Source organism: Gallinula chloropus, assembly GCF_964237585.1.
Source record: "Gallinula chloropus genome assembly, chromosome: 22".
Lineage (NCBI taxonomy): Eukaryota > Metazoa > Chordata > Aves > Gruiformes > Rallidae > Gallinula > Gallinula chloropus.
Window position 1 is genome coordinate 2917595 of NC_140107.1, and position 269934 is coordinate 3187528.

The following is a 269934-nucleotide window of genomic DNA, read 5'->3' on the forward strand; positions in this document are numbered from 1 at the left end:
CAGAGATGCCAGAGAGTGATGCTGCCTGCAGGGGTGGAGCACGGAAGCTCTACAGCAACCCCAGAAAAGAGGGGGCTGGAACAGCACGGTGGAAGAGTTACTGTCAAAACAGAGGTGATGGATGCACAAGAATCATAGAATTGTAGGGGTTGGAAGGGACCTTGAAAGATCATCAGGTACAACCCCCCTGCCAATGCAGCTCCCTAGGACATATCACTCAGACAGGCGTCCAGACGGGTCTTGAATATCTCCAGTGAAGGAGACCAAACAGACCCTCTGCCTATGTTGACTTTTGGGGGCAAAGAGCCCCCCTGCTACCACCACCTTCACCCCACACTTCTCTTCTCCTCCTGCTCCCTCCCCAGCCCAAATCCCTCCACTCAGCTCTCAGGCGACTGGGGAACCTCACCTGTCCTGGAAGGACACACACACCATCCCCTGCGTGGGCTGACTGGGACATGCTGAGGGCGACACCTCATTGTTCAGCATCTCTAAGGAAAGAGACACAGAAAACAAACCCAGACTGTGCAGGCAGTTGGCACCAGGCACCTGGACCCCAACCCCAACTCCCCCTCCCCTTCTCCTGAGGGATGTGACATTCCACTCACCTGCTGGTCCCAGGGACAGACGTGCTGGCTGGGGTTTCCTGCTGCGCTGGGAGATGCAGGATGACTTACCCCCAGACCTCACCCGGCTGGAGCTGCCTCCCCTGGAATTATCCCTCTTTCCTCCTGGCTTCGAAGCTGCAGAGGAGACAGACAGATGTGAGTCTTGAAATAGGCAGATCCACCAACCCCCTTGCCCCACCAACCCTGCTGGCCAGCCCAGCTCCTTGTGGTGTTCCTCTCGAGTCCTCTCTCACTGGATGGGTTTGTGTCATCTCCAGCCCCTGTCTGAAAACCAAACATCTTATTTACCAAGTCACCCTGCTGCCAATCAATAGCCCCACCATCCCTGAACTCTCCCTTCTCTTTAGGAACGCTGTCTGGAGCCTGACTACAGACCACCCTTAACACAACCACACAGCAAGAGAGGAGCCACCAACAGCTTCAGGACACGAGAACCAACCGTGCCACGAGCTTGCTGGGTGGTCAAAGAGCCCAGCTGGCACTGTGGTGATGAGTGAGCACAGGTGTTGGAACCCAGTCTCTAGGGACTCAGGGGGTACACTGTGCCCTGCAAGCAAACAGGGGAAGCTTAAGCCTGGAGGAGTAAGAGACAAGAAAACGTGGCATAAGACAAGTATCAACACAGAGGCAGCCTGGAACTGCCCAGCACGCCCTAGAATCACACAGACTGGTAACAGGCTCCTCCTATTGTCACTTTAGTCACCCTCTCCCCATCTTGCCCTTTTCTCCTACCCCCTCAACTTAGCATGGAGAAGTCCTGGTATCCCAAATCCATTCTTGAGAGGAACAGAGATGCACACTGGAGGTCTACTAACTGCGAGGCAACCCTCAGGTATGGCACACAACACCTTCCAGCAGTGAGACCTTCACTGACAGGATCTGCTGAATGGAGCCATCCTTCAGGTATGGCACACAACACCTTCTGCCAAAGTCTAACATCTGTAACAGGCTGTAAGAGAAATAAAGTCCCAGTGCTTACAGTCAACAAAGGACCTGCTGCAACCTGTACTGGTTCTAGAAGGATCACAGTTCTCTGAGATCACTGGGGAAGTCCTGTAACCTGGAAGATAGTTGCCTTTGATACCCATTTATTAGGAAATGCTAAAAGTCTATATGCAGGCAAAAGGCTCACTCAAACCCCAGCTAAATAAGCTTATCATCAGACCTAGTAACAGAAGTGGTGTTAACAGCTTACAGTTTAAAGAGCAAAATGGTGAAATAAAACCCCAACAGCCCATCCTGTGCAAAGCCAGGAGTGCTGGTGGAATGCTGTGCACCCAGAAGGAAAACACCAACAGCTGAGTAGAGAGGATTGAGCTGCCTTAAAAAGACCCTGAGAAGGGAAAGCAAAACACACAAACCAAACGTGAGCAAAGCTACATCAGCCAGTACTTCTGACTAGGTAGGCACTGGTCACACTTAGCTAGTGGTAAAACTCTTACCTTAAACACATGAACCAAGACAACAGCAGCAACTCAAATGCTTCAACTGCAGCACAGAAACCAGACCCCTCTGACAGGAGACCCAAAGCAGAATGAACTGCCCCAGGCAAGGCAGGTACCTCACCCACTGCCCTTCCCACAGGGGCCTGGGAAAGGGGAGGATGCTGCCTGCAGAATGATTCACAGCAGCTGGAGGAGCAGGGGCGGCTCTGCTGAGCTGAGTGGTTTATCAGAGGTGGGATGCTGAATGGATCCTTGCTGGAAACATGCTCTGCTGAACCTTTATACCAATGACTGAGCTGGTTCTGTGAATAACTGTGGCTTTACTACAATATGGATAGGAAACACTAAAGAGAGTGTTAAGGTCCTGATGCAGCTTGTGAGGCTGTGCTGCTGAGACGGTTTCTTTAAGCAGCAGGTAGAGTTTTCTGCCACCCTAAACTATAAACAACAAGCAATTCAGAGCCAAAGAGAGACATTGGAGCACCTCTGAGAATCACAGAGGAGAAAACAGCCCAGCAGCAGCTGCATTTTGCCACTGGAGAGGGAGGGAGAAGGTGTAACGAGCTGTGCAGACAACAAGGCCGGGACAGGGCCGGGGAGGAGGCGGCCCAGGTGCTGGAGAGAAAGATGCCCCTGCAGCCCCTGGGGAAACCCATGGAAAAGGCCCAGACCCCCCCTGCAACCCGTGGAGGGGCTCCAGGCTGGAGACACAGAGGAGACGCTGTGACCCTACGTTGGAACAAACCCCTGCCCAGCACTTGCAGCCATGAGGAGAATCAGAGACACAGAGACCAGTGAGAGAGAGATTTGCACTGAACAGGTTTGCTGGGGGAGGCTGGTTTGCTGCAGGGGGAAGAAGGGAGTGAAATCATGACTAGAGTGAAGTCTGCTAAGAAGGGAGCAGGGGAGAGGTTAGAGGTGTTTTAAGATATGAAAGAGGAAAACAGCTCATGAAGAAGTAACCGAGAACCCCACCTTCCCCAGTCCCTGCCCCCCTGTGCTGCAAACGGGGGGCAAGAAGGGAGCAAAATCCTGACTAAAGTCTGCTGAGAAGGGAGTGGTGGGGGGAAAGTGTCTTAAGATCTGATTACATTTGTTTTAAGATCTGGTCATGCTCCCAACTCCAGTTTCTTCACTGTTCTTTGTAGTGTAATAAAGTAGAGGAGTTTCTCTCTTCACTTTGTGTTGAGTCTGTTTTGCCCATGTCACTGCTGACAGACTGATGTCTCTCTGTCCTTACTTTGTCTCCTGAGCCTCTTATGATGTATTTTCTCCCCTGTCCAACTCAGAAGGGGAGTAATAGACTGACTTTGGTGTACGTCTGGCCTCCAGCCAGGGAGAAACCCCCACACACTCCAACTTGCTCCCTAGGTGCTTTTCTCAGCCACAGCAGAACTCACTTCAAAACATGTCGAACGTCCAGCAACAGCTCCCAAACCAAAGGAGCCAGGACTGAAAGACATAGCTGGCCTGAAAGCTCCCCAGGGGGCTTGGGATTAGGGTTAGGGTCAGGGTTAGGGTCATTAGGGTAGGGGTTTGGGTTTGGGTTTGCGTGTGGTGTGGTGGTTCTGCTGCCAGACTCAGCTCTGCTTCTCCCCATCCCTGCTCGAGGCCTTTGTCCAGGTGAGGGGTCTGCAGGTGTGTTTGACTGATGCTTTGTTTAATTTAAAACATGCACTTCAAAGGAGAAAGCCAAAAGTTGTAGCTCTGTGGTGTGCAAAGCTGAAACTGGTCAATGCTGCCTGGTTTGGGAGGGTTTCACTGTCTGCTGTTGGCCCAACAGAACCCCGAGGTGATGCAGAAACATAAATACATTCCTGTGACAGCCTCCTGTGGGCCAGCAGTGTGACTGAGAAGTCTCAGTGCTCAAGGAAAATGCATCTTATTCCTGGAGATGGGTTTGTTCCTCTGTCCTTGTTTTTGAAATCCAGAGCAATTGCATCTTTCTCTTTTTCTCCTCAGTGAAGAGTCCTGTTAAATCTTCCCCTGCCATCAACACTGATCATCCCTGTAGCCCAGCAGCAGCACATTTCTGCTCTGGGTCATGAATCCCATGAGTTGGACAGAAACATTCCACAACACCCAGAGCAAAACTCTACACCCAAAGGGAAAGAAACATTCAGCCCAGGGGACAAGAAGCTGGTTCGGGTGTAGATTTCCTGCCTGCTACTTTCATGCTCTGCTGTAGGATTTACACCACAGAGAGCGTTAAAGTTTGTGACATCCCCTCTGTCATGCAACGAGCCAGCTTGTTTCTGACATTCCTGTTACTTGAACTGCAAACACGTGCAGGGGAAGGGAGTGTGTCCCTGTTGTCTTGGTTCAGCCTCTGAAATGCTTGTCTCTCTTAAACCAAGCAAATACTTGAGCTGTTCTGACCCTGGCTGTGATGCTGCACTCCACTGATGCTTTCTTCTGGAAATGTGAATAAAATTTAATGTAAGTTCAGACCTGACTCCTTTCTGTGTTCAGGGGGGAGGCTGGGCTGGCTCCCTGCCCTGAAGGGCCAGCACCATCCTGGCTCTGACCCCTCATTTTCCTCCTCCCAAACCTGGCAGTTGAAATGCAGGCAGCTCTTTCATCTTTCATCTCTTCAGCTCTCCCTGGTCTGTGCACTGGACAGCATCAGCCTCCACCAGCACCGTGTGCTGAGCCTGTGCCTGATGCTCTGGTTCCTTGCTGGCCACCACTGCTGGAAGAACACCTCAGTCCCTCCTGGTTCCCTATTGCAGACTGTCCCCTGGCTCTCCCAATTTCCTAGAACAGCTTCCAAATGTGTTTAACTGACCCAGGTAAGAACATTTCTCAGTATGAATCAGTCTCTGAGTCTGTTTTACCTTAACGCCCTATTGGGCTTCCTCAGTGTCTAATGAAACAATTGTAATTAACCCTCCTGGGTGGCTTTTCTGCTTTCATTGCAATTGATAAATTGCAGAAGGATGTGCTGGCAGTTGGTTTTTCCCCCAAAACAGGGCAGCAGCAGCAGCTTTGGTGCTGGTGACGGTGCCTGACAGAGCGCGGGGGCTGAGGCGGCACCTGCAGCGTGAGGCCCAGCTGAGGGCACAGCTTCACTGCTGCCATGAGCCCCCTTCTGAAACTAGAAACACTGGCCAGCTGGCAGCTGTTACCCACCATCAGGGGAACATTGGCTCTCTTTGGCTTTTCCCTCCCAAGGCTTTTTGTTTCCATATAAACCCCAGCCCATTTGCTCTCGTTACCGTGGCCGGATCCGCGGTCTGGTTACTCTGGGTGCTTCTTGCGCCCTGGGCAACATCACATTTCGCCTTCCCTGGCTGTGTTTGCTCCCTCAGGGCTCTGCCAGGCTCTTGCTGTTGTCTGTGTGTGTCTGTGTGTGTCTGTGTGCACAGGGCACTGCTGCACTCCTCTGCAGCCAGGCAGAATCTGGAGCAGAGTCTGACTGGAGACCTGTGACCAGCCGTGTTCCCCAGGGCTGGGTGTTGGGTCCAGTCCTGTTTCATATCTTCATTGATGACCTTGATGAGGGAACAGCATCCACCCTCAGCAAGTACCAGATGATCCAGAGCTGGGAGGAGTGGCTGACACACAGGACACTGCGCTGCCATCCAGAGAGACCTGGACAGGCTGCAGAGCTGGGCAGGGAGAAACCAGATGGGGTTCAACAACAGCAAGTGGAGAGTCTAGCACCTGGGAAGGAATAACTGCTGGAATCAGGACAGGCTGGGGGTGACCTGCTGGAGAGGAGCTCTGTGGAGAAGGACCTGGGGGTGCTGGTGGGTGACAGGGTGGCCATGAGCCAGCAGTGTGCCCTGGGGCTGAGAGAGACAATGGGATCCTGGGGGGCATCAGGAGGAGTGTGGGCAGCAGGTCACAGGAGGGGATCCTCCCCCTCTGCTCTGCCCTGGTCAGGCCCCACCTGGAGTGTTGTGTCCAGTTCTGGGCTCCCTGGGATAAAACAGACAGGGATCTCCTGGAGAGAGTCCAGAGGAGGGACAGAGATGCTGAAGGGCCTGGAGCATCTCCCCTGTGAGGAAAGGCTGAGTGAGCTGGGGCTGTTCAGCCTGGAGAGAAGAAGACTAAGGGGGGACCTTATTAATGTTTATCAATATCTTAAGGATGGGATGCAGGGGGAAATGGGCAGCCCCTTTTCAGTGTCTGTGGGGACAGGACAAGGGGCAATGGCTGCAAGTTGGAGCACAGGGAGTTCCACACCAACATGGGGAAGAACTTTTCCCCAGTGAGGGTGAGGGAGCCCTGGGACAGGCTGCCCAGGGGGTGTGGAGTCTCCTTCTCTGGAGAGATTCCAGCCCCATCTGGACACCGACCTGTGTGCCCTGTCCTAGGGACCCTGCTTTGGCAGGGGGGTTGGACCCGATGGGCTCTGGAGGTCCCTTCCCACCCCTGTGACTGTGATTCCCCCGCTACCCCAGCCCGGGACGGGGCGGCCTCTCCGCCGCCGGCTGCGTTAACACCCCCGCGGCTGACTCTGTGTCCAGACAGCTCTGCTCGGGCAGACACGGGACCTCTTCCCCCCGCTCCCGTCTCTCCTGAGACAGGAGGAACCCGCCCTGTATCCTCCCCCTGCCCGAGCAGCAGCGAGCAGCGCCCAGCCCGCGCCTGTGCCACTCGGCGGTAAGATGGCCGCCGGAGGACTCCCAACCATAGAGACGAGAGCTCTGTTGTATTACGGCGGCAATATGGCCGCGGGAGAGCTTCCGGCCATAGAGACATCGTTTAGGTCCTAGAGTGTTGCGTGCCTGGAGGGCTGGTGATCACCGAGCCCGCGCGGGGCGGCTGGGTCCTGGCAGGGGTGGAGTGATCCCGGCTGGGTCCTGGCAGGGGTGGAGTGACCCCGGCTGGGTCCTGGCAGGGGTGTAGGGATCCCGGCTGGGTCCTGGCAGGGGTGGAGTGATCCCGGCTGGGCGGTCCCGAGCGTTCGCCTTCCCTGCCATGCCGGGACATTCCCGCAGGGAGCGCGCTGGCCGCGGGTCTTCCCCGGCCCCGCCGCTGCATTCGGCGGCACCGGGAGCGTCCTCCGGGTGTCCCTGGGCGGTGGCAGCGGTTCCCGTCCCTCGGCCCTTCCCGGGGGGAGCGGCCGGGCCCGCGGGTCCGTCTCACGCCCGGCGAGTCGGGGCTCCCGGGCCGGGGCCGGGCTGGTGCCGCTCACGGCGCCGCTGCCAGGGGCCCGAGGCCCCGTCCCCGTCCCGCCTCGCTCCCCGCCCCCAGGCCCCCAGGGAGGGCGGAGCCGGGGCTGGTGGGAACCCCCCCCCAGAGCAGCTCCCGAGCCCCGAGGGACCGGCGGCCGCGGCGGGGACCCGGGGGGGGTCGGGGAGGGGGGATTCCTACCAGGTTTTCCCGTTCCTGAAGAACGGGAAGAGAAACCGGGGGCTGGGAACGGGAGGTGGGGGAGGGGGGGGGTTCGCAGCGGGGCAGAGCCGCCCTCACCCACCCGGGGCTCCCCCCAGCTCCTTCCAGAGGCCGCCACGTCCCCGCGCTGGGGGAGGGACACACGGCAAAGCCCCCTCAGCTCAGGGGACGCAGCCCTGGGGATGGTCAAGGCCTGTCTGACCCTGCCTGCCACAGCCGGTCACGCCGGCTTGGTCTGAGCCCGCTGGAGGGACAGAGGCCGGGAGGATGCGCAGGACAGGAGGACACGAAGGGCAGGAGGACACACAGGACAGGAGGACAGGAAGGGCAGGAGGACACACAGGACAGGAGGACACGAAGGACAGGAGGACACACAGGACAGGAGGACACACAGGACAGAAGGACACGAAGGACAGGAGGACACACAGGACAGGAGGACACACAGGGCAGGAGGACAGGAAGGGCAGGAGGACACACAGGACAGGAGGACACGAAGGACAGGAGGACACACAGGACAGGAGGACACACAGGACAGAAGGACACGAAGGACAGGAGGACACACAGGACAGGAGGACACACAGGACAGGAGGACACACAGGACAGAAGGACACGAAGGACAGGAGGACACACAGGACAGGAGGACACACAGGACAGAAGGACACGAAGGACAGGAGGACACACAGGACAGGAGGACACACAGGGCAGGAGGACACACAGGGCAGGAGGACACACAGGACAGAAGGACACGAAGGACAGGAGGACACACAGGACAGGAGGACACACAGGGCAGGAGGACACACAGGACAGAAGGACACGAAGGACAGGAGGACACGAAGGGCAGGAGGACACACAGGGCAGGAGGACACGAAGGGCAGGAGGACACGAAGGGCAGGAGGACACACAGGAGGACACAAAGGACAGGAGGACACACAGGACAGGAGGACACAGGACAGGAGGGTATGAAGGACAGGAGGACACACAGGACAGGAGGACACACAGGACAGAAGGACACACAGGACAGGAGGGTATGAAGGACAGGAGGACACACAGGACAGGAGGACACACAGGACAGGAGGACACGAAGGGCAGGAGGACACGAAGGGCAGGAGGACACGAAGGACAGGAGGACACACAGGGCAGGAGGACACGAAGGGCAGGAGGACACACAGGACAGGAGGACACACAGGGCAGGAGGACACACAGGGCAGGAGGACACGAAGGACAGGAGGGTATGAAGGGCAGGAGGACACACAGGACAGGAGGACACGAAGGGCAGGAGGACACGAAGGGCAGGAGGACACACAGGACAGGAGGGTATGAAGGGCAGGAGGACACACAGGACAGGAGGACACGAAGGGCAGGAGGACACGAAGGGCAGGAGGACACACAGGACAGGAGGACACGAAGGACAGGAGGGTATGAAGGGCAGGAGGACACACAGGACAGGAGGACACACAGGACAGGACACACAGGACAGGAGGACACACAGGACAGGAGGACACGAAGGACAGGAGGACACACAGGACAGGAGGACACACAGGACAGGAGGACACGAAGGACAGGAGGGTATGAAGGACAGGAGGACAGAGGTGGGTCCTTCACAAGGGCACCGTACAACTGTGCAGTGAAGGTGCAAGAGCAGCTGCACTGCTGGAAGAGAAGCCAGAGCCGCCCCGCTGAGCACACCCACCGGCTCCAGGCAGGCATCAAGCAGTGCTGAGAGGCAAAGCTGTGGTAAGGAGGAGCTGCAGTGAGGTTCCCAAGCGAGCAGAGGTCTCCCTAAAGAGCAAGAGAGTCTTGAGAGGTGAAGGAGAAATGCCCCGAGCTCTGTGCTGCTCCACAACCCCTCCCAGCACAAGAGGGGTCTTAGGGCTGCAGGGCCCCTCCAGCTGCAGCAGCACTTGGGAGATGTTGTTCTGGGAAAGCAGAGGAGAGGAGGGAGTGCAGCAGCCCTGGCACGGCCAGACCAGAGGGCCTGCAGGAATCCCACACTGCACAAGGGCCCAGTCAGCAGCACAGTCCTGGTCCCAGGGATTTGGCTTGAGCTGGAAGCAGTGGAGCAGGCGCAGGGTTGATCCTCCCAGAGCCCCAGCTCTGTGGCTGCCTCCAAGGCCACCTGCTTGGCCTGGCTGGGTCAAGATGATGCAGAGACACCGGGGCAGAGGAGCTCAGGTGGAACCTCCCCATCCCTTCACACAAACTGCTCCCGGGTGCTTGTGCAAAACAGGTGGGAATGAGACCTTTGGGTTTAACTGTTTAATACACTTGTGCACGTGTGCGTATAGCAAAGAGGCAACTGTGAATCATAAGGCTACTGAGACATCAGCAGGGGCTGGGAAGAGCAAAGGCGCCGTCAGAGGCCTGGGTGAACCAGGCACCCCGTTTCTCCACTTCTTTCTGTGTCCATTGGGATACATGAAACCCACAGGGAGGAGAGGAGGAGGAGGAGGAGGAGGAGGGGAAACGGCCTCTTTCGCCCTCGTTTGCTCAGCTCACGCAGGAGAGCTGCCAGCCAGGGCACGAGGAAACAAGAGCGAGTCCAGGAGCTCCCTCCTGCCTGACACAGAGGGAGGGAAGGAGGGAGGGAGAATCCAGCACTGGGACAAACTCCAGTTCTCCCCTGCTCAGCTCCGTTTGCTTTTCGCTCAGTGCCAGTCGCTGTGGGGGTGGAGGCAGCGACGCATCCGGCTGTCCCAGGGCTGCGTGCCGCGGCGGAGCCAGGCGCCGGCTCTCCTGAGCTGTGCTAGATGTCAGGGGAGCTGCAGCCTGCCAAGGACAAGGTCTTTTAGTGAAAGGGATGAGCAGTCGAGTCTCCAGACATTAGTCAGGCACACGCAGGGAGCTGGGGCGCTCTGGCTGTCCTGTATATCCAGATATAAAGCGTACGTTGCCCTGCACATATTTTATATATTATATATATATATACACACACACACATATATATATATATATAATTTTTAAAGCCCTCCAAAGAGCCAAGCTAAGAGGTCTCAAAGCCCCAGGAGGGCCATCCTCTCGCGCCCATCCAAGGACCAGGAGAGGGGCAACAGGTCGAGCCTATGGAAACACTCCCATCACACCCTACCTCTGCCTACAGCACCGCGGGCTCAGTCGGTGCCCCGAGGACCTTCCTCAGTCCCACTCTGCCCCAAAGCTCCTATGCTCAGTTCTCCGGGGCTCTCCGCAGGCTCCGTGCTGTGGGTCAGCTTTCCTGAGTGGAGACAATCCTCAGCCAGGCGCTGGTCAGCTGGAGCCCCTCCAACCGACGCCTCGGAGCTGTCCCGGGCTGGATCCTTCAAAGGCTCCACCAGGTCGGTGTCTGCCCTGGGGGTGTGGGCACACAGGTCCTGCACCTTCTTGTTGAGGTCGTTGCGCTCCGTTTGCAGGGCTCGGCAGAGTTTCTCCAAGCGTTGGATTTTCACCTGCAGCCCCTCTAACTCTTTGTCCCGAAGGGTTTTCTGCAAGCAGAGAGGCAGTTCAGACTCTTTATGAGACAGGCAGAAAGGGAAAGAGAGGGGAAACCACAGGGAGAAATTCAAGGAAACAACACCTGTGAGCAAACATCTGGCAATCAAAGAACATGATGCTATTGGCGCTGCTGCTTCCTCCCTTTCCCACCCCCCCAAGAAGCCAAGCGCCGCTGAGACCGGCTTCTTCCAGCACCTCTGCACTAACCAACCACTTCTGCCACCCCAACCAGCAGATCCAGGGAAGGAAACAAAGCTAAAGGGAAGAACACAACCCCCAAACCCAGCGAAGACAGAAGCTGTCTTGCTATCCCTCAGCTCCAGCCCAACACCACGCTGCCCCAGCTGCAGCCACAGCGGGCGGCCGGAGCCTCCTCACCTCTTCAGCCATTTCCAGGAGCGCCTTGTTGCTGCTCTCCCAGCGGGAGCGGTACATGGTGGTCTCTTTCTCCAGCTTCTTGATCTTCTTAGTCATCTACAGGATTGCAGAGTGATAAAAAGGGAACAGATAAGCCACAGGCAGAGCGGTGCAGTGACACCTCACGTGTCCTCGAACAGGCACTCGCTTTCCCAGGGGAGACAGTGAGATTCTGCTCTCCTGGGAAGCTTCAGCTTCACTGAAGGGAAACAGTGACCAAGGAACAACAACCCAGGGCAGCGCTGCTCCTTGTGACACAGGGGGGACACTAAGGACAGCACTGTGAGCAGCCAGCTCGTGGCTGATTTGAATATGGAGCTGTGCCTTTTCCAGCTGGTGGAAGGAGGGAGATGGGCAGTGCTGGCAGCCCACACGCTCTGCCGGGCAGCAGAGGCGTTACCCACCTTCTCCATCTCCTGTTTAAATGTTGTGAACACCTCACTGCTCTTGGAAAGGGTGTTCTGGAATTCTTCAAACTTCTCTGTGTACAGAGCCAGCTGTGGAGAGAGAGAGAGAGGGTTACAGATCCTCACTGTGGCACCTCCAAGAGCCTTCCCTGAGTGATGTTGGCCAAGAACTGAGCTCGTTGTCTTGTGACTGGACTTTAGGACAAACAGAGCAGCGGTGTGGAGCTGCTCTGACGACATCAGGCACCACAGAACGCGGAGCTCTTTGTTTGGGAAACAACCCCAGAGGCAGATGTGTTCTGCAAACAGCTCCAGCCTGGGCAGGAGGCACTTGCTGGGTCTGACTGGGTGAGGTATGATCACACGACTGCTCCCAGCGCTGGAAAAGTGCTGGGAAAAAGCAAAGGCCCCTTTTCTCCCAGAAGGCAGGATTGCTGAAGGAAGTGGCAGCTCACACTGTGCTGGCACAGGCTCACCAACACCACACTCGGGAGCAGCTCTGCCCCAGTGTTTTCCAGGTTAAGCAATTCCAGGTTGTTCCTTGCTTATGGAGGAAGGAAAACAAAAAACCCCAAATAGCCACCCTGGGTAACTCACCTGCTGCTTGAGATGGGTCTCCTGCTGCTTCATCAGCTCACACATCCTCTGTGATTCCACAGCTTCCTTCAGCAGCTAAGGAAGAGCAAAGGCAGTTACCTGGTGCCACCAGGGAAGGTTCTTGGTGTGCCCCTGCACAGCTGGGGCTTGGCCTGGAGATGGGGAGAAAGATGGAGCAGAGCAGAGCTCCAGCCTTGCTCCTGAAGCTGTAGGGGGAACAGTCAGGCTCAGACATGCCGGAGGTGTGGAGCAGCCTGATCCGATTTGGGCTCAACTCAGGGACCTGACAGTAACAAGCTGCCACAGAGGGACAAGGCAAAAAGCAAAGCACTCAGAACCACCAGAGAGCTGCTGAAAGACTTACAAAGTCCTTCTCCCGCTGGTGTCTCTCCTCTGCCTCCTTCAGCATCTCCTGTGCCTGCTGGAGCTTGGCATCCACCAGCTGCTGCTGCAGGTCCTTGTGTTTGAACACCTTGTCGATGTGCTGCCGAGGGAAACGCCAACGTCACCCACACGCTCACCAGGCCCTTGCTGCCCAGGCAAATCCCAGAGGTCCCTTCTCCCCTCCACCAGCAGACATACCCTTGCCTGGGCAGAAGGAATGACCCTACACACTGGGTCTCCTGCCCTGACCCACCTCCTCCCGCAGCTCATACTGTTCGATGAGCTTCTTGAGCCGCTCCGCCAGCTCCATGTTCTCCTGGCGCAGCTTGGAGTTCCTCTCGTTGTGCTGCTCCATCTGGAGCTGGATGTCGTTGAGCGTCACCTGGAAGTGGGATGTCACCTCCTTCCGCTTCTCCTCTTCCTCCCGCGCACGCTGGACACCTTCCTCCTGCGTGAGGAGGGCAGGGACAGCAGGGACGTGTCAGCCGCTGCGCTGGGGCAGGGGGGTGAGCAAACTGCCCCCACCACGATGCTCAGAACCCAGCCAGCATCCCACTGTTTCTTCACAGAATCACAGAATCCCAGACTGGGCTGGGTTGGAAGGGACCCCAAGGGTCACAGAGCTCCAACCCCCTGCCACAGGCAGGGACACCAACCTCCAGGCCTGGAGCTACACAAGGTCGCCCAGGGCCCCAGCCAACCTGGCCCTGAACACCCCCAGGGATGGGGCACCCACCCCCTCTCTGGGCAGCCTGTTCCAGCCCCTCACCACTCTCTCTGGAAAGAAATTCCTCCATTATCTAATCTAAACCTTCCTTCCTTCAACTTCCCCCCAGTCTCTCCTCTCCCCCTTCCCTCCTCCAGCTTCACTCCATCCCCCTTGTCCTGCCATTATCCACCCTTTAACAAGCTGATTCCCCTCCTGTTCCTCTGCTCCCTTCAGGGACTGGAAGGCTGCAATGAGGTCCCCCCACAGCCTTCTCTTCTCCAGGCTGACCCAGCCCAGCTCCCTCAGCCTCTCTTCATAGTGGAGCTGCACCAGCCCTCTAATCATCTCCACGGCTCCTCTGAACCCTCTCCAACAGTTCCATCAGGAAGACTCCAGGCCTTTCCCCTCCCTTTCACCAGCAAATCCACCCCAAAATAACCCTCAGGCACAGCAGGTAACAATGGCTTAACAGCCAAATTCAAGCCCTGGGCAGCAGAAGGTGAGCAATCATCAGTGAAGGCAGGTTTGCCACAACAGCTTCCAGCCCCACAGCTCAGGGTGAAACAGCTCCTGAACAGCTCCCAGGAGTCACTTGCCTTGAGGGTGCGGTTGTGTCTCTGGAGCTCGCGGCACAGGCTCTCCAGCTTGCTGCGGGCCAGGATGGCCTTGCTGTGCTCACTCTGCAGATGGTCCTTCTCCTGCACCAGCTGAGTCTGCTTCTTCTGCAAGATCTTCATCTGCTTCTGGGAGTTCCGGTGCTCTTCCAGCTGGGATGAGGGAGCAAAGGGCACAGGCAGCAAGGCAGACTGGGGCAACGGGACAGAATCGTGGAATCCCAGACTGGTTTGGGCTGGAAGGGACCTCAAAGATCATCCAGTCCCACCCACTGCCATGGGCAGGGACACCTCTCACCAGACCAGGCTGCTCAAGGCCCCGTCCAACCCAGCCTGGAACACCTCCAGGGAGGGGGCAGCCACCACCCACCCCCCTGGGCACCCTGTGCCAGGGCCTCACCACCCTCAGAGTGAAGAATTTCTTCCCAACATCCAGTGTAGATCTCCCCTCTTCCAATTTATTCTCATCCTCCTCATCCTGTCACTCCAGGCCCTTCTAACAAGTCCCTCCCCAGCTTTCCTGTAGCCCCTTCAGTGACTGGAAGGTGCTGTAAGACCTCCCCAGAGCCTTCTCTTCTCCAGGATGTGCCCAGTGATGCTCTCTGTGCTCTGCAAAGAGGGTAAGTGCTTTGCAACACCAAAAAAGCCACTTGTGAGCAGAGCGGGGATGACACAGAGCCCCAGGAGCCCCGAACAGGACCCTTCTCCTTCCTGAATTTCTGTCCTGCTGCAATCTGAAAGACACTTTCATCCAGCACCTCCCCACACGTGTTGCTCAAAGGGAGCAGAGCTCTGGCTCCAGGGAAAACCCCAGTGCATCCACCTGAGATGCACAGAGACAGCCCCACACCTCTCATCAGCACCAGATCCACACACAGAACTAGACCCGTGCCTAGAACCAGGTCCAGTTAAACGTGGCATCAGGCTGAGCCTGTGCATGTAGCAGCAGGGGGGCTCTGCCAAACACACCTCTCTTGCTCAGAAACCCTCAACAAACGTTATGGACTGAGCAGCAGGGTCAGAGGTGGATCTACTGCGGCCGCCGGGCCCGCAGCTCGCAGCACAGCCCCCTCTGCAGGCAGATCGGGACACGCAGGCTCAACACAACGGGCCTGGCCTCTCCCGGGACTGGATGAGGCTTCCAGGTTTAGAGGAGCAAAAGGATCTGAAGCCCCTTGCACAGAGAGTTGGTAAAACTAACCCCTGTCCAGGCTCAGGCTTCTGCAAACCACAGCGCCTGTCTGGACCAAGCAACATCCGTCCTCTGATGTGTGGGTCTCCAGCACTGTGGAGATTCCAGAACATCCCTGTGAAGCCACATGTGTGTTCCTGGGCTGTCCCTCTTAATATATCGTGTTCTGCCTCCTTGGGCAGCTCCCACACTGGCTGCTGGGGTGTCCTGCCCCCAGCCCCAGCAGTGGAGAAGGACACACTCACCAGCTCAGCGTATTTCTTGCACAAAGCCGCCAGTTTCTCCTCTGGTGTGCTCAGGGTGTTCAGAGTCTGCATCAGCAAAGTGATTTCTTTGCCTGGAAAGAGACAGAGAATTAAAAATAAATAAATGCACTGAAATCACTGGGAGTTCTGGCTTATAAGGGCAAAGACCAGAGCTCATGGCCATGCCTGGGTTAGAGACATCATCTCCACCCCAGGGGCTATTGGATGCTCCCTCAGTAAGTGTGCAGATGACACTAAACTAGGAGGAAGTGTTGATCTGCCTGAGGGTAGGGAGGCTTTTCAGAGGGATCTGGACAGACTGGACCCATGGGCTGAGACCAACGGGATGAAGTTTAACAAGGCCAAGTGCAGAGTGCTGCACATGGGACAGAACAACCCCCTGCAGCGCTACAGGCTGGGGGAGACTGGCTGGAGAGCTGTGAGAAGGACCTGGGGGTGTTGGGTGGCTGCAGGCTGAACATGAGCCAGCAGTGTGCCCAGGAAAGCCAATGGCATCCTGGCTTGTGTCAGAAATAGTGTGGCCAGTAGGTCTGGGGAGTGGATTGTGCCCCTGGACTGGGCACTGGTGAGGCTGCACCTCGAGTGCTGGGTCCAGTTCTGTGCTTCTCACCATCAGAAGGACATTGAGGTCCTGAAGCGAGTGCAGAGAAGGGCAACCAGGCTGGGGAAGGGGCTGGAGGGCAAATCCTATGATGAGTGGCTGAGGGAGCTGGGGGTGTTGAGCCTGGAGAAGAGGAGGCTGAGGGGAGACCTTCTCACCACCTACAACTACCTGAAGGGAGGGTGCAGAGAGGTGGGCGATGGTCTCTTCAGCCAGGGGACAGGAGATGGGACAAGGGGCAGTGGGCTCAAGCTGTGCCAGGGCAGATTGGATATCAGAAAAAAGTTTTTTACTGAAAGAGTTGTCAGGGCTGGAACAGGCTGCCCAAGGAGGGGCTGAGTCACCTTCCCTGGGTGTGTTCAAAAAAAAGGGTAGATGAGGTGCTCAGGGATCTGTTTTAGCTTAGGATGGGAATGGTTGGACTCGATGATCTTCAAAGGTCTCTTCCAACCTTGTGACTCTGGGATTCCCAACCTCTGGTGCTCCTCACACCCTCAAGGTGCTCGTTTCACAATCAGCACGACGTGCAATCAGAGCGGGTACCCGAGGTCTGAGGCTGGCCAGGCAGCCAGAGCAGGGGATCCTCTCACCTAGGCCCTTGGCTTTCTTCTTCTCCTGAGCTTTCTTCTGATCCCGCTCCCCACACTCCTCGCTGGGCCGGAACTCTTCGGTCCCCTTGGTGCTGTCCTTCTCCCCGTTCACCTCGGGGCCGCCCGTCTCCTGGTCCCCGTTCCTGGGGGATTCGCTGCGACACTTCTCAGCTTCCTCCTGCTCGGGGGGCTCGCTCTGCCCCCCGTCCTCCCCCGGCCCCTCCTGGCTGGCATCCACGCAGTACGTGCTCAGGATGTCCTCCAGCTGCCTGCTGAGCTCCTCCGAGACGTCCCGCTCCGCAGGCCGGGGGGACTTGGTATCCTCCTGTGCCAGAGGAGCTGTGGGAGATGGGAAGACAGAAGTGTTAGGGAGGGGATTGTCCCTCTCTGCTCTGCCCTCCTGAGGCCCCAGCTGGAGTCCTGTGGCCAGAGCTGGGGCCCCAGGACAAGGAAGATGTGGGACTGGTGGAGAGGGGTCAGAGGAGCCACGGAGATGATCAGAGGGCTGGAACAGCTCCCCTACGGAGAGAGGCTGAGGGAGCTGGGCTGGGTCAGCCTGGAGAAGAGAAGGCTGTGGGGGGACCTCATTGCAGCCTTCCAGTGCCTGAAGGGAGCAGAGGAACAGGAGGGGAATCAGCTTGTTAAAGGGTGGATAATGGCAGGACAAGGGGGATGGAGTGAAGCTGAAGGAGGGAAGGGTTAAATTGGATATTAGGGGGAAGTTCTTTGCAGAGAGAGTGTTGAGGGGCTGGAACAGGCTGCCCAGAGAGGGGGTGGGTGCCCCATCCCTGGGGGTGTTCAAGGCCAGGTTGGCTGGGGCCCTGGGCAACCTTGTGTAGCTCCAGGCCTGGAGGTTGGTGGCCCTGCCTGTGGCAGGGGGGTTGGAGCTCTGTGATCCTTGGGGTCCCTTCCAACCCAGACCTGTCTGTGATTCTGTGATGATTCTATGACTTCCCTCACACCCTTCATTCTCTGGTCTCTGTAAACACCTGGCAAAGGGAAGGTTTCCTGAGCACCCCACTGCACCAGGGCTGGTTAAACATCCAGCAACATAAGCTGCTTTGTTCCAGCTGCATCTCCAGCCAGCTGCCCCAGCAATGGAGGTGCACTCCTGGCAGCATCTTTTGATCCCCAGAGCACTGCCAAGCCCCTGACATCTGTCAAGAGCAAAAATCCATCCCCGCTCCCCCCCATCCTTTAGCACAAGCAGATCCTTCCTGAGCATTCCCCAAACACCATCCCCAGAGCCAGGCTCTTTTACATGACAATAGACTTCTAAACCTGGATCAGCCTCTCCAACAAGTGCAGCAATATCCTACCATCTCTGATCAAACCCATCTCATCCCTAGGAGTGGACACCTGGGGAAAGAGCCAGCAGCACACCCTTTGCTTCCAAAGTTTCTCCAAATCCAAGACTTCCAGCAGTTGGTTACTAAATTAACTCTACTTGGGGTGTGTGCATCCCATGTTTACCAGGCATTGGGATACAGGGCAGGGTTAATTTTAACCTACTTGATTAGACACGGTGTCCATCCTAATTGTTTTATGATGTGCCAGTAGTGGGACAGGTTGCTCAACGCTGCCCCAAGCAAAGAGGTGTCTGATGTTTGCTGAACAGGACTCTAAATGTCTAAACACTGATAAACAGCCCATGATTTTCAGGTGAGAATCAGCTCCCTGCTTTGGTCACTACTTCAGAAGAGTAAGCACAAAGACATAGGAAGGAACCAGGATTCCCTGCCCCAGGAATCACAAGTGAAAAGAGCTGGATAGAGCAGCCCACTCCTACAAGGACACCACCAGCCTGGCTTTTCCCAGCTTCCAAACCCACCTTTCCAGGCCCCAAAAACCCACCCTCACATGTTTCCTGTGCCTGGCTGCTCAGGCAGACAGCACTGCCACCAGCCCCAGGCCCTGGGGGCTCCCCACCTTCCAGGGGTGCTGCAGCCTCCGACGAGTCACCTTCCTCCAGCGCCAGACCGCTGCTCATTTTGGCAGAGGCAGCAGGCCGTGGGGCTGCTTTGGTTTCCCCTCCTTGGTTCTTCATCATGAGCTTTGTCCACACTCAGTCCCAACCAAGCCCTACAGAAAGAGAAAGAGCAACTACACTTCATTTTGAGAAGTAACAGTCTGGAGGGGGTTAGAAGTTGATGACCTCGACTAGGAAGGAATTTGTTCTCGGCCCAGGCTCTGTGCTGAGGAAAGCAGCATTTTGTCCTTGATTTGCCCCTTATCACAAAGTTCTCAGATTCACAGAACTGGAGAGGTTAGAAAGGACCTTCAGAGCCCATGGGGTCCAACCCCCTGCCAAAGCAGGGTCCCTAGGACAGGGCACACAGGTCGGTGTCCAGAGGGGGCTGGAATCTCTCCAGAGGAGACTCCACACCCCCTGGGCAGCCTGTCCCAGGGCTCCCTCACCCTCACCTTACCAGATCAACTCCACTTCCAGCTGAGGTGTTCTGGAGCAGTGCAGGGTCTCTCAACTCACAGTCAGTGTGCAGTTCTCCTAATCCACTGGGCACAGCCTTCTCAGCCCCAATTATCCTTCTCCCTCTCCTCCACTGTGTTTTAACCTTAGATTTGCATCCGGAGGAGTGTGGCCAGCAGGTCACAGGAGGGGATCCTCCCCCTCTACTCTACCCTGGTCAGGCCACACCTGGAGTATTGTGTCCAGTTCTGGGCTCCTTGGTTTAAAAAGGACAGGGATCTCCTGGAGAGAGTCCAAAGAAGGGCCACAAAGATGATTAGGGGCCTGGAACATCTCCCCTGTGAGGATAGGCTGAGTAAGTTGGGACTCTTCAGCCTTGAGAAGACTAAGGGGGGACCTAATTAAAGTTTATAATTATCTTAAGCAGGGGATGCAGGGGGAATCAGCCAGCCCCTTTTCAGTGGTCTGTGGGGACAGAACAAGGGGCAATGGCTGCAAGTTGGAGCACAGGGAGTTCCACACCAACATGTGGAAGAACTTTTTCACAGTGAGGGAGCCCTGGGACAGGCTGCCCAGGGAGGTGGTGAAGTCTCCGTCTCTGGAGATATTCAAGACCCGTCTAGACGCCTGTCTGAGTGATATGTCCTAGGGAGCTCCTTTGGCAGGGGGGTTGGACACCCGATGATCTCTTGAGGTCCCTTCCAACCCCTACAACTCTATGATTTCAAACCTCAGAGCAGTCTGCGTGTGCTGACAGAGAAACCTCCCAATCTCTGCAGCTGGGCACCCAGAGACCAGAACCTCAACCACAGAAAGGTCTAAACCTGCCTAAAAGCCACGTACCTGGCTGAGGAAAGCCTGCAGCTCCCCAGTGCTCAGCACTGAAGGCATAACTGGCACTGCCATGCACCAACACTAAGAGACAGAGCCCAAACCCCAGCTCCTCTCTCCTCACCCTCTCTCCCTCCGCAGGGTATGTTTGTCCTCACCCTCTGCTCCAGCTAATCCCAGCGAGGAGGCAGCGGATGCCTCTAGGCTAGAGGGGAGGGAACGTTCCAGGAGAAGCTGGGAACAGCAGCTCCGTGGTGTTTCAAGGCTGTTACAGCGAGACCTTGACTTTTCCCTGAGAGAACAGCCCGGGATGGAGCGTATGCGAAGGAAAACGGCAGGGGAAAACCCGCAGCAGCCCAGCCCGGTGCGGGCCGCAGGGCCTCCCACGCAGGCCGGGCAGCGCGGCCTCGCACACCCGCAGCCCCGGGCGCTCTTTTTCCCCTCCGCGGCTGTAAGGGAGCAGCTCCCGTGCGCGCCCCGAGGCTCGGGGAGGCAATAAGGGGCCCCGCGGCACCCCCAGGGCCGCCTGAGCCCCACCACGCTGCCCTCCTGCCTTCCGGACCGGGCCCATCGCGGCCCGGGCAGCCCCTGCAACCCCCCCGGCTCCCGTTAATACCCGTGTCCGGTCCCCAGGCCGTGCCCCGGGCCAGCCCTGAGCCGTTAGTGCCCAGGGGCGGTCCCGCCCCCGGCAGAGCCCCGGCCCGTCGCCCCTCACCCCCCCTCCCGCCCCGGTCCAGCACCGCAGTGACGTCATGCACGCACCCCCGTGGCGTCAGCTCCAGCGGTGTGACGTGGGTCTCCCCCCCTCTCTCCTTCAGCCAATCAGCGCGCGGGACCCGGCGGCACCCCGGTACCTGGGAGGGAAGGGAAGGGAGAGGGCAGGGAGGTGGGAGCGGCCCCCGCCCCGTGCGGCGCGGCCTCGCCCGGGCCTGGTGGTCGCAGCGCCCCGCCCGGCTCTTCCCCCCCCCCCGCGGCCGCCGCCGGCCTCCGCGCTGAGGGAAGCGGCTCCGGCCCGGGCCTCACAGCGGGCGGGCACGCACCGCGCATGCGCCGGGCCGCGCCGCTGGCCAATCAGCGACGGGGCGTCGCGGGGCGTGCCGGGAAAGACCGGGAGAAGCGGCACCCGCGGCGGGATTGGCTGGTGGACTACAACTCCCAGCATGCCCGGCCTGGGCAAGGGTGGGGAGGCAGCAGGCACTGCCTTGCGGACTACAACTCCCGGCATGCCCCGCGAACCGCACCGCCGCCGGCTCCCGGCATGGCCCGCACAGGTATCAGCCCGGCCCCGCTCCGCGCTCCGGCCCGGGGCAACCGCACTCGGGGCACCAAGAGCTGCCCCGCAGCCCGGGGAGAGGGGAGGCAGCGGGAAGCAAGCCCGAGGGGCTCCCCCCTGCACCCGGCCGGGCAGTAAGGGAGCGGGCCTCGCTCCTCAGCCCTGGGCAGGGGGCTGCCCGGCCCAGCCCCCCCCAACCCCCCCCAGCCCGGCCGGCTGCTCCCCGCAGGCCCAGGGGCTCTGAGACGTGAGGAGAGAGAGGAAAAGAAGCAGGACGAGCACTGGCTGAGGCAGGGCTGTGGTTTCCAGGTGTGCCTGCCTCACAGGGCTTTATTTACATAAGTACAGGAATTCCATATATATTTTTTTCCTCTGCAGGCCAATCAGTCTAACAGCTCCCTACATATAATATAAAAAATACAGATATTTGACTTTTGGAAGTAAAATGTACATGATGCAGCTGTGAGCAGGAGGTAAACCTGAAAACTCTGGCCTGTTGCTACTGAAAACACCACCCCCAACACGGCTGGCAGGTGGAGCTGCATCCTCATCCTCCAACCTGTACAGCAATCCACCCCCAGCCAAGGCAGGAAAATAAGAAACCCAAAACCCCAGAGCTCAAACCATGGGAAAATAATGAAAAACTGGAAAAAAAAAAAAAACACAACAAAAGTGTTTCAAGTAAAGGTAAAGATGGGCTTTCACCATTGCAAGAGTTCTGTGCCTTCAGTCAGTAGCAACACAAATGCAGCCTGTGCAACAGCAGCTGTGCTTCCCATCTCAAAAACCACCCTCTGCATAGTTCCCAGCTTCAGGGTCTCATTGCCTTTTTTCCCTCCTTGTAAATACCACTAGCAGTTCTTTAAAAAAAACCCCCACAAACAAACCACAACCCCCCCCAAAAAAAAAAATATCTAGACAAAGGGAAGAAGCTTTACCCCCCCTCCCAGAAAAAATAAGTATCATGTTCCCAGGAGTGGGAAAATTTCCCATTTCTCTGTCCATCTGCAGTGTATTTCAGGGGAACTTGGCCCAGGTTTGAGAGGACTGTCCACTGAAGGAGGGTCGCAGAAAGGCCAGGCCTAAAACGTTGCTCTTGGCAAATTAGAGTCTTTAATAAAGAGTAACATGTGCAAAAAAATTAAATAGCTCAACCCAGGTTTCCAGAATTACTGTTGTCAGAATTGCTTACTTTCTATTTGTGTTCTTAACCCAACCCAACTCTGAAATCTCAATTTTTAAAGAGTACCCGAGGTAAGAAGTGACATTTGGGAGAGATCACCACAAAGGAAAAATAAACCAAACCAAAAAACAAACCCCAAGAGGTGCAGTGTGTGTTACCTCAGTGTCCTTCCTCCACCCAGATGCCTGCTTTAAAAAGACACGTACGCAGCAGCAAAAAGAAAAAGTGTAAGGATATCCCCCTCCTCTCCACCAGGACAAAGCACTGTTTGTAGTTGTTTCAAGACTTGTTTCCTTACAAGTGGAGAGGGTGTTGGGCCTTCTGTTTGTGAAGAGGGGATGAGACAGTCAGCTGCTCCCAGTTGGCTTTCTGGCAAGTTTGTGGTGGTCTTTTTTTCTTGCCCCCCACCCACCCTCTGACACATTATAGCTGGAAACCTTCCATCGGGGCTTCAGGTTGCTGGAAGATGAATTGCTGCTGGTTTTCATCTACCTGGGGAGCTAGGCTAGAGTCATCTTCTACTCCAAAGTAGTGCTCAATCAGGTCAAAGGCCTTCTGGTAGATCTCCTGGTTCTCGTGACTCTGGAGGAACTCTATCTTATCCAAACCTTGGAGGGGGAGAAAGAAAACAAAGCAGCATGTGATGAAATGAGATCCTGATGTTTAGGCTGCCCCACATCCATCCTCAGCCCCTATTCACTGCCAGACCTCTGTCTGTGCTGTTTTTGTGAGCAGCACTGACATCTGAGAGGAACCATTCCAGAGCTGCTCAGGCAGCATTTGTGTCTTCCTCAATAGCAGGTTTAGCTGACACCACTGAAGCAGACTGGCTCCCAGGTTTGGGTTGGGGACTAAACCAGATTTCACCAAAATTAAAACATCTGGTTGCAAACACTTCATCAGCTGCAGGTAGTAGGGAGGGGAAGTAAGCAGGGTCTGCCCAGCAGAAGGGCAGCAACAGGTTTAGCTGTCCTAATGAAACCCAGCACTGAACAGAAAGTATCCAAGCACGGTGTCTTCTCAAGAATTTCAAGAGTTGTTCTTACTGGGAGAATTAGGACATGTGAGAGGGAAACTCAGATGCTGGCAGCACACAGGGAGCTCCAGACCAAATTAGGAACTGCTCCTCAAAACATCAAGAGGAGAAAAACACCTGCCAAATGAAGTCATCCCAGGGAAAAGCTGAGTCTCTCTGGAGTTCCACTGGACACCTTCAGCATATGAAGTGGGTACAGGTAAAGCAGTCAGGACCAGAAGTGTTGATTTTTACTTGCTCTGCTTATTTCCAATCAATACTTCCAACTGATACAAGCCACAGTTATCAGCTTGGCCTCCAGGTTTAGGAAGCTCAGATCAGAAGTCTGATAGGTTTTTTTACTTCTGAGTATTTTGACCTATGCCAAATCATAAGAGTCCAAAACCTAAGTGCTGGAACAAACATCAGCTCCTTTGGAGTCTACTAGATCCTTTAACCAACCAAATCAGCAGAACCCTTTTGACACCCTGTGGTGTTGAAGGCTACAGCACCAAGGCCACCAGCCCCAACCTACCATAGGCCTCCTCAATCAGGCTGCAGTATGGGTTGATGCCTGTCCCGCTCTGGTTGGCCTCCTGCTCTCCAAGCCTCAGGATGTTCTCCAAGCCATTCAACGCCACCTGAACAATCTTGGAGTCCATGACTGTCAGCAGGTCACAAAGGGGCTTGATGCAACCCAAGTTTACTAAGTATCTGAGGAGAGAAGACCAACCAACACTTATTCAGGATCTAGCAAGCATTACTTTTGACTCATTTCCCTTGCTCTAAGCAAACTAAACCACAAAGTTACCTTAAAATACATTTTTCACTGTTCTGCAAGCTTAATTTTTATCCCCTGATTTGCATGTGTCTACACATACACCCTCCCCCCTTTAAGAACCCTGCTGACTCCCTCTGAAATCCAGGTGCAACTCAAATTAAGCCCCCACTGGAATTTAATCTGTCAAGTTTATTTGCCTACTCTAAGATATCTAGGAGCAAGGGGTGAAGAAGCAGTTGGATCAACTTATCCTTATTCCAAAAGAGGCTCAGTTTCCAACCCAGCTGTAGCTTTGCCTAGGTCTCAGCTACTCTCTCAGAGGTTCTCCAGATTACTCAGAATCACAAGGTTGGAAAATACCTTTAAGATCAAGTCCAACCATTCCCATCCTCAGCTGAACCAGATCCCTGAGCACCTCATCTACCCTTTTTTAAACACATCCAGGGAAGGTGACTCAGCCCCTCCCTGGGCAGCCTGTTCCAGGCCCCAACAACTCTTGCAGTAAAGAATTGTTTTCTAATATCTGCTCTGCCCCTGCCCTGAGGCAGCTTGAGGCCATTGCCCCTTGTCCCATCTCCTGTCCCCTGGCTGAAGAGACCATCGCCCACCTCTCTGCACCCTCCTGGCAGGGCAGTGGAGGTGGGGAGAAGGTCTCCCCTCAGCCTCCTCTTCTCCAGGCTCAACACCCCCAGCTCCCTCAGCTGCTCCTCAGAGGATTTGCCCTCCAGCCCCTTCCCCAGCCTGGTTGCCCTTCTCTGCACTCGCTCCAGGACCTCAATGTCCTTTTGATGGTGAGGAGCCCAGAACTGGACCCAGCACTCGAGGTGCAGCCTCACCAGTGCCCAGTCCAGGGGCACAATCCCCTCCCCAGACCCACTGTCCACACTATTTCAGACACAAGCCAGGATGCCATTGGCTTTCCTGGCCACCTGGGCACACTGCTGGCTCATATTCAGCCTGCAGCCACCCAACACCCCCAGGTCCTTCTCCGCCTGACTCCCTCACCACTTGCCTTGCAGTTCCCATAAAGCCAAAGCTACCAGGTGTGCAGACAAGATTTCCCCTAAGAGGAGCTGCAGGAGTACCTGATCTGCTCGGGGGTTCCTCCTGAGGTTGCGTTTGTGATGGCCCAGGCTGCCTCCTTCCTCGTGCGGAACTCGGCTTTCTGCAGGATTTCTATCAGCACCGGGAAGATATTTGCATCTATGACTGCCTGGGGAGTGAGAGAGAGAGCAGCAAGAGGAGTTTGACCTGGCAACAGAGTATCCCAAAGGCTGGTGTGTACCTGAAAGAAAACCTCTAGCTCCATTTTTCCAGTATAAAAGAACTTTCCAAGCTATATCCCTGCAGCAATCCCTCCCTTTTATGCCTTGGTGAAACCCTGTTCACACAAGATTCAATTCCACAAGCAGCAGAGCAGACAATCACCATCACTGCAGCCTTACTGTAGGAATGCTTTCATCCCTTAACTGCCTCTGTATGTAGGTCATTAAAAGGATAATTAAAACTCAACAAGCTCCAAGCTTTTCAAAGGTGTATCTCTAATTGAGCAGGGAGAAACAGGAGCTGTGTCTCTTCAGTACAGCCAGTGAGGCTCATTTCAGCCCAGCCTTTGTTAGCACAATTAACAAGCTTTTTTTAAACTCTCATCTGGCTGGGAGCAGCTAATTACTGCAGAGCAAGAGGCTGGGTTTGTTCACATCTCTAAGTGTCAGAGAAGAAAAAAGTTGCAAATTCTTAATGCTGAGCTTGTGTTGTGGGTTTGTGTGGTGGGGTTCTGGCTGAGGAGGGAGGCTGGGGCAGGGGGGGCTTTGGCAAGAAGCAGTGAGAAGCCTCCCCCAGGTCTGACACAGCTTAAGGCCAGATCTGCTGCTGACCAAGGTCGAGCCCACCAGTGACAGTCACAGTGCCTCTGTGATAACACTTAGGAGGAAAGAGGGAGTGAGAAGATGGGAGAAACTGCAGACACCAAGGTCAGTGAAGTAGTCAGGGAGGAGGCACCCCAGGTGCTAGAGAGAAAGATGCCCCTGCAGCCTGTGGAGAAACCCATGGAGTGGTGTCCTCCTGCAGCCCATCGAAGGGGACAGGGAGCAGAGACCCCACCTGCAGCCTGTGGAGAGGCCCCACGCTGCAGCAGGGGGAGACAGACAGGAGCTGCTGTGACCAGTGTTGGTGGCACCACAGCTTGGCACCTCTCCAGGTGGGCTGGAGAAAAACAACCTACCTGTATTTGTGCTCTGTTTCCTGCTGTGATGTTTGATATAGTCCAGCAGGCTTCTTTCCTGATTGACTCCTTGGGACTACTTAACAAATGAAGGAGACAAGGCAAGGCTGAACAGTTCAGAATCACCTGTTGGGAAAGAAAGCAGACAGACATAAGCTCACCAGCATCTCACCAGTGCTGAGCTAAGCATTTTCACACAGGGAACATGCTATATGCTCACTGCAAGACAGTCACCTTTCCCTCACCTGGGTCTGGATGTCATCCCCTGTCACGATATTGCCAACTGCTCGTAAAGCTGGGGAGGCCACTTTGTAGTCATTGTGCCTGCAGGAAAAACGATGCAAGGACAAAACCAGATCTATCAGATCACATTTGGACATTCAGGAGAGTTTTCTCCTAGTATTTCATGAGCATTCCTTAGCAGTCTATGTGCCAGGGACTGGAAACATGCAGCAGGTTGACCCTATTGCCACTGGATAAGCTGAGACTGGAGACAAACTTGCAACACAGACACGTTTTCATTCTTAATATCCTAATGCCATTGTCTTCAGTTTAATTACAGACCTCACACTTTGTATCACCTTCCTGAACAAAGATATGTTAAACCAATGAGAACAGCCACAGTTTGTCAGGATAATTTTGGAAGGGTTTTGCAGTTCTACCATTTCTGCAGATGTCAGAGGCCTGTTCAAACTGCAGCCAGCAAACGTTTTTGTGCAGAGAACCAAAGCCAAGCTGGCTGCCTCTAGATGCTACACTTGCCATCTTGGATTTGCATCCTAACTAGGCTTCTGTAAACACGTTTGAGAGCACAAAACACGCTGCAGTCCCCTCCCAGGCCAGATGTCTCAGTCCAATCTCTTTAATAGTTCTTCCTAGCATACAATATTGATTTGCATTCCCACACTAGAAATATTCAGCTTCTCTGAGCAAGAGCCAGTAAAGTACAGCTCTCAACTCGCTTCAGACCCTCCTACATAGCTGCTAAGTCAGCTAAGGTGCCCATTAACCAGATCCTGTGCTCACAAGAGGTAGAAAGAGCATTCTGTCAGGTTTTGACACAAACTCACACTCAGCCACACACTCCTCAGCCTCACTGGGCTGCAGCAGGGAGACAAGCCACTTACATTAAGAGCTCCACCAGCCGCCGACACACTCCTGAGTCAATGACTGCCTGGATTTTCTCATTGGGGCCATCTGATAGGTAGGAAAGAGCCCAGCAGGCATCTGCCAGCAGGTCGGAGTCACTGTTGAATAATAACCGGGACAACACTGGCAGGCAGGGAGATACCTACAACAACAGCCCCCACCCCAGAAGATTAGTCATGTTCTGTCCAGGACCACCACATCTGCATGCAAACACCACGTGGCTATGCTGACTGGCAAGATAACATGTCTTGAATGTCCACAGTTTCCTTCCCCAAGTCAGCAGGTTCCTTGCTGGTTCACGTTACCCATGATCAGTGTCTGAAGTTATCTCAACAGCTTTCTTGCTAAACTAAAATTACATCACTTCCTCTTGGAGCAAGCATAGACTCCTGAGACAAGTGCTGTTGTGCTACCACTTGGAAGCATCCTTACATTTCTTGCTCTTCATAACCTTAAATAACTCAGTATTCAGGGCAGCAGCCAACCCAATGCAGATTTCATCCCTCCCCACAGGCTCCCCAGCTTTGAGAAGCAAGCTGTTATTTAAAAAAAGGGAACCACATTGGTAGAACAAAAATGGTTTAAGATCAAAGAAGGATGAGACACCTGAAAGGCCAGCAGAACCTTTTGTTAGTGCCAGCAGCACAGCAGGAAAAGGAAAGAAGAAAGCTACCACAGCTCCCATGTAGATACAGGAGTCCTGTTTTGTAGCATTCAGATGTCTCGGAATTGAGGTTTTAGTCACAATTTGAGTAAAATCTCAAACTTCCAGAGCTCATAACAGTGTTCAAAGTCAGCCTGGGCTTGCCCCACAAGGGGGTCCAGCTGATGGGCTGCCAAAAGAGCCAGGCAGAAAGATTGGCAGAGAATTATACAAGCACTCAAACATCTGCTGAAGAGCAAGATCAACCTCAGCAGGAAGAACCTCACCCTGTTCCCTCCCAGAATGACTTACAGAAGTCCAACAGCCAAAACCAATTTAGACAAACATCTTAACTGGGTGTCTCCCCATCATCTGTCTGCCAACAAGGCATTTATTCTCACCTTATCAAATTCAGGTGGTGGACTCTTTCCTCTGCACAAGTTTGACAAGGCCCAGACAGCATTTCGTGTCATTGTCAACCTGGTGGACTTCGTAAGGAGCCTGAGGAGATAATTACCATCAATTATAATCCTTGATGTGGAAGCCAGAAAAGGAATCAAAAGAAGGAAAACTAGAATGACTTTAAGGAAGCCAAACCACTATTCCACTTGCAGTAGCTCGAGCCATGCTGCTTGTCACTTGAGCCTCTCACTAAGCAAGAAGTGACATGCAAGTCCTTCTCAGGATAAACAGCTATTATTCCTAACAAAGTCCAGTTAGGTGGGTCAGGAAGGCGAGTTCCACATTAGACAAGATGCAGAAAGAAGGGTAAGTTAGTCAACTGCAGTTCCAAGTTTGAGTTCAGCCCAGGCACACACTGGCTGTCCTCTCTGAAGTCAGGCAGGCCTCACTAGAGACCAACTGATAGAACACGCTGTGTCAACTCCACTGTCAGCCCCCAGTCCCATGGGCTGAGCACTTCAGTCAGCCATTGCCAGGGACAGGCAGCGAGTGTGACAATCCCAGTCACCTGTGACACAGCATCAGTTTGCCACAGACAGGACAGAGTAACAATGAATTCCTTGCAGAGCAGCAGAGAGCACACTACTCCTGACAGGGCAGATCTTGTGACTATGGTGGGTCCACACCACAGTTCAGAGCTGCAAAGGCAAGGTGGTATGCAGAGACCTGCTCCCTCTCCTTAGTCCTAGAGGAGCCCAGTCAGACAAGCACCTCAAATCCACAGCATAAGCACAAAGAGGAGGTGTCTGGAGGGACAGAGAGTGAAACAGCAAGCCCTGTGCCTTCAGAAGGACAGCACATGCAGCAGCACCCGCTTCAGATTCCAAGTGGTGTAAAGGTCTGTGAGAAGGCATGTTATCTACCAAGTCCCGCTGCTGATCAGATACTTGTCTGAACTGACAGTTTATTGGCACCAAATGGTTTGATTCCCAGCAAACATCACCACAGGCTGCTGGGGAATCTCTTCACCCAGGTCATGTGCTGCTCTGCTCTAGCACAATGGGACTCAAGAAGTGTATTGGCAAGTATTCATGGCTACTCACATTAATAAGGGAGGAAGAATAGCGCAGTTAAGGACATAATCTCTACACACAGAGCTGTCTCCAGCAATGTTCCCCAATGCCCAGACAGCCTGAAAGGAAACAGCAACAGTTTTAGCATTCACACAGTTTTTCTGAACAGAGGAAGAAAAAGGTAGTGTGCTAAGAAAGGCTTTTCCTCTAGTTCCAGGCAAACAGTATTTCAATTCGTGGTCTGAAGCCAGTTGTTACACACTGGTCACTCATTTTACACACTGCATTTTATTTGTGTGGTTGTCTCCCTAACACCAAAGACAGACATGAACCTTACCTGTTCTTGAACATCCTCAAAGTCAGAATTTAATAGCTCTATAAATATAGGAACTGCCCCAGCCTCAATTACTATTTTTGTTTGTTGGGAAGTTCCTGATGCAATATTCGTCAGTGCCCACGCTGCTTCAAACTGAAACAAGCAAATAAATGAGAAGTGTATGAATAAAGTAATCCAAATGGTGTATTTGTCATTAAACTTCAGATACAGTTCTTTCACCTTCTAGTAAAGAGGTTGAGAGAGAAAAGAAAGAGCAACAGAGCACCTCAGGACTCAAAGGAAAAGGTTTTATTTTATCTGCTAAATGCCTTCTCAGAGGCTACAGCTTCTCAAAGGATTAGCAAGGGAAGGCATCAGTTAGTCATGCCACATCACCCACACAACTGCTTTCCAGTAAGAAAAGTGAAGACACATACTGGAATACATGTGGAGTAAGAAGTTTTCTGTATCTAGTGCAGACCAGCCAGTTCTGGCCCACCCTCTTGTCTGGCTAGTACCACAAAGATGCCCTGAGTTCAAGCAAAGCTGAACAGCAAATTGCCTGCTTTGGCCACTCTTTCTTTGGTTTAAAACCAGATTCCCATTCAGTTCTTCTGGAAAGTAAGGCCACTGTGATACATGGCTTTGGTCCAGAGGGCAGGAAGAAAGATGAAGGCAATCATCAACTCTGATCCAATTCCATGTATGGAAGTATCTTTAACCCCTACAGCGTAACTCTAGGTATTACCAAGCTAGAAGGAATCTCAAGAAGCCACCTAGTCCATCCCTCTGCCCCACAGCAGGATCAACACCACTTAAGCCATTTCTAACAGGCAGCCTGTACTTAAAAGCTCCAATAATGGAGGTTTTTCTACACATTTATTCTGTGGTTCCCCTACTCCCAGCAGAAGATCAGACACAGGAAGGGCAGATTCTCCTCTGCTGCAGCTGGACTACGTTATTTGCCAGCATTCTTCTTCCAACAATTTAAAGCAATCTATAATCCCCCCTCTTCAGTGTTACAGGCTGCCTTTTTCTCCTCCTATACATCACAGAATCTGCATTTTTCAGGTTCAAGGCATCACTTCTCCCCTACAGCACCCCTGGGTTCAGGTTCCTACACCGTAAAGGTTCAAGAGCTACATGAAGAATTGGTAACAGTCTCCTTTACCTGTAGCGTACAATTTTCACTTCTTTTCAGGAATTCAACGAATCTATCCACCACTCCCTGAGTGTTTATCACTTCATCTATTGGAGGATTTGGTTCTGAAATAGCAAAGCAGTGTCAAAACAGTGTGTAAGTCAACACAGGGGAATAACAAGCATGAACTACTTCTGAACTTGACAGGCCAACTCTCTGGAATCACTCTACAACTATAAATCATTGCAGGATACTCTATTATCAAGTTTCTAGATTACAACTTTCTTCCCCACAGCTCAAAGCTGCTGTACAGTAATACATGTGCATGAATGCTTGCAAAAGAAAGGCTGTATCAGATCCTACAGCATGGATATGAGGAGTTATTTTTACCTTTGGAAAGTAACTTCCTGAATTTCTGAGTGGTTGCTAGCTGTAGGTCAGGGTCATCTGAGAAAAGCATTTCTACCATCTCTCTTGTGATCACCCCATCCTGAAAAGATGCAAAGGAGACAGAGCAATGGCTTCATTTCTCACCGAGATTATTTAACGCATCACAGTCATGACAGCCTACCACAATTTTGTGCTTAGCCAGAGATCCAAAGATTCACAATTTCAGATTCCAGCATGCTATTACCTCCTGGCAGACTTTCCCAGGTCACTGGGTAGTAACATTTGCAACATTCTCAGAAGTGAGAAAACCAAACCACTGAGGTTTGTCTCCTCTACACAGTCCACAGCATTAAATCTACCCGAAGGCACAACTGCAAGAAGAAAAAAGACACCTTACCCCACATGTTGTGGAACTAACATAGGAATCCACAAGGAGACTATCAAACATGGAGGCATCTTCATTGATTAACTCCACATTTCTTCTTTTGAAGAGCTGGTAGAGAACAAAAACGCAGGAGTCATTATTAGAAAGCAATGATGAACAGTCTTCATAACTAGATGTTCTTGTTCTTCAAACAAGATACCATCAGCTAGACTAAACACAACCTGAATAGAAGAGCAGTCATTAATAACAGCTCCACACTCTGAAGACTAGTTCGGCATACAAACCCCAATAATAAGACATGCTAAGTCTTGCCCTCAGATATGCAAATGCCCAAGTCACTGAGGCACTGGTACAGGCAAGTGCAGCGTTTTCCCAAACTTGTTAGGGAAACTGGGGAGAAGGCAGCTTGTAGGTGGTGTGCTAATAGAGCAAACATTTCATGTGAGCCACACACATCACCCAGGAATCACCTCTTACTGTCACAGACCTCTAAGCAAAAAAAAAAAGACAGCTCAGAGTTAAGAAATACGTGCAGCCCAAACTTTCACTTGCTCTTCTGCTGCTTGAGGAAATAACCCAATTCACTGAGTAATAATAAAAAAAAGAACCCTAACACCTTAAAACCAAGGATCTGTGAACAAAAACCTCCAGTACCCTAAGGACAAAGGGTTTGGAGAGCTCTTGATGTGAGCTACACTCTGTACCAGGTACAAAGAGAAAAGAGAAAAGCAAGATCTCAGTTAGAACAGGGGAAAAAAAATAAAGAGGACTGCCAACGAACCTTAATCCACAGATCCTTGAAGATTCCACTTTGGCAGCAGCACAATCCTGGTTGTGTTAAGGCTGTACACAAGCTAGTCAAGATGACAGTTACCTGTTGCTCTCGTTTCTGTTTGCGCAGTTGAATTCCTTCCTCTTCTCTCCTCCGACGCATTTCCTCAGGATTTAGGGCTTTGTTCTTATAACTCTTCATTCGATAGTTATCCTTCCCAGGACTCGCCATTGTTTCTGTGAAGAGGAAAAAGTAATACCTGCCTCAGATTTCTTGTCATTCTGCTTCATTCCAAATACATCCCTTCCAACAAGGAAGCCCGTTCACACCAAGGATCCAGATTAAACAGATTTGCAAGAGCTCGTCTCAAACGCTGAAGTAGAAGCTTCAAGTTAGAACAGGATCCCCTTAGCTCATGTGATATGCTCTTAAGGCAGGAGGGTTACCAAGTTTCTAGGAGTATAAGAGCAGATTTACTGTTCTGAAAGGAACCTGGACCCAGCTGTACAATATCAAGCACATGACCCATGTGAAAGGCTTCAAACAGTTTCACTGTCTTCAGGAGGTGCATAACCAAATTCTTCTTTGGTTTTCAGCAGAAATTATTCCCCTTTATCATCAGGGCACAAATCACACCTTGGTTGTTTCCCACCCCCTCAGATTGGCAGTTTCACTGTGCATGTAGAGCAAAAATCCAAGAGGACCCACAGCAAAGCAGGGCCTGGACTGCAGAAGAGCACTGAGCAGCCCTGCAAAGGCAGAGCTGCACGTAACGTACGGGCCGTGTCTGTCCTGCCAGGGTGCTGCAGACATTCAGTACCTGACCTACTTATTTTGCTGCTTCATATCTGACTAATGCAGCACTTCCAACTTGATTACTTCTGTATTTGCCTTCTAGTGAGGGAAGTGTCACTCCACTGTTTGGCAGAGGTAAAGGCAGGCAGGGCTAAGCAGTAACCTGAGTGCAGGAGGGTATCAATCCCTCAGCTCCAATCCACTGCTCTGCCTATCTCCACTCCTTTTTGCATTTTCCCAAACCTTCCTTTTCTCCTATTTATGATACAGACTATTTCCTTAACAGCTGTGCTTTCTCAGGACAGGGAGGAAGCAATCACAATACACAGCACCAGAATGCCAGTTAACCCTGAGACCAACTTACTCTTCTCCAGGAGTCTGATGCACACAGATTATCTTTGGTGTCTTCCAACTAAGGGCAGGTGGAAGAAATGCCCTGTGAAAGTTTGCAGCCTTATCTCCTTTGCACTCCTCTTTCCAAACTTTAAGCATTCCACAGCCATGCTGCTTACAGAAAGTTTGAGTCTGACTTATCAACTGTCTCCAGCCACCCTGGAGCCCTTCCAAGATCAGCTGGAGAAGTTTCAGACCTCACTGCTCTCTGAGCAGGAGAGCCCTCAGCCAAGCCCAGGAGAGATACATGCAACATACAAACACCCAACATTTCATTCCTATGGAAGAATTCACATGTTGACAGGAGAGGAACCAGAAGACTTTCAGTTCTAGAATCACTAAAAAGACACCAAGCAGAGTGAAAAAGTCAGACCTCATTTCACAGCACCTGCTCTCCAGAAAAGGGCACTCTTTTCCCTAGCTAAAACTTCAAGGGGACACTGTACTGAAAAGATAAAGAAAAAACCCTAATTCCTCTGGCCATTTACACTGTAAGAGAGATGTAACATCCCATTAATACTTCCCTGAGCTCATATCTCACAAGAACTAGCTGGCCTGTTTCTGACAGCACTTTCCTCCTAAAAGGCTGTTTACACAGCAAAGAACAGCAGAGACTGAAGATCACAGGACCTATGCAACTGCTCACTTGTCCATCCCTCCTCCCAGCAACGCTGTATCCCAAGAACAGAGGGAAGAATTTTATTGTTTTTAATTAAAAAGCCAACCAATTCAGAATATGTAAGACAAAAAAATCTGCAGGCTTTAGGGGTTTCTATCTGATCTTACAGTAGCAAAGTGTATTATTTACATACAGCATTCAATTCAGGAAAGGTATTTAACTACCACTGTCTTGTCAGTGTATCCACATTACTATCCCAACACCACACAAGAGTGAGAGTCACTAGCTAAATTCTGAAGATGACAGAGTCCCTAACAAATTTGTAACAGCCCTCTGGAAGGTGAAGTCACCAACTAAAAGGTAGTTTTAAAGAACAGGAGGAGGGAAAATTAAGTGACTTAACACTATATGCAGGATTATCAGCCAGTCACATAAATAAATTGCTAAGTGACAGTTCAGCTGCCTCCAAACCTGCACAAATCCAGAGACAGGCACAGCCTGGACCCTGCTCCAAGGGTCTGGAAACCAGCCAGAGACATCAGGCCATACTGCAAGGTCTCAGAGCACACCCAGCACCTTGTACTTGAAGGCTTTGTGTTTCCAGAGCATCAAGGACACTGTTATGGCACAGGGAAACCCCAAAGATGCAACTGCCCCTGCAGAGTGACTTTCACATCAGCTTCAACAACATGTCACTGTGCAAGTCTCTCTGGCACTTGATTTTCTCACATTTCTCTCTTCAGATGACTGATTGCCTTTTTCTGGTCTATCATCATATTTTAACAATATCAGAATGCTAATTTGTTAGCTCACCCTCCCATTGCCATGGCAATGGATTAATGTCCCATGCAAGGTTCTGACTTCACTGTGAGCTCAGCAGATGCTGTAGGCACCACAGACTGCAGCAAGCCCAAACACATGGGACAAAACAGAGAGGGGAATGCCAGGCACATCCAAGTTCTTCACCAGCTCCTTCTGAGTATCTGCAAGTCACACTTTGTCATTAACTATTAACTCAAATTCTGTCAGTCAGTGTGAGTAACTGCACAACACTCCCACTAAATCAGACTAGTGGAGTATCCCAGACTGCCAGACTAGGGAAAGCAACCACCTGCTCACAGGCCAGCCATGCACAGAGGATACTCAAGCCACAAACCTTGACTTTGCACGTTAACATCACTGCTCTGAGGAGTTCTGCTTCTACAGAAAGGCTCTCAACCATAAAGCAGCAATGGGCACTTAACTAGAGCAGTGTTTTTAAACTGCTCTGAAGTTTTTAGCTGCTGTGCTTAGACAGGCACCACAACCTTCTCACAGCACCTCTCCTAGGAAAGGTTTTTCTTCTCTCAGAACCAGCTAAGCCCTGCCTTACACAAAGATAGTATCAGCTCACACCCTAGAACTACAGAACTGTTCCAGCCACAACTCCAGGGAAGCCAGGCAATGAGGGATTTTGCTTCTACACTGCAACAGCTCAGCAGAGCACTTTGGGCAGCCTGCAGCTGCTCCAGGTACCCCTTTTTTCTGAGGCCACGCCAAACAGACTGTACACCAGATAAACTGTTCTGGCAGTGCCTGCAGCCTCCTGGTCACTTATCTCTCCCCAAAAGCCACCCCTCAACCGTCCTCCTGACATGACAGGTACAGGTACCCATTCACCCAATGGGGAAAGGCCAGTGGCACCCAAACACAGGTGCCTGGGGCACAGTGCTGCGAGCCCATCTAACAACTCACTGCATCACAGCACTGCCTGGGTTGGAAGGGACCCCTTAGAGCCTCAAGTCCAACTGTCACCCTGACCTGCCAGCCACCACTGCCCCACATCTACCTGGCTTTTCAGTGCCTCCAGGGAGACTCCACTGCTTCCATGGGCAGTCCTGTCTGGGAAGAATTTATTCCTAACATCCAGTCTAAACTGCCCCTGGCACAACCTGACACCCTTTCCTCTTGTCCTGTCACTTGTCACTAGGGAAGAGAGGTCAGCCCCTGCCTCCCCACACCCTCCTTTCAGGTAGCTGCAGAGAGCTATGAGCTCTCCCCTCAACCTCCTCCAGACCAAAGCCCCCAGGTCCATCAGCCACTCCTCATGCCACTCATTCCCCAGCCCCCTCACAGCCTCATTGCCTTTCCCTGGACACACTCCAGCACCTCTGTGTCCCTTCTGTAGTGAGGGGCCCAAACCTGAATGCAGGACTCAAGGTGGGGCCTCACCACCACTGAGTACAGGGGGACAATTCCTTCCCCATCCTACACACCCCACTACTCCTGATTACAGACCAGGATCTGTCAGCCTCTTGCCCCCCCCTGCACACTGTCGTCTCAGGTTCAGCTGTCAGCCAACACCCCCAGCTCCTTCTCTGCCAGGCAGCTCTCCAGCCCCTCTGCCCCAAGCCTGTAGTGCTGCTTGGGGTCATCACAGAATATACTGAGTTGGAAAAAGTCCATAAGGGTCATCAAGTCCAATTCCTTGGTTGTGGCAGCCCAAATGCAAGCCCCAACACTTGGCTTTGCAGAACCTCACATCATTTGCCTTGGCCCATCAATCCAGCCCATCCAGACCCTTCTGTCAGGCCTTCCTACCCTTGAGCAGGTCAACACTCCCACCCAACTTCCTATCATCTGCACACTTACCAAGTCTGCACTTGATCTCCTCATATAGGTCATTAATAAAGAGAACCAGCCCCAGCACTGAGCCCTGGGGAACACCCCTGGTGACTGGCCACCAGCAGGATTTAACTCCTTAAGAAAGCAAACAGGCTTATTGCCCATCTTCCAAATATCTTGTACACACCAATGCAAGGGGGATATGCAGGCATAAAACTGTGCTTTTCCCCCCCCTGAGCTGCAGAGGCAAGGAGCTAAGCTCAACCCTGTCTGCAGAAGGATGCGTGTGTGGGAGCAGAGCTGTTAGGCAAAGGCCAGAGCTTGCCTTGTTCTACCAGAACAGCAGTGCAGCATGAATGTGTTGTCAGAAAAGAAAGTAAAAAGAGAAAAATTAGGACAGAATTGGAATGAGGCACCTCATAGCTTTTTCAAAACCAGCAAAAGCCAGTTCAGCTGCTTCTGTTTCAGGGCCTTGCTTACACCTCATTCCTCCTGCAGCCTCCTGCTGCAAGACACAGCCTAGGGGTTTTTTTAAGGAACCTGGTTGCCACCAAGTCCAGAATCCTTTGGATTACCCCAAAACAGTAGTCTCTGCCTTTTCCTTTTCCACTGACCAGTTACAACTGACTGCTGGGAGTCCCTCTGAAGTGCCTGTGCTTCCTCAGCAGCGTGTACAGGCAGGAATGGCAACACAGGGGCTCAGCGCACATCAGCCAACCTCTTCAGTCTGATTCACCTTCCAAAGGCAGAATTCAAAACTGCAGAGCTAAAAGCTTGTACTGAGTGTTAAAAAAAGAATCTGCAGAGTTTTCAGTCCATCTTTTCCCAAGGCCTCTGCAGACCAAGAAGTTCACAAACCTACAAGAGTTTTAACACCGTTTCCACACACGAGCAGCAGTTGAGGGTCTGTTACCTGCACCAAAACCTCCAAGTTCACTCAAGGAAACAGCAAACTTGGCCTTGCAAGGTTGTCTCCATTTCAAACAGACTGTCACTTCTGCTTTAGGAACCCCCAACCTCACAGAGTTCCCCAAGTCAGTGCCTTTGGTAGCCAAGTACCTCATGAACTCGATTCACAGCAGCTCCACTGACAGGATTTACATTTGAATAGTTCTATTGAGCATCAAGCTCTGCACCTCCAGTCAGATCTGCCAGCTATCAGCCCCAAGAGCTGAATCAGACATTGAATTCCTTGCTAATGCAACATATTAAATAGATCTTGGGATTATCAGCCTGAATATATAAAGATTTATGTCTCTAACAGCAGGTAACCCTGGCTGTGCAGGACAAGACTGGAACCCGTTTGCAGGTGTTTGATGGCTTGCTGTAATAGAGCAGAGCTACACAAAGCTTTGCTCACACACCTCAGGGACCAGCCAGAGGTAAAGCTCACTAAGAAGAAGAACACTTAGTCCTGGCTCAGAGGGACTCCTCTGTCCTGAGGAAAACAGCAGAACTTGGCAGAAAGACCAAAAGGGAACACATATTACATGTCAGGAGCATTACCTTTTATTTCCTGGCTACACAAGGTGACATGCTGAAGGGAAGTCTTTAACTCCTCTTTAGTGTGAGCAGATGAAGCCACTACCTGACCAGGCACAAGCAAGGACTGAGACACAAAAAACAAGGTGAATTTAGATGCATTGCCACCATCCTGAGCCAGAGAGAGGTAAGGCTGACACCAGATTGGCATGAAGCCATCACCTGCTTTCCCAGGTAAGCCCACTGCAGACACCTGCCAGGACTGCAAAGCATCAGTGAGTTAAAACACAGTTTTATAACTTCCTTTCTGGAGACAGTTTGCCCACATCCCCAAAACTCACACTACTAAAAGTCCACATGAAACCAATCAACTCCTTGTCCCTCCAGAAAGGCAAACAGCCTAAGTGGGATTTTAAACCCACTATGAGATCATGCCTCCTAGCATATAGATCTTTGGCATAAACACTAAAATGTCCCCATGCCAACAATTTCTGGAGGCTAACACCTTTGGAACCACATTGTTAATAAAAATTGGTCCATTAAACCCAAAGCAAGGCTTTATTTGAGCTAATAATTCACACTGGGAATTACTTCAGGTGTTCTGTGAGCTGAGAATCCTCTAACAAGAGCAAACTTAGGGATGAAGCTTAACTGAATGATACCTTTTCAATTCCTTGTGCAAAGGAAACCCCCTCTGTGGATGAAGGAATCTGCCTCTTGCAAAGCCTGTTGGCACAGGTATTTTCCTGAGGAAAAACCCTCCAGTTTTCATGTACACCAAAGAATTACTAGAACAGGTTGCCAAATTCATCCTCATAAATTGAACAAGATGGTAAAAACAGTGTGGAAGTTTGACTCTGCAGGCTCAGCAGAGCACTCAAATCCTGTTGGCATCTGCCAACAGCAGTTTTAAGCACAAAGCTGCAGTTCCAGGGTCGTTCCTGCCACCAAGATTAAAACAGCTTAACGTTACTGGATCAGAAACCCAGCCTTGCTGGCTTTCCATTTCTCTGCATCACAGAAAGCATTTGCTTCAAACATGATTTCTGTTTTTCAGCTGCTGATTAAAGCCTCCAAAGCTGAGTCACCACACGGGCTCACATGCCTAAATCAGGACTTGTGCTGCTGAGTCAGACTGGAGAAACAGTTACACTGACAAACCTGACAAGGCCTTTTTAAAGCCAAAACACCCTTTCACCAAGGTAGCCTTTGTGGGATATCTATTAGAGTTCTGTGACTGGGCATTAGACACTTTCCTAAGGCAAAGCCTGACCAGCCAGGTAGCCTGACAGCTGCATGTATGGAGTAGGAGAATTACACAAGTTGAAATGAATACACCTGACACTCCATCAGCACTGATCTGCCAATTAATGCCCATTGGGTCTGTTTCAAAGCTGCCCAAATGACCTCCAAAACCTCTTCCAATTTAAAGTTTTCCCTGCAATAGTATCAACTCCATCACTTACAATTCACAGAATCACAAGGTTGGAAAAGACCTTTAAGATCATCAAGTCCAACTATTCCCATCCTAAGCTAAACCAGATCCCTGAGCACCTCAGCTACCCTTTTTTTGAACACACCCAGGGAAGGTGACTCAGCCCCTCCCTGGGCAGCCTGTTCCAGGCCCCAAAAACTCTTTCAGTAAAAAATTTTTCTAATATCTAATATAAACCTGCCCTGGCACAGCTTGAGGCCGTTTCCCCATCTCCTGTCACCTGGCTGAAGAGACCATCACCCACGTCTCTACAACCTCCCTTCAGGTAGTCATAGGTGGTGATAAGGTCTCCCCTCAGCCTCCTCTTCTCCAGAGGAACCCCTAAATCTGACAAGCAATAGCAAAACAAAGTCAATGAACCACTAAGTTTCATGTGATAAACCTGGCTGTATTCTCTGGGTTTCTCCTACCTGGCAGGATGTTTCTCTGTTTCACTGGTTACCCAGAAGCCCAGAGGAACCTCCCAGCTTCTCCAGCCTCCAAGGTCACACAGGTTCTGAGCTAAACATATATTCCTACAGCATCACATTCCTGCTCCAAGAAAAATCAACCAGCAGCACAGGAATGGTTACTGCTCTTTGCTGCACTCAGTCTTCTCATATTTTCTCAGACTGATCAAGCTGCTGGGAGATAGAAATAAACCACAAATTCATATAAATCACTACCCCACTCTGGAGGGGTGATTTAGGAGGCTCAGACACTGACCAGGGATCAGGGTGTCTACAGCAGTCACCAGGACAGTAGGCTGGTAGAGGTCTCTTGCTGCAGGATCTGTGCTCCCTCCAGAAACAGAAGAGTTCAAGCAAAATGATTTGGTAGTAGCAGACAGAGGAGTTCAGATCACACAAAGAAAATGTAATTTTAGATCTGGCAGTGCTAAATCAGAGGTTTAAGACTCTGGTTGCCTTCCCTGATGGTGTTAAAAGCCACAAGCAATATTCAAGCTGTCTAATTACAGTTACTGAGGCATTTATTAAAAGAAATAATCAACCCATTTGTGATAGTCTTGGCTCTGGGAAGGAGGGACCTGTAAGGATATGCCAGTCATCTTCTGAGGCTGCACACAGGAGTCACAGTGGGCAGTGAACATTAGGCTGACTACACACTACTGCTCCAGCACCCCACATTTCTCCAGGAAGCTCAGCAGTGAACATTGGGAACTCAAAAACTTGCTATTTCTGCAGTCAGCCACTCAACACAGCTCAGGAGAACACACAGACAGTGAAACCCTGGAAACCTGGTTCAGTGTTTAGGTACAGCATGTCAGTTCTCAACATCATTTATTGCCATCTCCTACTTACAGGCAAAAAGAAAACCTCTGGCCTCTTCCACATTCATTTTCTCATTGACTCTTACTTTGTCAAATCATTACCAAAGCTGCTGCTTCACATTCAACATAAGAGACACCAACACAGTGTTAGGCACTTCTCAAATGTTTGAGAATCTAAAGCCTGTCTCCATCTAGTTACATATAATGTCACTCACCACTGGTTTCCTCATATGTGTAGTGTCCCTTCACAGTTAGCAGTCTCTGCATGAGGTTTGTTCCTTCTATCTCCTATCTGTAAAGGAATTACTTTACTTTTAGAACAGAAACAGACATTCTTCTGAAGCTCAGGCAGGTAATGAATGCATTTTACAGCACTCTACCTCTTAAAAGTTTAAGCATTCGCTTTACAACACAGAGTAAAGGCTCTTCCTAAGAGGATCCTCCTCTAGAAAAAGCATGTCCAGAAGAACTTCTTGATTTCAGATAAGACCATAGGAAGAGAAGTCTAAGTAATCTCTATTAAAATACTAATTAAGTTGGTTATGAGTATCTAAAAGTCACTGAATTACCTGTACACACTGTCCAGAGACAGCTCTGAACTGCCACCAGAGATCAGCTAAAACCAGATTATTATATTGAACCTGGCACTTGAACAAGGAAACTAAACAGTTGTGTTCACAGGGGAAGAACAACTACTCAAGAAGTCCTGCCAAACAAGCAGCAATTCAAGGCTTTTCCTCCACCACCCTGGAATTACCCCAGCTGCTGTTAAACCCTGGAGAAGTGGCCAGGTTCTGTCACACTGTCAGTCCTGCAGGTTTGTTGTGGCTGGGAGCTTCACACACAGTGCTAGTAAAATGCTTATCCATGCAGCTATCTGGCTGTCTGGTGCAGCAGCCACTGTTGGCTTACTCCCTTCTGGTTTAGCTACCAGGAGCCAGTGATGTGATATCACTGCTGGAATGTTCAACAGCTTCACTGATGGTGCTGGCTGCAGAGGGGGAAGGGAAAAGCAGAAATTCCCTTTGGGGAAAAATTAAGAGTCCTACAGTGACTTGTCCTTGACTAGAGTCTGTCTGAGATTAGGATTCCTTTTTGACTACCTGCACCCTGATGTAGAACATACCTATTCCTCAATCCAGTTCTCAATACATGAGTTTCAACTTGACCTCCTCCCTGATCTTTTCACCCCAAAAAGCCAGAGGTTTGGGGGGCTTTAAATCCTCTTCAACCCAATTTACATGTACTCAATCCCTCAGCTTTTAAAGAAACCTGAGTGTCTCAGAACAGTCTGCTACCTGGGCTCAGAGTTCTTTCAACAGGAATTAACTCTTCAATTACACCAACTCAAACTTGACCCCCAAGAGTTACAGAAGGTCAAAACCAAACAGAAAGAGTCAGAGACAATTAGAGGGCTATAAAATTCCAGCAAGCTCATCCTTCCCAACAAGTGTTTTGCTCCAGAAACAAACAGGACTGCCTAATTTGCTAAGCAAATCAGAGTTTACCTGGACCTCACTAGCACAACAGCTTAAGGCTGAAGGAATTAGTACTTTTGCTATTGCAGTGTTTTAACGACCAGGCTCCCCTTTACAAAGTTCATGTTTGCTCTCCTAAACACAAGACAACAAAGCAAAGTAGCCAAAGAACTACTTAAATTCATCAGCCACACAAGTTCTACAAAGAATCGAGCATGACATACTGCTCCACAGGCTAAAGAGCACTACAGAGGCATTAAGAGGTGTCATTTGCGTAGCAAAGGAGAACTGATGAGCATTTCTAATAAACACAGGTAAGAGCAACATCACAACCCCTTACAAACACCATGGCACCCTCAACCTGCACCACAGCAGACAGGGCAACAAGCTTATGCTGCCACCGTTCAGTCCCATTAACCTAAACCAACAGAAGTCTCAACTTTATTAATAAAGTTAAGGAAAAGTGACATGAAGATAATTCAAACGAGGGGAATCTGAAACTCCTGCTGTCAGGAAAATGCCTACTTCAAACCCCTGAGCAGTGGGGAAGGCTGGGAAGCTCCTTCTCAGGACCCTCCTCAAGCTCCAGGTAACGCAGGAGTCTCCAGCCATTCACCAACAGGCCTGAGGACATTGTTTTCTACTCAAAGTTGCCAGTCAAGGTTTTACATCTCAAGCTATAAATTAAGTTTTCAAAGCTGTTCTGGACTGGGAAGTGCTGCAGCCATGGCATACACAGACTCAATGGCCACTAACTTTTTCTGGGACATTGCAGCAAGGGTTTGAAGATGGCAAAAGAGTTTCTGCTCAAACAGCATCCCACCCCATGGGGCATTTTTTCTGACAGCAAGTCTGGTTAAAAGACAATATTGCAGGTGAAAATTGGTAAGACCTTAATCTTTAATTCCCAGAGGATCTCAACTCTGCTTTATAGAGAACAGACCTGCTACAGGCTTGGCTTTCCCCCTGCCCTCATCCATTCAAACCCTACCTTACTACCTGAAGCCTCAAGCAAAAGAGACCTCTCCTCCTCGAGTAGGGAACCTTCAATTTCAGGCTGCATCATGACAAAACAGTCTGCTGTCATTAAAGAACTTTTTGAAGGGCAATACTCAGTTATGACTGATTTGCAGGTAACAGAAACATACCTGCTACCACTCTGAAGTACATTTAAGTACCACTGGCAGCAGTGGTTATGACTGTGCACACAGACTCCTCCACTGCACGCTGTCAGTAGTTGCTCTGACTGTCCACAGCGACACACTGCCCAGGGACAGCCCTGGCAGGCTCAGGCTGCTGAAGTTCTATTTTATAAGAGCTACGACACTCAAGGCCCCGCTGGGTTACCGGATAGCTCAGCACGGTCTCACCTGAGCTCGGTTCTAAAACTCTCACAAGTTTCGGGATTGAAGTGACCCAGAGTCCAGCGATCTGACAGCACCAGGCACCGAGGCGGCTCTGAGGGCGGGCAGGTCCCTTCCGCCGCCTCTCAAGCCTCTCGCCTCGGGGGCTGCAGCAGAAGCAACCCCCGACCCCCAGAATTACAGCGTTACCCCCCGCCCCGCTCCCCCGCCTCCCCCCGGAGCTGCCCGGAGAACGAGCTGCGGGTCCCCGAGCCCGCGTTAGCGCTGCTCAGAGGCGGCAACGACACCGCCAGCAACATCCCCGTCCCGGCAGAGCGGCTGCTCGGCGAGGGCTGAGCCCGGCCCCTGTCCCGGGAACCCCCCCGCTGCAAGAGGCACCCACCCGCCACCGCCAAGGGCCGCCCCGAGCCGCCCCCCCCCCCCTCCGCTGCCGGGCCGCACAGGGCGAGCTGCGAGGGCTCCTGCCCGAGGAAGGCCCCGCCGTGCCGGCGGCGGGATGACTCAGCAGCGGCAGCCGGGCCCGCAGCCCCCCGCCCCGCCAGGCCGGCCCGTCGCAGCTGAGGGGAGGCGCCCGGAGCCCCGGCGAGAGGCGCGGGCAGCGCCAGGCCGGGCTCTGCACCCTCGCCCGGGCCCGCGGGGAGGCTCGGCCCGGCTTCCCTTCCCCTCCTCTGCCCCCTGCCCTCCCCGCGCTGCCCCCGCCGGGGCGCCCCGGTCGGCGGGACCGGGCCCGCTCCCGCCCTCACCCATCGCGGCTCCTCAGGCGGCGGCTCCCGAGCTGCGGCGGCCACAATATGGCGGCCCGGGTAGAGGGAGGGCGCCGGGAGCGGACGGCAGCCAGGCCGGGACAAACCTCCTCCCGGCCGGGGCCGCCCCGCCCAGTAAAGCGACTGGGGCGGGGCCACGCGCTCCCGCGGGGCTCGCGGCGCTCAGGCGACCCCAGCGGGCGGGGCGGGCCAGGCCCAGGCCTGGAGTCACTCGGGCCTCGCACCCCTCCTGTGCCCAACCGTGTCCCGCCGCTGGTGTCCCATCCCCCCGTGTCCCATCCCCCCGTGTCCCGCCACTCGTGTCCCGTCCCTCATGTGCCATCACTGCGTCACATCACTCATGTCCCACCACTCGTATCCTGTCACTCACAACCCGTCCCCTCATGTCCCATCACTTGTGTCCTGTCATTCCTCCTCTGTCACTCCTGTCCCACCCCCTCGTGTCACATCACTTGTGTCACATCCCCTCCTGTCCCATCCCTTTGTGTCCCATCACTTGTGTCCCATCATTCAAGTCCCATTACTGTGTCCCATCCCCTCCTGTCCCATCCCTTTCTGTCCCATCACTTGTGTCCCATCCCCTCGTGTCCTACCATTCATGTCCCACCACTTGTGTCCCATCATTCATGTCCCATTACTGTGTCCCATCCCCTCCTGTCCCATTCCTTTCTGTCCCATCACTTGTGTCACATCCCCTCATGTCCCACCATTCGTGTCCCGCCACTTGTGTCCCATCATTCATGTCCCATTACTGTGTCCCATCCCGTCATGTCCCATCCCCTTGTGTCCCATTACTGTGTCCCATCCCTTTCTGTCCCATCACTTGTGTCCCATCCCCTCATGTCCCATTACTGTGTCCCATCCCCTCATGTCCCATCTCTTTGTGTCCCGTCACTTGTGTCCCATCCCCGTGTCCCATTACTGTGTCCCATCCCCTCCTGTCCCATCCCTTTGTGTCCCATCACTTGTGTCCCATCCCCTCATGTCCCATTACTGTGTCCCATCCCCTCCTGTCCCATCCCCCTGTGTCCTGTCACTTGTGTCCCATCCCCTCATGTCCCATTACTGTGTCCCATCCCCTCCTGTGCCATCCCTTTGTGACCCGTCACTTGTGTCCCATCCCCTCATGTCCCATCCCTTTGTGTCCTGTCACTTGTGTCCCATCATTCATGTCCCATTACTGTGTCCCATCCCCTCATGTCCCATCCCTTTGTGGCCCGTCACTTGTGTCCCATCCCCTCATGTCCCATTACTGCGTCCCATCCCCTCGTGTCCCACCACTTGTGTCCCACCCCCTCATGCCCCAGCCCCATGTGTTCCATCACCCATGTCCTGTCACTCCTCTCCTGTCACTCATATCCCATCCCCTCGCAGCCTGTTCCCCTCCCCACTGTCCTTTTTGTGCCCCTGCCCCTGTCCCCTCCCTTCACACCCTGTCCCCTGGTGTCCCCCTCTCACTTCAGGACCCCCATGGCTGACACGCCACGCACAGGTTTCGAGCGCGGAAAGGGTCTGAGACGACTGTTTATTATAAAGTCTGCAGCCGCCAGACGCAGGGCGCTGGAGCGGGGGCCATCAGGTGGGGCGAGGCCTCACCCCGCCTCCCATGGCAATGAACACGTCGATGGGGATGTTGGGCAGCGTCAGGCGGTGGCTGCCCGGGCATCGCCGCAGCTGCCTGTGGGAAGAGAGCCGGGTGAGACCAGCGTTAGGGCACAGCATGGCACACGATGCTGCCCGCCCTGATAAAGCCCGCCAGTAGCCACGGGCAGGGAGCCAGCCTCTGCTGTCCCCAGGCAAGGAGGTGTTGAGCCATCAGACGAGGCTTTCAGGAGTACAAGAAGCTGCATTTGCCGGAGCAGGATGCTGCTTGGTGCAACCAGGACATGGCATGGCTGTGCTGGGGCCAGACCCTGTACCCCACAGGTGTCCTGGCCCCCTCCTTACCTTCCCACAGATCTCTCAGCACCTTCTGGCTCCTGTGTTTCAGAAGGTATGGCCGAGCTGGGACAGTCGCCTGCCTCGATGGGGAACCTCCGAGCCTGTGATGTCTGTCTGGAGCTCATGTCTGAGCCCTGGATATGTCTGACCGGAGAGGAGAGGGTGTGTGAGCCAGGCAGGTGAGCACAGGTCCCCCAGCAATGGTGAAATCACAGGGGGAACATATGGGGGGACCACTGCCCACCCCAAGCCCCCAGTCACAAAGATGTTGCAGTCTGTTCCCCGCCTCACCACCCAACTGACGCAGCGGTGGCTACATCACAATGGCACCCTTGGGTTTTAAAAGGTTTCTCCCTGGCATCCCCAGGGTGACGCTGGCGCTCCAGCGCGCTGGGATGTTGTTTTGGAGTCACTGTAGGAGGAACTGAGAGAGGAAAAGGACCTGGCCAGTCCCAGGATATGGAAGGGCTTTTGCTTGTCAATGGCTACAAGCTGGGCAGGACCATTGGGGAGGGGACGTACTCCAAAGTGAAGGAGGCTTTTTCTCAAAAGCACCAGAAGAAAGTGGCAATTAAAATAATTGATAAGAAGGAAAGCCCAGCAGGTAAGAGTTGACCCTGAAAGGGCTCCAGGCTGAGGCACTCCTTCCCCCCCTGGGACAGGCTGCCCAGGGGGTGTGGAGTCTCCTTCTCTGGAGATATTCCAGCCCCATCTGGACACCGACCTGTGTGACCTGTCCTAGGGACCCTGCTCTGGCAGGGGGCTGGACTCTTATGATCTCTGGAGGTCCTTTCCAACCCCTATGGTTCTGTGAATCCCGGGAGGCTTTTAATCCCCAGCAGAAAACTAGTTTCCCAAGCTCATTGCCTGAGAGCAGGCAAGGGGGTGTGGAGGTGCTGGGGGGCAGCCAGAACAGCCCAGGTACCGCAGCCTGAGGACTAGGACACATTCAGGTGGCTGCTCCTCTGCCCACAAGGACAGCAAAGTGCTGGCAAGAGCCCAGCATCCACCCTTGATAAGCATCCCCCAGGGAACAGTGCCCAGGGGTAAGGAACCAGGCACCCTTGGAATGACCTTCACCCTCTTTGCTGAATCCAATGGCATCCTGGGCTCCATCAGGAGAGGAGTGGCCAGCAGGGACAGGGAGGTGATTGTCCCTCTCTACTCTGCCCTCGTGAGGCCCCATCTGGAGTCCTGTGTCCAGATCTGGGGCCCCCAATACAAGAAGGATGTGGAACTGTTGGAGAGGGTTCAGAGGAGCCACAAGGATGATTAGAGGGCTGGAGTACCTGCCCTACAAAGAGAGGCTGAGGGAACTGGGCTTGTTCAGCCTGGAGAAGAGAAGGCTGCGGGGGGACCTCATTGCAGCCTTCCAGTCCCTGAAGGGAGCTTATAGGCAGCAGGGGATTCGACTTTTTAAAAGAGCAGATAATGGCAGGACAAGGGGGAATGGACTAAAGCTAAAGGAGGGAAGGTTTAGATTAGATATTAGGGGGAAGTTTTTTACAGAAAGAGTGGTGAGGGGCTGGAACAGGCTGCCCAGAGAGGTAGTGGATTCCCCGTCCCTGGGGGTGTTCAAGGCCAGGTTGGATGGGGCCCTGGGCAGCCTTGTGTAGCTCCAGGCCTGGAGGTTGGTGTCCCTGCCTGTGGCAGGGGGTTGGAGCTCTGTGACCCTTGGGGTCCCTTCCAACCCAGACCACTCTATGATTCTATGATTCTAATCCCAGAGGGGTCCCAGAAGGGTCCTACAGCTCAGGGACATCCCAGTGACAAAACCCACCTCCTCTCTTGACAGAGTTTATTCAGAAATTCCTGCCCGGGGAGCTCCAGATTGTCACGCGCTTGGACCACCAGAACATCATCCGGGTGCACGAGACGCTGGAGTCTGCAGAGGGGAAGATCTGCCTCGTGATGGAGCTGGCAGAAGACGGGGACATCTTTGACTACGTGCTCCGAGAGGGTCCTCTGCCTGAGCCCCGTGCCAAGGAGCTCTTCTGCCAGCTGGTCGAGGCCATGCGGTACTGCCACGGCTGCGGGGTGGCCCACCGCGACCTCAAGTGTGAGAACATCCTGCTGCAGGGCCACACCTTGAAGCTGACAGATTTTGGCTTCGCCAAGCTGCTCCCCAGGGACAGCAGGGAGCTGAGCTGGACCTTCTGTGGCAGCACAGCCTACGCAGCACCAGAGGTGCTTCAGGGCATGCCTCACGACAGCCGCAAGGGCGACGTCTGGAGCATCGGCGTCATCCTCTACATCCTGCTCTGTGCCCGCATGCCCTTCGACGACACCGACATCCCCAAGATGCTGCACCACCAACAGAAAGGCATCTCCATCCCCAGGCACCTGGGGATCTCCAGGGAGTGCCAGAACCTCCTCAAAATGCTGTTGGAACCAGATATGATCGTGAGACCCACTATCGAGGTGGTCAGCAGACACCCATGGCTGACTAACCCCTGAGAGGGACCCGTCCCCCTCTCCCCCAACTCAACAATTATTTCTAAAACGATGATCCATTTGGAGGTTGGTGTTTCCAGTGTGTTGCAGCCTTGTAGGTGGTGTGCCAGGCCTCTGGCTGGCAGGCACAAGGTCTGGGGCACTTTTATCAGCTCACTCGAAGCACCCGGGGCAAGGGGTTGGGAACAGGGCAGGCTGGAGCTCTGAGCAGCCTGGGGCAGCATGGATCCAGCTTCCCTAGTTAAGGAAACCTGCCCTGAGGGAGGAGGGAGAAAGGGGAATTCAAAGCAGCTGAGGCACAGCCCCTCTCTCGGAAGCCATCCCCATCCCAAAGCCATCCCCATCCCACAGGTGAAGGAAGTGAGGACACCCAAGACAGGCAGTGAGTCTGTAGAATTCCTTTAATTGCTGTTAACTGCAAGTCTGTAAAAGGTTTGGAGAAAGTCATCATTACAAAACTACCAGCTGTTAGAATTGCTCCCAGTTTTCACCCCAGCTAGAAAAGGCTCAGGGAGATGCAGAGTAGTTCAGAACAGAGAATATTGCACAGACAACCCAACGGTTAATTTATGACTAAAGTAGAGAGAGGGAAAAGAAAAAAGGAAAACAAAGTGACACAGATGAGAGCACTGCACCCCCAGAGCTGTGCTGCAGCCCAGGGAGCCAGCCACCACTCACACCACCAAAGCCCTGACACCCCACTGGTGTCACCTACCCACAAAGAGAACTTCTCCCCCTGCTACAGCTAAATTAGAGCCCAGGACAGGGTGAGGCTGCAGCATACTGCTGAGCTCAGTGTGCAGTTGGAGCTCAGCCCCCAGCCCTCACAGCTGTTGCTCTCCTGTAAGTGCCCAACATCACTGCTGCCACCAATCCACCCACGTGGGCAGCTGTAGTTGGGAATCACCCCAAAGGAAGCAGAGGGGGGTTGGAAATACCCCCCCCCAACCCCAACTATTCCAAGTGTACCTGGGTTAACACTATCCAAATCAGAAGGGAACCCACAGCTCCACTGAAGCAGCCCCAGAAGGGGCAGGAGGGCAAAGGCAGCCAGTACAAAACCACCACCTGCAAGGCCAGGGACGGCAGCGAGGGCTCTGTCCCAGCAGGGTAGCTGGGTATTAATTAGCAACATCAACTGAGGAGCATCTTGTGACATCAGAAAGGGCCCCAAAAAGAGAGGCTGTGGGTCCAAAGGAAGCACTGCACACAGTGCTGGGGGGCCTCAGTGAAGGAACCCAAGTGAGCACAGCGAGATTCGCAACGCTGCTGGCTGGGGGGCCTGGCACGGGTGGGACAGGAGGTGGGACAGGGGGTGGGACAGACAGGGGGACAGACACAGCCTCAGCCATCAGGTACTGCCCACACTTGGGTGCTTCTGCCTCCCCCAGGGCTGGGAGAGGGGAGGGCCAAGCCTGGGTGCCAAGGCAGAGGTTAAAGCGGGCAGCAGGCCAGACCGGGGCTTTGCAAGGGCTGAGCAGGGCACCACACAGAGGGGTGCTGCTCCCTGGGCACCCCAAATCATCACCTGCCCAGAGGGCTCGAGTGAGAGCAAGCTGCAAGCACTCTGCTTGTGAAATTGAACTAGAAGTACACAAAATTCAGTAGAGGAAGGCGGTGCAGCTGCAAAGGGGGAAGCAGCAGGCCTTGGCTCTTCCAGGAGCTGTTGCTCTTGCAGCAGGAAATGGGAGTTTCCATTAAAGAAAAGCTTCCAAGGCAAAAAGGCAGGCAGAAGCTCAGGGTTTGGCAAGGAGTTTGGCTCCTTCCAGCAAAGCCATGAGCCAATTGCCCATCTTTGCAGCAGTGGCACAGCAGAAGGGGTCTCTACTGCAGCATCTCCAGCTCCTGGCCGCTCCCTGTGCAGGGGTTCTTCAGGGATGGCCTGGCCAGCAGCACACAGCAGCAAGGGAGCAGGCACAGCTCACATCCAAGAGCCTTGGAACTGCTGTACTGTAGATTACATGTGCACACAACAAGCAAACAATGAGCCAGCTGGCAGTCTGGTGGCACCAAAATGATTCTGCCAGGTGTCCAAGTGCCCAGCTCGCCCCAGGGACCCCTCACTGCATCACATCTGCCTCTACCCAACACTTTTGGGGAGGTCTGTTTTGGCTTGGCCAGTCTCTTAGGACCTTCTGAGAAGATGGGCTCCCTAGCAGTTAAGTGTATGAGTGAACTCCTGCTTCCTCCTCCTCCACGTCTGAAGGGGTCCCTTGAGCTGCCCACAGGATTTAGCAGGAACAGAAACTCCTCCAGCCCGGCACTGCCATCCCCAGCACAGTCACACACAAAGGAACAGCCGGTCCGTGGTTTAATTCACATTCGATGGTGGAAATGAGCCTGTGACACACACTGGAAGCAGTTGCTCTATTCCCAGTCTTCCCACTCTTCATCTTCCAGCTGCAAACAAGAGTAACACCCCCTGGGTTGGTTCTGTAACCGATCTCCCTGCCCAGGGCAACAGTCAGCCCAAATCCTGAGCCATCCCCACACCCACACCCTCACAACGGGGATTTGCTTAGTCTGTTCCTTTGGGGAACTCCCACACTTTAAACACACCCAAAGAGCCACCCTCTGCTCCCTCTAAAACCCCCCGACTCCCATGGTGAGACCCTGAGCTAAGCCTGCACCCTCCAAGAACAAATCACACCTCTGAGAAGCCCCTGAGAGCTGCTTGAGGCAGGCAGCAGCAACCACATCTTGCCAAAACACTGGGCACAGCCCTGGCTCCAGCACATGGGTTGGAAGAGGAGCTCAAGCATTTGTGCTCTTGCTCCACGGCACCACAGCCCCTCTCCTCTCCTCCACCCAGGGGAAGCACCCACCCAGCAACAACAGAGCTCACACAGCATCACCCTAAGGTGTCCCTGATGGTTTCTGGGAGCAACCATCCCTTGCCTGTTCCAGGGAATGCCTCCCCCTGACTCACCTCCCCAGACACTTCCACCTTCGAGAGTGCCAGCTGCACCTCCTCTTCAGTCATGTCCAAATCAAAGTCCTTCTCCCAGTCCTCACTGATATCAGTGCTGGAGCCTGGAACCACAAACATCATGATTGAGCCATCAGGGCTGCACATGCTCTCCAGACACTCTGGCCAAAGCACACAGCTGCCCAAGCAGCCCCACAAAGCCCTGGCATCATGAGATGTACTGCAGCCTGCCTGAGGAGAGACAAACCTCCCCTCTGTTCCCAAGAGCAGGCTGTGAGCTCAGGACAGACTGATCTGCACTTCCCTCACAGCTAGAGCTGGCTGAGAACAAGTGGGAGAGGTGACAGAGACCTTTCCCCTCTGGCCTGGGAGAGCGAGGATGTGTCATGCTTCACTCAGAGGAAATGCAGTGGATTAGGAATAACAGGACTGGGTTAGATCTGGAGATGTTCCCCAACAGAAAGAACCACCTCCTGGGGCAGAGGAGGAGCCAGGACACTCCTAGGGGTGACACAGCCTTGCCCTGACACCCAGCAGGCCAGGGAGTAAAGCTCCATCCCATTCAGTTGACAGATTTTTAATTTCACATCTAATTTGATTATGGATACAAGCCCAGTTATGATACTTGAGTCACCTGGCTGGAGCTTTGGTTGCTTCCAACAGCTTTATAGTCCTACAATCAACATAATCATCACTCTGGGAGACCTGCAGTAGGCTCTGCCTAAGCCTGAATCTGCTGCAAGGGAAGGTTTGTAATCAGCATCACCCAGAGCTGCAACACATCCCTCCTCAGTCCCACAGGAGTCTCACCCTCCAATCTCCTGATGGCACAGCAGAAGCCCCTCAGGAGAAGGCTCAAGCCAGAGCCAGCCACAGCAGATTGTCACCATCTGATGTGACCAACCTGACCCCACCCTACAGCATAAGAATTTACTTCCACTTCAGTTTTAGCTGCTGGACAGCCTTTGGATCTAACCTTCCTGGGTGATTTTGGCAAAACTCTTTTTTTGTCCTCCCCCATCAGCACAAAATCAGAGCCCTTTCCCCAAAAGCTGCCAACCTCAGCAGGTTTCCAGGCCCTGTGCCCTCCCCACCCACACCCACACCCACCTTTCTTCCCGTTGTTGGAGGGAGTGGATTTCCCACTGTCTGAATTCAGCTCAAAAACTCGTAGGTCCGTCGGTCCTTCCTCTTTCAGAGTCTCTGTCCTGCCCTGGGCTTTGCTCTCCACCTCTCCAAGCTCTGTAGCAGCTGATTGCTCTGAGGATGCTGTTGACTCCTGAGGAGGTGCAGAAGGGCGAGCAGGTTCTGGGGGTTTTGGCAGGGAGCTCTGCTCTTCTGAAGTGGCCTCCAGTAGCCTCTGGGAGAGATCTCCAGCCCCAGCTGGTTGTGCTCCAGTCTGTAGCTGTGCAGCAGGCACAGAGGCAGGGTTTGCAATCTGAGTCACAAGGGAGACGCTCTCACTGCTCTCAGAGGGGCTCCTCTCTGCTGGGGCCGGCTCCGGGGGGAGGACAGCCCAGCTTTCCTCTGAGGGTCCCTTGGGAGCAGTGGGGTGGCTTCCCTCTGGGGCTGCAGGGACAGATTCTTTCTCTGCTGCTTCTGGAAATTTCACGTTTGCACAAGGCAGGGGTGACATCCCCAAGAACTCCTCTGTAGGAAGGCAGAAGAGAAGCAAGAGATGTTTCAGCAGGCACCGCAGCAGCTGACAGTGCAGCGGGGTTGGCTGCAGCTGGGCTGGGAGCTGAAATTTGTGGGAGCCAGGAGGAGCCACCAATGTCTCTGAGACAAGCCAAGGTCTGCAAGAGCCCTCCCACAGATCCCAACCCATCTGACCTACCTTCATCCTCTTCCCAGCCTGGCTCCTCCTGGTGAATGCTCTGCTCTGCTCGCTGCTTGAGAGCCTCCCTCCGGGCTTCATCCTGCAAGGAATTCAGCATCAGCAGCTGCTCACCTCCCCAGTCCCTTCTTCCCCCAGGCACTTCAGCCTCAGTGACCAGAGGGACACAGACAGGACAGCCCAGAGCCCAGGAAAAGTTGAGTTCTGCATTAGAGAGCTGCCTGGCTGGAGTGCCCACCCTGGGGAGACACCCAGCTCCTGACCTACCTGCTCCAGGCGATGCAGCTTATAGAAGTAGCGCTGCCAGAATTCCGAATGGGAAACAGCCGCCGGGACCTGGCAGTGACACAGGGAACACCACGAGTCACTTCAGTGGGAAGAGGGCTGTAGTTGCTGCCCTGCTCCTTTCTCCTCCCCAGCCTCACAGCTACCCTCACAACCTGCACAAGGTGCCTGTGGTTTTGGGTGTGCACACTCAGGACCAAGCCCCAGCTACGCACAGGCAGACGCTCAGACACACATCAGGCAGTTGCAGAGGAACTTGTTGTTCCAGGTCCATGACAAACAAGCAGGGGAGAAGAATATAAAACGCCACCTGCTTTCCCTGCACAACCACAATCCTTTGCAACATCAGCTCCAGGGCCCAAACAGCTCAGGGCTTCCTTGCATCATACCCCAAGTCAGAACTTGCCCGCTACAGCAGCCAGGAAGGGCCTCACCATCTTAGTGTAGAGAGCCCGGATGGAAGGGCTGGTTGCCAGCAGCTCTGCGATCTCCCCTTTCTTCTCCTCCAAGTTAAACTGAGAGAGCCAGGCCTCAAGGAGCTCAGCAGGACCTGGAGAGGACAAGCAGAGAGGTTAACAGTCCTCAGCACAAACAAGGCAGGAACAGTTTGGGGAAGTCTCACTGGAAGAATGCTACAGACCAGACCAGCTGGGGTGAACAAGGGGCACTGGAGGAGGGAGGTGTGGGTCTCTGAGCCCACCCCATGTCATGGGCCCTCTGCCAGCACAAGGCCACATAGCAACAGCTGTAGCAGCACTTAAACTGTCCCAGCAAACTCTCAGCTAGTCCCCATTGCACCAGACAGATCTGCTCTCCACCAGTGGTGAGCCACTGACAACCAAGCCAGCAGGACTGCTGGCAAAAGGCTCTGGGCAATTCAGGATGCCCACAGAGCCCACACAAGGCCCAGCTTTGCTTGGCAGCACCATGAAACCCCAGCCCATACCATCAGGTTCGTTGCAGTAGGTGGCTGGGTCTGACTGGAGGCTGTAGAGACGAGCCTGAAGGAGAAGGCACAAGGGGCAGAGCTGTCAGTGCAGGGGAAGGGCCCTGAGAGCAAAGGGCTTGGGACTCTGCATCCCAAAGAGGTGGTCCAGAACAGGGCACTCACCTTGGCACTGTCATAGGGCTCTGTGGTACCTGTGGGTGTTGCCATCAGTGTTATGACATCGCAGTCAATGGTCTTATCCGGCGAGGGAGCAAACGTGTCCGAGATGACACCCAGGAAGTCAGAGAGCCCTTTCCTCACCTTTTCTGTCGCACCTGAGGAGCCTTCTGTCCTCTGAAAGACAAGGAGCACAGTGTAATGCACCTGCAGCAGCAGCACAAGTCCCAGTCTTCTCTGATCAGTTCCTTTAAGGATGGAAAAAGCACTAAGGAGGCGACTGTGTGGCCAGGGCTGGGCCAGGAGGGTGTGGGACAGGCACTAGCCTCAGGTGGTCATGGGGGAAGGACACAGCCAGCTTCAGGGTCTGGCTGGTCTGGGGGCTGGACTGTCAGAGCCCCCGTGCAGGGCTGACAGGCTGTGAGGAGGTCCAATGTCATACTACAGCGACACCACTAGTATTCCACCTACACAGTGCAGAGGGAGAGGGAAAGCATAGAGAAACTTCCTCCATTCCTCTCTAGAGGTTCCACTACAGCAAGGAAAGCCCACACGGTGCCCGGCACCAGACCTGCGCCAGGGGAGAGTCTGAAACCTGAAGCTCATGGTTATACACTGGGGCTTTGCTCAGAGGATCATGTCCCCAGGGGCAGAGACACCTTATTCACCCCCTGCTTGGCTCCCCAGAGACGGTGTTGAAGTCCCATCCCTGGAGGTGTTCAAGGCCACGCTGGATGGGACTTTGGGAACCCTGGGCTAGTGAGGGTGTCCCTGCCCATGGCAGGGGGTGGGACTGGATGATCTTTGAGGTGCCTTCCAGCCCAAACCAGTCTGTGATTCTATACTCACTGACAGCTTGTCCTTGACCACACTGGCCGTAGCAGCGATAGTGCAGGCTGTGTCATGCTGCACTACTTGAGTGAATTCAGCCAGGTCCCGTTTCATGAATTCCAAAGCTTCTGTGGACTGTAAGAAGATGACAGGCAGATTGCAAAGCCTTTTTGCTCTCTAACAAAGCCACAATCACTCTGGGAAACACCCAGCACATCCCCAAGACCAAAGCACAAGAGCTTTCAACCCAGCTCAGCCCTTACCCCGAATCACACCACAGATAAGACTGCAATAACCAGAAAACCAAACAGAAACAGCAATGCCCGTGCCACAGAGGGAGTTTAAGCTAAGGTTGGAAAAATACACGTTAGGAGCAGCTTTGTTCTGAGTGTTATAATTAACAAGGCAGGAAATTACGCATCAGAAAGCGATGCTGTGAGCAGGAGCCCTCCCCACTCAGGCAGCTCCGCACAGCAGCGCTGCTCCCCTGGGCTGTAAGGTCCCAGGCAGCGATGTCCTCAGCCCCCTGAGCCGCAACAAACACACGCCAACTCCCCCTGAATCCCCAGGGCCCGGGCTGGGAGCCGCAGCCGCTCAGACAGGCTGAGAACGCCCCGGAGCCGCTGCTGCCAAAGCCGCTGGCGCGGTCACAGCCCAACCAGCGCCGCAACCCGCCCGACTCCCTCAGCCCCCCCGGCCCCCGGGCAGCGGTAACCGGGGCCGCCCCGGCTCGGTTGGGGTTGGTTCCTCCTACCTTCTCCTTGACGGCCTGGTAGCTCTGCTGCAGCCAGCTCCGCCACCAGCCCGCGTCCTCCCTGCCACGGAACAGGCGCGTCAGCCGGGCCTGACCCCGGCGTTCAGCCCCGAGACCCGGCCCGGCCGTGCGCGCCTCCGGCCCGGCCCCACACCCGGCCCAGCTCGCTCCCGGTCCCGGCCTCAGCTCCCCCCCGTCCCCAGCTCTTGCGCCCGAGCCGGGCCCCCTCCCACCGCCCCTCCGCAGCACCCAACTCACCCATCCGCCATCTTGGCGGCCTGACGTCACCAATATTTACCGACCCCTCACCCCGCGGGCCCCGCCTCCGGCAGCCGCGACTCGCCGCCGCCGCCGTCACTTCCTTCTCCTCCTCCCGGGAGGGCGGCCCGCGGCACGGCGGGAGCGAGCGGCGGAGGAGGAGGAGGCGGAGGCAGCGGTGGCGGTGAGGGGCGATCGGCTCTTGGGGCGGGGGACACGCGGCCCTGGGAGGGAAGAACCGCGGCGGTGCCGCCCGGGGCTGGGGAGGGCGGCGGCGGCGGGTGGGATGGAGGAGGAGGGGGGGGATGGGGGCGTCTGGTCTGCGCGGCGGGGAGGTGGCCTGTCCCCTCCAGACCCCTGACCCCCGGGATCCCGGCCCCTTCGCGGCTCCGGGGAGAGGCTGTCGGGAGGCGGCGGGTCCCCGGGAACGCTCCCGCTTACCGGCGCCTTCTCGTTGACTCTGTGGCAGAGGGGGAGCGATGGAGATGCAGTCGTACTACACCAAGCTCTTGGGAGAGCTCAACGAGCAGCGCAAGAGGGACTTCTTCTGCGACTGCAGCATTATCGTGGAGGGGAGGATCTTCAAAGCGCACAAGAACATCTTGTTCGCCAACAGCGGCTATTTCCGAGCCCTGCTGATCCACTACATCCAAGACAGCGGGCGCCACAGCACCGCCTCCCTGGACATCGTCACCTCGGAGGCTTTCTCTGTCATCTTGGATTTCCTTTACTCCGGGAAGCTGGATCTCTGTGGGGAGAACGTTATCGAGGTGATGTCTGCCGCTAGCTATTTGCAGATGACCGATGTGGTCAACTTCTGCAAGACGTATATCAGGTCATCGCTAGATATCTGCAGGAAAATAGAGAGAGAAGCTGCTTTCTACCAGGCCGAGAGCGGGAGCACCGGCTCCGCGCGAGAGGGCACCTCGTACAGCTCAAAGAGCCAGTGCTCAGCCTCTGTCTCTTCCCTGCAGGAAAAGGAAAGGATTTCGGACTGCCAGAGAGACCCTCCCTGTGGCGAGTGCAGCAGCTGCCATCCCCTGGAGCTTGTGGGCAGAGACCCTGTCAGCGGCGACTCTCCAGACGACGTTAATTCTTCGCTGCCCAAGGGGGTGGAACCCAAAGTAGAGTTTGACTCCGATGAAGTGGAGGTAGAAGTGGGCGAACGGCTTCCACAGTATCCAACCGCCTTGTCCCTCGAGCAGATGGAAGAGGGTTTGCACAGCGGGCAGGCCATGGACCTGGCCTGCAATAACTATCACATGAAACAATTCCTCGAGGCCCTGTTGCGCAACAGCTCGGCTCAGAGAAAGGATGATGTGGTTCATCACTTTGTCCGGGGCTTTGAGGGTAGGCCAGAGGATGGAGGGGTAGCCATGAGTTCCATGATGGACATTCACAGCGACTGGTATGGTGAGGACGCAGGTGAGAGGACTCCGGGGGGATGTAGTCTGTATAATTGAGGAGGAAACCACTTAGTTGTGCGACTTCTCTTGTTACTCTCGTTCTTGTTCAGGAGTATATTGCTGAATATTATGCCATAGCAAAATAAACTATTGTTCTGGACTTGAAAAGAAAGCTGTACTCATTTATTCAGTGCAGCACTGGGCAGGTAAGTATTTCTAACAGCGTTTACGCTCTCTGTGAAGCAGATCTCAGAGCTTGGTGTTGGTGATGCTGCTTTAATAAACAATCTCATGTGGGACCTTCTTGAACGGCAGGCGAGTTTTTCAAATGAGTCTTCCTCTCCTAACGTTAGTGTGCTAAAGAGGAATGGGAGCGATAAGTCGAGCCGCCACAAGAGGGATCTGCTGCAGAACCCGACAGCAGCTTCTTCAGCTGGAGCTCCTGCCAGGGTGATTGTCTATCTGCTGTCTGAACTTCAAAAGGGCAGGAATCCGTTTTATTCAGTAACGAGCGATCCCTCGAAAATTTTTAAGCACCAAAAGCTTTAAATTCTGTGGTATTGCAGAAAAAAACAAGACTTAACTTTTACCTCTAGAGGCAGACTTGCTTTCCAGCTGCTGGTCACCTGGGGTTCGGCTGCTTTCCCAAGCCCAGCGCCCGGTGGGATGTCTCACCCTGGCAGGAATGTCTCCTAGCAGCAGTGTCAGGGACCTGGAGAAGAAGCTTTTTCTATATATGCTTTTCCTGCAGTGGACATCAAGGATTTGGGTGTTTTATCTGCTCACAATAATGCTGGCACACAACTTTTCATCATCCAGACTGCCTCATGAAGACAGGAGGTGGCTGACAAACCAAGAGCCATCGTGGGCACAGAGAGGAAATCTTTCACTGAATATTGTGCTCTAGGTATCAAGCTTACATTCACAGCCCCGTGGCTCAAGCATGTGTGATCTTAAAGCAAATAAATCCAGTGGTATCTCTCCCTGCTTTAAAATAAGGAGCCTGATAAAATCACAAATCCAGTCTTACAGTCAGTGAGGGACAAAAGCTACTGGAACAGAGTGCTGGCACCAGGTCATGCCTCTGGGTTTTGACATGTAGTGAGGGGAGAGCATCTAACACACAAACTCAACTTGTTTTCCTTCCACTTAAAATCCTCGGGCTGTTGCTGAGCCATTTGCTTCTAGGATTTGATAGAGATTCCAACTGTGTGTTAGAAGTGTTAGCAGTAGGTGTGCTTTATAAAGGGGAGCAGGGAAAATACCCCAAACCCTGCATTCAGTTACGTTCCTCTGCTAAAACTCATCGGTGAGAGCACTTAGTAGGAGGAGAGTATCTCTTCTCAGCTTGTAGTGCTCCTGCTGCCTTAGGAATTTTCACCAAACACCAGGAATGAGAAATGCAAAGTCCTGAGAAAACAATGGTGCTCTGGCTGTTTCAGGCAGACAGTAGAGAGAAATACCACCTGATTTCAAGTGTCCCCTTCTGTTCCAGTCATCCTTGTCCCGTTCCCAGGTGATGGAGTGGTAAATGGGCACTTGTAGAGAGACTGGAAGCAAGGCAGGGCTAAGAACTGCTTTTCTTTTTTCAAATGGAGCTCTAAAGGTCCAGGGGGGGGTTGCCCATCCTTGGGAAGGTCCAAAATTAGGTAAGATTAATTTCCTTTGGTAGCCACACATACGAGGGTGTTTTGAGACCGGGATGGACAGCCCTTACTACAAGGACTGTTCTACTTACTTTGGTGTAACCATTAATACAAACACTTCCCAGAATGAGTACCCAAAAGAGTGAAAAACCAGTCTGTTAGTGTAAAGAACATCTCTGTGCTGGAAAGAAAGATTCTACCTGGGCTGACACTGAAATAACTCAACGTCACCTTGTTTATGTGAAACGTGATCTTTACATTTTAAACTCTTTGTGCACCTGACTTCATAAATTCCATGTCATGTGTATGTAGGAAAAGTAAAATAGAATCAGCAAACGTATCTGAGCCCTTCACCTTGTTAATCCCAACACAAAGACTGAAGGGAATGGCAGCAGAAGGAAGCACCTGTAGGGGTTTTTTATGAGTTCCTCAAGTCTAAAAAGCAGATGGGGAAACTGCACTACTGCTGCCTGATTTGTGGTAGGGATTTTAGTTTCTAATGTTGTTTTATGTTAATGGTATCCTTAAAGGAAAAAAAAAAAGGAGACTTTTCACTGGGTGCAGAGACACCCCTAAAGGAAAAGCAAATCTTGGGCTCTCATTTAAAGCTGCTTAAAATTAAATGAGTTGGGTTTGGGTTGTTTTGTTGTTGTGAGCCAGCTCCCTTAGAGTACCAGCTCTGTAAGGACAGGGGAGCTGATTCTGCAGCTGTATAAATGCCTGCTGAAAGGGCACAGGAATCCCAGGTGAGCCAGGCACAAGGAGGGGAGAGTCAGGTATCATCTCACCTTGGGTTTTGCAGCAAGGAGGAGGAGAAGCCAAGGCAGCTCCGGCTGCTGAGCTGCCTGACCTAACTGCGCTGTGTTTTCTTTCGCAAGGTGACGTGTTAGTGGTGCCCATCAAGCTGCACAAGTGCCCCTTCTGTCCCTACACGGCCAAGCAGAAAGGAATCCTGAAGCGGCACATCCGCTCCCACACCGGGGAGAGGCCCTATCCCTGTGAGACCTGTGGGAAGCGTTTCACGCGGCAGGAGCACCTCCGGAGCCACGCTCTAAGTGTGAGTTGGGAAAGGTTATTGGTGACTTTTCAATGTGGTGCTTCCAGGTCGAGTTTTTTTCCCCAAAGGACATCGGACAAAATGATTTTTTCCAAGAATGAATTTAGGGCATGGATATTATGGGTCATGGTGTGGCTCCCAGAGGGTTGTTGCTGGATGTGTGATGGGATCCATCACAGGGACAGGGAGGGGATTGTCCCTCTCTGCTCTGCCCTCCTGAGGCCCCAGCTGGAGTCTTGTGCCCCAGTACAAGAAAGATGTGGGACTGTTGGAGAGGGGTCAGAGGAGCCACGGAGGTGATCAGAGGGCTGGAGCAGCTCCCCTATGAAGAGAGGCTGAGGGAGCTGGGCTGGGTCAGCCTGGAGAAGAGAAGGCTGTGGGGGGACCTCATTGCAGCCTTCCAGTCCCTGAAGGGAGCAGAGGAACAGGAGGGGAATCAGCTTGTTAAAGGGTAGATAATGGCAGGACAAGGGGGATGGAGTGAAGCTGAAGGAGGGAAGGTTTAGATTAGATATTAGGGGGAAGTTCTTTCCAGAGAGAGTGGTGAGGGGCTGGAACAGGCTGCCCAGAGAGGGGGTGGGTGCCCCATCCCTGGATGTGTTCAAGGCCAGGTTGGATGGGGCCCTGGGCAACCTTGTATAGCTCCAGGCCTGGAGGTTGGTGTCCCTGCCTGTGGCAGGGGGCTGGAGCTCTGTGATCCTTGGGGTCCCTTCCAACCCAGACCAGTCTGGGATTCTATGATCTGCCCTTCAGCTGAAGCGTAGATGGCTTTTCTACACAAAGCAGCACCCCAGAAGGAGCTAAAGCAAGAAGGCAGCTTGCCTTTTTTTGACCATAATTTCTTCTTTTTAACTTCAGGTGCATCGATCAAACAAGCCCATCATCTGTAAAGGCTGCAGGAGAACGTTCACCAGTAGCCTGTCCCAAGGATTACGCCGCTTCGGCTTGTGCGACAGCTGCACTTGTGTGACCACCACCCACGAGGACTCGATGCCCATTAACCTCAGCCTGATAGAGGCTTCCTCAGAAGGCCAAGAGAAGGGCGATGCGGATAACGACTGGCCCATATACGTGGAGTCTGGGGAGGAGAACGACCCCGCTGATGAGGATGCTGATGGTGATGACAAGCAGGAAATCCACAGGAGCTTGTCAGACAGAGAAACACTTATGTAGCAGTGGGAGGATTTCAAGCGTCTCCCTGACTGTGGTCTTTCTGCAATGGAAAACTGTCTATGTGCCCAATTGGTCAGACTCTGCTGGTTTTTATTCCCTTTTTTATTAGATGAGTAGGGAGAATGAGAAATTTTTAATACTTTCAAGTTTTCAGTGCTGTGCACCAGGAATCTGTGAAAAATCTTCTCTCCAGGGTTCACAGAGGTTACACTTGAGCAATTTCCAGTGGTGTCTCTGCCTCCTAGGTTTGATTTTGCAGGTGGATACACCTCTTGTTTTGTTTTGGTAGCAGGTTTCTTCCAGTAATGCTGTGATGGTCCTTAATGGTCCTTAATCCCTGATCTGAAAGAGGCACCATCTTCTCTCTGAAGATAATATTAAAAGAAGTTTTCATTTGTTACCTTTCTAAACTTAGTTGTGATCCTTCTGTATTAGGATTATCTACATCATAAACCTGAAATGTTTGCTTAGACCAGGCTTGACCTGGAAACCAGGGCAGACAAACCAGGATAGCAAAAATACACTGCTGCTGAAAGCATGGACAGTAGGAATAAATGGATTTTGTGTGTCCTTAATTGCAGGTACCTGGAGAACGAGCTTCTCCTCCTGAATTGTTTTTACTGCATCTTCCTCTCTCAAGAGCTCAGACTGTGTCTTTAATGTCGTGCTAATGACGTTAGTAGTCTTGGCTTAAGAAATATTAAGTACACGTTAGTGCCCAGTGTCCTGGTCTCTTGGTTTAGACTAAGCAAACCACCCAATTTTCTTCAGCTTTTGGCAGGAGAAGTCGAAAGCTGTCACTCAGGTCAATTGGGAATCCTGGTTCTAGCAGATCTGACCAGATTCACAGCTGATGTAGCTGAGGAGCAGTTAAATACCCACCCTGAGCTATGCCAAACCACTCAGAATACCCTTTTGGAAGCAACTGGGGAGGAAATCTCAGAAATTTTTACCAGCCTCTTTTAATGCAAACCCTTTTCTTTCTCTTTTACTGTGTTTTCTTTCAGTCTTTGGTGATCCTTCTCATGGTTTATGTTGTTATGTGAATTTATCCAAGTACTATTTTATTTTTTTTAATCCCCCTTCACTGGGGACCTCCTGTTTCTTTGCTGGGATAGACAAAGGTTGGCTTTCCAAGGAGGTGAGATTTATTCTTTTTTTATACCTTTCCAGTACAGAGTTGGTATAAGCTATCAAAAAAATCAAGCTGGGAAGCATTAAAAAATGCACCACCAACAAAAAGCCCGCTTATGGGTAACCTACTGTTGCCTAAAGAAGAGACAAAGCTGGAATATACTGTGAAATAAGACTGTTAAAGCTTCTTTACTATGTTGTTCTAAGTGTTCAATGAAAAGGCAAATTGTATGAGCCTGTCTAGCTGGAGTAAGCACTAGATCAGAAGCCTGTAGACAGATGGGGCTGATGAGGAACGAGCGGTTCCTCCCACTTAAGGCAGAGTTTCTTTGTGTAAAGGCTTTACACTTGGCAAACATCAGATGGAACCTAAAAAGCAGAGAGCCCTCTGATTTAACCAGTTGGGTTTTCTGCATACCTTGTGCTTTTTTTACATACTGAAAACAATCCAGCTCCTCTGCTTCATCCTACCATTGTCCTCTAGTGATGCCACAGTTTACTTGAGAGGTGGTGCTGATATGACAACCATCGTAGATACGAGTTCATTGCCAGATCAAGTAGGATGAGGAAAGAAGAAACAAGTTTCTTTTTAAACAAGTGGGGGTTTTACTTTCTGCTGCTTTCATGAATCGCTGCTAAAGAGCCTTGTTTCAGAATAGTCTAGTTTAAGTTCTTGATGAGCGCCACCTTCTCAAGGAGATGCTGTGGCATCACCTGCCACGTGTGTTTTCTGTAACTTTCTTAAGCTTTCAGTGGTCCCTATTCCAGGTCACCTGTAAATTTGAGTTTGTAGTAGCTGAACAGTATCACAGTGACACACATGATCAAAAAATCTCAGTGGGACAAGAGCTTTAAAAACCACAGGGCTTTATAGCCCCTACTTCAGTCATCTAGATTAAGGCCATCAAGAATGACAACTCTTGAAGATGCTGGATTTGGAGCTCAGCTCCGTTGAAAATCCTGCTGTGGGTCCTTAGCACTGTTGGGTCCTTAGCACTTTTGAAGATCTGAGCAAAATGTGGGCTTATGTATCATGCCAGTGTGTTTGAAAATGCCACCTCCAGCCTGCCAAGGCCAGCCTTTTGCACTCCTACTCAAGGTTTTTTGTCATTGTTTTGTTGAGTCCACCCAAGATCAGAGGGTTGGTGGGGGTTTTGTTTTGGTTTGGGCTTTTTTTAAATCTGCTTATCTGCTAAAGGAAGAACTTCTATGTGTGAGTCACTGTATCTGTGTTTGTTAGGAGATGGACTTGGAGTAAGAATGTAGATAGGAATCCAAAATGATGTTTAGTGACCAGGCATCCCGATTTCTGGTCGGTTTAGCATGAAGATGCCACCTCGTTGTAAATATTGGTAGAGGCCACTAGATGTGGAAGATGAGCTGAGTGTGGTTCAGATCAGAGTGCCAGGAGCCTGGGCTTCTCCCATGGCTGAGCCCAGAGGGGTGGGCTAGTAACTCTGAAGCCAAGCAGACATTCAGAGTGGGGAAAATCCACCCCTTGGGAAAGCTGGTGTGTAATACAAGCTGCAGGAATGGCTGCAGAGACCTTCAGCGATTGGACTTCAACCTTTCTTTGGTCTTAGAGATTGTTCTTGTGTGTCTTGTGCATAGAGAATGGCGCTGTGTTGAGGTTTGTGTAACACTGGGTAAGGGGTGCGGGGGGTGGGGGGGGGTTACGCCGGTCCCGTTCCAGGTTGAAAGTGGCCACCCCAAATCGATGTTTCCTGTTGATCTGTCATATTGTGCTGGTTTGTTTTCAATGGAGTCTTATCAACCTTTGTATTTAGAAGAGGATGTAGTTCATCCACGTTCTTGTGAGCAGATGTTCATGTGAACCTGTTTGCTGTGCTTTTCCACTTAGTTTTTTGGCTGTTTTTCCCTGCAATCTTCCATTGTAGATCCAGCCCCTACGAGTTTTGAGAAAATGATGTAGCTGTTTTAAAATATTCATATGGTGCTTAAAGAATCAAAAATACTGTTTTTAGGAAAGTTATTTCTAATATAATCTCTTTCTGAAAGTGTTTCGAAGGTCATGCAGACTACATATCTTCAAGTCTTAGCTCTATGTAATTGGGTTTATTTAGGAGTATAGGTTTTAATGTACTTTTGCACATAAATTGTGCTGTATTTCACTACAGGAATACATGCTGCACTGGTACTTGTAGTGCATTTAACCTCTTGGTGCAACACCTTGTAATTCTTCCAAATGTGGTTATTTAATTTACTGATGTTTTGTAAGGCAGTTTCATAACTGAAGTCCTTTAGTCTAGTTTAAATGACAAATTCTTATAAGCTGAATCTTATTTGTAGAAGTGACTTAAGTCTATTTGTGGATCTTGGAGCATTCTGGAGCTTTTTGATTGTCTAGAAAATAAAACTCTCTGAGAGGGTTGCTTTGATTGTTTTTTTTTTACCATTCAGAAGTTGACTGAGTAAACCTGAGAGTAGCTAGATTAACACTCACACTTCAATTTCTGGGAATGAAAAATTAATCATAGAATCCCAGACTGGTTTGGGTTGGAAGGGACCTCAAAGATCATCCAGTCCCACCCACTGCCATGGGCAGGGACACCTCTCACCAGCCCAGGCTGCTCAAGTCCGCATCCAACCTGGCCTGAAACACCTTCAGGGAGGGGGCAGCCACCACCCACCCCCCTGGGCACCCTGTGCCAGGGCCTCACCACCCTCAGACTGAAGAATTTCTTCCTAATATCCAGTCTAAATCTCCCCCCTTCCAATTTAAACCCATTCTCCCTCATCCTGTCACTCCAGGGTCTCCTAACAAATCCCTCCCCAGCTTTCCTGTAGCCCCTTCAGGGACTGGAAGGTGCTGTAAGATCTCCCCAGAGCCTTCTCTTCTCCAGGCTGAACCAGCCCAACTCCCTCAGCCTGGCTTCAGGGGAGAGGTGCTCCAGCCCTCTCATCATCTTCATGGCCTCCTCTGGGCCCGTTCCAACAGCTCCATGTCCCTCTTATGCTGGGGACTCCAAAGCTGGACACAGCACTGCAGGTGGGCTCTCAGGAGAGCGGAGCAGAGGGGCACAATCCCCTCTCTTGACCTGCTGGCCATGCTCCTTGTGATGCAGCCCAGGACATGGTTGGCTTTCTGGGCTGTGAGTGTGCATTGCTGGCTCATGTTGAGCTTCTGATTCACCAGTACCCCCAAGTCCTTCTCTGCAGGGCTGGAGTTGTACTTGGGATTGTGCTGACCCCCATGCAGGACTTGGGCCTTGTTGAACTCCATGCTGTTTGCACGGGCCCATCTCTCCAGCCTGGCGAATCCCTCTGGATGGCATCTCTTCCCTCTAGCCTGTCAACCTTACCATGCAGCTTGGTGTCATCAGCCAATATACATTATATGGATATAAAATATATCCAATTCCTGGTGACAGACACTCAACATGCAAGAAAGAATCAGATTCTTGGTAGGGAAGGATTTAAGGATGCTGTCAACTTAAAACCCAGCCAGCTGGGAATTATTTTTTTTTTTTTTAGGAAATCTTTTATACTATTAACACTTGGCTTTGTTTCTTTGCTAGTTTTATAGGTTTATAATCATCTTAACTTTTTAAACTCTTTCTAAAGCTTTTCTCTTTTCATGCTGGGTGAGGGAAATCCATGCAACCGGGAAGCAGCCACTGGGCCTGGCTACAAGATGCTGTCAAGTGGCAACTGTAAAACGTGGGTGGGGGAACAGCCTCCCAAATACCCTTCCTAGATAATTTTCAATTATATAGGGTCTATAAACAGGTTTCTTTAAACCTGCTTTTACAGACTATGCTATTTAAAACCATGTTTTACCTGTTGATTTAGAATATCCCGAATCAATGAAAAATTTAATAACCCTTAACTAACCTTTCTTTTCACTGGCTTTATTCACACAGTGAGATCTGTTGGGTTTTACTGCAATCTTTAGGCTTCTACATGTTTGTTTCAGGAAATGCCTGGGAATTAACTCATATTTCAAAAGTTTTAAAAAACAATAATTAACATTTCCTTTGAGTATTGAAGATTTTTTGGATCCAACTTAAGCTGCCCTTCAACACACACATAAAAATGGCATTTCTTCTCTCAAAGGCTTGTGTTAAGGTGTCAGCCAAGTCTCTGGAGACAGTTTGGGTTGTTTGAAATGCTGGTGTTCTACGTGTTGGGAAATATCTGTGCCAGGTATGAGAATCTAAAGGGTGTGAAGCTGTTAAGCCCTCACCAGTGGCTCCTGTTAGACGTGTGTGGTGTGTGTGCCCACACAGAGCTGCTTTTAGGTCTGGAGTTACAGCTAAGGTGTCATCATCTCTGCCATGTAGGTGAGCGGAGGACTTGTAGTAAAGCACAAGCAGTGCATGTATCAACTTTTTTTGGGTGGGGTTATTAAATGGATATTAAATAGGCAGATGTCTGAACAGGGGTAAATTTAAAAGAAAAAAAACAAACCCCAAAATAAACCCCAACACACCACCAAGCAACCAAAACCCAAAACACACACCACCCCTCTACCCCCCCCCCAGGCCCCCACCCGGTCCCTCTCAAACCAGCGCGCCGTACGCAAGGATTTTAAGTGCCACCCCCAACTACGCAAAGTTCTACAATTCCATGAGAAGGACTCTGGCTTTGGGAGAAGGAAAGTGGGAGACCAAGGGAGAGGGGACGTCAGGAAACTCCCTAATGATTCGGAGAGAATGAATTATTTGGATCAAGGTCTGAGTCATCACCAGAGATGAGCTGACTGCAAACCCACTCACAATTCTAGGTGTCAAGGGAAGAATGCATTTAACCAGGTACAGGATTAGGATTTGGGGTTCCTGGCATAGATGGATGAAGCTGCTGAGATAGTTCTGCTGAGATGGTTGTGCAGCTGCTGCCTGTTGACACTGCCATCACACCTCGGTGTTGTCCCAGGCTGTAACCTCAGGAGATGGCCAGCTCGGCTGCTGCAGATGGAGGATTCCTCCTCCCTGTCCTCAGCATTTTAAGGACAGTGTATTATGGTCTCCTTTTACTTTTGAAAAGCAAAGGGATCTTCTGGTGACTTGGGGGCTGAACCAGCATTTGTATTGGTACTAGAAGACAGTGAGGAAGGCAGTGAGGACGGTCTTCGTGGGTGAGCTACTGGCTTCCTCACGGGGAAAGCTGATGTCAGTGAAGATGATGCTGAGGCAAATGGACTAAAGCCCAACACAAGCCATCAGTGTGTTAAATGATAATTCTAAACTCATTCTTAAGTCATCTCTGGTGCCTTGCTTGTTCCCTATCCCCAGGCCACATGTGTGGGACTTGAAAAGCTCCTTCCCCACGCAGGATACACTCTTATCTTGCATATTGTGTATTCCTCAGGGCATTAGGTCTTGTAACCCTGACAGAACAGTTGCAACTTACCAATGAGCTGCTAAAACCCATGATGTTCCTGTCACATGGAGTTTCCCAAAAGCTTTTAAACAAACAAAATGTTCTCAGAAAATGACTTTTCCTTTAAGAGGCATAACACTATTTTAAAAGGAACACTTTCTTTGCAAGAGCAAGGATTAAAATTCCTGCTGTTCACATTTCCTCACTAAATCCATTTTGAGATCCATCAATGGAGAGGAGAGGAGAAAATGAAATGAAATGAAATATAGGAGGAAAGGGAAAGGGAAAGGGAGGAAGAAGGGAAGGGAAGAAGAAGGGAAGGGAAGGGAGAAAAGAAGCTAATTCTTTAAACCCAGTACATTTCTGATCTGGTTCTGAAAGAACTGCAGCTATTTCCTCAGTGGTAAAAAAAGGAAAGAAATTGTCTTGCTTTAGCCCAAGGTTATATGCAATTTTATTTGTATTTTCAAAACTAAAAGCCAAACTAAAGCAATTTGGGAAATGCACATTACTTTCCTTGTGCACCTGGGGAAAATCCATTGCGACTCCAAGAAATTCATCTTGTGAATCAACACTCATCACTCTTTGAACCACAGCACTTTGGGTCTTCTAGGATGCACTAGGAGTTTTCTTTGGCAAGAAATGTCACTCTCTCATTATAAAGTCAGAAAACAAACTGCACCTGAAGCCCACGGTTTTCCAGAAACATTTATTTTAAGGGAGAACTGAAACCTTTTAACTGGTGTTACTGTTAATTCTATTTGGTTACCCAAATAAGACAATGCAAAGTTTAGGTTACTGGTTTTATGTTCATATACTAGGGATGTAATTTTGTTTGAAGTAATTTGTACACTGCTCTCAGACAAGGAGGCTGCTGGTCCTGCTTTGCAGCACTGCTCCTGCTGTTGCTGTAAGCAGCACCTCCTCCACGGGACTGCCAAGTTTATTCCCGTTGGATAAACTCTCCCAAACAGTATCTCAGCTTTGAATGGAACTTTCTTGGCTCGAAAACGGTAACTCTGAAATTCAGGAATGACAAAAGAAATACATTGCTAGAGTCAGAGGATTGTTTGGGAGGTATTTCCAGTGCCTGTAAGGAAGCTGGAGAACAACTGTTCCCAAGGGCATGGAGAGGGGTGATGGGTTTAAATGAGAAAAGGAGAGATTTAGGTTGGGTATTAGGAAGAAGTTCTTCACTCTGCGGGTGGTGAGGCCCTGGCACAGGGTGCCCAGACAGGAGGTGGAGGCCCCATCCCTGGAGACATTCAAGGTCAGGCTTGATGGAGCTCTGAGCAATCTGCTCTAGTGAAGATGTCCCTGCTCACTGCAGTGGGTGGGACTAAATGGCCTCTGAAGGTCCCTTCACCCCCAACACATCCTATGATTCTATTTATTGTGCAAAACAGGACAAAATCCATCCCTCTGTATGAGAAACCTGAAGTCTGTTCCATGGCCATTCCTAGCTGCGGCGAGCAGACTCCTAGGTATTCTGAAGTACACTTCCAACATCTTTAAAAGCTCTAATTAAGCTCCTTGAGATACCACTGCATTTTTTCCCCCTACTTCTAAAATTCTGCCGCCTGTTCCCAGCAGACAGAGAACCCTCAAGGTCCGTTCAACACTGACACGAACTACCAAGCAGCACACGCTCCTGTACACACCTCAAAGTGCCAATTACTTGGCAAGTCAGCTAAGGCAAACAGAGCAAATATCAGCAAAGAATTATTTTCCAAAGGAAGTTTCCAGCAGATGAAACGATTGGGGTGCAGATATGGAAGAATATGTAGAATGTCATATAAAAAGAGGTGCTATTTTGGTGAATTCACAGGCAAAACCAAAGGTAAGAGGAATGAATTCAAGTTATTGAATTAAAGCCTGAGCCTACAAATAGATTTTTTTTGGTTTATTTATTATTTCTAAGCGATTTTTTCTTTGTCTTCCTTATTTCTCAAGACCAGAATTAGTATCTGAATGTTTAGGTTAGTTGACAATAATCTGAATTCTATGACATTTCCCAACTTGGGACTTTTGAGTCGAAGCAGTTCTCTATGGAAGAGCACCACAAGCATGGTTTTTACCCAAAGACTCTTCCAGTCCCCTACAATTTGTGACTTGGGGGACTTCTGAAGGCACGGGGCATTTCTCCATGTACCCCTCAAGTCTCTCTCATGACTGTGTCTGGTACAGCCCTGTTACACCCACAAACATCTCACATCCCCAACAGCCCGGGACACGCAGTTCCAGAGCCCAACTACACGTCATGTGCAGGACCACGTCCCGGTGTTCGCTCTCACCCCGTCACCTGCTAGCCACATCTGCCCTCACTCACCTGCCTCTTGTGCTCCAATAATTAGTGGCCAATTAGTCCTTATTGATCCTTGCATGGTTTTATAGAATCCTAGGATGTTTTGGGTTGGAAGGGACCTTCAGAGGCCATCCCCCTGCAGTGAGCAGGGACATCTTCACTACATCAGGTCTCTCAGAGCCCCATCAAGCCTGACCTTGGATGCCTCCAGGGATGGGGCCTCCACCACCTCCCTGGGCACCCTGTGCCAGGGCCTCACCACCCTCAGAGTGAAGACACTGGAACAGGACATGGCTGGAAAAGGCCGGCCAGTTGTAGGCACAGATCATGGAAGTGCACTCAGTTGATAATTAACACCATTGCCCAGTGGACTGAAAAGATGCAACATACTGTGTCAATTCCAGTCCCTTTCATGGTCAAGAATGATTAATTCAAGCTGGTCAGGGACAGAGGGGACTCTTGAGAAAGCAGAAAGGGCCTCTTAATCTTAAAAATGTGGCCTGCATTTGAAAGGAGGGGGAATCTTACAAAACTATGGATGTTTATTAAAAGGGGGAATTCAGCTGGTGAAAAATATTGTTAGAATATAAATAGGTATAAATTCAATAGGAATAAATGGATGTAGTGGACTGGGAGAGTGTTTCTATCAAAGAGACTTTAGATGATCACAGACTCCCTAGGTTGGAAAAGACCTTTAACATCACCATCCCTGCCCTGTGCTGACCCACACCCCTGAGCACCTCATCTCCCCTGTGTTAAACACACCCAGGGTTGGTGACTCAGCCCCTCCCTGGGCAGCCTGTGCCAGTGCCTGATAACTCTTGGTGAAGAACTTTTCCCTCCCATCTGCTCTGCCCCTGCCCTGGCGCAGTGTGAGCCCATCCCCCTCGTCCCATTGTCTGTGGCTTGGGTGAAGAGACCATCACCCACCTCTCTGCACCCTCCTGGCAGGTAACTCATGTCTTCCCCACGTTGCAGTCAATTGTTTCACGATGGGATGTCTTCAGTGTACGGGAGGGAAGGCTGAGAGGGACACAAAGAATCTGGCTGTGGCAGAACGGCTGCCATGGGACACCAGATATGTATGAGAAATAACTGAGGCGTCAACAACATGGCAAAGACCCTGGTGGCAAGAGGAGGGAGGAGAAAGACACCAAACTTCGTGTGAGAGGGGAGAGGCTCAGGAACTGGCATTCCAGAGGTATTTTTAATGCAGAAGGTAAGAGCTACAAACAGAAAAGGAGAAAATCCGACACCTCCTTTGGAGGAGGCTGCGGGCGCGTTAAAGAGGGATTTGGGTCATCAAATATGCTGTACGTAAAAGTCTAAGAAAGAGGCATCTGGGGCATGACATCCCCTCCCGTCCGGCATGTGGGTGTGGGAAGAGGCGAGCAGCCCGGCCGCGGGGCGGTCAGGCAAAGGAAGCCGCTGGGCTGCGCCTGCAATCGGTGCGTTGCCCCTTTAATTGTGTCCCCAGCCCTCGGGCGTCTCTGTCCAACGCCCACGTCAGCAAATACCTTTTGTTTCTCTCACGTTCGGGCTTTCCAGGGCTCGGGGCTGCGGGACCAGCGCGTCGCCTTCAGCCACCGCCAGCCCCGACGCGGGGCCGGGGAACCAACCCCGCATCCACCGCCCGCTCCCCTCGGCTCAGCGGCAGCCGCCCGCAGGACCCGGCCGGTGAGTGGCGGCTCCAGCACGCCGGCAGGCCAGACGGGGCGTCGGGAACGGGGGGCGGAAACGGCCCCGGAGCGAGCCCCGCTGCGAGGGGCGGCGAGGGAGGGCCCCGGGCTCCGCAGTCTCGGCGGGCGCCGTCCCCGCTGGCAGCCGCCCCTGGGAGCCGATGGTTCCCGGGGCTGCACGGCGTCCTCGGCGGGCGCCATTTGCAGCCCCGGGCGCGGCAACAAAGGGCTGCGCGGGAGTAGGAGCGGGCGGCGGGTGCGCGGCCACAGGGGCCGCCAAGGGGGCGGCTGAGGCGCTGCCAGAGCGGGGAGGCTGCGGGCAGCTGGGGCGGGAGCGGCTCGGGCCACGCCGGGCGCCCGGCACCGGGCGGCGGTGGCGGCGGCGTGGCGGGGAACTGCCGCGGAGCCGGCGGAGCGGCGGCCGGGGCTCCGCTTAACGCGGGCGGCAGCGGGCTGCGCGCCCGGTCCGGACCGGACCGGTCCGGCTCGGCTCGGCCTGGCCCGCCCCGGCGGCGGGGAGCGCGCAGCCGGCCGGAGCGCTGTGGCGGGCGCTGGTGCCACGGTCCCGGCGGCGGGGGCGGCAGCCCGCGGAGCCGGGAGGCGCCTCGGCGCTTGGGCGGGCGGGTCCGGCACCGTCGGGCGTCCCGCGCTCCCCACGGCCGAGCGGCCAATTCGGACGGGCGGGCGGGTGAGTGACGGCCGCCTCCGCCAATGCCGGGGCAGCCCGGGCCCCCAGGGCTGCGGCCGCCGGGGCTCTGCTGCCGAGTCCTATTTCTGGTCCTTCGGCGCCGAGGGTTCGAGCCCGGCCGGGCCGGGGCGATGCGGTCACGTCGGCTCATGGAGAATATCCGAAGGCTGCGCAGCTGCCAGCGGGTTGCACACACCCCATCCGCATCGCTGGGGAGGAGATGCTCCTCGCTGTAGCACACGCATCGCTGCCAAGTAACATGTACCGGGGGTTGGCTTCTTCATCGCTCTTCTGGAAGAAGAACGTGTGGTTGTGCATATTGCAATTTAAATGTATTTATAGATTTCAATAAATAAGGCTATTTGCAGAGACATCTGTAGCTGCGTTGTACAACGCCGAAGTGAAAACATTAATTCTTCCCTTTATTACTTTAGAGCGACACTTGGCTTCACCTGCTCTGGAATGGAGATTTCTTCCCATCAGTTTCACCTCTTGCAACAACTAAATGAGCAGCGCAGGCAAGACTTGTTCTGTGACTGCAGTATCCTGGTTGAGGGAAAGGTCTTTAAAGCACATCGCAATGTGCTCTTTGCCAGCAGCGGCTATTTCAAGATGCTCCTTTCGCAGAGCTCGAAGGAGACGACTCAGCCCACCACAGCCACTTTCCAGGCGTTTTCTCCCGACACCTTTACAGTTATCCTAGATTTTGTGTATTCAGGCAAACTGTCTCTCACCGGTCAGAACGTCATCGAGGTCATGTCGGCTGCGAGTTACCTGCAGATGACCGATGTTATCAGCGTGTGTAAAACGTTCATTAAGTCGTCGCTGGACATCAGTGAGAAGGAGAAGGATCGTTACTTCAGTCTGTCAGACAAAGATGTGAATTCCAACGGCGTGGACCGGTCCTGCTTGTACAGCGGAGGTTGGAGGGCAGAAAGCAGCCCCCCACATTCGCACTTAAGTCCAGATCAAGGGGCATGTATGATGGGTGGAAACGCTTGGAGTAATTTCAGTTACTATCCGGCTTCTCAAAGAAATGCCCAGCAACAGCTGTCCAAACACGAGCAAAGGCAGGATTCTGTCAAGAAATCCCGGCACCTGGGACTGCAGCAACCTTCTGACATCCCTCACTATAAATCAAGCAAACTGGAGGACAGGGCTGCCGAGCCGGGGGGTCACATCGCCCAGTCTGAGGAGCAAGTTCAGATCGAGCCCGAAGTTGAATCTCCTCACGTGGGATACCAGTATGGCCAAGGGTCTGATGTGATACCGAGGAGCTTGGCGGTGTCACAGCAGGAGCATGAATCACCCCGTTCTTCCAGTAAATCCAAGTCTTCAAAAGCAGACGAGCAGTATGCAAACATGCCCTCCATTCTGGGTGTCATGGGCAGCTGGGCTGAAGGTAAGAGTTTGTTTTAAGGTGTCATCTGTTCGATTTAACAGTCATCTGTTAATGCTCTGCTCCATCCATGAGAAAACGGGCTGCACGGAAGGGGTGTACAACTGAAACTGTGGCTCAGAAATGTCACTTTGGAAAGGTTAACTCTTCTTTTTCGGTAATTGCAAATGATTGAAGCATTGGGTTTATTAAAACTAGCCTTTCAAAATGCGTAATCTGCAGTGTCTCTACAGGTCCATTGTGCAGGTTTAAGTTCTGACCTTCTGAAATACATTTAAACTCATTTTAAGATAGCTAAAGGTCTGCTCCTTTTCCTTTGCTGGGCTCCTGGGTAATTTACAGGAAAACAAAAGATCATAGAATCATAGGATGTGTTGGGTTGGAAGGGACCTTCAGAGGCCATCGAGGCCAACCCCCCTGCAGTGAGCAGGCATCTTCACTACATTAGGTTGCTCAGAGCCCCATCAAGCCCCTGACCTTGAATGGTTTCAGGGATGGTGCCTCCCACAACCTCTCTGGACAACCTGTGCCAGCAATCCACAACCCTCAGAGTGAAGAACTTCTTCCTAATACCCAACCTAATTCTCCCCTTTTCTATTTTGAAACCATTACCCCTCGTCCTATCGCTCCATGCACTTGGGAACAGTTGTTCTCCAGCTTTCTTACAGACACCTCTCGGGGACTAGAAGGTGCTGTAAGATCTCCCCAAGAGCCTTCTCTTCTCCAGGCTGAACCAGCCCAACACCCTCAGCCTGGCTTCAGGGGAGAGGTGCTGCAGCCCTCTCATCATCTTCATGGCCTCCTCTGGGCCCGTTCCAACAGCTCCATGTCCCTCTTATGCTGGGGACTCCAGAGCTGGACACAGCACTGCAGGTGGGCTCTCAGGAGAGCGGAGCAGAGGGGCACAATCCCCTCTCTCAACCTGCTGCCCACATTTGTGATGCAGCCCAGGACATGGTTGGCTTTCTGGGCTGGAGATGCACATTGGTGGTGTGCAGCTGGCCAAACACCTATAATAGTATTTTTCTAAATAAAAGCAGTTTGCTGTCCTGCACATAGAATGCCTCTTCCTTAGAGCATTACGTGACCAGATAACGTTATGACTGTCTGACTTTATATTTTAATCACCATTTTTTAAATTCCTGACAGATGATCTGCCCAGGATGAGGTTCAAGTGCCCGTTCTGCACTCATGTGGTGAAAAGAAAAGCGGACCTAAAGCGTCACCTTCGCTGTCACACGGGAGAGCGCCCTTACCCTTGTGAGGCATGTGGGAAAAGGTTTAGCAGGCTAGATCACCTAAGTAGCCATTTTCGAACAGTATGTATTTTTAGTAACTGCATGATTTGTTTCATGGGTAATTATACCTGGAGAGATTTAAACGCGGTGCAAGCTGTATCTGCTTGATATATAGGCTCCCATAAAGAAGAGGTAATAGAAAATTAATCTGGCTTTGTTGGAAGTTAATTTGAAGCGTAATTTGCATGAAAGAGGATGAATTTCTTTGTTAATTGGTGGCTTGCAAAGGTACTACTCTATGTAAGTCCTGTAATAGACCTTAAGTGGGCAATTACAGCGCCCGCTTGTTTCACTCTGAACATTTGATGACTGTCTCTCCAAAGGAACTGACACTATGAATTGACACTACTCCAGCCCTTTTTTGTCACCTTAAAAAAAAAACCCACTTCTTTGTGGCTACGTTATCAAAATAATTCGTTTCAATTTTCCCAGATTCATCAGGCTTGTAAGCCCATCTGCAGGAAGTGTAAGCGCCACGTGACTGAGCTGACAGGACAAGTGGTCCAGGAGGGGACGAGACGTTACAGACTCTGTAACGAGTGTTTGGCTGAAGCTGGCATAGACAGTATTCGCATTGACTTGGAGGCTGAAGCACCCCTTGAATTCCCACAGGATGGGGACAAGGATTCCAGGTGGCACTACGGGGAAGACAACAGATCTGATGTGGAGATTGTGGAGGATGGGTCAACCGACTTGGTCATTCAGCAAGTTGATGACAGTGAGGACGAAGCAGATGAAAAGGAAGTAAAACCAAATATTAGGTAGTTGCAAGAGAAGAATAAGGAATTCCACATAAGAGGGAGAATGTACTGTCTCAACTGTAAGCCCTCCACCAGCCTGTTGTTAATCATAGAGACATCTTGGGTTTCTCTTCAACAGGTCCAGACCTGCATGTTATTTATGGACGTGCCGTTGAGTTCATTCTGAGTTTTGTTATCAGAACACCCATCCTTTGCTTCATTAGAGATAATCCATCCTTAAATGAAATAACGGATGAACAAGGAAACAAGTGCGACGTGGATAACTTTTTATAGTAGGCAATGGATCATTTCTCAAAACCTCTGTTAAGGGAGTGAGGTCTAAATACTTTAAAGTCACACAGCACTGTAAATTGCCCATTTTTTAATCTTGTAGAGATGTGGGGTTTATATGTAACATCATCTGGCAATAACCAAGGTGTAAATACCCACACACCAGAACGTAAAGAAAAGTGCTCTTCAGTACTCAGAAATGAAGATAATCTTCCAGGAAATTCCATGAAGTCTTCATATTATGATAAGGAAAAAAGGCAGCTATTTAAGAAAAAAAGGTATAAAAATGTTTTAGCACATTCACCTGGAAAAGCACTTTCTTGTAAAATTTATTAGAATAAGGATAATCTTTAGCAGGTCATGTATCCAAGACGTATTTCTTTACAAGAAAATAAACACATGAATGCTAGTCCTAGTCAACACATCAGAAAGGAAATTATTACAAATACAGATCATTAATTGATGCCCTTAAATGTTTTATTCGTTCTGAAAACTCGGAACTCAGACTGAGCTGTGTTTTTAATAAGCACCAGTGAAATACTCTTTGGTTGTTTTCTTTTCCTTAAACCTCAGAAGTGCCAGACTGACGTGAGTGGTAGCCCTGCACCACAGTGTTGCTGATGGCAGTGTCAGCTTCTCCCTGCCAACATGAAGGAAATAATCCCTACAAGGTTACTTCAGCTTTTGTTTTCTCCTTGTCCCTGTTTTGTTTGTCGATAGCAGTGGCAGAACAGTTTGTACAGTATGTGTACGGTATCAGAGGAAACAGAAATGATGAGATTTTCCATCTGAAACCATTGACTACTCATTCATATTGACCTGTACTCAGTTTAAGCTGATGAGTTTTGATAGAATTATCATCAATTTATGTATTTCCAAAGTTGTTCTGTCATTGAGAGAACACACTTTAATGTTTTTCAGTCTGTACTGTATGCCAATGAGAACAAGATCTGCTGGAAGTTCTAGACATCATATTTATGTCATTTTACTGACTAGAAGAGATGAGTAATGGTGGAGAAAGTTTACTTTGATAAGAAAATAAGCCACTTTGTTTTGTTACTCAGTGAGTTTATCCTAACCAGGGCTGTAAACAGGAGAGATGTGGATGTACGTCCCTGGGGTGCTTTTGCTCTGTGTTTTCTTGGACAGTCCTGGGCATTAGTACACTCTTCATTCTGGGAGCAATGAACTCAATGGGTATAGTCTTATAAAACTTTTTTTTTCTCCTTTTTTACAATTTTGTAAGCATGTTTGGCTGGAACCTGGGATTAATTACAGAACAATCCCATATATATATATATATATATACACACAGAACAGTATATATGTATATATACATATATATGTGTGTGTATATACACAGAACAGTCCCATACATATGGGATTGTTTCATATATATTGTTTCATATCTATTCATTGTTTCATATATCTGGGATTGTTCTGTAATTAATTATGTGTCTATATATACACACCCCCTGTAATTCTGTAATTAGTTAAGTGTATATATACACACGCTATATAATCTCTTTCCCAGGGACAGCTTAAAAGTCACTATTTTATTTTTATTTGTGTAAAAACTGTATAGCCTTATTAGTATTATCATTACCAGAGAGGGCAGCATTTTTGTTCCAGGCTGCAGATGGCCAGCCTACGAATCTGAAGTGACAGCTCGACTGTTTCCTACTACTCCTACGCTCAGTGTAGGCATTACATGCCCTTCCCCTCTAACGTGCAGGGCTCAGGAGAGGCAGCCTGCTCCTGTGTTCTAAGGAGACAATGATTAACTGGTATTTTATTGCTCCTACAAAAATTATTGTCCATTGGGATGGGGAGCAGAAGGGGGGAACTTAAAACTTTCTGGTGACCTGTATGAGAACATCTTCTCAAACAAGACTTACACTTGCCTTGATTTTATGTTACACTTTGGTCAGCAGTCCACAAAACGGACTTGATGTGAAAACAGCTGGTTAATTGTTTGGAGTTTATTACTCCAAAAATGCATATTATTAAATGGTTAAGAAATATTCCTGAGCAACCTTAACTAAACCAAATCAAGAGCAAATATATATATATATCTATATATATAAAATGGAATTACATTGGTCAAATTTCAAGAGAAAATGCTTGCTGAAATGCACAATAAATTTTAGGTATGGGTGCCTGCTGTCCCAGAAGACAAAGTGGCTGGGATTAGTCTGTGTGTGTGTGTTTGGGGATGGATTAAGGGGAGGGGGAAATAAAAAAAGGGTCACTCTAGGCCTGAAATCTTAACTGCCAACAGTAAAGGTGAGGCTATTAAGTATTTCTGTACACTTGGGGGTGTTTTTAGAAGCAAAGGGATTTTTGGATCAATATTCAATCTAATTAGATACCATAAATGTAAGAATACTGAGGACCAGATGCTTCAGAAATAGATGTGAAGTGGCTCTAACAGGCAAATGGAACAATCTATCCATATTATGACATTTACTTCTAAAATACAGGCAGATTGTTGATTTGCCTGGTAAACAAGGGTTTTTACAGTTTTTGTATATTATTGTTATTCTCAGTAGCATAGCTAGATATCTTTAGTAATATTTGAAGTATCTTAAGCTTGGAATTTTAGCTCAAGATTGTGATTCCCAGGGGTCAGTTATGTTTTATGTTTTAAAAAGGTTACCATTTTTACATTTGTTGCCTTAATTTCAGTTGTTGTTCCCTTATTTTTGTATTGCAAGACAAGATAAATGTTAAGTGCCTTATATTTTCCACGTCCTTCATTTTACATAGCCAGTCATATATTTTGCTTGGTTTTCTCTACGTGAAAGTCACCCTCCTTTGTTTTCTTCTCATCTCCTTGCATTGCCTTTGGTGACTGTTGTCTTCCTACTCCTGTTAGGATCACATACCGCTCATTAGCAGAATTAACATTGTCCTTCTTTTCAAGGAAGAAAGCAAAGACCCCATGGGGTTGTTCCCACATAATTTCATTGACCTGACGATAACTGATTGGAATCACTTTTGAAGTTTTCCCAACTTTGCCAGGTCACAAGCAGGATGCCCGACTTTATCTTTAAATGCTAGAGGGGGTTGTGCAGAGCTGTACCAAATTCTGCTTGCACTGATCCATTTGGATAGTTTCTGTCTTGTCTCTGTACATCCAAATCACTATCTGAGAGGCTTAAATTGTTCAGGATTGGAAAGGGCTCTTCAGGAAGCAGCCTCAGAGATGGCTGTCCGGGTTTTCAAGACATCGCCCTCTTGTCACTTGTTTTTCCACTCCCCATTTCATCTGACTAACCCTGCAAGGGATGTCCACCTTGAGACACGTTCCTGTCTCATACCTCTGCTCTCTGTGCAGTCCCAGTGTCTTTGTCCTGCTCTCTCCCTTGTCCTTTGTCACTAAAAGCCTGGCTAGTTCCGCTTGGCTTGTGTTCATCGTTCTGTTCACAAAACCACGGTCAGGGGTGAAGACACAGACCGCTCATCCCCTGTTTAGTGTCTCACCTTTAACTATCCCTATTTTCCAACTTCTACCTTGTTATACTTCCAAAGGCTGACAGACACACTGAATAAAAACCCCAAAACATTTCTCTTTCCCCCTTTTTAGGTATTACAGAATTCCACCTGACATGTAAACCCATGACATGTGATGATACTTGATTAGATTTCCTCCTTCATATCAAATCCCATTCTTTTTGTTTTCCATTAAATTATGTAAACATCTATATTTACTATCCCAGAAAATAACACTCGTCCTTATCTTAAAGATTCAGCAGGTTTGGAGGGGGGAGGGGGGAGGTTTGATGTGGTTTTTTTCTGAAATTAATACATAAAACCCCACAGACCCCAAAACACAACTTCAGGATGCTTCTCCCTTTCCAACCTTTTAGTTTATATTCTATTCCAGTTCTAAAGAACTGAAATTTTTAAAAAAAATAGCAAAAAAACTGATTTATTTTGAGCTTTGAAAATATCCATAAGCCCACAGATCTCTAGTGGAGGACTGACACTGCTGTTCAAGAGAAATACTCCACCCCCTCTCAATTTTTCAGTAAGTTTGGAAAAAAATATATCCCTGGATATAAAGTTGTTATGGAATATACTACATTTCTTCCCTGAAGCAACTGGTCACTGCCAGAGCCATGCCAATGTCTATCTTTCTTCATATTTTGGTCTTTTAGTCTGCAGAAATACTTGGCTTTGAACTTTGGATAGATGGGGGTTAACAGAACTGGATTTTTAGTCCCGTTTATTATTTAAATGGACCTTGATTTAGCTGAAAAATGCCCAACCCACCATCTGGCTTCAGCTGAGTCACTGACTGTGCCCGGATCCCCCTCTGACAATCAGGGTCTATCAGCATAACAATGACATTAGATAGTGGAATGTCTACCTAAAACCTGAACTGTGGTGGGCTGGCAGAGTCGAGATTTGTGTTAAATCAGGATCGCAGCTAAACTAAACTTGTTTAGTTGAAATTATGCTAAAAAAAATGGCTTATTAAAACTGCATTTTAATCGAAGCCTTGAGGCTAAAGATGGCAGCGGTCAGACTGGAATAAGCACCTGACTGCAGGGTTTATTTAACGAGTTTCCAGGTTGGTAAGGAACTCTTTCAGTGGGCTGCTGAGGCCAGGATCTCTGCGACTAGGGCAAGGTGGCACTGGGGGCTTCTAACCATTTGCAAGGTGAGGAACTGTAAGTGATAATCCCCCAAAGAGTCCAAATGGTTACTGCTGCATTGTTCCTTTTATTGTTTCTACATGAATACGGCAGAATGGTAAGAGCAGTCGGACATCCACTACTGGGGACTCGATGATCTCTTGAGGTCCCTTCCAACCCCTACAATTCTCTGGTTCTCAGCCACTCCAATACCCAGTGACTTTTCTGGAATGTCTCAGGGAAGTCAGAAATCAACTAGAAGGTTACTATTAGTTGGCAGGCAATATATATGAGATGGAAACAGAAGATTATGTCTCTAATTCTACCCAAAAAATTTGAATTTTGAAGAAAAGGATCTTAATCACCCAGTCCTTGCCTCCAGACTTTTCAGTGTACTTTCACCAACAGTCTGTATGTGTGTTGAGGGGTGTAATTTCATACGCTACCAAGAAAAGCTTATAACACCATTTAGTTAAATATTTTCCATACTGTTTAACTAAAAAAAAAAAAAGCCACCCAGCTTGGAGTTAGCATAACCTTTCATCACACTTAACTCTTGAAATGCAGAGAGGCATCTTATTTGCTGTATCAAGAATTTTAAAAGTAGTAGCAACACAGAAGAAGAAAAAAAAATATAAGGGAAAACTGGGAGAAGTGTCAGGGAAAAGATTTCCTGTCTTGGCTTAGCTGTTGTACTAAATTAAACGCTACCAAAGTTCTCTGCCAGACTCCGACCTCTCACTTCTTACTGTGCAAATGGGAACTGTTCTTTTCCCATGCTCTAACTGCTTTAAGGAGGGGCCTGTACCTGCAGGGCTCCTCCTCAAAATTATTGAATCATCTTAGGATTGGAAGCGCCTCATCTAAGAGGTAACAGACTGGAAGTGTCTTGCAGGCACCCTGATTTGATTTTCTGCAAAGAAGGGGAAAAATGGACAATATCACACTACACCCTGACTGCCAGTACTTTGGTTTAGGATTATCTCAGCTGTTTGAACACACAACTTCCCCGTTATAAAAATGCTGCTGTACTGTGTAATGTAATAAAACCTACTCTACAGAACCACAGACTTTTGCCATTCAGGTGATGCCTTCCTCACACATAGAGAGATGTCCAGGCTGCCCTTCACAGCAGCAGTGCATTGTCTGCGGTGCGGTTGTGGCCCTCCCGTCCGGCATGTGGGTGTGGGAAGAGGCGAGCAGCCCGGCCGCGGGGCGGTCAGGCAAAGGAAGCCGCTGGGCTGCGCCTGCAATCGGTGCGTTGCCCCTTTAATTGTGTCCCCAGCCCTCGGGCGTCTCTGTCCAACGCCCACGTCAGCAAATACCTTTTGTTTCTCTCACGTTCGGGCTTTCCAGGGCTCGGGGTTGCGGGACCAGCGCGTCGCCTTCAGCCACCGCCAGCCCCGACGCGGGGCCGGGGAACCAACCCCGCATCCACCGCCCGCTCCCCTCGGCTCAGCGGCAGCCGCCCGCAGGACCCGGCCGGTGAGTGGCGGTTGTGCCGTACACAGGCAGCTCGGACCGGGCGTCGGGGCTGAAGGCGGCTGGGAGCGGGTTGCTGCGAGGACAGCCCCGGGCTCCGCAGTCTCGGCGGGCGCTGGGGTCTCGGCGGGCGCCGTCCCCGCTGGCAGCCGCCCCTGGGAGCCGATGGTTCCCGGGGCTGCACGGCGTCCTCGGCGGGCGCCATTTGCAGCCCCGGGCGCGGCAACAAAGGGCTGCGCGGGAGTAGGAGCGGGCGGCGGGTGCGCGGCCACAGGGGCCGCCAAGGGGGCGGCTGGGGCGCTGCCAGAGCGGGGAGGCTGCGGGCAGCTGGGGCGGGAGCGGCTCGGGCCACGCCGGGCGCCCGGCACCGGGCGGCGGTGGCGGCGGCGTGGCGGGGAACTGCCGCGGAGCCGGCGGAGCGGCGGCCGGGGCTCCGCTAACGCGGGCGGCAGCGGGCTGCGCGCCCGGTCCGAACCGGACCGGTCCGGCTTGGCTTGGTCTGGCCTGGCCCGCCTCGCCCCGGCGACGGGGAGCGCGCAGCCGGCCGGAGCGCTGTGGCGGGCGCTGGTGCCACGGTCCCGGCGGCGGGAGCGGGGGCGGCAGCCCGCGGAGCCGGGAGGCGCCTCGGCGCTTGGGCGGGCGGGTCCGGCACCGTCGGGCGTCCCGCGCTCCCCACGGCCGAGCGGCCAATTCGGACGGGCGGGCGGGTGAGTGACGGCCGCCTCCGCCAATGCCGGGGCAGCCCGGGCCGGGGGGATGCTGATGCGCTAGCCCGGGCTGTGCCCTCAGCGAGCGTGTGAAAGGCTCGGACTCTCCCCGGCAGAAGGGCTAAGTTCTTGTTCTCAGCCTGTGAATGTTTTACGTGTACGTCGGTGTGAACTCACTTCTTTTAGGATATGCAGTAAGCCACCTGAGGCATCTTTTCCCTGCTTTTCGAGTTGTTCAGCCTTTTCTCACTTGGGATTGTGTGGGATAAGGGCTGCAGAGAGATTGGAGATAGTGCTGGGAAGGTGACAATGATGTGCACCGTTGTCATGTTTTTAACAGCAGAGCTCCTCTCTTTAAAACAGGATTCAACAACCCTGGTTTAGATTATCACGATTATAATTGCTTTTTACTTTAGAGCAAGACTCCCTGTCACTCGCCAACGGGCAATGGAGATTTCCTCCCATCAGTTTCACCTTCTGGAGCAGCTCAACGAGCAACGGAAGCAAGACTTGTTCTGTGACTGCAGTATCCTGGTTGAGGGAAAGGTCTTCAAAGCACATCGCAATGTGCTCTTTGCCAGCAGCGGCTATTTCAAGATGCTCCTTTCGCAGAGCTCGAAGGAGACGACTCAGCCCACCACAGCCACTTTTGAGGTGTTCTCTCCAGAGACATTTATGGTTATCCTGGACTTTGTGTATTCTGGCATATTGTCTTTAACTGGTCAGAATGTGATTGAAGTGATGTCCGCTGCTAGCTACCTGCAGATGACAGATATTCTTAACGTCTGTAAGACATTTATTAAGTCCTCACTGGATATTAATGAGAAGGAAAAGGATCATTACCTCAGCCTTTCAGCCAAAGGTACCGACAGTGAACCTGCCCATCCGTCCCTTTATCGGTCAAGAAGGAAAGCGAAGAGCAACCCAAGGCGTTCAATCCCGGATGAAAAGGCCGATACGGTGAATGAAAATTCCTGGAGTAGCTACAGCACCTATCTGTCCTCACAGATCCTTCAGCAGGCAGAAACACAGCTAGCGAAAAGAGGCAGAAAACAGGGCTCAACGAGGAAGCGCCGAAAGCACCTGGGACTGGCCCAGCCCCGTGATTTTGTGCAGTGTAAATCGAACAAAGCCGAGCGGCCCAACGGGGGTTGCAGCGTGTCCGACTCCAGCCACCTCTCCCAGGCTGGAGAGGAGGCTGAGTTCGACGCAGAGAACAACGTTGATCACGATGATTACGGATATAGTCACGAATCGGAGGGGATGCCCAAGAGGTGGTCTGTCGCTCGGTTAGAACAAGAACTTTCCAGAACTCCCGAGTTCATGGAATTAAAAGCAGAAGAACTGTACACCTCGATGCCCACAATTTTAGGTGTGATGAGTAGTTGGAACAAAGGTAAAAAATGGTTTTGCAGAGTTGTTTCTTTGGAAGAATTCGGGGTGGTCTTTCAGAGACGATTTGTATGGCTGCTTGAAAAATGCCTAGAGTTGCACATGACTTTCTTGATCTACTTGATTATAGTGCCAAATAGAATGAGAGACTTTGAGGCTAGAACAGGGCATGAGAATTGGCTATTTTGTAAGTGAAAACAATACATGCCAGATCATTTGAACTCAGACGGAGTTTAGTGAAGCTGTAATTGTCTTGGGGACTGAATTTCTTTTGCAGTACCTGGCAGTGACACAGGCATCCCAGGTAAATCCAGCCTAAGTCCTTCACAAGGGAAGGTCCTGTTGGTGGGACATTGCGTTTCCCTTAAGGTCCAAATCAGCCCAAACTTCACAAGTTTTGGCCACACCATATAAAGTATCTTAAGCCTTGATGTACTGACTGCATGTGCCTGAGATGATGGAATAAAGTTGGCAGGTGTATTCTTATGTGCATTGCTTTAGAAACTCATGTACCTACATTTTATTATAATTGCCTATTTTTAAGACTTTGAGCATCCTAGTGTATTACAGAGATTATCAGTGTCACAGCTCTAACTATTAGCTGATGGAAGAGGCAGATACAATGACATATAAATATATATTATACCTATATATTTATGATTGCATCCATGTCAAAACAAAATCTTTGAGTAGCAAAGAATCCACCATGAAATGCTCTTTTAGCACATTCAATAAGAAATAACTGTGTTTGGGGGAATTATATTGTGGGATTTTTCTTATTTACTGACAGACCAGAGGAAAAATGACCCGCTGCTTATTCAAGCTGAAAGATTAACCAAACTGCTACGTACAGACTGCCGCTCTTTGACGTTTTGCCTGTATTTCTCTGTAACAGATGACCTCCCTCGGATGCGATTCAAATGCCCCTTCTGTACCCACACAGTGAAACGCCGAGCAGACCTGAAGCGGCATCTTCGGTGTCACACCGGGGAGCGGCCGTACCCTTGCGAAGCGTGTGGGAAAAGGTTCACCCGGCTCGAGCATTTACGTAACCACTTCCAAACGGTACGCCCATTCCGATGGGAGATTCAGCCTAGAAAAATCCCACAAGACTTCACTGGTACCAGCTGTTCAGTCATTTCCAAAGCTAATAACTAGAAAAGCTTCCTAGCAGCTTTAATTATTTGTTATTTAAATTGGCGAATTAGATTTTTCATTTCGATTTTATTATTATTTTTTTTTTTAAGAATGGTGCAGTGAATTTTCTTTTTTTAAATAAAAATAAATAATAAGCCTGCTTTTGGATGAACACTGACATTCTGAAGTTTTAAATCTTTTTAGATCCATCAAGCCGGCAAACTGATCTGCAGAAAATGCAAGTGTCACGTAACTGACCTAACGGGATGCGTTGTTCAGCAAGGAACAAGACGCTACAGACTGTGCCATAAGTGTCTAGCAGAAGCTAATTTTGACAGCATTCCCAACGATTTAGATGCAGAACATTCTCCTGTCTCCTCCACAGGAAGCAAACATTCCAAATGGGCTTTGGAGGAGGAACAGAAATCAGATGAAGAGATGATGGAGGAGGAACCGTATAATTTGGTTGTCCGACACGTTAATGATGATATTCCAGAGGAGGGAGATGAAAAGATGAAATCAAATCTTAGGTAGATCTGTTCATGTATTTGTTACTGTATTCAAGATTAAATTACCTGTGTCCTACCACCTAATGCTGGTTTATTACTTTCATTAAAATTAAATACTGCTAAAATTCTATTATGAGAAGCAAAATACGGACAACAAACAAGCTGGTTTGTACTTATAGACAAGCAACAGTGTAACTACTCCTAAGTATCATCTAGAAAATACTTATTATCTGGAAACTATGCAGAAGAATTGGTTTGTATTTCAATGACTGACTCAGAGCTCCTGTTCATAATGAGAGCGTGAATCATTTTACCATTCTACAAAGATGCTATGAAATTTAGATTTTTGAAAAATGTGTATTTATTATCTGCTTAGAAAAAGTCTTACTAAGGGAAGCAGCTAAGAAATGTAAACCACATTTTTGTTGACACTGTAATTAACGTGTATGTACACTTCAGAAACTTCATGAGAGGAACAAAGAAAACAAGGGGAATTCTTCTTGCTGAAGAACCTATTTAGGAGAGCTTTGTTTTCTGGGTGAGCTTTCTGCTTCTTATAGTTTAGGAAAAAAAAAAAACATGATTAGGTTTAAACAATACCCACAGCCATACGGAGTAGAGTAATAAACAGAGCAGCTGTAGTGCACTTGGATAGCATGAGTTTGCCTTTTCAGGTACGCACTGGTTATGTACTGTGACTTATAAACAAAGACACACTAACACGGTTCAAAGGAAATAAAAGTGCAATCACTGGAAGTACAGTTGTCAGGTTTTTTCCATTTTTTTTTCCCCAGGACTGGTGCAAGATTTGCTTAAACCCCTGTTTATCTTATGCTAAGGTAATAAAGAGGGCAAGTCTCTTTCATTTCAGTGGAACACTTGTGACTTAGGTCATGGATCGACTTTAGAACCCATTCTGTTTATATAAATTTAGGGTGTTTATGGCTGCTCAACAGGGCAAAAACATTTGTTTATAAGGACAGTTTCCTTTGGCAACCTTTGTAATTCGGGAGTCTCCAGCTTTTTTAATACATTTTTTGTCATTTGGGCCAGAATCTTCATTTTCTAGAGAAAAAGAAAATGCTTATTACTACAATGATTTTTAAAAGAAAAATGTATAGAACATTCTGAGTAAAAGCAGAAAATGGCATCCACAGTAGGTACTCCTAATAAAAAGAGCCATGGACTCGTGTCTCATGTTACACTGTGTTTCCTTTCACGTTAGCAGCATCTGTAGCATGAGGTTGCAGCCAAGCAAGCCGGGAGATGCTGTGTGGACAGCCACGCTGATTCACATGTAGGTTCTCTCTGTCTCCAAGTGTTGCCATTAACAGATGCCAAGAAAAAAGCAAGAGCAGGGCAAGCCCTGTAGGCAACTAACAGCAAGAAAAGAAGGGTTTGCAGTTTTTTAATTAACCCCTTTCAGGTTAGTTGTCTCAGTGAGAGACAGCAGTGGGCCTCCTGTAAAACAGTGGGAAAACTGGACTTCTTCCTGAAAACCTGGACCTGCCACAGCTCTGGAAATGGAACAAGGTGAGTTTTAGATTCACAGAATTGTAAGGGTTGGAAGGGGCCTCCAGAGATCGTGAGGTCCAACCCCCCCTGCCAAAGCAGGGTCCCTAGGACAGGTTGCACAGGTTGGTGTCCAGACAGGTCTGGAACATCTGCAGAGGAGACTCCACACCCCCCTGGGCAGCCTGTCCCAGGGCTCCCTCACCCTCACTGGGGAAAAGTTCTTCCCCATGTTGGTGTGGAACTCCCTGTGCTCCAACTTGCAGCCATTGCCCCTTGTCCTGTCCCCACAGACACTGAGAAGAAGCTGCCCATTTCCCCCTGTGTCCCACACTTAAGATGTTTATAAACATTGATCAGATCCCTTCTCAGTCTTATTTTCTTAAGGCTGAACAGCCCCAGCTCACTCAGCCTTTCCTCACTGGGGAGATGCTGCAGGCCCTTCATCATCTTTGTGGCTCTCTACTTGATTTTTCCAAAGACATCCCTGGCTTTTTTTGTACCAGAATTTAAGGCCTGTTTTATAACAAGTACTTAACAAATCCTGGGGGAGGGAAGGAATGACTAACAGCTATTTCTAGCAAGTTCCCATCCCCAGTTCTAAAAGCAGAGCGCTTCACTGTGTTACCAATAGTATACACAGAGCACCTCAGCACTTTCTACAAAGTTAAAATTGAACTCCTGAAGTTTCTTTCTACTGTATTTGGAGGGCCGGGCAGAAGGAAACGACTCCGCTTCCCTGCGCCTCAGGCTCCGGCAGAACAAAGCCGCTTCAACTCGACGCCCGCTTGGCTCGTCTCAGTCAGCTGACCCAAGCAGCCAATGAAGTGTCGCAGCGGCCGCGGCGGGGCTGTAGCCGCGCACTTGGCGGGCTGAGGAGCCGCGCACCGCCCGCCATGGAGTTCAGCGGGCGCCATGGTGCTCACCGGCCGCCATGGAGCTCAGCCCCCCCGAGCTACACCTAAGCCTCGGTTTTCCTCCTTAGCGCCGCCTGTCGCCGTAGTGGGCGTGTGCTGGAGCCCTGGGGTTGCTCCTGAGAGAGGGAAGAACACCCGGTGTGTGACACATCGTGGTTTCTGTGGCACAAAATAAGCCTGTGGTTGTTTGTACACAAAAAGTCCTGCTCGCCTCAGAGCAGAGCACAAACATAATGCCTTGGTGTTAAAAACGCAGCGGCCAAACGACTCACACACAAATCTACTGGTTCTTTGGGTCGTAAGTTTTATTTCAGCGTTGAAAAATAAAAGGGATTTTATCCCTCAGTCTTCACAATATGGAAATAAACCCCCATCGATTCAAGATGACTTTACAACAAAATAAGAACACTTCCAGAGGCGAGGCACTTGCAGCCTTTACAGTAACAAGGTCAGGCCAGCACTGACTGCCCCTCACCATGCCCCTCATGTTTGCTGTCCCGGCATTTAAAACAAAACACACACTTTGAATAATTTTTTTATTAGTTTAGATTCATTAACCTGAACCCTGCAGTCCTTTGACATTAAAGGACCGTCCAGACTCTCCTTTCACAAAGGAGATGGAAGCTGATTCCAATTGTTTTCTTTTTAAAAAAAAGCCATTTTTGCCAGATGTGGCTGGGACCAACCCCACCACTGGGTACATCCCCTTCTTATGGGGAGAACAGGTACCATTGGGTTTCCACATACATGGCCACATAGTTCAGGACTTCATGTGTAAATTTATTTACAGCAACTCAGCACCACCTGCTGGTATGACTTCTTTTTAAATAGTTTGGAACATGATGGTTCCAATTTTTTAACTGGTACCCTCTCTCAGGCGTCCTTTGAACAGTCCTAATTTTTTCTATGTTAAAATTAAGTCTGACCCACTGCAGATATTTTGGACCTTTTATATGATATGGAGGAGGGATGTCACCTTCGAATTAAAAGAGTATTTAAATCTGCAAATTAAATCATAGAGATTATTATTATTTTCTGCCACCCTACAGCAAAGGTATTTCAGCTAGCAGCTCCACTAATTCCTCTGTTTGGTTCATATAGCACCCAACACACGTATCAGCCTTAAAAGCCAACTAATAGCATTTCTGAGAGACTTCCACCTGCCACAGCGCTCTTGCTCTTAACACCCCCTGAACTCCAACTAGTTTGTTTTGTTTCTTTTTCCCCCCAAGGTGCAGGAATTGGTTTGGCTCACCATCCTCAAGTCAAAACAGAGGCTGACATTCCCCACAATTACTGCCTCCAATTTCAAGTTGCCAATTCCTTAGTTACTTCCACAAGGATTGCACTTTTGAAGGGACTTCTGCCAACCGATGACCAGTCTTGACTTGACCACAGTTTTCTTGCTTTAAATATCAATGATGACAAAGACTTCTGGCTTTTCATCTTCACAGATCTGCATTGCTGAGTAAGTTATGGCTTTCACCTCCGTGCCCTAGAGAGAAAAGTCATGAAACCATCACAAAAGCACAGATTTTCTAAGTGACATCCCTTGTAGCAGTTCAAGATAACACACAGTATTTATCACCTTCTACAAATGTTCAGTAGTTTTTCCTCCAGTTTAATAGTTTTTTCTCCCCCAAAAGCTCTAACTGGATTTGTTCCAAGGAACAAAAACGTTGTCATACTAATGGAAAAGACTTGGCCAAATAATGAGTAACTCTTCCCTTGTTTCATTGCCTCTTGAATACTACAAATTCTCCCTCTTACCTCTGACAGAGCATCAACATTTGCTATGCTAATACTGGCACAGTGAAAGAGCTGTCAGGGAGATAAGGATTTGTCTCTAGTAATTCTTTGGGGGGTGGAATAACACAGCAACTGACTAAGCAAAAAGCTGTGGTATTACTGTGAAAACCACAGACGTACACATTCTGAATACAGACTGGTTTACTATGTGATCAGCATCATGTAAAGGAATCCAGCTGTAGAGGTTTGCTAGTCCTAAGGAAGCATCAGATGCTCAGGTCAACAGGTCTCAGGAACATATTCATACACAAAAAACCAGGCCAAAAAATGAGATCTTTAGATCCTGTGATACCATTTAGATGTGTTTATATTTGGAAATCTTGAGAATTTTGAGGTCTGATTTAAAAGACACCACCCCTCCCCATCCTACCCCTAAAATGTAAAAAAGGTACAGATGAACAACTGCATACCTGAGGGTGTTTGGATAGAGAGAACTCTTCTCCCCACCTTGAAAGGCAAAAACAAGACAAGTGATTGGAATTTTGGGCATCTTTTAGCAAATGTTACAATTAGTTTCACTGATGAACATAGGACAGGGCAATTTTCATTTAAAGCTTCAAAGGAAGGGAAAAAAACAACAACAAAAAAAAAGCAGCCCACAATCCACTTTTTAGGAAGGATGAGAGAATCCCAGTATTTCAGACCAGTAGTTCTGATGCAGTTTGTGTGTTTTCAGTAAAGAAATGCATTACTCAAGTGATCATCTAAGCTCACCCAATCGATCTTATTTTGAATTGCATTCGGTCAATGTAAAGCACTTTCACCTCCTGCAGAGAAAACAAGAGGAGAAATACATCAGGAACATCTTCTATCTTCCAGCAGAAAGTCTCAGTAAATCCCATTTGCAAGGGTTGTATTCAAACAGAATCTAAACCAGAGAATCTGAGCAGCCTCGAAGAAATACAAGGCTGTGCAGTGCAGGCAGGCAGCAGAGATGCCCCCACTGTACACTGATGGCTAATTACAATCATAGAATCATAAAGTGGGTTGGGTTGGAAGGGACCTCAAAGATCATCCAGTCCCACCCCCTGCCATGGGCAGGGACACCTCTCACCAGACCAGGCTGCTCAAGGCCCCATCCAACCCGGCCTGGAACACCTCCAGGGAGGGGGCAGCCACCACCCACCCCCCTGGGCACCCTGTGCCAGGGCCTCACCACCCTCAGACTGAAGAATTTCTTCCTAATATTCAGTCTAAATCTCCCCCTTTCCAATTTAAACCATTCCCCCTCATCCTGTCACTCCAGGGCCTTCTAACAAGTCCCTCCCCAGCTTTCCTGTAGCCCCTTCAGGGACTGGAAGGTGCTGTAAGATCTCCCCAGAGCCTTCTCTTCTCCAGGCTGAACCAGCCCAACTCCCTCAGCCTGGCTTCAGGGGAGAGGTGCTCCAGCCCTCTCATCATCTTCATGGCCTCCTCTGGGCCCGTTCCAACAGCTCCATGTCCCTCTTATGCTGGGGACTCCAGAGCTGGACACAGCACTGCAGGTGGGGTCTGAGCAGAGGGGCACAATCCCCTCCCTCGACCTGCTGGCCACGCTCCTTGTGATGCAGCCCAGGACATGGTTGGCTTTCTGGGCTTTGAGTGTGCATTGCTGGCTCATGTTGAGCTTCTCATCCACCAGTACCCCCAAGTCCTTCTCTGCAGGGCTGCTCCCTATCACATCATCTTCCAGCCTGGACTGATGACATGGTTATTGGTGTTTGTGCTAACAAACCTTAACAATTTGTTTCTCCACCCTGGTATTTTCAGTTCTCAGTGTGCTGAGCTGAAGTCGTGTCCCTTTTTCCCTAAAGTGCTTCAGTACTTTTAGTACTTTGGCTTTAGGAGCTGCTATCACCAGAGAATAGCCTCATCTCCAAATGAAAATGAATGAAACACAACACTTACCCTGGGTATAAAGAACTCATTGGCACTGAATTTATACAGCCACTCATCCAAGAAGTGGAAGAGAAGAGACAACATGTCATGTCCTGCAGGGTTGAAACACAGAAGGCAAGTCAGTCTCAGCAAGAACACACAATTGTTTTTAAGAGTATGTACAGCTTCTGCACTATTAGTGGATTCAGATCAGTGATGCTTAATTGCAATCTAATTAGCTACAACAAAACTACATCAAGATGCTAAGCTCTGGTACCCTTCTCCCTCAGGGTTCATACAGTTCCAGTATAGGAAGTCAACACAGCCATACCTTCTGCCTCTACCTCTACTGTATCCACGGGTTCCACGGTCTCTGTGTCAGTCATGTAGCCAAACATGGCCATAGCACACTGCTCAAATGCTTCTTCCAAAGTGTCTCCCCAGGCATGTAGCCTAGAAAAGACATGGGATAATTTACCAGACTGTGACAAACAAACAAGAAGTATCATGCAAGTGAGAAATCAGCGCATGAGAATTAATGCAGAAGTGAATGAACAAAAATGCTTACTTTTCTATACCTAAAGATCACAGAGATTTTCATTCTCACAGTTTGTGAGAAGATTTTTCTTGGCAGAATATGGGAAAAAAATGTTTTACCAGACAATAGGAAAGTTCCTTCTCAACGTGTGTCCATGAAAAAATGGACTACTCTGAAATCCCATTTAAGGGGAAAAAAATTAAAATATTTCAAAAGACACTCCCAAATAACAGAGGCTTAATCAGAATCAGATAGGAGTATTACATTAGAAAAGAAAGCAAACACATGATTCTGTTCTCTCCCAAGAGAGACAAAGCAGACAAACAAAAACACCCAGTGCATGACAGTTCATAGCTCTGTAAAGTGTAGGTGTACAACCAGAGTTCAACAGGTATTCTGGATTTGCAGCAGTACAAGAAACAATCCATCTGTCATACTGCAAAATCCCAGCTGCCCATACTTACTGCACATCTGCTGTGTGATCCAAATCTGGGGGGGAGGGAAAAAGAAAAGGCATGACATCACCAAATGTATTTTAAACATCAGGATTAAAAAAAAATAATAAATCATAGAATCCCAGACTGGTTTGGGTTGGAAGGGACCTCAAAGATCAAGTCCTACCCCCTGCCATGGGCAGGGACACCTCTCACCAGACCAGGCTGCTCAAGGCCCCATCCAACCCAGCCTGGAACACCTCCAGGGAGGGGGCAGCCACCACCCCCCTGGGCACCCTGTGCCAGGGCCTCACCACTCTCAGACTGAAGAATTTCTTCCTAATATCCAGTCTAGATTTCCCCCCTTCCAATTTAAACTCATTCCCCCTCATCCTGTCACTCCAGGGCCTTCTAACAAGTCCCTCCCCAGCTTTCCTGTAGCCCCTTCAGGGACTGGAAGGTGCTGTAAGATCTCCCCAAAGCCTTCTCTTCTCCAGGCTGAACCAGCCCAACTCCCTCAGCCTGGCTTCAGGGGAGAGGTGCTCCAGCCCTCTCATCATCTTCATGACCTCCTCTGGGCCCGTTCCAACAGCTCCATGTCCCTCTTATGCTGGGGACTCCAGAGCTGGACACAGCACTGCAGGTGGGCTCTCAGCAGAGCAGAGTAGATACTGTTATAACTAGAACTTTTTGCATTCATTTCCCAATGTGAAACAGTGCTCATCTATTTTCTAGTCTATTAGAAAAGCATCAGTGCAGATAGAATCTTGCATTATTTCTGCCAAGCAGAAAACCAGCGTTTAATACAATTATGTCAGCACCCTGCATGTACAGCACTGTGCACAAGGTATGGCTGCTGGAACACAACAGGCTTCTACAAGTTAACTGCAATAAAAAGAACCTTTAACCAGGAGTAAACAGTTTTTGCTGAAGTCTGCAGGACTGAAAGTTATTCATGCACAGGATGAGATTTGCAAGTATCAGCTCAGTGAGGAAATACACCCATCCACACCCGAAAACACCCACTGAAAAGAAGTATGGCATACAGAAAAAGAAACCCTTGGGATGAATCAAGTTTTACATGAACGTGATTTATATTCATTTAGAGAAGCAGAGCTAACTTGGGATAGAAAATAAATGCCATGGTGGAAAGACTGTTTTGATGCTGTTTAGGTTGTTCACACGCTATTAATGAGTTCTCAACAACAGTCTATAAAGCAAACAAATTCCAGTGGATGTAAAAGAAGAGTAAACCATCTTCCAGTTATGGAAATAGCATGGCTATTGTGGTATGTCAGCCTATTTCTGCACTGCTAGCAAATAAAAGATCTGAACTCATCCTAAAAATGTATATATCCTAACAGAGAAATAGACACCGTGCTTCCAGACAGACCTGGCTCAAACAGACAGGAGTGAGGCGTCAAGTGACATCCTGCAGACACCTTAAGCTAGTCCTTGGGCTGCCACCCACTTGCTTGAATGTTCTCAGAAGACATTCCAGGGGTGGGGAGGGAGACTGATCTTTTAGTAGGGCATGTAGGAGAAAAGACACCGTACACAAGACCAACACATACTAAAATGTGTCTTCCTACAGAATCAGAGGTAGAAAAAGGTGCTACTGCCTTGCTAGGAAATAGCCTGGAAGGGGAAGGTTCTCAAGGTGAGACTTAACTGATTTATTTCTATTGGGGTTTATTTAGCACCAGTAACAAGAAAGGCATTTCTCTGTGATAAACTGTTGATATCTTGTCTATTAATTCAAGTACAGATGCATCCCACAGTCTAAACACACACGATACTGGCACATTAAGAAACCACACGTGTCCCTAAAAAAGCATAACCTTCCCCTCCCTCCCCCTCCCAATTGCAGTGCTGCACATAGGCCACATTAGGATCAGCATTAAAAATAACTCACATTCATACTTCTTATTGAGCAGTGGGTATTTGGCTTTGATCGCCTTCTGCTCCTCCGTCAGGTTGTAGTCCCTCTCATTGTCTGCCATAGCTGCTGGGCTGGAGCAATCCTCACTCGCTTCCCAGTGGTGGGAAACAAGGCCAACTCCACAGGCTTCAACCCTGCCAGGCTTCCTCTAGGATGCTGTGCTGGAAAAGGGAGAATCACCTCTCAGTTCTGGTTTCCACTCGACAGCAGTTTGCCAGGCTTGGGGATTCAAAACCAGACACTAAATACATGTCATTGAAGTCTGGGATCAAACTGGCACTGGGAGGCAGAGGGAAGGTCAGAGTTCCATCCTTCACCGCTTGCCTCGTTAACCAGCCTGAGTTCTACTCAGGCAGCAGAGCCAGGGATTACAGTAGGAAGTGTGGGCGTTGGCCTTTTCTGGCAAGAATTATGCTGCTTCCTCCTTCTTATGAGCAACCCAGCAACATTTAATTCGTCTTCAAGTAACACCATACCATAATAATCAAAAATAATGAGCCTATTGGTACATTACACAGCAAGCTGAAATTCACACTGCCTCTAAAGCCCAAGACCTGACAGAAAGGAAGAGTTGTCTCCTTACATGCTGGTGTTTTGGGGAAAAAAAATAAGTCTAGTTTTCTCTTAGGACAGTGACTGCATTATGGCTTCAACCCTGGAAACATACACATGGCAGCCTGATCTGTGACACACGCAGGGGTGGTCCTGTGTCTCTTTTCTTGCAAAATGTCTTTTTATTGTATATTTTTAAAGCAAGAACTGTATAAAACCCCTATTTTTAAGTCTAAATCTAAGACCAGATCTTAGTAATTGCTCAGTCTGTCTAACAGACACAAACTGCAGAACCTGATCAATTCAGGCTAATTAATTTTCCTCAGCCTAGAACTCTCCAGATTCCCTTTCTCAGTCTTTCTTTATATTTTTGCACAATAAAAGGTTTATCCACAGTTGAGGCCAAGGCTTCCATTTAAAAAATGGCAACGATAGATGCCTGTAACACCATCAAGGCTAGTTTTACACAGGAGTGGTTCTTACTCCAAGGCTTGAGAAACAAGACCACACAGGATTCCCAGCTTCTCTTTTCAGGTTAAGGGCCTGGTGATGTTGGAAAGAGAAGCCTGAAATAGAGAAGCCAATGCTCCCCCGAGGGAATAAACCCAGATGAAGGCACACGTGGATTTTTAACCTGTAAAACCTTGACTGCAGACGGTCAGATCCACGGCTGATCACACCAGGTTACCCACAGCAGGCCGGACAGACCCAGCAAGGCTCGACGCTGCGCTGAATTAGGGGGAAAAAGGGAAGTTATTAGCAATGATTGAGCAGCAATGACCCCCAAGAGCAAGCTGGGGATGCTCCAGAGGTCTCTGGGCAGCCCTGTGAGGAAGAAGCACCGCGAGGGCCAGGCCTCAGCCCCACCACACACACACACACACGCACCAGGCCGGTCCCGACACTGCCTGCCCACGGCTGCGACCGTGGCTCCCTCCGGTCTTCCCGCTCCCAACCCGCGGCCTCACTAAGGAAAGGAAATCGGCACTGGAACCGCAGCCCGAACCTCCCCTCAGCGCGGTGCGCTGCCGCTTTAAGAGCTGAGCGAGGGGCTCCCACTGCCCGCCCCTTCCCCTCCGGAAAATGGCGGCTCCCAGGGGAGCGTCAGCAGCGCCTTCCTCCCCTCTCCCCTCCCCGCCGCCTCCTTCCCGGCCGCCTCCCACGTGACAGCCGAGCGCGCTCGCCTGCCCGTGTCCCCGCCCCTTGCCTCTCCCCGATTGGCTGTCGCGGCCCGGCGGCGGGTGGCGATTGGTCGGCGTTGGCGCGCGAAGGGGTGCGCGGCGTCGGAGCGGCACGCAGCGGGGGCAGGAAACAATAGAGCTGCGGCCGGAGGGGTCCGAGCAGGGAGCGGAGGAGTCGGCCGTTCGCCTCGCCCAGCCCAACCTAGCTCCGGCCCGCCCCGCCGCCGCTCCGCTTCCCCCCCCCCTTCCCCAGCCCCCCTCCGCCCCGCCATGGCGGACAAGGAAGGTAGGGTTCGCGGCGCGGCCTCCTCCGCTCGGGGCTCCGTGAGGCGCGGGGTAGGCCTTTCCCCTCCCGCCGGGTCTGAGGGGAGCGGGGGCAGCTCCGCCAGGGGGCGCGCCAGGGGGGGCGGCCCGCCGCTCCCCACCCCCTTGGCCGCGCTGCCGCCTGTCCCCGCGGCGGGGCCCGCCGTGCCACGCGGCCGCCGCCTCCCCTGCGGGCTCCGCGGGGGGTGTGTGCGGTGCCCCGGGATGGAGCGGGCCGGGCCCTGATCCCTGATCCCTTCTCCCCCCACCATAAAGGCCGCTGTGCCGGTAACTGGCTGGGCCGCAGCGCCGCCGGATCCTGCGAGGGCCGTGGGCAGCTGCGTTTGTAGACAAAGAGGAGATGTCACCGGCCGCGCAGCCACGTTCCGTGGGGCGCGCTGCGGGGCTCTGCCTGCCCTCGAGTGCTTCCCGTAGCCGAAACGGGGGTGAAAGCGTGTGGGAGGAGCCGGGCGGCTGAAGGAGCCTCGGGAAACCGGATTTGGGGAACTGGTAGTTCAGGGCTGCGCCCAGGCCGCTGTGTTTAACAGCAGCTCTTGGACCTCCAGCCTTAAAACAGCTTCACGATTCCGGTTTTTGCCTCCTCAGTACACTGTGATGTCGGGCTTGAGAGGGTTGTTACGCTGCTTCCGTTGAGGTGATGAAACTTGCCGTAGTTAACGTTTATTACGAGCGTTTACAGGCAGAAGAAAGGGTTAGCATGGGCCACAGAGGATTTTTAATTACCTGGCAACTACTGTAATAGAGGAGCCGTAACAGAGGAGCAGGGTGTGATGTAGTTGGCTCTTTATTCAAGTCCTGTTCATGGTGTGGCACCCGTGTTGTAAAAAAAGGCTAATTGTATGCTTTTTTAAAAACAACCCAAACTTTAGCAGCCTTTGATGATGCAGTGGAAGAACGTGTGATCAATGAAGAGTATAAAATATGGAAAAAGAATACCCCCTTCCTGTACGATTTGGTGATGACCCACGCTCTGGAATGGCCCAGCTTGACTGCTCAGTGGCTTCCTGATGTAACAAGGTAAACTCATCCTCTGGCTTTTTTTTTTCTTTATTAGAGCAGAATAGATAATAAATCTAGGATCACTTCTTTATTAAAGCTAGACAGTATGTGATTCCTTTCTGTCTTAATCGCTTTTTGTACCTTTGCCTTGCCAGCAGCAAGTTGAGGACTCTCAATACCAGAGATAACCAGTACAGACGTCTTCTGTTCCCAAGGAGATAGAGCTCCATGTTTTCCTTCTTCCAGCTTCACCTTTCCCTTTAGCAAGTAAAAACCTACTTGCAAATAGAACTAGATATAATTTCTGTGTGACCACTCTTTGTCCTAAGCTTTCAGCAGGAGTAGGGAAGTGATCCTTCTGTGCTCAGCACTGGTGAGGCTGCATCTGGAGTACTGTCTTCAGGTTTGGGCCCCTCACTGCAGGAGGGACATGAAGGTGCTTAGTGTGTCCAGAGAAGGGTGATGAAGCTGCTGAAGGGTGTAGAAGATGAGTCTTACAAGGAGTGGCTGAGGGAGCTGGGATTGTTTAGTCTGGAGAAAAGGAGACTGAGGGGAGACCTCATCACTCTCTACAACTACTTAAAAGGTGGTTGTAGTGAGGTGGGGGTCAGTCTCTTCTCCCCAGTAGCTAGTGACAGGATAAGAGGAAATGGTCTGAAGTTGCATCAGGAGAAGTTTAGGTTGGATATTAGGAAAAATTTCTTTACTGAAAGGGCTGGCAGATGTTGGATCAGGCTGCCCGGGGAGGTGGTTGAGTCCCCATCCCTGGAGGTGTTTAAAAGAAGAGTAGATGTTGTACTTGGTGACATGGTCCAGTGTGGACCTACTAGGGCTGGAGTCAATGATCTTGAAGGTGTTTTTAAACCAAAACCATTCATAACAGGATTCTGCTCACAGTGAGTGTTGCTGCCCCTGGGGAGGAGCTGCTAAGGCCTTTTAAAAGAAAGCACAGGAACAGTGGTGTGTGGTGTTGTGCTGTCTGAATTTTAGGTTGAAATCCTCAGTTCCTGCTCTGCAGGAAGCAAGTTGGGTGTCAGAGCAGAAGAGCAACGGTAACTTTAAAGAGCACGATCAGCGTTCGAGCCTGTCATCAAAAAGAAGCAATCAGCTCAGTACTTGTGTAAACCCCATCTTTTGTTTCTCTAAAAGAGAAATTTAACTCTTTTTTTTTCCCCCTTACAGACCTGAAGGCAAAGACTTCAGCATCCACAGGTTAGTCCTGGGCACCCACACTTCAGATGAACAAAACCACCTGGTGATAGCCAGCGTGCAGCTGCCGAACGACGACGCGCAGTTCGATGCTTCGCACTATGATAGTGAGAAAGGAGGTGAGGGACCAAAGAGAAGGACTGGGGGGAGTTCTAACTCATTTATTTCTTTCCCTTCTCAGCAAAATATTTGTCTTTCCTTAAAGTTCAGGCAGCAAAGTTCAGATATTACTTCTAAACTAATCGGTTTATTTCCAAGTGGCACCCTTACTTAATAGACTAATACTGTGCTCTTTGAATGCACAGAATTTAATAACATAATGAAAAAAGAAGATTGGGGAGAGGGAGAGCCTCACCCCTCCCTATTTCTCATCAGGAATTGGCATTAAATTTCATTGAGTCCTGCTTGTTGGCATTTTTATTACAACTTTTTCAACATATAAACTCTTCCAGTGAGAAAGTCTCACTCCTGTTAAAAAATGTTGTATTTCAGAGGAGTGTAACATTTCAGATGTTCTTCTCATGTCTGGATTCTGCTGCCTGATAGTTGTGCCAGCTCCTCTTGGAGAAAAAGATTACTGTGTTTTGTTCAGTGCATCAGACTTGAACTTGATGCTTTCTGTAATCTTAGCTGGCTGTCAGCTTTGCAACAAGTCAGACCTTTCTCATGTTTACTTGGTTGAATCAGTCTTGCTACCTGTTGAAAGTCCTTAATAATCCAAGATTTGCTCTTCTTTTTGCTGCAAGTCTGGATTGTGCGATTACTATTTTGATCTTTGGGCTTCTTGGACTTACTCCCAAGCATGATGTGGTCTAATAGACACTTTGTTTCTATTCTGTTTTAGTATTTCTCAAAAACATACTACTGAAATTTAATGAAAAACCCAACTCTTTTTGCCAGAATGCTGCTGTGTAATTTTGTCAAACACTTAACTTTCCATGACTTTACTTTAGAAGATAATGCAGCTTCAGCAAGTGATGTTACAGTCCTGTGTCTTAAACACAGTGATTCAGTTTTACCAGAACTTTCTCTGTCTTGAAGTGCTGGGCTTTGTTATATTTGAAAGCACAGGTACAGCCTGTCTGAAGTGTACAGTAGAATTTCATTACAGATAAGAGTTTAAAATACATAAATTTGGTGCTTGTGTTGATAATTTGATATAGTAAAAAATATTTGGGAATAAATGGTCTTTAACTTTGCCAGTCCTGGTATTTTGGTGTTTAAAACAACATGCTGCTTGAACACTGGATTCCTTCCAGTTACAGATGTTCTTGTGGCAGTTGTTTCAAAATAAGTGCTTGGTAGTACCAGTGACCAAGTTCTGCATCTTTGTGTCTCAATCTGAACTTGGCATATTATTGACAGCTCCTAATTCTTATTTCCAGAGTTTGGAGGCTTTGGGTCGGTTAGTGGCAAAATTGAAATTGAAATCAAGATAAACCATGAGGGAGAAGTGAACAGAGCACGTTACATGCCACAGAACCCCTGCATCATCGCTACGAAGACTCCATCCAGCGATGTTCTTGTCTTTGATTACACCAAACACCCTTCAAAACCAGGTGCCTGCTTCTTTGTTATGGATGTGCTTCAGAGATTACCCATCCCTTAGGAAATGGTTGATGTAGAGAAAAAGAAGCTAAAAAGCTGTGTGAATTGCATGTCATTTGTGATTTTAGGGGCAAGTAGGTGTTTAGTGTGTAAGGTTGTTCTACATGAGGCTTAGAGATGTGTATCCAATAGATATCAATGGGGGTTTGGGATTCTTTTCCTTTTGTTCTCATTGTCCTGTGTTGGGATTCAGGTTTATGATTTGCTGGATAGCCAAACTGCTGTCCTGGAAGGATATTAACAGTCATTTACTGATGAAGTCGTGAAGATCATAGAGAGTAACTAGTTCTGCCCCTTGGCAGGGAGGCTTAGAAGTGCCTTTCTTGCTTTCAGAGTGCAGTTGAAGATGATGAGACAAATTAAAATACCCCAAGTGCTATAGTGCTAATTCAGAATGGATTACTGCTGGGCCATCCAGCCAACAAAAATAAGTGGAAGCCTGGAGAAATCCGCAGTGTGCTTTATCCAGCTCAGAAAACAAACTGCTCTGTGTTGTCACAGTGCATTCTGTTTTCATGAGGTGATTCTTGAGCTGGGGAGAATGCTCTGAGGGACAGGGAGGGATCCTATCCTGCTGCTAACGTCAAAGTGAGCTTTGGGAAAGCAGTGAAACTTAACACCAGGTATTCCAGGATGTTCTGGAAATTACACTAGGCCCTGGAGTTCTTACACTGCCTCTTTACAGACCCCTCTGGAGAGTGTAACCCTGACCTGCGCCTTCGTGGACACCAGAAGGAAGGTTATGGGCTGTCATGGAACCCAAACCTGAGCGGGCATTTGCTCAGCGCTTCTGATGATCATGTGAGTGCTTCAGTTCTTACTGGGGTACAGCCTGTGCTGTGTGTCCCTTGGGGAAGGGTATGGGGGGTGGCTTTTTGTGTTGGCTAGTTACTTTTTATGAGGTAAGGGAGGTGAAGTGTCTGTACAGATGCAATTCTAAAAAAACAAATACTTGTTTTTTTTAAAGACCATTTGCTTGTGGGATATTAGTGCTGTGCCAAAAGAAGGCAAAGTGGTGGATGCAAAGACCATCTTCACAGGGCATACAGCAGTAGTGGAAGATGTATCTTGGCACCTGCTCCATGAATCTCTCTTTGGATCTGTTGCTGATGATCAGAAGCTCATGATGTAAGTGGGGAAATATCTTCAGAAACCCAGTGCTTCTGTCCCTCTTGTTTTCCCTTCTGCTCCTTAGTCCCTCAGTAAAATGGGGTGTAAACCTTTGTTTGATTCCCTGTTTTCCCCCCTTACAGTTGGGATACTCGGTCAAACAACACCTCTAAGCCCAGCCATTCCGTGGATGCTCACACAGCTGAAGTCAACTGCCTCTCCTTCAATCCCTACAGTGAGTTTATTCTGGCTACAGGATCAGCTGATAAGGTAGGTCTACCTTGAACCTGCAACATACTTGTATAGTTTCTGATACATAACTGAGGATGTATATCTTGGTTACTGCAAGGAAAAAGTGTTGAATTTGTTTTGTTTGTTTTACTAGACTGTTGCTCTATGGGACTTGAGGAACCTAAAACTGAAGTTGCACTCCTTTGAATCACATAAAGATGAAATATTTCAGGTATAACAAAATCTCTTTGTATTTTATACACTTAGGCTTAGATGTAGTTAGCATCTGGAGGGAGAAAAAAATAAACATTCTTTTCCACTCTATGTTTTTATTAAATGTGCTTGCACTTAAAAACTCATCATCTTTTTTCTTATCTACTTCTAATTTTTCTGGCTTCTTGTTGTGGACCTGCATAGTGCTCTGTGTGGGGTAGAGCTCTGGTACAGATAAGAGTGTCCAGAAAACCAGGGGCAGAAAGTAAGGAGCAGACAGTCAGAAGCTTTAACCCCCAACATGAGGGTGAAACACTAGCAGTGCAGAGTGAAGGTAAATTATTCATGGCAGCAGATTGAAGCAGGGAGGCTGAGGAAGCTGCTGCAGTGCTGCTGTCATCTGCTCAGCTTGGACCTGCAGCAAGGCTTGAGCCCCATTAAAGGGATCACCGGAACATCCTGTGACAGTGAACAATTGCTAATGTTGCTGGTGTAAATATAGAATGTTAACACCAGGGGTGGCATGTGCTTAGAGGATACAGTATTTCCATTTCCAACTCCTGCATGACTGGGAAGAAAAATATGTGGAGAATTTTTTAGTGGAAGGTTTATAACTGAAGACTAGTTACCCCTAAATAAGATCACACGTGGAATCTGGAAACATTAGGTTAGGCTGTGGAACTGTGTGTTCTTTCCTAATCCTCTGATCCTATTAAGCAGTATGTTTTGGAGAGATTTATCTCCAGCAGAAGTAAGGCATGTGAGCTTTTGGGTGGTTAAGCTTAATTACAGTGATTTCTTTCCACATGTAAATCAAACCTACTACTGAAGGAGCCTGTAGTTTCTATCTGTGCTGTCTGTATCAAGGTGATATCCTTGAGACCTGTTTGCACTTTGTAATGTGTGGCCCTTGTTAGGGAAAAGGTCACATGTGGGACTTGTGGTGCTCAGATGCCTTGTTAGTGTCAGGAACCTGCCCCCTGTGCCAGCAGGCTGGCATTGGGTGTATTCCTAGTTCACCTACTTACCCATTTGAATTCTCGTAGAGCTTTTACAATACAAAGTACAGTGGTGTGTGTTGTGATTGTCAGTGTGTGTTGTGACTGTCGTGGTACAGCTTCCTCACACTTAACTTCCTTTCTGAATTCCTCCTTGTCTGTAGGTTCAGTGGTCTCCCCATAATGAAACTATTTTGGCCTCCAGTGGCACCGACCGCAGGCTAAATGTTTGGGACTTGAGGTAAATCCCAAGTTAGTCTCATTTTCCTGACAAAATATAATTGAATAATTGCATCACACCTCAAAACCCAACCAACCTCTTCCTCTCTTTCCTTTACAGTAAAATTGGAGAAGAGCAATCCCCTGAAGATGCTGAGGATGGTCCCCCTGAGCTGTTGGTAAGTCCTTTGACTCTCCTTGATTCTCTTGACCTGTTACTCATCTCTGTGCTGTAGATTTGAAATCATTCACTTCTTTGTTTCCCTGATACCAGTTTATCCACGGTGGCCATACTGCAAAGATATCTGATTTCTCCTGGAATCCCAACGAACCCTGGGTAATTTGTTCTGTATCAGAAGATAATATCATGCAAGTCTGGCAAATGGTAAGTTGTTGGCTGGGAAGTGACAGATGAGAGATGATGTCCTGGATTTCAGCTGCTCTGGTTTGTTGACAGCTCCCAGTGTAGCTTACTTCATAGCACTGCCTAAATCTCAAAGGGATAGGGAAATCCACTTTAGGTTTGATCAGAACAAGTTTTTACAAATACTTGGAAGCTTGTTTAAGTTTCTCATTATTTAAACCCCCCCAGCAAACAAGCAAGTACCAGTGTAGAAGCAAGTTTTCCCTTCTGTGTTTGAATGAAAATGAGGTGTATGAGAACCAAAGGTGAAATTGAGGTCTCTGTTAGTTATTGTCTTAAACAGTGACATCATTGCCTGTGATCTGAGTGTCCTGAGGGTGGAGAAAAGCTGTGGTGAACAGGAAAAGTTTGCCACCACTAAATTACCAGCTGTTGAAGGTTATGGAAAACAGTTCTGTCGTTGGAATGACCTTTGACAAGACCGTACTCCTGACTTCAGTTGATCTGTAAATTGGTTCCACGGGGCCTTTGTTCCTGGCAGCCTTCCACATAGATCTCTTGGGAAGGGCTGTTGCAAAGTAGAGGACATACACTAAATGTATATACACTGAATGTATTTACACAACTTCCATAAGCTCTGGGTAACTTACGGGGTGTTTATGAAATGCTTTGGAGCCACGGTGCTTCTGGAGAAAAGGTGGTTTGTGTTGCTGCTTTAATGGCAACGGCCTTGAGGGACCAGGGATGGGTAGTACAGATCTGCAGCTAAAAAACCTGCCCTGACTTTTTGAAGCAGATGAAATCCTGTCCTTGTGATGCTAAGTGCTTCTTCCTTCCCTCTGTCTCTTGTCTTCCAGGCGGAGAACATCTACAATGATGAAGACCCTGAAGGGAGCGTGGACCCAGAAGGTCAAGGATCCTAGAGGACAACTTCTTCCTGGTTTTAGTCTCTTTTTTTTTTTTTTTTCCTTCTCTTCCCTCTCAACCCCAATAACAACTTAACACTGGTTTTGAGACACACGTAGGCTTTGTGTTCAGCCATCCTCCTGTAGACACCATCGACAGGTCCTTCAACCCAGACAGCGAGCGCTCCCTCAGCAAAGGGCTGAGCCGCTACCACGCTGTAGCTCCTTCCTCTGATTTCCTCTCACATAGAGGGCTGGCTGTCCCATTTTCACTGCCTTCATCCCACAGAGAAGATTTGGGTTTGTTGTTGGTTTGATTTGGGTTTTTTTCCCCCTCTGTCTTTAGCTTGCTAAATATGCCTAATTTAAACAAAAGTTTAATCAGTAGAGCTGCCAGAATTTGCTTGAGCCAGTGGAGATGATACAAGTGTTAATCCCCTGGCAGTTCCACGGAGAGTGGAAGGGTCTTGTCCTCTTCAGAATAAGTCTGAAGTGCTGGGAATTCCTTTGCTTAACCTGTACCTTGTGGATATCTTATTTTTGCCTCTGCAGATACGAAACAGCTTTGCAGATTCTGACCTGAGCATTTCCTTTCTCTATTTTTTTTGTCTCTACTGGTAATTCTGGGTTTTTCATTCCTTCCTTCCCCTTTTCCTGCTGGATGACAGCGGTTCGGATTCCTTAGCTATTCCTGCAGAGCATTGTTCACCCTCCATATATTTTTTGCTCTATTGTGTGTTTCTTGAGCTGTGTTTTCACATATATTTCTTTCCTTTCTGTGAAATGGTTTTTAAAACTTGGGGCCACCAAGTTGTAAAGGTGTATGTTTCTACCAACTGATGTACCACGGATGGCATGCCCGGTAACCCAGACAAACAGCATTGGTAGCTGGTAATCCATAAAACAATTTAAATGTGGATAAACTACTTTTTTTTAGGAGTTAGTCTTTGACCACTAGTTCCTGCACATCTCTAGGGTGTCCTGTTCCACCAGCAGTCTGTTACTCTCCGTGCTCCCCATGAATAATTGCGTGTAAGTGCTTCAGATGGAATAAATTTTTTCTACGTAAGTGCTGTGTGACTGTGATTTTTATCTTGGTGTTCTCATTCTGCATTAACTGCTTTCCCCAGGGTGGAGGCCTGGAGAGATCAGAGCTGGGCAGTCACCCACCCCATGGAGTTTAACAAGGGCCAGTGATGGATTCTGCGCCTGGGAAGGGGCGGCCCTGGCTGCACACCCAGCCTGGGGGATCAGGTGCTGTAGGCCGGATGTGCTGAGAGGGGTTTGGGGGGTCTTGGCCAACAGTGAGTTAAATGTGAGCCAGTGGTGTGCCCAGGCAGCCAGGAGGGACAGCCCCATCCTGGGGTGCATCACCCCAGCTGGTCCAGGGAGGCAACTGTCCCGCTCTGTGCTGTGCTGGAGCAGCCTCACCTCGAGCACTGGGTGCAGTTTGGGTGTCACAGGACAAGAGGGACACAGAAATATTGGAGAGTGTCCAGAGGAGGCACCGAGGATGGGGAAGGGTCTGGAGGGGAAAGCTTATGAGGAGAGGCTGAAGGCCCTGGGGTTGTTCCTCCTGGAGAAGAGGAGGCTGAGGGGAGACCTCATGGGGTCTGTGGCTTCCTGCTAAGGGGAGCAAAGGGGCAGGTGATGATCTCTCACTGGGGACCAGGGATGGAATCTGAGGGAACAGCGTGAAGCTGCACCAGGGGGGGTTTAGGATGGGTGTCAAGAAGAGGTTCTGTGCTGAGAGGGGGGTCAGGCACTGGCACAGGCTCCCCAGGGAAGGGGTCCCAGCCCCGAGCTGGGCTGAGGTCAGGAAGCATCTGGATGATGTGCTCAGTGCAGCTCTGACTGGGCTGGGCTGTGTGGGGCTGGGAGCTGGACTGATGGTCGCTACAAGTCCCTTCCAGCTCAGGTGATGCTGTGACACCTTCAGAAAGCAGAGGGAGTGAGAGCCTGGTCCCACTGGTGTGTGGACACTTCTCCCCTACTTGTTTCTCCCACTTCCACATCAGTAAATGACTGATGCACCACCCTCAGCAGTCAAGAGCGGGCTGAAGCGTGCTGCTGGCTGGATCCTGGGTGGAGGTGGCTGTTAGAATAGCTGGATACCTTACAGGTACCTTGGTTTGACACACAAGTGAAAGAGCTCCTTAAACTCCAACCTTTTATTTTTCAGTGTGAGACTTGATATAAAGTGGCAACAACCCCTTCACAAACTCGTGCCCGCGGTGGAGCACGGCCCAGCACAGCAGCAACCCTTGAAATACAAAAGTAAAGCCTGTCAGTGAAGCCCCTCTTGCATGTAAACTTTAAAAATCAACCCCCCCACCACCCTTCCACTGGCTTCCAGAACAATCCCAACAACACCCCTACGCTCCACCTACGGAACAAGATACAAACACAGCAAAACATGATGGCTGCTGCTCTTCGCACGCGTCCGTTGCTCAGTGCAAGGATTATGCTCTGCTCCTCCCTGGAAAAGCAGCTTCACTACATGAGGAACAGCAGCACCTAGAGAAACACACAGAAGCAAAGGATTCTCTGGGATTCCTGGCTTCAGGCAGCTGTGCCTGAAATGTCCCTTGGAGGTTATCTCCATCCTGCTGCTACAAGGAGAAATCCATCGTTCCTAACAGTCCTGGTCTGCTTTTTCTTCTGGCTTGCAGAGGTGGCCGTAGATTTCTAAGCAGCCCCTGTATGGGTGGAAAGGTAAATACTCAGTGTAAACTTACTGGTGTGCTCTGGTTGGGGGGAAAAATGGGGAAAGGGGGTTGTGTTACTTGTGAAAAATGTGTTTTCTTTTCACACTCTGGAAGAAAAGTGATTAGGAACTGAGCTGGCTGGGTATGGAGTCTCACAGTGAGCAGACCCAGCCCTCCCAGAGCCCTTGGCACCCAAAGCAGAAGGGAATGTCATTTTTGGGGGGTGTGTGTGTGAGGAGAGGAGGCAGCTCGGAGCTGAACTTAAGGCTGAGGTCCCCGGTACGAAGGCGAAACTTAACGAGGCGTCCTGACATAGGAGAAGCACTGCAGCTTCCAGGGATGGTAATTAGGAGATTGGCTGGAGTTAATAGACTCTGCTGCTGCAGCCAGGCTGGAGTACTGGGCTGAGATTTAGAATGAATCATAGAATCATAGAATCATGGAATCGTAGAATGATCTGGGTTGGAAGGGACCCCAAGGATCACAGAGCTCCAACCCCCCTGCCACAGGCAGGGACACCAACCTCCAGGCTTGGAGCTACACAAGGCTGCCCAGGGCCCCATCCAACCTGTCCCCGTCCTCCAGGGACGGGGAATCCACTAAAGGATTAGGTGTGATTTAGAAGGACCCCAAGCAGCAACGGTGTGGGGCTGCTGGGTCCTGGTCTGAAGCAGACATGGGGATGTTCTCCTTAACTCACCTGGATAAAGCAAGTGACACCCCTTTGTGCAGGGAATGTCCTGGGGTGAGAGGACTGAGTGAAGGGGGCAAATACTAAAGCAACAGGAACACAGGTGAGGGGTGAGTACAGCTGGGGTTGGAGTGACACAACCGGCAGCTTGGTGTGTGACAGCCCACAAACAGATGCTGGCTGGAGCTTTAATAAATCCCTGTGTGATAGAAACGACCCAAACAGCACCAGCAGTAGGGAGTTACAAGCAGCAGGGAATTCTCTCTCTCTTCCAAGAGCCTCCATGATGCTGTTTCCCAGCCCCAAACCTCAGCTCCTTTCCCACTATTCCTAAGGAAATGGGCACTTGAAGTTGGAAAGTGACCTCCCCTCCTCTTGTGTTGGGGAATTCCCAGCAACTCCTTGTTTGCTGGATGGAGAAGGGTCTGGACTTCTCCCTGGGATGCCCCACTAGACCCTTTCCTCGTGCTCCAACCACATGACTGGGACACCAGGAGCAAAGACCCGAGATGCCCATAGCTATGTGATCTCCACTTCACCATCCTCCTCCTCCCCACAGCCCCTGCCCAGCCCCTCTGCACCGCAGGGCTGAGAAACCAACGGACTTGTAGATGGAGAGCTCATGGTGGAGACTGGTCCTCAGCTCCTCCAGTTCCTGATTCTTGCGCTGCTGGAGCTGGACTCCATTCTTCAGCTCCTTCAGCCTGTCTTCCAGCTCCTCAACCTGCTCCTGAGGAGTAAGAAGTCTGGATTAGCTGGGGAGGAAGGCTGTCGTGGTGCCTGTGCTCGGCACTCCTGGGGGGGGGAACCTGCTTGTGGATGGTGTTGGTCCAGCCAAGCTGCTGGTTTGCCAATCCCTGTCTTAAAACATCTCTGCAAAAAAGGTGGGACCTTGGGCAGGGTGTGATGTGTTGGTTTCTGTCTGTTTTGAGAACCTGTCCCAACTGTATAAACCTCTGAGTTAGGAGAAGGTAAACAAGGAATCTGGGCAAAAAGGAAAATGTGGAGGCCCATCAGGGATGCCCCAAGGTCCTGGAGACCTGGTCCCCAAGCTCAGCAGGGAGCAGAAGTGATGGAAGGAGCACACCAGCTTCCAGAAGCTGCTCAGAGCCAGGCTGGGAGGAGGTGGCGATTACGAGCCGAGAACAGAGAGTGTTGAAATGCAGGAGATTAATTGTGGACCCTCTTTGCCAAATGTGCTCTTGCAGATATTGAATTGCCTTTTCTCTGGGGATACTGTGCCAAGGGGACGATGCCTGGCGCAGCCAGAAATAACCTTCCCAGGCGACAGCCTGGCCCCTGGGCTGGGGGTGCAGAAGGTGAGACCCTTCCTGGTGCTGGGAAGGGCAGCCTCAGCCTCAGCAGAGTCAGGCTTGGGAAGAAAAGCCACCTGCATTTAACATTGACTTTTCCAAGCACCTTGGCTCAGCAAACGGGGGGGAAAAGTGGGTAGGAAACCCCTCCGTGTTCTCCCTGTCCTCTCCCTGGGGCTGTTTCCCAGGGGCAGATCAAAACCAAGTCAGGATATAATCAGGAGAAAGTTGTTTGGGGTTTTTTTTAAGGGAAACCTTCAGCATCCACTGGCTACTGCCAATGCCTTTCATGCTCTAAACAAGAGGGCGCGAGGGGTGCCTGGCGTACCCGGTACTGCCCGACCTCTTCATCCCGTTTCTGTTTGACGAGGATGATCTGCTCCTCCAAGCTCCGGTTCTGCAGCCGCAGCCGGCTGACCTCCCCCTGCAAGGGCCGCAGGGCTTCCTTCATCCCCTGGATCTCCCCTTGCATCTCCTGCAGCGCCTTCGCCCCCGCCTCGCGTCTCTCCAGCAGCCGCAGCAGCTGGGGCTCGTAGTGCTCCTCCAGACCCCGCCGGCTCTCCGCCACGAAGCTCTCAAACTCCATGGAAAGCCGGCGACTCTCCTGCAGGTAGAGATTATCCTGGCGACAGGGTGGAGCCTCCAGCTGCTGCCTCAAAACCTCCTTCTCCTTCTCACAGGTCTCCTTCAGGCGGGACAGTTCTCCGGAGAGTTGCCCAGCCTGGGTCTCCAGCTCACCCTGGTAAGCAGTGTGCTGGGAGAGGTCGTGCCGCCGGCTCTCCAGCTGGTACTGGCAAGCCACGCACTCCTTGGTCACCTTGAACAGCTTCTGCTTGATCTGCCGGATCTCATCCTTCAGGTTGTCCCTCTCCAGTTCCACCTTGGCCAGCAGCCGGCAAGCTTCCTGGATCTCCTCGTGAGCGTGGCGGATCTCCTGCAGCGCTGGCTCCCGGAGCTGGGAAAGCTCCACGATCAGGCTGTCTCTCTCCTTCTCCAGCTGCTCGACGGCTTCGATGCACTCTTGGAAGTATTCCCCCAGCTCTGCCAGGGTCAGGCACTGATGCTCCGCGTCATCCGCATCCAAGGGGCTGCCAGTCCCCTCTGCATCCATATCCAGCAGGATCCCTGCCCTGGCTGGGTCTGTGTCGGGTGGGAGACCTGCCCCATCTGTGTCCATGTACAGTGGGATCCCACCTGCATCCAAGTCCAGTGGGAATCCCGCCGCATCCACATCCAGCGGGATCTCAACCCTCTCTTCATCCACGTCCAGCGGGATCCCCATCCCACCTGCATCCACATCCAGTAGGTTCCCTGCTCTATCCACATCCAGTGGGATCTCTACTTCATCAGCATCCACGTCCAGCGGGATTCCTGCCACATCCACATCCAGCGGGATCCCAGCCCCGGCTGCATCCTCATCCAACTGGGGCAAGCTTAGCTCCACCGAAGCATCCCTGACATCTGCCTGCAGCTCCTGGCAGGTGTCTGGGCTGCCCACATTCACAGGTGTCACCCCCATATCCACCACTGGATCTAATGGGATGTGCAAAATGTCCAGGTGTGGAGCAGCACCCGTGGCTGCTCCCTGCAAGGCTGAGGATGCTCCGGCTTCATCCGGCTGCGACTCTGGAGGGGGCTCAGGCTCTGCCATCAGGTCCCTGGAAAAGGAAAGGACATGTGAACCAGAGCAATGAGTGTAACAGGTCTCAGCCCTTCTCCTCCACCCTGTGAGGTGCAGGGGCCCCACAGCAGGCTGAGCTGGGGGTGCTCTCACTGCGGCCCCGCTGCCATCACCATCCCCAAACCAGGCACAGCTGCACATGTAAACTCTGACCACAACTTCACCCTAAACTCTCAGCTTTGGCACGGGCCAAAAACAAGGGAAGAAACCCCTCCAGAAGTGACTGCCTGTGCCACAGAGAAAGAGCAAGGGATACAAACCGGGACCCCAAAAGTCACTCCAGTGCCAGCAGGAACTGCCACTGCGTTGCAGCCGCAGCCCCAGTGTGACTGGCACGAGCGGTCCCAGTAAAACTTGCCAGGATTTTAGCAACTGCCATAACCTCACAGCAAGGGAATGTGCTGCTGAGGCGCAGGCAGGCTCTGAGATGACTGTGATGGAGTAAAGCACCGCACGCACGGCACCCAAGCAAGCAGCCTCGACAGCAGGAGCCCGCTGAGCTGGGCTTTGCAGAGTCATCCGATCCCATCATTATCCCCAGCGCCCCCCACCCCTCCACCCCAGTACCTGCAGCTGCCACCACTGAATACTCCGTCTCCCATTCACCCGCCTGCTATTGGAGGTAGGATGGAGAGGGCAACCCTCAGGGATGAGCCAGAGCTTTTCCTGCCCGTTCCTGAGAGCTGGGGCTGGTGGGTTTGGCAGGAGGATGCTCTCACCTCCCGGCCACGCCGCTGAGCTCATGTCTAGTCATCCCCCCAGGAATGAGGGCAGGCTGGCACTCGCAGGCAGCCCTCGGTCGGCTTTAAGGAAAGAACTGATTTTCACTGATACTTTCTCTCCTAATAAGGCAGTTTTCAGCAGCGATGACACATCGCAGCCTCGGACCCAACGGCCCATGGGCTGGAGAAGGGGAGAGGTGGGGAAAGGGCCCCGCTTCAGCTTTCCTCACCCTCCTCCTCCTCCTGTGCCAGGGCTTATTTTGCAAAGTTCTCAGCCCCATGTCGCAGCACTGGGGCAGGAGGGGAAGGACAGTCCCAGTCCCATCCCACACTCCCAACAGGGTGCAGGGGCTTGCTCCTTGTCCCAGAGCCCCCCCAGCTTGGCAGCACTCCTGGGTACCCCTAAGGAGCTGTTTCCCCTCACCCTCCTCCCTAATCCTAAGGGTCCAGGGATGCTCCCCGGGTGCTGAGCCTCACAACCCCCCATCCCATCTCTGCATCCCAGTCTTTGGCAACCTCCTCGCTTGCCCCACGCCCCCCGCTTCACCAAGGATCCCGCACCCACAGGACCCCCCCTTGCCAGACACCAGCCTCCCCGCTGCTTGCCCCGAGTGGGCTCTTACCTTCCTCCCCCGGAGCCCAGCACCTCCGGCTCTGCGCTGCACATGGGCTTAGCATGGGGCGGGGGGGGGTTATTAATAAACAGGGCTGGAAATCAGACTCCTCCGAGCAGCCGTTTCACCCGGCCACCGCCTGCAGTGCCAGCTGCGGGCGGCTGCCTCCCTCCCTCCCTCCGCCCCGGGGAGGAGGAGGAGGAGGAGGAGGAGGAGAAGAAGGAGGAGGGCGGGGAAGGCCAAGCCGCCTGCATCCCTAGCAGAGGCAGCCGCAGGGGCTGGCTGTTGCCAGCCCGCATCCTTGGGGAGCATCCCCCCCCGCAGCTCCCCATCCCGCTGTTCCCACCCTGGATATTGGGTGACGTTTGGCTTTGTGCAGCCTCAAACCAGCCCCTTCCCGCAGCGTTGGGGTCTCCTTCCCGGGAGCAGCCAGGTCCCACCCCACCCAGATCCCAGGCAGGGCGCGGGGGGCTGGGCTGGGGACAGCAGGGTACCGGGGCGGTGTCCCCTGAGGAGATGCTCGAGCACAGGATGCAGCACATGGCTGCCCAACGCCGGGGCCTCACCCTGTGCACAGAGCAGGGTGCTCTAGGGTGCTGGCAGCAGGGCACTGCAACCCCCTTGGTGGTTTTTAAAGCATATTAATGTATTAAACACCAAGATCTCTGGGTTCTCCAGGTGCCCACGGGGCGCAGCCTGCGCTTCCCCCTCCACCCACCACCCCGTCCCTGCCACCCCTCTTCCCTTCTGCTTTGGAAATGGTGGCATTTCACTCCTCAAAGGCCCACCCAGGCACCTGGCAGAGACTCTGCCCTCACCACTGCCCTCCCTGCCCTGTGATAAGGCTTTTCCACCTCTGCTCACCCCCATCCCCGCCCCTCCGCTTACCCCCAGTGCCCATCCTCGTCCTCCCCACTCCACAGCATCCCCAACTGACCCTTTGGCTGTTATATTATTAGAATATGTTTATATAAAGCACGTATTAGGCCACAGCCTGGGGTCACAGTGCTTGTCCCAGCCACCCACCCATCCCCATAGCATCAGTGCCAACAGAACCTACCTCTGCCAGAGCCCGATCCTGCCCGCTGCCGCCAACGGCTCAGGAAGTCGGCACTCGTCGCTCAGGAAGTCACCAGCTTACGTGCCCCAAAATCACCCAGCAACACGCACCACAGCTTGCAACATCACCCAGTGTCACCCAGTGCCAGCGTCACCCACACCCTCACCGCCACCTTGCCCATGCCGTGCTCGCCGGGCTCAGACCAGGTTTAAAATAACTCCACTTGTCCATCTCCCTGGAACAGAGCTTTAAAAGGAAAAGGGAGATTTGGATGGGGTTGTTTTTTTTTCCCTTCTTCTTCTTCTCCTCCTTTTTTTTTAATCCTGTTGCTTTTTCCAGCACGTCCCACCTTCTTTTTCTCCCCCCTTCTTTTTTCCATGAAGAGCCTCTGATTTGTGCCGAGACTTTTGACTCACTAGGAGAGGAATGCTGTTAATTCACACGACTTGAGTGTATAAATATATATATCTGAAACTGCCAAGGGGGTAGGGGGGGTGGTGAAAAACCTGTAGGTCGTGTGGGCTGGGTCCAACAAACCCTTCTTAGGGGATGGAGGGGACGATGGCAGCGGCGCTGTGGAGCCCTGGCTGGGGTTTTATCTGATGAGCTGCCAAGGGCAGGGTGGGGATTGAAGAAGCTCAGCTGTTCTGTGCTCCGTAAGAGGATACCCCCCGGCCCCGGCGCGGGGCTGTTTTGTGGATATAACCAGGCAACAGCCGGCTCGGGTGTCAGCAGCCGGACCCCGATGCGCTCGGCAGAGCCCGACGGGATGCGGGCACGTGCTGGGTCCGGTCGGCGCAGGGAGAGATGCGGCTGTGCAAGAGCCAGGGTGGACTTTGCTCCGGTAAACAGAAGTGGTGAGGAGTTATCGGCGGCGCCGCCAGACGGGCGAGCAAAAGGCAGGAGAGTATTTGAGGGAGTAAACGTTCCGGCTGCTGGGATAAATGGCAGCGGGTCTGGTCGTGGCCCTGCCCTGCCACCGCGGCGTCACCGGCGTGGACGCACCTGGCGAGTGGCTGAAGGGGGTTGTGGGGAGCAAAGAGCAGCTGGGGTTCACCTTCCCTCCCCTCCAGTGATGGGATGCTGCCTTTTTTCCTTCCCATTTTCCTGCCCTGAGGGCAGAGATGGAGCCGGCACCACGGCCTCACCACCCTGGCACCACCACCTTGGCAGCGCCGTGGCGGCACGACAGCTCCATCCCTGCGCTGTGCTCCCCATGGTACTTAGGGACAGGTTGAAAGTACTTAGGGACAGGTTGAAGGTACCTGGGAGCTTTGCCCAACCTTGGGGCGTCCTTGGGCCAGAGGCTCCAGTAGTGCCAGCAGCACCATGGGGTGCCCAGCCTGCCCAAACCCCCGGCGTCGATGGCGTTCAGCAGTGCCAAACGGCAGCGCCCTCCGCACGCGGGGCTCGCTGCGGCTCTGTTTGCCCAGGGTGCGGAGGGTCCAGCTGCGGCGGGGGGGAGCGGTGCGGCTCGGGCGCCCCATGTGTGCCAGATCTGAAATCTGATCTCAGGGAAACAATGTGATTCATCGCCTGAGCCGGGAAGGCGTCCAGAGACGGATCCTGGCTCGGAGGGCGGCGGCGGCACCGCGCGTCCACCCCTGCGTGGCACTCGCGAGGTGCCTCCGGGTGGGTGGGGGGGTCTGGGGATAAGGCTGAAGCAGCTGAGGTTGCGTGGGGGACATCATCTGGGGGGTGTTTGCCCAAGCCAGGGGGTTGGATGCTGCTGGGAAGAGCCTGATTTGCTTTGCCTCCTACCTCAGTTTCCCCAGCTAAGAGCTGGGGGTGGTTCCCTACCACCTTGGGGCCCACCAGTGGCAGTGATGTGGGGGTGCCATGGTGATGCTGCTGTGGGAACCAGGACAGGAGCTTGCACTGGCAGGCCCATCGTGCATCTCCCACCCAACAAACCTGTGCACTGGCTGGGGGGGAAGAGGTTCAGAACAGACCCTGTGAGAGGGAGGTGAGGTTATCCAGTGGGGCTGAGGAGTCAGGAGAGGAAGAAGAGGAGGGAGAGCAAGAGGAGTGCAGCTTGGGCATGTGTCCAGCTGGGCCAGGGTGCAAAGGGGGAGCCTGAAGGAACTGTCTGCCCCACAGGGACCTTGGGAGCTCCCCGGGAGCAGGGCCAGACCCTGTCCCCAGACCACAGGCGCCAGCGGCTCCTCCTTATCTGGGTGCCAGGTCCCGCTCTGCCCCACGGTGAGGGGGCCCGAAGGAACGTGCCATTCCTGCCATAGCTGCTCTGGAGGGAGCTGCTGGCCTGGCCAGAGGAGCAGGGATGGATGGGTATAGGGTCCAGCTGCAGGGATTGAGCACTCAAAGCCCCTGCCAGCACCACCCGCTCCTGCATCGTGCTCCTTCAGCTTTTATCTTTGCTCAGCCCCGATATCAGGCTTCAAACACTTGCAGATACCAGGGGTTAAACAACTGCCTCAAGGCCGCCCTGTCCTGGCAGCTCCCACAGCAGCCCCTGCGCCCGTGAAGCTTCTTACGGGTGCTCCAAGCAATGCCCACCGTGGTGTGGGTCTGCGTGGCTGGGTGTGATTGTGTCCTTGCACAGCTGGCTGTGTGCAAACGACCAGCCTGTGACAAATCGCTGCCACAAGAGCCCAGTGTTATTCACAGCCCCGGGGCGCTCGTAGACTGGGGGCTGCTGGGGGTTGATGGGGGCTGCTGCCTGTGAAGTGGCGTTTGAAGGGCACCTGGTCTTGGTGTGGGGCACATCGGGAGGAAATCAGCTGACGTGTCTGTGGCACTGAACTGGTTTGGGTGGGAAGGGCCCTCAGACCCCACAGTACCACGGGCAGGGACACCCCACCCCACCCCCAGCCCCCCCCCAGCCTATGATGCTCCAAGCCCCAACCAACCCAGCCTCAAATCCTGCCAGGGACCCAGGGGCAGCCCCAGCTTCTCTGGGCACCCTGTGCCAGGGCCTCCCCCCTCCCCAGGAAGGATTTCTGCCTCCCAGCCCCTCTCCATCCCCCTCCTGCAGCTGAAGGCCGTTCCCCTGGGCCTGGCCCTCCCTGCCCTGGGCACCAGCCCCTCTCCAGCCTTCTCCCTTTTATAAACCCTGTTTTCACAGCAGTGGTGGCAGCGCTGCTTGTGAGCAGCGCAGCGAAGAGTCCCCGTGTCCCAACGATCGCTGGCAGGGTCACTGCTGCCTGGGCCCCCGCGGAGAGGGCTCGTCACTGGGTTTTTCCATGTCCCAGGGCAAGCAACTGGGAGCAGCAGCTCCGGTTCCTGTCCCTGAGGGAGGGATTTGGAACAAGCGGCTCCTGTCCAGGGACTCAGGGGGGTGGGAAGCGGCACCCGCAGGGCTCAGCAAGGCTGGGGCAGCCATGCGAGGACCTTGTCCTGGCTGCCTGCGAGTGCTGGAGGCATTAATGAGTAATGAGGGAGCAGCCATCCTTCCCACTGCCCCCGTGGAGGGGCAGGGAATGGGGGCAGAGGACGGGCTGAGCGCTGCCCAATGCACCGACCTCACTGAGCTCGTGGTGTCCTGGCACAAGGGACCAGAGCTTTGGCAGCTGCTGATGCTGCAGCCGGTGGCTGATGGGTTTTGGCACCTTTAGGTGCAGTTTGGGATCTTACCTCCCTGGGTGCAGGCATGAGGGGGCGGGTCTTAGGGCCTGTATCACACCCTATACACAACTCTGCCTCCCCTCCTGCCTGCCTCTGCCTTGGCCTCACAGGAGCTGAGCTCCAGCCAGCTGCTCTCCCCACGAGGTGCCCGGCATCCTTGTGACCACTCTGGCTGTGTGAGCAGAAAACGAGTTATCCAGCTGGGTACCCTGGATGCTGGAGCTCTCTGGGAGCAGGTAAAACTTTCTGGGTCTCTGCACAAAAGGCTGGTGCTTTAGGAAGCCCTGAGACCTTCCTTCTCTTCCAGGACCCAGACTGTAACAGAGGGAAAGCTGACCATGACCTTCCTTTTCGCCTTCCTCTTCTACATTACTCGCCCTTCTCAGGAGAGCTGTCCCCGGAGGGTAACGGATACTCTCCCTCCCGCTGTGGTTATTTGGACAACGCGCTGTCACTGTGTGCAAATACATTTTTCAAACTGGTTCCACAGGCATCTGTGGAGGGGGCAAGGTGTGAAAACCAGCATCTTTGTTTTGGAGGCTCGGAAGTTGGAGCCGGCGATGAAAAGTCCACAGAAACACCCTAACTGGGGATTAGCTCTTCCCCAGCACTGTTCTCCTTGACATGGGTGAGCATCACCTTGGAGAGCAGTGGCATGCTTGGCCCTTGCTCTGGGAAGGAGCTGTTCCCCTGGGATCAGGGAGGGGTCACGGGGGTACCAGGAAATTGCTGCCTGGTTGTTCCAGCAGCTGTTTAGGTCTCAAGTCTGGGTTCAGGGAGTCGAAGGCTGGGGTGAGAGGCAGAGAGGCAGAAGTACAGCAAGTCTCAGCCCTTCTGCAGTGTTGCATCCCTGTCACCGATGGCTGGTTCTCCTGAGCAGCAGCAGGATGCTCAAGCTTTGCCCACTCCACTAGACACACAGTGCTGGTGCCCGAATCCCACAAGGAGATAGATGGCAACACGCTGGGAAGCCAATGGGGTGGACAGGCTTCTTGCTTTGTAATTTCTTCTTCTAGTCATTTCTGGTGGTTGGCAAACTCCTCTGGGCATGCGGCCAGGCCTGTGCCAGCCTCCGGGAAGGACGCGGCTTAAAATGTGATGCTGCAGCTTTCTACCTCCCCAAACACATCCTCACCCAGGGACCCAAACCCTGCTGAGCTGAGAGCCTGGAAATGCCTCAGAAACCACCCAGCTTCTCACCAGAAGCAGCTGCCTGTCCTCCTGGGATGTGTCACTGCTCCGGGCCAGGCTCCCGTGTGCATCTTGTCCCCTTGTGGCTGGATTCCCGTGGTCGCTCTCCTGAGCAGCTCAGGCTTTGAGGAGAGGCTTTGGCTTTGAGGAGAGGCACTGCTGTTCCTGGGGCAGCTCCCAGGAGCTCTCAGCTGCAGGCAGAGGCCGGCAGAGCCATATCCAGCGGATGAACTCCCCCCTTAGCCTGTGTCATCCCATTTGCAGGAGCTGATGTGTTATTAGGGACAAGACGGAGTGTGGCACAGGGGGTTCCCTGGAGTGTGTTGGCAGCAGCAGGTACTCAGCACCCAGCTCGGCTGCTGTTTGGGGAGAGCTGTGGCACCCTGGGTGCTGCCGTCGGAGGTGACACGGCAAGTGTCACCCTCGTGTCCAGCAGGTGGGGAACCGGTGGTGGCGACGGGGAGAAGACAAGGGCAGGACACGGTTGCCGGGCCCGGCTCCTCTGCTGGGGACAGGGACAGCCCCCCGCTCTCCCCCTCCCCCCGTAGATCCGGGGATGACGATGCTGTAATGACTAGCTCCGGGCCGGCACGGATGTGCTGCTCCGCTTCTCTCCCGGAGGGATGAAGGAGGGACCGGGGACGGGAAACGGGGGGTCCCAAGGGATGAGCGCAGCCCCCGGCTGTCCCCGCACGGCCCCGCCCGAGGGACAAAGCCGGGATTCACCGGGGAGACACGTCTCGGGGAGCCCCCGGGGGTGGCCTGGAGACACCCGGTGCCGTTAAGGTCAGGGTCCCCGCACCGGTGCTGCCCCCCCTCCTCCGCCACCGGGGCCACCTGCGGGCTGGCGGCGGAGGAAGGAGGTGGCGGGGGGGGGGGGGTGGAGGGGGGGGGCGGGGGCCGGTGCGGGCGGAGCCTCCCGCAGCCCAGCCCCGCCCCGCAGAAACTTTCCGTCGGCGCCGGGCGCTCGGCGGGAGCCCGGAGCGGGGTCGGGGCTGGAGCAAGAGCCGGGCGGGCCCGGCCCTATGGGCAGCGGCTGCCGGCGGTGCGGGGCGGTGCGGGGCGCTGCCCGCCGCGGCCATGTCCGCCGGAGCTGCACCTGCGGCGGGCGGCGAGCGGGAGCCGGAGCGGGGCGGCGGCGGCGGCGGCGGCAGCTCCTCGGTGGCGGAGCCCCCCCGGCGGAGGAGGGCCCGGGCGGGCTCGTTGCGCCGGGCTTTCAGCTGGCTCCGAGGGCGGCGGCGGCGCAAGGACGGCGGCCCCCAGGCCGGGGCGGAGGGGAAAGGTGAGGGGCGGTGGGGGGTGGCTGGGGAGGGGGCGGTGGCAGGGGAAGTGGGTGAGTATGGGGGAGTTGGGGTGGTGGTGGCTGGGGAGGAGTCGGGGTGGTGGCCACAGAGGTGGCCAAGGAGGGGTCGGGGTGGTGGCCAAAGAGCACTCGAGGTGGTGGCTGCAGAGGTGGCCAAGGAGGGGTCGGGGTGGTGGCTGAGGAGGGGTCAGAATGATGGCCAAGGAGCACTCAAGGTGGTGGCTGTGAAGGTGGCCAAGGAGGGGTCGGGGTGGCGGCCAAGGAAGCGGCCAAGAAGGGATTGGGGTGCTGGCCGTGGAGGTGGCCAAGGAGGGGTTGGGGTGGTGGCTGAGGAGGGGTCAGAATGATGGCCAAGGAGCACTCAAGGTGGTGGCTGTGAAGGTGGCCAAGGAGGGGTCGGGGTGGTGGCCAAAGAGCACTCGAGGTGGTGGCTGCAGAGGTGGCCAAGGAGGGGTCAGGGTGGTGGCCAAGGTGGAATCAGGGTGGTGGCCAAGGAGCACTCAAGGTTGTGGCCACGGAGGTAGCCAAAGCCGTGTCGCAGTGGTGGCTGGAAAGGGGCTGAAGTGGTGGCCGTGGAGGTGGCTGAGGAGAGTTCATGGTGCTGGGCAGGGACAGGTGGAGGTGTTGGCCATGGTGGTGGCCAAAGAGGGGTGGAGGTGCTGGCTGTGGTGGCAGCAGAGGTGTGCCAAGGAGGCCGGAGGACATGGTGGCTGCTGTGGCAGTGGCCACGGGAGCTGGTGCTGTGGTGGCCACGGGAGCAGGCCGGATCCGGCAGTCCCCAGTGCAATCTCGCCCCTGCCCTGAGGGCTGGTGCCGGTTCACAGGGTAGGTTCTCTCTCCGCTGAGTCAGAAGGTCACTGGGGCTGAGGGAAACCTGGAGGGACGCCAGCCGCTGCCTCCTCCTCCTCCTCCTTCTCCTCCTCCTCCTGGGCAGGGTGTTTGCGTGCTCCAGGTGTGGCCCTTCCTGTCCTAGATATGGCCCTCACCCCAGCCAGTCTGTGGGGTGCTGCCTCCATAGCCCAGCTATGTCCCTGGCTTCTTGAGCAGGACGGTCCTGCCCCGGAGGGTGCTGTGGGTGCCCAATCTTTGCTGCCCTGGGGCCGTGTTACGGGGCCCCGTGTGCCGGGAGCTTCGGCAGAGCAATGGGTGGTGGCGTGCCTGGTCATGCTCGTCTCCTCGGCGCGGTTGTTTTGCAGTAGTAGGTGTCCCAGCGAGGCAGCAGTTGCTGGAGGTATCATCCTGTGCAGCAGAGAAGTGCTCAGCCTCTCCTGCCCCGCGTTATCGGGGGGGGACAACACCTGCGTCACGCCACTGCCCTCCCCACTGGGCATCTCTGGCAGGGATGTCACCGTGCTCTTGCCAAGGGAAGAGGCCGCTCCTGAGGCACCCAAACGCAGCCGGATGCTGTAGCCTGGGACTTTCTTCTTCGATATGCCCTGGGGAGTGAATTTCCAGGCATCCAGGACTGCACGCAGGCACATTTCCCGCTTGGAGAAGCACAGGGAGATGGGAGGGGAGTGGCTGAGCTCTCTGCTTAGCCGGTCCAGGGGATGCTGCCGGCACCTCCCGCCCGGTCCGCTGTGTGTGAACGCTGAAACCTGAGCAGAAAAAAGGAGATGTGCCAGAGCATGTGATGTTCCTCTCCACCACACAGGAACGCCCCTAGCAGCTCTGCCTGCCGTCCTTTTATTTTTTTTCCCCTTCTCCTTTTTTTTTCCCTACAGTCACCAGCTAATCTACAAAATGCAACCTCATGGCCCATCAGGGTCACAGTCTGGGGACCTCCAGCCTGCTCACCGTGCCATCCCTCGCACACGTGCCCCGCCAAAGCAGCCCACTGCTCGTGTCACCCCCACCCCGGCACCGTGCTGCCGCTGTACCGTTCACTTAGATATCCCCGTGTCCAGGAGAGATGCACTTGAGCACCCGCCTGCCCGTGGTCTGTACCGGTGCTGGAGAGCTGCATCCAGCCTCAGGACCCTTCCAGTCCTGGCTGTGCTTTGGGCATCCCGCCTGGCACACGCGGGGCTGGGAGCTGCCACGTTCCACCGTGGTGCGCGGTGGGGAAGCGGCGCGGATGTGCGATGGCTGCCGCTTGCGTGCGGGATTGAATCACTCTCCCCACACACACTTCCAGCTTGCAGAGCGTGCTGGGAGCCCCACCCTGCTTAACTGCCTCCGGCCTGGCTGCGGCCGCGGGCGTCCGCAGGACACCGCCGGCACACGCCACCGCTACCCGGCATCCTGCCCCGTGAGGTGGAAGATGGATGGGATAACGCTTCCCTGTATGATGGGGGGGTCGGGAGATGGGCTGCATCAGCCTTGCTGCTGGCACCAGGCGGTCTCGCGGAGCGGGAGCCGGCCGAGCTCTGCCCCAGCCTGGGAATCTTTCCAACCATCAGCCTTGGGAAGGGCCAGGGGGGTGGGGGAAAAGATCTTCAGCAGGTCCTCTGGGTGCACTCAGCTTTCCCCCTGTGCCTGTGCAGTGCTGGGAGCACCCAGCAGCTCCCATCACCCCCCCATTCCCGCAGGTGGCTTTGGTCCTGGAGCAGGGACAGGGCACATCCCACTGTCCCCAGTGCATCTTGGCTGATGGGGGGTGCTGAGGAGGGGCCACACAGGATCTCAGGAGGAAAGCCAGCCCAGGGAGATGCAGTTCAGGAATAGTTCCTCAACGTGGGGGACATCTGCCTGTTCACAACCTGGGTGTCAGCGAGGTCAGAATTGCTCAGCGCTGCAGTCATGGGAGCAGGAGGATGAAAGCATTGCCACTTTGGATCAACCCCCTGGGTCCATCTAATCGGAGATCCCATCTCTGGCTGCTCAAACAGCTGAGCTGTGGAGAGGATGGTGCAGTAATCCTGCTCATGGGCGAGTTTCAGGCACCTCTCTCAGCTTTATGCCGAGCGGGGGATGGCTGCATTCTGGCTGGAAGCCGACTCTCCTCTCCCCTGGATGCTCAGCCCTGTTTGTGTGAACAGACCCCACTGGCTGCAGTGTCCCCTTTTTATGCCTGTGGAACTCTTTGCCATGAGATAAGTCCTGTAACAGCCTGTCTTGGGGTGTGTGGTGTCTGCCAGCATCCTCAGACCATTGTACCTGTACACAGCCCCTCTGCTCCGGGCACCTCCGTGGCCCCATCCCCATCACCTCCAAGCACCTTGCAGTTCCTCCCATGTTTATTCCCACCAGAACACCTGGGAACCAAGGTGGGGAGAGCGGCTGGGCTGCACCAAGTGCCTAATGGGGAGCAAGGAATCACCTCCAGTTTGCTCTGTGTGGCAACGTTTTCCTGGTGGAAGGTGGGAGTGAGAAAGCTGGGAGCTTTTTCTTGCTCTCTGAGCACTGCCTGCAGCCTCCCTGGATGAAGGCAGCCTGGGAACCCTCAGCTCGAGCTCCCTGAGCACGAAGTGCTTGGGGTCCTGCTGCCTATGAGGGATTTTAGCCCAGCTTTTGGCTACTACTTCATCCCTGTTGCACAATATTCCTCTTAATTCCCCGATGAAGTAAAGGATTCAATGTTCCAGAAATATTAAATTAGGGTTGGCTTTATTCTGATTTTTTTCTTTTTCTTTCCTTCTTGATGCCAGCTCAGTCTGGCAGCCACGGATTTCCTGATTGGGGCAGCAAAGGGGGGCATGGTGATGCTAAAAATACAGCTTTAAACACACATAGCTGCGTGATATTATGAGCAGGTGCTTGGTGAGAGACCCCATGGGGTGGCTTTGGTGTGTGTGTGTGGTGAGCTGGTGGTGATGTGGTGAACCAGCAGTGGTACGGTGAGCCGGTAGTGGTACCAGGAGTGGCGACTGGCAGGGGCCTGGCTGTGTTGAGGGCCACGTTGGCAGCATCAGGCTGGATGCTTGGAGAGGCACGTGAATCCTCAAGACAATTTGGGGTTGGGGATGGGCTGTCCCTGCCTGTTGCTCTGATAATAAGTGAGATGTGAAATCAGCCTGGACATTTGCTTTCCTCCGTACACGTGGTTTGGTGTAAACACAGGCTTTGTGTTTTAGCCCTGAGCTTCTCAGCTGGAAGGAGAGGAGGAGAGGTGTAGGCACCGCTGCCCCCCTGCCTCCCACTCCCCTGGGATTGTTTCCCTGTGGTGCGTGGGAATGGCTTTGGTAATCTGCACAAGGCAAAGAGTGACACTCGCGAGCGGGCAGGAATCCCCTGGCTGGGTTGCGCTGGCACCGGCGAGTGGCTCTGCGAACAAAGAGAGGTGTGTCTGCAACCACAGCTATTCCACCTGGAGACAACGGGAAGAATTACTCTTGCAAATAACGTTCCGTGAGATCCGATAAAACTATTTCACCGGAGTCACATTTCCCTGCAGAAGGGAGGTCTCGTTTCATAAGACAATCTCATCATTGAGCGCGGCTCCGGCGGCGCTGGGAACATGAAGCCGTCGGAAGGTGAAGAGCTGGGCAGCGATGAAGTGAAAAAGCATTTCCATGCCAAGCAGGAGCTGGAGCTCTGGGCTGGTCCCCGTGGCTCCTGTCGTGCATGGAAAGGTTTTTTACCCAGAGCTGGGAGCTGAGCTGCCTCTCCTCCTGCGGGCTGGAGCTGGAGCTGTCATCGGCAGAGCCGGCCGGGACGCCAGCTTGAGCAGGAAATCGTTTGAAACCTCTCTGGTTATGCATTTCTGTTAATGATTGGGGATCTCAAGTGGGTTTTTGTGTTACCTTTGCCTCGCTGAGCTTTACTTCCCTGTGAGGGGAGAGCAAGGGCTGGATTCCTTTCTCGTTCGGGCAGCTCAACTTCTGCTCCTTGCTCGGCAATGGGATCGGGTTTAGAAAACACCAGGAGGGGCAGATAAAACCCCAGGAAGGACGGGATCCTTCCCCCCTGTGCCAGCACAGAGGGGTCCGCGCTGCCCCACGCTTGGGCTGGCTGGTCTGACCAAGGGACCGCGTGACTTGAGGACGATCAGATGTGCTTGAGGCAGTCACGCCATGATGACAAGATCTCTATCTCTCTTTCCCCCATCCCCCCCAGCTCCTTGCTGTTACCAGAGTGAGTAAAACCAGGGGTGGTTATGGCCCTGAGAAGATGACCAGCCTGCAGCCAGCATCTCTTGCCCCCAGTCCCCCATTCGCACCAGCTGCTCCAAAAATGGGTGTTGCTGGGAGCCTGCTGCGCTAGGAATTGGGTGCCAGGGATGGGGGGAGCTGTGAATGCTTCCCCCTCCCCTGCCACGCTCGGAGCCTGGCTCTTGAGATGCAGAATGAGAGCAGCCATGGGGCAGCATGGCCCATCCATGGGTGCCAGAGGGGTTTGTGTCCCAAAGCAGCCATGGGGCAGTGACGTGGGTCACTAGGGGCTGCGGGGATGCTGGATCCCCTGCTACAAGCAGGGCCCAAATCATGGGGCCTGAGAGGGGCTGGGGTAGGACTGCAGTGTGGCTCCCTGTCCCCCCCATGAGTGCCTTGGCATTTTCAGCACACGTGGGCTTTGCTGGGCTCCTGGAGCCCCGAGCTGCTCCGGCACCTCCGAGGCTCGTGGCTCAGCGCAGCTGGGGGCGGTGACACTCTGGTGCTGGCAGTGGCTGCGTTTGTTAGGCAGGTGCTGGCATGGAGGGCGTCTGTTTTGGGAGTGGAGGGGGAAGTGTCTTGCTGTATCTGGGGCAGTCGCAGGCTTGGGGAAAGGTGTTGTGTGTGACTCCCGTGTCACCAGGCAGGGGATGCAGCGACAGGGGCAGGCCCACACACCCTGTTTTGGAGCTGCTGTGAGGGGCCATACATCCCAGGGAGGTCTGGGCAGTGGGAGGGAGCCCCGTGCCAGGCTGGAGGGGGGCCCTGGCCAACCTCACTCCTGCAGTTAGGGTGAAAAACCATCTCCATGAATCCCTGGGCAGAGGCCTCTGAGGCTGTCACGCTTGCGATCGCATCCATGGTTAATCCCATCTGCCCCAAGGTGCAAAGGCTGTGCCTTGAGCTGGGGACAGCCCATCACGGGAGGCAGGGAATGGTTTCCCACTGGATCCCCCGTTCCCATAGCAGCTCCCTCAGCAGACGGCTGCAAATGTGTGGGGACACAAGACCCCAGGGCCAGGCAGTGTTTGTGGCACAGGGTGGTTGCTGCCCTGCTGAGCATGGCTTTTGGGCAGCTAAGGGAGCCGGTGGGAAAGGGAACCATCCCCATTTCCGCTGCAGAGAAGGAGACTGAAGTCCAAAGATTAATTTATTACTGATCACCTTGGGAGGTCAGGACCGAGCTGCTGGCTGACTTTAAGTTTTGTTGTTGGGGTGGGTTTTGGGTTGAGCTTTTTTTTTGCCTTATCTCTTGAGTTTTGTGCCTTTCCCACAAAATTCTCCTTCCTATTTATCCCAGCCTTTGATGAATCACCTTAGGAACATAAACACTGCCAGCAGGAATTGCCCACTGCCTGGCTGGCTGACCCCCCTCCCTGCCCTCACAGCATTTAATGTTCTAATTAAAAACCAGGAGGGAAAGCAGGAGGAGGAGGAGGAGGAGGAGGAGGAGGGGTGGGGGGGGCAGGCTGCTTGTGGGGCTCGTCCGTGCAGCGTGGGCAGCGGTTGCAGCAGCAATGCTGCCAGCTTCCCCTGTACTGAGATGCTTTTCCCCTGCCAGCCCCCAGCTAGCTCGATCCTTGCAGCTGAAAGCAGGGTCCAGAGTGGGGAGAAGGTGGGGTGCACCCAGGGAGGGCATGGGAAGGGGATGCCAGCGGTGTGAGCTGCTGGGAATGCTGGTATCCCCAGGGTTCAGCCGGCTGTGACTTGCTCCAGAGACAGGGGTGACAGTCGAGCGGGTGACAGGGGGTTAACATCCACCTACAGGCATGTGGATGCTTGTCCTGAGGTTGGGAAACGGGCTGGACCTAGCCTGTGTCCTCGGGCGACATGCTCCAGCCTTGGCAGTCCTGTTCTAGCCTTGGCTGTGCCGTGCCGGGCTTGGCCGGGGGTGTCCCTGTGGGGCTGGGGGACACCCCCCCCAGCACCTGAGGGAGGGGGGATGTTGGTGTAATGGTGGCAGCTTGGCAGAGCCTGGCAAACCCCAGGGGAGCGGGCCGGGAGGCCTGTCCCCGTTGTTTGGGCACTGGGGGGGAGGGAGGGGAGTCTCCCTTTGCCCCCTCGGCCCGGCTGTGCCCCCCCCCCCGCATCCCCCGCCGATGGGATGGAGCTGGGAGCGCGCCGCGGGAGCCAACGGGCGATCCGATGGGCGATCCCAGCAGGCCCCTCCCTCCTCTCCGCCTGTACCATTGGCTCCGGCACAGCCGCCTGGCGAGAGCTGAGCTCCTCCGGAGCCGGAGGGATGAGAGCCGGTGGCTGAGAACCCTGCTCTCCCGCGGCCACCCGGGGCCACGCCGGAGCCCGCTCGGCTCGGCCATGTAGCGCCCCGGCCTCCTCCACCCGGCCGCGGTGGAGGGCGAGAGCGGCCTCATGGGCAACGCGCACCGCAAGAGGAGCCCGGCGGGCACCAAGGCCGGCTCCTCCTGGCCCTTTGGCCGCGCTGGGAAGCCCAGGGCAGGTAGGGAGCGATGGGGCTGCTTGGGGAGGGGTTCCCAGCTCGGTGCTTTTTGAGGGAGGCGGTTTGCAGCGGGAAAGTTTGCTGCCTCTGCTCTTCCCCTCCCTCCAAGCCCAGCGTGGGGCTGGGCAGGATCTGAGCTGCTGTGGGGGCTGGAGGCTTCACTCTCCCCTGTTTCCCTCATGCCAGGGGGAAAAGGGGGGGACCCCAGGTGATGGAGCTGGGGGTAGAACCCCTGACTGCACATGGGGGGCTGTGCCAGTGTGCTGGGGTCCAGCTGCTGGCTCGCCTGTGCTCTCCGGATAGGGGGGGGGATCTGGTGAATTAGTCACTGATTTGTTCTCCTAAGCAGCACCCCAGCAGGTAGAACATGGGGCTGTGGGTGTCGCCTCCCTCTCTGCTCCCAGCCGTGCCTCGGTTTCCCTTGCTGTGCCCCAGGGAGCCGGGAGCGTTCACAGGGAGCACCAGGCTGCTCCTGGCTGCGTCGGTCCCATGCAGTTTGCCTGCCTTGCTCTGCCTCTGTCTGTCTGTCTGTCTGTGCACTGATTTCTTCTTTCGGCTCTGCAGAGACAACTGGTAAGCTCAGGAGGAGGCAGGGGGCGGGGGGGGGTTCTTTTCTGAGGGGAAGAGGAGCAGGGAAAAGGGTCCCACGCCAGCCTGGACACGTGTGTCTGAACTATCAGCCCTGTCAGGTGCCTGGTCCAAGCAGGCTCCTTCCACGGTTCCTCAGTCAGAGCAGGGTGGGGAGAGCAGGGAAGGGCTCCCAGTAATGCCGTCCCCATCCCGGGGCTGCAGATTTACCTGCTGATGTCATTAAACCGTCCCTGTGTCACCAGACTGGCCTGAACTGGGGAGAGGACTCGATTGGTGTGTGGGCAGGGGTCCGGGGTTGGTGGGAGCGGGGTTGGTGTGTCTGTGGGTGGGAACCAGGTGGTTTTCTCCTGCCAGCCCTGAGGGATCCCCAGCACTACTGTCCCTCCTGCCTTTGGCTGTCCTGTTTCCCTCGTGCTTTACAGTCAGCAGCTGCCCAGGCATGGTGAGCTGAGCTGTCTGCAGGGTAAACAGGGTCCAGAATCAACCCCCCTCAAAGGCTTGAGCAGTGAGCATGCCAAGCAAAACCGCCCTAGAGAGGTGAAAGCTGGGCTGAGGAGACCCTGTAGGTGCAGGGGGAGAGGCTGCTGAATCCACTGGGTACCTGGGGAAACTGAGGCAGGAGCTGTTCCACCACTTGCCCATGGCTACACAGGGATGGCATCTCACCACTACAGGCTCTCTGCTGTCCCTCTCTCCTCACTGGCTGACTGTGCTCTCCTTTCTACCTAAGTCGTCTGTCCTCTTGTCACAGTCCCCGTGCACATGGGCACGGCTGGCAGCCACCAGCCCGCGGTGTGGTAACGGGGCTCCTGCTCTTCTCTGGCTCTGCAGGACGCCGTCCCTTTGCCTCCAGCCTGAACTGCAGCGGTGCAGGCGATGGGGTGAGCCAGCTCTCTCAGAGAGGTGGTTTGGGGGCTCGTCTGAGTGGTGCTGGCACAGTCCATGCCCTTTCCTTGTGCCGTTCCCAGCTGGACCTCCGTCTCCTCTCCATCCCTCCCTGCCAGGCTTGGGTTGCCCCTTGCTAGTCCCTAAACCAGGATTGGGGGGCTGTGGGGGGTTGTGTACCACCCCTGCTGCCCTTCCCCAGGGCTGGCTGGGAGAAGCCTTGCTCCGTTTCCAGTTCTCCGGAATGGGTGTGATGTGGGACGGTGCAATAGAGCTGGGGGCAGATCCCGCAAGGCGAGGGCAGGAGCTGGGATCAAAATCCGTGGGGTGGAAGGTGCTGAGAAAACATGGGACGAGTTGTGTTTGTTCTCTGCTGCGGCTCCATGGCAACGGCGCGGCTGCCACAAAGCAAAAGAATTTGCATCGTGTCGCTTCAGCATTTCGGAGGGCGCAGTCGGGATCACCGGCTGGGGGCAGGGTGCACAGCACCCGCTGGGACAGGTCCCCACAAGTCACTCTCCTCTTGCCCCTGGCCTTCAGCGAGACCCTGGGTGCTGCTGGATGTTGGGGTTAAGGGCTAGTTGCGTGTCACAGGCAACTGGAGCGCTATCCCTCAGTTCCCATCTCTCCATCCCCGGCTGCTTGGGAGGACCAGTTTGACCCCACCATGCCCAGTGCTGGCAGGTCAGGCATCAGCAGCTGCCTTTGTGTTTGTGCTACGCGTGGGGTGATGTGGGAACCCGCTGCCTTTGGATCCTGAAGGGCCAGAGCAGTGGTCCCCAGGGACAGGGTGTTGGGATAGGAGTCTAGGAACAACATCTGAGGACTGCTGGGATCGCTTTACCTGCTGCAAACCCACTCCCTGCTGCCTTGCTCTCTGTCTGGGCCTCCCAGCTTCACCAGTGCCGAACCCGTAGGTCCCCATCGCTGTGATGCGGTGGGGCCTGGCTTGCTCTGGAGTGCAATCCCCCACCTCTGTTCCCCAGGCTCATCTCAGCGGGAGCTGCTGGGGAAGGTCCTTGAGCAGCGGGGAGACCGAAGCCTCTTATCTCCTCCTTATCGGGCCAGCCCTGCTGAGTCAGGGTGCAGGAACGTGGCAGCCGGCCAGGCTGCGCCCCACCGAGTCAGTGGGGATACAGCTGCATCCGGCACAGGGCTCCCTGGGTGTGGGGTCCCCTGGCACCCACATCCCTGTAAGCGGGTGCTGAGACAGGTTGTGGGGGCAAATGGCTGGGGGGACATGCAGGTTTGGGGTAGGGGGTGACCCATGGTCACAATGTTCACTGGCAGCAGGTGCCGGCTCTAGCCAGGGGCCTGGTGGTGGAGGCTCTCAGTAGCCCTTGCTCTTGCTGTGCTGCTCTGGGGTGGGCTGAGCCACTCTGGGCGTCTTTTCTGCTTCACGCTGCGTGCCAGACCCACGCTGAGCCGGCTCCACAAACAGCCTGGGGGGGGGTAGCAGATAAGGGCAGGGGCCCATCCCGGTGGGGGATGCGCTGAGATTTACACAGGCACCTTCTCCAGGCCTGCCGGCCTCTGCCTGCTGGCATCCCGCTGCCGGCTGGGAGGGCTGAGCCCTTCTCCTGCCCCCTCCTGCTTCTGGAGCAGAGCCGGAGCAGGGAGGAGGTGATCTGCGGGTGTCCCAGGCAGGCAGCCGCCTCCAGCACTTGGCTCTGACATGCTGTGCCGTGCCCACTTGGCAGGCACCCAGTCACCGAGAGGCAGGGATGGGACCTGCCGTTCTGCTGCTGGTTATCCCTTCTCCCCTTCAACCCCCATTTTGGAGGCAGCCCCAACCCTGTCTGACATCTCCTCTCCCACCTCCCCTGATCCCACATCGCCCTGTCTGCCTCCATCCCCGCGGAGGATGCTTGGAGCTTCCTCACCACCTGCTGCTGAATGAGGGATGAGTGGGGCTGGGTGCTGCCTGCAGGATGGTGGATCCGTGTGCGCGGAAGAACCTGCAAGGTCTTGTCCCTAATCCATCTCCTCGACTTGCTCCTACGTGGAGCCAAGCTCTGGCTGCGACGGGCACGCCTTGCCATTCGCAGAGCACCCTGCGAGCAGGCCGGGCGTGACGGCGCGCGGCCGTGGGGACGCAGCCAGCTCCCAGCGCCCGTGGCGGGGCACCGCGCAGGCGCCGTGCCCGGGGGAGGTGGAGGAGAGGACACCGAGGGAAGGTGAAGCAGGGCTGTAATATGCTGTGGACTTTGGCATAGCTCCGGGAAGGAGGAGGTGCTGCTGGTGGCCTGTCCCTGACCGGACACGCCACCTCCACGGCCCTGCGTGGCTCTCGTGGCTCTGCCAGCCACCCTCTCCCTCCCCACACTCCCCATCTGGGCCATTCCTGCTTGGATCCGGCTCCTGGCCCGGCAGAGCTGTTATTTACCTTCAAACCTGTTCGGTGGCTTCTCCAGGGAGGGGACGAGCGCGGGGTGGGGATGGAGGACGGAGCCTGGCCAGGCTGCAACAGGGGCTGGGGATGGGAGTGGGGCACATCGGGGTGGACCTGCCACCCTCTGCGCTGCTGGGACCTCCCCCCTTCCCATTCTGTGGGCTGCTGCACACCCTCACCAGGGGAATGGGAGATGTCACATCTCTCTGTGTGGGCTGCCTATGGGGTGGCAGCAAGATCAGGGCCAAGTCGGCTACGGTGCAGCCCCATTGCATGGCCAGGGGTGCCCCAGCCACGGGAGCAGCCGTGGTTGGAAGCAGCCAGCCAGGCTGGTGGGATAACAGCTCTCCCCATGGCTTCACCCCACCGTGGCTCCTTTGCTGGCTCCCTGGGGTGATGCAGTGCAGTTTTCTGTGCTGTGCTTCAGAGGAAGGAAAACGGCCCAAGTTTGTTTTCCCATTTGAGATTAATTTTCTTTCTGCCTCTGCGTGGGATCGGGTTTGAGAGCCGAGCCAGCAGCGCCTTGTGTTTATTTGCTTTGAGGAGATGTTTTCCTGGCCGAAGCCGCAGCCCCCGCCTGAGGCTGAGGGCAGGGGGGCTGCATGGCCAGAGCCACAGTAAATATTAGTGTGCCCTTCCCCTGCCTGCAGAGAGCACGGTGTGTCCCAGGGCATGGATCCTGCGCTGGGGGAGTGAGGGTGGCCAGGCTCGTTACCTCCATCAGGGCTTCAGGGAAGTTCCCCCCCCCCCAGACTTCCTTGCCAGCTGAGGATTGGGGAGCGGAGGTGGGTGTCAGGTGCCTCCCAGAGCAGAGAGGCTGGGTGCTGGACCTGAGTATGGGGGCTCTTGTGCCCGTGGCAGAGTCTGTGGGGAGTGCTGGCTGCTCCCTGGGGCTGTCGGGGCTGGGGTTCATGGTGCTCCCTGTTGGCATTATCCACACTGACAGCATCAGTGCCATGTTGCCCTCCCCAGCACGGAGGGGCAGAGAGGTCCCCGAGCTGTCCCCAAGCCTGAGTGTGTGCCTGGGAAGCACTGCCCATCACCTGGGACCAGCGTGTGGTGGGAAAGGACCCCAAAGTGGTGAGAGAACATCGAGCCCATAGGGCAGGGAGTCTTCTCACTGCCTTCTGCACCAGCCTGGCTGCCTGGGGGCGAGGTCTCCATCCCACTGGGCAGGAGGATGCACACAGGGAGGTTTTCCTCCCCTTCCTCCCCTGGGGACCTCGCAGCCCCTTCCATCCCTCCTGCCAGCTCCCCCCTCCTCCCCATTCTTCTCCAGTGAGTCAGTGGAAGGGGCGGGCAGGGCTCTGCGCTGCCTGTTCCCTGCCTCCTGCCGCAGGACCTGCCGCTGCACAGGGAGAAGACAAGTCAGGGCAGTGCCGTTGCAGGCAGAGATGGATGTTTGCAGCTGAGTCCAGCCAAGCCTGCTGCTTGCAGGAGGCGAGGAGGGGGGACGGGAGCCCATGTTTCCTCCTCCAGCTCCCCCCATGAGCGGCGTCAAGGCTAATCCAGCCCCAGGAGGGAGCTAGGCCAGCACTGTATCCCGCCTGCAGCATCACTGGTTCAGGGCCACGCGGCCGCAGGGCCTCAGGGTCTCAGCTCCAGCCTCTGCCCAGTGCAGCCATTCCCATGCCCACCCCGGTGCCCTCCAGCCCCTCTCTTGGCAGCAAAGAGCAGAGCTGGCAGAGCTGAAGGCAGAGTGTTCGGGCTTCCCTGCCCATTCGTATCGCTCTGCCTTGCTGTGGGGATGCTTTGCTCCCTCCAGACCATCCCTGACCCTGGATGTGGCAGATACCAGCTCTGAGGCAGGGAGCCCGTCCTTGAGAGAGTACCCAGCCTTGGGAAGCCTCCGGCTCCTTCTCTGGGAGGATCCCAGTGCCACGTGTGGACGAGGCACATGTGTCAGCTCAGCACCACCGAGCCTGGAGGGGACAGGGCGATCCAGGGTGCGTTGCAAGGAATGCACAGGGACGGGATGCCAGCTCCAGCCGGGCGTGTTGCTACCGGCACCGGCTGCAGCTGCGTCGGCTTCCTTGGCCCACTGATCCTGCCGCAGGATCAGGCTTTTCTCCTTCCCAATTTCTCCCCCTTTCCCAGTTCCTCTTGCAGCAGGTTTTGCTGTGTGTTGGCAGAGCTGGGGTGAGGCTGTCCGGGCGAGGAGGACGTGGTAGCTAAGGTCACAGGCAGTGGGAGGAGAAGCGGAGGCTGCTCTTTGCACGCTGCCACGCTCCCCCAGCGTCAGCCCTTGGCACAGAGCTCCTCCACAGCCGGCTTGGGCAGTGGCTGCATCCTGCCTGGATTATCCTTTGGGTGATTGCAGCTGCCTCCTGCCCTGAGCCGCAGGGGTGCCCTGCTCGGGACAGTGACATGTGCCTCCATGGGTGAGGGACAGTCCTGAGGCCCTTCAGGTCTTCACAGGGGCTGGATACGGGGTGAAGGAGCAGGGATGGGCTGTCTGCTGGCACCTGGAAATGTCCTTATGGCTCCAAGCAGCAGCTGCCATGCGTGCTGCCGTAAGCAAATTCACAGGGCTGAAGCCCAGCCACTCCTGGGCCCCTTTGGCAGCGCTGGGAGGGGACAACTGCCCCCCTAAACCCATGGGGCCTCACAGAGCGGCTGGTGCTGTGCAAGAGGGGTGCTGGGTGCAGCTCCATCCATGTGGGTAGAGCCGGATGCACCATCCCAGAGAGCCGAATCCGGTGTTGCTCCCTCTGGGCTGCGTTTGCCCCCTGTCAGCTGGGGCTCGTGATGTGCTGCCCGGAGAGGAGAGGGCAGCGCTGGGCGCAGCACGTGGCTGCCCGCTTTGTGCATCCTCAGCCCTTTGATTATGTCCCGTTTCCACTGTGAAAAGAGCCGGGGAGCGTCTGCCTGCAGCTGCCGGCACCTTCTGGGTGAGCGTGTGGGCAGCAGGGCCAGTCCTGCCCGTGCTGGAGGCAGGGTGCTGAGTTACATGCAGCGAGGTCTGCAGGGTGCTGCTTGTATTTGCTGTTACAGGCACATAGGAGATGCAGGGGAAGAAATCCTCACTCAGCTGGAGCTGTGGGGCTGGACACACTGGGATGCTCTTTGCAAGGTCACAGTGTCCTTGGGCGGCACACTCAGTGCCTGGGGTCTGGTGGGACCCTCACTTGCTGCTCTGTCTGCAGCCCAACCTCCATCCTGCTGCAGTTAAACCCTGGACACAGCCCGGGCAGGGGCAGGGGGGTCTGACACATTGGCTTCTGGCTGGCACAAGGATGGTAAATGCTGGGAGCTCTTCATCTTTTTGGAGCAAAACGCCTGGAGATGGGAGGGATGGAGTTCCCTGAGGTGTGGGATGCCAGGGCTGATGGACAGGGCAATTCCCCTTCTGCACCAGCCTGCCTGCTGCCTGACAGGTTGGTGTGGGGCTTCCTGGCACCCACCACCCCCGAGCACACAGCTGGGGTGGGGGTGGGTGGCCATCAAGTGCCACAGCCTGTGCCAGTGCCTGCCCACCCAGCAGTTCTGCCCCTGCCTTCCTGTGTCCCCCCACAAATCCTTCCAGCTGCCGGAGTTACTGGTTAGACTGGTCTGAGATGTTGTTCTCCCCCCAGCTCTTGTGACTGTGATGTAGCCATGCTGGATGCCCTGTCCCTAAGGACAAATTCCCTTTGCCCAGTCAGTGATGGCTCTTGTCCCCCTGCTGCGGGCTGAGCCGTGCTGGGATCAGGGCGCTCACTGGCAGGGCTGGAGGGGCCAAGGTGGGCGCCAGGTCCCGGGGAGCCCTGGGGGCAGGTGAGGGTGGGGATGCTGACACCGTTGGCTGTGCTGTGCCATATCCCAAGGGCTGGTGCTCGACAGAGGAAAAGCCTCCCAGCTCCTCCCAGTTGTGGAAAGGAGCAACTGGTTTGCAGCGCGTGCTGTGCCTGGCAGGGAGCAGGCAAGGAGGGTCCTGGGGGGGGTTCCCAGGAGGGATTGGGGAATTGAGGAAATCCTGGCCCTGAGCCCAGCAGGACGAATCCCTGGCAGCCGTGGCGTGTGCGTGGGAGGAGGTGGGAGGGCTGGGGACGAGCAGGGAGGCCAGAGGAGGAGCGACCGAGGAGCGCGGTGGGCGCAGCCGGGGCTGTCCCCTCCTGCCACCGAACAGCCATCGCCGGGGGTCAGGCATCTCCCCGGCGCAAGCAGCTGCTCTGGAGCCTCTTTGCCCGGTCCAGCATCCTCTCGCTGTGCGGATGAGGACAGAGAGAGGGAGCTGAGGATAACGGGCATCCGCCTCGCCGGCATTCGGCTGGGCGAGAGCCTCCCCAGCACAATAGGGCGGCTTCCGTGGGGGGCATCGGAGCCCCCTCTCCTGCGGGGAACAGGCTCCCCCCCCCAGCCACCACCATGGTGGTTTTCATGGGCAGGAACCTCTCCTCGCTTCTGGCTTTCTTCAAGAAGAAGGGTGAGTGAGCGGGAAGGAGGGAGCAGCACCTTGTCCTTACACAACCCCTGATGCCAGGACCCCCGCCTGCCCTCCCCCCGCACCGGGCGCTCGCCCACCCGCAGTGGGGCATGTGGGGGGGGCTGCCACCCCAGGGGGGAGGGCAGAGGGAAGGTCACCCCGGCCCTGGCATCGTCTGTTGGGAAGTTAACAGAATAAATCACTGCGCTCCTCTCGCCGGAAGGCGGCTCTGAGGTGGGGGGGGGTGGGGGGTGGGGGTGAAACGTTGGGCGAGGGGCTGCCAAAACTGTGGGAGAAAAGGGCTTAGGGAAAGGGAATCATGATGCTGGGGCGGGGGGATGCTGTGGGTGTCCCGTGTCCCCAGCGCGGGGATGCCCGGCAGTGCCAGGTGCTGGGCAGGCCGTGGCCCCGGAGCCCGCTGCCTGTGCCCATGGTGCCGGCGGAGGCAGAGGCCGGCGAGGCGGCGTGGCGCGGCAGGGCGGGCTGGCTCCATTGTTCGGGGCCTGCTCCTTTGTGCTCCGGAGCGCCGCTGCCTCGCTGCCTGCCCTGGCTGGCTGGGAGGGGACAGGGTAGATGGGGGACAGGGGATGGGTGTGTAATGCCGGTGATGCTGAGGAGTGGGGGCCGGTGTCGTGTCCCCCCCCCCCCCCCCCGGGGTGCTGCCGCCAGTCCTGCCCGTTTCCTGAGCTCTCCCTTCCTTTCCTGAGCTCTCCCTTCCCTTCCTGAGCCTCAAGTTGTTTTTATTCCAGGTGGGGAGAGTTTGAGGCTCTCTGCAGGCTGCAGCATTGGGCAGGGCTGCACCCACTGTTCCCTGGCTGGGCAATGGCAGGCACAGCACCCAGCAAGGCTCTGGAGCTGGTCATGGGCACCCCAGGGTGCTGGCAGGGCTCTCTGCAGGCAGAGGGGTGTGCAAGACAAGGCATGGCAAGCCCAATGCTGGCTGTGCTATGGCATGGAGGGGAGGTGGTTTCCAGCACCTGGGGGGCTGGCAGGGGGATTCAGCAGCCTCTGGGGTCACTGTGCCCAGCTATGCCTCAGTTTCCTTCACTGGCTTGTCATGGGGCGGGTCCCTGCTCCTGGGGTGCTTTGCAAAGCCTGGGGATGATGCAGCCCTCCAAAGAGAAAGTCATGGTCTGTTTCTCCTCGTTTATTTCCCCCCCCCCACACACAGCCCCTTCTGCACTGAGCTGCCCACAGCCCAGGGCAGCTCACTGCCACGTTTGCTCCTAACGAAAGGGCTGGGGAGAAGGAAGGGGGGTGCTGTGCCCCAGCTCCTCTCTGAGCGGTGGGGAGAAAACCCTGCAGCTTCATGATGGAGGCAGCCTGCCTGCTGTTATCGACTGGCCAGGCAGCACTGTGGGGCACGATCACTCCCATGGTGTGATGAGGAGGAGAAGGTCATCCCAGGCCAGCTGTCATCACTCAGTGCTTCCCCCATCTCACTGGGGCTGCATCCTACAGGGTGGGACCATCGGTGGGATGGTCTATGGTGTCCCCCCGGCCCCCTGAGCCAAGCTGACCCCCTCTGTCTCTGCAGGCACTGGGGCTGCATCCTACAGGGTAGGACCATCGGTGGGATGGTCCATGGTGTCCCCCCGGCCCCCTGAGCCAAGCTGACCCCCCTCTGTCTCCGCAGGCACTGCCAAGGGCGACGCGGAGAAGCGGCTGAGCGTGCAGTACACCCCGGGCGAGGAATGTCCCGACAATGTCTTCTTCCCCAGCACCCGCCCACCGCACCTGGAGGAGCTGCACAACCAGGCTCAGCAGGGACTGAAGTCCCTGCAGCACCAGGGTAGGTGTCCCCAGCCCCAGGGTGGCCCAGGGACACGGTGGAGGACGCGGCTGGCCCCAGCTCCTGGCTGGCTGGACCGCGGGGGCGGCGCGATGGGGCTGACCAGAGTTCAGTGCTGGCGCTGGCAGCAGCGGCTGGGGAGTGTGCAGGGTGCACCGTGGGACTCGGCAGATTTTTGGTGGCTTTCCTGGAGGGATTGACCCCCTCTTCCCTCTGCAGAGAAGCAGAAGCAGACCAAAAGTGCCTGGGACCACGGAGACACCACCAGCCTCCAGGTGAGCCTTACCGAGAGTCAGCTCTGCCCCGCGGCACTCTTGGAGTACCCTGGGACCATGGGGACATGGGGTGGCCTCTCTGTCCTCCCCCCCAGCTGGTGTTTGGGTGCTGGAGGCAGACTAGGAACTGCAGGACATTGGCTGGGGGTGTTTCTTGGGTGGGAAGGGGCCGTGCCTTCCTCGGTGGCATCCTTTATTCCCCCTGATGAACAGCTGTCCCTGTCTCTGTCCTTCAGCATGTCCTTCAGCCCCCCTGCCTTGGGGGGCTCTTCCCAGGGCCCCCCCACCACGTCTCCGTCACCCTGCTCCCACCCCACTAGTGTCCCTTGGCAAGGTGGGGTGATGGGGTGGTGCAACAGGGACCATTGGTCATATCCAGCCCCGTGGCCAGGCCCCTTCCTGGCTGCTGCCGAGGAGAAACTCCCACTCTCTTGGCTGAGCCGGGGTTTGCCACTTCCTGGGGCTCTGACCCCGCTGGCAGCGCCTCACCCGACTGTGTTTGCTCAGGCTGCTGTCCCAGCTGGCTCTCGGCCCCCTTAACCCCTTGGAAGCAGGGAGGACCCTGCGGGAGCCCCCAGGCAGGCAGAGCCAGGGGGGGAGCAGGTCCGGCCCAGGGCAGTGTGGCGGAGGGGTTGGGTGGTGGCTCGTGCTGACGTATCTCATCCCAACCTCCGCCTGCGCCGGGAGATGCTGTAGAGGGATGGGGAGACACTGAAAGCCGTGCTTGTCATGGCACTGTGCCACCAGCCATGCCCAGAGGGGCATGTGTGTGTTTTGGGTCCCCAGTGTGGCTGTGTTGCTGCCTGCCTGTCCCCCATGCCCCCCCCGCCACAGCCCCTCAACCCCCACTCAGCCCGGGTGGCTCCTTCATCCCTGGGGTGCAGCAGGGCTGGGCACAGCTAGGGGTCTGGTTTTGGCTTGGCACAGCGGTGATGCTGGCACATGGGTCAGGTGCTGCTCTGGCGGGCCAGACCCTGGCTTGCCTGCTTTGTGGGGGGCTGCGAGGCCACGCGGGGTCCCTGGGGCTGGTCCCAACCCTGCTCCTGGTGGGAGGACTCTGGATGCCGGCGTGGCTGACTCAGCCTTTGGCCCTAGGAGAAGCTTTTGTCTCAGCAGCACTGGGCTGTGGAGTCAGTTTGCGGGCGGCGAAGGGGCCTGGTGGGGGCCAGGGCAGCTCCTTTCCCGCAGCCCGGGGTCTGTCTGAGCCCACTCTCTGCCCTCACAGTCCTGCACATCCTTGGAGGATGACAGCGTGTCCTTCCGGAGCCGGACAGCCTCCTGTGCCACAAACAGCACCTCTGAGGACGCCCTCTCCATCCGCTCCGAGATGATCCAGCGGAAAGGTAGTCAGCTGAGGGGGCTGCAGGGCCAGGGAACACGAACCAAGGTGGGGGGGGCTGAGGAACCTGGCAGGAAAACTGGGGGGTTTCTGGGCTCTGAGCTGTCGTGGCTGTGAGCCAGTGTGGGGATTTGAGGGCCCTTGGAGAGAAGAGAGCGACTCTGAGTCAGAGGGTTGGGATGGGGCTGGGTGAGGGGGACGGACGGTTGGACACACACTGTCTCCACCCTGCTCAGACTGCACGGCTCCTTGGCAGCTGCTGGTTCCTCTCCAGGCTCTGCTGAGAGCCTGAGGCTGGCTTGTCCCAGACCATCTCCAGCAGTGGGGAAGGGTGCTGGGGCTGGGGGGGTACTGGGGACGCCCAGGCCAGAGCCCCTCTCACACAGGCTGGATCTGCTCATGCCTCTTGCAGGTTCCACCTTCCGACCGCACGACTCCTTTCCCAAATCCTCAGAGAGGGCTGGCAAGAAGAGAAAGGAGAGGAGGACAACGGTGCTGGGCATCCCCCATCATGTCCAGAGGGAGCTGGGTAAGCATCAGCGGCAAGGGAGGTGGGGTTAGGGTCCAGACTGGGTCCTCAGCTCTGGTTGCCTTGGCTCGGTGCGTTTGCCTTGGGCTCACCCTGGGATTGTCTCTCTGGGCTCTCAGGTCTCAGGAACAGCCGGGAAGCCAGAGGACACCCCGATGCTGATGGGCAAGTGCCGGCGGGGCGCGGTGGCAGCCAGGCGCCGCAGCTCTTGCTGAATGGAGGGCAGGTCTCCGGCGACGCCGTCCGCATCCCCACCATCGACGGGAAAGTGCAGACGCTGTCTGTCCCCGGGGGCGCCCGCGTCTGCCTGGGAGCCTTGGAGGAAGCAGATGCCGCCCTGCAGAAGCACATCAACCGGGTTTATTACGATGACATGTTGCTGGGGAGGAAGACGGCAGCCAAGCTGTCGCCCATGGTGAGGCCGAAGTCACTAGCCGTGCCGGGCATGACCACCAACGCCACCCCCCCAGAGCTGCTGAGCCCTGTCATGTCCATCTCGCCCCAGGGCACCTACATGTCCAAGATCATCCCCAACGCCATCCTGCCGCCCATGGTGGATGTGGTGGCCCTGACGCGGAGCAGCGTGCGGACACTGAGCCGCTGCAGCCTGGTGTCATCCAGCCCGGCCTCGGTGCGCTCCTTTTCTCGCTTCTCAGAGCACGCCACCCGCAGCCGTGAGCCCTCCTCCTCCAGCGACAACTGGAGCCACTCGCAGTCCACAGAGACCATCGTCTCCAACAGCTCCACCATCTCCTCCCAGGGTGGCTCTGACCGCCGGCAGCCCGAGGCCGGGCCGTGTGGTGGGGCGGATGCCGTAGCTTGCTCTGACACTGACCAAGTCAGCATCTACAGCTCCAACAGCTTCGCCAGCTCCTGCTCCAAGCCTGCTGCTGGCCCCATGCCTGTGGTCCCCGGGCTCCTGGCCGTTGGGGGTAGCAGTGGCCGGGCATCCCCCGCCTACAGCACAAGCAGCCAGGCAGAGGGGTCGGACACAGCCAGCATGGCCAGCGAGCGCTCCTCCACTCGCAGTGTCTCCCTCAGGAAGATGAAGAAGCCCCCAGCCCCACCTCGCAGGACCTTCTCGCTACACCAGAAGGACTTGGGGGAGCCCAAGGTGCTGGGGCTGCCCCCCAAGCCTGACCGACGGTCCCAGCGGGAGAGCAGCACGCCCTGGGTCCCACGCCCTGAGCCCTTCAGCCCCACAGCTGAGGATGAGGTCTTCTCCCCATCATCGCTGAGCGAGACCAGCAGCCTCCGCTCTGAGAGCCTGGCCGGCACCGGCTCCCCCGAGGCCTCGCGGGGTGGCTCCGGGGTGACGGTGGTGCTGATGGAGCCCCAGGCTCCATCCAAGTGGAGCTGCCCAGATGGGTCTGACCGCACCATGTCCCCCTCCAGCGGCTACTCCAGCCAGAGCGGGACGCCCACGCTGCCCACCAAGGGGCTGGGACCCCCATCTGTGTCCCCGGGCAGGGCTCAGCCCCAGAAGCCAGACCGGGTCTGCTCCCTGCAGTCGCCTGCGCTCTCCGTGTCCTCCTCCCTCACCTCCATCTCCTCCTCAGCCTCAGACCCGGCTCCCCCCGACACGCTGCCCTGCCGCTCAGACCGGTTCATCATCCCGCCGCACCCCAAGGTGTCCGCTCCCTTCTCCCCACCACCCACCAAGCTCCAGCAGCCCACTGCGCCTACTGGCCCCCTCCTCCCCTCGCCAGATCAACCAGCACCCAGCACTGCCAGCCAGGAGCCCTCAGCCAAGTCCAGTGGCAAGTCTCCACCACCATCACCGCCACCTGCCTACCACCCGCCTCCCCCGCCGGTGAAGAAGGCTGAGGAGAGCCCGCAGGCCACCAGTGAGGTCCCCCCTGATGCCACGTGGCCCCCACCGCCCCCACCGACTCTGGAGGAGCACGACCTGTCCATGGCAGACTTCCCCCCTCCAGATGAAGCCTATCTCTCCAGCCTGCCCGATGCTGCACCGGCTCCGGCAGCTGGGCAGAAAGCAGCAGCGAGCCTGGGGGCTGCGTCTTCCTCATTCTTAGCCGCCGTCTCCTCACGCAGCCAGCAGCAAGGCCCACCGACTGGGGCACTGCAGCCGCCACCTCCCGCCAAGCCCGCTCCCGAGGCCGCCGTGCCCCCGCCGCCACCACCGCCTCTCCCACCACCATCCGCTCTGGCTCTACCGCCCCAAACCAGCCTTAAGAAGGCGGCCAACGGCCCCATGGCGGATGCCAAGAAGGAGCCGGCATCACGCAGCAAGAGCGGCCCGGTGCCCAAGGAGGACGCCAGCCTGCCCATCGTCACACCCTCCCTACTGCAGATGGTGCGGCTCCGCTCTGTGAACGTGGAGCCGCCCGCCGGGGCTGGGGCCGGTGCTGAGGAGCGATCAGCACCCCAAAAACCTGTCCGCAGGTCCCTGTCCACGCGGCAGCTCCCTCCTGCCAAAGATGTGGTGCCTTCGAACCAGCTCCACCACGCCGTGCACCTCAAGGCGGCCGCCTTGGCCTCCGGTGAGGCTGCTGAGAAGCCGCCGGGCAGCAGAGCGGCTCTGCCCGGCCCCGAGGCCCTTCCCGAGGACGGCCAGCTCTCCCCCAGGCACAAGTCTCCAGCCTCCACCGCCAGCTTCATCTTCGCCAAGAGCTCCAAGAAGCTGGTGATCGAGCCAGCCTCGTCCCCTGAGATGCAGGCTGACCTGAAGAGGACCTTGGTGGCTGAGCTGAAGAATTTTTCGGGGCAGCGCTCGGCCCCCGCAGCCCCACAGGGCCCTGACAAGGCACAAGCCCACCGCAAACCCAGCAAGATGCCTCCTCCGGTAGCCAAGAAACCTTCTCTCGGGCCAGGGCCAGCACCTTCCCCCCTGAGCCCAAAGGCACCGGGGGCTGAGGCGCTGGGCTCCCCCGTCCTGGATGGGAAGGCCAAGGCAGCGCCAGCGGACGAGGGCAGGACTAAGAGTGAGCTGTCAGGGACGGCGGCCTCGGGGATGGAAGGCAGGAGCACCGCGGAGCCCACGGCTCGGAGCCTTCCCACACAAGGTACATGGGACAGCGGCCTGTGCCATGGGGTGACTGGGCTCAGCCCCTAAGCTCCCTGTTTCTGAGCTCCAGGCCCCCACCCAGCCTGGTTGGGGGTAGGGTGGCAGCTTTGGGGGCAGGGCTGGGGGAAGCTGGGCTGCAGGGTGACTGATGGGCTCTCTCTCTCCCCTTCTCCCTTGCAGACGGACGGGGAGAGACGGCCTGAAGGATGAAGCTGCAGGACTGGTGCCCCCGCAAACAGGAATCCAAATCTCTCAGGGACCTGGGCAGGTCAACAGCCGAGTGTGGAACTGGCAACTAACAATACAGGAAGCAAACAGCCTTAGCCTCCACGGCCTTGATGATATTTATGCAAAAATGGTGTTGGTTTCACTTTCCTAAGTACTACAGCTTTATTTTGCCTTTTTTTTGGTTGTTTTTGTACTGGACTTGAGGCCCATGCCCAGAGCCAGCACCTCCTCCCTGCCCGGCCGCTGCTTCGTTTGCAGGGTGCAGAGCAGCTGCATGGAGAGGGCTGAAGATGCTGGAGCCGGGGCTGGAGCCACTCTGCTCCCGGCCTGCCGGGCCCCTGAGCAATGGAAGCACTTTGGACAAGGGAAGGGGAAGGCTTTGGCCATGGCAGCACCCGGGAGAACGCGGGCGGCGGCAGGAGGACTGGATGGAGACGCTGGTTGGGAGGGACCAGGGCTTTGGCCCTTAAGGGAGAGGCAAGAAGGGGTCTGGGCCAGCACCCATCTCTGCCCGCTGGCCACAGGGTGCAGAGGGAGCCTGGCTGCCCGGCGAGCTGGGCTTTGGGCCCTGGGGTAAAGCCTTGATTTCTGTTTCTGTAAACTCGGGTCATGTTTTGATTTGATTGTTAAAGAACAACAAATGAACCAAAAACCCACCCAATACCCCAAACCAAACCCAACCACCCCTCTGCTGCCGAGTAGCTGCTCCGAGCTCTGTACCTGGCTGGTAAAAATAAGGACCGAAGCTCGCTGGCTCCTGTGCTTCCTGGCTTGTGGCCACAGCCTTGTGATGTGTGGTGGCCCCACACAGCGATGGGGAGCTCCTGGGGTAGCAGAGACCCCGAGGGACAGGGCCAGCTCCTGGCACTGCCGCCCACACACGCTGGGCAGAGGGCTGGGGCAGTGCAGCGGCGTGGGAGAGGCGTCCCAGGAAAGACAGGCACGCCCAGGCACAGGCAGCTCAACAGTTTATTGGGGTTTACAACAGACAGATGGTTCCCAAGTCAGTGGTTAAGGCCCCCCCACCCCACCCCAGCACGGCCTCAGGGCAGACGCACCAGCGGTGCCCAGGCTGTGGTGGCAGCCGGGCAGGAGGAGTGTGGAGCTGGGGGAGCCCCAGGCAGAGCCAGGGCCGGGACCCCCCAGCTCTGTTAGCAGCAACAGAGGTTTGAGCAAGCAGCCTTCCCTTCCTGCCCTCTCACAGCACCGCACGTGCCATCCCAGGCAGAGTGGTCTGTGGCACAAGTGGGAGGAGCCCATGGGCCCAGCACAGAGCCTGAGGCTGCGGGTGCGAGTTACACGGGTCCCTTTCGGCGTGGTGCCACTTTGAGTCCTCAGGGTGCTGGGGGAACAGGCCCAGGGTGACAGGGGTGGCAGAGGCAGCTCTCCAGGTGAGAGGCTGCCAATTCAGTCCCAGAGCCGCCAGGTCCCGCAGGGCTGAGCCCCTGGCTCGGGGCGTTGGGGAGGAGATGGCAGAGCCCGGGGAGAGCCTGGCTGAGGTAGCAAAGGGGGCCAGGCAGGAGGCATGAGCTCTGGTGCTTGTTTTAGCTGATGCTCCCTCCCTTCAGGCTTTTACAGGAGACTGTTCCCAGCTTGGTCAGGAAGTTTCTCTGCTTCCACTGCGCGACACAGTCCTCAGAGACGCGGAAGTCAGCCTGGGGAGCAGAGCAAGAGAGCTGGGGTCAGGCCTGGGCTGTCAGCAGGGCAGCAGCACCTTGCCTGGCCAGCGTGGAGGTCTGTCTCCACTGCTTTACTCCTGAGACCAAGCGTGGGCTGGTTTTTAGGTGGGGACATGGAGCCACTGCCCCACTCGATGCCCAAAGCCCCAGCTCCTCTGAGAGCACCCCCTCAACACAGCCCCTCATCACCTGTAGCTTCTCAAAGACCTTCTTCTTGGGCTTGAGCTCGTCGTCAGGCTCCCCGCCCTCGTAGCCCTCCACATAGACACGCTCCCCGGCGCAGCACCCGGCCGGCGGGTCCAGGGGCTCCACCTGCCGTGGCTCCCCCACGCTGTGGAGGGGGGTGGAGGAATCAGGGTCACCCTGAGGCAGAGCCCACCTGCCCCACAGCACAACCAGGCTCTGGGTCTGGATGGCACCCCTTGAAGGGTACAGCCCCAATGTCCCCCTCGCTCCTCACCTGGAGGCACACAGCACCATGCCCTGCGACTCCACACCCCTCATCTTCTGGGGCTTGAGGTTGCAGAGCAGCACCACCAGCCTGTCCTGCAGCTGCTCCTTGGGGACAAACTGCACCAGGCCGCTGACCACGGTGCGGGGCTCAGGCTCACCCACGTCGATCTTCTCCACGTACAGGCTGTCGGCATCCGGGTGCTGCCAAGCAGAACCGAGGTCAGGAGGGAAGGGGGCAGGACCAGCAGTGTGCCCTGGGGGCTGAGAGGGCCAATGGGATCCTGGGGGGCATCAGGAGGAGTGTGGCCAGCAGGTCACAGGAGGGGATCCTTCCCCTCTGCTCTGCCCTGGTCAGGCCCCACCTGGAGTGTTGTGTGGGATAAAAAGGACAGGGATCTCCTTGAGAGAGTCCAGAGGAGGCTACGAAGATGATGAAGGGCCTGGAGCATCTCCCCTGAGAGGAGAGGCTGAATAAGCTGGGGCTGTTCAGTCTTGAGAAGAGACTAAGGGGGGATCTAATTAATGTCTATAAGTATCTTAAGCATGGAATGCAGGGGGAATTAGCCAGCCCCTTTTCAGTGTCTGTGGGGACAGGACAAGGGCCAATGGCTGCACAGGAGTTCCACACCAACATGGGGAAGAACTTTTCCCCAGTGAGAGTGAGGGAGCCCTGGGACAGGCTGCCCAGGGGGTGTGGAGTCTCCTTCTCTGGGGAGATTCCAGCCCCATCTGGACATCGACCTGTGTGCCCTGTCCTAGGGACCCTGCTTGGGCAGGGGGTTGGACCCCATGGGCTCTGGAGGTCCCTTCCAACCCCTACAATTTTGTGACTCTCTGACCCACCCCCACAACAGGCACCAAGTGCCCAGATCTCCACATGGGAGGGTTGCCCCCCTCTCCCTGTTGCCCCCATACCTTTTCCACACTTAGCACTTTGCCAACACGAATGTCCAGCCGGGATGGGTCCACGTTCTCCGGCTCCAAGTTCTTGGTACCCTTCTCTGCGGGCTCTGCAGTGCAAAGGGAACTGCTGCACCACTCAGTATAAACCCAGGGAGGTAGCCAGGCCCTGAGGAGCACACAGTGACCCCCAGATGCTGGCCCTAGGGCATGCCAAATTCTCTGCTTGCCTCTATAGCAGAGAGCACAGGCCCTCCAGTGCTTTGCCAGCCTCTCAAGCACCAGAGATTACTGGCATGTGTCCTCTCTGGGGCAAACAGCCCCAGTGCTGGCCTTCCCTCACCCTTCCTCATGCTCTCCAGGGCTGCTCCCAAGACTGAAGTTCCAGAACTTCTCTCTGATCTCAGCCCCTACAGGGACTGACTCACTCCTTCCCTCCCTCCCACCCAGCCCACTTTGCTCCCAGCACTGCCTTACTGGTTTTGGAGAGGCTGGGATACGCTGCACTGGACAGCTGCTTCAGTTCCAGAGTGTTGAATTTCTCTCTGATGGGGTCAAGCAGTTTGTTGAGGGCAACTTCAACAGAGTTCTTCAGATCTCCAGGATGCACAACCTGTATCACAACACACATGGACAGGTTCCCAGGGGTTTTCCTCCAAGGAAGGGGAAGAAGTAGAATTGGAGTCACTGATGTGAAGCCAGAGAGGGAGGAACTGGAAACAACATGGGGTGGGGAGATGAACCCCAGCACTTGGACTGACTTCCCCTTGGAAAACAACCCCCTCTCTTCTGGAGGCTTCTGCTTGCAGCCTCAGCTGGAAGAGCTGAGATCTGAAGTGCTTCTCTGTTCCAGGATGTGGCTGGCACTGTCCTGACCTGCACTGGGACACCTGGTGACTCCACTGCATCCTTCACCCCCCTTCTTGCCTTCAGGCTCTCCTCACAGGGAGCACCCTGCCACCCTATGGTCGCTGGGCCATGCTCTGCCCCACACCTCTTCCGGGGGAGACTGCCACTCCCACTGCTGCTCTGGGATTCTCAGGGACAGGGAGAGGGTTCAGTCCCTCCCAGCACTCACCTGCTCAGCAAAGTCCTTCTCCAGGGCCTCATAGGCTGTGTAGGTTTTGTTTCCTCCCCATTTTTCTTCTCGCAGAATCACAAACTCTGTTGAGATGCAGAATTTAAGGCTCAGATAAACCCAAGCAGAGCCTCACCCCCTGCTCAGCCCCATAAACCAACCACCACATGCCCAAGATCACCAAGGTGATCACAGCAGAGGCTGGGGGGCACTCATGGGTGGCCTGTTTCTCCATCCCCTCCTCTTACCCACTGTGGAAACTACCCCTGCTGCCCGAGTGCGGTGAGCCCCTCACCTGACTTGAGGGGGAAGAGGACGTGCTTGATGAAGGAGAGGACACCGTTGTTCTCCACGTTCCCTGGCTCACAGAAAGCCTTCTTCAACTTCTTCTTCACGTCCTCTTTGCGGTCCAGAAGGTCAATCTTTGAGTCCTGCAGGAAGGGATTGGATTCCTGCAGCCCCTTAACTCAGCCTCTTGCCCAGAAGAGACAACTCACGCTGGAGCTGCTCCAACTTCTTCTTACAGCCCAGAGTGAGCAGAAGAGAGAAGACACCTTCTCTTGGGGTGCAGCCTCTCCAGCCCAGCCATTAGCCTGCCCCCCCAACAGAAGCCCTGGCCACAGCCCACTGTTCAAGGACCAACCTCTTCTGATGAGCTCATTTTGCTGCCTGTCAGACCAGGAACCATCGGGTTCATCAAGTGGATGCGCTTGGCATAGCCCAGGGAAGGAAGGTACTGGGAAAAAGCAAGGAGATGAGTCAGAGACAATCCTCTCCTGAAGATCACCTCTAACTCACAATGCCTGTTGGCTCCTGGCCCCAGATAACTCCAGGACTGAGGGTGCTCTGGCAGGTTTACAGTCAGGGGTGTGTGGCAGCACTGGTTTGCACACCCTGTGGTGCCAACTGAAATCACAGGTGCTGCTCCCAAAGGATCAGTGAGCACTGGAGCCCTGAGCTGCACACCAGCATGGTGGGGGGCCCACAAACACCCCCGTTCCTCACCTTCTCTGCAAAGGTGAAGATCTTCCTCTGATCAACTCCTCCAAACTGGGCATCAACCTTGAGGTACTCCTCATCCAGGGCCTGCAGAGACACATGCAGCCTTGAGACAGGACACAAGGATTCAGAGATCCTGCCCATCCCCTGGGACATGCCCAGCACCTCCTGCCCTGGGAAGGCCAGGAGCTCTCCATGCTGCACAGCTGTAAAAGCAGCTCTATGCCCAGGTTATGCTTTGTGCTGCTGCCAGGTGTAACACTGGGGGTGGAGTACAACACCCCAGGCATCCAGCCTCACGCATCCCAGCGTTGTCCAACACCTCCCCAGCCCAGAGGCTCTGCTGACCTGGCATTCCATGACACACCTGCAGGCCTGGGTAGAGCAAACCACTCAGCAAGGGGTGCTCCACCTGCTTCACCACCTCTGCTCCTGCCTTCTTCGAGTCGTGCTGCGTCACCAGGGATGACAGGCGGTACACATCCAGCGTGTACTCCCTGTGGGAGGGGACAGCACTGTAAACGTGGGGCAGGGGGGGGTGTCTTTTACAGCCACTTCACACAAACACAGGTTCTGGCCACATCAAGAGGAGGGTAAAGCCTGGAGGCACCTTCACTTTGTTCTCTGAAGGGCAGTGCCTGGGAGCGGGCTGAGGAACGGGGTGAGCTCAGGAAGGGCAGAGCCACAGGCCTGGCTTTTCCTTCTGAGGGGACCAGGAGCCCCAGGACTCACCTGCTGAGCTGGTAGTCAGTGCCCCGGACGAACTTCAGCTTCTCCAGGGGCACCCCAATGCTCTCCAGCATGGCTTTGATCACGTTCTCATAGTAGCGGGTGCGTAACTCCAGCAGCTCCCAGGGGGCCTTCATGTTGTCTAGGTAAGCGTGGAGGTCAGCAAAGAGTATTGTCACCTGGGATGGAAGGGGATGGGGACAGGGATAGTCAGTGCTACACGGCTCCAGGATCTGCATGATCCCACCCACAAGTATGGTGACAAAATCCTGCAGGGTCTGAGGTCCCAGCCCAGCCACCTACCTCACACCCAGCCTTCAGGAAGTCTGCAATCTTGGACATGGGCACAAAGTAGGCCACGTGTGGCTTGCCTGTGGTGGCAGTCCCCCAGTAAATCTTCAACTCTCGCTCCTTCAGGATGGCCATGAGCTTATCCTCCCCCAGCACCTCCTGTGGGGGTTTAAGACACACACCTGGGAATGTGCTGGAGCTGCTGGGGGATGGACGCTTGCAGGTCTACAGCTGAGCTGTGCTCAGGCTCCAGCATGCAGCACGTCCCCAGGGCTCCTGCTGGGTCCTTCAGTCTACACCCAGAACCTTCCTGAGCCCTGCTCTCCCTCCTGGCCTGCCCCAGTCCCAGTCCCCTTCCCTCCCCAGTACCTGCAGATTCCTGGTGATGAGGTGATACTTCTCCTGCAGGCCGGGTGCGGTCTCCATGGCAGCGGCTGCAAGGAAGAAGACAGCATTACTGGAGGCACCAGCGCCCCGGGAAGCCCGTTGAGGCCCTGCCCAGTGCCCAGCCCCTGCCCGATGCCCAGACCCTGTCTGGTGCCCCCAGGCCCTGCCTGGTGACTGAGGCTCAGCCCAGTGCCCATAGGCCCCGCCCGGCCCGGTGCCCCAGGCCCTGCCTGGTGACTGAGGCTCAGCCCAGTGCCCATAGGCCCCGCCCGGCCCGGTGCCCCCAGCCCTGCCCGATGCCCAGCCCCTGCCCGGTGCCCCCAACCCCTGACAGGTGACCGAGGCCCTGCCCAGCCCCTGCCCAGTGCCCAGACCCTGTCTGGTGCCCCCGCCCCTACCTGGCCCGGTGCCCCCAGGCCCTGCCTGGTGACTGAGGCTCAGCCCAGTGCCCATAGGCCCCGCCCGGCCCGGTGCCCCAGGCCCTGCCTGGTGCCCAGCCCCTGCCCCGTGCCCCCAGCCCCTGACAGGTGACCGAGGCCCTGCCCAGCCCCTGCCCGGTGCCTAGACACTGCCCGGAGCCCCCCAGCCCATCCCGCTGCCCGGCGCCCCCGGCCCGGCCCCACCGACCCGCTCCCGGTTGCATCAGCCCCGCTCGGCGCTCCCTCAGCGTGCGCAGACGTCACTTCCGCCACCCGAGCGCCGAGCCGCCGATGAAGGGGCGGGGCGCGCCGGGGCGGGGCCGGCCGCGCTCCTCCAATGAGGCGGCGCCTCGCGCGGGGCCGTGCCCGCCCTTAAGATGGCGGCGGGGGAGTCACCCTGCCCGCCTCTCTGGCCTTATGGGCGCTTTGCCTGGGCGAGGCTCAGGTGGCGTTTGGGCTCCGCTCTCTGAGCCGGAGCGATGCCGGCCGCCCCGCCTGGCTTCTGGGGCCGAGATCCCGGCCTCTGGGGCCGCCCCGCCCCTCCTCGCCCCTGAGGCTGAGACCCCGGCCCCTGGGGCCGCCCCGCCTCGCCCCTGGGGCCGCCCCGCCCTTCCTCGCCCCTGGGGCCGAGACCCCGGGGCCGAGACCCCGGCCCCTGGGGCCGCCCCGCCCCTCCTCGCCCCTGGGGCTGAGACCCCGGCCCCTGGGGCCGCCCCGCCCCTCCTCGCCCCCGGAGCCGAGACCCCGGCCCCTGGGGCCGCCCCGCCCCTCCTCGCCCCTGGGGTCGAGACCCCGGCCTCTGGGGCCGCCCCGCCCCTCCTCGCCCCTGAGGCTGAGACCCCGGCCCCTGGGGCCGCCCCGCCCCTCCTCGCCCCTGGGGCTGAGACCCCGGCCCCTGGGGCCGCCCCGCCCTTCCTCGCCCCTGGGGCCGCCCCGCCCCGCCCCTCCTCTGGGGCCGCCCCGCCCCTCCTCGCCCCTGAGGCCGCCCCGCCTCGCAGCCCGCGGGGCCGAGCCCCCGGCCTCGGGGGGCTGGGAGAGGCCTGGGCGGGTCAGGCCGCCCTCGGCGTGCGCAGTGCGGTGGGGGGGGCTGAGAGAGGCGGCCGCTGAGGGAGGGGTGAGGTGAGGGAGCGGCGGAGGGGAAGCAGCGCTGTCTGTCCTTGTGCTGCCGAGCGAGAGGAGCGCCGCGTCCCCGCGCCCTGGGGCTGCGCCGGGCTCAGGGGGCTGTCAGCCCATGGCCGGGGGTGTCCCCTCTAGCAGAGTCCCCTCTCCTCTCTCCCCTCAGCGCTGGAGGCTGCTGAGCAGGCAAAGCAGCCAGCCCCCGAGCCTTGGCAGGGCTGTGTTTCCCCGTAGCTTTGTCCTTCCACCTCCTCGTTTACTGAAGCAGCGCTGGAAACGTGCGGGAAGCCTGTGTGCCTTTACAGAGAGCCTCCCTTCAGCAGGCCCCAGGAGAACGGTCCTTCTGTGGCTGGTGCTTTTGTAGTTGGGGGGAGCTGGTTCCAGCTTGGCCTGGCTGTGGGAGCAGTTACAAGGGGGTGAGGAGCAGGCAGCTTCACCTGATACCAGGTTTACAAGCTGTTTAAGCTGTTAACAGAGCATTACCCTGGTGTAAATCTCTAAACAGCCCCTGAATTCAACACACACCCCATCAGCAGTCCCATAGTTACCAGTTCTGCTTCCAGAACCAGTTGCTGGAGGACTGAAAGGACAGACCCAGTGTAGGTGAACTGGGAAGGTCAGAGCAGTAAAGAAACCAGTAACCATTTCCCTGTCTGCAAGATACAAACACTTCCCAGTGCGGGGTTTGTTCCAGCAAAAAGGCTTAAAACACTTGGGTCTCTTTCAAGTCCTTCTTGGTGAGGAGTTAGGTTATCAGACTGCTGCCACTCCATAGGACTAAGTCTACATTTAATTGATGTTTTGTCTTCTTTCTCTTTGAAGCACGTGAGCTCTTGGAGCTGAGCTGCAGAGCTCCAGGAAAGTGCTATCTGGTGAGGATGGCCCGTGGCTCTGGATGTTTTTGTATAGGTTTGGTGTGTATGTGCCTGCTTCCTGAGGGATTTTCTTTGTTCAGGGTGGTCACAGTGTTCTTCTGAAAAGTGCTGATTTTTGTTATTTGGATAGAGTGACAAAAGGAGGCAGGAGAACTGCCTGGGGTTTATTCCTTTCTGAAAGCAGTAGGTAGTCCAAGAGGCAAAGACAAAAAGGTGTTCCTTTAAATCTGGTGGTCAAAGAGGACAGGAAATACCTTTCCTTAGTCCAGATTTTTCTGTGGGATGGAAGTCAAATACAGGGCTCAGGAGTCACAAGACAGATGTTAGTGAATCCTCAGGAAGAGGAAAACAGGTTTTGTTTATGAATGCTTTTAAACTATTGAATTTTACAGGAAAGGTCTTTATCTTCTGGTCTCTTGTTATAATACATGTTTTGTGTGAGTGTTAATGACTAATACGCTGCTGGGTGTTCTCTTGGCTCCCTGACTGGGTTACTTTTCTGTTGCTCAGATTTCTCCTAACCTGAAACACAAAGACTTTTTGTTTGTTTAGTATCTTTGGAGGACAGAGGTGGGGCTTGGGAAACAGGCAAGGTCTGTGACGCTTTATTTAACACCTAAAGTGTACTCTGTACTTTAAATATAAGGTCATAAAGAGTGTAATCGGTGACTGCTGGTACCTGGTGTCAGCCTGGCTGATTGACAGCAGCTTTGGAGGACATGGTACAGACTGTGCTCGTGATTTGGGCTTGTATTAGTCCAGCTTGGTAAAGCCAAACGACCTTGAATGCTCATGGAATGAGGGACTGGTGGTTGTTATGTGTTGTTAAGACCTAAACTGGTCAGGAATAGAGGTAACAGAGACCAGTGGGGGTAAATTTTTTGTGCCCTGGCTCGTGGCTTTGCCTTCACCCTTACATTACTGCAACCTTGGGAAGCAGCTGAGTGTCTTTTATTTCAGGTATTGCCTTTTGCCAGCAGGTTGGAGTTGATTCTTGCTGATTTCTCATCTGAAAGGGCTGATCAGAGGGCACCAGGATCAGCTGAAATCCCAAAGAGGCTTCTAGAGCCGTAAGATGAAGGCACTGGGACACTGAGATACAGGAGCTGACAGCAACATGAGTGCCCACTCCCATCCAGCTGTTGGGCTTTGTCATGAATTTAAACCACCTGCTCAGACTACAACTCCCAGGGCCAAAAGGCTGTTGGATTCTGCAGAGAAGGTTCAGGCTGTGGAGTCAGCTAAGAAAGCCTTCATGTTGAGTCACCTCTGCAGCACGCCAGATTCCCCAGAGGAACTGTCATTCTGCCTGGATTCTTCCTGCTTTCAGGAATCCCCTCATTGTCTGGGAGGTGCTGGCCACGATGACCTTGCTGCCAGTTCTGTTGCATCAAATGAGGCTGGTTTAGCCCTTTCTCTAGACACAGCCAGATGTTTTGGTAGGGAGCCAGATGACTCCTTGTTGGAACTGTCAGGCAGTGAAGAAGTGAATTCTCCTTTCAATTACACCGAGGAAGAGATCCAGGAAATCTTGGCAGATGATTGTGTGGAATCTGAGAGGTACCTAACTAGAAAAAGCACTCTGAGCCAAAATGGTAATGGAAAGAGTGAAGAGGAGGAGGAGAGCAGCAGCAGCAGCTGCTCTGGGCCATCAGTTACCAGTTGAGGATGCAAATGTAACCTCAGAGACTGCAGAGACACCAAAGGAACTGCTGTCCAGAGAGTGTTCTCCAGCTGGATCTGAATGTTAGCCCAGCCTTTCCAGTGGCAGTGCCAGCTGGGATGAGACCCCTCTGCAAGCACAAGCCACTTGCCTGTTGTTTAACCTTGACATTCAGGAGCTTGTGAGCCTTAGCCCAATCAACCTCCACTGTGTAGGTCAGCCTCTGGACAACAGTTGCTTGGCAGGAGCTGAAAGAGAAGCTTCAGAAGCAACCAGAAATGACTGCCTAGAGCATGATGAAACTGGTAGTAGCTCTGTTCCTGAAGAATCCTTGGAGAGGCTGGTGTCTAATAGCCAGCAAAGCCTGGGAGAGGACTGCCTGGGAAATACTCCCTTTGCTAGCAGAGATGTGTCTTGCTTCTGTGGTGATCATGTGGAGAGGTCACCCATGCCCTCTTTCCAGCCTTGCCTGTGACCAGAGTTCAGCTGATGAGAGCTCAGTGCCTGTGTTGCTGAGGTGTCCCACACTGTCTTCTGTGTCCAGGAACCAGGAACTTTCCAAAGCAACAAAAAGCTGTTTCTCAAGGAATTTAGACTCTCCAGGTGATGGTTTGGGGCAGGAATATTCAGAAATTGAACAGCCAGCAAACAGCATTAAATTAAATGTGTGTTTTCATTCTGGTAACTAAACTGGGGTTTATTCCCTTCCTTTTGATCTGTACTTGAGTAATATCCACACATGCTCAAGTGTGTGTTTTTACCCAGGGAGGGGGTTTCAAGTGGGGGAAAGGGTGGTTTTCATATAACCTATGAGCAAGACTTAAACAGAGTTACTTCCTAGTATTCCCCCTTTCCTTATCTTTCCAGTTAAGCAATACAGCTGTAGGCCAGGTGGGGCAGAAAGGGACATGCAGTAGGAAGGAGCCTGGTGAAGTTATTCCTGTGCCACAGGAGGGGGAAAGGTAATTTCTTAGGAGCCTCGAAATGCCTTTGTCCACTGACAAATACCCCAGCACTTTTCCAAACCAGTTGGGTTGTGTGTTGCTGGTTTTCCCTTTATTTTTTAAGTGCACTGAAACAGTGGAAAAGAATTTAGTGTTTTACCCTGTGAGACCCTGTAGGAGGGTGAAGAATATAGGGCTGTTCCCAGATGGGAAGGAAGGTTGTTAAGGCAGGCCTGGGAAGTGGTCTGCAGGGCAGGAGGAGATCATGGAATCACAGAATCCCAGGCTGGTTTGGGTTGGAAGGGACCTCAAAGATCATCCAGTCCCACCCCCTGCCATGGGCGGGGACACCTCTCACCAGACCAGGCTGCTCAAGGCCCCATCCAACCCAGCCTGGAACACCTCCAGGGAGGGGGCAGCCACCACCCACCCCCCTGGGCACCCTGTGCCAGGGCCTCACCACCCTCAGAGTGAAGAATTTCTTCCCAACATCCAGTCTAAGTCTACCCCCTTCCAATTTAAACCCATTCCCCCTCATCCTGTCACTCCAGGGCCTCCTAACAAGTCCCTCCCCAGCTTTCCTGTAGCCCCTTCAGGGACTGGAAGGTGCTGTAAGATCTCCCCAGAGCCTTCTCTTCTCCAGGCTGAACCAGCCCAACTCCCTCAGCCTGGCTTCAGAGGAGAGGTGCTCCAGCCCTCTCATCATCTTCATGGCCTCCTCTGGGCCCGTTCCAACAGCTCCATGTCCCTCTTATGCTGGGGACTCCAGAGCTGGACACAGCACTGTAGGTGGGGTCTGAGCAGAGGGGCACAATCCCCTCTCTTGACCTGCTGCCCACACTCCTTGTGCTGCAGCCCAGGACACGGTGACTCTGCTTTGCTCTGGCTGGGGTTGGTGGCACCTTCCTGGGGTGGTTTCCAGCAGGTGGCAGCAGCAGAGCAGCTCCGGGATGGAGCTTCTGCTCTCGGTTCGGTGCTTCTTCCCTGCGGACGCGTTGTCATTCCCAGTGTGGCCCTGGGTAACGGGGAAGAGCTGCAGCTCCTTGCGGGTCCCTGGCTCGGTAACGGGCTTGCTGGTTCGCTCAGTTGATGCTGAGCTGTCAGGATGTGATCTTTGCAGCTTTCATCGAATCCCAGATTGGGCTGGGTTGGGAGGGACCCCAAGGATCACAGAGCTCCAACCCCCTGCCACAGGCAGGGACACCAACCTCCAGGCCTGGAGCTACACAAGGTTGCCCAGGGCCCCATCCAACCTGGCCCTGAACACCCCCAGGGATGGGGCACCCACCCCCTCTCTGGGCAGCCTGTTCCAGCCCCTCACCACTCTCTCTGGAAAAAAACTTCCCCCTAATATCTCATCTCCCCCTTCCCTCCTTCAGCTTCACTCCATCCCCCTTGTCCTGCCATTATCCACCCTTTAACAAGCTGATTCCCCTCCTGTTTGTGCAAATACTTTTATTTTTGTGGTTATAGAATAGTGCTACAAGCAAATAACATCTGTATTAGTTCTGTGGGATGCTTTTCCCTCTCTGAATTCTGGAATCTAATTTGACAAGCTATCTAAAAATGTAGCACACTTTTATTTTAAAGACCCAATCAATGGACATGCAGCTTCCAAGTGGAGCTTGAACAAAAGAAACACTGTTATCTGAGTGTTCTCATCCATACAAAGAAAACAGCAGCTCCTACAGCAGGTAACCCCCAGGTGGGATGGGGTGAAGCTGTAGTGGTGGGGAGGGCAGAGAAGAGAATAGGTATCCAAACTAGAGTTATATATATATCCTGACTCACTGAATCCTTTGGGAGGAGCCCAAAACAAGCCCATGTTACCTGGGAAGAGTAGAGCTGAGCTCTGCCTTGTTATTGTGTTGAGAGGTAACTTGTGAGCCCCCAGCTGTGAACCCAAGCTCAGGGAATATTTAGCTGTAGTGCTGAGATTTGGATTTACTATTGGCACCTTCTACACACTGCACCTCTCAGTGATGTCATCAGAGAGGGAGGTTTAAAGGAAGGTGTCTGTCAGGAGCAGTGCCTGATGGGTAGAACTGGGATGTTCAGAAGGACAAAGAGGGTTCTGGTAGCTTCCAGAGATACCTCCCACTGTGGTTATTCTGAGTCTTCTTGGGTGCTATAATTGTCATTTCTTGAGAGCTGTAAGAAACTGGCAGCTCTGTGGCTCGTTGCATGGAGCCTGCACTTATCTGGGCAGCACAAACAGCTGCATAGCCACAGGGCTGCTTTCCAGTGTATGAATACAGCATAAGTAATGTGAGGGGACTGTGCAACCAAAGCTAAAATGGCCTGTTTTCTCTTCCTTTCAAATTAAAAATGCAAGATGTATGTTCTGAGTCACAGAAAATCAGGCAGGAGCTCCAAATGAACGAGGCTGGTGAGTGAAATGGAGATCTATTTTGCTGGAGAACGTTGTCTGGGATGCACACAATTTGATTTTCTGATTAGTGCAAACCTCTCTTATTCCAAATAGCTGGAGGCTTGGAATGCAGCCTGACAGACAGCATGGGCTTTCCCAGTTGTCCCAGGAAAAAACCCCTTCAGTGGGCTGACTTTGACCCTGGATGGTACTTGTGTGCACCTGGATCTGCAGCCACATCTCCTGTGTAGGAGGAGCAGGAGGAGCAGAATGATCCAAAGAAATTCCTAAAGGAAAATTATCAGGTTTCAGAGCCAGCAAGGGAATTGCCTTTGGGAAAGCAGTAACTAGTGCTCCACTGCTACAAGATCTTTAGCTCTGCTTTGTATTGCAGATCTCCTGGCATTGTCTTATGGCAGTGTGTGACTTTGCTATCCCCTGGTCTACATGATCTGTCAGCTCCTGTCTCTTGCTTGTATGTTGTCTGGGTAAATCAGTCTGGCTGCAGCAGAGACTTTATCTTTCTGCTAATCTGTGAGGCATCTCACACTTGCAGGTTCTCCATAAATACAATTTGCTTTTACCTGTGTTGGGTGAGTGTGTTGCACTGGCTGCAGCATTCAATCCTTGAACACTGCCTGCTTGGAAGGAATTCAGAGTGAATTTTTCATGTCTAGCCATCTCAAGTGAGCCAGGAGAACCCGTGGCTCTCCTCCTTCTTCCTCTCATTCTGGTTTCTAGAGGATATTCTGTCTGAATGGATACATTTATTTCCAGCTTCCCATAAGAATTTAAATGCTGCTGAGGCTGCACTGTAGCAGATGTAAAAAATGAGATGTGATTTGAACATCTGCTTGGTAATAAGTGGCTGGAACTGATAATTGACCACAAAAGATTCCTGCCAGCTGACCATTCGTTAGCATTCACACTTCATTATTGCCCTTTATCCAGCAGTAAATAGAATCACATCCTTCTGGATGAGATCCTCCTCAGCAGTTCTGGTTGGTTCTGTGTCATTTGCAGAAGTAATGAGGCTCTTACCTTTGTGGTTGTGACTCCTGGCACTGGATATTAACACTCTGCTGCCATGTCTTGTCCTCAGCATAGATGGGTCTGGTTTTAATTGGGCATGAGAAGGACAAACTTCAGGCACAAAGTATTTCCTTCTCAAAACATAACCTTCTCTTGGCTTCCACCCAAACACCTGTACTTCAGATCTGCTTTCCTGGGTTGTTAACATTGCACTCATGCATTTGGGATTGTGCCTGCACCCACCTGCAGCTCAGCCAAGTATTCTCACATTATTTGGGGAGTCATGCACCCTTGGGTGCCTGGGAAGCTGACTTCTATCTCCTGTCTGACCTCCATCCTCTGCTTTCTCTGCTTCTGCTAGCAGGTCTCCACCAGTTCTCCTTGAGGCTTAGTTTGCTTGGTGGAGCTTTATGGTGCTTAGCAATTTCATCAGCCTTCACACAACCTGGGAGAAACCTGATCAATGATTTGCTTGGATCCTTGAATCAAAGGGAGAGGAGGATGAGCCATCTGGTCTTGCTGTAACAACAGAGATCCATATCTTTAAAACCCCAGGCACCCCAAGTTTAAGGTGATGGAAAGGGAGAATGGTAGAAGGGAGCATAAGGAGAAACAAGTCTGTGAAGTACAAATGACTGCTGCACTAGCAGACTCTGCCTTGAAAGAGCCTGGCCTGTTGGTTGGTAAAAGAACTTTAATCTTGAAGCAGCTCTTACCTGCCTGAACTCATCTGGCTGGAGCAGGAAGCAGGCAGGGAAGGTACAGGACTGGGGCTGTGCTGATGTAAAGGAGGAATTACACTCATGGCTGAGCCTAGGAGGGGGATTTCACTTCAAAGCAAATGAAATCCACCTACAGCCACTACATTTCATGAGGGATGTGAGATGGGGTTTGGGGTAGGGACTGATAAAGCAGATTGCAAGGAGGCTTGCTGTGGTGGGAGGACTTAGCTGCTCTCAGCAGTGTGTGGCTCCCTGGGCTATGCCACAGGTCCAGGGGCTTCTCTGGTGACAAACCACATGGCTTTGGTTCATGGGTACTTTTGCTGAGATAATCAGAGCTCCTGATTTCTAGATGAGAGTGGAACTGGCCTGAAAACCTCATCCTGAATCTGTAGTTTGGTTGTGGAAGGGTGGGGGAAGGTCTGTGTCTGCAGAGGAGAAAGAAATCAAGAGGTTTTAAGTTCTGTGCCATGGCAGTTCCCTTATCTGGGGTGACACTGTCCCCTTCCCTCATTTGTGATGGCCACAAGGACTCTTACTCTGAGCCCTGGGTGGAATAGTGTCCTTCTCTTCAAGAAGTATCCTTTTTTTGGACAAGAAGTTATTCCTTTGGGTAAACAAAACCTGATCCCTGCAGTTTATGAAGGAGAGACCTGGATTTGCTCAAGAGACACTGTGTTCCCTGGAAAGGCAGAAGTGTTGTGCAGAACTGTGATTCACATTAATCCCATGACTGCAGTGGCAGGATGGAAAAACCTGAGTTTCAACTGAGCAAGGACACACACTGTTCTGTCCTGAGAGCACCTTGAAATGATGGGCTTCAGCAAGGGCAACATTCCAAGGAAGGTGCCTTTCCCTGAGCTGTGGTGGTTCCTCTGAGCGAGCAGAAGGGCAAACTCTGCAGCAAGGCTGGAGTTACCAGCTGTTTCATGTTTAGTGCCACCAATTTGATGATTCTTGTGTTCTGCTGAACCATCTTGTTACACAAGACCTTCAGAGCCACTGTTTTGAAGAGAGGTGCTTGTTCTGTGTGCAGGCTGCAAGATCAGTAATGTTGGAGCGCTTGAGTACTGAGTAAAACACAACTTGAACCTGCAAAGTCTTTTAGGGAACAGCCTGTAGGATCCATTCACAGCTTTTCTGAGCTTTACACTAAATAAATACATGTTGAGTGTAACACAGGTCTCTCTCCCCAGCTGTTGTCATGAATAAGTTGCTTTGGCTTGAGACTGATCCAGTTCACTGGCTGCTCTTGCTGAGCAACTGCTGTAGAAGTGAAACTCTTTGTGTCGGGGGTGTGAGGACCCTGTGCCAGCCAGATGTTCCTTCTCTAAACCAGCTGTTTTGGTTGTGGTTTTGCAGGAATCACTCCTTGTTCATGCTCCTTCAGGTGGCTCTGCAGTTCAGAAATGCCTATTTCCTGAGCTATGCTGATGCCTCTGCACAACCTGGTGGGTGGGGATAAGACAGAATTGTCTTTTTCCAAAATCCAAAAGGGGCAAAGCAGCCTCTAGAGATGTGGGAAAGCTCTGGAACACTCTGATAACCAAGATCATTGAAATGTAATTTGTTTTTTAATCTTGCTCCTGTAAAGCTGCTTAAAGTTTGTGGGGTTTTCTCTTGTTATTTCAGAATGTGCTTAGATACAGCAAATGAATTGTTAATGTGTGTGCAGCACTTGGAGGGGAATTTGTCTGTTGTTTAAGTGTAGTGGAGCCTTCAGGTTTCTCTGCTGGGCCAGGAGGAGCTTTGTAAGTAATGATAGGGGAGTTTAAAGAATGTCCTCTTCAGGAAACCTGCCTCATGTTTTGTTACTTTCTCTGCAAAGTAACCTTACAACTCACTCACAAAGCTGCCTTACAACTGGGTTTCCCTTACAAAAACACCTTGTAACAAGAAAAATTGGGTCCCAGCTCCCAGCCCCAAGGAATGGGTGAGGCATTTTCAGTGAAAACTCTTCTGGAGCCTTTGATACTTTGATAATCTTGTGTTTCTTTTTAACTCTTTTACTTACTTTTGCAGACATTACCCAAGGCCTGCCAAGAAACCCACCCAAAAGTTCAGCCTGGCACAAACACCATCACTTCCAGAGTATTCCTGACTGCTTCCCTGTCACAGCCTTTTCTCACATCTGATTTTGATGCTGAGGGAACATGCTGGTTCTTCCTCTGCATTTAGAGTTGGTTTAAATTGTTCTGGGGTTTTTTTTGGGTGGTTTTTATTTTCATAAGTTACTTATGTTTTTTAATGAGGCTGCTGGAAGTTTCTGTGTGTTAGAAACATTTGGAGCTGTTTGTGAAGTGCAATTTAAACACAGTATGTTTTGTGTAAGTAGCTTCTGTGTTTTGCAGCAGTGTTACCCTTTGAACCAAAAGAAACAGCCTCCTCAAGGTGTAGGTAACAACCATAGCTGGTGTTCAAGAGGCAGGATTGCATGTTGGATGTGAGGATGTCCTGTTCCAGCCATGGAAACTGGAAGATGTGCTTCAAAGTGGAAAAACTCGAATGTAAACCTTGTTGTGAAATCTCCTACAGTCATTTCAAATAACATTAAGACTTTTAAAAACAGCTTGTGGCTGCTGCCCACCCCCAGTGTTCAGCACAGACAAACTTAGGTTAGTTTACTGTAAACTCAGGAGCAGCTGTTGATTTACCTGGTTTGGGGATGTTGTCTTGTTCTGTTCTTTCTGTCTCTGGAGAAATAAAGCTTTGCCTCTTTCTTTGTTTCTGTTTGTGGTTTCATTTGCATTTTTACTTGTAAAAGTGGTGTAATATTTTCACTTTAGTTTATAAATATTTTGCACCTGGAGTTTTCTTTGCTGCTGCCTTACTAGGAGGCTCTCCCCTTTCACTTGCCTGATTTCTGGACTGCCCAGAAGAGTGTGACTTTGTGTTTAAGTTGCACAGGCCTACAGTGATTCTTGGTCTCTGTGCTGCCTCCATCTCCTTCCCTGGAGAAACTCCATGATGAGTAAAACCCAGCAAAATGCTCTTTCTGGGGGTGCTAGCAATGCCTGTGCAGCCCCAAGGAACCCTTTATCCATTTATAGGTGGATTTCAGAGGTCAAATTAGGTTTATTTGTAGAGGAAATGAGGATGAGGACAAGGCTGAGGTACTTAATTCCTCCTTTGCCTCAGTCTTTATGAGTAAGGTGAGATGTTTCCTGGAAATTCAGCCTCATGAGCTGGAGGACAGGGAGGGAGAGCAGAACAGAACTCCCATGATCCAGGAGGAAATGGTTAGAGACCAGCTAGGCCAGTTAGACATTCATAAGTCTGTGGGGCCAGGTGGGATCCACCTGAGGGTATTGAGGGAGCAGATGTGCTTACCAAACCCCTTTCCATCATCTGCCAGCAGTCCTGGCTGACTGGGGAAGCTCCACTCAACTGGAGGCTGGCAGATGTCACACCCATTTACAAGGAAGGGTCAGAGGGAGGACCCAGGTAACTTCAGGCCTGTCAGTCTGACCCAGGCACTGGGTAAGATCATGGAACAGGTCATCCTGAGTGCTGTCACACAGCACACGTGTGACACCCGAGTGATAAGGCCTGTTCACCAGGGGTTTATGAAAGGCAAGTCCTGCCAAACTAAGCTGATGGCCTTGGGTGACAAGGTGCCCCCCTTGGTGGGTGAGGGCAAGGCTGTGGATGTGCTGTACCCTGGATTTCAGGAAAGCCTCTGACATGGTTTCTCACAGCATTCTGCTGGAGAAACTGGCTGCCCCCAGCCTGGCCAGGCACAGCCTCTGCAGGGTGAAACACTGGCTGGTGGCTGGGCCCAAAGGGGGGGTGGGGAATGGACCCAAACCCAGCGGTGTTTAATTGAAGTGACTTCCTTGGGAAAAGGACTATCTGTGGTCCTGGGGGCAGTTCCCTGTGCTGTCTGATTGTTGGTGTGTCTCTAAGTCTCCCTAATACACATAATGAAGCCCTTTGCTTCAAATCTCCCTGTTCCAGGCATTTTAAGAAGACCAGAGGGATAGCAGGAGGCTGATTCTGGAGCCTATCCCCCCCTTCCTCCTTGTGAAAGCAGAGTAGTCGGCCTGTTGGAGGGTTTCTGGGATACAAGCTGCTCCCAGGCAGGCTCTTTGCAGGCCCAGCAGTGCCGTGGGCCTGGCAGCAGCTGTTGTGCTCACATTCTGCTGGGGTAGCAAAGCTCCATCTCAACCAGCTGATCAGCAGTGATGGAGCAGGAGCAGAGGTGGGAAGGCCACGGGCAATCCTCTCCCTTTGCCATGCGTGCTGAGGTGTTGCCTTTGCCAGTGCCAGCTTCTTGCTTCTGTCACCTGTCTCTCCATGAGATTTGTCAGAGGCCATGCATGAGGAGCCGTTATTTGTATTGGCCTTCTCTTAGAGCAGGGGTTTCCATGGCCAGTTCAGCCACGCTGAGGAAATGAAATGCTTCTGAACAGGCAGCACCTTACCATGACAGCAAGCTGATAGCCTCCAGATGTGTGCTGGGTGTAAGAGCAGCAGTGCTGTGCTGGCAAACCTCCAGCAGGAGTGGGTGCTGCTGCCTCAATGGCTTTTGTGAATGTAGATCTCTCCCATGGAGCAGCTCTGTGCCTCATAAAGGCTTCAGGCTTTAGGGTACTCTGACTGCTGAGGATTTCAGGCTCTGATATTGCAACCGTGACTTGTGTGTGCTGGATGGGGAGGATACTGCAAGGGGAGGGAGAGATCATGTGTTAGACCATCATGGAAGGACACACTGCATGTTTGCTGCCAGAGTGTAGCCAAGGCCTCTCTCTGTGAATTTTGCTGTAGTAGAAACCAGCAACATCAGATAAGACCAGAAGAGTGTTCTGTGCCAGCCCTGTGTGGGGTCTTCAAGACATCTCACCGTTAAAAATTCAATTAGGTTCATCAGTGTGTTGTACTCTGATGGCAGCAGCTACAAAACAATGAGGCTGAAGGTAAAGTGCTGTGTGGCTTTTTCTGCTGTCCCCTCAAAAGCTCTTCCCTGCTCTTGTCCTGTGAGGCAGTTCTGAATAGGAGGAAAAATTAAGCCCTGAGATGTAAAACAAAAGTGGGAGCTGGTAATATTTGATCTGAGGGGTTGTCTACTACTATGCTGGTTGCATCCTCTGCAAAGTGGGTCTAGATGGTACAACAGGAGATATTTAGTGGTTGGTGGCGCTGAGTGTGGGGTGTTTTGTCAGTTAAAAAGGACAGCAAAGTGTCAAATGGCATCGTGGGGCTGTGTCATTATTGCCACTCAATGACTCTGCAACCCGTGTGCTCAGACTGCAAGCAAAGAGCTGCCTTTTCTGGCTGCCAACCTTGCTGACTCCATCTGGGATCTAAAATTCAAGCTGTGTCTTTCCTGGCTCTGTTGCTAATAATAAAGATTCTTCATTTGGAACTTAGTTAAATAAAATTGATGCTGATGCATGAGCTGGAAGAGAATCCAGCAAGCTTTCCTTGAGATGTGTGGGCTAAAGCACTAACAAGTAGGAACATCATCATTTCAATCTATAAGGTCATCAGATGATTTAATAGACTCCAGGTTTGTGGAGGAAACAGAAGATATTTTAGCATAACAAGCGTGTTGATCATACAGCTTTTTAACAAATGCTAGAAAGCTGATTGAATTTGGTCAGCTAGGCTGCTGCTTCCAGGCTGGCCAGTAATAGCTCATTAGGAGCTCATGTTGTTAGGAAGCTTTTCTGCAAATCTGGGGAAATTACATTTGGTATAACATATGGTATAATCTTCAACTCTCTCCCTGGGAAGTGAAGTCTGACTACTCCAGTCAATGAATTGCCATGTTTTTTATCAGCAAAATGGATGTGCAGCCCTGCCATACTCTTTTGAGTGATGTAACCTTTAATGCCTTTGGCAAATCCTGGCATTAGCAGTCTGTTCCTCTCCATTTCCATCTCCTCCAGCAAGTTGTCACCAGCTGAGATTATACTAACACTTTCTCTCGTGTAGGTGTTTCCCCCTCTGATGCTATTGAAGTGTCAGGGACTAAAATGCCTAATGTTCTCATTTTCCTCTGAGGAGACAGAGAACAGAGCTTGTGCTGCTGCTTGTTGTACAGGGGGAGGTGGTGAGAAGTGGATGGTGCTGGGTGTTGTGAGTTGGAAGGACGTGCTGTGCAGGATTGTTTGCTCCACACCACCTCCTGCAGCTCCCTTTCCCTAAACTCGTGGGGGAGGAATAGATTGGCTGACTGGTACTTGTAGGCATAATATTGCAGTGCTGGGAAGGAGGGAGGCAAGTGATGCTTAACTTGAAACACGCGCTGCCGATGTTGGCGAAGGGGTCTGTTTTCAGCCTCCTGCTCCTCATTGTGCCTGTCATCTCTGCTCAGTTCATGCTTGGAAAGGAACAGGATTAGTCCTCTGGGCTGCACAGCAGCAGCAGGGCCAGTGGGAGGACTGCTTCCTTTTGCTTTTCAGGTCAGTGGGGAGGTGGTTCTTACAGGGCTCCCAGGGATCCCTGTCACGCCAGCCCACTCCCACTGCTGGGTTTTAGCACATGCTGAAACCTTCCTTTCCTGGCTCCTGCTTCCAACCCCAATCATAGAATCCCAATAGAATGGTTTGGGCTGGAAAGGACCTTAAAGATCATCCAGTCCCACCCCCTGCCATGGGCAGGGACACCTCTCACCAGACCAGGCTGCTCAAAGCCCCATCCAACCCAGCCTGGAACACCTCCAGGGAGTGGGCAGCCACCACCCACCCCCCTGGGCACCCTGTGCCAGGGCCCCACCACCCTCAGAGTGAAGAATTTCTTCCTAAAGTCTAACCTAACCCTGCCCTCTGTCAGCTTGAAGCCATTGCCCCTTGTCCTGTCAATGCACTCCACAGTGACCAGCCCCTTGCCCACGTTCCTGCAGGACCCCTCTAAGTATTGGAACACATCAGGAAACGTGGGTGGCCTCTTTGGGGTGCATTCTGTGACCCTGCATGACTTTCCTCAGCACTGAATTGTGGGGTTTTGGGGGCTTGATCTCTTCATTTATTGACTGAAACACCTCAGGAGCATCTTTTGGCAAGTTAAACAAGAATAAGGTACCTAAGGCTTGAAGTCACTCAGGCCTGGAGCCTTAATGGTTTCTGACTCTCAGGAGTTACAGTAGAAGTTGATAGCGAAACACCAGTGAAGGTTCTTGACGATTACAAGTCTCAGGATCCTAAGGAGCTTTCTTCCACTGTAATGGGAAACACCTTTTCCTAAACTGCAGGCTTCCTACATCAGTTCTTCATTGCTGAAAACATTTCCTTTAGGAGAATCACTTGAGTTGGATAGCTTGGTGTTCCTCTCTGATCAGCTGAGTTACTGCCAGCCAACTATTCCTTCTTCTCACAAACATCATCCTTCCTTTACCTGTAAACCCTGTGGTTATGGAACAGAATGACAACCCTTTTACCCCCTGCCAGCTGTGGTGCAGCTGCTTAACTCTGAGTGAATGCTTTACATTTTAATTCCTCTTTCCTCCCAAACAAGGAAGGAGAATGTCTTTGTTAGGAAAGAAATAGCTGGAGCCTGTCACTAGGGAACAACAGTTACTGTAAAAAAAAGAGAAAGAGGGGGAGGGAGGGATGTGGTTTGAATTCCCAGGGACAACTGTCTTTAAAAACAGACACACAACCTCCCACCCCACCCCAAACCTGCCAAGTTCCCAGGCTGCATTTCCTCCCTGGCAGGCTGCTTGCTTGGCTGGCTGCTCTGGGGTTATGACAGCATCTCCCTTCATCGCTTTGCACGTGCTGCACCATCTGTCTGAAATCTCCCTTGACAGGGGTGTGGGTTCCAAATGATATGTCTGCCTTAGGAGGTCACAGACACGTCTGAAGAACCTTGCTAGGAGTGGCTACTCATGTTGCAAGCTTTTTTCCTCCCTGATCCAGGAGCCAGTGTAAACTCTGGTGAACCTTCCTGGTTTTCTACACCCAGACACTGAGAACACATTTTATGCTGCAGTCTCTGGGAAATACAGGGAAAGTCCCCTGGTTCTCCTGTGTGTGGTCTGCAGGAAGCAGGCAGAGATGGAATGCTACTAAATTCAGGCATTACAAGGACACAAGTTATGCCTTTAGTCTTTTATTGTACATTATAAAATGTTTATTGCTCTGTCTGTATCAGAGGTGTTGACCTCTCCCTCTTGGTGATGGAGGAGTGTGTTCTGGCAAAGGATCCACTGAAGAGACCTTTGGGGTTGGCCTGCCCTCTGAAACTGGCACCAGGGAAGGTTCTGCTTGTTCACCAACACATCTGCAAGCAGACTTCCCAGTGCCTTTCTCCTGAATCAACCGTTTTGGAAAGGCTGGTGACAGTGGAAGAGGCGAGAGAGCTCAGCTCTGGTACCACCAGCCTCTTTCTTCGCAGGGATGTTTAAGCCAGGCTCATCCAAGTGCAGGGTTGTTGTAACGAGATGCAAACCCACCTCAGGCCAACCTGTCTTGGTATTTGATGGAACAAGTAGGATCTTGCCTCATCCCCTAGTGCATATGGAGAGGTTCTTGTGGAGGAGTTAAATAAACACAGATACCCCATGGCACACCACACAGAGTACACCTTTTCCACGCGACGGACTCGCATCTACCAGCTTCCAGAGCACCAGCAGTCCCAGGGATCCTGTCATCTTCCAAACATCAAGCACTTAGGAGAGAGGAAAAGCCCAACCCCTTTTCCATTCAGCATCATCCTTCTTGGGGAGGACCACCTCCAGCAGATACCTGGCATTACAGCATCACAGCGTAGTGCAGACGGGACGTGTAAGGAGAACCAGACCTTCCCCAGGAACCCTACAGAACGATGCAGTTGAAGAACTTAAGCCCTCAGAGAAAGATCCCTCAGGCAAGAGCCTTTCACAATAAATAGCCATTGCCACTGGAGACCTTGCATAGCATCCGGTATCGTGAGTTTTTTCACTTTTTTTCTCATTTTTTCTCTTTTTTTTCCTGTTTTTCCTTTTTTTTTGGTGGTTTTTTTTTTGCTGACTGGCTACATTTTTATGGACCTTCCATCACACTGGTGGTGAGCTCAGGCCCAGCTGAAAATACCATGAAGAAAATGGTTGAAATTATCCTGGAAGCTAAATAACAGCTTCTGGTGTCCCCCTCCTGTTGGGCTGTGCCTTGGGGTTTGGCTGATTATCTGAGATGAGGAGCACCAGTGTGAGAGAGAGAGAGAGAGACAGCAGCAGTGGAGACATGCTGCAGCCTCACTGGAGAACAACCAGGGAGGTTCTCACAGTGGGGATGGAAACTGGGCTTTGCCTTTTGGATTGTTCATTTCTCTTCAAAAACCCAAGACATGTTACACAACACACACCCATGGAGCAAAAGCAAGCCAAGAGCACACAGCAGCCCAAACCTGGCTGCTAATCGTGGCCACGATGAGCTTTCCTCCTTCCTGGCTTGGAGAGGAGTGACACTGAGTGATGCCTGAGCTCAGGGTAATACTGGCAGGTTGTGTAGTGTCAGTGAGACAAAATAAAGATACAACAAAACATTTTATGTTTCCAAAGACAGGAAAACTGTTCCAGAAGGTGGAGTGTGAGGGTGGAGAGGAGTGTGTGAGGAGTTGTTCCAGCCCAGGTGATTCACGAGTCCAGTACAGGATCAGCTGCCTGGCTGATGCTTTTCCATCTTAATTTGGGTTTTTTTGGGTTTCAGGGGTCTTGGGCTTGGGGTTTTTTTTTTGCAGGACTTTTCTTTCTGGCCAGATGTTTTGCTGAACACAGACAAGGGAGGTGGATGCCAGTAAAGTGACAATCACTAGGTCTCTTTCCAAATTGCTCCAAGGATATTTCACCTCCCCAGTCATCAAGGCTCAGAGGCAGAAAGTGAGAGTGAGGAATGGAGTCCATCTATCAGGTGGCAGGCTGTCACGCTTCAATAATGTTCACTGAGGGCTTGTTTTTTGGGAACTAGAAGAGAGGATAAAGGAAAAAAGGATGTACAGGAATTGCTAGAGAGAAAAAAAAGCCCCACATCAGAGATCAGTGCAGTGTGCTGGTCAGGTTTTGGTTTGGTAAAAGTTCTTGTTCCCAAGAAAGTAAAATTCATTGAAGTTAGTTGGTATAAGTCATAGAATCCCAGACTGGTTTGGGTTGGAAGGGACCTCAAAGATCATCCAGTCCCACCCACTGCCATGGGCAGGGACACCTCTCACCAGACCAGGCTGCTCAAGGCCCCATACAACCCAGCCTGGAACACCTCCAGGGAGGGGCAGCCACCACCCACCACCCTTGGCACCCTGTGCCAGGGCCTCACCACCCTCAGACTGAAGAATTTCATCCTAATATCCAGTCTAAATCTCCCCCCTTCCAATTTAAAACCATTCCCCCTCATCCTGTCACTCCAGACCCTTCTAACAAGTCCCTCCCCAGCTTTCCTGTAGCCCCTTCAGGGACTGGAAGGTGCTGTAAGATCTCCCCAAAGCCTTCTCTTCTCCAGGCTGAATCAGCCCAACTCCCTCAGCCTGGCTTCAGGGGAGAGGTGCTCCAGCCCTCTCATCATCTTCATGGCCTCCTCTGGGCCCGTTCCAACAGCTCCATGTCCCTCTTATGCTGGGGACTCCAGAGCTGGACACAGCACTGCAGGTGGGCTCTCAGGAGAGCGGAGCAGAGGGGCACAATCCCTTCTCTTGACCTGCTGCCCACACTTGTGATGCAGCACAGGACACAGTTGTCTTTCTGGGCTGCAGATGTGTATTATCAGCTCATGTCCAGCTTCTCAGCACCCCAGAGTCCTTCTCTGCAGTGCTGCTCCCTATCACATCATCTCCCAGCCTGGATTGATGACAAGGATTGCCCTGACCCGGGTGCAGGACCTTGCGCTTGTTGAACCTTGTAAGGTTCACATGGGCTCACTTCTCCAGCTCCTCCAGGTCCCTCTGGATGCCATCCCATCCTGGCTTGAGGATTTTGTGTGTGGCATACCTTTAACTCATGTGTTACCTGCTGTGTACTCCCCAGCTTACTGAGAGAGTAACATCCCCTCTACCTCGTGTCACCGAACAGCTGCTACAGGGTGTCACGACCCAAACATCTCAGTGACTACAGCATCCCTCAGTGCATTTTTTTTCCAGAGATGTTCAGATATTTCAGAATAAGGGATTGAAACCCACTTTACTCATGGACCTGCAGGCTAATCCAGAGGTGGGAGCAAAGTGCTGGGTGTCCTGTTGCGACTGGGACACTCAGACAGCTCACAGAGCCCTGGTGCTGGCGCGGGTGGATGTGAAGGGGCGTTTCCTTCCTGCTTCCCAACACAATGCTTAAGGAAGGCTGATTTTGGGGGTAATTTAGCTGAGACCCAGCTGGAAGCTGATTGCCTGCCCCATCCCCCTGCTGCAGTGCCAGCAGCACCTCACCTTGCTGCGGAGGAGCCCTCCGCTCTGGTGCTCGGGAGTGCTGTTCTCCGAGGCGCTCTTGACTTTCTCCTTGCTGTTATTTGGCTCGTTATCTTTGATGATGTCGTACTGCCTGCAAAACAGGGCGATCACCCCTAACAAGGAAAAAGCATTAGTGATCACACAAATGAGCTCAGCCCCCAGAGCCTGCAGAGATCAGAGATCCCTTGCTTGCCAGCCGCCTTTGCGCCTCCTGGTAGAGATCTCAGCAGCATTCACTATTGTTCCTAAGGATCATTTGCTAGCACAGCTAGTCCCCCTCTGGCTGCTTCCTTCTTGATGCCTAATTTCGTGCAAAACTAGTTAGACAGAAGGACAGAGGATTAATTCTATTCCAACTTCCCTGTCATTAAGTGGGACGAGCGCTCTCAGCCCTACGCTTGGATAGCAACCAACACGTAACCATGCAGTTCAGGGAGGTCTTTGCTTTGCAAGCACAGGAGCTCCTGGGGTTTTGGATGGGTAAGAGTGTGGCCTCTGATCTTCCTCCTCTGGGGTGAAGGGATGGAGCTGGAGCTGGTAGGTGAGCGGCAGGTGCAGTACCTGCCTGAAGGAGATATGGGCCAGGGCCTTCTGAGCATCTGCAAAGAGGCAGCAGTGACAGTGGCAAAAGCTGCTGGTGGAAAGTTCCTTTCACGTGCTCAGGCTCACAGGGAGATGAGCAGGGGCAGCTATGACACATAAAATGACTGCAGATGCCTTTCTGGAAACTTCCATGTGATGTTTTGACCAAATAACTTCCCTGCCTGTAGATTCCAAACACGGAGGTGAGGTAAAGCCAGGCAGATGCTGGTTCTCCCTTCCTGCCCCTTCCAGCCCCCTTCCTAACAGCCTAAATTTCACTGGGTCATCACAAAATGCTTTCTAGTGTGAGTTGTTGTTACAAAATGCTTTCTAAAATGAGTTGTTGTTGTGGGCAGCTGCCCCCAGGTCTTGCTGATAACCACAGCAGTCCAAACTCCCCTTTGTGTATGTGAACAAATGGCTGGTCCTAGGAGAACAGGTCAACATCTGCCATGGTTGCACCTTCTGTCATCTCTGATGGTAAAACTGAGGCACAGAGAAGCAAAATTCCCCAGCTCTGTGGAACTCTCTTTCCAGAGAAGCGAGTGATACCACAAATTCAGAGAGCACAAGAGCTCAGGGCTTTTCCCAGTTCAGCCCTGGGCATGGCCCAGTTCCAGATCACGTCTGCTAAAGCATCATCACACGTACAGGGTATGGGCAGGCCAGGTTAAGAGCTGGAAAGAGGTGTTTGCGTATCAAGACTTTGGAAAGCACCCACCAGACGTAGAGAGATTTCATCCCACGCAGGCTTTCATCTCTCAGTGTAAGTCATCTGTCTAGAAGGGAAATTGTGGTACTGGCAAAGTCTTTGTTCAGATGCTGATCTGAGTTTTAGATTAGGCCCCGGGTGGGAGATGAATCAGTTGTTCAGTCACTTCGTGTAATTATTCCTGATTGTTTTTACTGGCAGGGCATTTACATTTGAAGGTGCACAGCTCAAGTTTGACATAAATCCTGAAAAGACAACGGGCTGGAGGGTTTGGAAATGTTTTCCTTTAGTTGAGGTTTTCCTTTGGTTATCACCTCCAGCTGCAATTGCTGTCCAGTCTCTGGAGATGCTGATAACATGTGGTAAACTCAGGACAAACCCAATACTGTACATGGGTTTGATACCTGGATTCACTGGTAGGAAATGTTGCACAAAGGTAGAGGACAGAGTTAATTCCTCCACCCCCCTCTTTTGTGGCAGGTCTCAGATGGGTGACTGGTTTCCTCTTTGCATCTCTCTCTGATGATATCTCAGCAGAGCCTAGTAGAAAAGGGCCAAACCCTCTGTTGGAGTAAAGTGATGCAGCCAGGACTGTGGCAGTTTACAGCAGCAGAGGTGACAGACAGCTGTCTGTAAAGAACAGCATGTTACACTCGCCGCTGAAACGACAGTTGTCGAGGTTGTTGGCCACTCAGTGCTACTGTGGGGGTTTCTCTTCCCACTGAGGGAAGTTCTCTGTGCAGCAGTTTGCACCCTCTGTGCATGTAAAAGTGCTTTGTTGTCTGGTATGGATCACAGGTTTACCATGCCTGGTTCCTTGGGTCACCTGAACTGTTCCCCTTTACACAACCACAGAATCATTAAGGCTGGAAAAGCCCTCCAAGATCATGCAGTCCAACCCCCACCCCACCACCTCTATCACTCACTAACCCACGTCCCTGAGTACCTCATCCAACCTTCCCTTGAGCACCCTGAAGGACGGTGACTCCACCACCTCCCTGGGCAACCCATTCCGATGCCCAGCTGCTCTTTTGGAGAGGAAATTTCTCCTCATTTCTAACCTGAACCTCCCCTGGTGCAACTTGCAGCCATTCCCTCTTGTCCTGTCACTGGTTATTCGTGAGGAGAGGCTGAGCCCAGCTCCCCACAGCCTCCTTCCAGCGAGTTGTAGAGAGCAATGAGGTGGACGTCCCGCAGTGCTGGCTGCTCTCAGTCACAGCTGGGCATGTGGTCACGCTTACAAACTCCTGCTCTACAACAGCTGTCTTGTAGCAGAGCCTCCGCTTCGGATTATGAGGATTAGTGGCTGCAAGTTGTAAGGAGGAGCAGGGTGGAATTTAGAAGAATCACCCAAACTTTGTCTCCAAAGGACTCTTTGGGATCACAGCTTCCAGTCCTTCCACCTCCCACCATCCTAAGCTCATGTTGACTTTTCCTTCCTTTTGGTTCGTGTCCCTCCTCTTCCTATTAAATCCTATTCTCTGCTCTTTAATAGTGGGTTTGTTTGGGGGCCATTTGTTCTTTCAATGCTTCTCTTATTTTAATTTGGTATAAGTTGGTTTTAGCATAGAGTGAGACACTTCAACTTCTGTTTTGTTTGAGAGTTGGAGCTGTATAATAGCCAGATAATCATAAACCTGTATCATTTGAAGGGCTTGAGTCATCCTGTTGGGTGGCTGAGGGCATTTATCATCAGGGCATTCTGGAATAATTGAGATGATGGGATTAGCCATGGGGAACTAGGCAATTGCTTCATCAAGTCCATTATCTACTTCCTTCTGGACCAGCTCAGCCCATGGATTCACCTGCTTTTGGCACTGAAGCTGCAGAGCGATCCGAGGTGCCCTTACAGCTGAATAGACTGTACATGTGATGGGAGGAAGGTTTCTATTCAGGTCCTGTGTGATTAAACATGCAAAGAGAGCAAGGCAGCGGGCCCCAGGGGTATTACAGGCTTTAGCCAGACAGACTGAACTGACCTGCCCACATAAACAACACCACGACGATGATGAGAATCTCCCCTGCTCGCAGCTGCTGGTTTTTCTTCGCCATCTCCTTCATGGTCACCTCATCTGCACAAGGGGAAAGAGAGCTCGTGACACCGCGCGGCCCGGCCGGGCCTGCACGAGACGCGGCTCCAACCGCGCCCCGGACTCAGATCCGTGGGGGTCAGAGCTAGCAGGGAGAGAGTCCTTGCCCGTGGGGCACACAAGCAACACGAGGCTGCACTTTGAACTTGCAGAGCATCAGCTGCTCAGCAGCATCTCCCCTCTGGGAGATGGGGTGGAGACGGGATCAATGGGGAGCTACCACAGAGGAGCTGCCGCGGGGTGAGTCTACGTGTTATCCGGCCCCGTGGCAGCTCGCTCTGCTCTGTCTCTGGTGTGTGTTAAAGCCGTCTGCGCCTGTCACAAAGCCTTGCATGCTTCAGCAGTTCCTCTCCCAGCTCCAGAGCCTGAAGCCTGGCATGATATTTTTCAGCGGAGCCATGGGATTCAGAAATGAGTAGAGCCTTTTTGCAGGGCGTAATGCGCCTCCTTGGCTTCAAAGCACTAAGAAGATTACAGTTCAGGCCTCCAGGGAGGGAAGCAGTGCTCTTCTCAGTGCTTTCAGATGAACAGCAATTCAGTATTTACAGACACCAAATCATTTTAGCAGAAAGAGTCAAGAACTCACGACATCCTAGGAACCCACGGCCAAAAGCCCCGCAACAGGCTGGCTCCTCAGTAGGCAGGCAGTAACCCTTCATAGCCCAGACCCCTCTAGCCCCCTAAGCCCTTCTTGTAGTGGAGATTCTTGCTGACAGGAAACATTCAGCAATCTGCCTTGGTTTAAGAAGGAGCTTCTAGTGAGGAATTGCCTAATTTCCTCCATGGAGACACTGAAAACCCATTGGGACATCATCCTGGACGACTCGCTCTAGGGGGGTGGGGGTTTGGACTAGGTGATCTAAGAGGTCCCTTCCTACCTCAGCTTTCTGCAGTTCTCTTACCTGGCCAAAATATTTGCAGTGTAAGAAAAGGGGTAGTCTCTGGGGTGCATTTCTCCCTGCATTCCTGGAATCCAAGCACAGGAAGCAAAGTGAATCCCCCTTGAGTGCCCTATGAACACAACGGTGCTGTGCCCAGTGCCAGCCAGGGGTCTATTTCCACATCAGTTCACAGCCTGCTCAGGAATTTCTTCTGGCATTCTCCCCTTGCAAGGTTGCTGGACACACAGCTCCTAGTCTGGAAACCTGCTCCTCACTTTGCCTCTTAAACCTCACCTGAAGTGGGGGAAATGAACAGCCAGCTTTTGGCAGCACCTCCCTGGTGCTTTGTGCACCTCTCAGCCTCGTCTGCTGGGTACACTGGGGGCATCCTCTTTGTCCCTGTGGGGCTGGGAGATGACACTTGGCCCTATGTGTGTTTAACCCAGCTATTCCCATCGCATGGAATACCACTTTCCTCTCTGCAGAGCCCTACACCGCCTGGGTATCCCAGGGGCCACGTAGGAACTCACCCACACTTGCCTTTATTTTTAGAGGCTAGTTTCTCAGCTTCCCTGGGGGTCTTGAAGAGGACTGGCTCACTGGCAGGGCTCTGGCCTTGGATGCTGATGGACTGGACATGCACAATGTACTCAGTGTCCTCCTCTAGGTCCCAGAGGGCACAGGAGCGGGTGGTGGTGTTCACCTCCTGGATGAAGCGCAGCATCCGCACGTCCTTCTTCTGGAAGCCGAGAGAGGAGAGCACAGAGTGGTGGAGAGGCCTCCCGTGTGCACTGCCATCGTCTAAGACCACTGCTCCCTGCCCTGTCCACCATGGACACGGAGACCATCGGGGCCTTTCCTCTCTGCAGCCACCAACACGTCAAAGAGCTGCTGCAAAGAGGATGGGAAGCCAAGTCCCCCTCCCAGAGCACGAGGGACAGGATGGGAAGGAATGGGCTTAAACTGCAGCCAGAGAATTTGGCAACTCAGAGGGACCTGGGGGGTGAAGATGAACGTGAGCGAAACTGGGTGACTCTCAGCATCCTACCTGTTGGGAAATGGCAAATCCAATGACAACCTCATCTTCCAGGACATCCCAGGTCACGACAGCTGAGTTGGCTTTCAGGTGTTTGACCGTGACATTTACTGGAGCCGACGGGCTGTCTGCAAGGAGGGAGAGCAGAGCCTGTACCCAGGCAAAGGCACAGCCTCAGGCAGGGGACAGAGCAAGGGCAGGGAAGGCAGCAGGGAAGGACTTTGTTCCTGGTTGTGCTTCTGGCTGTGAGACCTGGAAATCTGAGGTATCCCACATCTTAATTACAACAGTGAGGACATCTTTACTGGCAGCATGAGTTGTGTTAGAGATACAGGAGATACTTGACCCACAGAAACAGTTTCTTTCCACATCACAGCTGAAGACTGAGTAGCTCCTTCATCCCCCCACCCCCCCCCCAGCCACGTACTGGGTTGTCTCTTGTTTCCCATTACAGCCTGACAGTGACAGCTGGGAGGAAGCACGAAATCCGCCTTGGAAGCACAGAAACTGAATGCTTTGATGAGCACTCTGGAGGTTTGAGATTCAGGAGTCATAAATGGGAGTGGGGTTGGGGTGTTTTTTTTTATTGCTCTTAGTTGGATAGAAAAAATTCTACACACGTTTTGTGGCTGGTGAGTTGTCACTGAGACAGTCAGGAGACATCCAACAGCCCTCTGCTTCCTGCTAACAGGACAGAACCTGCTGGGCCATTGTACTGGGCAAAGGGCAGGCTGTGGAAGCCCCAGGCTCTGTTCAGTGTTATTCCCAACCCCAGAGCTGCAGCTGGGTTTCCAGCTGCAGGGTGGATCTGTGGTCACCTTGACGAGGTGAACTGAGTTTTGCTGGACCAGTTGGGCTTCCACACACCACTCACTGGCAGCCTTTTCCCAAGGGAGCTGTGCAGCCTGAGCACCTCGGGAGTTTTTACCTTGTGGACTTGGCACAGTCCTTCCAGTGCTCACTGCAAGAAAGACATGGAGGTCCTGGAGCGTGCCCAGAGAAGGGCAACCAGGCTGGGGAAGGGGATGGAGGGCAAATCCTCTGAGGAGCAGCTGAGGGAGCTGGGGGTGTTCAGCCTGGAGAAGAGGAGGCTGAGGGGAGACCTCCCCACCTCCACTGCCCTGCCAGGAGGGTGCAGAGAGGTGGGCGATGGTCTCTGCCCAAGTGACAGGTGATGGGATGAGGGGGATGGGCTCAAGCTGCACCAGGGCAGGGGCAGAGCAGATGGGAGGGAAAAGTTCTTAGCCAAAAGTTATCAGGCACTGGCACAGGCTGCCCAGGGAGAGGGTTGGGTCACCGACCCTGGGTGTGTTTAACAGAGGGGAGATGAGGTGCTCAGGGATGTGGGTTAGTAGAGGACAGCAACTGTTGGACTCAGTGAGCTTAAGGGTCTTTTCCAACCGTGTGGTTCTGTGATGCTGTGATTCTGATTCCCTCTCCTCTGGTGAAATTCAATCCCCAGTATCCAGCTTGTGCCCCGAACCTAAAGGCAGTAAATACCAACAAGGCCACAACTTGGTCTCTGGCTGTCCCCAGATGTCACCAGGGTGAGAGAGTCACTGTTCCTGGCTCTCATCAAAGAAGAATAGTTTCATTGTTTTGTAACCAGGGGCAGGGCCTGAGGTCAGCAGTGAAAGAAGGATGCATGTGTGCCCGTCTCCAGTAACACAGGGGGGATTTATAGTCCGTCCCAGCCGCCGGGGTGCGGCTGAAAATATTCTGGTTGTCGTGTCAGTGTCTCCTAACAACTGACTTCACTCCTGGTGAATGTTCCCCTGGGAACAGGGCAAATATCAGGAGCACAGAATACCCTGGCTGAAGGTCAGAGCGATGCCCTTACTCCTTTCTCTCCACCCTAAACACCACCCAGCCTTCGGAGCTCTCCTTCCCAACCGATGGGAGACCCACATCCAGCAGGGAGCCCCTGGGGAACGGGGTGCCTGGACAAGCTGGTTGGACTCAGCTAAGTCCTTCAGAGCAAAAAGATCCCTGCCAGTGGCATGGCTAAATTCCTGTTCATCTGGGACTTCAGAAGGAGGAGCAGCAAGCATTTGTGATCTCTGGGAATTCACAGTGTGGAGGAAGGGTGTCCTTCCTCTCTGCAATAGCTGGTGGAGTCAGTACTGACCCAGAGCACTCTTATCTCTCAAGGGATGGCCTTCATGAAGTGAGGCAGTGGTCTCCAGCCAGCTCTCAGAGAAGAAAACTGTTTATCAACGTCTGCTGCAAGGACACGCCGAGCTGGGGAGATGGATGGAGATCCAGAGCCCCCTTCTCAGCCCTAACACCTTCCAGAGTCAGCTCCCTGCTGCGACGCGAGGAAGAGACCTTCCCCTGTGACTGAACCCCTGTGCCAACCAGAGGAGGGTCTAATTTTAGGAAGGGGCAGTCAGCAGATGGGAATGTGTACAGGGCAGGTCTGTGAGTCATGCCTGATGAATTTGCTAGAACACAGGGAGGACATGAGAGGAGTTGAGAGATGGGAGACAAAACAGTCTCCAGCTGCAGCCAGGCACTTTGCCCTTCTCCAAGTACAGCTGTACAGTTCAATCCCAGCATCTTTGTCTTCCCTGGGTATTTTTAGGAGCTAATATATTTTTTTTTTGGTCTTTTTTTAGGAGCTACCACTGAGTTACCCAAGTAGAGCTTTGAAAAGAAATGACTTAACCCCACAGGAACAGAGAGTGGAGCCCGAGGGGAAAAGCTTTGGGCTGGGAAAAGGGGATGTATGTACAGCACACCCCACTTGGTGCTCGAGTCCCCTTTGAAGTGTGTGACCTCAAGGGAGGCACAGCATAAAAAGCATCTCAGTTTCCTGATGCCCTAAAACGTGGGGGAGTTGGGAAGACCCAGCAAAGCTGGAGAAAAGCAAACAGCCTCTCTGGGAATTGGTGAGAGAGGGTGGGAGGGCTGTGAGGCAGGAGAGAAGCACTCAGCAAAGCTGCAACCCAAGGCTTGGAGCCTGCAAAGCAGGACTCAGGATGCTGGGGAGAAATCAGGTCCAGGGTGGTCCAGAACACCCTAGAAACCTGTGGGAGAGGTGGGGAAGTTGAAGCCAAGAGATAATAACAGTGAAATCTAGGACAGCAGATCTGAGCATGCCTTCCCTTTCACCAGTGCAGCTTGGGAGTAGCTGTGCATAAATCAGCGGTGTCAAACCATTATCAAAGCGCTGGAGAAGAGAATTCAACCCAACGTTGGGCAGGAATACAGAGGCAGGAGAATGAGTTTCCCGCTCCCAGAGCCGAGGGAATCATTTGGAACCAGAATTTTAATCCATGAGGAGGCTTTTCTCCCCTCTCCCAGGAGATGCAATGATGAGATCATGACTTTCTGCAATCCAATCACTGTTCCAAGATGTTCCACGCTGCTTTTGGCTCCCTGGGCTGGTCGCAGCTCTTTGTAGTGCCAGCCTGGCTGAGATCAGGGCAAGATGTAATTTCTGTTCCTCAGCTGCCTGTTGGGGATCAGCATCTCTACCAGGGCCCTGAGGTGCCAAATCCAGATCACAGCATCACAGAATCACCAGGTTGGAAAAGACCTTTGAGATCATCGAGTCCAACCATATCCATCCTCTACTAACCCACATCCCTGAGCACCTCATCTCCCCTCTGTTAAACACACCCAGGGTCAGTGACTCAACCCCCTCCCTGGGCAGCCTGTGCCACAGCCCCACAACCCTTTCAGTGAAGAACTTTTCCCTCCCATCTGCTCTGACCCTGCCCTGGGGCAGCTTGAGCCCATCCCCCTCATCCCATCCCCTGTCATGTTTGGTTCCTTCTGGGGTTGTACGCAGCGCCTGGAAAATTTGCTGCAGAGGCCAAGGAAGTTCCTTCTCCTTTTTGAATCTCTCTCTTGCCCACTTTCTTCTTTTTGAATCTTTCTCTTGCCCATCTTTCACTCCAGAGCTGCTAAGGACAGCACATTCCTGTCTGGTCTGTGAAGGACCCATATGGTAGAAGATCTCTGGTTTGGCAGTTTAGCTCCATCCCAGGGCAGAGGCTGTGGTGCCTGCTGGAGCCAATCACACTTTGCAAACTGGTGGAGGGTCTGTTTGGCCAAATTTGAGTTTGAGCTGCACGCTCAGACAAAAAGATTCTCTGGTGTCCATGTCAGCAGAGCTCTCAGCCCCCTCTAACAGGGAGCTGCCGTTAAATGAAGAGGAAACCATGTGGATTTTGAAATGGCTCCTTCAAAACCCCACTGTGCTTAAACCACAGCTTGTTTCCTTCCCACAGGGACCCTTCATCAGGTGAGTTGCAGCCCTACATCCCCCCACACACACACCTGAGCTGTGTGTCCCAAGCCCTGGCTGGGGCCCTTTTGGCAAGAGCAGGTCAGAACCGCCTCCGCGCTGCAAGGAGGGAAGATTACTCTTAATCCCCTCTTAATGCTGAGAACTCCTTCTAGCCTCTCCTTAAACACTTTGCTGATTATTAATGGACTTGGGAGAGAGAGAGGGGAAAAAAAACCCAACACAAAACTCAACCCAAAACAAAACAACCCACGCTTTGGGCTGATTCCTCCCTGGCTTTTTGGTTGTTGACACAACGGCTGTTGGCACGAGGATGAGGAAGCCACATGCCTGCCCCTGGTGTTGGCTTCACAGTCAGAGCTGTGGCGTGGATGGCACAGAGAGGGAATGTGAGGGGGCAGAAGCTTTGAGCCCATCCCACTGCTGCTGTCACCTGCAGCAGGCAAAGTGTGGATGGGGGGGCGGTGGGGTGAACAAAAGGGGTGTATGAGACATCAGGGTGTCTCTCCCAGCACCTCTAGCATCAGGGAGGTCCTGAGGCCACAAAGACATCACTGGTTGCTGCTCAGAGCTCCTGTCTTCTTTGCCATCCTCTTTTGCACCATCTCAACATGCACCTTCTGCTGTGAGCTCTCACAGTGGGGCTGGGGGTGAGAGCTCCAAGAGCAGCCAGGAGAACCATCACCACCAGTAACAGGGTGCACCTGTGGAAATAGCCCACCCTTGGAGGTCACCTCTGCCAGCCAAGCCCTGTGATCAGGCTGTGGGCTTGGAACTGGAGCCTGTTCACAGCATTATCTCCCCAGCTTCCCCCAAATCTGCTTCACCTCAATTCAAAAGTGTCCTGCAAATTCCAGGAGCTCGGAAGCGCCCGGAGCGAAGCGCGGCCACATCCTCCACGGGCAGATCTATGCTGTGGTCAGAGGGTTTTCCAATTCAGTGGCTCCATGCCCACAAGCATCTCCTTTCCTCTGTGACAGCCTCAGCTGCTTCAGAGCCCCCCAGGACAGGGTCCAGTGAGCAGAGCTCCTGCTGAGGCTCTGAAGCGGCTCGCTCAATGCTATCCACCTGCAGTGTGCCCTTCCCTGTGGGAAGTGGTGGCTGCCAGCCTTAAATCCCACTAGCCCTTTGTTTGCTGCACTGCAACCTTCCCTGTGGATGCAGGAGAAGTAAGGACACGACCTGTGAGGGGCAGGAGCATCCCTTTGGTCTCCACAAAGCCTCGCTGCCCGTTCCCTGAGCGTGGGTACAGAAAGCCCTGCCTTTCCCTGCCTTTCCCTGCCTTTCTATGCTCTCCCAGCATGGCTCCCTTCAGTGGATATAATTGCTTGTCAGCTTTATGGGGTCTGTGGGAAGGGCTGGCACGTTGTTCAGCTTCCTGGAGTGTTTTAATGAAGGGGGGAGTGGGAGGGAGCAGGGCCCACCGCTGCCGTCCCGCTCCCGGCTGCGCAGGAAGCAGGGCTGTTTGCTGAGCTCTGGAGATGTCAAAGAACAGAAAGACCAACCCATGGGTCTTAATTTAGGGGCAAGAGGTGATTCTTTCCTGCTGACTGTCTGCTCCCCTGTACAAACAGGGTGTTAATAGGCCTCCAAACCCCAGCCCCATTGCCAGTTCCTCGCTGAGTGGGTGTCCAAATGCGCAGCTGGAAATGCTGGTGAGGAGGATGGAGGATTTTCAGGCAATGTGGGGACACTCTCTGTGTCCAGTCCAGCTATCAGGAGTTCCTTACAGAAGGAGGGAGCAGGATTTCTACTTTGGAGAGTGTTCTGTGCTACCCAACCTCAGACTTTGAGTCCCTGGAGCCGGGCAGGATTCGCTCAGGTCTTGCCAGCGGCATCACTGGGGTTTTAATGCTGCTGCCCCAGAGCTGAGTCACAGAATCACAGAACCCCACAGCTGGAAAAGACCTTTGTGGTCATCGAGTCCAACCATCCCCATCCTCTACTAACCCACATCCCTGAGCACCTCATCTCCCTGGCTGTTAAACACACCCAGGGTTGGTGATTCAACCCCCTCCCTGGGCAGCCTGTGCCAGTGCCCAACAACCCTTTTGGGGAAGAACTTTTCCCTCCCATCTGCTCTGCCCCTGCCCTGGCACAGCTTGAGCCCATTGCCCCTTGTCCCATCTCCTGTCCCCTGGCTGAAGAGACCATCACCCACCTCTCTGCACCCTCCTGGCAGGGCAGTGGAGGTGGGGAGAAAGTCTCCCCTCAGCCTCCTCTTCTCCAGGCTGAACATCCCCAGCTCCCTCAGCTGCTCCTCAGAGGATTTGCCCTCCAGCCCCATCCCCAGCCTGGTTGCCCTTCTCTGGGCATGCTCCAGGCCCCTGATGTCTTTCTTGGAGTGAGGGGCCCAGAACTGGACCCAGCACTCAAGGTGCAGCCTCACCAATGCCAAGCACAGAGTCATGGCTGTGGCACATTTTATCCAGAACCAGAGTGTCTGGGAAGGATGAGGTACCATGGCCTTTTCTTGCTCTCCCCATCCCACTCCTACGTAGTGCTGGAGAAACGAGGGAGGAATCTGTCAGAGGCAGAGAGGGTGCACAAGCCTGGGAGCTGCCAACCAGCCACCAGTGCCCTTATCTCTCCTGGGAGCTGGCTGGCTGGTCCTGGTCCAGCTCTGCACACAGCGCTGTGCACGCCTCGCTGCTCCATCCATCGCTGCTTTTAATGGAATTACACTTGACTCCAGCCTTAATTTGGCCTCTGGGCGCCATATAAACCCAGAGAGGGTTATTCAACAACAAACACCACATGGACAAAGCAGTATCCATGCCCAGTGCATGGGTACCACTCCATGAGAGCTGCTGTGGGACCCTGCCACGGTGCCTGGGCATCATTTGGGGGTGTGAGCACATCCCTTGCTGGGAGGAATCTCCATTTTCCACATGTATGTTCCCAGCAGGAGATGATGTTAGGAAGAGGATGGCACAACCCTGGCTGCTTTGCACAGTGACATCCCTGCTGAGAGGCTGACACCAAGGTTAGAAACCTCCCTATTTCAATTAAATCTCTCCTGAGCTGAAAGCAGGGATCGATGAAGTGCTTACACCATCCATCAGCTGGGCAGGAATCTCCGTGGCCTCTGGGAGATGGGAAGGGGCTGGAGTGGGTTGGTTTGCTGTCTCCAAAGAGCTGTTGGACCAACAGCTGCTTTCTCATGCGTGCTGAGCCTAAGGCTGCCTCTGGTTTGGATCCCACCCCCCTGAGACTTCAGGTGAGCTCAGTTCCCCCGGCTCAGAGGACGAGGGGAGTGTGTCTGCCAGGACACGGGTAGGGAAAGAGCATCTGTGGTCATCACCTCAGCCTCCCAGCAGCTGGTGAGGCTGTCTCAGGAGGTGAGGATGGAGACCCACCTCAGAGGAAGAGGAGCCTGGTTTGCAGAGTGGCTCAGAACACACGGGAGAGGCACAAGGGCACTGAGCTGCTTTAAAGAGCAGCGACCCTTTTCGGGCAGTGGAGAAGGAGGAGCAGTCCACAGGCTCCTTGGGAGGCAGAGGGCTGTGCTGAGGGTGAAGCCTTCCCTCCACCAGAGCAGGGTGCTGTCCTTCCCCTCCATCACCCAGAAATAAACCCGACTGGAGTTGCTCTGCAGGCAGGCACCTTGCAGGGATGCTGTTTGCCCTGGCAAGTCACAGGGGTCACAGTGGCCTATTTTGGGGTCTTTCATCATCGTTACACAGGCTCATCCTGCTGCTCCTACAGCCCTTAGCAGCAACCAAGCCCAGCACAGCTCACCTCCCTCTTCATTAGCTCTGCCTAACGAGGAGGAAGAGGGGCTGCTGGCACCTCAGACCATGCAGTCTGGGCAGGGCAGGGCATCCCACTGCTGGGATGTATTTCTGACTTGCAAACCACCCTGAATGTTTTTCCAGGGACTCTGGAGCTGGCAGCAGTGGGAGAGAGTCAGAGGGCTTCACCCACGGGATGCTGGGGGCTATCAAAGAGCATTAGTGCAGGGGTCATTTCTCAGCTACCTTATCCTCCCGGTCCTGCCTCTCCTTCTGGTCTATCTTGGCATCACCTTACCCAAAAAAGGGTCCTGACTGGCCAGACCCTCCCTTTCAGAACAGGGCCCATGCTCTGCCAGTCACCCTGCAGCCCTCCCCACTGCATTGGCAGGGGAATTTGCCTTGGTCCTCTCAGGTCCTCTCCCAGGGACAGTAGTTTTAATCTCTAATAAGAGGCAGCAATTGAAACCCACTTGCAGGAGCTCTGGGTCCAAAGGGGAGGGACTGCAGAGCCTCCATCCCTGCTGGGGACAGCTTCCTCCCCACAGGCTTCCCCAGCGACTCTGGTCTCATCTGTGGGTAGGACTGGGGACACAGAGCCGGTGGTGATGCTGCCTCCACCTCTGCATGACCTTGGGAAAAACCACTCCATACCTTCATTCCTCCTTTCCCTCTCGGAAAAACAGGGAGAGTAGAGGTTGGCCACCTCACCAGGGTACAGGGAGAGAGAACACCTCGGCCCTTGGTGAAGGAGAGCAGGGAAAGAGGAGGTGGTGGGGGTGTGTGGCACGGCACCAAGGTCACGCAGAGTCATCAGAGCTGAGAACCAAACCTCCTGCCTCCCCTCCACATGCTGGAGCCCTGAGACAGGGAAGCTGTCCCTGTTTGCAGAGCTGCCTGGCTCCTAATGTGGCAGGGATACCTTACAGCACAACCCCCTGCCTGCAAGACAGGAGCAGGAGGCGGTTTTGGGCAGGGACACAACTCCATGTTTACTCTCAGGCGCTGGCTGAGGTGATTCAAGGATAAGGAAGAGCAGGGGAAGTGGCCTAGTTTACAGAAAATCAGGAGGGCTGTTACAATTGCAGGCGGCTCCATTGTGCCCTGGTGTTTTCCTCCCTCCTTTTGGGAACGTCTCATTCATCTCCCCGGGTCTGCCAGTTGTGAAATGGCAACTTCAGGGTGCTGATGTCTGGCCAAGGACATGTGTGTCAGCACCAGAGGTATTTGGGGGGGTCGCTGCGGCCCCAGCACAGGCAGGATGGGGGTGAATGTAACTCCAGCAACTCCCCAGGCTGAGTCAGGCCCAGGAATTTCCACTCCCTGGGGAGTTCTGCATCCCTGACAGTCACCCCCAGCCTCCTGGAATGCAAGATATTCATCCTGGCCATCAGCGTTTTGCAAATCAAAGCAGCTGTTCCACCAACATCTTGCAGCCCGTGAGGGAGACGAGCTGGGGTGGGCGTCTGGCTCCAGGGTGGGTGTCTGGCTCCAGGGTGGGTGTCTGGCTCGGGCTGGTGCTGCGTGACAGGGTGAGGGTTCCTTGCACCCACCAGCACCTGCTGAGACGTGGCACCCACAGTGTGGGGTGCTGGAGTGAAGACCCAGCCCAGAGAGTGGATTTGAGCACGTCCTGTTTGCTCCAAAATAAGAGCTAACTCAGGGGGACCTTCGCCTTCCTGAAAGGTCCCCCGGGTTCAGAGGACCCACGCTGCTCCAAGGGGCCTGGTTTGACGTGGCCCCAGGAGATGGGGTGCCTCTGGGGCAGCGCTGCTTCCACAGGAGCTCGCGGGGCTCCCAGCTTGGCCTCGGGCAGCCTGGGGGGAGTGGGAGGCGGGGAGGGGGCTCACCAAGGCCAACGTGGCCGAGCGGAACCAGCATCACTTCCTCCTCTCTAGTTCAGCCCCAGGGTGAGCAGGCACCGCTGCTCCGGGGCAGGGGAACCTTTGCCTTCCCCCGCTGCTCAGCACTGGGCAGGGCTCTCTGCTCGCTCCCCCCGAGCCCCCATTCTCTCTCACCCCACATCCCTCTGACCCCCCTTCCCTGGGAGCACCCGCGCCGGGACACAGCCCAGGGGGGTGAGACCGAGACACTTCCCGAGACCGAACCCTCCCAGAGACACCCAAGTCCCGGCCGGCGATGCCCCAAACTCCACACCCCCAGGGACTCCCCCCGCCGAAGCCCCCCCTCTCCCTCCCTCCCTCCCGGGGCCCCGGCGGCCCTTACCTGCCTCCACCGGGCGCAGACCGGCGTAGCTGAAGCAGAGCAGGAGCGCGGCGCCGGTGCAGCCGAGGAAAGGCTCCATCCCCCGCGGCCGCCGCGCCGCGCCGGGCCGAGCCGCTCCGGGCCGCTCCGGGCCGGGCCGGACCCCGGCGGCGGCGCGTCCTGCGGGCACCGTTCAGCACCGCGGAGAGCTCCGCGGCCCGGTACCGCCCGGGGCCGCCCGGTGCGGCTGAGCTCGGCTGGGCTCGGCACGGCTCGGTAGCGCCCGGCGCGGCTCGGTTCGGTACGGTACGGCTGGGCTCGGCCGGGAGGCGGGGGCGGGCGCGGCCCCGCCGAGCCCCGGCTCCGCCCGCTGCAGCGCCGGGCAGAACCTCTCCGGTCCCTCCCCCGGCCCCGGGGGTGGCGGGACGGGGGCGGCTCGGGACCCCTTGTCAGCCTCAGTTTCCCCGTCCGTCCCGCCCACGCCGGGGTTCCGGCACAGCCCTCCCCGGCCGGGGGGCGGGGGAGGGAAGGGGGGGGTCTCCCAGCCAACCCAGGCGAAGGGTTCCCCACCCCAAGACGAGCCCCCCCGGGACATTTCACCGCCCCGCCAGTCGCTGGGCTCTCCGGCCCGGGGTAATGAGGATGAGATGAGCCGCCGGAATTAGCCCTGCCTCCCGCTGGACGAAGCCGCCAGCGCTCTGATCTGTGCCAACTACTTGAAAGGAATAAAAAGCCATTTTCCTGGCTGCCAAACCCTGTGACACTGGATGGGGGGGGACCCTGCTCTGGCCACCGGCACCCCATCACCCATCAGCCCCTGTGAGGGTCCAGCTGTGGTGGCTGGGGGTGGCCCTGCCAGTTGCGGTGGCCTCAAGGTGCCAATGGGCAAGAATACTGGTCCTGGCAGGCACAGACTGGTCTGGCTGGGAGCTGAGGTGGGGGGTCTGGGCTGTGTGGTGGGGTCTGGGCTGTGTCTCTGGGAGGTGATGCTCACTCCACATCTAGGTGGTTATTTTTTGCCACCTGCCAGGGTCAGTGGTGTGGCCTGGGGGGGCTCCCAGCAGCGTCACTGGGGTCCTCTTGGTTATGCTGAGCCTGGTCCCTCTGGTTTGGTTTTTGGGGTCCAATCTGCACCAGGGGCATCAACAGAGCCACGCCAGACAGAGCAAGGGGCAAATCAGGTGTAAGAGGCATGGTGCTGGCAGCCTCCACTGCTTCCCATCCTCCTGCATGGGTCCTGGGGATGCTCCATCCGTGCACAGCCCATGGTTGTGCTTGTGGACCACAGTGAGAGAAGCCCCAGCTGAGGGGTTCCCTCATCTAGCAGAGATGTGCAGAGCTCCCACTGTCCCCCCATGAACCAAAGCCCCTTCCCAGAGGATCAACAGGCACCCATTGCCCAAGAGAGACCCAAAGAGCCTCCGCCAGAGCCAGGGGACAGCCCTGGCCTGCCAAACCCCAGCCCTGTGCCATTCCACTACTCCTTTTCCTCAGCCCAGGGTGATGATAACTCCCAGCATGGCTCCTGCGTGGCGGTGCCAGGGCTGTGCCTGCACCAGAGCCCATCGCAGCGCCGGGCGCTCGACTGCAGCCAGCTGCTTCCCAGGGAAGTGCCTGTGGTTCCTCCCTTTCATCTCCTGCCTGGCAGCAGATTAAAATTTCATCACTTCAGCGGCAGAGAAGGTGCTGGGGAGGAGCAGGAGCCCCGGGCTGGTGTGTGTTAGGGGGTGGAATGGTGCTCAGCCTGCACTGAGCACTGTGCCCACTGCAAATCCAGTGGCATGTGGCTGGGCTGGGGGAGCTCAGCTGATGGAGCCAGGAGCTGGGCACAGCCATGCCAGGGTGGCTGCAGGCAGGGCACCTGCTTCCCCTGGGCTTTCCTTTGCTGGAGCACGAGGCTGGGCAGGAGACCCTGTTCTGCATCTGGCTCCTTCTGGTCCTCCCTCCATAGGCTGTACACCCGGAGTGGGACCATGAACCCTCAGCTCAGAGGCAAACACAGCCAAACCAGCTCCAGCTGCTGCAGAAATGCAGAGCTGAGGTCACAGCAGGATGTGCCATGGTGCTTCCAGCAGCAGCCTTGCCTTGCCTCCAAACAGGGAACCCTGAATTCCCTGGCACCCGTGAGACAGAAGGATTGGCACACAAAACCAGTAACTCCAGCCAGACAGCCCAGTTGGCTTAAGGAAAGTGGGGTGAGCTGAGGCTGGGCCCCAGCAAGCAGGATGGCTGGTGTTTTGCCCCAGCTGCAGCTTGCAGATGTGAGAGGGCTGGTCCATGTCACCTCCCCACCTTCCAGGCTGCCCTGGCTTTTCTTTTCTCTCTTTCCAAGCAAAAGGGAAACGTTTGCTCTTTCCCAGCCCTGACATCTGCTTTCCTCAGCAGATCCCCCAGGACACCCCACTGCACTGGAGTCCCACCCAGGGGTTCAGATCCCCCTGCTGCCTTCAGATGCCCATGCTGCCCTCATGCCATCCCTGTCCCTTCTACTTCCACACCACCAGGCAAGGTCTTTTGGGGTGTCCTGGCTCTCCCCAGTCCCCTCTGGGCTCCTGTTGCCTCCTGGTATGAAGCCTTCTCCACCTCCCCAGCCCCTACCCGCACATCGCTATTCAAGTCATGCGACGCCCATCATATGTCCCCGGTGTGCCAATTAAATCACAGCTCTAATTACGTGCTTAGGCTCATCAGTCCCTCCTCTCCTCGCATCACCAGGCACACAGCAGGGAGTCCACCAGCCAGCCATCCCCCTCCTCACACCCTCCTCACACTCCCTGTCCTGTCCCACCTCACCTGAAATATGCTGGGCTGGGCTCCAGGCAGGAGAAGAGTGCAGAGGGCCCCATGACACAGCAGACACCCCCCTAAATCAGCACTGTGGGGTTATGTGACCCTATTTGGGGTGGGCTGCCTCCCGTGCAGCCTGTGCAGGTATGTGGAGATGCTCCCATGGCCCCCCAAGAGGGAGAGTCCCACCCCTGGGGTCCCCAGGGGACAATGGTGGGATGATGGCAGATCCGGGGGACCCTGTGCCACTGCCCTCCCCCCCCAGAGCCAGTCATATCCCAGGATCACTTGGTCACCCCCAAACACTGCAGCACCCTGAGCTCTGGAGGTGAGGGCACCCCGCAGCCCATCGCAGAGCACAGCCAGGCCCCCATCACTGGTGCCTCTGTCCCCACTACCCCCCACCCCCTACCCCACTCCCCCACCCACACAGCTCCTGCCCGCCTGCGGACACCCGCGGGGGGATGCTGCGTGTCGGGGGGACACGATGCGGGGTCACGGGGAGGGGGTCACACCCGAAGGGCAGCGGGGCCGCGGCAGAGCTGCTCAGGGTGCTGCGGGCGCGGAGGATGCTCCCTGGGTGCGGAGGATGCTCCCTGGGTGCGGGGGTGGTGCGGGGTGCCGGGCTGGCTGCCGAAGGCCGCTGCTGCCATCTGCCGACACCCCCCGGCGAGGCCGCGCCGGGCCGGGGGCGGGGGGGAGACGGGCGGGGGGCTCCGAGCAGCGGGGGCTCCGGAAAAGGCGGTGGGGAGGGGATTTGGGGGGGGGGGGGGGCACGGTCTCGTGTCCCTGTCGTGTCGTGTCTCCCCACCCCCGGCCATCCCCTCCGGGGTCCCCCGAGGCAGGAGCCTGGGAGAGGGGCCGGGGTGGGAGGTTCCCCTCCTCGGGGGGTCTGGAGGACGGGGGTGGGGAGGTCCCGACTGTCACCCCCCACACACACCCCCCCCCCGACCCTCTGCCCGGCTCCCCGCGGCTCCTCGGTCACCCCATGAGATGGGCGAGACGCCACGAGAGGGAGCCCGGGGCTCGCGCGTGGCTGTGGCGCTGGTGGCGCTGGTGGCACTGGTGGCACTGGTGGCACTGGTAGCAGTGGCCGCGGCGTTCAACCTCTCCGGCCCTTGGGGAGGGCGAGGGGCCAAGGCTGGGTCCAGACCCCTCTGGTCACCCAGCGCCAGACCCCCCATCTCTCCCACTCCTGCATCAAGGGGGGGCCACGACATCCCCAGCAGTGTCACCCCCACACCCCTTGAGCCCCACGGTGAGTCACAGCAGGGATGAGCTGCAGCCCCCTCCCCAGCAAATCCTGGGGCAGAGCCTGGCTGTGGGCTGTCCCCACCGTGGCTCAGGGTGCCCAGCACCCCCCCAGCATGGTGACAAACTGGTGGGGAAACCCTTTGAGGACACTGCCAGGGAAGGTGGCACTGGGATGCCCACAGCACGGCTGCCCTCCCACCTCCACCCTTTATACACCCAAGGACCCACTTGTACCCAAACTGCCCCGAAACACCCCCCTGGCACACGTGTCCAGGTGCCAACACCCCTGTGCCCCGCGGGGACGCAGGACACGTGTCCCCAGGAGCCCTGACCTTGGCTGCCTGAGCAAGGTGAGCTGTACGTGCTCCAGGGTGGCAGCGTGGGCATCACAGGGACCTGGGGACGGGGGGACAGGGGGGGACAGGGCTGGAGCCACTCCGTTACGAAACACCCCCGCATCCCCGCGGCGCTAAGTCAAGGTTTAGCGAGCGAGCGGCTCCTGATCCAGATGAGATCGGGCATCACAAAGGGCTTTGTATTCCAGGAAGCCTATTAGAGATTTAAATTATACAAATGGGTTTTTTAGTAAAGATCCTCATTATCTGGGCATTTGCTCTTAATCCTCAGCTATTCCTGCCGCCCCCGCGCCGGCTCCGCTTCCCTTCACCGTGTCCTCTCCGGGGCCGTGCGTGATTTGGGGATGGGGGACAAGCTCTGGGGTCAGTGTGGGCACACAGAGAGGGGTCTACAGGGTACTGGGTAGACCCTGGTTGTGTTTATTGGTGCAGGCAGGGACTGAGCCTCTCTTGCTGCCTCTCTTGCTTTGCTCTTTCCCCTCCCAGTTCATCCCAGTAGCTTGTCGGAGTATGGGGACAGTCATGGGGATGATTGGTGCCTGTTTGTCCTTAGGGCCTGATCTCAGGGTACCCATGGACACCCCAGCCATGCCTGGGCTCCTCCATGTGAGGATGTTCCTGCCAATGGGTGGGAATTAAATCACCCCTGAGCATCCCACCATCGTGTGCCGGGCCCTGGGCACCCTGAGCCCAGCCTGGGGACAGCCACCAGCGCCAAAGCTGACACCAACACACGCTGTCCTGCTGGCACGTGTGTGTGTGTGTGTGTGCAGAGCTGTGCACACCCCTCACACCCACACATAGCTGCTCTGTGTGTGCCAGGGCACGGGGACACACTCCTGGGCAGGGCACAGGTCTCCCCTGCAGCCCCATCCCACCCTCCTGCTGCAGGGAAGCCTCAGGGGCATCATGGCTGCTATGACAACGCAGGAAACTCCTGCAGGGAAAAGAGAAGGAGAAGCTGGAGGAGGAGGAAGACAAGGGGGAATCTCCCAGCCAGGGTGTCACCAGCACCCCATGGAAGCTGGGGGGGATGTCACAGTGGCACCTGCAGCCATTTCACCATCCTCCCAGCAGCATCCATGAGGCCACTAGGCTGGGGCCAGCAGGAGCCAGCCCCAGGCCAGCTCTGCTCCCTCCCCTGGCTGAGGGGGGGCTCTGGCACAGTCCTACTCCCCTCTCCCCAGCACAACTGCCCCCCCCCCCAAACCAGCCAGCTGGAGCAGGAGCTGGTGTGCTTGGCACCACCACAATGACCAAGGGATGACAGCCAACATCCCCCCCGGGCTTTAGAGTGGAAGGGATGGGCTGGGGGTCATTTGCCCCCAACCCCAGGGAGCCTGTAAATCACTTGGTGCTCGGTGGCAGAGTACAGCTCTGTGCCCTGTATTATCCTCCTCTCCCTCCTGCAATCCACTCCAGCACCAGGGATTAGGTGGGTTTAGGGCTGGGTTTGAGTCAGAAATGGGATGCTTTCAGCTCAGCCTGCGTCAGTTGTGCCCTCTGTCACTCATGCCCAGGGGGATTAAAATAGATATGAAGATTATCAGAGGGGAAGCAGCACCCCTACTTCTGAGGGGCCCTGAGCCTTTCTCCCAGCACCACCTGCAGCACCTTGGCTGTGGGGCATTGCCCAGCTTGGTGGGTGCCTGGCTCCAGCCCTCCCTGGGATGCTTCAGCCCTGAGAGCACAAACATCTCCCCTTTTCCTCACCTTTCTGCTCCCCTCAAGGCCCCAGAGTCCAGTCCCCATCCTACCCCCTCCCCAAACACCTTTGCCACCTGGGCTGGGGACAGGCACTGCTGCAGCAGCTCTCACCACCAGTTCCCTTGTTTCCAGCCCAATCCCAATCCCAAACACCCCTCAGGGTGCCAGTCCTGTGAGACACCCCCCCCTGCTCACACCCCACAGAGGCTTCCCGGCCCCATGGGGCTGCTGGACCCTGGGTCAGGCTGGGGTGAGGACATGGCTGGAGGGTGAGAGGGAATTGATGGGGAGAGGAGCTGGCTCCAGGTGAAGAGCAGGATGGAGCCCGTGTGGGGCTCTGATCCTCCAGCAACAGGCAGGGTCACGGTGCTGGCATGAGGGGAAAAAGCCCCACAGGAGACCAATATTGCCTTGATTATTAATATCAGCTCGTTCCTGTGGTGCAGAGTGGGTCTCTCCAGGCCAGCACCACTGCCTGGGCTGGGACCACTCCACACAAGGGCTGTCTGTCAGTGCTTTGATTTCATACCAGACCCAGTGCCCATCTCCTGCCCCACTTGGTCGGTGTTTTAGGCCTTGAAGTGCCACATCTGCCTGCATCAGCACCTGCAGCCTCTCAGCCTCACTGACCTCAGCAGATTTTAGGGTCAATTAGCCCCATCCTGGGTCTCTCAAGCGGTCCTTCTCCCCCCCCCAACCTCAGCTCCCAGCTCCAGGGCAGCCACCCCAGTTCCTTCCCCGCTGCCCCCAGCCTGGTGCTGGGGCTGTGGGTTTAATCACTTTATGCATATTTATTTGTGTAATTCAGAGGAGAGTGTCTCTTCTTCCCATCTGCCCCTGCCATCTGCTCCCTGAGGCACCGCTGAACGAGCGCAGGGTTTGCAGATGGATGGAGCTGGTGTGGGAAGGCAGGAGAACCTGTGGGGAACAGCACCTCCTTATAGCCAGCATCTGTCTCCACTGGAGTCTTTTCCCAGTGCCTGAAGCAGCTGCTGAAAGCTGCTTTGCTCCAGCCCCTGGAAGGCCTGAGGATGCTGTGATGCTGCACTGCATCAGTGCCTGGCTGTGTTCTGGGGACACACAGCCCAATGTGGCCCCTTCCAGCTCCAAAGCAACTGGCTCAGCACCTTGTGCTGATGTGGAGGTGATGGCTAAGCCAGTGCACCAGAGCTGGGGATGCCTGAGGAGTGTGTGTGTGGGGGGTGGGAATTCCCACAGCCCCTGGCTCTGCCCATCCCTGAGGGGACCACCCTGGCTGGTCTCTTGGGGCAGCAGCTCTTTGGTGGGGACAGGCAGGGGTGATGGCAGGGGTGGCCCTTGGAGACTGTGGTCCCCAGCCGGGCGCACACAGAGGGATGTACGTGTGGTCACCCCCTGCTGTGCTTCCCCAGCCCACCCACCCCACCTGCCCAGGGCAGGACAGCACCTCATGGAAGGGACAAGTGACATGGTAACAGAGCCCTTGAAGACCCAACCTCCCCTGAAGACCCCTCCTCCTGCAGGGGTCTGCAGGGTCTGCAGCAGCCAGAGCCCCTGCCTGCTGCGCTGGGATGGCCACAGCTGCCTCACTGGTTTGTCACTGGTTTGTCTGGTGTGCCAACGCTGACACACTCCCAGTGCTCCCAGACCCCCCCCAACCCTTACCAGTGCGATAAAGGTCTCACCCCTCACCCCAGACCCCAGCTGCAGGGGGGGGCTGCACCCCCAGTCCCACAGCAGGTGTGTGTGTGGGGGGGACCCCGGGATGGCTGGGGAATCCTGGGGCTGGAGGGGGGGCTCGTGGGGGGTGGGTACTGCCGGTGCAGCCCCTGCCCCACCCGCAGCCGGTGCCCCCGGTGCCGGTGCCCCCCCGCAGCCCGGCGCTGCGGCGGGCACTACCCGCGGGCGCTCCCGGGCTGCGGTAGCGCACGGCGGCAGCGGCGGCAGCTCGTCCCCGGGCAGGTAGGAGGCGGCGGGGGGGACACACACATCCAGGGGGGGACACCGCAGGGGGTGGGGTGGGGGGGCACTTGGGGACCGCGAAGACCCGGGCACCGGCACGGACAGAGCTCGCCGGCACGTCCCTCCCCGGCGGCGGCTGCAGACCCCCGCCCTCCCCCCCCCCGTCCCCCGTCCCCCGTCCCCTCGCCCTGCCGCATCTTGCTGGGGGGTTCTTAGTAATCCCCCCACCCCCACCCCGGGGGACCTGTCTTTGGGTGCGTTCCCGGCAACCCTCCTCTCTCCTGGGGTGCTCGGTTTGGGGGAAACCCCCTGTAGCAGCACCCACCCACCACATCCCTCCCTCCCGCCCGCAGGAGCATCCCCCCCATCCCCCCGGGGGACCCCACCCACCCTTCCGGAGGTGCCCGCTGGGGGGATGTGGGGCGCAAACCCCACTCGGGGTGCTGAGCTCCCCCCCGTGGAAACCCCTCCTGGGGAGCTGGAGGGAGCACAGTCCTCCCCCTCCCCACCCCGGCAGCAGGGCAGGTGGTCGTGCCAGCCTTGGGGGACCCCGACTGGGGAGCCCTGGGACACACACACACACACACACACAGAGATCCTCCCTTGGGTCGCTGGAGTGGGGCTGGAGCCTGGAGTGTGGGGGGTGGGGGGGTGTGATGGAGAGAATCTGGGGAGTCCCAGCCCCCTGTAATGGGGTGTGTGGGTGGCATCCCTACTGGGCTGCTCCTCTTGGGGAGTCCTGCTTGCACTGCGACCCCCAAGGATGGGGGGTTGTGGGTGTTGGGGCCTCTCCCTACTTTGGGTAAGACAGAGGGTGCTCCAGGAACTGACACCCCTCACACACTGGTGGAGCCCCCCCACCCCCCACCCCCGAGCCCATCCTGCACAGGGGTCACAACACAACCTGGGGTGGGAGTAGAGGGTCAAGGTTCACCCCCAGACCCCCTGGTGCAGGGACCTGGGGTGCGTGGCCAGGTGCTGTGCACCCATCCCAACCTCCTCCCAGCCCCTCTGCGCTCCCCAGGGGTGATCCCAGTGGGATGGGGGGGCTCTGGATCCCCCAGGGCTGTAGATGCCCTGAAGTGAGGAGGGGGCTCTGAGCAGATACCTGCGGCCCCTCCCTGGGGCTCCAGTGCCAGCCAGAGGCATCAAATATTAACAGAGGCAGCGGAGGAGCTGAAAATAACCCACCCTCCGAGGGAGCTGACCCAGATCCAGCCAGCCCCAAAGCCGGGCTGGACCCAGAGCCCCAGCCAGCCCCACTGCCGGGGCTGGATCCAGCCCCTTCCCCTCCTCCAGGTTGCCCTTCCCCCCCCATGGCAGCTATAGATCGCCTATATATTATGCAAATGAGCTATAAGGGCTTATTACGCAAATGCTCGGGGGTTGGCACTGCCCAGCGCTGGGTGGTCCCTGGGACTGGCCCCGACAGCTCAGAGAGGACAGTGGGGATGGAGGGGGCTGCATCAGAGCCTGCGTCTGCCTGGGTGTCCAGGGGCTGCCAGGGAGTGCTGCCCCATCCCTCTCCCCTCCTGTAGCGCAGAGGGACCCCCCTCCCCAAGCAGGGCCAGGTGCCTGCAGCACTCATCCCCCCCCTCCCCGAGACGGCCGGAGCATCCCAGCAGGATGGGGAAGCAGAACAGCAAGTTGCGCCCTGAGATGCTCCAGGACCTGCGGGAAAACACCGAGTTCTCCGACCTGGAGCTGCAGGGCTGGTACAAGGGCTTCTTGAAGGACTGTCCCTCGGGCATCCTCAACGTGGAGGAGTTCAAGAAGATCTACGCCAACTTCTTCCCCTACGGGGATGCCTCCAAGTTCGCCGAGCACGTCTTCCGCACCTTCGACACCAACGGCGACGGCACCATCGACTTCCGAGAGTTCATCATCGCGCTGAGCGTCACCTCCCGCGGGAAGCTGGAGCAGAAGCTCATGTGGGCCTTCAGCATGTATGACCTGGATGGCAATGGCTACATCAGTCGGGAGGAGATGCTGGAGATCGTGCAGGTACGGGGTGCCCCCTCCGCAGCTCCTAGGTTGTGGTCCTGTGCTGCGCCCTGGAGTGATGGTGGCCATCCCCTCCTGGGATGTGGGTGGGTTGGGGGTATGGTCCCTGCATTAGTCCCCTCAGGGATCTACCCTGGGGCATCCCCTGGCCCTTCCCTGTCCTGGGCACATCCCTTTGACACCCCATCCTGGGACTCTTCCCACTGGTCCTGCTCCCCATGCTCCTCCCTGAGCACTCGGGGGCAAAAGGGATGCGTGGCCAGAAGTTGCAGGCGTGGATGGGAGATGCTCTCCTTGCCCAGACCACAGCCCGGTGGCATCGGCATCAGAAGGTGACTCGTGAGGCCACTGCAGTGACATCTCAGTGGGCATCTCCTCCCTGGATGAGCAGGTCCCATCCACCTCCTGCAGCTGTGTTGCTTCCCGCTGCCCCCAGCTCTGCTGGGAGTTAATGCTCCCTATAGCCCCATCGCATGGGGAGGGTGTGAAACCCCCATTCCCAGGGCAGCCCAGAACTCTTGCCTCCTGTCTCAGGTGGGCAACAGCAGGCACCCACCTTGCACCCACCCTCATCCCCATCTCCCTCTCCCAGGCCATCTACAAAATGGTCTCCTCGGTGATGAACATGCCCGAAGATGAATCGACTCCAGAGAAAAGAACGGAAAAAATCTTCCGACAGATGGATACTAATAACGATGGTAAATGAGAGGAGCTGGAGGGGATTAAGGGAAAGGTCTCATGGATAAATCCAGGGGTCTTAGGAGGAGCCACACGCGTGCTGATTAAATGGCTCGCATCCTCCGGGATGGCCATGGGGAGCTCCGGCAGCCGGAGGGGCTCGCTGTGCTCCCCTAGCCCTGGGGAGCAGAGCCCAAGGGTGCTTGTGGTCGGTGGGTGGGTATCCATGGTGTTGGGAGGGCTCCGGTCCTGGCCGTGCTCCCGGGGTTGGGGGGTGGTGGCTGGGCTGAGCCGTGTCCCCCCCGCAGGCAAACTCTCGCTGGAGGAGTTCATCAAAGGCGCCAAGAGCGACCCGTCCATCGTGCGCCTGCTGCAGTGTGACCCCAGCGGCGCCGCACAGCTCTGAGCTCCCAGGACCCCCCCACAGCCCCCCACGGCCCTCACAGCCCCCCCACTGCCCCTACGGCCCCACACCATCCCCCCCGCCCTGCAGCCGGCCACGGCCACCGTCCCCTGCCCAGGCTCTGCAGTCCCCACTGCTGTGCCCCCACGACCCTGGAGCCCACTGAGGTTGGGGCAAGGAGGAGCCTGGGGGGGGGGACGGTCCCCATTGCTGGGGGGGCTCCTGCCTTGGATCGACCACGAGGGGAGTCTGCCCAAGCAAGGACCATCCCACCCATCACTTGGAGCAGGGGGACAACCCAGCCCGGCTGAGAAGGTCGGAGGAGAAGCTGCTGATGCATCCTCGGCGGGCGTGAGGACACGGTGCAGGGGACAACAACCTGGTGGCTCGGGGAAGGGGTCCCCAGCACCCCCCACGCATGCACACACTGCCACGGCCACGGGGCTGGGCCAGCCCCTTCTCCACAGCCCCATGGCTGGTGCAGGGGTGGGGGCTGCGGGGAGGGGACATGCTTCTGGTCTTTTAATACCTGCAGAATAAAGTTTGTGTCAGTGCAGTCAGTGGTGGGAGAGGGACCGGGGATGGCGGGAGGGAGAGTTCCTCCCTGTGGGGTCCAGATCCAGCCTGGTCGCCTCCCTCGCTGCAGCCCTGGGTGACCTGAGGCCATGGGGATGGGCTCACGTGTCTTGGCTGGTGGCATCAAGGGGTTGTCGCCACCTGATAGCCGGGCTGGGGGGCAATCACATACTGTCACAGGGCTGTGCAGGTGCTGGGACAGGGCAGGTCTGGCTGAGGTACATCCATGGGGTTGGCCCTCGGGTCCCTCTCAGAGTTGGGCAGTTTCCACACTGTCCAGCCTGAGCAAGTCCAGCCACTGCCCAGGGCCTGGGCTCTCCATGGCAGCTCCCTGCAAGGAGACCTGGAAGCCAGAGACACCAGTGAGAGCGGCACTGGGGCGGGGACGACACAAGAGCTTCAGGTTGGAAATCCCACCCCTGTCCCAGCCACCAAAGCTCAGACAGGTCCATCCCAGCCCTGCATGGGAGCGGGTCAGCACTGAGCTGGGAACTGGGAGTCACCTTCCTTCGGAGCACCCCGTGGCAGCGCCGGCCGAGGTGGAGGAGATCAAGGGTGAGCAAGAGGCAGCGGATACCGAAGACAACGTCCATTGAGTTGAGCAGGAGGGAGACAGCCCAGAGGGACAGCGTGGAGCTCTGCGAGGACACAGAGCATCAGGTCCCCCCTGTCCCCAACGCCGGCATCCCCAGCCCACCATGGACTCACGTAGACACGGGTGGGATCGAAGGGGCACTCGCCAGAGACTGGGCTGAGGGCGACATTGCCGATGGTGCAGGGAGCCAGCAGCGCCCGTCCCTGGCTGCCCAGCGTCAGCCCGATGGAGACGGCCAGCCCCAGCAGGCAGGACAGGCAGCCCAGGCTGCTGCTGGTGCTCAGGGCGAAAACTGCCCATTTCTGCAGGAGGGGAGAGAAGAGAAGGTGCAGGGAGAGAGGAGAGGGTGCAGGGAGAGAGGAGAGGGTGCAGGGAGAGAGGAGAGGGTGCAGGGAGAGAGGAGAGGGTGCAGGGAGCCAGGGCCACGCACGGCCACCCGCCCTGGCTCCCTCCCCAGGAACAGTCCCCGAGTGAGGGGACGTGGCAGCCATGCAACACTCCATGGGGTGAATGGCTGTGGCCTGATGGGCCCTGGGTGAGGGGCTGTGGGGCTGGGGGTGCTTACTAGGGCGGTGGGAGCGAGGTAGCGGGACAGCATGAGGGCGGCTATTCCACAGGAGATGGTCTGCAAGGAAGGGTGAGGCACTCAGCGATGCACAGTGCCTGCCCCGGGGTATTCATCCCCTTTCCCCATTGATAGTGGCCCTGAAAGCTCAGCCAGCCAGTCTGGCACAGCTGGGGGGCAGTTGCCCCCAGTTTTGTGCCAGGAAGACCTACGTAGTGCAGGAAAGGGGAAATGGAGTGGTGCCTATCCTGCATCCTCCAGCATCCTACCTCCTCCCCACCCTGCATCCTCCAGCATCCTACCTCTTCCCCACCCTGCATCCGCCAGCATCCCACCTCCTGCCCATACATCTGCACCCACCTCAGCACACCCCGTGCCCCCCCACATCCCCCGTACCCCCAACCCAGCCCCCCCATGGTACCAGCAGCGCGGAGATGGTGGAGGCAGCATTGGTGACGATGTATTGGAGGGATACAGCATCCTGAGGGGCCACCATGAAACGGAGGACGGTGCCGTGGACAAGGGCACCGGTGATGAAATTGAGGTGGCCGATGATGAGGAGGATGAGGCCCGTTTTCATGAGGACCCTTTGGTGGCTGCTGGGGTCAAGGTGGTCTGAGGCAGAGGGGAGAGGAGAGCTGGGCAAGCAGGCTGCACGGTGCTGGGCGGCCAGCACTGAGCCATCCCTCCCATCCTTGTACCACACAGCACAGGATGAGCATCTGGGGACAGCCCCAGGGGACATGCCCCATGCTGGCAGGGGATGGGGCAGGAGGTGATGCAGTGGCAGCTGCTGGCAGCCCCAGGTATGCAAACCACAGTTCCAGCTGGATCTCCTGGGACTGAGGCAGTGGGAGAGGGCCAGCAGCCATGGAGCCAGGCATCCCTGATGGGACTGGGAAGGGCCAGGGCTCCCCGGAGCGATGAGGAAGCTGTGGGGAGAGCAGCTGCACAGACACGGCTGCTCCAGCACTGGGTTTGGCACCCAGAGAACCCAGAGTTTTGAGGGGTGACCACAGCAGCAGCTGGACTGTTCCCCTGTCAAGACCCACCCTGAGGCCACCCTCCCCACACACCCACCGTCACCCTGGGGTCTCAGCCCAGCTCCAAACCCCTCAGCTCCCCTCCGTGCCTCAGTTTCCCCCCCAGGAGGCAGTGCTGGAGCTATGGGCGAGGCTGGGGCCTCCTCCCATTACAATCACTGCACCAGACCTGGACTTACCCACTTGACACATCTTCACGGGGTCAGAGCGGGGCCATCAGCGTCCCTTGATGTCCCCAGGATCTGCCCTGCCCTCTCCCCCCTGGCTGGCAGCTGGATCCATCGGGGTCTCTACGTCCCTGGGCAGGACGGGGACCGGAGCCACTCACCTGCTGCACCCCACTGCTGCTCCAATTCCTGTCCGACCAGCTCCTCGGGACCGCAGGAACAAAGGGAGAACTCCACCTTCGCCCGCTTCCGCGGAGGGGAGGCACAGCCCTGTCCCCACCCCCACGTTCTGCCACGCCAGGCTGATACACCACGCTGACAGACCTCACCACGCCGATACACCACACCGATACACCACACCATGTCAATACACCACACCGATACACCACGCTGACAGACCACACCACGCTGATACACCACACCGATACACCACGCCGATACACCACACCACGCCGATACACCACGCTGACAGACCACACCACGCCGATAGACCACACTGACAGACCACACCGATACACCACACCACGCTGATACACCACACCAATAGACCAGACCGATACAGCACGATGACAGACCACACCACACCAATACACCACGCTGACAGACCACACCACGCCGATAGACCACACTGACAGACCACACCATGCCGATACACCACGCTGACAGACCTCACCACACCGATAGACCACACCACGCCGATACACCACGCTGACAGACCACACCACACCGATACACCATGCTGACAGACCACACCACCTCATCCCCTTGCCCATCCATCCCCACCACACTTGGGTCAGTCAGCCCTGAAGCGATGGCTGCAGGCTGGGGATGCAGCAGGCTGGGGATGCAGCAGGCTGGGGATGCAGCAGGCTGGGATGCTGCAGGCTGGGGATGCAGCAGACTGGGATGCAGCAGGCTGGGGATGCAGCAGGCTGGGGATGCAGCAGGCTGGGAATGCAGCAGGCTGGGATGCTGCAGGCTGGGGATGCAGCAGGCTGGGGATGCAGCAGGCTGGGGATGCAGCAGGCTGGGATACTGCAGGCTGGGGATGCAGCAGGCTGGGGATGCTGCAGGCTGGGATGCTGCAGGCTGGGATGCAGCAGGCTGAGGATGCTGCAGGCTGGGATGCAGCAGACAGATCCACCTCCATGGGCTGGGGTGTGGGGAAGCGCAGCCCCTCAGGGTGGGATGCTGCTGGACCATGGGGCAGAGACCAGGCTCCCAGGTACCGATGATGGATCTGCAGAGAGAGAGGGAGAAAAGCAGAAGGGTCAGGGCTGGGGCTGAGGTCCCAGAGGAGCTGGTTTGGTGGCAATTGCCCTAACAAAGCTGCAGGGATGTCACTGACAGAAAGAGCCCGGGCGAGAGGGGCTGAGACCAAGGGAAGAGCAACCCAGCTCTGCTCTCATCAGGGGGAAATCCACACCAAGGCTGCTCCTGGAAAAGGCTCCTTGAGACCCCAGGCACCCACACTGTAATTATAGGGACAGCACTGCAGCCTTGGCTCCTGGGACTAGGCTGGGGAAGGGCAGAGGCTCAGCAGCACTTGTCCCCAACATCTCGCTGAAGCCACCAGCCCAGCCCTCAGCCTCCTCAGCTCCCTTACACCCAGCAGCACCAGGAATTTGGCTCAGCACAGCATTAAGTCCCCACCTTTCCCCTCTTTTAACCAGGACACAGTCCTGCTACTGCTGCCCAGGGAGAAGAGGGATCCACTCCCTGCTACAGCTTCAGGCCAAAGCACAGACCCCAGCCCCACCGTCACTGTCAGCAGAACAAGGCTGGCACCCCACTTTCTAGAGACAGAAAAGAGGTGTCTCCATCTTCCCCATGCCTTGGGCAGTGTTTACAAACACTCAGGCAAAGGGCAAAAGCAGGTAGAGGATACCAGCAGACAGCTGTGTAAAGGAATCACAGAATCATAGCATCACAGACAGGATCACAGAGCTCCAACCCCCTGCCACAGGCAGGGCCACCAACCTCCAGGCCTGGAGCTACACAAGGTTGCCCAGCGCCCCATCCAACCTGGCCTTGAACACCCCCAGGAATGGGGCACCCACCCCCTCTCTGGGCAGCCTGTTCCAGCCCCTCACCACTCTCTCTGCAAAGAACTTCCCCCCAATATCTCATCTAACCCTTCCCTCCTTCAGCTTCACTCCATCCCCCTTGTCCTGCCAGTCTCTGCCCTTTAACAAGCTGATTCCCCTCCTGTTCCTCTGCTCCCTTCAGGGACTGGAAGGCTGCAATGAGGTCCCCCCACAGCCTTCTCTTCTCCAGGCTGAAAGGAGGAGCTGGATGCGAATCAAATGACAACCAGAGTCTTTATTCCAATAGTCCCTTAGGATGGTTGCAGACATACAGACACACGTACATATTTACACTCTTACACATCTCACAGAGCTCGAACCAATAAATTAAAACAAAAAAAGGGGGGAGGGAGGGATTGTGGGGGGTTTGTGGGGTTGGGTTGGTTTTTTTTTTCCTTTTTCTTTTGTTTTTTTTGTCACATAAGAACCAGCAGCTCCCTGGGGTGAGGACTGGGAGCCACCTGGAGATTTGCAAACAGAAGCCAACACGGACAAGACCCTGCCCCAGACGATGCGATGACAGCGAGTGTGCTTCTCAGGAGGCTGGCTCATACTCGGGCTTCGATGCACTCCAGTTGGACAATCTCATCCAGCCTGCAGCCCTCAGCTTGGGCACAGTGGCTCAGGTGGGCACTTGGGCTCTCAGCACCTCTAGCTTTGGGGGTCTGGGGGCAGGCTGCTGCAGTCTGAGAGTGGGGGGAGTCGCATTCATCCGAGGTAATGTCTGGCACGTCGTCCGACTGACTGTCGGAGCTCTCCAGGTCGCTCCGTATGCTCTCAGGCTGGGCCAGGGTGATGTCCCAGGTTTTGCTGGCAAGGCAGTCCTTTTGGTCACAGCTTTGGTGTTTGCACGTCTGGTCCTGCTCACCGTCCTCTTCCTCCTCCTCCTCCTCTTCCTCATTCTCTGCCATTTGGGTGTGGACATGCAGAGAGTCCTCGGTACTGCTGCCGCTGGCCAGCTGGTAGTGACTCGGTTTGGCTTCGATGTCCACCTGGATCTCCATGTTAGTGCACTCCCTGCACAAGAAGCACCCTTGTGTTACTGGGGATGGTTACTGGGGTCGACTGGGTCACCACTCAGCACATCGCAGTTCCCAAACATCAGCAAGGGGCTGCTCACCACCCCATGGCACCTGGGAGACACCACCACCATCACCACCATCACCACCACCACCATCACCACCACCACCACCATCACCACCACCACCACCATCACCACCACCACCACCATCACCACCACCACCACCACCACCACCACCACCACCACCACCACCACCACCACCACCACCACCACCACCACCACCATCACCACCACCATCACCACCACCACCACCATCATCATCACTTGCTGCTTTCAGGTGAGATGATCCCCCAGCTACAAACTGGGAAAGCACCAGAGTCCCTGTGAGCAGCCAGGGACAGACCTTGAGGGTCCTGGGCTATGGATCCCCTCCCCAGCTTCCACATTGCCCATGGAGGCTACTCCCAAACTATCCCCAGTCCTTCTGTGTGAGTAAAAGGACAGATCCCTTCTCCAGCTACAGAAGAGCAGGCTGGTGCACCCACAGTCACCCTCCCACCCGCAGCAGCGCCTTGGGGGGCACCCACCACCACCACTCATGTCCTCCTACCTGTCCTGGGGGTTGTAGGAGCTGATGATGGAGCCAGCCATGGCTCGGGTGCTGGCGTTGTCGCTGATCGCCCCCAGGCTGACCGAGTCTTTGGGGAAAATCTCCTTCTGGACATCAGCCTGAACTTCCAGCCTGCAGAGAAGAGAAGGATTCCTCAGAAATGCCTTAGAGGGTCCCTGAGGGACACCAACCCCTCCCTGTCCATCATGGGAATGCAAGGAACCCTCTGTGCCAATGCAGGTCAGCATAACAGTGTTTAATCCCACTGGTTCCTCTCATCAAGTCTCACTTTTTGGCTCCATTTCAGTAAACCCAGTTCTGTTCTCCATGACGAAGGCAAAGCTGTGTTTACATCTGTGACTCATGCAATTCCTGTGAAGACCAGATTTCCACAGACCCAGTGCATGGCTGTGATTATATCCTGGCTGCCGTATCAACACGTGTCTCTAATTATCCTGCAAACTGACTCACAAGGCAAGTTTTCCTCTAAACTGTGGTGTCACCTCCTGACTTGGAAAGCAGCGACCCAGCTTGCTACAGGAAACACCAAGCTCTACGGGCTGGGCTAAGAGGGCTGGGAGAGGTTTAAGCCACGCAGGCATCTCTGTGCTGTTCCAAATTAACCCAAAGCATCAGCTCTGGAGTTTCAAGGAGCTCAGGAGGGAAGAGAAACTCGTTCTTCTCTTGTCCACCTTGCAAGAACCAGCCTAGCACTGTCTCCAGAAGTACCCTGGTCTGCTGGGACTGGTTATTCCACAAGGGACAGAGAGGTATAAATATGAGGGTGTGACTCCCAGGGCAAAGAAGGACCGCTCCCAAAAATAAGCCTCCTCAACCAACACAGGCATAGGGAGTAGGTAAGACCCTTCCTTGCTGTGCCCACGAGTTGAATTACCTGCTGTACTTCCCCTTGCCTCCCAGGAGGACACCACCACTCAGGGTACCACCCGAGAGGGCGGCGAAGCTGGCTGTCTCGCTGTAGTTGCCCTGCATCACGCTGAGCCCATCGGTGGGGCTGCCGCTGGTGCTCAGCACACTGGTCAGCCCCTCAATGCTGCTTTCGCCAATGCTGGGGTTCTTCAGGGCTCGCCAGGCATCAGCCACTGCAGGGAAGAACAGCACAGGAACTGGGATCAGCAGGGGAACTGGGAGAGCTGGGGGGTCAGACAGCACATGTCTCGTCTGGTTTGGAATGGAGTATCAGAAGGAAGAGGTGATATTTCACTTTGAGAGCTACACAGCTGACGACCAGCAGAAGACAGAAGTAAACAACCACTTCCAGCCAAACCTGGGTAAAGAGAAACATCCCAATTTGGGACATTTTCAGGGCCCCCACAATTTCACAACAAGAGGTGATGAAAGGGTCCAGCTTCACACACACCCCCCCCCCCCTTCCCCAGTTATCACCTTACCTGTGATGGGTCCATCATCTTCATCGAACTCGATTTTCACACCCTTCCCGTTGGCGGTGCTCACTCCACAGCCACCACCTCGGCACAGCGAGATCGGCACGACGCCGTAGACGTAAGCCAGCATGATGGGCACCCCGATACCTGGGGAGCAGCATGTGCTGAGTTAAGAGGAGCTTAAGGCTGAGCAGCGTTGGGTGACACAGGAAGGACTCGTGGGGTAAGGGCACTTTCAGTTAGGTCTGCGCTGCTTTCGATGCAAAATGGTCCTAGAACTTTGCAGACAGATGTTGGGGGAGCCCTTTGTGTTCATGCAGAGCAAGGGAACCCCCAAGAGCACAGACAGCCCCTACTGAACCCCCAAGATATCAGCCAGCAAACCAACCCATGGGTAAAAGCTCCATGTGTCACGGACTCCACCACTGACACGGGCACCTGGTGCTCCAGACAAGCCCAGCGGTGGCTCCAGGCCAAGCCAAGCCCAGGAGGACGTGCAGAGGAGCACAGCACCCTCTGGCCACCCCACCTCACAGGGCTGGGCTACCCACCTGTCTCAGTGACAACTGGCCCAGGGGCTGTGCCCACTTACCTACACTGACGGCAGCAATGACTGGAGAGGCAATGACGGACAGGGTGACCCCACCAGTAATGGCCAGGTTCCTCTTGTGCTTTGAGGTTTTCTTCCCCTCATACCTGCTGTGGATCTGATGGAAGGAGAAACACTGGGTGAGGACAGAGTAGGGCCATGAGCCAACGCCAGCAGAAGACATTAATGAGCCCTTCAAGAACCTCATGTTGACCACAGATCTCCTTGTGGATCGGATCTAGCAGGTGGGTCTGTGTTTATGGACAGAGCTGACGTGCCAATTCTTCCCTCTCCACGCCTCCTCATCAGCACAGACACACGACAGCATCACACAGGTCAGCACCAAAACGAGTGACTTATGTGAGCCAACACGTGATGCTCAGTGTCCAGCCCCCCTCCAGCAGAGCCCACCATCAGGGGAGGTGTTAAAAAGGGACCAGGTTTCTCTTTGGGTGCTCCTGGTTCATGGCACAGGCACAAGAGCAACACAAAACACATTTGAGAGGAATCCAGCCCAAAGGGCTATCAGCCACCACCTTCCCTTTGCCCACACAAAGCCCCCAAGATAAGACAAGGTTTAGAAGAAACAGATGAATTTTGGTTCTACAACAAGACCCACCCTTTTTATCAGCCCTGAATTCCTCGAGCACAGAGAACACCCCGAACCCTCCAGCTCCAGCTGCCTGCTCCCCACAACACCTACCTTCCTCCCAACGTACACAGGGATGCCAATGACCATGGCAGGAATGGCAATGCCAGCGATGAGGGAAATGCCTACGGGAGCGCCGATCAACGTGCCAAGCTGCCACAGAATCTTCTTTTTACGACTCCATGGCTTTTTGCCCCAGAATGTACAGCCAGAGGGACTTAATGGAAGGAAAACATAACCCAAAAAAAGACATTAAAACCACAGCAGTTCCCCAGCATCCCCAAGAACCCCAAGTTCACCCTCCACGTGAGTAAATCCCAAAACTCTGGCATAAATTTGTGTAGACAAGAGGGGGAAAAAAGAGGGTTCCCTCTTTTTTTCCTGTCCCTATCAAGATTATTTTGCTCATGAAGGTTATCACCACATCACCAGGCAGACAGTTAATATCCTGTATGCCAAGAGCTCTCAAATGAAACTGTATCAGGAGGAGCTTTTTGTGGTGTGAAGAACACCTTCAGACTGTAAAGTGGGGAGAAAGTTCAGCTCTTTGGGGCAGAAAGGGGAAAACGGTGAAGTTTTGCTGACTGGTGGGAGAGGCAGGAGGAGGAAAGGCTGACACACGACGTGAACTCCTCCAACCAGCCACAGAGAAGCACATGCCCTGCTCCCCTCCTCACCTGAGGTAATGCAGGTCCGAGATCTCCTTCATACACAGCCAGCAGAACTCGCAGCCGCACACGGCGCACGTCATGTGGTTACAGCTCCCATCGTTCATCTTGATGATGTAAGCGCTGCAACGCGGACACGGCTTGATGTCATCAGCTACGGGGGGAAGAAGCATGGGATGGGGTTGGACTCTGTGCTGTGAGTATGAAGATCAACGAGGGGGCTCTTGGTATAGTCTCAGGGGAGACCTCGTTGCTCTCTCCAAACCCCTGACAGGAGGTTGTGGGGAGCTGGGGCTCAGCCTCTTCTTGCAGATAACCAGCAATAGACTGAGAGGGAATGGCTGCAAGTTGCACCAGGGGAGGTTCTGGTTCGAAATGGGGAGAAATTTCCTCTCCAAAAGAGCAGTTGGGCATCAGAAGGGGCTGCCCAGGGAGGTGGTGGAGTCACCGTCCCTCAGGGTGCTCAAGGGAAGGTTGGATGAGGTACTCAGGGACGTGGGTTAGTGAGTGATAGAGGTGGGAGGGGGATGGTTGGACTGGATGATCTTGGAGGGCTTTTCCAGCCTTAGTGATTCTACAGCCAAAACCCTTGTTTGCTGCACGGGCAGGACACCCTCACTGATCACAGTCAAAGGGAGCAGCTGTGCCTTCAGTTTGTCTTCAGAGCAAGCAGACTGATGAGACAGATCCCACCAAAGCCATCTGCCCAAAAAGCAGGACCAAGCACAGCACTCACTTCTGGAACTCATTCCAGCCTCGGACAGAGGAACACTCTGGGAACAAGTCCTGCCTGCCCCGTGCTAGCCAAGGCAACAGCACAAGAACAAACCATTACTAAACTGCTCCACTAAGGTGACTCATGGGCCAAGAATGACAGAACACACCAGAGAACCAGAGAAACCAGAGAAACTCGGAGGAACTCAGAACCTGCCCTTCCCAAGCAGCCAAACAGGGAACCCTGTCTGCAGCCATACACAGGAACCTGGTACAGGGGCTGTCCAGCACGGAGGCTGTCCAGTGCCCAGCTTGCTGCTGGCAGAGTGGGTTAAAGGTCCTTCATCTCCTCCTTAATTCGGGTGTCATCTGATCGTGGTTACGCAATGGCTGTGCAGTGGTTCAGGGCTTTGCTGGCAGCTTCTGCAACACTCCACCATAGGAAATCCAGCTGCTGAGACCAGCTCGCACCTTATTAATCACCACACTGAATCCAGCAAGAACGGGGTGGGGAAAAAACCACTGTCTCAAGAACCTCCCTTTCAGTGGCTAAGTGCTAAGCTCTTCCTGGCAGGGACCTCCTTTAAAAGGGTGAAAAAAAAAACAAACCCAAACCCAACCCAACTCAGAAACTCTTGTTTCACAGGCTGTGGTAACATCTGTGCTGTCTGTTTTCAGGGTCCCTCTCACCAGGGCAGGCTGAAGCTCGAGAGCTCTCTAAGCCACCCCCAAACCACTCTGTTCTAAAGATGTGTATTAACACCCAAACTCCTGACACAGAAGGAAAAGTGGGGAGTTTTGTTTGGGGGCAGGACAGGGCTTTATGAAATAGCCTTACTGCCCACTGCCAGAGTCAGTATGGTTATTTTTAATGAACTCAGCCTCCACCCTCACTCCTGCCAGGCAGTGTAGGAGTCTGAGAGCTGGCATTTTTACCCATCCCCGACATTACTAACACCTAACAGCGCACGCAGCGAGGTTCCCCACACTCAGCTAGGCATGAATGCTACTTTTTTACTACAGCAGCAGCCAAATTTGAAGCTGGGAGGATAAGAAGTGCCTATTTGTTCAGCGTTTAGCTGGGCAGGAAGCGAGAAGATCCAAGATCAAAACAGCCACAAGCCTAGCTGGGGCGGATGAGGGGAGCTGCCGTGATGCAGAAGGGCCCAAAGCACGTCGTCACGTCCTGGTGTGTTTTGTATTCTTGGAGGAGCCCGATGGATTTGTTCTAAGGGGGGGAATGACTTGAGTTTTACACCCGTTCTCACCCTGGTGACCCTCAGCTGCGCCACGCACAGAGCTCCTTGCAAGGTGCTAACCCCCTCAGCCCTCCACCCCCTGGCTTTGCAGCTACAGTAACCAAAAAAAAACCAACCCCCCCCAGGTGAATCCATACCCGGCCCGGATTCCTGTCCGTAGCTGAGGCCAGAGGTGTGCTTGGTTCGTACTCGGAGCGTCTGCGCCCGTTGCTGGCGGGCCATGTCGCAGGTCTGGTTGGGGTGCCATATCTGCTTGCAGTGGTAGCAGAACTCTGTCTGGCAGCCGTCCCTCTCACAGGTCAGCTTGGGGCAGCTGGCGCAGCCGTAGGCGATCACCGCGTAACTGGAGGAGGAAGGCACGGGGTGAATTAGTAAGAGGCAAAGTTATCAAGCGACAGCCTTTCAAATCAGCCTGCCCGGGGGCAGCACGGGAGGTATCACAGCCTGAGCTGTTCTGCTGCAAGCAGCTGGTGGAAGAGGTGCTGTGGTGAGACCTCAAGCGATGCTGAGCGACGTGGTCTTTCACCCACAGAGCCTGTGGCAGCATTGCCCCCCTAGGGAAAGGTCAGCAAAAGGAGAGTGGGTGGGTGGTCCACCTCTCCCACCTCACTTCTTCCAGCTCTTTTCCCACCACTGTCCACACAGCAGCATGGATGCCAGTGCAGTTCCTGCTCTCTCCCATCCTGTGGCTCGCACTGCTGGGCCTGAAATTAAGCGGTGCTAACTGGGTTACTGGGGGCAGACACCTTTTACACAGACAGCTTAGAAGATCAAGTTCTCTCCTCAATAACTCCTGGCAGTTCTTACTGTCAATTCAGACAGAGCAGATTTGTCTTGCCCTGCTAACAGCTCACTGGTTCTGCTGGTTCGGGCTCCTGGGACAGGCTCGTGCTGCTCTCTCCAGGTGCCCATGGCCAAATGCACATACCCCACGTCCTCAGGACAGGCACAGGGGTGGATGCAACACGGCCCAGATGGGTCTAGGAAAGCTTAGATTGTCCTGGGCACTTCAATCAGCTGAATGGTTCCAAAAACCAAAATGGAACAAGAGGGGTTCCTATGCTCAGCTTGTCTCAAGAAGAAAACTCTTCTCCATCCACCCCAGAGTTTCCTTTGAACGAGCAGTGAAGAACAAGGGAGGAAGCCAAAACTTGAGTGAAAACAACTGGACGCACAGGGGAGGGAAGGCAGAGTCAGGGTGTTGGAGCAGCGGCAGCATGACGCTGCCAGAAGGAAGCGCGGTGCAGACACAGGAGTCTCAGCGGCATCACTGAGCCCCACCACAGGAAAGCAGACTTGGGGTCACCTAAGAGGAGGTTGTTTCCGCTGGCAGGGGCTGTGGTGAGCAGTGCCAGAAGCGCCTTCCAGTTCTGCACCACCAGGATGGCAAAGGGTGTATTTTCTGTTGCTCATCCTCAGTATTTCTGTCAGCGGTCAGAGGAGAAGAACTCCTGTTTAAGGTTTTCTATTTAGAGCTTGTGTAGCTCAAGTTGTATTTGCCTCTTCTCCGAGGCAGCAGCGTGAGAACCACTCAATGTGTCATACCACAATGATTCATATCCCGTGGGAGTTTTAAGCAACTTCATCCTGCCCGGGTGCGACATAAGCACTAAAGAAACAACATCTCCACGACAAGCACGGGGCACGATTTATGGGGGTCTCTGTGCACATCAACAGCTGCACACTCCTGGATGTGAAGCCAATATTGGAAGAGAGGCAGGACACTGATGGCCTGGGGGCTTGGGAGGGACAAACTTGACCTGTGTTGACTCCTGTGCATCTTGTCTAGGATGCTATTCCACTAAGCATCCCTACCCTGCCACTATCATACAGCCAAAGACCAACGCCTGGCAAAAAGAAACCCACCCCAGCTACACCTGGCCAGCTGTGTTATGACACGCTGCCATTTCAAACCCTAACAGCAGGCTAGGAAAGCTCAGGGTGATATTTTAAGCGATCCCACGCTCCAAAATTAACCCCTCACCAGAGATGTGGGGTGTTTTTAGACACTGGAGCAAATCCTAAGAGAAACTAAAGTGCTCATCATTTATGTTTTATTCTGAGAGCTGAATTGGCAAATATGATGGATGAGCCCACAAAGGGAAAGAAACCACACAGCTGCCTGTCAGGGGGAGACAGACCACATCTCCCAATTCAGTTCAAGGGTGACTCAAAAGGGGCTGTTGAAGCGATGTGCCTGGGATTAAGCCATGGTGGGGCCTGGATGGCCAGCACACGCCCGCTCGTCACCTGGCCTCCGACACATCGCTCCATCAATAGTTGCTTCCAGGTTCAAGCCAGGTTCAAAGCAAAACACTGCTTTTTTCCCCAGGCAGCAAGGACAGCAAGCATCTTCTGGGCTCCATCAGGAGAGGAGTGGCCAGCAGGGACAGGGAGGTGATTGTCCCTCTCTACTCTGCCCTCGTGAGGCCCCATCTGGAGTCCTGTGTCCAGATCTGGGGCCTGCAATACAAGAAGGATGTGGAACTGTTGGAGAGGGTTCAGAGGAGGCCACAAGGATGATTAGAGGGCTGGAGCACCTGCCCTACAAAGAGAGGCTGAGGGAACTGGGCTTGTTCAGCCTGGAGAAGAGAAGGCTGTGGGGGGACCTCATTGCAGCCTTCCAGTCCCTGAAGTGAACTTATAAACGGGAGGGGATTCGACTTTTTAAAAGAGCAGATAATGGCAGGACAAGGGGGAATGGACTAAAGCTAAAGGAGGGAAGGTTTAGATTAGATATTAGGGGGAAGTTTTTTACAGAGAGTGGTGAGGGGCTGGAACAGGCTGCCCAGAGAGGTAGTGAATTCCCCGTCCCTGGAGGTGTTCAAGGCCAGGTTGGATGGGGCCCTGGGCAGCCTTGTGTAGCTCCAGGCCTGGAGGTTGGTGTCCCTGCCTGTGGCAGGGGGGTTGGAGCTCTGTGATCCTTGGGGTCCCTTCCAACCCAGACCAGTCTGGGATTCTATGATTCTTGAGACCCTGGGAAGCTCACAGGCCCTGGGAAGCTCACAGCTTCCAGCCCAGTTCATGGACAGCCATGAGTTCCCTTCGTTCCTCCTCCTGCCCCTGCTCTGCCTCCCCGGTTGCTTCCAGCCTCATTCACCCAGCTCAGCCTACACAGCTCAGTTTCCTTAAAGCTCCTGTTGTTCTCCCCAGCTCCTAGGAGATGCAGCGTGACATACACTAGACAGCGACGCCACCTGATTGTAGCAAGGGGGGGGGGGAAAAAACCCCAACAAACCAACCCAACAAAGCTGTGAAGGCAGAAAATGATCTGTATTGCGATTGATGGCGCATCAATCGACCACTGTTTCCATGGCAACACGCATTGGTTGATGTGTTGGTCCTCCTCCTCCTCCTCTTCCCAGCAGCACAGCCAGGCTCTTTCATTTATGAAAGACTGCAGAAGGCAGGGGATGCAGCGTGCCACAGGCAGGGGGGTTTGTCCACCATCACCCAGCAGCCCCTTGCTCGCCGGTGGGTGACACGAGCATCACCACACCCCCTCCTCCCCAAGCCCTGCGCTGCTGCTCCGTCTCCCTGCGCCGCACTACTACGGCGGGGAAGCCCACGGTAAATAATTCATACCCTGCCTTTACATAAGCACAGCGACACAGGCTGGCTGGGATGAACGAACAGGGTGAGTAATTCCTCTCCCCACCCCAGAGCCGATTCCAACAGCCTTTGTTCCAGCGCTACAGACGCCAGCACCGCTCCTTCCACCGGAGCTGCCGGCTCTCCCACAGCCCCGCGGTCACTCCTCTGCTCCTCGCTTCTACTGGGCAGCTCTGAGGAAGATGCCAGCTCACATCTTGCCTGGCTCACCCTGTGAACTGGCTGATTGGGGAGGAGGTTATTTTGTTCCCAGGAAGAGCTGTGCATGACACCAGGCTGCCCAAACTGTCAAAGCAACGGTCGGATCAGGCTCCGGCTGGGTTACTATCAAGAAGGCAACGCCCTCCAGGCCATGCTCCTTCCAACCAGACATGGGTGAGGTAGGGCTGAATTTACTCCCTACCCCGAGCACAGATCAAGATCGAAGCAGCCAAAGAGCTGAGAATCTGTAAGGAGGAACTGGGTTTTCTCTAGCTGGTTAACAGCAGGGGCATTCCCTGCTCTGCAGGCAGAACAACCTGCTCTATCCCCCTCACCTCATCCCTAGTGCTATGGAAGCATCAAGATCCAGCGCTTGACTTTGCCTCAGAAAGGAGCAGAGAGCTGTTGTTGTTCATTATTAAGACGGCCCTGTGAAGAAAGAAGCCCTTATGGAAGGCTGTGAAATGGGTAACCAGAGCCAGGTTAACCGATTTGCATAGGAAGGCTATTACACCGCTCTGATTAAATCTTCACAACCGTCCCTCCCACCACGCTTTCCATTCCCACTACTAGGTCAGATTTTCCTTTCATGTTTCCTTTCATGAGCTGCAATCCAAGCTGAGCTCTCGCTAAACTTCACGGCGCTTCCCCGAGTTTCCCTGAACAAAGCCCGTTTCCAGACAGCTCTGGCTTAGGCTCAGACAGAAACCTAACAGAGCTCATTTGGAGGAAAAGAGAAGAGAAAATGAAAGCAACACACAGATAATGATAAAGTCATCGAGCTTGGCTGGGCTGACTTCTGGACAGACAGACGTTTCCTCACTCAGGCAATGGATAGTGAGTCAACATCACTCCTGCGTGCTGGGCATTCACGTCCTCACTGGGAAAAAGTGACCGTTTACGGTTCCTTCTTCACCAGTGTGGAAGCTGCAGGGTGTCCCCGTGCCCTGTCCCCACAGCTCACGGTGACACCCGCGGCCGGGAAACTCCACGCTTCCTATTTGTGCAGAAAAAAAAAAGCTTTCTTTTAAATTCAGGAAATGATGGCTCAGCCAAAAGCCCCTTCGAGTCCTGCCCTTCGTACCGGCCTCGTCTGTCTTTCCACAATCCCCAAGGTCAAATCCTAGTGCTCTAGCAAGGTAGTAGAGATAGATGGAGTGTCATTTTGGTACCCGAGGCCCATCAAATGGCCTCAAGAGACAGCTGACAGGCAAGCACAGAACACCTGCAGTGAGGGCTCTTTGTGTGACTCGGCAGGACCAGAAGTGTGTATCAGCAGCAGTACCCCACGGGGGGCAAGCCATCCCTGTGCTGTCCTGGGACCCCTGTGGGGATGGGCAGCACCCCAGCACGACAGCAGGTCCCAGGAACCATCCCAGCCAGGATACCATCCCCAGGATGTGCTGGGAATGGGGCAGCACCCCAGCAGGCCCCAGGAACCATTCCCATCGGGATACCAGCCCCAGGATGTGCTGGGGATGAGCAACACCCTATCAAATCCCAGGAACCATCGCAGCTGGGATACCATCCCCAGGATGTGCTGGGAATGGGGCAGCACCCCAGCAAGGCCCCAGGAACCATCCCAGCTGGGACACCATCCCCAGGATGTGCTGGGGACGAGAGGCACCCCAGCAGGCCCCAGGAACCATTCCCATCGGGATACCAGCCCCAGGATGTGCTGGGGATGAGCAACACCCTATCAAGTCCCAGGAACCATCGCAGCTGGGATACCATCCCCAGGATGTGCTGGGAATGGGGCAGCACCCCAGCAAGGCCCCAGGAACCATCCCAGCTGGGACACCATCCCCAGGATATGCTGGGGACGAGAGGCACCCCAGCAGGCCCCAGGAACCATTCCCATCGGGATACCAGCCCCAGGATGTGCTGGGGATGAGCAACACCCTATCAAATCCTAGGAACCATCCCAGCTGCGATACCATCCCCAGGATGCCCTAGGGATGGATGAGCCACACCCCAGCAGGTCCAGAACCATTCCCCTTGGGATGCAGCCACCTGTCCCAGGACGGGCAGCACCCCACCAGGGTGGGGCATCCCCCTTTCCTGATCCATCCCAGGACAGACGGGTCGTCCCCCCCTCCCCAGGCAGCCCCAGGGCGGAGGGGACAGCACACCCCCCCCCCCCCCCATCACTCACCCGCAGTCGGGGGCCGGGCACCAGCGGCAGTCGGGGTCGGCGGCGAGGCAGCGGCGCAGCATGAACTCCTCGTACTTGGCGACCAGGTGCGGGGAGTCGCGGAGGAGGCGGCGGATGTCGGCGGGGTTGAGGCGCTCGCTGCACTCGGGGCAGCAGATGTTGACGCGGGACTCGGTGATCTCGATGCGGAGGTACTGCCGCAGGCAGGCCCCGCACGACCGGTGCGGGCACGACAGCAGCCGCGGGGCGTTCTCCGCCGGTTGCCGTACCAGGCACAGCGGGCATTCCAACTCCTCTTCGCCGCTACCCTCCGGGACCACCGCAGCTTCCTCGGGAGGAGGCGGCGGCGGCGGAGGAGGCGGCGGTGGGGGAGGCGGCGGTGGGGCCGGCGGGGCGGCGGGAGGCGGCGGCGGGGCGGCGGGAGGCGGCTCGGCCTTGGAGCGGCGGCGGCCGCCCGCGGCGGAGGCGGCGGCGGCGGAGAAGACGCTCTGGAAGGAGAGGCGGCGGCGGCGGCGGCCGGGCTTGGGGCACTTGGCGGCGGCCGAGTGGATGGAGGAAGAACGCGGCGACTCGGAGTCCCGCTCGGAGCCCATGGCTACCGGCCCCGGGGCCGCTTAGTTGTCGGTCAGCGGCGGCGGCTGCAGCGCTGCGCGAAGGTCGTCCCGTCAACCCAGGGGCTCCGACCGCCGCCTCCGCCGAACTGCAACGACAGCGGCCCCGCCGCCGGTGAGCGCGGCCCCGCCCGTCGCGCCCCGCCCATCGCGCCCCGCCTCCCCCGCCAGGAGCGCGGCCGCCGCTGCCGCCATTTTGGTTGCGGGCAGCGCCCCGGGCAGGTGTGGAGCTCCCCGAGCCCGGTGCGGCGGTGGCTGCTCCCGCCCCCGTCCCTGTCCCGCCACAGCCCCTGCCCCGAGGAGCTCTGAACCACCTCGGCAGCGGGGGGCCGTGGGGTAGCGCTGCCCAACCTCCTTCCCCTCAGCATCCCACCACAGGCCTTGCCTGGCACACTGCTGCCCACCCCAGCGCGGCCCATCCCAGCCTGACAGCCTGGACCAGCCCGGGGCTTCGCTCTGTGCCAGTCCTGGCGCTCCTGCTGGGTTCTGAAGGGGCTGGTGCTCTCCTGGGGGTTGTTGTTCTTCCCCCTGGGGCAGTTTGCTTTTGACAGTGCCTCATGTTGAAGGGGGTTCTGCAGGCAAAGAGCCTCCCTGAGTGCATCGGGCCTGCCTGAGCTTCTGGCCCTGGCTGCGTGGCCTGCCTTTGTGATACCTGTGAAGAGACATGGGTACCTGTGCAGAGATTTACTCCCTTCCCCGAGTGCAGGCTTTAGCCTCTTTCATACCAAGGCACCAGCGCTGCAACCTGCATCCTCCGTGGAATCTGAGAGGCCTCCGTTCCCATCCGGGTGCCCACGGGGGTCTGCCAACCTTGGCTCCCTTTCAGACAAGCGAATGGGAAGGATGCTGCCTCTTACTGTGCTGGGGAAGCGAAGCAGAAAGCTCTGCTGTGCCCATGAAGTGCCACGTTACATGGGCACAGAAGGGGCTGCCTGCCCGGTAGACTGTCGGCTTCTGACTGGACAGACTGCAGCTACTCACCCAACATGGCAAGTGCAGCTTCATCCCTGTCTTCCAGCTACTGCTGTTCCTAAAATCGTTTCTCTTAACTAACCCTATTTGCATAGTTGTTACCAGGCTCCTTCCTGGCTGCGGAGGGCCCTGCTTGGCACTTCTGGGATGGAGAAAAGGGTTTAACAAACCAAACCCAGGCTGGCAGTCAAAAAGCACCTGGGTTTGGGTGCTCACACAGCCTGGCTTTCTGTAAGCAGAGACCCCCATGCCTGTCTGTACAGCTGAGATAGTGACAACACCTCCCTGCGTGATGGATGGGCGAATGAAGGCACAGGAGGAGTAAATCACCTGCAGAAGAGCACGCAAACAAAGCATCTTCCTTTCCAAAGACCCCTCAGCTCTCATTACTTTCCCTGTGCTTTTCCTTGTTAGATCCTTGCCTGCCTTACACCCTCACTTAGCACTCCCCCCAAGATGTCTGCTGCACCCCAGTCCTTCCTCAGAGCTCAGCTCTCCCTCACCTCCACTGCCCTCCTCCCTTTCTGCCACCACACACCTGGCTTTGACCCAGCAGGAAGCTTTGGCCCACGCTTAAGATTGGCCTCAGAGTGTTAAATTCCAGCCTGGGATCAAGATTCCTGTTATTAGCAAGATAATTTGGCAGGGGAGCCAAACAGTTCTGCTCTGAGAGAGGCAGGGATACTGACTACAAGGATCCACCATGAGATGCTGAGCTCCCGTCCCTTGGCAGATCAGGGGCAGGTGTGAAGATGCTCAGCCCTTCCCTGAGACTTCATTTGGAGGTCCCAGTGTGTATCAACACACAAAAGGATCCTTTCCCAATTTCACCAGTGTGGAAAGGAAGGCCAGAGAAAGAGCAGAGGAATGCTGTAGTAGTGTGAAAAAGGATTAAGTGGAAAGAAGCTATTCCTGCCTGAGATGGGCAGGGTGTGAGGTGTCTCTGAATGGCTGTCACTACGCATCTGTAGCAGAGACCACCTTGGTTTGGTGATTTCACTAGAAATATGACACTCCTAACTGAAACAGAGAAACCTGAGCAGGACTCGTGTGTGGGATGGATCTCCCAGCCAGCGCTCTGACAGCTCAGCCCCACGTCCTGTGCAGGAGCACAGGCTGTAACTAATTGTGGGAAGGTTTCATCTCAAAAGCTAATGTGAGCAGGGCTTGAATTACCAGTAGTGCAGACACAGGGAGACAGAGAGCAAAACCATCTGGAATCCCTGGGAAAGGCATCGGCTCGCAACGTGCTGATGGGGCAGAAATGGCTCTTTGTTCCTTTACAGGAGGAATCATGATGCAAACAGGGCTGGGGGGGAGAGCAGGGTAAATCCAAGGGGCTCAGACTGACTTCAGAGCCACCTTCCCTGCTCCTGAGCTGCACAGACCTCTTGCTGGTTGCTGTATGTTTAAAGGAATTCAGTGCTTTTATGGAGCTCAGAGATAGGCTTCTGAGCATCCTGAGCCTGCTGTGATCCAGACCCATCTACTTAAAAACAAGTTCTCCCTGGCAGAGGAGTTTCTCCACGGTGAGTTTCTGTAGCCCCTGCCAGGAGCAGAGGCTCCTGCTCAGCACGTTCCGGACTAGGGAGCAGTTGGAACCCAGTGGTTTGTTTTGATTCAAACTGGGGGGAAAAAAAAAACATACAGCAACCAACCCAACCCATCCCAGCCAGGAGCTGGGGTTGGAAAGAAAAGGGTAAGGAGATGGGCTGCCAGGGAGGGAAGGAAAGAGGCTGATTGCAAAGTCACCGGATTGGGAGTGAGATCAGCTCAGCCCCTCCCTGAGGCTGCAGGGAAACAGTCACCACTCTGACTGTTTCACTGAGGGATATTTGAAAAGATAAACAAAAACAATAGAAGAAAAAAAAAAGGGGGGGGGGGGAGAGAGTGAGAGATTTCAAACGCTTCAGTGAACCACTCTGCAAATCCCAGCTCTGATAAGCAAACTTGCTCCTTGCTTACGCTGGCAGAAAGCTGGAAGACTGCTGACTTCCAACCCTGCTGCTTAAATCGGGGCAGGATTTGGCACAGGCGACTTTTAAAACCGCCTGTAAATGCTGTATCTCCCAGGAAGGCTTCCAGCAGCCCTGACTGTGGCATGTGCCTTGTCCAGGCACCTCTTTGGAGCCAACCAGCCCTGCCTGGTGCTATTCCCAGCCTGGATGGAGCAGCTGGAGAGGTTAGGCTGGGCTAAGCCTACTTTTGGGAGGCACAGGGCTGCTTTCTAGAGAAATACCCAGCCACCCACACCCTAAAAACCCCCACAAAGCAGAGTGACAGCTCTGTCACTGCCTTCAAGGAGGAAGAGCCTGTGGTGATGTAATGAAAACTCCCCTTTGTAATTCAGAGAGCGAAAGCAGAGGCTGGCTGCCGGGAAGGGAGGGTGAAACTCTGCGCTCAGGCTGGGAGTATTTGCATGGAGGGGCCGGGGTGTGCCGCAGCCGGGAATATTGCTGCGGTGTGGCTCTGGCAAGGCGAGCACACCGGCTTTGGGTTTGTAGCTGATAAAATAGAAACTCCAGCTCATACCACGTCCCCTGCGCCCGCCCTCCCTTTCCTGGTTATCCAGCTAGCACAGCCATGGTAAAGAATTGCCTGTTGCTCTTGCCCCTGGCTGGCTGGATGCAGTGAGGGGAGGGGGGTGGTGTTGAAATAGCTATTTTGGGACACACACAAAGATTCAGTGTGTGCCTGAAACCTCCAGGCAGCGAGGTGTGAACCCCTTCCTGGAACAGGCTGTTTTCTCTAGAAGTCTGTGGGTCTCCTCGGGGGTTTCTCCCTCTTTACCCAGGTGCTTTATTCGTGGGTTGTGTTTCAGAGCAGAGGGAGTTTAGAGAAAATCCAGCTCGTGTTGCTGCTTTGTGAAATAGCCCCAGACTATGTGAAATGGGGGAAAGAGGGGAACAGCTTTACACTGGGAATTCTTCTTTGTTGTGGCAGATGGGAGCGCTCTGGAATGGCTCAGCCCCTGTGGTTGAGACCTTCAGCCCTGCTTGGGTGGAACAGCCAAGGCTGTGAAAGGGATCCAGATGCACTGGGATACTCCAGTACCAAAATGCCACCGAGAGGTTTAAGGGTCCATCTCCCCAGGACGTGCCACAGGGCAGAGCCAGGCACAAGTATGACACCTTACAAGCAAGCCTGAGAGGTTGCTGGTGTCACAGCATCTAGATGAAGGTGAGAGGGACAGACAGACCTCTCAGAGGTGCAACGGGGTGGTCTCATCCCAGCTCTTTGCCCTGAAAAGTCACACCAGGAGTATGTGGGCTTCCCTTCCTCCTCCTCTCAGGGCTCCAGCTCCCCCATGTGCAGAGCAGGGATGCCACTCATGGAACATGGGAGGTGTTCAGTGGAGCTTAAGCCCGAGAGCTCTGAGATTTGTGGTGAGTGATGCTTTGCATCCACGAGGTAGCAGCTGTGTATTCAAGAGCTGAGGCTCATCGGGGTCATTTCTGCCAGGGCCCTGGGGAACCACTGGTTTGTAATGACATGCACTCTGAGCATTTCTCAGATGGAGATGTCATTAATGGCCATTTATGTCTCTCTGGGGAAGACACTGGTGACTGGGGAGGGCTCTCCCCAGTGAGTGTTTCTGCACACACTTTCTGGGCTGATGTAGTTACTTCATGTTCTGTTTGCCTCTTGGGATCCCCTGAGACGCGTTCAGGGAAGGAAGCGATGATTCCGCTCGACTCCCTTCTTCTCTGCTGGCCTTAACAAGGATTGACATTCTTTTAAATGAAGAGCAAAAGGCAGGAGATGGGAGCCTGGGGATCAGAAATTCAAGGGTCTCCCAGGAGGATCATCCTGGTTTGCTCTGCAGATACACCTCCTCTCTCCTCCATCTCCCCATCCCACTCCGCTCCCTCCTAACACCCACATGCACAGCGCAGCATCTTCCACTCCCCGCTGTGACTTTCCAGGGGAGATGCTGTCATGTGAAATCCTGGGAGAGAGAGAGATCTCATGGAGCTCGCTGAAAGCATCACGTGTCCCTCACAGAACAGGCCTGCAGACAGGGAAACACCACGCTCCCCCTCCTCAAAATCCTGCATGCTCCTCTCCTGGCTGGACGTGGGGGGAGCAGGGAATCGACTTGGAAGCTTGGGAGCCGCCTGCACGCGTGGCAAGTCTTGTCAGGAGCTGATAAAAGAGTGGGAGGTGGGGAGATTTTTGAGGGGGGGGGGAAGAACTTGGAAGCTTGTGTGCCCACATAGCTCACCATCCTGTCTCCTCCAGCCAGGAGGGCCACAGGCACAGCCCCATCGCTGACACACGTGTGGTGAGAGGAGACCCCGAAGGGAGACGCAGCGATAGCTACCATCTACCTCAGCGCTGACGTAAAGGTAGGGAGTGTTAAGCAATTACTTATAATAGTAATCTGACATGTTTTTCCCTTCTGACATGCTTTTCCTCCCTACAAAAGAAACATTTCCTTTTGCAGTAAAAGCACAGGCTGTTCCAATTTCATTGTACACCTGCTGTCCTGCACACTCGCAGTCCGGCTTTGGGGATAGAAGTAACAAGGATCCCTGCTCTGGATTCCCTCTCACTGGTGCCCTGCTAGCCATTCTAACCCAGAAGGTTTAGCACAGCAGGGTGCTGCCATCAGGAAAGCGCTGCTCTGATCCCTGCAGAACAAGGAAGCAGCCAGACTCTCTCCTCACCCGAGCTGTTAAACAGACAATTATGTGTTTGGTGTTGGCATAAACAGGCAAATTAGTCACTGGAGAAAACCCTGGTGCCTACAGCTGGTTGTGGCTAGAAGAAAGTGAGGGTGACAAACACCTCTGATGGCAGCAGGTAGCTACAGGTCCTGGGGACACTGTGGCAACGGCTTAGCACTCAGTGGGGAGAGCCAAGTGCCACCAGCTAGAGGCATGGGGATGGCATGACAGGGCAGGAACCCAAATGCCAGCTCCAAGCGCCAGCTCCAGAGGCTCTCCTCTCTCCTCACTGCCTGATGGTAGGTGTTTTTTGGGGTCCTCAGCATCTTGCAGGATGTGAACAAACCCGGCTGTGGCAGAGGCAGCAAGGATCAAGGTGAAATCTTCAGGAGGACCATTTGCAGAGGACTTAGGAAGGGTTTGTTCTGCTCTCAAGAGAGCAGATGTAGAGAAGCTAGAGCACTGGCACAGGGCTTGATTTCTGCAAGGAGAACAGAGTGAGGCACTGGCCTGGTTTCCAGGAAAAGGAGAACAGTGTGTCACAGAGAAGGCATTGAAAAGACCTGAGGCTTCTGCCTCAGCTTTCTGTCTCACTCCTGCAGACACGTGGGTGCTTGGGAGTTCAAAAGGCTGAACTGGAGGCTGCCCTGCAGCTGGCGCAGAACAGGAAGCTGTGGGCTTCTCCTGCAGAGCTGTTATTGGCACAGAAGCTAAACGGTGTCCCTGTTTCTGTTGGGGGTCCCTGCATGGCTCAGCATCTTTCCCCCTGCCGTGCTGACCGTTGCAGTGAGAGTGTGAGAAGCGTGGCTGGGTGGGAGGGCTTTGTATGAGGCACTAGCTCTAGTGCCCAGACCCCCAGAGAGGCACTGGCAGCTCTTCAGCAGCATCTCAGAACCTCACAGCATCTCTGACATCCTTCCCAGCTGGTGCATCCTACAAACACAGGTAGGGCTGGGCACACCACACATTTCCTCCACTCGACCCACCCATTTCCTATTTTCTGCAGACATGACAACTAGTGAGTTAATCCTGCAGGCCACAAACTAAGCTGTATTAGCAGACACCATCTGTCCTTTTTCATTTGCTGATGCACGACCTATTTTGCTGTTGTAGCGGAGCAGGGGCGGCAGTTTTGGGACCTGCATGTTGCAGTGTCCCTGTTGCCAGGGTAGAATCCACTGCCTGCAGTGACCTGCTAATGGGAGAAGGCTCCAGTGAACTGAGTGCTGGTGGGACCTGCTGTCAGGAGGTGGTTGAAGCCTGTCCCAACAGCTGCTTGGCTTCAGAGGAGGTTTAAGCCTCTGTCCCACAAAGCACCAGTTAACACCTGGGAAGAGAAAGGTCTTGGTTGAACTTCCAGACAAGAGCACAACTCCTCTTGGCAGGGTCTTGTACCCAGAGTCCTGTCAGTGAGGGCCATGGGAAGGTCACAGCCTCCTAGAGCCACCACCCAAGTAAACTAAGAAAAACAAAAGGGACTGTTCTCATCATGGAAAGAGGAACATCCACACTCCCTCACTTGCCAGGAGGTCACTGCCATCGTGGGGAAGAGACCCGAACCTCTCAGGTCCCTTCAGGGCCATCTGGGAGAACATCAGTGTGGGACTTAAACACTGTGCCTGCTCCTGAGGACAGAGATGTTACACTTCTTTCCCAGTAACACTTGGAGGCAGTTTGTCCTCCACTTTGTCTCAGAGGCAGAGTTTCCAAGACACCACCTCAGCACCTCCAAAGATGCTGTAGCATCATTCTCAGAACAAAGTGGGGTTCACGGGAACAGGCCGTGTGAACTCAGCACTCCAGCCCCAGTGCTCTGGCCTGGGCTATTTCCTGTGATTTACAGAAAGTGAGTGATGCCAACCACAACAGAACAGGAAGAGGATTCTTTCCTTATCCCCCTAAGGGAATCTGGTCACCATCTTGGAGCAGCCTGGTGACCCTTGTCTGGGTACAGAAGTTCAGACATTACTAAGGGTCATAAAACCATCAGGACATTTCCAAGCCAGTTATCATATTTGGCTTAATCAACTCTCAAAACAATTCCAAAGGTTAGCACCTCTCTGCCTGAGGCCACAGTTCCTCCTGAATTTCCCAACTTTTTATTTAACTCAGCACTGATGGCAGAAATTTTCCCTGAGCTCTGAGAGAAAGAGCCAGGAAATTTTGTCTCTGTGTGTGCTGGTAGGAGTCAGGGAGGGAACTGAGCACAGGGAGCTGGGTGCTGACACCCTCATCTGTTGCTCAGAACTGGGGCTGTCACCTTCCCACCAACCCCTGCCTCAGGTCCCGGGGAGTTTTCAGCTTCCTGCCTCACCGCGAAACAGAACTGATCGAGGGAGTGGAAAGCGTTATTCAGACTGACCTTAGCATTTGCCAGACAATTTCTTTCTGAATTAGCTCAGTTGCACCATTTGGGCTTTCCAAGGAAGGCTCAACCTGCTGCGTAGGACGTGGCCTGAATCCACCTCACTCCTGTGCAGCCAGCGCCCTCCGAGTCGCCAGAGCTGGCTGCGGCGCGGACGGTGCGGGGAAGCTGGTGTGGAGTCATTTCCCTTTCCTGCTAGTTTCACTCTTTTCTCTTAGAAACCTGCTTAAGCCCTGAACCCTGGGGGTTCCTACCCTGCTGCAACTGCAGTCAGTGGTAATTCTGCACGGTCTCACTGCCTGCAGAGACGCTGAGCCCCTTTGTGAATCTTGCTGAGCTTTGGATACCCATCACTGCCAGCAGCAATAAGCCCTGTTGTCTCCCTGCCTGTGGTGAGCTCTGCCCCGTGTTCCCTTGTCTGAGCTGCGGACACTCACTTGGTCTCTGCATTGGATGGGACAAGAAATAACGACTTTCCTGCCAGACACCACAACGTGCTGCTCTTGGGCAAGGTGGGATCTCCATCACACGCCCTGGGGAGAAGGGATGGTAGCTGGTGTTGGGATCTTTCTGCTAAGAACAAGGTTTGCCTGCAGACTCCAGGCGTGGGGTATAAATCCCCACAGCCAGAGCGGTCACAGCGATTCTCCTTTCTCTGTGGTTTGGGGAGAGGACTGTCTTGATCTGAGGCTGTGGAGCAAACATCCCCCTCATCACAGGCCAGAGCCACGGGCTGCTCCTGTGTGCAGGGTGAGGAGGAGGAGCAGGGAAGGGCAGTGCTTCACCAAAACTAGAACATACCCAAATCTGTGACTGCTGTCAGGAGGTGGGAAAAGGAAGGAACAGCCCCCGCGGTCAGCCCTGGAAAAGGGCAGTTCCTGCCGAGAACTGGCTGGGGAACATTCCCATTTCCATAACCAGTAACAGCTGTGAAAAGGGGAAAGAAGAATGACTCTGGCCCCTGCCAGCAGCACCTCCCGTCTGCAGCCGGGCTGGGAGAGCAGCGCAGCGCTCCCAGCACAGCCCCTGGCCCCGCAGCAAGGAAAACCTGTGTCATTTTCCAGAGGGCTGAGCCAGCACTAACCAGGTGGGAAGTGGATGAGCATCCCTCTTTGAAACCCAGCTCCATCGGGGTTCCCTCATCCTGGCTGTTGCTGAGCCCCTGCCCTCAGCCTGGTTCAGTCCAGGGCTGCTCCTCAATGGCACTGTTCTCTCTGCAGCAGCATGAGGTGGGCAAGAGCAGAGGGGAGCTGTAGTTTGGGGTGTCCTTTGTTCCTGGGTCAGCATGGAAAGGTGAGTGGGATTTGTTCTGCTGGAGTTTGCTGCTGACCCTCCCCTTCCTTCCCCAGGCCTGATGCCATGACCACAAGCCTGTTGTCTCTAACTTCTCTTCCAGAAGAGCCCACCTTTACCACAACCAGGAAATGCTTCCTCTGCCTCCCTCCTCTCCCTCACCCCTCCACGACCCTAAGAAACCTTCCTCCCTCTCTGGGGCTGATCTCACCTGTGGGCTGCCCTAGCCAGGGTTCAAGCACACTAGCCCCTTTGCTGTCTGAGGAGGCTGGACTATGCACAGCAGAATATCAAGTAGGAGGTTTCTGGGGCCACCAGTGCACACTGAGACCTCAAACGCTTCTCTGAAATCAGGCCCTGCTGTTGCTCTGCAGCATCCTCTGAACAGACAGGCAGCATCCCTCATCCACCCAGCCCTGCCCTCTCTGATCCAGGCTGCCACCCCAGTTCCCCTGAGCACCACAAAAAGCCCAGTGCCTGCCACTGAGGGACAGAACTGCCAAGTGCCTCCCAGCTGCCTCTCAGTTACAGGATCCTTCCCAGTGTAAGCCCTCCAGTCTCCAAGGGGGTAACTGCTGGCAGTAACCACCCAATTTAAGCAACAGAGACAGCCTGGCTTTATACAGCCCTCTGCCTTTCCCTGCCCTCCAGCATATGCAGGGAAAAGCCTCTCAAGGCAGCGCTGACTCCTGCGCCTGCTGCTGTACGTGCAGCTCAGCCACAGCGACGTCCTGGGGATCACAGAGCTCTGGGTCCTGCTCCAGCTATTCCTACCCATTTTCCATGGATCTCCTAAAGGATTCACAGCCTGGCACCCAGCGGTGCTGCCCATCCCCAGACATGTAAGAGCAGCGTTCTCAGCATGGGATGAGCACCAGTGTTGCTGGAGAACCTGGCAGTGGACACGGAGCAGAGCCCTGTCCCTGGGCTGAGGACCAAGAACGCCTCTTTCCCATCCAACAAGCCAAGGCTTCGAGCTCTGCCAAACCCTGATGTTTGTTCCTGCATTTGGCAAGCAAGAGATGGCAACAAAAGCATGTGCAAGGCAGAAAGAGGAGTGAAGGAGGGAAGTGGGTTTCTCTTGGGTCTCTGTGACCTTTTCTGGTTTGGAAATAACAAGAGACGTGCAGAGATGCTAACAATGCACAGAGAGGATGTCTCAACTGCCCCGGCAGCACAACAAACCCCGTGGCTTCCTTTAGTCAGATGAAACTGGAGCCCAGAGCCACAGCCCAGCATTTGGCTGCCTGGGGTGGAACCAGTGGAAATGCAGCTCTGAGGAGTTGGTGCCTTCCCCTGTTTGCAAGGAAAATTTATTTGCAGCCATGGAGTCTTGCTATGGGCACCCTGTCTTCCAGCCCTAGTTCTTGGATACAGGTCCTGCTGTGTGATGGAAACAGTTTTTCTTCTGCTGGCAGAGGCTGAGCCAAGTTCTTCCAGAGCCCATGGACTGGGACTTATATCAGCAGTGCCCTTGGCCATGAAGATCCTGGTGACTGGGTCTTCAGTGCCTTCAGGCACAGAGAATGAGCTGTTGGGGCAGAGCCAAGAGAGGGGCCAAGACCAAAGAGATTCCAACAACTCCAGCAGTTTATCTGTGCTCTTTCAGCCCTTCTTGCTTAACCTCAGAGAGAAAAAGTGACCCAGACAGGAAGAAAGAAAAGGGGCAGGGCTCTGTGAAGGTAGGTTGGGAATGCACCTACATCCCCCCAGAGCAGAGAGATAAGGCCAGGCTTATAACAAAGACAGAAATGCTGATTTAGCCAGAGGGATAATATTTCTGTTGGAAACCAGAGAACTATAGATTACTCAAGTAACCTCAGCTATTAAACAAACGGCTGCCTCAGCAGAAGGAAATTTCAGCTGGGGTTTAGGGAGAGGATTGAGGGGACTCCAGGCTGGCCAGGCAGTAGTGGGAACACACCAACCTGCTCTCCTGGACTCGGTGGCAGCACTGCCTGCTCTCAATGGTACCAGATAAGGAATGAAAACAAACACAGGCGCCTGTGAGTCCCCCTGCCAAGGGAACTGGAAAACAATCACTGCAGTAGAGTCATGGCTAAGATAGACCGTGGAATATCCCACGGGTCCTGGTTCAGCTCCCAGGGCACTGGCATGAGGGCAGTGGGTGCCCCTGGCTTCTGCAGAGGCTGACAGGTCCCCAGCCCTCTTTTTGTTGTACACCAGCAGTGGTAGGGCTGTGGTAGGGACCAAAGGCCCAGGGAGCACAGCACGGCTGCGGAGCGGGATCGCGTGAAGGCACTAGGAGCATGTCAGACTCAGCTGCTTCAGCTGATGTGCAGATGCCAGGCTGTGTAATACTCACATGATCGAGCCTTTTGCAGTGTAGGCAAAAGGGGGAACAGCAAGGAGAGCCTGCAGAACAGCAGAGAAGGTCAAGAACTAGGAGGGTTGACTCGGCCTTTCTGCTTGTAGGAGGTTCTAGGCCACTCCCCCGCTAAATTTTGAATCATCTTGGGGAAAAAAAAACCCCGAGTTGAAGCACGACTTGGAAGCTGTTAGCTGCTGGCCACGCAGAGCTGCACCCTCAGGGACTGAAGCTGCAGAGAAGCAGCACTCACTCCTCCCTATGCCCTTCCCAAACTGCTCCTGGGAGCCTGGTTCAGGCTGTGCCTGGCAGGGTCTCCTTCAGGAGCACCTGGGCCCATCCGGAGCTGGCTGCCTCCTGCCACAGCTGCCCTGTGCGGTGCTGAGGGCTGGCACAGGGACCTGCTCACGCGTCTTCTCCTGCCCACCACGCGTGAAAGGCAGCTGGCTGTGCAGCCACCTGAGTGACACCACCACACCTCACTCCTCCAGGCATGGGCCTCCCACCCATTGCACCCCCAGAAGTCCCACACGCTGCCACTGTCCCCAGTAACCACCAGCTGAACAGCAGTACAGCCCCCCCACTGCTCCCCAAAGGTCTGTGGTGAGACCAGCTGTGTCTTCACAGGGGAGGGTCTGTGCATCTCAGCAACATCCTTCCCGGATTACAGCACATTCACGCTCCTATTGCCACTCCACTCTCTCCTGCACACCCTGGCCATGGTCCTCCAGGGCCTCACTGCTGCCCCCCAGCCCTCTCAGTGACAGGGGAAACGCAAAAGTGATTTCAACAGAGCGGTTTCGACAGGAACGTTTCCCTCTCCCTGGTCTTAGATTTCAGATAAGGTTTCTTCAGCCCTACTGAGCTTCTGCTTCTGCCATCCCCACCCCAGTATCGGTTTCTGACACCCACAGCGGTTACTGGTGCTGGGCTTCTGACCCCAGATGTCCTTTCCTCAGTCAGATACAGGCTGATGGGCAATAGGCAGGTTAGCAGAGATTAAGTGGGTGCTAATTAACTCATTTTCTAGTTTGCTAACACACTGCAGGGCACTGCTGCCCAGCCTGCGGGTAGGTGTAGAGCCCCTGCTGTGGAATCAGAGCTGTAAACCCACCAGCTTCTGATGGGAACCCACCCAGCTTTTAGATCAAGAAGAGAGCTGAAATTCACCTCCTGATCCAATAGGTACTTGCCAAGGATACTGCAGGGCACAGAGGTGACCATCATCCCTCATTCTCCCTGCGAGCACATCAGATCCCGTTATGCAACCCTTATGCTAAAAGGCAACACGACATCCAGAGCAGTGTTCAAGGGCTTTGTTATTTTGCCTTCCAGGTCTGGAGATCCCCAGGATCCACATCCAGAGAACTCCCAGCAATAATTGTGCCCCTGGGTGCCTTCCCCAGAACTGCTGCTTCCTGCAAAGGCGGGGTAAGTGCTGAGGCTGCTGGAAATGTGTGGTTTAGGATTCCTACCCCACACGCACATCGCTGGGCTCGCTCCCAGCTCTGCTTACAGCCTCCTGTTAGCTGGATGCAGCTCAGGGGGGACCAAGTCTTCAAACTTCTTATTCATTTCATCACTAATTTGTGCTCTAATTCCAAAAGGGAACTCTGGCCCCTTCTCCCTTTAGCCTATCCTGAGATTTCAGGTACTCCTGGCTCTTCCCAGCGGTGTCAGTGACACACACTGGTATCCAGGGGGTAAAGCATTTGCGGCTTCTGCACCAGCCAGACTGATTCAGTCTCTGTCCAAGAGCCAAGCCGGGCTGTGCCAGGCTGTTAGGGCACCACAGAACATCGCTGCCACCCAAGAACCACCCTGCATCAGCACACGGTAGCCAGAACGATGCCCGGGCAGCCTCTGACCCCAGAGCCGTTCGTGGAGCCCACCCTGACCGGCCGCGTCTCTTACCTCACCCCCGAGCCCACTCCCGATGCAGATCTCTTCCCTCCGCAGTCTCTCTGGCTCTCCCTTTCCCACTCCCCTTCCCTCTGCGCCACCTCCCCGGCGTGATGTCAGCGCGGCCCTGCCTCCGCAGCCTCCCCATCACACCCCACTGCCGCTTCCCTTCCTTGGGAGGTTGCCACGGCAACAGGAGGGGGAATCCCACCCTCTGGTCCTCCACCTCCCAGGGCCTCACTTGGTATCACCCACTGCAGCTCTTCCTAAGGAGCCCGGAGCCCAGAGGAAGGACAGACAGGGTGACAACAGGGAACAGAGGCAGGAAAAGGCCAGGGGTAGCCATACTGGGGGTGCCAGTACAGCCGTGGGGGGCTTGACATACCTGGGAGAGCAGAGGCAGTCATGGGAAGCAGGCTCAGACAAAAAAAAACAGGCACTCACCTTCTCCACAGCAGTTACCACCCATGCCCCAGCACTCCTTCCACCCCCTCCATTCACTGCTGTCAGCCAGCTCTTTGTTCTTCAGCCCCACATGCTCTTTCCACATCAGGGCTGCACACACTGGTACCACCATTGTAGAGACTCGCTGCTGAGAGCAGGATTTGCACTACTTACCTGCAGCAGATAACCCTGTAGTGACTGCTCCTCACTCCCAGATCAAGGTCAGAGAGCAGGGATCGATCAGAAACTTAAGACCAGCTCCAAACCAGACTGCCAGGAGTCACTGGACTCATTACCAACCACAAATCCCCTGGGAAAGGTTTTTCTGCAATCTTCCTTTCATCAGGAAGGCCAGATACTGTATTTTTAGGACTGCAGCACGTTCTTAATGGAAAGAGATGGCCCAGGGCTTTTCATCCCTCCCCCTCCCAAGATGCTGTTTCTTTTCAGCAGAAATATTGCTGCATTAGAGAACAGGTCACTTCCTCCATCAGCGAGAATTCAGTGTCCTATTTGATGCTGGTCCTTGTGCTATAAATAGGAAATTCCCCCTTTTATAGTTGCTGAATAATTGTGTGTGTGAAATATGAATACAGCTTTCAAAAGAGTGCCTGATAAGCAGCTTGCTGGAGTGAAATCGTTGGACAGAAGGAATTTACAGCACCTGCAGAGCATCATGTGCTGTGGGAAAACATTCAAGGTCGATGTGACAGAGACAGGTCACAGAACAGATCCAACTACAGAGGATGTAGGCTTGAGGTAAGCAGCCTCCCTGCAGCACCCCAACAATTCATTTCATGCTCCACACTTAAGTCAGGATCAAACAGAAACAGCCCAGCTCAGAGGAGCCCAGACTTCCCCATCCCATGGACTAGAAAAGCCAGGAGGAGCAGGGAGAACAGGTCTGTAAAACAGCAGAGGAGACGATCCCAAACAATGAGGAAGACTATAATTTAACTTCCATCATCAAAAGAAACAAGGGAAGAACACCACAAACACCAGAGAGGCACAAGTTTACCTTCAAAAGAGCAAGAAACACTAATTGGAGGTACAGGGAGGTGATAAAAGCACCAGCAACAGAGACTGAATGGCAGAGGAGTGAGAGAGCCCAGTTACACTGAGGAAACCAGTCATTTCTGGAGGAGATGGGCACACACAGCCTGACTCTTGCTGGTGCTCACCCACAGTGCCTAAACCAAAGCCCTGAACACAAGCAGGAGTCCAAGGACATCGTGGAGAAACAATGACCCTCCATCAGCTCAGCAGGAATTGCTTTCCTCTGAGACACCCCGGAGGGTCGGGGCCCTGTGGAGGCAGGGTGAAGGGCAGCAGGGTGAAAGGCAGCAGGGTGATGCTCTCATTTCTGGGCCCTAAGAGAGATTTTTGCCCTGTGCAGCTGGAGAGGCACTGCTGGAGCAGAAAGGAGGGATGCAACGACATGTGAAAGGCAGACAGCAAATAAGCAAGGATAAAAGACACAATCTGGGGCTTCTGGTTACTGCAGGAGGAGAAAAGGAATTAACATCAGCTCCTCTACACACCAGCAACGTGAAGAGAAGGGGAGGAAAGGCCAGAGGTTACATCAGTTAAAAATACCCCAAAGGAGCCCTGAGCAGGGTCAGGGTAGCACAGGCTCAGCGTGTTCAGCATCATGCACAAAGAACCAGGACAGAGAAAGCAGCCAAATCCACCATGGCTGTGGCAATAAAAAGGACTGGAATGCACTCAGCAAGGAAAAGGGGCAAAAGGAACTCCAACCCCTGTTTTCAGCCACACAGAACATCATCCCTGAGATAGGATCAGGCCAGAGGATCCACCCAGCTCGGTGGTTAGTTGCCCAGTGCTGTCATCCACCTCTTCTCAGCTTCCACACTGTCTGCAGGTCAAAGAGGACACAGCAATGGATACAAAATGCAAAGGGGTTTTATTATTGATTCAGAGGTTAGACAAGGCACCATTTTGATCTAAAAAACTGCAAAAACAACCCAATTAAGTGTTATTTTTGCAGTCAATTTAAAAAGGAGAAAAAAAAGTCTCTTTTGCATTTCTTCAGAATTGTGTGAATTCCGGCTCGGTCACCATCACAGAACAGCCACCCCGTTGCCAAGGAAGGCAGGCTTGGATTAGAGCCACAGCCCCTCTTGTTCAGCAGCACAGAAACCTTGAGAAGTCTCTTTGCCAGGGTGGAGGAATGCAGCAGGATAAGAAAAAGAAAACTTCCAGGAAAAGACCAGAGCACCTTTCTTTTTTATCCTTTCCATTTCAGAAAGGATGAGTCACCGGTTTGTTTTGATCCTGGCTGACAGGAAGCTAATAAAAAGTCACAACAAACTTTACTGTGGCCTCAGAGTAGGAAGAGTCCATGAAACAAGCCCTGAACATCCTGGAGAAGTCAGGAATGGCATCTAGCCCAACCCTCCTAAGAGGTCAAGGACCCACATCTGATCACTGACTGAGATCTTTCACTCTATACAGTTGTTTTTGCCTCCCCAGACTGTGATTTCTAAGGAGACCATGTCCTCGTCACAGTTTCACAGTGATTCTGCTGAAGAAGAAATCCAAACAAAACCCAACCAAATCAGTCCCCAAGCCCCTTGTCTACCACCTCCTCTTATTCCCCTCCCATCAATCGTAACCCCCTCCCAGCTGCCCTCCCTGCCCACCCTCCCTTCCCCTGCCCACCACCACCACCCAGGGGAGGGCTGCAATGGGTGATGTAGCAGCGTGCAGGGTGTGCTGGTCTCTCATCCGGTTCATGGAGTCACTCAGCTGGAATAAATGGGAACAAAGAAAAAAAGAAAAGATTTAGGGGGCAAAAAAAAAAAAAAAAGGAAGAAAAAAATCCCCAAATTAATCATGTTTTATGGCAGAAAAAAAGGCTGGTGAGCTGGATGCAAAGTGAGCACGAAGGGGAAAAGGAACAGAGAGCAGGAGAACACACTGTTCTTGTGGAGTAAAACCTTGACCAGATCCAGGAACACCAACTGGCTGGGAACCCCTCCTGCCATTGCACAGCACGTAGGGGCTGCAGCTCTACTCCCTGTTCACACTCAGAATGTCTTTACAGCCATGGAGATGCCAGGACAGCTCCAACACACTTTCCTTTCCTGCCCAGCAGCACAGCAGCCCCGTGCCAAGTGCTATCCCGACCTCCCGGCACGCTGATGCCACGCGCCGGGGCTGCCCTTTCCCAAAAAAAGCTGGAGACTATCAACAAGGCAACGGCCATCTGGGAGCTCTCAGGGGACTCCAGGCTGCTGACAAAACCAGCCCCATTTACTTTCAAACCCTCTCTCCCCACAGTCACGTGCTTTCAAGAGCAACAAGTCAACGGGCTTTCAGTTCCTGGTGTTCTTTCCAGTTTGCTGGAAGGGAAGAGGTTGTTTTCCTGGAAAGATTTATTAGGACAGAGAGTGGTTTTCAGAGAAAAGAGAAATTATCAAGAAAAGGAACAAAGGATTCCTGAGGATTGGGGATCTGTTCCAGACACACAGCCCACAACAGCTCAGTGCACAGGATGGAGACATCCCCTCTCCTCAAAAGAGGAGGGTACTTGGTAACAGTAAATCAGTAAATCCACGTGCAAGGACAAAGGACAAAGTTTCATCTGGGCTGATCTGCATTTACAACAGGGTCCTCTAAGAAGGGCTGGAATCCTGCATGGGCAAAGGTCCTCACCAGCCTTGCAGGGTCACCATACAGCAGCACAACATTCCTGAGAAGCTGGGGCACTAACCACATTGCATGTGGTGTCTGCAAATGGGCAGCCTGATGGAGCTGTTTGATTTGCTCAAGTACATTTCCATGATCTCATAACAAAGGTCACTGGCTCAAGGGCACGTGAAGCTGGTGGGTAATAATGCTATCTCTCTCAGACCTTGGAAAATCATTTGTTTTGGAAGAAGGGTTTATTTAGACTTTGGGATGCTCAACACATCTTTATCTCCTTGGCTAAAACCAAGGCAAGACTGAAGAGAGAAAACCAAAGTCTTTTTCTCGTCCTCAGGAGATCCCAACTTGTCACACAGAGTGACTGTGAGACTCTGATCAGAGACTTCACGTTATTATAAAAAAGCAGAAAGGATCTCACTAGTTATTTCCCATATTAGAGCCCCAAAATAAGGAGCAGCTGAAACCCCCCAGCTCTCACCCACCCTCTTTCTGTCCCACATGCCCCATTGGCACAGAAGGAAACAGGCTGTGCTCTCAGGTAACCTGCCATCCCACAGAGAATAAACCCACGTACAAGGAGAACAAGTTCTCAGCCAGCCCTGAGCAGCAGCAGGCTGTGCTCACACACACAGCCAAGCTGTCCCTCCCACGGGCACACAGCCCTTCGCATGCTTCCCACCAGCAACCCCGCGTTTCATTCCCTGCAGCCACAGAGCATTGCCTATCCAGCACCCTGTGAAGGTCCTTCCCCACTCTCTTCCCCCAAACTACTCAGTCCTGATCCCCAACCTTCTGTTAATCCCCTGCTGAGATGCCAGGAGCAGCAGAATGTACAGCTCCTTCCTGGGAGAAGCTCTAGGAAGAAGCCAGAGCGCGCTAGGGCGAAGGGGTGCGGACCCTGGTTTTGGCAGCGGGTGCTCTAGCTCATTGCGACCTCTAGGGGCCAAGGCAGCCGCGGACAGACGGACATTCACATATACCGACATACAGACCGTTATCAGCTTGTTTAATAGAGCACCGTCTAGTCCCCTCCTCTTCTACTCTGCTTAACTCCTCACCCTCCCTATCCCCAAAGAGGCGGAGAGAGAGAGAGAGAGAGATGGACAGACAGAGAAAGGAAGGAGAACTCCATCCTGGGAGGGACAGAGCCCTAAATGAACATAACCAGGTCTTTACATGTTGCTTTTGAGAAGGCTGCCAGGATGCTAGCAAACACCACGTCGGGAGACTGGGAGGCATCCACCGCCGTATGGATCCCTCGCTTGCTGTAGTAGGAGACCAGGGGAGAGGTCTGCGTGTGATAGGCCTTCAGGCGGGTTTTCAGGGCTGTTTCGTTATCGTCCGAACGGCGGATCAGGGGCTCTCCAGTGACCTGGGAGAAGCAAGGGGACAGTCTCCAGCTAGCTGCAGCCTGGCAAGCTTCCCCCCTTCTGTCCGCAGCTATGACAACCCCTGCTCCCTCCTCCAGGACAGGCTACAGTGCTGAGCTGCAGAGGCAGGTCCCCAGGTCTGCACGGGAGAGCGCAGAGAACCCAGGGCAGCCACACCAAGTCCCAGAGCAGTCACTGAAGAGAGAAGGATTCCACATCATGGTCTTTCCCCCACACACCACTCTGCTCACTAAAAGGAGCCTTGAGGGCAGACACCAGCAACAGTTGCTCCCCAGGAGGGAAACCAGTCGCAACCCACTGCAACTTCAGCTATGGACAGAGTCCAACAAGGTCTGAGGTTGGCAGAGCCTGAGGCAGCCCTGCAGAACAGCCATGCCCTTCACTCAGCCCTCCAGGCCTCGCTCCCTGCCGGTGGCTTGAGGCTGCCCAGGCAGTTCCCCACGCTCCCCAAAAAGCCAGGACAGAAGGTAACAAGAGAAGGAAAGAAATTAGGTTCTCCAGGGATGCTGCAAAGCATCAGCTAAACCCGAAGCCGTGTAAGCTGCGGCCTCAGGAGCTCACATACATCGTCCTTCATGTGCTCTTTCGGGGGTCTGAACTCCTCGTGATAAGAGCGGCCGCTCGCCGGATGAATCAGCCTAAGACAGAAAGCAAGTGTCAGCAAAGGAGCCCGATGTCAGGACAAGGTCTGCTGAACCTGCCACTCATCTGCACAGAAACATCCGCAATAACAACCCAATTAGACTCTCTATTAAAAAAAAAACCCCAACCCTCTTCTGGCTATTTCTGTACCAAGGGCCCCTTAAGGAGCCTGAAAAAAGCAGCTGTGCTACGAGCTGGAGAAGGAAGTTTCACTGGGGAAGGGGGCTAGCACCTGGAGGTGGGAGGGTGGCATGGTGCATGAGAAGGAGATGTCTGTGTGCCTGCAGAGCCATGACTGACCCTGGACAGGGTGTTCAGTCGTGCTTGGACACACGTGCAATGTCCTGCTTAAGAGAGAGGTGGGAATTACAGAGGAGCAAGAGCACAGAGACATTTGCTGTCAGGCTGAGCTGTGTCAACAAGGACACCGATTCTTATTCAGCAACCCCTATTCGCAGGGCAACAAAGGGGCTCTGATCAAGGCATGGGAGAGCAGGCAAGGGATCAAGGCAGGAAGGCTCGAACACAGGTAGCACTGCAGATAGCCCTAAACATCGTGAGAATGACAGGAGGATCCAAAACTAGGATGTTCTCTGCTAAACTAAGAAACCCCACTCTCTCTGAGAGAGAATTACCGTCCAGTGATTCTCCGGATGAGCAAGGAGTCAGGGATGCTGAACTCAATGACAGAGTCCAACTTCTCTCTCCTCTTCTCCAGGAGGTCATCCAGCTGCAAGAGAAAACACCCAACTCAGAGGGGCAGAGGTACAGCCAAGGGACCCCTGTCTCCAGGCACAGAGGAGATGCCAGAGCAGTCCCCAAGGAGGAGACTCACAGAATCATTAAGGTTGGAAAAGACCTCCCAGATCATCCATTCCAACCATCCCAATCACACTTCCTATCACTCACTAACCCACGTCCCACTGAGGGAAGTTCTCTGTGCAGCAGTTTGCACCCTCTGTGCATGTAAAAGTGCTTTGCCTGGGACAAGAGGACTCCTATTGTTTGTTATGGATCACAGGTTTACCATGCCTGGTTCCTTGAGTCACCTGAACTGTTCCCCTTTACACAACCACAGAATCATTAAGGCTGGAAAAGCCCTCCAAGATCATGCAGTCCAACCCTCACCCCACCACCTGTATCTCTCACTAACCCATGTCCCTGAGTACCACATCCAACCTTCCCTTGAGCACCCTGAGGAACGGTGACTCCACCACCTCTCTGGGCAGCCCCTTCTGATGCCCAACTGCTCTTTTGAGAAGAAATTTCTCCTCATTTCTAACCTGAACCTCCCCTGGTGCAACTTGCAGCCATTCCCTCTTGCTGGTTATCTGCAAGAAGAGGCTGAGCCCCAGCTCCCCACAACCTCCTGTCAGGGGTTTGGAGAGAGCAACGAGGTCTCTCCCCTGAGACCCAGGTCAAACAGCCCCAGCTCCCTCAGCCGCTCCTCATCAGACTTGTGCTCCAGCCCCTTCCCCAGCCTGGTTGCACTTCTCTGGACACACTCCAGGGCCTCGATGTCTTTCTTGTAGCCAGGGGCTCACGTACCATTTCAGCCTGCTTCACCGTGCGCGGGAAGCCATCCAGGAGGAAGCCATTCTTGCAGGGAGGGGAGTCGAGGTTGTTCTCAATCAGCTCCACCACCATTTCATCACTCACCTACAGAGAGGAGAGACAGGCACATGGTCAGGAGGGACACACAGCCGCCTCTGGAGCCACTGTACCCATGCCAGTGCTGCATCAGACCCTTATTACAGCCGCTCTGGGTCCCAGGGCTGGCAGCCACAGCACAGGGAACCACTGTTAACAGTGTGAAAGCCGTGTGTCCAGACCTGCCCATGTCAGGGAAGCACTCCCTGCCACCAGTGTCAACACCAAGACACAGCTAATGAGCCACTTCATTCCAGGGGCACTCCAGCCCGTGCAGGGACTTGGACCAGCACTGTAACCTCACTGTTACAAAGGTCACTGTATTTCCAGGGTGACCATCAGCTGGACAAACTCCCTAGATGTTTTTTTAATCTTTTTAAAACCAATTCACAGTACAAAACAACAATGTAACCTGGATTTCCTGTTACTTTGTACCTTCACCCACACATCCCGCTCACCGGGCCAGCCTGGCCAGGAAGGGCAAAGCAGCCAAATTGCTCCCTGATGCTCATTAAAGCTGTGTGAAGCTAAAATGCCCAATAATTACTGACAGGCTCCAGCCACACTGCATAGTTTTTCCATATCACCATCTCAGGGCACGGCTGGGATCGGTGCCTTTCCACTGCAGTATTTGGAGAGGACAGACAGATGCCACAGCCCCAACAATAGCTGTTTACTTGAGAGCAGCTCTCCTCAGTAGTGCTGTTTTCTCCAAGCACACGCAGCCAGAACGCAGCAGGATTGGAGAACAGCCTGTCGCAGCGGATATAAATAAGAGCCCTGGAGCAGAGAGCACACAGGCACGAGGCACTTTGGGTGAAGCTGCAACTCCCTGCTGCACTTTCCTGATTACCCCTTTCAAAGAAAGGGGTCCTGCTTCATAATCAAATATAAAACACCCACCCCAGGCTCTGAAGGCTGCTGGGCTCCCAGCTGAGTTATCTCAGAGCCAGAGTACGCTGTTGGGATATACCTGCTGAGCAGCCCCGTGCTGGCTGCCACACACACGTGGCAGATACCACCAGCCTTGCCAGATAACGTCCCTATCTTTCATAACCAGCTGGGATATTGCAGGCTTGGTGTTGCAATGCAAGCTTTGAGCAAAAACTGGAGACAGAGCCACGTCACATTTCCCACCCAGAGCCTGCAGATTCTCCATGGGGCAGTACAAGCCCCTAACAGGGGGCGGCGATGCCCTTGATCTGCCCCACAGTGCTCAGCTCTGGGGCAAGTCACTGCAGTTTGCTGTCTTTCAAGTTGTTCCTTCCCCTCCCTCCAAAGATATTTCAATCACATTGGAAAGATGATTAGACCCTCAGAAAATGAATGTGTCAAAGATCCTGGCTGTTGTGTCTCAGGGAGCCAGAGCGCCCCTTTCACACAGCATCAGGAGCTGTAACAACCACGACAACACCCCAAACTCCATTTTCACTGTACAATTACAAGCAAACAGCAGTTACGCAAGAGCTGGGGTGTAGGTGAGCTCTCTGAACATACTCTTCCACTCCACAGGAGTCCAGGAATGATGTGAAGGCACAGGAACTGCAAAGCATGGCTGCAGCATCCTACAGCTCCAATGATACACCTTCAGCTCCACGTTGAGGACCCACAACCCCGACTACATGTACCCCATGAGCTTTAAAGGGCTGTGGCCAGAAGAACCAGCCTGGGGACAGAAGGGCTGCTGGTAAGCACATGCAAATTTTGAAGAGCAGCAATATTATTAGTGGGTGTTTCTCCTGCAGGATCATGAGAAGGCAAATCCATCTGCCTTCTTCCACTAATTGTGTTTTGGCGCTAATTAAGAGGCAGATTGTTGCCTGCTCTCATTCCAGGTGCTGCCAGACCACCTCCCCTCCCAGCACGTCTCCCTGCTACCCACCAGCTTCCCCGCATCCATGGTCTCCTTGAGCCGCTTGCCCAGCTCGGACCCCGAAGCCACCATGGCCCGCAGCATGTCCCCTGTTGCCAGGTGGCAGACGCAGTAGGTCTCAGCCAGCTTGGGAGCCTGCGAGAGAGGAGGGAGGAAAGGTGAGTTTGCCGTCAGGGGCCCCCCATGGGGCCTCGTCCCGCACTCTCAGCAGCCGGCACACGGCCGGGCCTAGCACACAGCCCCGGGGACCCGGTGCTCTGGGCCGGGCCTAGAAAGGGGCTCCGGGACAAAAGGCCCCGGCGCCCGGGCCCCTGCGTGCGGGGAGGGCCGTAGGCCCGAGCGAGCCCCCGGGAGAAAGACACCCCGGGGCCCTCCGGAGCGGGACAGGCCGCACACGCCCCTCGGCCGGGGCAGGGCGAACCGAACGGCCGCGTCCCTCCACGCGGGCCCGGCGCCGGGGAGGACCAGGCGGCTCCCAGACCCCCGAATAGGCCCTAACCCCGGCTCCCCCTCACCTGCGTGCCCTTGCCGGCGCCGGGCGGCCCCAGAAGCACGGCTCGGATACCCTGCCGGAGCCCCGGGCCCGGGGCCTGCCCGCGGCCACCCCCCGCCTGCGCGCTCGGAGCCATGGCCGCCGCCGACTGCGCGCCCGCCCCGCGGCCAATGGGCCGTGACGCCGCGGCCGCGCGCCCCGTGGGCGGGGCTGGGCGGGGAGTGGGCGGGGCTCACCCGGAGTGGGCGGGAGTTACCGACGGAGCGGGCGGGGTTACGGGGTGGGGGGGGCGATCGGGGGTCCCGAGAGGGGTGCGCGAGGCCACTGAGGGGGCGGGGTTACATAGGGAGGGAGGGAGCGGGGTTACGGGCAGTGGGCGGGGTTATGGGCAGTGGGCGGGGTTACGGGCAGTGGGGGGCTATGGGCAGTGGGCGGGGCTATGGGCAGTGGGCGGGGCTACGGGCAGTGGGCGGGGTCAGGAGAGCGGGCGAGGGGGTGCGTGGGGCGCCGCGCTCCGTGCCGGCCCCGGGCGGGGCTTCCCCCGTGGGGTGGGTGCCCACCCAAAGCCCAAAGGAGAGCGGGCACTGCCGGGCTCGGTACCTCGCCGCTGAGACCCAGTACCTCTCAGGCTTCCCAGGCAGTGCCCACTGCCCGGCTCCCCTCCACCCCCTGCCACCTGCACGGCTGGGCACTGGGCCAGAGCACCGGGAGAGGGGTCTGACAGGAGGTGAGAGCATCCCTGCCTCTGGCTTCCTGGAGACTCCATGGCAAAGCCAGGAGCACAAAGTTAAATACCAGAAGCCAGGATCAGTGGGTCCCTCTCAGTGCAGCCAACAACCTCCCCCCCACTCCCTCCCAGCAGCACCACAGAGGGAATCTCAATTTACCAACAAGAAGGTCAAAGTCCCCTGCTCAGCCTGTGGTGGTTGTGGGATGGGGCATTGGAACCGCTTCCAAGTGCACAAATGCAGGCAAAGACACAACGGATCGACCAGGGGGAGCATCAGCATGTGTGGCAGAGCTGGAGCTGCTGCCAGGGAACCCACCGCAACGGGCAGCAGCATGATGAGGACCAAAACAGTCCCTGAAGTCTTCCCAGGGCTGATGTCCCTGCCAAACAGGCACTGCTCAGCCTTTAACCTGCAGGGAGCCCCGTTTCCCTGGCAGCAGTATTTCCGAGGTATTTTTGGCTCTCTTCCCCCTGAGGGTCCCTGCGCATGCGATGCACACGCAGCCACAAGCGCCCTTGCACCGGAGCCTGGCTGCAGACAGGCTCCGCACAGTCAGGCTGGGGATGAGCTGCCGGCACGGTGGAGACACGGTGAGAATCTAGGGTGTCTGTGGGGGGACAGTCCCAGCCCCTGGGAGACGGTGAGCGGGGAGGGAAGCGTTGCCAAAAGGGATGAAGGATGCTCGGAGGCAGTGCAGCCAATAGGGTGTCTGGATTTGGTTGCTATAGCCACAGTTGTGAGGCAGAGCAGGGAGGGAGTGATGAGAAAAAGGGGTGCAGAGCACCCTAAACCCCTCTGCAGGGGGAGCTGCTGCAAGGGTTGGGGGCAGGCAGGGAAGCCGGGCAGAACAAACAGCCACCACCGGGGCCGGTTCGTTCTCTTGGGAGACCCATGGGCATAACCTGTTTAAATGCTTCCTAAGGTAATGGGGTGGGGGGTCCATGGGGGGCGGCTGGGGAAGCTGGTTTGCCTGACACAGGCAGGAGGGGGCTTGTGAGGGATGCCTGCGGATGCCGCGTTTCGGGACTGCTGGGTGGGAGACGTGCCCCTCTCCCTCATTAACTCCTTGCACTGCCTCTCCCCAAAGACCTCAGACCCCCTGCAACAGCTACACCTTGGGGTGCTGCAGGAGCTCGGTGTTTCTGGGGGGCCCACCCTGGCAGCACGCCTAGTCACCCAGGAGTGACGTGTCGGACCTTGGTACAGATAGGATGCCCTGGGCTGGCAGGACTGACCCAGTTAATTGCTCACCGTTTCTGTGCCCAAGCAGGGTGGGCTGGGTGTTGGTTAGCAAGGTCTTTGGGGAGTGAAGGGTCAGGCTGGAGGAGTTGCTCTCCCTTCACCGAGTAGGAAGCTCTAAGATACTCAAAGGCCAGTTTCCCCCCTTACCCTGCATTCCCCGTCTCTAGTTTGCTTGTGGTGCTTGCTCAATGCATTACAACACCCTGTCCCTCCGGGGTCATCATTGTCTTTGTCCTAGTGCCCATCTGAAATGCTCTAAGTAGGTCTCTGCAGAGGAGGAGGAGGTGATGTGCAGCTCTGAGAAATGAGACCCGTCTCCTTCTCACTTCAGATCAGAGGGACCGTGCAAGAGCCCTGGAGCTAGACCTGGATTACTGGGGTGGAAATGTGTCATGTGAGCCTGTGCTAGGTTTTCAGCTCCTTGGGTTATGAGATGGGCTGGAACCAGGGGAGGAGATTGTTAAAGCTCAGTGTGCAAGCTTAACGCTAAAGCTTCCAGTAGGTCTGTGAGCCAGGCAGCCCTCTGCAGCTTAGCTTCTCCCCTTGTTCCACACCATGTCTCCAGGAGAGAGGTAAACCTGGAACCATGACCTGGATCCAGAGCGTCCCCAGGCCAGTCAGCACCGGTGAGGGGCCCATGCTGTGTTAAAGACCCTTCCCTTCCATGGAAGGTGTGTCCTTGAGACTCAGCTGGTTGGAAACTGCAAGAGAACTTCACCCTGTGTGGTGCAGAGCAGATCTACATGCCGGAGCGTGAAGGGACACGTTCTGGCATATATGGGCCACCCGCTTTGTGGTGCAGCTGGCTTTGTTGTTAAGTGTGCTGGTGCCTGCACTGCTGCTGCTGCTGAAGACAGGGCTGCTCGTGCCAAAACCAAGCTCCAGACTGCAGGGAAATGTGTCTTCTTCTTCCCCCAGAGAAGATGCTTTAACCAGCAGTCAGGCTCCCAGCCGAGGTGCTGCTTTGGAGGAGAGCAGCAGAGAGCTCTACCCAGGGCAGAGCTGCTGCATACCACCCATGGGAGGGATGGGGAGCACCCTGGGGTGCAGGCTGGGTGCTGGACCCTGTCTCTAACACTGCCTTTCTTTTCTCCAGTGTGTTGCAGACTTGGAAGCTATACCCTACTCGAGGAGGCTTTAAACTAGTTGTCAGACCTTGAACCATGAATAGGTACTTGAATGAATCCGATTTCATGATGGTGGAGGAGGGTTTCACCACCAGAGACCTCCTGGAGAACCTCCTCGTGGAGCTGTGCCAGGCGGTAAGGGCTGGTGGCTCCGGGGTTCCCCCACAGCCAGCACCCCCCCTTAGCAGGGGTGGTTGTGGGGAGGTGACTGCTGCTCACTCCAGCTTTCTCCTAGAGCGACCAGCAAGCCTTCTTCGTGGCAGACCTTGGGGATGTTGTGAAGAAACACCTGCATTTCCTGAAGGCTTTGCCCCGTGTGAAACCCTACTTCCCTGTTAAGTGCAACAGCAGCGAGGGAGTGCTCCGGCTGCTGGCGGAGCTGGGGGCTGGCTTTGCCTGTACCACCAAGGTAGGGCTTGTGGGAGGACAGCCCAGGGTCAGCACCCTCTGTGAGTGTTGGGAGAGGGGCAGAGCTCACCCTCCTTTCCCAAGTTTCCACTCACTAGGTAATGTTTACAGGGGCAGGAGTCTCCCTCTGCTGTCAAAACCCACCCGATGGACCCCAAAAATCCCATCATCTCTCGCTGGTGACTCAGGCTTGTTCCCTTTGACTGACATTCCTGGCTCTGGCATCCCAGCTGTCCCAGCTGGCAGGCTTGGCTGGTGGCAAAGCACATCCCTGGGGTGCCATGGCTGTGGCCATCCAACTCTCAGTGGCATTCAGGCTGAGCTCAAAGCTCCCTGCTCCCTCCTGCTCTCCCTTTGCTCACAGATCCTCAGAGAGGATCCAAAGTTAAGCCACTTACTCACACGTAATTAAATAGGACGTGTTACCAGGAGGAGAAAGTGCAAAGAGTTGTGACAGCTCAGCCCTGAGCTGCATCTGGAACCCTCACTGCAGCTCACAGGGGACACATCCACACGCTAACCCCACTTGTTTTCTCACCTCCTGGTCTCATACCTCTTGTAAACCTCTTGCCACAACCTGCCCCCACCATGACAGAGTCTGCTGTGATCACTCTGAGCTCTCATGAATTTCATAGAAGCACAGACTGGTTTGGGTTGGAAGGGACCTTAAAAATCATCCAGTGCCACCCCCTGCCACGGGCAGGGACACCTCTCACCAGACCAGGCTACCCAAAGCCCCATCCAACCCAGCCTGGAACACCTCCAGGGAGGGGCATCCAACACCCCCCTGGGCACCCTGTGCCAGGGCCTCACCACCCTTGGAGTGAAAAATTTCTTCCTAATATCCAGTCTAAATCTCCCCCCTTTCAATTTAACCCATTCCCTCTCATCCTATCATCCATTTTCCCTGGGAAAGCCTCTGCAATGGTGGAATGCAGAGGCCCAGGGCTGATTGTGGCCAGGTACAGGTAGTGCCAGCCCTGGGCTCCTGCCTGCATGTGTGCTGCTTCCTTGCAGGCAGAGATTGCACGGGTTCAAAGCATTGGAGTCTCAGCTGATAAGATTTTCTACAGCAGCCCATGCAAGCAGGTTGCCCACATGAAATACGCAGCCAGCCACGGTGTGCAGCTCATGACCTTCGACAACGAGGTGGAGCTGAGCAAGGTGTCCAGGAGCCACCCTCATGCCAGGTAGAGTGTCACTGGAGCGAGGGGTTGGAGTGGGAGCTGGGGAGATGGCTGGGAGGTGATGGAGGGCCTGGAGACTTCTCCTCATAGCGTGGCTTTGTTCCTCAGGGTGTTGCTGGGTATTGCTGCTGACTCCAGTCCCTCTGCCCATCCGAACATGGCGTTTGGGACCACACTGGAGTGCTGCCAGCACCTGCTAGAGGCAGCAAAGGAGCAGGCTGTGGAGGTTGTTGGCATCAGGTACAGCACATGGTTGTTCTTCCATAGGGGTGCTCAGCCCCCATGGGAGGGGACTATTGGGAGCTCTGTGCTGCCAGAATAATGTGGGGGGTTCCACAGAGCTACCGGTTGCTCTGGCTGGGAGTAAGGTGGAGGCTGGACTTGAGGAGATTTACTCTTGTTGGAACCAAACTGGGGCAGGTCTGGCCCTCAGAGTGGGGCTGGGGGTGGCTCTGTGGGGCCAGCCAGGCTCTCTGGTTTGGGGTGATGTGTAGGGAGCACTGAGGTGCCCCCAGTGAGCGAGAACCCCAGCACCATATCCCCTCACTGTTCTCCTGGGATGGGCAAGCCCTGCTGACATAGGACTGTGCCCTCAGCTTTCATCTTGGGAGCTTCTCTCTGGAGCCACAGGCCTTTGCTCGGTCCGTGGCCGCAGCACAGCTGGCCTTTGAGATGGGCACGGAGCTGGGCTACCGGATGCGCCTCCTGGACATCGGAGGGGGGTTCCCTGGCACTGAGGACACCAGAACCCACTTTGAAGAGGTACATGGCTCCTGATGCCTGCGCTCAGCGGGCAGAGAGAGAGGCTGGAGGGTCTCTCTGGGTCTGGGTCTCTGCGGATGGACTAAGCTAACCCAGAGGGAACATCTTCTTCCCCTCCAGATCGCTGCTGTGATAAACTCTGCCCTGGATTTGTACTTCCCAGAGGGCTGCGGGGTGGAGATCGTTGCCAGACCCGGGCGATACTACGTCACCTCCGCCTTCACCTTAGCTGCCAGCATCACTGCCATGGGAGAGGCTCCTGTGGAGCAGCCCGGCTCTGACGGTAGGGAGGATGTTGGGACAGGCCTGATGGTGGCCCCGAGCCCCCTTCAACCCTCTTCTTGCTCCCCCCTACAGAGGAAGAGTCTGGCAGCAAGAACAGCCTCGTGTATCACCTCAGTGATGGCATCTATGGCACCTTCAGCCGCCTCCTGTTTGACAGTCCCTGCCCCAGACCTCGGCCACACAAGGTGAGGGTCTGGCCCAGCTTGAGGAGATCCCAGCGGGTCCCTTGCATTGTGTTCTGTCACCACACCCACCCCTGCCCTCCCTTCCTTTGTGGCAGACCCCAGGCTCCATGCCGGAGGAGAGGGAGGGGTGGTGTAACAGGAGGGCTGCAGCCAGACTCTCTGTGTTCCTGGGGTCAGACTTCAGGGCGCAGGTGGAGATGAAGGAGTTCACCACGGATGGGGGCATCCTCATAGCATCACAGACTGGTTTGGGCTGCAGAGGACCTCAAAGATCATCCAGTCCCACCCCCTGCCATGGGCAGGGACACCTCTCACCAGACCAGGCTGCACAAGGCCCCATCCAACCCAGCCTGGAACACCTTCGGGGAGGGGGCAGCCACCACTTCCCTGGGCACCCTGTGCCAGGGCCTCACCACCCTCAGACTGAAGAATTTCTTCCTAATATCCAGTCTAGATCCCCCCACTTCCAATTTAAACCCATTCCCCCTCATCCTGTCACTCCAGACCCTTCTAACAAGTCCCTCCCCAGCTTTCCTGTAGCCCCTTCAGGGACTGGAAGGTGCTGTAAGATCTCCCCAGAGCCTTCTCTTCTCCAGGCTGAACCAGCCCAACTCCCTCAGCCTGGCTTCAGAGGAGAGGTGCTCCAGCCCTGTCATCATCTTCATGGCCTCCTCTGGGCCTGTTCCAACAGCTCCATGTCCCTCTTATGCTGGGGACTCCAGAGCTGGACACAGCACTGCAGGTGGGGTCTCAGGAGAGCGGAGCAGAGGGGCACAATCTCCTCTCTTGACCTGCTGGCCACGCTCCTTGTGATGCAGTCCAGGACATGGTTGGCTTCCTGGGCTGCAAATGTGTATTGTCAGCTCATGTCCAGCTTCTCAGCACCCCCAAGTCCTTCTCTGCAGGGCTGCTCCCTATCACATCATCTCCCAGTCTGGATTGATGACAAGGATTGCCCTTACCTGGGTGCAGGACCTTGCACTTGTTGAACCTCATGAGGTTCACATGAGCTCACTTCTCCAGCTCCTCCAGGCTCATCCTCCATGACCTGCTCATGTCTCCCTGCAGAGACCCTGCCCAGACCACCCCTCACACAGCAGCAGCCTCAGGGGCCCCCCAGGGCACACAGAAGATCGCATCGCCGACGGCCTGGAGCTGCCCGAGCTGCGTGTCGGGGACTGGTTGATTTTTGAGGACATGGGGGCCTACACCATCACCACCTCCTCCTCCTCACCTGGGGGGCTTCCCCAGCCGCAGATCACCTACACCATGTCCCGTATGGCCTGGTAAGAGACGCTCCAGTGCACGCACGGTGAGGGGGCCAGTGCCAAATCTCATGGGAGATGCTGCCTTTCCATCCAGCTGGGCTCTTTGCCTGAGCCAGAGGGTTGCATCAGTGTCCCAGAACGTGGAGATTTGGATAAAAACCTGTCCCTTGGACACAAAACTGAGGCCAAACTCCTGGTTTTTAAAATATTGATGGACTGGAGGCTGTTTTTCTCCGGGGAAGGCATGGGCAGCATGGCCCAGGCTATGGACACAGGGGGACGTGCGAGATGCTGAGCTCCCCTTCCCCAGGCCCAATCTGCAGCATTTTTTGGGGGGTGGGACAGGACACTGCTCCCCCTTGCTCCCCCTTCTTTATCTCCTGCTTGCAGGAAAGCCGTCCAGCTCTTCCAGGGAAAACCACCGCGATCAGAAGACGACCATGAGAGCGTCTGCACCCCTCTGTCCTGCGGCCGGGAGACGGCAGAGACGCTCCGTGTCACCCCAGCCTTGGCTTCAGCCAGCATCATCTGAGCAGCACCAGTTTCGGGGTGGGGATCCCTCACTTCCACACCCCTCTGTCGCTGGCATCTCGCCACTCTGCTCGGAGCAGGGAACCCAGGCAAGGCCTTGGAAGTGTCAGCCATAAATCCCAGTCCTCCTCCTGCTCGTGCCGTGTCCTGTGCTGCAGAGGGCTGGGTGTGGGGATGGGACCTTCGGGTTTTGGGGCTTATGGTGAGAAATGGTTGGCTGGCGTGGGTGGAGGTTTTGTAAGAGGAACCCCGCCTTCCCCTCCCAGCTCTTCCTCCCCACCCTGTGCCAGCAGCATCTGTAATGAGTAGTTAGCTGCATAATGAGGCTTTGCTCGTTAGGGAAATTTGCAGGGAGGTCCTTCACCCCAAACTTGGGACGTTGTGTGGTTGGGGCCACTGAGGATTTTTTAGGGGATGTATGGAAATAAGAGGGGGGCCCTGAGGATTTTTTAGGGGATGGTTGGGGCCCTGAGGATTTTTTAGGGGATGTATGGAAATAAGAGAGGGGGTTCTGGGATGGGTGGGCACTGGAGGGGAAGAGGGCTTGTGAGCACTTGTTAGAAATGCCATTGGTCCTAAGAAAGGACTCTGGGTAGACACGTTAGTGAAGCAGCAATTTATTATATGTTCTTGCAGTAGCGTGTGACCCAACAAAGCAGGCACACTTTTGGTCAGAGCCTGCAGCCTTTTTATACCATATCCCTGCCATACATCTGTACATATTCATCAGCTGTCCCATAGAATCATAGAATGGACTGGGTTGGAAGGGACCCCAAGGATCATAGAGCTCCAACCCCCCTGCCACAGGCAGGGACAGGCTGTCTCGCTTCCGATTAAGATGAGTTCCAAGAGGTGGTTTCCATAAACTCCTCCCAACTGCGTCTGCACATTGTCCTGTGGTAGTGGTCCTCAGGGGTCTCAGTGATGAAGGCTCGAAGTCTTCCTCAGGTTGAACCTTTCACCTCCTTCCCTATAGATTTTACAGGCTCAACCAAGGTGCCCCATCCACAGCAGTACACAATATAATACACATGGCATGTCTGGGAGATTCCTGCTTCCATTGGTGAAGAAATGAAAATGTAGGAGTCCTTTTGTCTGGGACAACTGCTTACTGGCAAGTAGTTGTCTTTCTCTTAACTTCCAACTGACATGGGCCATGGGCTGAAGGAAGTCAAAGCTCATACAGGTTTCAGATACAGGTTTCAGATTGCACATATTAATTCTGTAGCTTCTGAAAAGGTTTGTGCTAATGGGCAATTCCACCCCAGTAGACCCCACCTGTCTTGCCTGTTTGTTGAGCTTTATTTCCTCCAGTCACATTTTAACCCTTATTTGAGAGAGAGATTTTGCCATAGCAAAACTATATTACCAGGACTCCCTCTTAATTTATGGGCTCAGCCTGAGTCCTCCACTTCACAAGTCAGCATAAAAAATATATGACAACCCATTTCAGTTTTCAAAAGCAACATTCTCCCAACATTTCCCACAAAAGATCATCTACACCACTGGGTGGTGCACTTGAACCATTTGGTTTAACTTTCCTAAATCCTGTACCAAACGATAGGACCCATCAGGGTTTTTTACTGACAAGATTGAGGTATTGAAAGGAGACACACATGGTTCCAGAAGCTTATCCTTAATTAAACTCTCTCTAACTGGTTGGAGACTTTTACGGCCTTCCAATGAAATAAGATACTGATTTTGGCAAATAATTCCATTGTCCCTTTTAAGTTTAATCTTTAAAGGGGTAATGTTTAATCCACCTCGATTACCCTCTCGTACCCATGCTATTGGATCAATTTGGTTTTCATCTTCCTCTGTTAGTAACGCCATGGATACCACAATTTGGTCATCCTGGGTTTTCAATTCCAATCCTAATTGGAATCAATTCCCAATAAATCAGTTCTGGCATCAGGGATATATAAAAGTTGCCTGTGAATTTTCTCATCACCTAATCTTAAGGTGGTATTTTCAAACATGGGGACTGGGAATCCTTCCCCTTTTACCTCTGAGACAGTTATGCTTTGGTCTGATAGCTTCAGTCCTTGAGGTATAAAATTTAAGGAAGTCCTAGAAGCTCCAGTGTCAACCAGGAAGACAACGTCCCCCTCCTGGGGTCCAACCTTCTATTTTATCTAGGGTTCTTGGTAGGATCTTAAATTAATAAACTCCTGACTTCCCTATTCATGTTCAAAGGACATTAAGGGAATTACCCTTTCTTCTTTCCTTAGCTCAGGACATTTCCACTTAAGGTGTCCCTGTTTGCCACACCGATAACATCCCACTGAGAGAAAAACCAGCCTGTGGGGATTGCCAAGGTCTTCCCCTACCTCAGCCAATTCCTCCTTCATTCATATTCCTCACACCCCTCCCACTTCTCTTTGTCCAGCTTTCCCCTCTACCTCTCGGTGAGACTGGCTCTGTTCTTTTCTTTCCCACCTGATCCACAGCAGGTACCATCATTTTTGCTTTCTGCTTCTGCTTTTCTTCCTCTCTTTTCTCACACACTTTCTGAGCCTCTCTCAATAAATCTTCCAAAGATCTTTCACTCCAACCATCTATCTTCTGTACCTTTTGCCTAAGATCAGGCCATGCTTTAGTCCCAAAATCAACTTTCAGAAGACCTTCTCCTTTCTTAGGACCAATGGCATTTCTAACACTAAGTCTACCTTTAAAGTTGGTCTCAGGATCCAGTCACTCCGCCGCTGGAACCCCCATTGGTGATACACAAGACCCTTGAAATCAACGGGACGCATCTCCCCGTCCTTCAGCAGCAGGAGCCCCTCATGGTGATGATGTCGATCCCAGTCGAGCCCCCAAACTGTTAGAAATGACAAAGGTCCTTAAAACCAGGACTCTGGGTAGACACGTTAGTGAAGCAGCAATTTATTATATGTTCTTGCAAGAGTGTGTGACCCAACAAAGCAGGCACACTTTTGGTCAGAGCCTGCAGCCTTTTTATGCCATATCCCTGCCACCCATCCATACATATTCATCACCTGTCCTGCTTCAGATTAAGATGAGTTCCAAGAGGTGGTTTCCATAAACTCCTCCCAACTGCGCCTGCGCACTGTCTCATGGTGGTGGTCCTCAGGGGTCTCAGCGATGAAGGCTCAAAGTCTTCCTCAGGTTGAACTTTTCACCTCCTTCCTGTTTCTTAATGAATTAAGGGGTTTTTTTCCAAAATTTTACAGGCTCAACCCAAGGCACCTTCCTGTCTCTCAGGGTCCTTTTTGTCTGTGCCCCTTTGAAGTGAAACCTGAGCTTGCAGATGCTTGCCTTTAGCTTTACTTTCCCAGGAACTGAGTTAGTGGGACATGGGCCTGGGGCTGAAGGGAGTCAAAGCTCCATACTGACTTAGTGGGACATGGGCCTGGGGCTGAAGGGAGTCAAAGCTCCATACTGAGTTAGTGGGACATGGGCCTGGAGTTGAAAGGAGTCAAAGCTCCATACTGAGTTAGTGGAACATGAGCCTGGGGCTGAAGAAAGTCAAAGCTCCATACAGGTTTCAGTTTGTATTCTTTTTCTTGGCCATCTTTTAGCTTTCCAAGTGTAGGACCTCTGAACACGGTGGGCAATCTTGACAACAAAAGGCAGGAGTTGGGGGGGAATCCTCCTCCCGAGGTTTGTTAACACCTTAGGGGTGCCTTCACTCACTACCAACAAACCCTTTTAGCCACCCCGTTAGGGGGAGAGTTCCCTGCCAGCACAGGCTTGATACTTTAAAGGATCACAGGCATTGATTACATTTCCCCCAGAGCCTTTCAAAATGCATGCCACTGTATGGAGACCCCACACTGTTTTGCCTGTTTGCCTTGATGTGGCAATTTGTGCCCCATTATCAATCAGTATTGTCAAAGCCTGTTTGTTGGGTCTGATTTCCTGAAGTTCCAACCCATGACCTCAGGCAGGATTTAACCCCTTATCTCATTGTGCAGCATCCTCAGTATCTTTTATCTGAGCTATGTATTCAAATTGAACCCTTATTTGAGAGAGATTTTGCCAGAATTCTTTTAACACAACCAATAGCAGAACTATATTAACAGCATCCCCCCTTATTTTATATGTTATCCTAAATTCCCTGGAAAGGATTTCTTGCTGAGGCAGCCTGAGTCCTCTAAAGTCAGTACAAAATGCAACAACCTTTTTCAGTTTGCAAAAGCAACATTTCTCAGCACTTCCCACACATACAGGAATAGGCAACATAAGGTGCCATTACAACAGTCTGACTATGTCTAGGTAAGGCAGTATTATCTTTAGCACCTTAGATTGGGATAGTTAAAGTAGTGTTGAAAAGCTATAGATGTTATTGCTTTGGGCATACACCAAGGGATGGTTAATGCTTTTTAAGAAGCATTGCTTCTCAGAAACAAGGACTGCAGGATTTGATTCGAAGTCCTTAATTTTGGAAAGCATTTTGAGGTTTGTTAAAGGTGCCATGTTTAGTCATAAAAATAACAAAATGAGAACTACAGAAGTGTATTTATAGTAAGAATAAAAAGATTTACAGGGTAACGATAGTTGCAGTGCTCCTAGCTTAGGAACTCTGTATTGAACAGAGGGATTGAATGTTTGGCTTTTAAAAAGAGAGAGAATCCCACCCCCTCCCTCCTCCCCAAAAAAACCCCCCAGATGAATAATGAAAGCCAAATCCTTTCTCTGGTGAAATGCCAAACCTGTGCTTTGAAAATGAAATGGTTTTTTTGGGTTAAGCAGTTAAAAAATGGGCTTGATCTTTGCAACAGCTTGGATTTATTATTGGAACCAGTTGGCTGTGCCATAGAGGAGAGGAATTTTCTGGTAATTAGAGCAAGAAACTGGGAGTCAGAAGCAGTAGGGTCTGTTTCTGGCTCCGGCACTAGCACGCTATGAAGCCTTGGGAAACATGCTGCCTCATTTGTACCTTGGCTTTCCCATCTATTAAATGGGGCTAAGGAAATAATTTATCCTTTCACATTGCAGGCACTAATTAAAGACCATTTCCACAACACCTTGAGGTCTTTTCTGCTAAAGGATGGATACTCAGAAGTGTGCAGTTCAAATGCTTCTGGAAAGTCCTGCCCATAACATTTCCAAACCTGATTGCCCAGATTCCTGAATCCACCTGTGGGCATCTAACTGAAAAGAGTCTGATTTCTAGAGGTTTGTCTGCTGATGAGAAAGAACATGATGGGGAGTTGTTTCTCACTGGACTATGAAAACAGAGGGATCACGGGGCACCCTCCTGCTGGGGTCTTGCCATTTAGCTTGGCTGGTTTCACAGGCCCCCTGCCCCCAGCACTAACATGTAAATCCCCCCTACCCCAGGCTTCTGTGCTCTGTGCTGTGGCTCCATTGCAGCACTGGGAGAGGCAGGTGAGGAAGGATCAGCTTGGTTAGTACATGCAACTGGTGGTCTCTGGGGGTGTGTGCAGAAACGCTCCTCGCCCTGCTGGGTACAGCTTCCTTAGGAAAGCAGCAGTCAGAATTAATTTGAGTAACAGCTGCACATCCTTACTGGAGTTACCACCAGTATCCCTGAGGCCCTATAGCTGATTTGGCTGGGGTTTCCCCACAGTTCAGTTTCTACACCACTACCTGTCAGCGTTAGAGCTGCTTGGCCAACCCTTCCTGCAGAGGATGCTGTGCTTGGCAAGGGAAAGGAATGCCATGTGCCTTGGATGCCATCCCTCCCCAGGCAGAGGAAACATGTGCTGACAGGACAGGAAATTCTCCTGAACCAGAAGGACTGGAGCTTGCCTCTCTCCTTCCTGTGGGCTTTACCCAAGTTCCAGCCTGGGTGTTTAAAAAATCCTTCATAGCCATAGCTACATGAAGAGGTTTGTGTTTTTCTTCTGTCCATGAAGTTATTTCTTCATGTGAGGCTTACTGGTTGTTTTTAGTCAAAGGAGTTGGTGTAGGACCCAAGGATGGGGTGGCTCTGTGGTACGATGACCCAGTCAAGCTAATGGGCAGCCAAGCAGGGGTGTCCAGTGCAAAACAAATAGCTGCAAACTGGGGCAGACTTAGCAACACACTTCCAGAACACTGTCACTTTGGTGCTGTGGCAGATCATACCTGTGCCTGCACTGTTCTTGTCTCTCATCCCATTGCATGGCTGTGTGATGGCCCAGCTAGGGAATGATCTCAATTCAAAAAGAAAGGACTAAATATCCACACACACACCCCTTTTTTGTTGTTGTTGTTTTGTTTTTCTTTCTGTAAAGTTATTTTTCTCTCACATCAGTTCCCTAATCTGCATTTCAGCTGCAGAAACAATTTGCAGACACAGCAAGGGGATGACATGGAGTGGAAATATGGGAGCTGCTTAAGCTAATGCTTCTACTGATACAAATGCTTGTGCAATAAGAGCCTAAGCCCTGACCAAGAGAAGCTCTCTTTTGTCCTGCTTTGAGTCATGAGAACCTCAAAGTGAGTCTTGGCTGTAGCAATGAGCAAGACATATATGTTTGTGTCCCAGGACACAGTTAGTGTCTTCAGTGTTTGGTCACTGGGTAGAAAGCTCTCCTATTTGTAGGACATAAAAGCTCTGCTGTGGTCAACAAGCTCACAGACTTGTTTGCAAGCAAAAAAAATAATAATATGGAGACTGGAAGGTTCAAGGTTCACTATATGTCAGAAGGAGCAGCACTTTTTAAAGCCCTGTGTGTTCAAAAATTAGTGCATTACTTTTCATTCTGTAAAGCACATCTCTGTGTGACACGACGACACATGCTGATGTAGAAAAGAAACTGGTCATTGTCCTGACAGAATTTTGGATGCCTCTGGCTAATGGTCCAAGAGATGACAGTGTTTTGGTGATTATTGGAGGACTTACAAAGTTGTACTCACAAAACATCTGGGGTACAAGCATCCAGGTACAGGGAAGAGAAGACCAAGTCTTTCCAAGATTTCATCTCCTGCTTTCTGTGAGAGTTGCTGGTGCTTGATGCCACCAGAAGGCATCTGCAGCTGGCATACAGGCAAGCTGTCCTGCTCTCTTTGGAGGAAGGTGTCCACTGAAGAAAGGGAAGGAATGTTTGGGAGCATTAGAACAGTTGAGGAGCATGCAGGATGAGGAGACTGGCTTCCACAATGTCTGCACTGATAGTATTCACAAAGAGTTAAACAGGGCTTGTGGGGGGAGTAGATGGTGGCTCTCTCTTGGAAAGACTTTTTCACAGGAAGGAGGACAGAGAGGAGTAAGAGTTCAACTTTGTTTATCCCAGATTTCTTCTGGAGTGTAATATGTATTGTAAACAACTTTCTTCATAGAAAAGTATGTGCATGAAGCCTGTTCTGATTTATTCTCTCTGTTGTTCGGATTTAGCCCAAAGTGGTATGAGTTCCTAGTTTTCCTCAAATATTAGTGCTTTTAAAAATAAGCCCAACATGTAATTTCACTTACCCTTGGCTTTGTGTTTGTCACGCAGAACAATAGCCACAGCAGAACATGAGTGACCACCCTGAATACAAGCAAGTGTTGTTTCCAGCACAGGGTCAGAGCAAGAACCCATAACCCCAAACAATGGGAACAAACCTGGGGTTGCTCTCTTGGTCTGGACCCACCAATTCCCCTTACCAGGTGCCTGGGCTGTGCTTTACTCATGCTTTACTCATCCTTCCTCTCTGGTATGTGGGGTGGCACATTGCTGCCCAGGAGGAGGAGATCAGAGACATTCTTTTCTTATGATCAGGCTGAATCTCTCTTTTTGCTGATTTCATAAGGCCTGGGAGAGCAACTGCAGCTCCCTCCTGGGACCACACTCACCCCATAGCAAGGCTTCCTTTCTCCTGACATCTCTTGCTGACCTTTGTTTCACTCTTAACTGCTGTGTCAACTTGACAACCTTGGAGTGTGCCCTGACCCTGCAGCGTCACTGCAGAGGTTGCTGAGAGTGAGTGGGCAGTCTGCTGGTAATGAACTGTAATGAACACTGTGAGGTCAGGGTTTGTATGCATCTGTTGGTTGCTTAGCCCCAGTTAACTGTTAATATTGGCTGTGGTCCCACCCAATGTGATAAGCCTGAGAGCTGCAAAATACTCTTGGAATATATCTAAATACAGACAGCCTGACTGGACAAAGCATTGCTGGACTGTCTAGGTACTGCACGTGTTTGGTCAATGGATTGGAGATGTTTGAAATTCATCTCCAAGAGATCTCCAGATCTCCAAAACAGGCTCTTCCAGGAGCAACTGAACTAAACCTCTGAATTAGAAGGGTTTAGTGGTTGAATGTGAATGGATCCACTTTAAACTGGTGAACAGATGAGAGGGGAACAGGGCTCTTGAGTTCCCTGAAGACTCACAAACCGACTCTTGAGTCTTCTTTATTTGTCAGAGGAAACAGTCTCACAGAGAAACGTTTCATCCTTTGCTGTTTAACTGATTCCTTTGCTGATAAACAGTGGCAGTGAAGGGGCTAAGTGCACCAAAGAGAGTTTTGAAGATGAGTGAAAACATACAAGAGGAAGATAGATAGGGCGATGGTCACCTTCTGTGTGGGATGTCTCCTTTAGCCAGACTGAGTCTCGTGTGCTCTCATTGATTTCCACCTGAGCCTTGTCTTGCACTGCTGTGTGTGACAGGAGAACTGGCTCCTGCAAGGGGCTGATGAACAGGGCTGGCAGTTCAGCATACCTACAAACATCCCAGCAGCAAATGCTTTTCCATGATAACAGCATGCACAGCACTCAGAGCAGATCCTGGGCAGTGCCTGATTGAATGTCTGTCTCTCCAGCAGCTCAGATCCTCAGTCTGGGGCTCTGACAGCATCCTCTAGCATCTGGGTCTTGACCCTCTTTGGTCATATGGAAGCTCAAGACTTCATTCAACTGTGAGCATATCACCTTGGCTCTATTTGGACACAACATCTGGGACACAACTGGATAGCAGGAGCTCAGTCTTTCCCTGGTTTGTTAGCTCTGTGTTGTTTCTCTGAGCGCTCCAGCAGGCCTTGCAGGTACCTCTGGAAGGAGAAATCACATTCCCTAATGCCAGAGCAGGTGGTTGCTGCCAGAAGCAGGATGCTGGGTTTATCAAGCCAGCAGTCTGACTCAGGACAGCAGTCCCTGTGTTCTCCTGCCTGAGTGATGGGTGCAATCTTTTGTCTGATCCCAGCTTTGCTTTCAGCAGCAGGCTCCAGGGGGGTGGGAGGAACAGCCTCCTGCAGAGCTGAGCCTTACAAAGCAGCCTGTGTGGGATGGAAGGTCCTTTGCTCTCTGGCTCCAAAGAGCAAGTGGGTGTGTGTGTGTGTGTGTGTGTGCAGTGGGGGGAGGACTTTTGGCAAGCAACAAACTTGTCCAAATAAACAAAAGGCTAAAAACAGCCCGTCCTCAGCCCCTTGAGAAACGCTGCAGCAGATGTTGCCAGTGACTGGAGGTCCTTGTTGGGAGTCCCATGGATAATCATCCACAGCAGGGAAACACATGGCAGCATACAGCAGCTCAGACAGGGCCCTCTGTTCACTGGAATCACTAGAATATCTGTCTTGTCAGTGCTGATGAAAAAGCACTGGCTGGTTCAAGCTCAGAGCAGGGAGTGAGCAGAGCTGCCTTTTGGTCTTGGCTGGGCTGCAGACTTGCTGTGTGGCCTCAAGCTGGTTGTCTCTCTCCTCTGTGCTATAGTTCCTCCTGGTGCACGGTGAGGTCAGGGACAGAAAGCTGCTTCCCTGGGGATTTGTGGCCAAGCTTTTAAACTTTGCAAGGTGTTTTGTGGCTGGAGGGCGCTATGTCAAGAATAGGTAGGTGTTAAGTAGTAGTATAGTTACTTACATATGATTCAAAAGATGAGGAGGGTTTGAGAAGTTCAGCTGAAAGGTCGTCTCATTGCCAGACAGAACTTTTTTTGCCACTGGTGAAAATGAGAAATGAAGCAAAGAAAGTGGCTGGCTGAGTATGCTCAGAAAGGACACTGGAACAGGCTTGGGCTCTCACGTGAAATGCTTTTGATTGTCCCATGGTAAAAATGAAACTGCTAAGCCAAGTCTAAATCTATAAACCCCTGGGATGCAGGGCTCAGCAGCACTGTGCACAGTATCTGTATCACTTCTGTTACACCTCTTTACCAGCCTGGTGAGAGATGGGATTTTCGAGCTGTGCTCTGAAATCATGTTTTCTGGATTAGGAGCATTCCAGGGACATAGAATTAGTGTGTTGGTGGAAATGTCCTGTGGAGGGGCAGGTACAAGACAGGATACATCTTGGGCAGGTGCTGGTGTAAAAATACACAGATCCACATATGGGCTCCAGAAACACAACAAGCTGGTACCAGCACTTTCTCAGAACAGATTTTTTCCCCTTCTGCCTCATTTTTTATTCTTTCTTGAGGCTTTTCCAGTATCCCTCACTGGAACCTATGATCTGGCTACCTTGTCATTTATCCTGCCTTCTAGTCTCAGACTTGTTACAACTCTCATCCCTCCTCTTGAAGTAGCAGCAGATTTCCCCATTCCTACTAATCCTGAGAAGTTACAGCTGAGTTACAAAGTCACATATGTAGTTAACATGTCACCAACCACTGGAATGAGACTGTGACTGGCCCATTTTGTGTGACTGGAAATCAAGCTGGGAATATTCAGTGGGAATTCTCTCATGGAAATGACTGTGCTCGTTTCCCTGCAGCACAGCTCTCTTGTCTTATGAGTCTATGGTTCCCCACCATCAGAAGGACATGGAGGTCCTGGAGCGAGTCCAGAGAAGGGCAGCCAGGCTGGGGAAGGGGCTGGAGGGCAAATCCTCTGAGGAGCAGCTGAGGGAGCTGGGGGTGTTGAGCCTGGAGAAGAGGAGGCTGAGGGGAGACCTTCTCCCCACCTCCACTGCCCTGCCAGGAGGGTGCAGAGAGGTGGGCGATGGTCTCTTTAGCCAGGGGACAGGAGATGGGACAAGGGGCAATGGGCTCAAGCTGTGCCAGGGCAGGGGCAGAGCAGATATTAGAAAAAAATATTTTACTGAAAGAGTTGTCAGGGCTGGAACAGGCTGCCCAGGGAGGGGCTGAGTCACCTTCCCTGGATGTGTTCAAAAAAAGGGTAGATGAGGTGCTCAGGGATCTGGTTTGGCTTAGGAAGGGAATGGTTGGACTCCGTGATCTTCAGAGGTCTCTCCAACCTTGTGATTCTGTAATTCTGTAATTCTGTAATCCTTCTCATTTGTGACAGGACATTTGGAGTGTCTGTCCACTCAGAGTGGATGTGTAGGAGGAGTAGGATACAAAAGACCTCAGATGCCGTTTTTAAAAGAGTGGTTTGAAATTGAGGGTGATTCTTCACAAGTTATCTGGCATGAAAAAAAACCATGTATCCCAAGATGGAACACCCACCCCCTCCGCCCCCAGATCACCAGCTGCTAGTCAAAATGTAGGGATGTAGGTCAAATTTTGTCTTCACAGCTGCTGCTCTAAATAGTTGTTTATCTCTCATCTTTAAAAAGGAGAATATTTACTTGCCTTTGAGATTCTTGGATAGGGCCACCTCGTGTTTCTGGGAAGCCTGGCAGCTGCCTGTGTTTGGATAGCGCTGGTCACAGAAATCCATCGTCCAGAGACGCAGTGTCAGCGCACGGGGAACTCGGCACCTTGAGGAGTGGAATGTCAAATAGCTGCTGCTTTTCTGTGGGGAAGGAAAATATGTGCTCTCAGGCACTGGAAAAGCTGCTTAAGAAGCCTGGTCAGATCTCCCAATAGATCAGTTTATTTGAAATTAGTTCTCCTTTGGGCCATAAGGTTTTAAATACCTGAATCTTAAAAGTGGCAAAGGAAGTCAGGAAAGCGACTGGTTCTGCAGAAAACCCTTTCCTCCTCTGGCTTCTCATCTCAGTTGTACTGATGAGACCTGAAAACCTTTAGTGGTACAAATAGGCTCCTGCAGCCCTTAAACAATTTAGAAAGCCTCACCTGTGTCTTCTTGGGACTTTTTATGACAAGAGTGTGTTAGCAAACAGTCTGTTCTCCCTTTCCCACGGCACAAACTTTCTTCTCCTAAAAGAGAACTGGGAACTGACTCTTTCTTAAGTTGCTTTGGCCTTGTAACGCCACAGATCTGTCAGTTCAAGAAAGTTATCCTTTCTTTACCCTAACCAAAAGCAGGATTGGCCTACAAAATCTAGAAAAGGCTTTTCCCCCTCTGGTAGATGTCCTGCCATCGTGGTAACCCCAGTGCCTAGTTAGAAACTTTTGCGGTGGGTTATTTGGGAGGAGAGACATCACTCAGGACAAACCCTGTTTTGAAATGTCTTGGCTCTTGCTTCCCTAGGAAGGTTATAAATACTGTTCCCAGGACAAACATTCTCCATGTCTGAGAGCTAATGAGCCAAACAGCTGCTCTGAGGCTATCCACCTCTGACACCAGTAAACACTAAGCCATGTGAAAAAGATTTTAACGTGCCCAGACACTCCAATAGGAGGGGGTTGTACGTGTATCTAACATGCACTTTTCTTGCCACATCCATTTTGTATCTTCAAAGGAAAAAATTCCTGCACTGACCGTCCTTGACACCTGTAACTGTCAGAACAAGACCAGCACCGACTGTAACCTCTCTGACACCGGTGCAAAGCCAGCTGCTTTCAATAAACTGCACTGTGTTTATGGAAGGAAGAGAACAGAATGTGTGACAAACATCTCTCTCAGGGAAGTATGCACTTTTTGTAAGGAAATCTGAAATGTGCCACATGCAGACTGTATTCACTGATATCCTCTGGCTGTCTGAGCAGCTTCAAGTCCAAAGCACCAGTAAATCCACTTTAACTGGCTGACTCAACCAGGCTTGTGGCTACCCCAGCAGTGAAAGGTGTCCTGGCTCACGCTGACGCCTCTGATCCAAAGTAGAAAAGAATTTGTAAACAGGATCTGGGAACCATTGGAAGAATCAAGGAACTTGGTCTGTACATTTGTATCAACACCACGCAAATGTCCCCTATTCATTTTGGAAGGGACATAAACAGGAGACTTAACTGTATATCAGACTTCAATTAGTCAGAAAAAGCGTGCAGGTGACCGTGAAGTGTATCTTAAACTTTGTGGGATGCAAAGATGAACGTTTTGCATGGCAATTCTGTTTCTCAGCCATCCTTTGGAAGGATCACAGGGCCTTTCCTGCAAGATTGTCCCCCACTCAGTGCTTCCCAAACCCCAAACTCCAACCAGGGTTACACCCAGCCCACTGAAACCAAATGCCATCGTAACTAGTTGTACTCAACTGGGTGCATGGGAGCAAAAGCTGTATTATCAGGTGGATCTCAAAACTAAGACCTGATTCTAGTTTCTGCAGAAGCTGCATAAATCTGCAAAAGCTCCTTGATCCTGGACTCCTGGCACTGCTGAGAGCAAAAGCAGTTGTATGGAAGGGCACTGGTTCCTGACCTGGGAACCATTCTTTTTGCCTGATGCCTGATTTATGGTGACTTAAACCCAAAGGACTTTTAGTTCCAGCAATGTCAAGGCAAAGTTGTGAACAGGACCTTTTCATTTATGTTCCCAGTAAACATGTATCTTATTAAAAATAAAATTACAACCCCCCCAAAAAAACCCCAGCCAACCAAACAAACCCAACTAGGTCAGTTGAGCGCAGTAAATAGTTTTGTCTCTCTTGTTTTGGGCTTAAAAATGTCCCAGTTGCTTAAGTGAACATTGGAAATGTGTCCCAAGGCCCGTCTTCTGTTTGTCTGTTTGTCATTAATCATTGGAAAAGTTCCTCTAAGAAGTGCAATTGGTCAGTTTGCTTTTAGTAGCTCAGGGTTGGATGCTGATCTTCGTTCCTCTGCTTGCATCTGGCACTAGTCTGCTGAAGTAAGTGGAGTGACTCAGGATTTATAGCTGTGTAAATGAGAGCAGAGGCAATCATCTGAAGCCTACTTCATTCTTGAGCATCTGGAGAACATCATCTATTTATTAAAAAAACCCAACAAGCAAACATCTAGTGATAACTGCTCTTTGACATCCCAGTCATGGCATTCTTTCTGACAGAGAGACTGGGGAAGGGTGGGATGAGAGCAAAAGCAGTGGTGGGGGGTAAAGGAATTAAGAAATCAGGTCTTCATACACTATGGGGAATGGGCAGGATACGCTTTTCATGCTGGGTTTTCCTGGCTCCTTTCCCCTTGGGCTCAGGGAAATTACTCCTGATTTGCACCCATTTGAGTGGAACAGGATCACTCCCTTTTTCTTCAGCAAAACAACCATTTGTTACTTGGCAAGAAAACCAGAGGAATCTTAAAATGTGACCCACAGCTGAGCGGAAATTCTCAGTAATGAAGAATTTGGGTTTCTGTAGTTTGTAAACAAAGAAGGAACCCTTGGAGGGAGTGTGTTGATTAAAGCCATGGGGGACTGCAGAGGGACCTTTCCTGCAGCCATGTAACTGGGAATTCACCCTGCCAAGGTCACAGCACTTCCAGGTATCTGCAACAGGAACGTGGAGGAGCAGGATGCTCTAACAGGGGAGAGGGTTGAGCTCTGAGGATACTGACAGCAGCTTCTCCACTGGCTCTGAGCCCTCAGGCAGGTCAAACCCTTGATCATAACAACACCAACTGCCAGAAAAATTGAGATCCAGTGCTGAACTGAAGGTAGTCAGGAGTCTACAGATGCAGACAAATGCTTGGGATTATTTCCAAAAGCATCCTAGCAGACTGAGTGCAAAAAGCCCAGAGGGAATTGAGGACAGATGCTCAACTGGTGTAAACTGGTGTGGGTCCTCCCAGGCCCTACCTCTAATTAATGTTTTCTAGTCCTCCCCAGATCTCACGTTGCTGTAGCTCTCATGAAGAAACTCTGTACTCACTGATAATGGTTGTGTTTGCTTTTCTTCCCTCCCCCTTAGACACATCAGTGCTATTCTGAAATGCCAATTTAGCCTAAGGAGAGCTGCAGAGCTTCCAGACTCGGAGCTGTCAGTCAGGTAGGGAGAAGCCAGAACAGCTTCCCTCTCACAAGGGAGAAGAAACACTCATCCACACACACATGACTTGCTTAGCACAGTCCATTAAACTCAGCTTGAACTCCAGGCCCAGCCATAACCCATGATATTTATGGAGTGAGTATCTTCCTGTAAAGGATGTGGAAGGATAAAACAACTGCTGCAGACCCCCTACCCTCCCTTACACTCATACCTCATACATATCCTTCTATGACTATTTCATTTACCTGGGACTGGAAGAGCAAGGTCAGATCCTGGCTGCTTCTCCATTCTGTATAGGAAAGGAAAAGATGGGAGAAATGCTGCCACCCTGCTGTGTCCCATGTCACTTTGGAGCCCTTGGCACTGATCAAGGGCTCTCCCTTTTGTCTGGTAAGTCATTAGGTGGGAAGGCTCACACAGCAACAACCCCTCTGTGGGGATGAAACCAGAGGGTCTGCTCTCCCTCCCTCCTTTTGAAGGAGCTGCACAGAGCTTACGATGTCCTATTAAAACAACCCTGGGACAGGAAAAGGATGAGAGAGTGCTACCTTAAAAACAAAAACAATTAAGTGAAGCCTATCCCTTCCCCTCCCCAAGGCTCCTATGGAAGTGGCAGCTTTGGAGCCAGAAAACACCACTGAGCTGGGTATTTGTGGCATTCAAACCCAGGGCAAGTGATGAGCTCCCAGTGCTGGCTTTGGAGGAGAGGCTGTGATGAGCTCCCAGTGCTGGCTTTGGAGGAGAGGCTGTGATGAGCTCCCAGTGCTGGCTTTGGAGAAGAGGCTGTGCTGAGCTCTCTGCAGCTGAGGAGCCTGAGCTTGCAGGCACTGACACATCCCCCCTGAAGGCTCGTTATGCTGTAGCCTGCGGAACAGCAGCAATGAGATTCTGAGTGTGGGAAAGAGCTGAGCAGACACTGGCACAAGCTGCACCAGCAGCCAGCCAAGCCCCGGGGGGGTGTGTGGGGGGGGGTGTGGGCTGTGCACTAAACACCATTTCGGGCCTTAAGTCTGAGAAGGAAGAAGGGATTTGGTCTTGAGCTCACAGACCTGAGTCCATGGAGTACCAAAACCTGGTGAAACCGTGGCTGCATGGACTGGGAACCCCTCTCCAGGAAGAGCCAGGCTCTGCCTGCTGTTTGTGTGGCTTCACTCTTAGCAGGGACCCTTATGTCTCCTTGTGAAGACCGGCTACTGCTGGTGAGAAGGGACACAGTGTGGCTGCACTGACCCCACAGAACGTTTCAGTGATGTTTTGAGAACCTAAAAGCCTTGCTGAGCACCACTAACACCACTTTAAATTCTCTTCTGTACCTCACAACACTTGCTTTGAGCTGTGGGATGACTCTTCATCAAGTGAGTCTCACAACGACCCGAGGAGTGCCGGCCAGCGCTGTGCGTACAGCCGGCAGCAAACAGCTCTTCAGCCCCACTGCCAGCTGAAACCACCCTCTGATGGAAACAGGGACCAGCATAATCACCCTGTGGTTGCCACAGGAATGCTGGGGGGTAACGTTCTGGCTTTAGTTATATCAGTGTAATGTCAAATTAACCTCATGCTTCAGCTCCCAAGGTCTCTTTGTTGTGGGGTGATTTTCCTGCCACAAGATTCTTTCTTTCAACTCTAATTTTAGTTCATGCTGAGGATGAAAAAGGGTCTTATATCCCTGTCATGAGTCTGGTTCATGGGATTTCCCTCTGATTCAGCACAGCCTGGCTTCTTCAACTGAGATTCCCCTTGAAATACACCTACAGCTAAAATAGCATCCTGAGCTCTTTCCTGTGTACCCTCTGGTAAAGTGGATAGCCCCAGTGCAAACATAGGAATTGGTCCCATTCCTTTTGTTTCTCCAAATTCTTTTTACAGGATAGCAGTACAGACTCAGCTGACATATTATTTTGAGAAGAATTTGAGAAGCTGGAAGTAATTTTGTTTGTTTCCTTTGTTCTAGGAAAAGGGATCCACACAGCCCTGCCAGCCCTCCTTGTGTGGAGCACAATGAAGAGGCTTGCAGGGCTGGCAGGGATTTGAGCTGTGTCCTGACCCTCACTGTTTCCTCTGAAGGAAGATGAGCATAGCAGAGGAGGAACTTCACCCATCCAGGGGACTTGCACTTGGGAAACTGCACATTTCACTGTTTTAGTGCAAAGGCAATGATATGGGTGAGTCTGTGCAGCTGGTTAGTTATTTTCCCACTTGGAATGTCAGGGACACTCAGAGCTCTAACAGTTAATGCTGGAGTCATGAACATTTCTGTGGTTTTTGAGTGCCAGGGGACCAAGAGCTGCCCTGGCAGGAAAAGCCTTTTTTTCCTTACCTCCTTGAAACACAGACAGGCTCCAGAGTTTTCATTTTACCTCTCTCTTTTGTCAAGGTCAGGGCACTTTGGTGTCAAAATTGTAATATTTGAGAATCCTCAGTAATTGTTTTTTAACAAAGCCTCTTGACCTAACAGACTGGCCTATCTCTGCCAGGCAGGTCATTAATTTCCAGTCTAACACACAAGGCAGAACACTGTGAAATGACTGCATAAATAGGCATTAGGGGAGAGATGATGTGGGGCTTTTTTGCCTGGCAAAGAAATTGAACCAGCTACAGCTTTTCTTTTACCTGACTCATGACTGTATTGCAGAGAACAGATTGGAAAAAAGCCCAGGTGAATATTCTTCATGTAAATAAAGTGTGCCTTCAAACCCATCTCTGTGCACCTCTGTTGCCAGATGACATCATGCTTCTGAGGGCGAAACAATTTAAACTATAGAGATGAAAATTATTGGTTCAAATAACTTCCTTAAACCAGCAACAAGAGCAGACTGTGGCTCTGTAAAGCTGAGTTGAAAACGCCTGTTGCTGTATCTCTGGGGTAAAATGGCCTAAAGTTAGTATTTAGTATCCTGTCATAGTGATTGCTTTACCAGCAACATTTTGAAGATATCAAAAGCCTGACTGAAAATAAAGCCTCTGAATTGAAAGTGGTTTAAGCAGGTTTGTGACTCCTGCTGCTGTACCTACACACAAAGTGGTTTGAAACCCGCAGCATTTGGAGGCAGAACTACTAATGTTCCACTACTAGCTAATAAAGCTGTCACCTCTAAATATATCAAGAGGGTTTCTAACATTACACAGGTTTCTGAGGAAGAGAACTGGGGCAGTTGTTTAGGAGAAGGAGCTGGGTGAGAAGTGCCCCATCATCCAGCTCCTCTCTGCTGGGGCTCAGGAACACAGCCACCGCCAACTCTGCTCTGTGCAAGCCCCACTAGAGGCTTCATGCAGGTCACAGCCTGCTGAAGTGTTTTATCTCCCTTGGCTTATGTGATTTTGGTCTGTCTGAAGAAATGATGCCTGCAAATACAGACTATTTCCTTCCTGACGTTGTGTGGAACAATGCCTTTCTTACCACGAGGCTATTCATGGAGGTTGAGGCTTAAGTTTTCTTTAACACTTGTGATGAGAAGCTTCTAAAAAATCTATTAGGCTATTCATGGAGGTTGAGGCTTATGTTTTCTTAAACACTTGTGATGAGAAGCTTCTAAAAAACCTATTAGTAATGAAACAATTGAAGAAACCAAATGTGAAAGATCAGCCTCACAGATGTGTGCTTGTAACACAGATAAAGAATTGAGAATGTGTAAGTGAAAGTTTCACATTTAACAACTCACACATGATTTTTCATCAGTGTGTAACTCTCAGAAGTTCATGCAGATCTCCAGAGGAAGATCATGTTCTATAATCAGAAGTGAAGTAGTTGCCTTACAGCTCATTTTGAAGGTGTCCTCGTTACACTCTGAGGTTAACACTGCCCTCAGCCAAGAGAGGTCTCTGCCTCTCTAAAGGTGCAAAACCCTGTGTGAAGTCTGGTTCACAGTTCCAGCCCCAGGGGCTAGGAAGCTAATCAGAGATTCGTTTGTGCTATACAGGAACAGGCCAGCAAGAGCACTTCTGTGTTAAACCTGCAAACCTCACTGCCCTGCACTTGTCCTGGCCTCTGAAACCTACCTCTCTTCTCTATCCACTCTATTGGGATCAGCTGCAGGAGGAACCAGATGACCTAAGGATCCTTCCAACCTAAATTATTCACTGATTCCATGTAATGAGCTGGAATTTTTCCCAGACCTGAATGGGAAAGGTGTGGGCAGGCCCCTGTTGGAATCCCAAATCCCTAATGAGAGATACACACAAGTCCTGGTAGGCCACCCACCCCTCCAGGTCCTACCAGCCTGGCAGAGCTCAAGGGCCTGTTCCTGCCTGTTAAGCCTGCATAAGACATGCAGCTGGTATAAATCAGGTATAAATCAGGGAAGACCTCCTGGTTTCAGCAGAATTATTTGGATTGGGTGGCTGAGTTCTGGGCTTTTAGGGCAGAGAGCATTTGAGCTTAGGAGAGGCCTTTGGAGAGACAGGATCCAGGGGAGCGTTTCGCAGCGCAGCCGTTGGGATGTGGCTGTGTAAACACAGCACTGCCTGGCCTATGTGCTGGAAACTGGTAGTTATGGCAGAGCAGCTGCTTATTCAGGGGGTGGCAGAGCCCAGCAGTTGATGCAGCAGCCCATAACTAAAGAGACATGATGTTAGTGCCTTCTCTTGCATGCTTTACCTTAAGTATGGCTTTTTGGGCCTCATGCAGGTGCTGTGAGGACCAAATCTCACAGAAGACAGGTTGCTGTTCAGATCCATCAGAGCTGTGCTCCAAAGGGGTGCTGTACCTCGGGAATCCTCCTTAAATGGGACTTCCCAAGTCAGTCTTAAACATACCCTCTTTCCCTGCAGTTTTCCTTCAGGATAATTAAGGCTGCAGTTAGTTAAGAAGTGGGAAAATGCAGGGAAGCATCTGTTTCTGCTGGGCCAAAGGTACATTGGACATAATGCTGCTTGTAGTGCCTTTTTATTTTGGTTTCTGCAGGCAGAGAAATCATGCTGAGCCAACCCCTGTGCATGTGCTTGCCTTCATCTTATTCTTTAGTCTTACTTGATTTTTAGCAATTATCTAAATGGCTTCTTTCTGTAATTACTACAAATTCAGGAAAGCCACTGATCAGGGATGGTGAGTGAATCCATAAGAACGTAACAAGGTGAATTTAACACCCACTATTCTTTGCTTGGGGGAGATTTTGAGCAGGGTTGACATCTTTATCCCTTCACTTGAGGCAGCTCAGGCAAAAAGAAGAGACACAAATCAGTGTTAACTTGGGTGTTTCCTTCCTTCAATCACTCTGAGTCACTCAACCTTTATGTTCTCCTATTGCTTCTTGGTAAGTGCCATGTCCAGTGGGGTAAACAGTTCAGCTGCTAGCATTAGAGGTAGTTGTGTTTGACTGTGGGTGTAGGAGCTCCCTACTACACATCCTTCATGTCCTGCTGCTCCTCTGCTTTATTTTTCCCAGGTGACAATAAAAGGTCCCTTTGTGGCAGACTGGCTGTGGGCTCCAAGAGGCAGAGCAGTTTCTTCTGTCATGTGGAGGGCTTGGTGCTGCTCCTGGCACTTTGCAGGGAAGATACTGGTGCCAGATGTTGGTTCTCTTACCCAGTAAAGGAGCTGGAGCAGCCCCAGGTGCTTGGCTCTGGGCAAGGCAGAGTGATGGCCAGCTGCAGCAGAGCCAAGAGGGCCTGAAGGATGAGCAGGGTTGCAACTCATGTGTTCCTTATATTGCTGGTCTGGGGAGGGGGAAGTATTCAGGCAGATGATGAGGAGCAGCTTGGTAAGGATGTTTTATAATCAAATTACTCTTTTTTTGTTGTTGTAGGTTGAAGAATGAATCAGCCACTGTAATGCTGGTTTAGTGCTGAATATTCCCTGCCAAACTCCTGACAGGTGAGTGAGCACGATGATCTTGGTTGAGCAGTTCATTTGAGGTCATGCAGAAGGTTAAAAGAAATTCTGAAAGCAGAATTTGGAAGGTGATGGCTCAAAGTGCAACTGCTGCATCGTGGACAAGGAGCAATGTGTGCATTGAGCCATATGTTAAGCACTGTCCTTTTAAATGCCCTGTAAGGCTTGGAATGTGTGAGAAAATGAGAACAGAGGTGTGTAGGGTGTGTAGTGCTTTATCCCTGGCTTATTTATGAGCACTGGGAGAATGTCCTGCAAAAGGCAAGCAGCTAATTTTAGGCAACAGCATAGTTTAAGGTGCCAAGCCTTCCAGAAGGGGAAGGACTGTGTATCCAGCTAGACTAGACTGCCTTTAGCTCTGAGCTGCCCTAGGGCACTGGGTATTTATACCACCTCCAGTACATTACACCTTTTGTGTGGAGACATAATCCATTGTTGTGACATTTGTAGAGGGAACTGTTGAGGAAATAATTGTGAAATCCTTGTCTAATGGCAGAGGAGAAGGAGGAGGTGCAATTTGCACCGTGCTAATGCTCTCCAGCCTCAAATGCCAAGGGGCTTCCCAAGTGCTAATTAGCTAAGAGTCAGGGCTGCCTGTTTTCAGCAGTGGACAAGCAGTGGCACAGGGAGTGTTGAGGCTGGTCGGGTGTTGCACAGGGACCTGAAATGCAGGGATCGATTCCCAGCTAAGCTTCCCTGAGCTTGAAGGCAGGAGGGAAGGAGGCTGAATTTAGGTGACCCACTCCACACTCCCTATACTTTTCATCGGGTTTTGTCCTACTCTCCAGCTCCTGCTGCTGGGATGTGGCAGGTACTGGTGGCATGGGGTGGTTTGCAGACGCTCCTGCCCCCTGCGTTCTGTTGGCCCCAGGTAAGTGCACCCATCCTACATCACTTGTACCCTGGAAAGGCCCCTGACTCAAAGGCATGGCTCCTTCTTTTTCAGGCCACTTCATATGCAGCAGAGAGGATTCCTGTCCAGTGCCCAGCCTGCTCTGTCACACCCCAGGCCAGCAAGGACTAAGAGTGCCCTCTGCTGCACTCCTCCTCCTCTTTCCTCAGCAGCATTCCACTCGCCTTTTGGGAGTAAACAGACCAACTCTTAATACACAAACCAACTATTTTCTATTCTAAAGGCCTTTTTGTGTAGGCTGTGTAGAAGCCTGGTTCTGTATTTCAGCAGCAAACAGAAAAGATCATGCCCCAAGATAAACCAGTTTATATCCTGCATCGATCCCAAAGTGCAAATAAACTCCTAGAGGGAATTGCTGTCCTTTACCTATAACCTTCACCCTGGAGCTTTTCATTGCCTCATAAAACAAGTGGCTCCTCATTGCAGGAGTTCAGATGTCAGTCCTTCTAGTCATGAACCTTTCATTTCTGGGAGCTGGCAGCACCAAGCATTTGGTGCTGCTTGGCCAGTCATGGTACCTGATTGTGCCTAACAGTGCTGAACTTTCCACTTTGTCCTTCTGTTCAAAGGAGAAACATTGAGCACCACAAAGCTCTGCTTATTGAAATCCACAGCTAAAAATGATTGGATGTA

General features: G+C 53.9%; 18 protein-coding genes and 1 pseudogene across 26 annotated transcripts; 9 read left to right on the forward strand and 10 right to left on the reverse strand.

Moving 5' to 3' along the window:
- Positions 1–9661: 9661 nt before the first annotated feature.
- Positions 9662–20756, reverse strand: TXLNA (taxilin alpha). Of its 4 annotated transcripts, none has more exons than XM_084274291.1 (12): positions 20687–20756; positions 18520–18747; positions 16666–17004; positions 15454–15545; positions 13999–14169; positions 12947–13141; positions 12674–12793; positions 12310–12384; positions 11710–11802; positions 11267–11362; positions 10506–10878; positions 9662–10186 (listed from the first exon to the last, which is right to left on the reverse strand). In XM_084274291.1, the coding sequence occupies exons 2-11, from the start codon at positions 18713–18715 to the stop codon at positions 10528–10530; spliced, it is 1728 nt and encodes a 575-aa protein (XP_084130417.1). In that variant the 5' UTR covers positions 18716–18747; positions 20687–20756; the 3' UTR covers positions 9662–10186; positions 10506–10527. The 4 variants fall into 4 exon arrangements, with proteins under 4 accessions (XP_084130417.1, XP_084130418.1, XP_084130419.1 ...); XM_084274292.1 differs by having other exon boundaries at positions 9662–10281; XM_084274293.1 differs by having other exon boundaries at positions 9662–10878; positions 18595–18747.
- Positions 20757–22291: 1535 nt separating this feature from the next.
- KPNA6 (karyopherin subunit alpha 6) lies at positions 22292–44990 on the reverse strand. Of its 2 annotated transcripts, none has more exons than XM_084274184.1 (14): positions 44915–44990; positions 32774–32907; positions 31912–32007; positions 31515–31614; positions 31155–31249; positions 30005–30136; positions 29698–29786; positions 28594–28693; positions 27528–27691; positions 26646–26724; positions 26401–26526; positions 25262–25389; positions 23931–24109; positions 22292–22988 (listed from the first exon to the last, which is right to left on the reverse strand). In XM_084274184.1, the coding sequence occupies exons 1-14, from the start codon at positions 44916–44918 to the stop codon at positions 22804–22806; spliced, it is 1611 nt and encodes a 536-aa protein (XP_084130310.1). In that variant the 5' UTR covers positions 44919–44990; the 3' UTR covers positions 22292–22803. The 2 variants fall into 2 exon arrangements, with proteins under 2 accessions (XP_084130310.1, XP_084130309.1); XM_084274183.1 differs by having other exon boundaries at positions 32681–32907.
- Positions 44991–46510: 1520 nt separating this feature from the next.
- Positions 46511–47237, reverse strand: FAM229A (family with sequence similarity 229 member A; the record flags this gene model as incomplete). The annotated part of the gene is made up of 3 exons (XM_084274135.1): positions 46511–46613; positions 46883–47020; positions 47194–47237. The coding sequence occupies 3 exons, from the start codon at positions 47235–47237 to the stop codon at positions 46511–46513; spliced, it is 285 nt and encodes a 94-aa protein (XP_084130261.1).
- Positions 47238–47335: 98 nt separating this feature from the next.
- On the forward strand, positions 47336–49333 carry TSSK3 (testis specific serine kinase 3; the record flags this gene model as incomplete). Its single annotated transcript, XM_084274376.1, has 2 exons — positions 47336–47480; positions 48672–49333. The coding sequence occupies 2 exons, from the start codon at positions 47336–47338 to the stop codon at positions 49331–49333; spliced, it is 807 nt and encodes a 268-aa protein (XP_084130502.1).
- Positions 49334–51068: 1735 nt separating this feature from the next.
- On the reverse strand, positions 51069–57340 carry BSDC1 (BSD domain containing 1; the record flags this gene model as incomplete). The annotated part of the gene is made up of 11 exons (XM_084274136.1): positions 51069–51730; positions 52260–52363; positions 53370–53909; positions 54097–54178; positions 54364–54432; positions 54816–54931; positions 55328–55382; positions 55493–55663; positions 56336–56452; positions 57072–57132; positions 57330–57340. 11 exons carry the CDS (start codon positions 57338–57340, stop codon positions 51698–51700), a joined length of 1359 nt encoding a protein of 452 aa, XP_084130262.1. The 3' UTR covers positions 51069–51697.
- Positions 57341–57803: 463 nt separating this feature from the next.
- On the forward strand, positions 57804–58890 carry ZBTB8B (zinc finger and BTB domain containing 8B). The gene has a single exon (XM_084274358.1). It carries the CDS (start codon positions 57809–57811, stop codon positions 58790–58792), a length of 984 nt encoding a protein of 327 aa, XP_084130484.1. The 5' UTR covers positions 57804–57808; the 3' UTR covers positions 58793–58890.
- Positions 58891–72762: 13872 nt separating this feature from the next.
- On the forward strand, positions 72763–77604 carry LOC311200200 (zinc finger and BTB domain-containing protein 8A-like; the record flags this gene model as incomplete). Its single annotated transcript, XM_084274388.1, is given in 5 exon segments — positions 72763–72796; positions 72799–73074; positions 74197–75072; positions 76309–76478; positions 76890–77604. Coding segments are annotated over 5 exon segments (1689 nt in total). The 3' UTR covers positions 77223–77604.
- Positions 77605–84752: 7148 nt separating this feature from the next.
- On the forward strand, positions 84753–87383 carry LOC311199927 (zinc finger and BTB domain-containing protein 8A-like; the record flags this gene model as incomplete). Its single annotated transcript, XM_084274072.1, has 3 exons — positions 84753–85716; positions 86608–86777; positions 87054–87383. The coding sequence occupies exons 1-3, from the start codon at positions 84768–84770 to the stop codon at positions 87381–87383; spliced, it is 1449 nt and encodes a 482-aa protein (XP_084130198.1). The 5' UTR covers positions 84753–84767.
- Positions 87384–90082: 2699 nt separating this feature from the next.
- ZBTB8OS (zinc finger and BTB domain containing 8 opposite strand) lies at positions 90083–97864 on the reverse strand. 2 transcript variants are annotated; one of them, XM_084274196.1, is made up of 8 exons: positions 97808–97864; positions 96341–96528; positions 94456–94480; positions 93785–93906; positions 93484–93566; positions 92311–92363; positions 92007–92043; positions 90083–91282 (listed from the first exon to the last, which is right to left on the reverse strand). In XM_084274196.1, exons 2-8 carry the CDS (start codon positions 96426–96428, stop codon positions 91196–91198), a joined length of 495 nt encoding a protein of 164 aa, XP_084130322.1. In that variant the 5' UTR covers positions 96429–96528; positions 97808–97864; the 3' UTR covers positions 90083–91195. The 2 variants fall into 2 exon arrangements, with proteins under 2 accessions (XP_084130322.1, XP_084130321.1); XM_084274195.1 differs by lacking the exon at positions 97808–97864 and adding an exon at positions 97554–97583.
- A 349-nt stretch (positions 97865–98213) lies between these two features.
- RBBP4 (RB binding protein 4, chromatin remodeling factor) lies at positions 98214–107349 on the forward strand. Of its 2 annotated transcripts, none has more exons than XM_084274331.1 (12): positions 98214–98386; positions 99294–99441; positions 100606–100751; positions 102018–102191; positions 102926–103041; positions 103208–103368; positions 103494–103620; positions 103736–103813; positions 104957–105033; positions 105133–105190; positions 105286–105396; positions 106233–107349. In XM_084274331.1, exons 1-12 carry the CDS (start codon positions 98371–98373, stop codon positions 106296–106298), a joined length of 1278 nt encoding a protein of 425 aa, XP_084130457.1. In that variant the 5' UTR covers positions 98214–98370; the 3' UTR covers positions 106299–107349. The 2 variants fall into 2 exon arrangements, with proteins under 2 accessions (XP_084130457.1, XP_084130458.1); XM_084274332.1 differs by having other exon boundaries at positions 99297–99441.
- A 1180-nt stretch (positions 107350–108529) lies between these two features.
- SYNC (syncoilin, intermediate filament protein) lies at positions 108530–114135 on the reverse strand. The gene is made up of 4 exons (XM_084274169.1): positions 114019–114135; positions 111321–112650; positions 110285–110409; positions 108530–108979 (listed from the first exon to the last, which is right to left on the reverse strand). The coding sequence occupies exons 1-4, from the start codon at positions 114060–114062 to the stop codon at positions 108916–108918; spliced, it is 1563 nt and encodes a 520-aa protein (XP_084130295.1). The 5' UTR covers positions 114063–114135; the 3' UTR covers positions 108530–108915.
- Positions 114136–120925: 6790 nt separating this feature from the next.
- On the forward strand, positions 120926–144848 carry NHSL3 (NHS like 3; the record flags this gene model as incomplete). The annotated part of the gene is made up of 7 exons (XM_084274189.1): positions 120926–121127; positions 138549–138704; positions 138924–138979; positions 140205–140322; positions 140731–140847; positions 140967–143873; positions 144056–144848. 7 exons carry the CDS (start codon positions 120926–120928, stop codon positions 144076–144078), a joined length of 3579 nt encoding a protein of 1192 aa, XP_084130315.1. The 3' UTR covers positions 144079–144848.
- A 251-nt stretch (positions 144849–145099) lies between these two features.
- On the reverse strand, positions 145100–151282 carry YARS1 (tyrosyl-tRNA synthetase 1). The gene is made up of 14 exons (XM_084274194.1): positions 151247–151282; positions 150602–150666; positions 150245–150391; positions 149945–150120; positions 149580–149709; positions 149219–149299; positions 148857–148949; positions 148509–148644; positions 148214–148299; positions 147613–147748; positions 147151–147245; positions 146243–146436; positions 145972–146113; positions 145100–145758 (listed from the first exon to the last, which is right to left on the reverse strand). Exons 1-14 carry the CDS (start codon positions 151260–151262, stop codon positions 145648–145650), a joined length of 1608 nt encoding a protein of 535 aa, XP_084130320.1. The 5' UTR covers positions 151263–151282; the 3' UTR covers positions 145100–145647.
- Positions 151283–154146: 2864 nt separating this feature from the next.
- On the forward strand, positions 154147–156197 carry LOC311199988 (annotated as a pseudogene). The gene is made up of 3 exons: positions 154147–155351; positions 155560–155654; positions 156188–156197. The product of its transcript is annotated as an uncharacterized misc_RNA (transcript).
- A 13408-nt stretch (positions 156198–169605) lies between these two features.
- FNDC5 (fibronectin type III domain containing 5) lies at positions 169606–186711 on the reverse strand (the record flags this gene model as incomplete). The annotated part of the gene is made up of 6 exons (XM_084274073.1): positions 169606–169647; positions 171096–171229; positions 174390–174482; positions 175916–176120; positions 176430–176545; positions 186633–186711. 6 exons carry the CDS (start codon positions 186709–186711, stop codon positions 169606–169608), a joined length of 669 nt encoding a protein of 222 aa, XP_084130199.1.
- A 9571-nt stretch (positions 186712–196282) lies between these two features.
- HPCA (hippocalcin) lies at positions 196283–197744 on the forward strand (the record flags this gene model as incomplete). Its single annotated transcript, XM_084274168.1, has 3 exons — positions 196283–196660; positions 197253–197358; positions 197647–197744. 3 exons carry the CDS (start codon positions 196283–196285, stop codon positions 197742–197744), a joined length of 582 nt encoding a protein of 193 aa, XP_084130294.1.
- A 5251-nt stretch (positions 197745–202995) lies between these two features.
- Positions 202996–216301, reverse strand: RNF19B (ring finger protein 19B). The gene is made up of 9 exons (XM_084274062.1): positions 215659–216301; positions 209828–210033; positions 207727–207871; positions 207104–207266; positions 206404–206518; positions 205818–205958; positions 205301–205508; positions 204406–204537; positions 202996–203791 (listed from the first exon to the last, which is right to left on the reverse strand). Exons 1-9 carry the CDS (start codon positions 216249–216251, stop codon positions 203323–203325), a joined length of 2172 nt encoding a protein of 723 aa, XP_084130188.1. The 5' UTR covers positions 216252–216301; the 3' UTR covers positions 202996–203322.
- Positions 216302–232937: 16636 nt separating this feature from the next.
- On the reverse strand, positions 232938–240101 carry AK2 (adenylate kinase 2; the record flags this gene model as incomplete). Of its 2 annotated transcripts, XM_084274233.1 has the most annotated exons (7): positions 232938–233013; positions 235093–235288; positions 235873–235945; positions 236585–236679; positions 237498–237608; positions 239482–239607; positions 239988–240101. In XM_084274233.1, the coding sequence occupies 7 exons, from the start codon at positions 240099–240101 to the stop codon at positions 233006–233008; spliced, it is 723 nt and encodes a 240-aa protein (XP_084130359.1). In that variant the 3' UTR covers positions 232938–233005. The 2 variants fall into 2 exon arrangements, with proteins under 2 accessions (XP_084130359.1, XP_084130358.1); XM_084274232.1 differs by lacking the exon at positions 232938–233013 and having other exon boundaries at positions 234902–235288.
- Positions 240102–243086: 2985 nt separating this feature from the next.
- On the forward strand, positions 243087–247692 carry AZIN2 (antizyme inhibitor 2; the record flags this gene model as incomplete). The annotated part of the gene is made up of 9 exons (XM_084274192.1): positions 243087–243200; positions 243301–243474; positions 244491–244663; positions 244769–244900; positions 245257–245422; positions 245543–245705; positions 245780–245892; positions 246961–247178; positions 247551–247692. Exons 1-9 carry the CDS (start codon positions 243102–243104, stop codon positions 247690–247692), a joined length of 1380 nt encoding a protein of 459 aa, XP_084130318.1. The 5' UTR covers positions 243087–243101.
- Positions 247693–269934: the final 22242 nt, after the last annotated feature.

Bases quoted from the DNA above. Each gene is read 5' to 3' on its own strand.
- TXLNA (XM_084274291.1), bottom strand. From the start codon at position 18,715: ATGATGAAGAACCAAGGAGGGGAAACCAAAGCAGCCCCACGGCCTGCT. The intron at 12,794-12,946 runs GTGGGTCAGGGC...TTCCCTCGGCAG, and splicing joins AGTATGAGCTGCGGGAGGAG to CACATCGACAAGGTGTTCAA. The intron at 12,385-12,673 runs GTAAGTCTTTCA...GCTCTTCCTTAG, and splicing joins ACCAGCGGGAGAAGGACTTT to CTGCTGAAGGAAGCTGTGGA.
- KPNA6 (XM_084274183.1), bottom strand. The intron at 31,615-31,911 runs GTAAGGTGTCTT...GCATCTTTTCAG, and splicing joins TTAGTTCCACAACATGTGGG to GATGGGGTGATCACAAGAGA. The intron at 29,787-30,004 runs GTAAGGTTCATG...GTTTCCTTTCAG, and splicing joins TTGAGGATGTTCAAGAACAG to GCTGTCTGGGCATTGGGGAA.
- ZBTB8B (XM_084274358.1), top strand. From the start codon at position 57,809: ATGGAGATGCAGTCGTACTACACCAAGCTCTTGGGAGAGCTCAACGAG.
- ZBTB8OS (XM_084274196.1), bottom strand. From the start codon at position 96,428: ATGGCAGACAATGAGAGGGACTACAACCTGACGGAGGAGCAGAAGGCG. The intron at 92,364-93,483 runs GTAAGTGTTGTG...TTTTCTCTGCAG, and splicing joins ATGAGTTCTTTATACCCAGG to GAGGTGAAAGTGCTTTACAT. The intron at 91,283-92,006 runs GTATGCAGTTGT...TTTTCTCTCTAG, and splicing joins CTCTATCCAAACACCCTCAG to GGCACGGAGGTGAAAGCCAT.
- RBBP4 (XM_084274331.1), top strand. The intron at 103,621-103,735 runs GTAGGTCTACCT...TTGTTTTACTAG, and splicing joins CTACAGGATCAGCTGATAAG to ACTGTTGCTCTATGGGACTT. The intron at 105,034-105,132 runs GTAAATCCCAAG...TTTCCTTTACAG, and splicing joins CTAAATGTTTGGGACTTGAG to TAAAATTGGAGAAGAGCAAT.
- SYNC (XM_084274169.1), bottom strand. From the start codon at position 114,062: ATGTGCAGCGCAGAGCCGGAGGTGCTGGGCTCCGGGGGAGGAAG. The intron at 112,651-114,018 runs GTAAGAGCCCAC...TTCCTTTTCCAG, and splicing joins CTGGGCTCCGGGGGAGGAAG to GGACCTGATGGCAGAGCCTG. The intron at 110,410-111,320 runs GTACGCCAGGCA...CTTACTCCTCAG, and splicing joins AAGAGGTCGGGCAGTACCGG to GAGCAGGTTGAGGAGCTGGA.
- YARS1 (XM_084274194.1), bottom strand. The intron at 149,300-149,579 runs GTGTGTCATGGA...GTGTCTCTGCAG, and splicing joins TGCTCTACCCAGGCCTGCAG to GCCCTGGATGAGGAGTACCT. The intron at 145,759-145,971 runs GTGATGAGGGGC...TCTGCTCCCCAG, and splicing joins AGGTCTTTGAGAAGCTACAG to GCTGACTTCCGCGTCTCTGA.
- RNF19B (XM_084274062.1), bottom strand. From the start codon at position 216,251: ATGGGCTCCGAGCGGGACTCCGAGTCGCCGCGTTCTTCCTCCATCCAC. The intron at 205,959-206,403 runs GTAAGTGGGCAC...GCTGCTCCCCAG, and splicing joins CATTGCTGCCGTCAGTGTAG to GTATCGGGGTGCCCATCATG. The intron at 205,509-205,817 runs GTAAGGTGATAA...TCTTCCCTGCAG, and splicing joins AGATGATGGACCCATCACAG to TGGCTGATGCCTGGCGAGCC.